This window comes from Chiloscyllium plagiosum, unplaced genomic scaffold (assembly GCF_037043375.1).
Source record: "Chiloscyllium plagiosum isolate Xiang-an unplaced genomic scaffold, Cpla_swu_hap1 HiC_scaffold_13, whole genome shotgun sequence".
NCBI classification, from domain to species: domain Eukaryota; kingdom Metazoa; phylum Chordata; class Chondrichthyes; order Orectolobiformes; family Hemiscylliidae; genus Chiloscyllium; species Chiloscyllium plagiosum.
The window spans coordinates 26,685,143-26,945,067 of NW_028270151.1; the positions used below are offsets into that span (position 1 = coordinate 26,685,143).

The following is a 259,925-nucleotide window of genomic DNA, read 5'->3' on the forward strand; positions in this document are numbered from 1 at the left end:
ACACAGCTAGCATTCAAAGTTGTTCAAAGTCTTAAAGCTAATGTTACGACATGGCAATGAGCCCTCCTGTTAATTAAACTAAACACCCTGAAAATCTCAGCTCACCTTGTAATCTGTTAAAACATGAGGGACAGAGAACTCCCAAATTCCACTATTTAAAGAAAATAATATCAGTTTATTCTCTAACTCTAAAGGTGAACATTAAACAACAACTATTCACAGCTCTAAGCCCCCCCCCCCCTTTCACTTAACTGCTTTTTACCTGCCTCCAACTTGAGAAAAATATGACATCAACTTATTAAAATGACATCAACTTATTTTCAAAACCACACAACGGCTGCCGTCTTCTTTGTCTTTCTTCTTCTGACTGAAGATCTCCCTGAGTTTTCTTCTTTCTTTTTACTGAGATTATGCTTCATATGAAAAGGTACCTTTGGTAGAGAGCGTTTCCTCATTTCTTGGATCCGTGTTGATGGCAGTTGCTCTATCCATTTTTCAAAACGCCTGCATTTTTCTATTCCCAACATTGGTTTGATGTTGGCAAAACAATACATTCAAACTTGATTAGGTTTTAGTATACTGGGACATACTTTTAACTAAGTTTGTGAAAATATTTGTAGCTCGGGTGCTCATTGTTGTGGTTCTGTTCGCCGAGCTGGGAATTTGTGTTGCAGACGTTTCATCCCCTGTCTAGGTGACATCCTCAGTGCTTGGGAGCCTTCTGTGATCTTTCCTCCGGCATTTGTAGTGGTTTGAATCTGCCGCTTCCGGTTGTCAGTTCCAGCTGTCTGTTGCAGTGGCCGGTATATTGGGTAGAAGCACATTGACCTGGACCCAATATACCGGCCACTGCAACGGACAGCTGGAACTGACAACTGGAAGCGGCAGATTCAAACCACTACAAATGCCGGAGGAAAGATCACAGAAGCGCTTCACGGGATGCTCCCAAGCACTGAGGATGTCACCTAGACAGGGGACGAAACGTCTGCAACACAAATTCCCAGCTGGGCGAACAGAACCACAATACTTTTAGCTAATTGGTTACATTCAAATTGTTGTCAAAACACCAATATCCATTTCACAGCCCAATGTTGCATATTTTAAATTTTCTGAGACAACCATCTATTCACATCACACAGGTGCTTTTAAGCTCTTAGTTCAGAACAGCTTTCACTCTCTTTCTTAAAGGTACAGTACAACTTCATAACACCAAAAATTCACATATTTGGAAAAGATTGATAGATTGCTCTCCTGCATAGAACTGAATTAGACTTAGTATGCTCAATACGAAAGATCACAATTAATTTCCTACTTCATTCATTTAACTATTTTACAACAAGCTGCAACATGTCATCATAGTAACATTACAAATTAAGTTGAATAACGAAACATAATTAACCAATGTGAGATATTTTGTCACACATTTTTCCTCAGTATGGCCAGTGGTGAAAGTCATCACAGCTCCTTCTCAAATTATTGAAGGTCATCATATTCTCTTCCAAATTCAGCATCTAATGAAGTAAATGAATCTAGAAAATGAAAATGAGCTTTTGTAATGAACTTATTATTTTCAAGTTAAGCCCTAAAATAATCAGTATATTTTTCTGACATTTTATGAATCCAGTGCAGTGCCAATTGGTTTATTATCAATTAGATTTTTTTTAGATTACTTACAATGTGGGAACAGGCCCTTTGGCCCAACAAGTCCACACCGACTCGCTGAAACGCAACCCACCTAGATCCATTCCCCTACATTTACCCCTGCCCCTTACGCTACGGGCAATTTAGCATGGTCAATTCACCTAACCTGCACATTTTTGGACTGTGGGAGGAAACCAGAGCACCCGGAGGAAACCCACGCAGACACAGGGAGAATGTGCAAACTCCACGCAGTCAGTCGCCTGAGACTGGAATTAATATTACTCCATGTATTCATTCAGTTATCACCAACTCGACAAGCTATTATAACTATTTTAAATGAGAGCCCCAGTTACTGTGTGTTGTTGATTCCTCAGAAACCTACTAAATGTTTTAGAATAAAGTGATTTATATTTAAAACTGGACATGGCTTAAAGCAAGATGTATGGCAAAAGGACTTTTCCGTTGATTTGAAAAAAATGCTTAATTTCTATTTCTGTTTGCTGAGGACATTATCAATTTGTGTCTTTTACCATTAGCAATACTTCAGACAGCTTTAATAAATGTCATGTAATGATACAGAATTTGACCATGAAGCCACTACGTTTCTTTTTTTCTCTTCTTAACACTGAACAGAAGGATACTTGGAACATTTACACTTATATTGAATCTGTGGTAATTCTATCTATTTTGTTAAATGTCCAGAAAGTATTTCTGCATTCTTTCATCCAAAAAAATGCACTTTCAACTGCATAGTCCTAAAATTACCATATCAATTATCTAAAAATGAATTTGTATGATGTCCATCACAATGCATACAAAATTTGGGGTAAAATCATTCTTATAACTGCGGAGGGCTACAATAACGAGTCACTATCTCTTGAACCATACTGGCAGTATACTCCACTTGGAAGATGCAACTTGAGTTAACATTCATATGTTACATAATATTCATAGTAACTAATGATTCCAAAGTAAGACAAAAGACTCTTGCTAATCTGGGAGTTTAACAATGAGGGGTTTATTGTATTTTATCTTACTCTCACTTGCAGATTAGTAATGGAATGGTGCAAGAGTGGGGTGAAAATTGGCCTACCTTGCATATGTATATCATCACATTCCTGTAACTCGCTTCCTGTATAATATTCCAGCTTGTCCAGTGAAATATTGGAGTGTACATCTACACATGGAAAACATTGGAAACTTAAAATTAACATTGCATTTAAAAATAAAGGTATCAAGTGTATAAATCTTAAAGATAACTACCTGGGCTTGTATCAAGGTTGTGAATGTCAATCTCTTCATAAACAGGGTCAGGAAAGCTACGAGGAGAATATTGTGTCATTTTCTTGCCTGTGGAATGAAGAACAGCAGATTATACACGGACATGTGTCGAGGGTTATATCAATTACGAAAACCTGCTTTTCAACTTCCATCTTTCTTTATCCTGCAAATTAGCAGTTATTGAATTTTTGTATGACATTTTAAATTATATTTGCTGAACACGAAAGGATGCTATGCCCTCAAGAAATCTCTGCATCTGTCCATCAATTTGTATTGTCTTGGCAATGAAGTGGAAATGTTCATGAAAGCCAAGGTCATATTGAAAACAGCAATATGGCTAAACCTTGTAAAAACCACAGCCTGCTGCAACTGCAGACCCAGGCTCCATGAGCAATGTTCTTAAAATGACAAGAGCTGAAAAATGTGTTGCTGGAAAAGGGCAGCAGGTCAGACAGCATCAAAGGAGCAGGAGAATCGACGTTTCGGGCATAAGCCCTTCTTTAACCCTCTTAAAATGACAATCCAAGGCTTTGTCCTGTGGCTATAATATTCAGTAACTTTGAATCTCTTCAATGCAAATCACTGATCAGGAACATTTCTCATGCTCTATGAGTAAAATCAGAATTTCTTTCATTGCAGAAAATCAGAGTTCAACCTAATATTGAGTCAGGAATGTGACAGAATAATCTCCACTTGCTTGAAAGGACACAATCCAACAACACTCAAGAAGAATGTTGTTGGAACTGCAGACAGGTAACAGTGTCTCAACTTCACATTGAGGACACATACCATTGCATTATCTGGCGCTACTACCATGCTAAATGGGATGAGCAACTGAAGGCAAGATATCCATGAGGCACTCCAGGCCATTAGCAACAGCAGAACTGTACTTCAATATAATCTGCAACCTCATTGCTCAGTACGTCCCTAATTCTACTAATACCATAAAGGCAATTGGTCAACTCTTGTTTAAATGAAGAATACAGGATGGCATGCCAGGAGCAACATCATGAACAGGCGACTTGCTGAAGTGACCTAACAAGCTGACTGATTTCAAAAAGCAAAGGCAGCAAATGATAAATAGGCCGAAGAAATTCCAAGCCATCAGTTCTGATCTAAACTGATCTAAGTACTGCCAAAACCAGTGGTGATTAGTGATCGATAACTGAAAAAATCACTGGAGGATAAGGCCCTACAAATATTTCCATGCTCAATAACATGGAAACAGTGCAAAAGATTACACTGAAGCATTTGCAACCAGAAGCACTGCCTAATTCATCCAAGTTGGTTTCCTACAGAGCTCCCCACAGTTACAGATGCCAGTTTTCAGCTAATCTGATTCACTTCAGGAGATATTTTAAAAGAATGGTGAAAGGCATTGCCACTTAAAAGATGAAGGACCTTGAGAAAATGCCAGCAATAGTATTGAAAATGTGTACTCCAGCACTTGCCACACCCCTAGCAAAGGTATTCTGATATAGTTAAAGCAATGGCAAGTTGAAAATTGCCCCAAAGTTGTCTTGTGTAAAAATAAAGAAAGAGGAATCCAACTTGGCCAATTACCACCTCATCAGTCTTTTCTTGATCATGAGGAAAATGATAGAAAGTGTCATCAACAGTGCTCTCAAGCTGCACTTTCTTAGCAATAATCTGCTCACTGACACAGAGTTTGTGTCCCACCAGATTTAGATCCTGACCTCGTGACAGCCTTAGTTCTCACATCAAGGTCATCTTTGACTGAATGTGGAATCATGGAGCCCTCGCAAAACAAGATTCACTGGAACTCAGGAGGAAAATTGTCCATTGGTTCGAGTCATAAAACATGGAATCATAGGAAGATAGTTGTGCTTGTTTGAGATCAGTTATCTCAGCAGGAATTCCTCAGGGTAGTATTCTTGGTCCAACCATTTTCAGCTGCTTCATTAATGAACAGCATCTCATCCAGACTCACCACCCTCACACAAACACAGTAATATCACATTTATCATGTTTAATCCACCTAGCCTCCAGATCTCTGAACATGGAGGGCAATTTAGGATGGTTAAGCCACCTAACCTGCACATCTTTGGATAGTGGGAGAAAAGCCGAGTACGCAGATGAAACCCATTCAGACGCTCATGCCACTGATATGCTCTTGGGCCTAGCAACATCACATGGATGGCAGCAATTCAAGAAAGCAGCACAACACAACCTTGTTCAGGTTTAATAAGGATTTGCAGTAAATTTTTGTCCGGGTAGTGACTCCCAGAAATAATTATGAATTTTCAAAAAGAGTATCAACATCACCCAGACCATGAAGGCTTTTTGGTTTGCATGCCACCTATCATCTTCAACATCTGCCCTACTCACCACCAAAAAAAAGAGTCTCATCAGTGTGTACTATTGACACAATGTGCTGGAGTAATTTACCAAGGCTTCTTCAAGAGCACCTTGCAAACTCTTAACCTCTATCATCTGGAAGGACAAAGACGGCAGACATTTTGGAGCACCATCACCTGCACGGTGTCCTTTAGCCAGACATCCTCCACACTCTTCTGATACCAATATTAATACTCCACTATCATCGGTTAAAACTCCCTTACCAGTAACAGTGTGGTTGCCTTGACAGCACATAAATGGCAGCATTTCAAATAAGCGGTTCACTGTCACTAACCCCTGGGCTTCCTGGGATGGACAAGAAATGATGGCTGAGCCAGTGAAATGCACAACCTATGAATGATTTTTATTTTGAAAAAGTCTAATTCACTTTTGGAAATGAGAAGTTGATTAATTTGACAGATTAACTGTTAGAGTGGATTTGTGCATGAATATTTACTCACAGTTTCATTTCTCTGGATATTCCATGATTCACAGCCCATTCAAACATATTAAACACTGATCAAAATTCATAAAATCATCCAAATCATTTCTGAAGAGCAAGAGGCTGTTTGATTAGATTAGATTAGATTACTTACAGTGTGGAAACAGGCCCTTCTGCCCAACAAGTCCACACCGCCCCGCCGAAGCGGAACCCACCCATACCCCTACATTTACCCCTTACCTAACACTACGGGCAATTTAGCATGGCCAATTCACCTGACCTGCACATCTTTGGACTGTGGGAGGAAACCGGAGCACCCGGAGGAAACCCACGCAGACATGGGGAGAAAGTGCAAACTCCACACAGTCAGTCGCCTGAGTCGGGAATTGAACCCGGGTCTCTGGCGCTGTGAGGCAGCAGTGCTAACCACTGTGCCACCGTGCCGCCCTATGTCGTCCCTATGTAGTCCTAAAAGCAGCTACACTGCTTCAGGTTATACAGTCCAGGTTAATATAGTTTACGTAAGTAGAGTCAGAGAGTCATTGAAATGTAAGCACAGAAACAGACCCTTCGGACTAACTCATCCAGACCATAGAACAATATAGCACAGAACAGGCCTTTCAGCCCTCGAGGTTGCACCAACCTGTGAACTAATCTAAGCCCATCCCCCTACACTATGCCAGCATCATTCATATGCTTACCCAAGGACTGTTTAAATGCCCTTAACCTGGCTGAGTTAACTACATTGACAGGCAGGGCACTTCACGCCCTTACCACTGAGTAAAGAACCTGCCTCTGACATCTGTCTTAAATCTATCACCCCTCACTTTGTAGCTATTCCCCATCGTACAAACTAACACCATCATCCTAGGAAAAAGACTCTTACTGTCTACCCTATCTAATCCTCTGACCATCTTGTATGTCTCTGTTAAATCCCCTCTTAGCCTTCTTCTCTCCTATGACAACAGACCCAAGTCCCTCAGCCATTCCTGATGCGACCTTCCCTCTAGACGCGGCAACATCCTAGTAAAATCTACTCTGCACCGTTTTCAGTGCTTCCAGATCCTTCCTGTAATGGGGCGACCAGAACTTTATACAATATTCCAAGTGATGCCGCACTACCGTTTTGTACAGTTGCAGCATGACATCATGGCTCCGGAACTCAATCCCTCTACCCATAAAACCTGACATACCACATGCCTTCTTAACAGCACTAACAACCTGGGTGGCAACTTTCAGGGATCTATGTACATCGACACAAAGATCCCTCTACACATCCACAGTACCAAGAATCATTCCATTGACCCAGTATTCTGCCTTCCTGTTATTCTTCCCGAAGTGAATCACCTCACATCTATCTGCACTGAACTCTATTTGTCCCCTCTCAATCCAATTCTGCAATTAATCCAAGTCCCTCTGCAACCTTCAACATTCTTCCGCACTGTCCACTACTCCATCGGCTTTAGTGTCATCTGCAAACTTATCCCATCCACCTATGCCTGTGCCTAAGTCATTTACAAAATTGACAAACAGCAATGGTCCCAAAACAGATCCTTGTGGCACACCACCAGTAAGCAAACCCCAGGCTGAATACTTTCCATCAACCACCACTCGCTGCCTTCTTCCAGAAAGCCAGCTTCTAATCCTAATTGCTAAATCACCCTCAATCCCATGCCTCCGCATTTCCTCCAACAGCCTACCACGTGGAACCTTATCAAAGGCTTTACTGAAGTCCATGTGCACCATATCAGCTGCTGTACCCTCATCCACCTGCTTGGTCACCTTCTCAAAAAACTTATGAGACACTACCTGCCCTTGATAAAACCATGTTGACTATATCCAATTAAATTGTTGCTTGCTAAATGATTATAAATCCTATCTCTTATAATCCTTTCCAAAACCTTTCCTACAACACAAGTAAGGCTCACTGGTCTATAATTACCTGGGTCATCTCTACTGCCCTTCTTGAAAAAGGGCACAATGTTTGCAATCCTCCAGTCCTTTGACACTAAACCTGTAGACAATGACAACTCAAAGAACAAGGCCAAAGGCTCCGCTATCTCCTCCCTAGCTTCCCAGAGAATCCTCAGATAAATCCCATTTGGCCCAGGGGACTTATCTCCTTTCACACCTTCTAGAATTGATAACACCTCCTCCTTACTAACCTCAACCCTTTCTAGTCTAATACTCCATATCTCAGTCTTCTCTTCTACAAGATTCTCCTTTCCATGAGTGAAAACACATCACAAATATTCATTTAGCACCTCTCCAACCTCCACACGGTCCACACAGATCTTCCCACTTCTGTCTTTGACAGGTCGAATTCCCACACTAGTCACCCTTTTATTCTTCACATACCTATACAGAGCTTTAGGGTTCTCCTTTATTCTACCTGTTAAAGTCTGCTCATGTTCCCTCTTTGATCTTCTTAACTCTCTCTTTAAATCCTTCCTAGCTAAATGTTCATCACCTCATTTGCACCATCTCATCTCAATGTCACATAAGCCTTCCTCTTCCACTTAACAAAAGATATAATTTCTTTAGTAAACCATTGTTCCCTTACCTTATCTCTTCCTCCCTGCTTAACAGGGACATACCTATCATGGACACCCAATAGCTGTTCCTTAAACCGGCTCCACATTTTCATTGTCCCCACTTTGCTACCCCATTCTATGTCTCCTACGTCTTGCCTAATTGCATTATAAATGCCCTTCCCCCAACTATAACTCTTGCCCTGTGGCATGTACCTATCCCTTTCCATCACTAAACTAAAGATCACAAAATTATGGTAACTCTCCATAGTGCTCATCTACCACTAAATCAAACACCTGGCCTGGTTCAGTACCAAGTACTAGATCCAGTTTGGCCTCCCCTCTTGTCGGCCCTTCGACATACTGTGTCAGGAAACCCATCTGCACACATTGGACAAAACCGATCGATCTGATGTATTGGAGTTATAGCACTTCCACCGCCTCATGCTTCCACAAGGAGGTTGAACAGTTCAACTTTACCAACACTTTCCACCCTGACCTCAAGTTCACCTGGACCATCTCGGCAACATCCCTCCCCTTCCTGGACCTCTCCATCACCGTCTCTGGCGACCGACCAACCACAGACTCCCACAGCTACAAGCCCACTGACTCCCACAGCTACCTAGACTACACCTACTCCCACCCTACCTCCTGTAAAAACACCATCCCCTATTCTCAATTCATCCGCCTCCATTGCATACCACCTCAGAAAGTCCTAGATGGCCTCCTTCTTCCACGATTGCAACTTCCCTTTCCACATGGTTGACGATCTCCTCCACTTCATGCACCGCCACCCTTGAATACCACCTCTCCCAAAACAAGAAGGACGGAACGCTCCTGTTTGTCACCTTCCACCCCACCAACCTCCGCATCCAATGCATTATCCTCTGCCACTTCCGCACAGATCCCACCACCAATCAGCATCACCCCTATCAGCATTCCAAAAAGACCATTCCTCTGCGACACCCTCGTCAGGTCCACCTCCCCCCCTGCCCCACCAGCCCACACCGCACTCCTGGCACCTTTCCCTGCCACCGCAGGAAATGCAAACACTGCACCCACACCACTCCCACCACCTCTGTCCAAGGCCCCAAGGGATCCTTCCACATCCATCAGAAATTCACCTGTACCTCTCCCAATGTCATCTCCTGCATCTGTTCCACCTGGTGTGGTCTCCTTTACCTCGGGGAGACAGGACACCTCTTGCAGATTGTTTCAGAGAATATCTCTGGGACAGCCGCACCCACCAACCCCACTGCCCTGTGGCTGAACACTTCAACTCCCCCTCTCACTGCATCAAGGACACGCAGATCCTGTGCCTCCTCCCCCACCAAACCATTACCACCAGACGTTTGGAGGAGGAACGCCTCATAATTCAGCCTTGGGACCCTAAAACCCCACAGGATAAAAGTGGATTTCAACAGCTTCCTCATTCCCACCCCCCCACCCCCACATTATCCGACTCCCAAGCCTCCAACTCGGCACTGCCCTCCAGGCCATCCATCACTCTCCCCTATGATCTATCACATTCTCCCCACCTTCAGCTACCTATCATTTTCCCAGCTACCCACTCCTCCAACCCCACTCCCTCCCCCACCCATTTATGTCTCAGCCTCTTTCCTGATGAAAGGCTTATGTCCGAAACATTAATTCTCCTGCTCCTTGGATGCTGCCTAACCTGCTGTGCTTTTCCAGCACTACACTCTCAACACGTGAAGCATTTCCAGTCAATGTTGGGGAAGTTAAAGTCCCCTTTAATGAGCACCTGTTTCTTTCACTCCAAACCAGAATCATTACACCAATCCTCTCCTCCATATCCTTGGAATTTTGCGGAGGCCTATAAAAGACTCCCAGCAGTGTGGATGTCACCTCTCTGCTTTCTAGCCTTAGCCCATACCACCTCAGTAGACGAGTCCTCATCAAAAGTTCTTTCAGCCACCATTATACTGTCCTTGACTAACAAAGTCACACCTCCCCCACTTTTACCACCTTCCCCGATCTTAATGAAAGATCTAAACTCTGGAACCTGCAACATCCATTCCTGACCCTGCTCTATTCATGCCTCCGAATTGATCATGACATTGAAGTCTCAGGTACCTATCCATGCTGCAAGCTCATCTATTTTATTCCGGATGCTCCTGGCGTTGAAGTAGACACACTTCAAACCAGCTTGCTGTCTGCCAGCACACTCCAGTGACTGTGAAATCCTGTCCGTGTCCTCCCTACTCTCATCCTCCTGTGCACTGGAACTACACTACAGGGTCCCATCATGCTGCTGAGCTAGTTTAAACCCACACGAATAGCACTAGCAAATTTCCCACCCAGGATATTAGTACCCCTCTGGTTCAAGTGAAGACCATCCTGTTTGTAGAGGTCCCACCTACCCCAGAATGAGCCTCAATTATCCATGTACCTGAAATCCTCCCTCTTGCACCATTCCTGCAGCCACATGTTCAGCTGATATCTCTCCCTGTTCCTCACCTTGCTATCATGTGGCACAGGTAACAAACCAGAGATAACAACTCTTTGTTCCAGTTCTCAGCTTCCACCCATTCCCTGAAATCCTGCCTTACCTCCCTATCCCTCTTTCTACCTATATCGTTGGTAAGTATGTGGACCATGACTTGGGGCTGGTCTGAGGGAAAAAAAAACTCACTTATGTAGCTGAGGAGAAAAAAAAGTCCCTCCTTTCCCTGAAAGCTGTAATCTCCAATGTCAGATGTGAAGATTTAAATAAGTGACATCTTTCCCGGCAGACCCGTGGCCCAGCACCCGCTCTTCCTGTTGCTGAAAACAGAAATGGAGGGCTCCGATGCTCGAGGTAAGGTTTTAAAGATTTAAATTGAATTATACCAACCAGGTGTCCTAAATTAATCTAATCCAATTTGCCAGCATTTCGCCAATATGCCTGTAAACACTTCCTATTCATATATCCATCCAGATGCATTTTAACTGTTGTAATTGTACCAGTCTCCATCACCCTCTGGCAGTTCATTTCATACGTGCACTACCATGTGTGTGAAAAAGTTGCCCATTAGCTCCCCTTTAAATCTTTCCCCTCTCAACTTAAACCAATGCCTTCTAGTTCTGGACTCACCCACCCCAGGGAGAAGACCTTGTCTAATTACACTATCCATGCTCCTCATTATTTTATAAACCTCTCTAAGGTTACCCCTCAGCCTTTGATGCTCCAGGAAAAATAGCCCCAGCCCATTGAGCTTCTTCCTGCAGCTCAAACCCTCCAAACCTAGCAACATCCTTGTAAATCTTTTCTGAACCTTTTGAGATTCCTCATCCACCATATCCATGCTCCTCATTGCTGAATTACATCAATTTAATCTCCCTCAAGCCTCTTCTATGAAACAAGTAATTGCTATATAATCAAACACTATCCAATCTTTGCTCACAACAAAAATTGTGTCAACTTTTCTGATAGGAAACTAGATATTAAAGCTGTTTGTCTTGCACTCATCTGAACGACAATGCAAGAAACATGACATTTGCAAAACAAAGTTGTTTTTAAGATGGCCAATGTCTGCTGTATTCTGATAGCAATGCCCTGACCAATCCTAATTTACTTGAATGGTCTGAGAACTAAAATAGACAATTAACTGTACCACTTGCCTCATCTCTGTGCCAATTATGCTCTCACCAACCAGCACTCTCTTCTCATGCTGTATAAAATGCTGTCTCTCTTTTTCAATTTGATTTCACATCAACTCATCTGATGAGTGCTAGATAAATGTCTGGTCTCCTTTTAGCAGCATTTAGCTAAAATTCTCCAATTTGTGTAACATCATTGCAGATTGTCTCTGTAACTAACATGATCACATCTTTCTTGCAAACTGTCAGAGTTGTATAATGAAAAGATTAGCAGGAATCAACCATAATATTTATGGGCAGGGCTTTTAATGTTGAATTAACCAACCTTTCTGGAAGCTTCTTTGTAATTCTGCAGCCAAAGCAATTGACACAGCAATCAAAAGAGTCACAAAAATACAAGGGATGATAAAAATCGGGGGTCTCTGCTGGTTGAAGGACTCTGTGACGTTTTGATGGCCTGAAAGCAAAAACATGTAATAATAACACAAAGTAAAATGGCCTCATGCATTTCATTTACGTACAGATACACCAACAGTGTGCAGGAGCAATGAAAACTTACAAAGGCAGTAATATGAAGGTTGAGGCATATATTGAAGGTTAACGTTGGCATGTAGAGAGTTGGCAAAGTAATGAGAAACCTGCAAATGATACATGAACTGATTGGTGGCAAATAATGCTCAGTCTAGGTATGCATTCAGTAACACTGTTTCGACTTAAGATTGGTGGATGAGAGTATATTCCAATTAAACAAATTATGGAGACAGTGAAAGGATTGTAATTGGTGATACACACAATGCAACAATTGGAGAATTCTAAGGGTTGTAGTACAATTTTAGATTACAGAGAGAGGACAAATAAGAGCATGGAGTGTTTTGAATGCAAGAATGAGTGCATTAAAATCAAGATTGAATTTAAAATGACATACCAGAACAAATCAAATTGACATCTTCTTTATGTTCACAGTCATGATTGCCCATTAGTGACAATTGGCAGTCCCACAGGAATAATTCACTCCCCTTGCATTTAATTTCATCAATCCATATTGTGCCATTTCCTCTTTCAAACAGCACCTCTTCCAGAGGTGAGACTGGATGACCACAGTTTAACTGTCTACAGACGACAGCAGCAACCTGCTTATCCCAGGAATCATCACAAACCGTTCCCCATATACCATTGAAGAATATTTCAACTCTTCCAGAACAATTATTAAATCCTGCAGCCAGCCGCAATTCTGCAGAAACAAAATGTTACGTCTGAGAATTTGAGCTGTTTTAACTTGCAATTGAATATAATTACTTTATTTTGGTTGTCTTGTTCAGAATGAAAAAAAACAGAATGACACAGTCTGTCCCATTTACAAAATGGGCTGCAGTAACTCACCAAACCTCCTTCAACAGCTTTTTCGATACACGAAACCTCCGACTCAAAGGTAAACACGGTCACTATATGCATGGGAGGACCAGCAGCTGCAATGTCACTGCAATCTAGACCTCATCTAGATTTTCACCTTTTTTCATCTTGTCTTTATTGTCGCTCAATCAAAGTCACCTACGTTCCCTACAGAGCAGAACTGTGAGTGTTCCTAGATCCCAAGGAGTGCTGTGGATCATGAAAGCAGATCATCACCCCACTCTCGTGAGGATGTAGGGACAAGCGATAAATTCAGGATTAATCAGTAACAGCCAGGTCACATAACCAATTTTTTAAAACAAAGAAAATCACACAGGTCTGGAATAATTTGCTGCAATATAAAGTATAAATTAATTAGCTAATTTTGTATAGCAGAAGTTAACTATTCGCTTTCGTTTTTACTAATGTTTAAAAAAACAGAGTTTAAAACATGGAAATGGCACCATATTCATTTACATTAAGCCTAAGTGTAACTGAAAGTGCGACATTCAGTTATGCAGAACTTTGCCAAATTCCAAAAGGTTTCAATGACTCCTAAAAGGAACAATGTGTTAATTCCAATGTGAAATATTGAGTAGATGCGGACTGACAGTTGATGTTGTGTTTGCTTGTTCAGATTCTTTTCACCAATATTTTGTCCCAGGATTAATCATTCTACCCTTTCCATTAATTTGCAATATCAAATTATCAAGTTTTTAATGGCTACTACAACCAATCCTGATGGAGTGAAACCTACTGGCATAAAGACAATCGCGCACTGGACATAACTCCGACAAGTGCACTTGTTACTGTACTTTAAATAATTGGTATTAATCATGCAAAATAATTCATATTAGTGGTGTAAAAGTTGAGGTGATGGATAGATTGTAAAGAATCTCTTTGGTATTGACTTCTGAAATTCCACAAAGAAACAAAAACAGGAATCCGACTACAGAACATTTAATCACATGCATGTTAATAATTACCAATGTTTTCTGAAACTCGTTCAGTTTTGCTTTTCTTCATATCTCCCTTATTAATCATTTCCCTTGGTCTTCGTTCTAAAAACGAAACATTCAATTACTTCAGCAACAACTTGTTTGTACAGCATATTAAGTGTCCCAAGCCACTTCACTGCATCATCTTAAAACAAAATCTAATATGGGAGAGGCGCAAAGGAGATGTTGGGTCAGAAGATAAAAGTCATGGTTAATCATGGTTAGATTTTAAGGAGGATTGTAAGTGATGTACAGCTGTCGGGAGGTGTAGTGAATGAATTATGAATCTGAGAATCTAAACAATTGAAGATAGCTCTGCGAATTGTGCAGCAACTATAATTGGAAATGCCCAAGAGACCAGGCTTAGAGGATGGCAGGTACTTTGGAGAGTTATGGGGTAGAAGGAATTCATAAAAACAAGGAGTTGTTAAGCCATGAAAGGAATTATTAATTGGGGTTAAAATTTCAAAACAAATTGGTGTTTGATCAAAAAGACATGCAGCTGTGACAGCAAAGGCTTTATCTGCACACTGACAATAAAAAATGTGCATAATCTCAAATTTATGAATGATAGAAATATTAAAACATTTGTGAAATATTTCAAGAGAAATTGGTTCCATTTGCAGTTCTCACCTGAACAGATGACTCCAACATCCTCCCCATGGTTACAGTTGTGTTCACCCCATGGTAAGGATGGACATTGCCACAGGAATGTATCCTGCAACCGACAGCTCACATCATCGAGCCAGATCTGTCCAGAACCGCTTCCAAATGTAATAGAACTTTCCACAGATTGGGCAGATCCACAGCTGAGCTGCTGACAAACAACTTCTGCTTCCTCCTTTCCAAAGGAATCAATACAAACAGTCCCCCAGGTCCCATTGTAGAAAACTTCGACTCTGCCCTGACAGGGGTTCGCTCCATCCTGCAGCCTAACAGCTCTGTGGTCTATAGAAGAAAGAGTGAATTTAAATCTGAAACAAAAGCAGATATTGCTGGTGAAACTCAGCAGGTCTGGCAGCATTTGTAGGAAGAAACCAGGGTTAGTGTTCCAAGTCCAGTGACTTGATCAGAACTGATAATATGTGTGAAAAACTGATAGTTATGCTGAAAAAGAGATTGGGAAGGGAGTAGGGGAAAGCAGAGATAATCGCCTAGATCAAGATGGAGATCAGAGAGAGAGAGAGAGGTATGAAAGGGATAATTGAACACGGGATTATGGATGGCAAGCCAGGAGCAAAGATAACCTAATCAAGGGATAATGAGGACAGCAGAGAATGGATAGGCTGTGCTAAAAGTAAACTACGCAATGTGATAATAGGCCTGTAAGTGGATGAAAATCGGTTGACTGTGCTAAAAGCAATCCCATGTCATAACAGGACTGGGTGTGGAGATGGATAAAAAAGATAGAGGGGTGGAATCAGGCTGTAAAGTTATTGACAACAAAAACAGAAATTACTGAAAAAGCTCAGCAGTTCTGGCAGCATTTGTGAAGAGAAATCAGAGTTAATATTTTGGGTATGGTGACCCTCCCTCAGAAGGGATCCAAAACCTGAAATAGACCTGAAACGTTAACTCTGATTTCTCTTCACAGATTCTACCAGACCTGCTGAGGTCTGAGCTTTTCCAGCAACTTTTGTTTCTGTTTCTGATTTACAGCGTCCACCATTCATTTGGTTTTGTGAAGTTGTTAAACTTGATATTGATTCCCAGTGATTGTAAGATCCCCAAGTGGAAAATGAGATAAAAATGTGGAGGCTTGCTGGAACAGTGCTGCTGGGCTGTGACAGAAATGTTGGTGTAGGAACATGGTGATGTGTTGAAGTGGTCGGCAACCGGAAGCTCTGGATAATTCTTATGGACAGAACGCAGGTGTTCTGTGAAGTGGTCACCCAATTTGCATTTCATCTCCACAGTATACAGGAGACCATGGTGTGAACAGTGACTGCAGAAGACTAGATTGAATGAATTACAGGTAAACCACTGCCTAATCTGCAAGGTATATCTTAGGTCCTTGGATGGTGAGGAGGGAGTAGGTAAACAGGCAGATGTTACACCATCTGTGATTGCATAGGAAGGTGACATGGGAACTTGAGGAGATGCTGAGAATTAAGGAGGCGTGGACCAGAGTGTACCAGATGGAATGGTCTCTGCAGATTGCTGACAATGAACTGAAGGGGAATATGTACCTGTTTGTGGCAAACTGTTGGAATCGATGAAAATGGCAGTTTACAATCCTTTGTAAGCAGTCCGGTGGGGTGGTACGTGAGGGCAGGGGGTACACTATCTTATTTGTGGGAGGGAAGAAAAAACATGAGGGCAGATGTTCAGGAGTGGAATGGACATAGGTAAGGACCCTGTTGGCCACAATAGCAGGGATACTTTGATGGAGGATAAAAGTGGGCATTTCCGAGACCCCTTCCGCACAAGGTGTCATCATCACAACAGATTTCTTGGAGCTGGAGAAACTGGGAGAATGGGTTGTAGTCCTAACAGGAAGAAGTGTGTGAGAACATATAGTCCAGCTAACTGTGACAACTGGTTGGTTTATAATGAATATTGGTAGCCAACCTGTCCCCAGAAATGGAAAACAGGGTTGTCAAGAAAGGGAATCAGAGGTTAACCCAGATGAAGTTGACAGCAGCGCAGAAATTTTACAACAAAATTGACAGTTTTTTTCCAGTTCAGAGTGAGAGAAGGAAGCAGCATTGATGATATCATCAATTTTTCAGAGAAAGAGTTGTGAGGGGGCCATGTAAACCTGAACAAGGAATGTTCAAAATACCTGACAAAGACGCAGGGAGAACTGGGGCCTATAATGGTACCCATGGCCACACCATTGTTCCGAATAAAGTGAGAGGAGTTAAAGAAGACATTGTACAAAGTGAGGATGAGCTTGGCAAGGTGGACAAGGGTGATGGTGGAGGCTCAACATCATGTCTAGCCCATAACTCATTGAGGTGGCGGCACAGAGAGATAAAATTAAGGCCTTTGGCAAGGACAGAATGTTTCACATTGAACTTTAAACTTCATTGGCTGTTAATTCTATTGTGCATTTGAAACATCAGGCTTTCTGTTCAAAACTAATGACTTTTTTCAATAAGATCCAAGAACCAGCCTAAAAGAACAATTATAGGGTCATAGAGTCATAGAGATGTACAGCATAGGAACAGACCCTTCGGTCCAACCCATCCATGCCGACCAGATATCCCAATCCAATCTAGTCCCACCTGCCAGCACTAAAAATATGTGATTTAGAATCTGTTCCACTGTCTCTCCTACTTTCCATTGTACACAATGTTTTTGGTGGGTAAATTCATGGCTTTTCTCATTAATGACAGCATTAGGGAAAAAAAGTGTTAAAAATCAGTTATCACCAGGACGACATATGAATGTGAACCCATGCAGAGAATTGTTAAAAGCCTTCTGTTTGACAGGACTGGAAAGAGTGAATATTTGAAAGGGCATGTTACCTGAGCAGATAACTCCAGCATCTTCTTTATGATTGCAGTCGCTTTCACTCCACCGCCCCACCAGACATTCCCACAGAACAGAATCATTCAAGCTGCAGTTCACATTGTCTAACCAAATAGGTCCCAGGCCTGGACCAAACCAACTGGAAACTGTTGCATTTAGAGCTTGTCCACACTTCAGTTGGTTGCAGACAGCTTGGGCATCTGCTAAATCCCAAGAATCATCACACACAGTCCCCCAACTTCCATTGTAGTAAAGCTCCACTCTTCCAGCACAGCGACTTCCACCATCTACCAATCTTAACTGAATATGATCTGAAAGACAAATAATAGTATCAAACATTTTCTTGTCCAGATTACAGTTCCTGTGTATACGTAACAGATTTGTTGCAAACATATATCCCATTTCTCATTTTTCGCATGCAATGATCAGTTTGTTCCATTTATGTGTTATGCTTGTTTTTCCCCAATATCAATTCAGATTTTTAATCAGTAAAGGCATCAAGGGTTATGGTTATAAGGCAGAAAAGTGTAGTTGAGGATTATCAGATCAACCATGATCACATTCAATAGTGCATTTGATGGGCTGAGTGGCATATATCTGCTCCTTTGTCCACATTCAAAATGAGAATGACCTGCCAAGAATTATCAACTACAGCCCCTCACATTACAAATAATCATGAGTATTAAAGGAAAATGTAAAATGACAAAAACTATGATTTTAATATGTAGAGCTCAACTCCATTTGAACCTTGTTGAAAAATGATGGTCTACAACGTTTAAAATCCAGTCTCTTTACGAAGGCATTACAGTTTTTTCAGCGTTTTTGTCAATCTCTAGCTGCAAGTTAATGTTGATTAGCTAGTTAGGTTGTACCAAAGATATTGTCATTAACTCAATCGGTGTTGAAATTCAAAATGGTCAGGCTATACATGTTTTAAGTACAAATTGCTTTTGATATAAGGATTGCTTGTTCCCTTGTTTCCTTTTAGTATTATTCAGGACTACAACAGAGAAAAAGGGCCTTTCAGCCCATCAAGTCTTTTGCAGTTAAGATGCATGCACCTGACTGTTCTAATCAACTTATGGCACTTGGTCCACAGCTATTTCCTGATGAAGGTCTGATGCCTGAAATGTCGATTCGCCTGCTCTTCGGATGCTGTGCTTTTCCAGCAACATATTGTCAACTCTGATCTCCAGCATCTGCAGTCCTCACTTTCCCCACAGCTATTTATGCCTTGACATCACAAATGCATCTAAATACATCTTAAATATTATGAGGGTTTATAGGCGTACCACACTGAGATAGATTCTCTACACAGTGGTTCAGTGGTTAGGTCCCAGGTTCGATTCTAGCCTCAGGCGACTGTCTGTGTGGAGTTTGCACATTCTCCCCGTGTCTGTGTGGGTTTCCCCCTGGTGCTCCGGTTTCCTCCCACAGTCCAAAGATGCGCAGGCCAGGTGAATTGGCCATGCTAAATTGCCCATAGGTTAGGTGCGTTAGTCAGAGGGAAATGGGCCTGGGTAGGTTACTCTTCGGATTACTCTTGTTGGGCTGAAGGGCCTGTTTCCACACTGTAGGGAATCTAATTTTAAAAAATTCCAGTGTGGAAGCAGGCTATTCGACCCATTCCGTCCACAACTCTAAAGAGCATCCCACCCCCGATTCTACAGTCTCGTCACTTTGGGCAATTTAGCAATCCAGGGAAGAAACCCACGCAGACACTGGGAGAATGTACAAGCAGACAATCGCCTGAGGGTGGAAACGATCCAGGATCGCTCTGCTATGAGGCAGCAGTGTTACTACTTAGCCAACTTTAGTGAGTTTCAGACTCCCACAACCCTTTGAGTGAAAAGTTTTTCCTCACATCCCCTCTCAACCTTCTGCCCCTTCCCCTTCCCTTAAACCTGTGCCCCGGGTCAATGATTCCTCTATCAAGGGCAAAATGGTTCTTTCTGTCTAATCTAGCTATGCCCTTTATAACTTTATACTGTACACCTCGAACATGTCCCTTCTCCGACTCCTCTGCTCCAAAGAACCTAATCTCAGACAATGAGGGCGGTGTGGCTCCCTGCTGATCGAAATAGACCAGAATCTTACCCGGCTGGGGAGGATGATGTGCCATTACAATTAAATATTCAACCATCATCTGCGTATCCAAGCCAGTGTCGGAAACGACTACAATCCCGTGTACACTGGAGACTCACAGTGATCTTCAATCTACCGACCTTACCGGAATAGGGAGAGAGCTCAGAAACCCTTACCAATATGAGTACAATGGAAAGGAAAATCCACGAGAAAAAGCTATTAACCTTTCTTTGCACACTTCATAACCATTGCAGGATAGTTACAGCACAGAAACAACCCATTCGAACGAACACTGCTATTCGAATTCAGGCCTCATTATCTAAACCGATCACCCTTTTTGTTTAGCTCTTCATATGCGCAACTACTTTCCCATTTCACGACACAATGGACAGACCTATCCGGTCCATGTCGCTCTAGACACCCTCTGGGAAAGGAGTTGCTCTTGAATATTACATTAGTTTTATTTTTTACTCTTTATCGCATTGCTGGCAGCAGGACATTGGTTAGATATGAGGAAATAAAGAAGGTCGTACCAGAGCACACCACTCCCACGTCATCTCCAATTGATGACTGCTCCGATTTTGTAAAACTGCAATTCCACAGGAAAGGTTCACTTCCGTTGCACCTGACATTACTGATCCAGGTCGGTCCGGTGCCTTTCCCAAACTTCAAGTGGTTGTAAATGCTTATTGCAGAGCCACATTTCAGCTGTCTGCACACCACTTCTGCTTCATTGAAATTCCACTGAGTGTCAGTCACTCTCCCCCAAACACCGTCATAATAAACCTCTACACGGCCTTCGCAAATGCTCTCTCCGTTCGCCAATCGTAACTGCCAATCTTCACCTGTAAGAATGCAAATTTATAATCAACGTTCATGCAATGTTTCAAAAAGACATCATCTGAACATAAATTATGACCATTAGTCTCATTGTGCGATTTATCTATTCCCTCAATTAATGAGCAGAGAATATAAAGCAGACAAAGAAAGTAGCCAGCATTTGAAATGTTGAGATCGTCAGGAAGATTAATGATCTCCTGTGCTCAGAAGAACAAGGCCTTTATGAGTGCACAAAATAAAAGGATGCATGCTGTCACTTGCACTATTTTATACTCTTTCAAGGGTCGCTGGAAAGGCCTGGTGACAGTTTGTGACTTCCATGAATCTCTACAATCTTATTCTGCAGGTCAAGACGTAACTCTTTCAGGGAGTGAGTTCCAGGACCTGAAGGAGTACCATAGTGCTGGAAAGTTGGTATCTTACCAAGTAAGTGTGGTGTCCCAGTTGAAAGGAAATTTGTTGGTGCAGGTGTTCCCCTGCTTCTGTTGTCTTTAATCTCACGAATGATAAACATCGTAGCCTCAGAAGTTGTTGTCATTGAGTCATACAAGCACAGAAACAGACACTTCGGTCCATCTCTTCCATGCTAATCAGATGTCCTCTCCTAATCTAGTCCCATTTGCCAGCACTTGGCCCACATCCACACATTGGGGTATGGGTGGGTTGCGCTTTGGCGGGGCGGTGTGGACTTGTTGGGCCGAAGGGCCTGTTTCCACACTGTAAGTAATCTAATCTAATCCCTCTTAACCGTTCCTGTTCATATACCCATCCAGATACCTTTTAATGCTGTAATTGTACCAACCTCCCCTGGCAGCTCATTCCAAACACAAACCACCCTCTGTGTGAAAAAGTTGCCCCTTAGGTCTCTTGTATATCTTTCCCCTCTCTGTTTAAACCTATACCCTCTAGTTCTGGACTACCCCACCCTAGGGAAAAGACCTTATCTATTTATCTTATCCCTGCCCCTCATTACTTTATAAACCTCTATAAGGTCACTCCTCAGCCTCTGACGCTCCAGGGAAAACAGCCCCACCCTATTCAGCCTCTCACGATAGCTCAAATTCTCAATCACTGTCAACATCCTTGTAAATCTTTTTGAACCCTTTCAAGTTTCACAACATCTTTCCGACAGGAAGGAGATCAGAAATGCACATAATATTCCAAAAATGGCCCCACCAATGTCCTGTACAGCCGCAACAAGTCCTCCCAACTCCTCTACTCAAAGCTCTGCCCAACAAAGGAAAGTACATCAAACACCTTCTTCACTATCCCATCTACCTGTGACGCTACTTTCAAGGAACTATGAACCTGCACTCCAAGTTCTCTTTGTTCAGCTACATTCCCCAGGAACTTACCATTAAGTGCGCATGTCCTGCTCTGATTTGCCTTTCCAAAATGTAGCACCTTGTGTTTATCTAAATTAAACTCTGTCTGCCACCTCTCAGCTCATTGCCCCAGCTGATCAAGATCGGTGGGGCTTTGATGAATTGTTACAGTGAATCTTTGATTTAACAGATATATTCTAAATATATCTGATTTAGCACATGGTTAGTTGCATATCTTGACTGAAGGCGTCCTCTCAAGATGGGGGTTCATCTCCACAAGACCATTTGATATAAAAGCAGAAATAGGCCATTTGGCCCATTGAGTGCCGTCATTGGATTGTGGCCAATATGTTTCTCAACTATGTTCTCCTGTATTCTCCACATAACCCTGTCTTAAACCAACTCAATACCTGGTCCTCCTCAGCCCACTGCAGCAATGGGTTTCACAGAGTCACCACCCTCTGGTTGAAGAAATTCCTCCTCATCTCAATTCTAAAGGGTGGTCTCTTCACTCCGAGGCAGTGCCCTCAAGTCCTCGTCTCTCCTATGGATGGAAACATCTTCTCCATGTGCTCTGCATTCAGGCTTCTCAATATTCTGTAAGTTTCAATTCGATCTCTCTTCGTCCTTATAAACTGCTTTAAGTTCGTGCCTCGAGTCCTCAATCACTTCTCATATGACAAGCCCTTCATCCTTTGATCATTCTTGTCAACATTGTCTGGATCCCCTCAAGGTCACCACATTCATCCTTAGATATCGGATCCAAAACTATTGGTAATTTTATAAATGCAGTCTGATACAGTCTCATTACATCCTCAGCTGTACATCTCCACTCTTGTATTCTAGCTCTCTTGAAATGAATGGCAACATTGCATTTACTGCTAACGGAATCTGAATGTTAACCCAAAAAGAATCCTGGACTAGGATGATCAAATCCCTTTGTGTTTCAGATTTCCAAAGTCTTTCCCTATTTAGAAAATAATCTCTGCCTTTATTCATTTCCACCAAATTTCTTAACCTCAACTTTTCAACATTATATTCCATTTACCACTTTTTTGTCCACTGTCTGAGCCTCCCCTGTTCTCTCAACATGGCCAGTCCCTCCACCTATCTTTGTGTCATCTGAAAACTGAGCAACAATGCCCTCAGTTTCTTAAGCTAGATCATTAATGTATAACATGAATAGTTGTCCCAACATGGACCACTGCAGAACTCCACTAGTCATCAGCTGCCATCCTCAGAAAAACTCCTTTATCCCAACACTCTGCCTGCTGCCAGTCAGACAATCCTCTATCCGTGCTAGTATCGTCCCCCTCACACCAGGAGCTCTTATATTATTTCACAGCTTTCTGTGCAACACCTTGCCAAAGGTGTTTTGGAAATCCACTATCGCATTCACTGGCTCTCCTTTGTCTAACTTGCTCATTACCTCCTCAAAGAATTCTAACAGATTTGCCAGGCATGACCTCTCCTTGATAAAACTGTGCTGACCCAGCCTTATTTTAATATACACTTTTAAATACATTGCAACCTCATCTTTAATAATAGACTCGAAATGTTTACCAATGACCAAGATCAGACTAACCAGACGAAAGTTTCCTTTCTTCTGCCTCCCTCCTTTCTTAAATCAGTTTTAAATTAGCCTTTTTTCCAGTCGTCAGGGACTGTCCCTGACTCCAGTGATTTCTAAACGTTCACCACCAATGCCTGAACAATGTCCTCAGCAATATCCTTGAGAACTCTGGGGTATAGTCTTTCTGGTCCAGATGATTTATCCACCTTCAGACCTTTCAGCTTCTCACCACATTCTCCTTAGTGATGGTCTCTACACTCTGCCCCCTGATTCATTTGAAGTTCTGGTATACTGCTGATGTCTTGCACTGTGATATATGATGCAGAGTACCTATTCAGATCCTCCACCATCTCTTTGTTTCATCCTCCCCTTAGCATGTTTCTTCTTTCTTGGGATGAATTTCTGCTGTGCCTCCAGAATTTCCCCCCAAAATTCCTCCCATTATTGCTCCTCTGACTTCTTCCTCATGTCTTAGTGGTTTCCTTACTCAATTGGAAAACTGATACATCTGATGCAATCCTCTCCCTCTCAAACTGTGAGGTGAATGCTGTCATATTATGTGGCAGAAAATTAATCAGGAGACAGAAACTACATTTTCAAAAGCCCACTGGGGGGCTCCTTCACCTTTAGATCCCTCATCAAGACTACCATATTACACATTACTAAATCTGGATTTGCCTGTTCCTTCGTGGGCTCAACCACAAGCTGCTCCAAAAAGCCATCTCATAGACATTCACAAATACCATTTCTTGAGATTCACTACCAATCTGATTTCCCCAGTACACCTGCATATTGAAGTCCCTCACAATTATTGTAATAATGCCTTTTTTACATGCCTTTTCTATCTCCTGATTAATTTTCTGCCCCACATCATGACAATTGTTTGGAAGCCTTGGCCCAATCCCAATCAGAGACTTTTTTTCCTCGCCTCCACACATACATACCCATTCTGAATCAATTTCATTTATTGCTGGGGCAATTTTGTTTCTGAGGAACAAGGAAACTCCACCCCCTCTGCCCACCTGCTTCTTCTTTTGATGCAATGAGTAACCTTGCATATTTAGTTCCTAGCCCAAATCTGTTTGCAGCTACATCTCTGTGATGCCCACAATATCGTACCTGCTATTTCCAATCTGCACTACATGGTCATTTCACTTGTTTCATGTACTGAGTGCATTTAAGTACAAAATACTCAGTCCTGCCACCCTTCTCATAGTTATCTCTTTATCTTGTGCTTGACGTTGGATTCTTGACCCTTTCCATTTTCTCTGTCCTAATATTTGTTCTGGAAACTTGAAGAATCTTTGATGATTCGCTATTCACCATTTTTAACTATTTCCATAATTTCCATACAACTGATTACCCTCACTACATGCATTTGGTTGAAAAACCTATCTGCAGACTTAGTTAGGCAATTGGCCAGGATGCCTGACCCATTGTGGTTCAGATGGAGACTGACTGATTATAACAGCTTCCTCCTTCCCCAGTACTGGTGCTGTTGTCCAACAAATTTAGATCTATTTCTCCAAAAAATTACAACAAAAAATATGTAGACATTGACATTTCTGTCGCATGTAAAAGTCCACATATGTCACAGGCAACAGATGAATAAATTAGTGCACTGAGGACCAATTTCAACAGGTTTATATGTTTTCAGTACTAACTAAGGTTTTTTGGAACATCTAGCCTTTATCGTAACCATTGCACTCATTCATTTCATTTTCTAAATATCCAGCAGACCAAATTGAATTGACTGATATTTGACCTCTGGGACTCTAGGAAGATGCCAAAATGGGTGATCTTCTGGGCACTCCTGGTTATACATGCTTGCACAGGTGTCAGCATTGTCCTTTACTGTGGTAAACTGAGCACATCCATTATCGTCACAGAGTCACAGAGTCAGAGATGTGCAGCACGGAAACAGATCCTTCCATCCAACTCGTCCAAGCCAACCAGATATCCCAAACCAATCTAGTCCCACATGTCAGCACCCGGTCCATATCCCTCCAAACCCTTCCTATCCAGATGCCTTTTAAATGTTGCAATTGTATGAGCCTCCACCACCTCCTCTGGCAGCTCATACACGTACCACCATCTGTGTGAAAAAGTTGCCCCTTAGGTCTCTTTTATGTCTTTCCCCTCTCACCCTGAACCTATGCCCTCTAGTTATGGACTAGCCTACCCTAGGGAAAAAGATCTTATCTACTTATCCTATTCATGCCCCTTGTTATTTTATAAACAAGGTCACCCCTCAGCCTCCGAAACTCCAGGGGAAACAGCCTGAGCCTATTCAACCTCTCCCTATAGCTCAAATCTTCCAACCCTGGCAACATTCTTGTCAATCTTTTCTGAACCCTTTCAAGTTTCACAACTTCCTTCCAATAGGAGGGAGACCAGAATTGCATGCAATATTCCAAAAGTGGACTGTCCTGTACAGCCACAACATTACCTGCCAACTCCTGTAATCAATACTCTGACCAAAAAAGGAAAGCATACAAAATGCCTTCTTCACTATCCTATCTATCTGTGACTCCACTTTCAAGGAACTATAAACCTGCTCTCCAAGGTCTCTTGGAGTGTTCAGCAACACTCCCTAGGACCTTACCATTAAGTGCATGTGTTCTGGTAAGATTTGGTTTCCCAAAATGCAGCACCTCACATTTATCTAAATTAAACTCCATCTTCCACTCCTCAACCCATTGGCTCATCTGATATAGATCCCATTGTAATCTGACATAAGCTTCTACGCTGTCCAAATCACCTCAAATTTTGATGTAATCTGCAAACTTACTAACTGTACCTCTTATGCTCGCATCCAAATCATTTATATAAATGACGAAAAGTAGTGGACCCAGCACCGATCCTTGTGGCACTCCACTGGTCACAGGCCTCCAATCTGAAAAACAACCCTCCACCACCACCCTCTGTATTCTACCTTTGAGCCAGTTCTGTATCCAAATGGCTAGTTCTCGTTCTATTCCATGTGATCTAACCTTGCGAACCAGTTTCCAATGCGGAACATTGTTGAAAACCTTACTGAAGTCCAAATAGATCACGTCTACTGCTCTGCCCTCATCAATCCTTTTTGCGACTTCTTCAAAAAACTCAATGAAATTTGTGAGACATGATTTCCCATGCACAAAGCCATGTTGACAATCCCTAATCAGTCCTTGTCTTTCCGAGTACACGTACATCCTGTCCCTCAGGATTCCCTCCAACAACTTGCCCACCACTGACATCAGGCTCACTGGTCTATAGTTCCTTGGCTTGTCCTTACCACCTTTCTTAAACTGTGGCACCATGTTTGCCAACCTGCAATCTTCTGGCACCTCACCTGTGACTATTGATGATACAAATATCTCAGCAAGGAGCCGAGCAATCAATTCCCGAGTTTCCCACAGAGGCCTAGGGTACACCTGATCAGGTCTTGGGGATTTATCTACTTTTATGCATTTCAAGACATCCAGCACTTCCTCCTCTCTAATATGGACATTTTTCCAGATGTCACCATCTATTTCCCTACATTCTATATCTTCCATGTCCATTTCCACTGTAAACACTGATGCAAAATACCCGTTTAGTATCTCCCCCATCTCCTGTGGCTCCACACAAAGGCTGCATTCCCGATCTTTGAGAGGCCCTATTCTCTCCCTAGTTACCCTTTTGATCTTAATGTATTTGTAAAAAACTTTTGGATTCTCCTTAAGACTATTTGCCAAAGTTATGTCATGTCCCTTTTTGCCCTCTAGATTTCCCTCTTAAGTATACTCCTATTTTTTTATTTTTTTTAAAATAAAAGTTAGCTTTAGAGGGATGGCAGTGAAGGCAGTGCAATGTTCCTCCTGCAAAATGTATGAGGTGAGGGATGCCATCGACATCCCTGCCGATTACACTTGCAGGAAGTGCACCCATCTCCAGCTCCTCCAAGACCGTGTTAGGGAACTGGAGCTGGAGTTGGATGAACTTCGGATTATTCGGGAGGCAGAGGGGGTCATAGATCAGAGTTATAGGGAAGTAGTAACTCCAAAGATGGCAGATAGATGGGTGACAGTGAGGGGGACTGGGAGGAAGCAGCCAGTGCAGGGACCCCCTGCGGCCGTTCCCCTCAAGAACAAGTATACCGTTTTGGATACTTGTGGGGGGGATGACTTACCAGGGGTAAGTAACGGGGCTCCGGTCTCTGGCACGGAGCCTGTCCCCGTTACTCAGAAGGGAAGGGTGAAGAAGAGCAGAGCAGTAGTAATTGGGGACTCGATAGTTCGGGGCACAGATAGGCGGTTTTGTGGGAACGAGAGAGACTCACGTTTGGTATGTTGCCTCCCAGGTGCAAGGGTACGTGATGTCTCTGATCGTGTTTTCCGGGTCCTGGAGGGGGAGGGGAGCAGCCCGAAGTCGTGGTCCATATTGGCACCAACGACATAGGTAGGAGGAGTGCCGAGGATGTTAGACAGGCTTTCAGGGAGCTAGGTTGGAAGCTCAGAGTTAGAACGAACAGAGTTGTTGTCTCTGGTTTGTTACCCGTGCCACGTGATAGAGATTCGAGGAATAGGGAAAGAGAACACTTAAATGCGTGGCTACAGGGATGGTGCAGGAGGGAGGGATTCCGGTTTTTGGATAACTGGGGTTCTTTCTGGGGACGGTGGGACCTCTATAAACAGGATGGTCTACACCTGAACCTGAGGGGCACCAGTATCCTTGGGGGGAGGTTTGCTAGTGCTCTTGGGGGGGGGTTTAAACTAACTCTGCAGGGGCATGGGAACCCAGATTGTAGCTTCAGGGTGCAGGGCCTGGAGTGTAGGGAGGTTAGGAACATGGCCTCAATTTCCAAGGAGGGTGCCTGTAAACAGGAAAGTGGCTTGAAGTGTGTATACTTCAATGCAAGAAGTATACGAAATAAGGTAGGTGAACTTGCAGCGTGGGTTGGTACCTGGGACTTCAATGTTGTGGCTATTACGGAGACATGGCTAGAACAGGGACAGGATTGGCTGTTGCAGGTTCCAGGATTTAAATGTTTTAGTAGGGTCAGAGGTGGGGGTAAAAGAGGGGGAGGTGTGGCATTGCTTGTCAAAGATAGTATTACAGTGGTGGAAAGGATGATGATGAGGACTTGCCATCTGAGGTAGTTTGGGCTGAGGTTAGGAATAGGAAAGGTGAGGTCACCCTGTTAGGAGTCTTTTACAGGCCTCCTAATAGTCCTAGAATCATTGAAGAAAGGATAGGGAAGGTGATTCAGGAGATGAGTGACAGTAATAGGGTGGTTGTTATGGGGGACTTTAACTTTCCTGATATTGATTGGGAAAGCTATAGCTCAAGTTCGTTAGATGGGTCAGTGTTTGTTCAAGGTGTGCAGGAGAGTTTCCTGACACAATATGTAGACAGGCCAACAAGAGGTGAGGCCACACTGGATTTGGTTCTGGGTAACGAACCAGGCCAGGTGTTAGAATTAGAGGTAGGTGAGCACTTTGGGGATAGTGACCATAATTCGGTGATTTTTACTCTCGTGATGGAGAGGGATAAGTGTGTACTACAGGGCAAGAGTTATAGCTGGGGTCAGGGAAATTATGATGCGGTGAGGCATGACTTAGGATGTGTGGCTTGGAAAAGTAGACTCCAAGGCAAGAGTGTAAATGATATGTGGAGCTTGTTCAAGGAGCAACTATTGAGTGTCCTTGATAATTATGTACCTGTCAGGCAGGGAGGAAAGGGTCGTGCGAGGGAGCCGTGGTTTAATAAGGAATTGGAATCCCTTGTTAAATGGAAGAGGGCGGCCTATCTCAGGATGAGACGTGAAGGTTCAATTGTGGCGATTGAGAGGTATAGGGTAGCCAGGAAGGACCTGAAGAGAGAGCTAAGAGCAGCAAGGAGGGGACATGAAAGGTCCTTAGTCGGTAGGATTAGGGAAAACCCTAAGGCTTTCTATAGGTATGTTAGGAATAAAAGAATGACTAGGGTAGGAATAGGTCCAGTCAAGGATAGTAGTGGGAAGTTGCGTGTGGAGGAGGAAGAGATTGGGGAGACACTGAATGAATACTTTTTTTCAGTATTTACTCAGGAACAGGGCATTGTCGTCGATGTGAATACTGAGTCACAAATAAGTAGAATGGATGGCTTTGAGGTATGTAGAGAAGAGGTGTTGGAAATCCTGGAAAAGGTGAAAATAGATAAGTCCCCTGGGCCTGATGGCATTTATCCTAGGATTCTCTGGGAAGCAAGGGAGGAGATTGCAGAGCCATTGGCCTTGATTTTTATGTCCTCTTTGTCTACAGGAGTAGCGCCAGAAGACTGGAGGATAGCAAATGTGGTTCCCTTGTTCAAAAAGGGGAGTAGGGATAACCCTAGTAACTATAGGCCGGTGAGTCTCACTTCTGTTGTGGGCAAAGTCTTAGAGAGAATTGTAAGGGATAGGATTTATGCACATCTGGATAGGAATAATGTGATCAAGGATAGTCAGCATGGTTTTGTGAAGGGCAGGTCGTGCCTCACAAACCTTATTGAATTCTTTGAAAAGGTGACGAAGGAGGTTGATGAGGGGAAAGCGGTAGATGTGGTATATATGGATTTTAGTAAGGCGTTTGATAAGGTTCCCCATGGTAGGCTACTGCAGAAAATACGGAGATATGGCATTGAGGGTGAGTTGGAGGTTTGGATTAGGAATTGGCTGCATGGAAGAAGACAGAGGGTAGTAGTTGATGGCAAAGTTTCTTCATGGAGTGCCGTCACTAGCGGTGTTCCGCAAGGATCTGTTTTGGGACCATTGCTGTTTGTCATTTTTATAAATGACCTGGAAGAGGGGTTAGAAGGTTGGGTGAACAAGTTTGCGGATGATACGAAAGTCGGAGGAGTTGTTGACAGTGAGGAAGGATGTGGCAGGTTACAGCAGGATATAGAGAAGCTGCAGAGCTGGACAGAAAGGTGGCAAATGGAATTCAATGTAGCTAAGTGTGAGGTGATTCACTTTGGTAAGAATAACAAAAAGATGGGGTACTGGGCTAATGGTCGGATACTTGGTAGTGTGGATGAGCAGAGGGATCTTGGTGTCCATGTACACAGATCTCTGAAAGTTGCCACCCAGGTAAATAGTGCGGTGAGGAAGGCATATGGCGTACTGGCTTTTATTGGTAGAGGAATTGAGTTCCGGAGTCCTGAGGTCATGATGCAGTTGTATAAGACTCTGGTGCGGCCGCAGCTGGAATATTGTGTGCAGTTTTGGTCGCCATACTATAGGAAGGATGTGGCGGCACTGGAACGGGTGCAGAGGAGGTTTACCAGGATGTTGCCTGGTATGGAAGGAAGATCGTATGAGGAAAGACTGAGACACTTGGGGCTGTTTTCATTAAAGAAAAGAAGGTTTAGGGGTGACTTGATTGAGGTGTACAAGATGATTAGGGGGTTAGATAGGGTTGACAGTGTGAACCTTTTCCTGCGTATGGAGTCGGGTATTACAAGGGGGCATAGCTTTAAATTAAGGGGGGGTAGATATAGGACTGAAGTTAGGGGTAGGTTCTTCACTCAGCGAGTTGTAAGTTCATGGAATGCCCTGCCAGTAGCAGTGGTGGACTCTCCCTCTTTATGGGCATTTAAGCGGGCATTGGATAGGTATATGGAGGATAGTGGGTTAGTATAGGTTAGGTGGGCTTGGATCGGCGCAACATCGAGGGCCAAAGGGCCTGTACTGCGCTGTATTGTTCTATGTTCTATGTTCTATGTACTGCCTTTATACTCTTCTAAGGGTTCGCTCGATCTCTCCTCTCTGCACCTGACATATGCTTCCTTTTTTTTCTTAACCAAACCCTCAATTTCTTCAGTCATCCAGTATTCTCTATTCCTACCAGCCTTTCCTTTCACCTTTACAGGGATGTACTGTCTCTGGATTCCGATTAACTCATTTCTGAAGACTTCCCATTTTCTAACCATCCCTTCACCTGTGAACATCTGTCCCCACTCAACTTTTGAAAGTTCTTGCCTAATACTGTCAAAGTTGGCCTTTCTCCACTTTAGAAATTCAACTCTTTGATCTGTCTATCTTTTTCCATCACTATTTTAAAACTAATAGCATTTTGGTTTCTGCAATAGGAATGTTTTTGTAATACCTTCAAATTAGTTTTCCAGAATTCCAGACAGGATATGACATTGTGACATGGGATTAATCTAATCAATTGGTTCATTTAATTTTGTGTTTATGATACTCTGCTTTAGGATGGCATATAGCCTAATGCTGAAACTTCTCAAAGTTTTATCCATCATTCAGGGATTTGCCTTTTGTTGGTCTTTTCTTCAGCATTCCTCATTGAGGGAGTGTTGGCCATCTAGCTTGAACTGAAAATGTGTTGCTGGAAAAGCAACACATAGAGACAGGCCGCCTACTTGCGGAACGTTTCAGAGAACACCTCTGGGACACCCGGACCAACCAACCCAACTACCCCGTGGCTCAACACTTCAACTCCCCCTCCCACTCTACCAAGGATATGCAGGTCCTTGGACTCCTCCATCGCCAGACCATTGCAACACGACTGTTGGAGGAAGAGCACCTCATCTTCCGCCTAGGAACCCTCCAACCACAAGGGATGAACTCAGATTTCTCCAGTTTCCTCATTTCCCCTCCCTCCACCTTGTCTCAGTCAAATCCCTCGAACTCAGCACCGCCTTCCTCACCTGCAATCTTCTTCCTGACCTCTCCGCCCCCACCCCACTCCAGCCTATCACCCTCACCTTGACCTCCTTCCACCTATCACATCTGCAACGCCCCTCCCCCAAGTCCCTCCTCACTACCTTTTACCTTAGCCTACTGGACATACTTTCCTCATTCCTGAAGAAGGGCTTATGCCTGAAACGTCGATTCTCCTGTTCCTTGGATGCTGCCCTTTTCCAGCAACACATTTTCAGCTCTGATCTCCAGCATCTGCAGTCGTCACTTTTTCCATCTAGCTTGAAGTACAGTGTGAGGAATGACGCACCAAGGCTTTACTGTTTTTTGTCAAATAAAACATTGCTGTTTATTATAACCAATAAACCTGAAGGATACCCAGACTGAGATTTTCGGTTTGCAATGGAACTATCCAATTTAGTGCTGTGTCAGTGGCAAACAATTGTCCAAGGCTTCCTCTGTACAACCATTGCATTTGACCACAATAATAAGTCCATTGTAGTTGCAGCCACCAATATTGCCATTAATGGATGCATCTGAGATGAGTAGACATGTTTAGGTAGTATTCTTCACTGCACCTGTTCCCCCATTACTTGCTGCACAGCTAGATCTTCACAACTGGCAAACACCATTAATTATGATGGTGATGACACAAAGTGGATTATAGGCATTGAAGAATTTGACACACAATGATGTTGAAGCCCTCCGATTAGTCTGGAAGCAGGCAGACTGTTGACTGACGCAAATATATGGACTGTAATAGTTCACAAGAAGGCCCACTTTCTCAGAGCAGCTATAAAGAGCAGAGTGAAGTCATATGTGCTTCCCAACTGTACATCCTATGCAGATTTATAGTTGGGTCCATCACAAGAAGTGCTCAATAGATCCATTTCAATTTCCTCTGATAATGAAGATAAATTGAAGCGAAATGAGTAACTGACATCTTGGTTACAGATACATCATAAGTTAAGAGAATATGCTATTGCACATTTCTACTCATAAATAAGTAACAACATAATTATCAGAATAATTGGTATTTGACAATGAATTAATGCCTACCTGAACAGATGACACTAGCATCATTTGTGTGTGTGCACTGATGGTCTCCGCTGGATGCAATCGGGCATTCAGTCAAACGGATTTCATTGCCAGTGCAAATGTGGATATAATTCCATATTGGCCCATTTCCCTCTCCAAAGTATGCACCTTCTGGAGTTGAGATCGCAGTCCCACAACCAAGTTGATTGCAGACCACAGCTGCATCTTGTAAATCCCAATAGGTATCACATACTGTGTTCCAGGTGTCATCAAACATTATCTCCACTCTTCCTGAGCAGGTATTATTACCACCAACTAACCGTGGTCTCCTTTTTCCTTTGTCCAAGAACAATGAACATTTTTCATTGAATTTATGTTCATCTGGCTGAATTTATTCTCATTTAAATTAAAGTATGCAAAAAATGAATCATTCAAACAAGAAAAGAAAAATCATGAAAAACTTCAGAAGGAACTAATCATGAGACCCCAAAGTATTCTCATCTATCATAGGAGTGAAATATTCCAGTGCCACAATGAAAGAATTTGAATTGCTTTGGAACACCTGTTGGAACTCCTGTTGGAGCTAATGTAGCTCGTACTGTCTGAGAAGCTCAGAATTTTCTGAGTAAAGGAACTATAAGGGCCTATCTCTTACTGCAACTATGTCCTGTCTGCATGTACCATTAAAGTGAAATTTACATTTTAAGTAAAATTGAAGTTTCTGCCAAGTTTATACAGAGATAAATCAGTTCTCCACTGGAGAGCAGTCATAATCAACTTGTTAATTAGTTAGTTTTAACTGGTTACTGTACCTCCAATAGAACTGGCTTTCTCTGCATCTGTAGTAATGTAAATACTTGGACCTAAATGCTTCCATGGAATGCCGCTGGATAATGTGTAAAGCTGAGAATTTGGTGAGTTAACAATTTTAGTGAGGGGGGGGGGTGATTTTACTTTCCATTTTTAAGGTATACCAAGGTAGTTTGGCCATATTGAATATGCATCCTGCAGTAGGTACAAGTCATGAATGCACCATGTGTCCTCAACAAGTATGTTTGCAAGAAATATCAGTTGCTGTAGAAGGTTTATTTTGGGCTTCAGAAGTAGCATCTGCAGTCATTGAGGTGCAACTGCTATGCAGAGATGGTTACGGTGCAGATTTAAGATATGCATGCAACAAATGACTGGGTTTCCTGGAGATAGTCTATGAGAACTGCAGAGGTAGTGCAGGGATATTCTACTGAACAAATGTCGCTAACGAACAATGTTGCATTTAGATACTGATGAGGATGGAATTGTTCAATACAATACAGCAAGAGTGAAGTCCCTGACAACAGAGTGACTGAGCTCCAGGTGAGGAGAAAGAAGAATAGAAAAGTCATGATGATAGTGAATTCATTAATCATGGAAAAAACAGGCATTTCTGAATCCACACTTTTGACACCAGGATGGTATATTATCTCCATGGTGTCAGCGGCAAGGGTGACACAGAGTGACTGCATGGTATTATTCCAGGTGAGGGTGAACAGACAGGGTTGTGTTCCATTTTAGTACCAACAGTATTAGGTAAATGAAGTCTGGAAAACAGATATTTGAGGAGTTAGGAGACAGAGCTTCAGCAGCTTTAATATCAAGAGTATTTTCAGTGTCTATTAAACATGCTTAGCTCAAAAAATTGATGGACAATAAAAGGCTTCAGATTTTGGTTACATTAGAACAATGTTTCTGGGACAGGGGCAACTTGCATAACATTGGTGAGTTGCATCTTATTATCAGGGCTATTATCCTGGCTGTGACATGTTTTTGCTGCTTTTGCCTTTTGGATGGAATCCTGAGAGGTCAGACAGAATGACTGGAAGAACTGGGAATTGGAAACAGAAATGTAGTCAGCAATATTATTTGAAAGATAATGTTAACGTAAGTATTTATTAGAATCAGTTTGTGGAATAATGTGAAAAAAGGTAATTAAAAGCATTCTATCTGAATACTTGATGCAGGATTCTGGGTAATCCAAGATGGAGGACAGGAAAAATTTCTGGTTGTAACGGCTGCTCCTTTTTTGAGGTATTTTAGATGCTGGAGGTAATTCCCTTGAATTCCAGGAGCAGCAATTATTGTTTTATATGCTGTTGCATTGTCTTGGAACTTTGGAAAAAACAAGTCAAAATAACAGCAGTTTTGAAAGGGACAAGAACAGACAAAGGAAGCACATGGTGAGGTCAGTGCAGGAGAGGGAGAGAGAAAGAAACTGACACCACAGTGTACCTGCACAGTACTGCCTTTGCTATTTAAATTTATGTATCACTGGAAGTCGAAGTGCATCTGGGAAAATTAACAAACAGTGAAATCCGCAACTGATCTTGGAGGAAATGTTTGCGCAAAGTTCACAGCACAGAATCAGATAAGTGTATTGTTTTAATTGTGGCCCACAGAAAGTCTGCAGTGGTGGGTAGAGTGCGTTATTTCTTGATTATATGTTTTTTTGAGATATGTCTCTTGATTAAACTTAAAATATAAACCATAACTATTAATTTAACCTGGGGCATTTTTTTTTGCAGAGGAATAAGACAGTGTTATTTTCTGGGTCTGTGCATTGTGAAGGAGCAAAAATGGCCTTTAGTACAGTGATATGTGCTTCTTGTCAGATGTGGGAGTTTAAAGAGAGTTTAAGGGGTACTGCAGATTATATCTGCAATAAATGCTGTTGCTTGCAAACCTTATCAGATCAAATGGATCTGTTGGAGAGACAGTTAGAAGCAATGAGGAATTTGCAACAGCAAAAGTATGTGATGAATGGCAGTTATAGGAAGAGGGAAAAGTCTCAGATACAGTCACATAGATGGGTTAACTCCAGGAAATGTAAGAAAGCTAGCGCAGGAGTCTTCTGTGGCTATACCCATTACAAACAAGTATGCTGTTTTGGAAAATGTAGGGGGTGATGGATTCTCAGGGGAACGTAGCACGAGCAGCCAAGTTTCTGGTATTGAGACTGGCTCTAATGCAACAAGGGGTACATCAGGTTCCAAGAAATCAACTGTGTTAGGGGATTCTCTAGTCTGAGGTACAGACAGACATTTCTGTGACTAGCACCAAAAAATCAGAATGGTGTGTTGCTTCCCTGGTGCCAGGATCAAGGATGTCTCAGAGAGGGTGCAGAATGTTCTCAAGGGGGAGATGGGGCCAGCAAGAGGTCATTGTACACATTGGGACCGATGACATAGGAAGGGAAAAGGTTGAGATTCTGAAGGGAGATTACAGAGAGTTAGACAGGAATTTAAAAAGGGGGTCCATGAGAGTAGTAATATCTGGATTACTCCCGGTGCTACAAGCTAGTGAGAGCAGGAATAGGAGGATAGAGCAGATGAATGCAAGGCTGAGGAGCTGGTGTATGGAAGAAGGATTCACATTTTTGGATCATTGGAATCTCCTTTGGGGTAGAAGTGACCTGTACAAGAGGGATGGATTGCACCTAAATTAGAAGGGGATTAATATACTGGCAGGGAGAATTGCTAGAGCTGTTCGGAAGGATTTAAACTAGTAAGGTGGGGTGGGACCCAGGGAGATAGTGAGGAAAGAGATCAACCTGAGACTGGTACAGTTGAGAACAAAACCAGTCAGGAACAAGCAGGGACAAAATAGGATTTATAAATTAAACTGCATTTATTTCAATGCAAGGGGCATAACAGGGAAGGCAGATGAACTCAGAACATGGTTAGAAACATGGGACTGGGATATCAAGGCAATTGCAGAAACATGGCTCAAGGATGGGCAGTACTGGCAGCTTAATGTTCCAGGATACAAATGCTACAGGAAGGACAGAAAGAGAAACAAGAGAGGAGGGGGAGTGGCATTTTTGATAAGGGAGTGCATTACAGCTGTGCTGAGGGAGGACATTCCTGGAAATACATCCAGGGAAGTTATTTGGGTGGAACTGAAAAATAAGAAAGGGATGGTCACCTAATTGGGATTGTATTCTAGACCCCCTAATAGTCAGAGGAAAATTGAGAAACAAACTTGTAAGGCCACCTCATCTATCTGTAAGAATAATAGGGTGGCTATGGTAGGGGATTTTAACTTTCCAAAGATAGACTGGGACTGCCATAGTGTTAAGGGTTTAGATGGAGAGAAATTTAATAAGTGTGTACAAGAAAACTTTCTGATTCAGTATATGGATGTACCCACTGGAGAAGGTGCAAAACTTGACCTACTCTTAAGAGATAAGGCAGGGCAGGTGACTGAGGTGTCAGTGGGGAAGCACTTTGGGGCCAGGAACCATAATTCTATTAGATTTAAAATATTGATGGAAAAGGATAGACCAGATCTAAAAGTTGAAGTTCTAAATTGGAGAAAGGCCAATTTTGATGGTATTAGGTAAGAACTTTCAAAAGCTGATTGAGGGCAGATGTTCGCAGGTAAAGGGATGGCTGGAAAATGGGAAGCCTTCAGAACTGAGATAACGAGAATCCCGAGAAAGTATATTCCTGTTCAGTTGTAAGGAAAGGCTGGTAGGTATAGGCAATGCTGGATGACTAAAGAAATTGGGATTTTGGTTAAGAAAAAGAAGGAAGCATACGTAAGGTATAGACAGGATAGATCGAGTGAATTCTGAGAAGAGTATTAAGGCAGTGGGAGTATACTTAAGAGGGAAATCAGGAGGGCAAAAAGGGGACATGAGACAGCTTTGGCAAATAGAATAAAGGAGAATCCAAAGGGTTTTTACAAATACATTAAGAACAAAAGGATAACTACAGAGACAATAGGGCCCCTCAAAGCTAAGCAAGGCGGTCTTTGTGTGGAGCCGCAGAAAATGGGGGAGATACTAAATGAGTATTTTGCATCAGTATTTACAGCGGAAAAGGGTATGGAAGATATAGAATATAGGAAAATAGATGGTGATATCTTGTTACAGAGGATGAAGTGCTGGATGTCTTGAAACGCATAAAGGTGGATAAATCCCCAGGACTTGATCAGATGTACCCTAGAACTCTGTGGGAAGCTAGAGAAGTGATTGCTGGGCCTCTTGCTGAGATATATGTATCATCGATAGTCACAGGTGAGTTGCCGGAAGACTGGAGGTTGACTAACGTGGTGCCACTGTTTAAGAAGGGTGGTAAGGACAAGCCAGGGAAGCATAGACCAGTGAGCCTGACATCAGTGGTGGGCAAGTTGTTGGAGGGAATCCTGAGGGACAGGATGTACATGTATCTAGAAAGGCAAGTACTTAGTAAGGATAGTCAACATGGCTTTGTGCGTGGGAAATAATGTCCAACAAACTTGGTAGAGTTTTTTGAAGAAGTAACAAAGAGGATTGATGAGGCCTGAGTGGTAGATGTGATCTATATGGACTTCAGTAAGGCATTCAACAAGGTTCCCCTTCGGAATCTGGTTAGCAAGGTTAGATCTCATGGAATACAGTGAGAACTAGCCATTTGGATACATAACTAGTTCAAAGGTAGAAGACAGAGGATGGTGGTAGAAGGTTGTTTTTCAGACTGGAGGCCTGTGAACAGTGGAGTGCCACAAGGAATAGGTGCTGGATCCTCTACTTTTTGTCATTTACATAAATGAAATGGATGCGAGCATAAGAGGTACAGTCAGTAAGTTTGCAGATGACAGCAAAATTGGAGATGTATTGGACAGCGAAGAGGGTTACCTCAGGTTACAACAGGATCTTGACCAGATGGGCCAATAGCTGAGAAGTGGCAGATGGAGTTTAATTCAGATAAATGTGAGGTGCTGCATTTTGGGAAGGCAAATCTTAGCAGACTGTTACTGAACAAAGACACCTTGGAGTGCAGGTTCATAGCTCCTTGAAAGTGGAGTCGCAGGTTGATAGGGTAGTGAACAAGGCATTTGGTATGCTTTCCTTTATTGGTCAGAGTATTGAGTACAGGAGTTGGGAAGTCATGTTGCAGCTGTACAGAACATTGTTTAGGCCACTTTTGGAATATTGCATGCCATTCTGGTCTCCTTCCTATCGGAAAGATGTTGTCAAACTTGAAAGAGTTCAGAAAAAACTAAAAGTATGTTGCCAGTGTTGGAGAATTTGAGTTATAAGGAGAGGCTGAACAGGCTGGGGCTGTTTTTCCTGGAATGACGGAGGCTGAGGGGTGACCTTATAGAGGTTTACAAAATTATGAGGGTCATGGATAGGATAAATAGGCAAAGTCTTTTCCCTCGGGTGGGGGAGTCCACAACTTGAGGGCATAGGTTTAGGGTGAGAGGGGAAAGATACAAAAGACACCTAAGGGACAACAACTTCACACAGATGGTGGTACGTGTATGGAATGAGCTGCCAGAGGAAGTGGTGGAGGCTGGTACAATTGCAACATTTAAAAGGCATTTGGACGGGTATATGAATAGGAAGGGTTTGGACGGATATGGGTCGGGTGCTGGCAGGTGGGACTAGATTGGGTTGGGATATCTGGTCAGCATGGACAGGTTGGACTGAAGGGTCTGTTTCCATGCTGTACATCTCCGTGACTCTATGACATATTGCATTCATGAGAAAGCTAATTATTTCAAGCTGTGAGTAAAGAGAACTGTGTGATTTAATTATTTATGGGTGCTGGGACCCCAGCTATTCACAATATACATTAATTATTTGGATGAGGGAACAAAATGTATCATCTCAAAGTTTGCAATATTATCAAGTTGGATGGGAGGGTGAACTGTGACAATAATGCAGAGATCCTCCAGCATGATCAGAACAGGGTGGGTGAGTGGGCAACTCAATGACAGATGCAGCATAATTTGGATAAATGTGAGGTTATTCACTTTGGAATCAAAATCAAGAAGGTAGATTACTACCTGAATGGTGTAAATTGGGAGTGGGGAGTGTACAGCGGGACCTGGGTGTCCTTGTACACCAGTTGCTGAAGGTAAGCATGTAGGTGCAGCAGTTGGTAAGGAAGGCAAAAGGTAGGTTGGCCTTCATTGTGTGAGGCTTTGTGTACTGGAGCAGGGATGTGTTATTGCAGTTATACAAGGCCTTGCTGAGGCCACACCGAGAATATTGTGTGCAGTTTTGTTCTCCTTTTCTGAGAAAGTTAAAAATCACACAACACCAGTTATTGTCCAAAAGGTTTATTTTGAATAACAAGCTTTTGGAGCACTGCCCCTTCATCAGGTAGCGAGTGAGGCAGGATCATAGGACACAGAATTTATCGTAAAAGATCAAATTGTCATACAACTGATATGATGTCTTGAACAAACCTAGATTGCTGCTGACTTTTAATCATTTAGAATGGGGTTGCAGGTTTCAGTTCATTCATATTTAAATTCTAGGACGGCTTTCAAGTCACATTTCCGAGATAACTTAAGGTTTATAAAAGTAGAGGTGACACCTCAGCTCAGACACTGCATTAAAGATGTGAGGTTAGAGACTGTCTGTCTCCTAAACTTGAGTCACACTGGCTCTATTTCTAAAAGAGAAATTTATAAAATATCACATGGATTGATTGCCTACAAATTGTGGGCTTTTTGAACAAAATAGAATGGATCTGCAAATACAAATTCACCCCATAGATTTTTTGTGCGTGTGCGTGCATCCATGTGTGCATGTGATGGAGAGAAAGAGAGAGAGAGAGAGAGAGAAAGTGTATGTTTGTGTGTATGTGAGAAAGAGAGTGTGAGCATATGTGCGCACTTGATAGAGTGTATGTGTGAGTGTGATGGAGTACATTTCTGAGAGAGAGAGAGAGAGAGTGTGTGTTTGAGAAAGAGCATGTGTATGAGAGAGGGTCTGTGTGTGTGCGATCATGTGTAACAGCATGTCTGTGTGTGTGCTTGTTTGTGAGTGTGTGTGTGAGAGTGTATAGTCTAGTAGGGTCACCTGTAGTGTGACAGGAACCTCAGATCCTGTTTGAGGCCATTCTCATGGTGACTGAACTTGGCTATCAGCCTTTGCTCGGTGACTCTGCATTGTTGCGTACCTGAAGTCCAACTTGGAGGACAGTCACCTGAAGATCTGAGGCTGAATGTCCTTGATTGCTCAACTATTCCCTGACTGAGAGGGAACATTCCTGTCTGGTGAATGTTGCATGGTGTCCATTCATCCGTCATTGTAGTGTCTGCTTGGTCTCTCCCATATTCTGGATTAATGGTGCTGGAAAAGCACAGCAGTTCAGGCAGCATCCGAGGAGCAGTAAAATCGACGTTTCGGGCAAAAGCCCTCATTCCTGATGAAGGGCTTTTGCCTGAACCGTCGATTTTACTGCTCCTCAGATACTGCCTGAACTGCTGTGCTTTTCCAGCACCACTAATCCAGAATCTGGTTTCCAGCATCTGCAGTCATTGTTTTTACCTGGTCTCTCCCATATACCATGCCTCAGGGCATCCTTGCTTACACTGTATGGGATAGACATGTTGGCTGAGTCACATTCATACCTGCCACACATGTGGTGTCCCCACATGTAATGGCAGCACTCCTGACGACACACTCTGACATGTCTTGCAGTGGTTGCAATGATAGGGTTGTACAGTGTTGTGGTCGATGTTGTCCTGAAGGCTGGGCAGTTTGCTGCGAATAATGATCAGTTTTAGCTTTGGTGGTTGTTTAAAGTGAGAAGTGTATGAGTAGGGAAGATCTTGGCAAAGTACTCATCCTCATAGATAATATTTTGCAGGCTGTGAAGAACATGATTATTTTCTCTGCTCCTGGGAAGTATTGGACAACAAAGGGTACCCTATCAGTTGCATATCATGTCTGCCTCCTGAAAAGGTCATTACGGTTTCTCACTGTGGCACGTTGGAATTGGCGATCAATGTGTTGAGCATTATATACTGTTCTTATGAGGGTGTCATTCAGCACCTTCAAATGTTTGTCACATTCCTCCTCATCTGACCAGATCCTGTGTATGCATAGGGCTTGTCCACACGTGGTGGCTGTTTTAATATTTTGGGGTGGGAGCTAGAGAAGAGCAGCATCATGAGGTTACCCATGGATTTGCAGTAGAGAGAAGTACTGAGGTGTCTGTCCTTGATGGTGATGCGTGTGTCCAAGAATGAGACTGATTCTAAAAAGTGATCCATGGTACGTCTGATGATGGGATGAAACTTGTTGATATCAATGTGTAGTTGTTTCAGTGATTCCTCAACATGGGTCCAGAGGAAGAAAATGTCATCAATATATCTGATGTAGAGTGTTGGTTGGAGGTCCTGTGCAGCAAAGAACTCTTGTTTGAACTTGTGCATGAAAATGTTGGCATAATGGGGTGCAAATTTGATGCCTACAGCTATTCTGTGTGTCTGTGCGGATGAAGAACTGGTCGTCAATGGAGAAGATGTTGTGGTCGAGGATGAAGTGGATGAGTGTCTGGAGATTGACGGTTGTTAGTATTGAATACTGAGGCTGTTGCTGTGATGCCCTCATCATGGAGAATGCTGGTGTAGTGTACCGAAACATCCATTGCTATGACGAATGTTCCTAGTTCGACTGGTCTGTGGCTGCTGAGTTTCTCTAAGAAATCTGTGGTGTTGTGATGGAAGCTGGGGGTTCACTGCACAATGTACAAACCAGAACCTCCACATAATTTCTGAGAAAGGATGTTCTAACTCTCTAGGAGTGCAGCAAACCTTTACCAGTCTGATTCTGGCGATGGCAGCAATGATGTATGAAGAGAGATTGGCTGGGTTCGGATAGCTTTCACTGGTGTTCAGACAAATGAAGGGGGAGTATCGTAGAGACTTATAAAATTCTTACAGGTAGATGCAGGGAGGATGTTCCTGATGGTAGGTGCATCCAGAACCAGGGGTCACAGTCTGAGGATTCAGTATGGACAATTTAGGATGGAAATGAGGAGACAGTTATTCACCCAAACAGTGGTGAGCCTATGGAATTCATTAACACAGGAAATAATGATGCCAAAACATTGAATGTATTCAAGAAGGGGCTAGATATAGCACTTGGGGCAAATGGGATCAAAGATTATGGGAAGAAAGCAAGGATTAGGCTATTGATTTTCTTTTCATCATTTATGTCAATGATTTAGATGTGAATATTGGAGGTATAGTTAGTAAGTTTGCAGGTAACACCAAAATTCAGGTGAGGAGGACAGCAAAGAAGGTTACCCCAGAGGACAATGTGATCTTGATCAGATGGACTAATGGGCTGAGGACTGGCAGATGGAGTTTAATTTAGTTAAATGCGAGGTGCTGCATTTTGGAAAAGCAAATCAGAGCAGGACTAATACACTTCATGGTAAGGTCCTTGGGAGTGTTGCTGAACAAAGAGACCTGAGAGTGCAGGTTCATAGTTCTTTGAAAGTTGAGTTGCAGACAGATAAGATAGTGAAGAAGGTGTTTGGTGTGCCTTCCTTTATTGGTCAGAGCATTGAGTGGAGGAGTTGGGAGATCTTATTGCAGCTGTACAGGACATTGGTAAGGCCACTTTTGGAGTATTGTGTGCAATTCTGGTCTCCTTCCTATCAGAAAGATGTTGTGAAACTTGAAAGCGTTCAGAAAAGAATACAAGGATTTTGCCAGGATTGGAGGATTTGGGCAATAGAGAGATATGAATAGGCTGGGGACAGTTTTCCCTGGAGTGTTGGAGACGGAGAGGTGACATTATAGAGGTTTATAAAATCATGAGGGGCATGAATAGGGGAAATAGACAGTCTTTTCCCTGAGGTGAGGGAGTCCAGAACTAGAGGGCATAGATGTAGGGTGAGAGGGGAAAGATATAAAATGGAACTAGGGGGCAGCTTTTTTCACACAGAGTGGTGCATGTATGGAATGAGCTGCCAGAGGAAGTGTGGAGGCTGGTACAATTGCAGAATTTAAAAGGCATTTAGATGAGTATATGAATAGGAAATGTTTAGATGGATATGGGCCAAGTGCTGGCAAATGGGACTAGATTAGGTTAGGATATCTGGTTGGCATGGATGATTTAGAACGTAGGGTCTGTTTCCATGCTGTACTTTTCTATGACTCTATGACTCTGTGTTGGATGAGCAGTCATGATCAGATGAATGGCAGTGCAGGCTCGAAGGGCAGAATGGCCTTCTCCTGCTCCTATCTTCTATGTTTCTGTGATTGCAGTGTGATTAAGACTGGGAGCTGAATACTCAAGGACATTCATCATTTAGAAAGAATAGACAAAAAAAAGAAAAGAAGTGAAGTATTACTTTTGATTAATACTAATTTCTTCAACTTTCCATTTTCAAAGTCCCCTACCACTTCTGAGAAATATTTCTGCATCATTCTCCTGAAGACAGGCACAAAGAAATTGTTTTTCAAATACACCAATTTCCTATTCTCTGTTCTTCTGTCTAGACCAGTAAAGGATGAGTTATTTGATAAGAAAGACAGAAAACAATGGTGTGATATTGTGCAGTTGATAGCTAAGAGATCCTTGTTCAGAAGTCACAAAAAAGACAGCATTATATTCAGAAGGCAAATTGTATTTTGGCCTTCATTGCAAGGGACATTGAGTACAGGAGAAAAAATATTTTGCTGCATATGTATAGACACCTATATTTATGGTATTGTGTTCAGTTTTGGTCTGCTTACCAAAGAAGGGATACACACTCCCTTGAGGTAGCACAAAAGGGTAGAACAGACAAATTATAAAGTCAAAGAGTCATAGAGTTATACAGCACAGAAACAGAAACTTCACTCCAATTTGTCTGCACCAACCAGATCTCCTAAAATTATTTTGTCCTGTTTGCCAGCTTTGGCCCACATCACTTTGAACCTTTCCTATTCATGTACTTATCCAGCCTTTCAAATGTTGTAATTGTACCTACTTGCACTATCTTCTCTGGTAGTGCATTTGATACACATAACACCCTCGTCATGAAAAGTTGCCTCTCAGGTCCCTTGTAAATCTTTCCTCTCATACTTTAAACCTCTGCCCACTTCTTTTGAACTCCCCTATCCTGGGAAAAAGACCTTGGCTATTCAACCCAGCAATGTTCCTCCTGATTTTATAAGGTGATCTATAAGATCACCTCTCATTCACTGACACTCCAGGAAAAATATCCCAGTCTATTCAGCTTCACCCTATTGCCCAAACCTCCAATTCCAGCACCATACTTGTAGATATTTTCTGAACCCTTCCAAGTTCAATAACATTATTCCTATGGCAGGGAGACCAGAATTGAATGTAGGATTGTCATTTCAGGCAAACTTTGGGAAACTATCCCTGCATTCTTGAGACTTTCAAAGAATGAAAGGTGATTTATGTTACTTTGAAAACTGTGACGGCACAATACACGGTCAAAGTAGATACGATGTTTCCCTGCCTGGTAAGTATAGAACAAGGCAACCACTCAAAAGATCATGAATCATTGGAATTTTCTGACAGCATGCTGTTCAAACTCCATAAATGAAGAAAGGAATGTACTACTATATATCCAGTCACCAATGTTGAAAAGGCAACTACAGTCTGAATCTCACATAAAGCATGAACTATGTTTCCCATATTGATGATTAAGATGGAGAAAAATAATGCTGCAAATCCATGGCTAAAAATGATCAGATTTTAAACTATCTTCCACTTGAAAGCAGGTATAAGAAAGTATGAAAGACTTACCAGAACAAATAATGCTGACATCATTTCTGTGCGTGCAATTCTTTCGATTTGTTTGTGTCGTGGGGCAGTACCAGAGAATGGTCTCATTTCCTTGGCATTCATAGACATCCTGCCATATGGGACCACTGCCTTCTCCAAAGTGAGCTCTTCTGAGCACCGATATTACGTCTCCACATTTCAGTGATGCACACACAACACGGGCATCCAGTAAATCCCAGTGTGAATCGCATACAGACCCCCAAGTCTCTCCTTTCTGAATCTCTAATCTTCCAGAGCATCTATCTGCTCCACCAACAAGTCTGGATTGTTTGTGATCTGTTGTTTAAAACAATAAAAACCTTTCATTATACAGGGTAAGTCAAACTCTCCATCGCTAATTATCTTGTGCTGAAAATTGTAACAAAAATGTTATTTTATATATAACAGTTTCACTGTGAAACTATCATAACCCTTTACTCATTAGATTATCTAACTGGTAATCTGCATTTTGGCATTAATATTTATGCATTACAGAACAAAATTGCTGTTGAGGAAGATTATTGTTTTTCCATGTCCATTAGAATCCTTAATTGTTGCATTTGACTGACTTCCAAATACAACACCACATTTTCAGTAAATTCTCTATTCAACTGCATTACAGCAAGTTGCTAGAACCATATAGTTTTCTTTCGAAAGAAAACTGGAAAATTGAACTTCTGGACATTACTTGGGGAATGGTTTATTTACTGTGGACTTTTGGAATTTGAAGGTTAAAAGACAAATTGTGTTGTAATTTAGTTGTTGATTACAAAGATCACGGGGCTTTAAGAAAAACCTAACTGCTGAGAGAGAAGTAAAATAGACCTTGATAGACAAACCAGTGGAAGGGGCCTTGCTTGGTAGGTTGCCTCCCAACAGATGTTTGGACAATTAGTTTCTGTTTTACTGCAAATTGGGGAGTAATGTGGTTAATACAAGACCTCAGTGACACCAACAGTAAAGTTCTGTCTCTCCCTCCCTGAGAAAAGAATAAAATGCTTGTAGTTGTGGAAAGGTTTGTTCGGAAACATTGATCTCACTCTCTCTCCCTGTGAATGTCAACACTCAAAGACTCTGAGAAAAGAAACCTACAAAATCAATAAGAGATCTGACTGGTCACTACTGATCAGAACTGAAGATCTACTATTATCCTGTGGCCTACAGCAAAATGAAAAATTAATTGAAAAAAGAAACAACTGTCAGAAAGTCCCAATATTCCACCCATGAAGTTTTGACATTTGATGCATAATTTTTCTTTATTGCTTTTTTCTCATTTCAATAAAAAAATTTACAGGACAATATGTCTCTTCTTGTTCTAAGAATGTATATGCATATGGATTTAAAGGCAATATGATTTAAATTTTCATAGCAGTATGCAGTAATCCATATGACAGTTGTGAAAGATTGTGTGCTTGCATTTTAATGCTTATTGATGAATTCTCCTCTTTGTCCTAGATAAAAATAATAGTCAAGTAATTTAACAGTTTTGGGGAATCAATTGGACATTTAAACTTTTGAGATGACTTGCGGAGTTGTGTGGCTGAATCAGCAGTGCACTTCAGTGTCATAACAGAAGTGAGAATGTGCGTGGAGTAATAATAATTTGGCAAAGGATAAAAGGGATTAAATATGATGTTTTTCATACTATTAACTTACCTGGAACTGAAAATGGCTAAAACAATCCAACAAATGAAGGAATTAACTCTGATTGGTTTGCACGATTTATCTAAGTCTGAAGTAATATAATTGGTATGGGAATTAAATGTGGACTTTCTTTGTAGAGGCTAAAAATGCAGAAATAAGTAACATACTGGAAGATGAAAAAGGGCTGTTAGGGCTGGCCCATGACTGAGCAACACAAAATGGCTGCCCATGGCTAATGTAGCAGAACATCACTGACAGTAGGTGGAGACTGTGGGGCAATTTTTTACTTCATTTTGTCTTCACAAGTAGAACAAGATACACTCTGTAGACTCAAGGTTACTGGACTGGGATAAAAGGTGCAGCTGTAGTTGCTTGCACATTAGATATAGATAAGCACATTTCACGCTAATTAGATGTTTCTCTTGAATTATTTAATCAATCTGTTATAATATTAAGAGGATTTTTTAGTTAAGACCTTCAAATAATTATAGATATAGACTCTGAAGTAGTTATTGCTCCACCTATATACAAAATATTACTAAAAACACTAGAGGAAAAGATTCAAATCAGCTTCAGATGGTAAATTAGCAGTTATTGCATTGTAGTTTGCATGAGCACATTTAAGCCACAACTTGATGGCTAAAGAATTCTAACACTAGATGGAACCACACAACATTATTTGGAACTCATCAAAAGTCAATATTGTTTTGTATTTCCTGTAATGAGAAATTTAAAGGTGCTGAAGAGAGAGGCAAGTATTCAATTAATTGGCAGTTAATATGGTACAGCTGGCAAATGTTACTTGAGTACAGTATCCATTGAAGAAAGACGATAAGAAAGTTTGGGAAACATCAGAAAGAACTGAGGTGGATCTCAAGCCTGTCTATCTATTTGTCATTCAGTGATATGATTAGCTTAGTTGGAATTACATGGAAATTGCTGATGCAAGCTTGAAATGTATAAAACGCTGTACCAGACAGCCAATTACAAAGGGAAAACTTGGCACCACTGACCCTCGGTAATCAAGGCTGTGTGTGCGTGCATGTGTGTGTATATCATGTAATGGGGTCACCTGTAGCGTGACATGAACCCAAGAACCTCAACTGGGACCTTTTGGTTCATGTCACACTACGGGTGACCCCACTGCACTATACACACACACACAGACAAACGGACTCACACAGACACTCCTACACACACACACACACACACACACTCCTACACACACACACACACACACACACACACACACACACACACACAAACAAAAACACAAACAAAAACACTCCTACACACATTTTCCGATTGACACTCATGCAGACCCTCTCCCATACGCTCACACTTACGCTCCCACACACCCTCTCACGTACTTATGTCCCTTTACACACTCCCACACACGCTCTCTCACAGACACTCATAACCCAACCACTCCCCCCATTCCCTCCACACACACACACACACCCTCATGCACACATACACATATACATATACATTTTGGGGGGAATTTGTACTTGCAGAATTATGTTTTCCTTTGCTCAAAAACTGCATAAATCCATGTAAGATTCTGTAAATCCATTTTAAAGGTTAGAATCGGTCTGACCATTGTGGCACAGACAGGGAAGCTCACACTTTCAACACATTATCTGGGCCAACATGACACCAACTGTTAAAGTTCACTCGAGAATGTAACTTTTTAAAAAAGTTTTGCGATTTGCATATGAACGAACTGAAACCAACACGGTCATTCTAAAAGATGGGAGACTTTACAAATAATCCAGGTCTTTTTCAATATATAATTTCAGTTACATCACACTGTAAACTTTTGCTATAAATTCTGTGTCTTACAACTTTATTCTCCACAACCACCTGATGAAGGAGCGAATGCTCCGAAAGCTAATGCTTCCAAATACAGATAAGCCTGTTGGATTTTAACCTAGTGTGTGATTTTTAACACAATAATTGTTACTTGACACCACCCCGCTCAGACTCAGACTCTTATTGGAATTTATGAGCTCTAATGGGGAAAGGACAGTACTGGATTCTGGATTCTTACAGGTATGTATTTAAAAATAGAACAGGTGAACATGTAATAATATGATTGGATAATATAATCATATGTGCTAGTTTGAGTGAGATTGGAAAATATAGTCCTGAGTAATAAACTGGAATGTAGACTATGTGGATGCTGGTGGACAGAGATAGGGATAAGTAAACGTGTAGCGCTTTGAATGGAAGCTTAGAATCGCTAAAATAGTATAAAACCATGGCTTTAGCAGTAAAGATTTTACTTGCATGCAACTTTGATGAGTAGACCTCCATTCCATGCAGGAATAAATGTTTAAACAAAGAAAGCTGAGTCTCATTATGTCTAAAGGGGGAATAAAGTATAAAAATCATCCTCTCAGTGAAAATGCAAAAGAGCAACCAGGTTCTCCAAACAATGAGTCGTCAGAGGTAGCTCTAATTGAGTTAAGTTAAAATAGATTGAGGGAGAAAAAGAAATGAGGTAGCTTGAGGTAATGAATGAAGGAAGATTGGAACTGAAAATAATGGAAAATGGGATGAAAAGACTTGATCTTCAGGGAATAAAAAGAGAAACAGGATTTCAGAAACTGGAATAGCGATCAGGAAAGAACAAAAGATTAAGGCTAGAGAACTGAAAAAAGAAAACTAGCTGAAAAAGCTACACTTCAAAATGAGGCTACGAATGCAGTGAAAGGTTCTGTTAAGTGTTTGCCTGAATTACAACAGTTGATATGCAGGTCCAGCAAGTAATTAGGAAAACAATTATATTATTTTTTTAATGCCAGGGCAATCTGTAGGGAAAAATTGTAAAGGTTATGTTTCAGTTATATTGTGCATGTTTGACACACATATTTAAGGATGTAAGTGCTTCAAAAGCAGTTAAGAGAAAGTTCACTGGTCAATTACCAGAAATAGATGGGTTATGTTTTACATTGCTAGACTTGGATTCAAGGGTTAGAGGCAATTGATTGAACCTACAAGATCACAAATGTCTTCAGATGGTGGATTTGGAAATGATATTTCCCGTTTGCAATGTTGAACAATGACTCTTTATTTCAAATTGGGCTGTGGACCATTTATGACAAAGACTTGTGCTGTCCCAAAGAACTGTGAGTCCTTGGAAATAAAGTGTAGAAGCACAGCCCTTGAATATTTCAAATCAGAGCTGAATTGTGTAATGATGCTGTGGTTTTAAGAGGTTGATTTTCATAGTTTCTTTTAAGAGAGGTTTTAAGGCAGAAGTGGCTAGTGAAGGCCCATGAAGTAAACAACTTGAGAGGCCTCGGATTTTTTTAAAATTTGGAACAAGAGAAGCAGCATGTATGGCTGTCGCTAGCTCTCAGAGACCAAGGTTTCTCATCTTTAGATTTTTTGTTTTGAGATTTAGCATCAGTTGCTGTTGGAGTCTCATCAGGTTTGGAAGCTGCAGTAAATACCTCCTGGCTATTACTCTCCTGAGTTTTTACTTGATATTTTCCTCTGTCCCTGCTGCTGGATTGCAAGTGAAGCAATCTGTTCCTGACTGCTTTTTGTCAAGTGGTGTTCTTATGAAACGTTACTATATTGGAACAGTTAATTAGTAATAGTTACTGTATTTATTGTTCTGTAAAAATTTACAATAATGTTAGTTATTCAAAGTTCTTCTCTTTTTTGTTGTATTTTAACTACAGTGTTTGAATAAATTGTGTTTTGCTTAACCCCAAATAGTTTGACCAGCCAAATTCTATCTGGAACACAGCAATTTACAGTTGCCTCTAAAATAAAAAGCTAAAATTAAGTTTGGATCTAGGCTATCCTTCTGAAAATATTCTGAAGGGGTCTGGTCTGGTCCATAACAATGGACACTTAATAAGCAGGCACTTGAAAAAATAACAGGGTTGGTGGAAATGTGAAATAACCAGGTCAACCGTGGTCTTATTGAATGGAGGAGCAGGTTTGAGGAACAAAGTGACCGTCTCCTACTCCAGGTTTGTATAATCATATACTTGTATGTATTTAGATAGGAAATCATAACTACAACAGCATTTTTCCATAATCCACACTGAGAAAAACATCTTGGCCTCTGCAAATGTGAGGACACGATATATAATTTTCCAAACACTCATCTGCATACAATGACAACAGGGGTAAGACATAGATTGCCTCAGTTGGTTTCAAAGCTAGCATACCATTTAGTATAAGACCAACACTATGAATTGATTTATGTCTCTCAGAATGTAAAGCAATACCAAACCACCAACAACAAAATAAAACTTCCAAGAATCTGGTGATGAATGCAGATTCAGTATTGCATGAGCAATGGATTTGCCTTGGACGAGAGCATGTGTGCCATAATTTGAATGTCACTAAATCATGAATTTGTTGGAGATAATTGTGCTAGGCAATGGTTAATCGTGCCTGGGTACTGTGCAACTGTAAATACTTGGGATGGACTTCACATGCATAATTTCTAGTTACTCTCCTATACATACTATTATTTGATAGAAGAATCATTGTTCACTTTCCACATGTTTCTGCATAAGTATTCTAACTGCAATGTCTTGTGGCTTTTAAGTGTTTTCAAGCTATTTATTATGCTGGCTTTTGCTGCCAAGTTTGTGGTAGTATCCAATCCCTTTTAGTTTTAATTAATAAAAGGCTGTCTCTCTTATTCATGTTCCTATTGAAGGACATTAGCTTCAAATTACATGTGAAAGGTAACATGCATAATGTCTGCATCTGTAAAATGTTAAGAATAGTTATATTTCATTTCCAAATCTGGACCCTCCAATCTGACTTAGATGACTTTTGTTATTTTATAATGTTGCATTTTCATGTAAACTGTGTGCAATCTCAAAAAGTGGTACCACATGGTTTTCACTGTTTCAGACAGGAGAGTTACCTGAACAAATGACACCAGCTCCTTCCACTTCACCGGAACAGTTATTGTGAGCCAACTGCTTCAATTCACACTTCCAGGGGTCTTCCTCACTGCCATTGCAGCCAATTTCAAAGTTCAGCACAGGCCAATTGCCAGCTCCAAACTGAGAATTCCCAGATGCTGATACTGCTTCACCACATCCGAGGTATTTGCACAATACACGAGCATCATTCATATCCCAATTTCGACCACAGATGATACCCCATGTATCAAAGTTGCTAGCTTGAACTCTCCCAGCACAAGGGCTATCTCCATCCTCAAGAATCACATTTTGTTTCACTGTCAGAGGAGAAAATGCAGTTTCAGTTTAATCATGTTAACTCTGATGTGCCAAAATTGGACATGTTGGCAAGAAAAAAAATGAGCCCTAATGTTTTTTTTCTGGGATGTATTCAATCATTTAAAGTTTGACTGAAGCAACATTAAATGCTCACCAATAATTTATTGTTGAAAAGTGTGGCACTGGAAATACATAGTAAGTCAGGCAGCATCTGAGGAGCAGGACAACCATTGTTTCAGGCGTAAGCACCAATTTATTTTTCCAATTTATCGATACTGGTCTGCTCTTATTATCCCATGTGCAATTTTTTTTATTCTAGACTATCCCTTGTGTTTTTCAAAAATTAACTTAAATGTTAAGATAGAAAAAAATCATTGAACCCTGTATATCCCAGGGCTTCATTATATTATTGACACATCACAATTCAAGATCTAAGTCCAGGAATGCCTCCCTTCTACTTGAACTGGAAACATTATGCTGTGGAAAATTCTACTGAACATACTCCATGACCTCTTTTAACTTCTTTGGGGCCTTCAGACTATGACTATCACAGTTAATTGGTTAACCAAAGTCTTCCATCCCATTTTACTGCCTAAATTCTTGCCCTTTCCAGTAATTTCTATGTCAATTGTTCTCTTCACATGTTTGCAAGCTAGTGATCTGGAGACTGCAGCAAACATTTTTTGCTTAGCTCTAGAAAATGTAACCCAGCTCTTGACTCTGGTACTACCACCACACCTGCATCTTCTGACCAACGCCAGCAATATCATCTTTCTTCCAGTATTGCAATGTCCCCATGATCATTACTGCCAGCTTTGCTATTTTCCCAGCTACTTTGTTTCCAGGAAACTGAGATGAATGTAAAGGCTATCTTGTTGTGTATATTTGTTGTCTCAATGGGAAAAGGAAGTTTTAACAAGCAAGGATTGTGAAATGAGTTTCTGAACCTTTTAAAAAAAGCAAGTTACTGAAGCTGATTGTGTAGTAATTACACTGCTCTTTGTTCAGGAGCATGCAAGGCTATTTGGAGAAGGACTAACACCAGAGGTTCTGTTAAAATCTTTTATTCATATTCTTCTATCACTGAGCACAGAAAAAAAAGATGGAACTAGTCATATTGGTGTTTCTTCAGGTTGAACCATACTAGCCAAGAACAATTCCAGCTCCCTGAGGCATCATAATGTCTGAAGATGGGACTCCAGCTCATCAAATGAAATTAAGATATATTCAATCAGACGGATTGTTTGCATGAGATCGTAAGAAATCTTGTGGCACTAATTTTGATGTGTGGATCCAGTTTGTGGCAGATGACCTGCAGGAGTTAAAGTCAAATGTCACACCACCCAGGTTAGAGTGCAGCAGTTTTTTTTTAAATCACAAGCTTTTGGAGCACTGCCCCTTCATCAGGTGACATTCAGAAAGCCTGTGATTTCAAATAAATCTGTTGAACTATAACCTGGTGTCATGTGACTTTTGACCTTGTCCACCCAATCCAACACCAGCACTTCCACATCACACTTAAAGTAGGCTGTTTATTGATATCCACCCCACCATTTATTGCCCATCTCTAATTGCCCTAATGTTGTTCTTGGGATATCATCTCTCCTTCTGAACCAGACAATCTGGGTTCGAACAGAATTCCAGATCTTATTATTCTCCATTCATGCTATGCCAACATCATTGGCTAGGCCAGCTTTTATTGCCCATTCCAGTTGACCATGAGAATTTGCTGTTGACTAATGTTAGAGGGATAGTCACAGTCTATCAAGTCTGTGCCAGTTGAAAGTGAATGCACCGAACTATTCTAATCCCATTTTCCAGCACTTAAATGCCACAAGTGCACTCTAAATATTTCCCCAATGTTGTGAGAGTTTCTGTCTCTGCCACTCATACAAGCAGTGAGTTTCAAATTTCCACATGCTCTGAATATAAAACAGGTTTTCCTTATATCCCTTCCTGCCCTTTACCTAAAACCTATGCTCCCTCATGACTGAGTCCTTTTCCAAGGGGAAATGTTCCTTCCTGTCGACCCCAACCATGCCCCTCATCATTTGATACATCTCAATCATGTCCCCCATGAAAGTTTTAAATTGTTTGTGATGATTGAGAATTTCCATGTGGTGATTATGTCAATTAGCAACACATTTTCCCCTTCGTTGGTTCTTTCACCACTTGCCTTGGCTTCAGAACAGCAGTTATTGTATGTGAAGGACGTGTAAGGTATGTTTGTAACAGCCAAACTGGGATAGTATCCACCTGCAAATCTTTCCATTGTATGCTAATGTCAGGCAGTGAAAGAGTTGCAGAGGTTCATGTTTGGCTGTCGAGTGGAAAGAAATCAGAACCTCTACTATCATTGTCCCTCACTCCAGGTTACAATTATGTCTGTAAAAGTGAACTCCACCTCCTTGGAAGATTGGTTGGTTCGGATGGCTGGATTGCTGCTCTGAATCAGATCTGTGAGAATGCCACAGGGGTCAATTGGTTGTGGTAAATCAGGACCTGTCTTTTGCCCTTGTGGAAATTGTAAAGCTCTGCATCAGACCTGCGGCTGATCACAGAACTGAAAAAGATAAGGAAACTTTGCCGTTATCAATGACTTTCAAACAACGAAAATGAAATTTTAAAAATCCTCATTGGATACCTCGCCCTGCTTGCGCAATGACCAGTTCTTGGTGATGTGGAATCCATCATCTTTACCCCAACGACCCAGCGTCCCGGAAGAACATATAACCTGTTCACTTCTATTTCGAATCTCTGTTGAGCAGTTTTCATTGGCGTTGAGTTTGCCATCACTTAACAGTGAGCATTGTTCTTCCTTGCCACTTCCCTTTAAGAGGGACAGCCAGATTTTGTGAACCGTTGAACCACGTAGTTTCCTTGCTGAATGTAGAGGTGGGCTGACAGATTTGAGAAACAAAAGGCAGGAACCTGTGGTCCGCTTTCCTGACGCTAAACCCGCCAACTTTTCGTGCAGCGCAGGTGGATAGGGCAAGCATCGGCAACGTTTGATTCGTGACACTATAAGCAGCAAACATGGGACAGAAATTTAAGCCTCCTGAAACGGATCTTTTTTCAGACTTTATGGGATATAATTTGCAACATCCTCTATATATATGTGTGTGTGTTGCATAGTCAGTTATTCAGTTAGTGTATCGCTATTTGCTTTTACAATTTAAAAGGGAAGTAATGAAATGTAGAAGCAAACAGACACATCTCTCACTATTGGTATCAACCCAACATCCTGACACCAAAGCGGCATTCCTGGCAGTGCTACCTTCAAGAGTTTAGAAAGAGTTGGATGATTAGAAGACAATTAAAGTTTGATGTAGGATCAGAACATTGAACATTGGAAGGCTAACCCTAACCCTATCGCTGGATACCACCGACCACCCCATGGCACAACCATCTCTTCCTGAACTACTACTACATAGATGAAGGGCCACAGATACATGGCAGCATCACCAATGACATGTTCGCCTCCCATGAACATGCAATCGTGACCTCGAACTATGTCGCACTATCTTCACTGTGGTGGTTAAAATTCTGAAACTTACTTCTTTACATCTTGTACATCCCCACCCCATGCACAGGAGCTGTTCAAAAATGAAACTCACCATCACTCACTCAACAGCAGCTGGGGATGGGGAGTAAGTGGACGAACTTTTAGAGAAGACTCGTAAATTGCCGGTGACTTCCTGCAAACGCTGTCTGTCGTTCTTCCGCCTTGACTGAACGAGGGAGCGCTGATCTCTCCGTTCGCCAGTTGGCTGCTGAGATACCAGGCGCCTCGACAAGATTCCACTCAAAGTTAAAGATTGCCACCCACCTTCCTGACTAATTCCCATGTCAGCTAATAAAGTATGCGGACAAAAATAGTCAACATTAATGAGCAATTCATTAATACCTTTGCAGAAAATGAGTACACTCGTCCCAGTTTCGCACTTCTGCTGGCCGGAAGAATTGAGTGCACACTCCGACAATGAAGATTCTGTTCCTTTGCACTGAATCTTATCCAGTAACATAGGTCCTGTTTCTTGTGTAATGGGATTTGTAGACGTTGTGTGATAAGAACCGCAGCCAATTTGCTTGCAGACAATCTTTCCATCAGCCGAATCCCACAGACTACTACAAACGGAGTTCCACTGACCTCGGTAATAAACCACCAAATTTCCAACACATGGTGCATATGGCCCCACCAACATGGGACTTATGAACTCTGTTAAAATCCAAAGGGAAGAAACATTAATTTTGCAAAACGCTTCCCAAATGAACTGAACTAAGTGTCCTGGGATAATTATAAACCATGTTATAATTTAGCACAATAACAGCACTGATTCATCGGAGTTTGTTAGCTCAGTTGGTTGGACCCCTGGTTTGCGATGCAGGGTGATGGTGCGGTTTGATTCCTGCATTGGCTCAGGTTAATATGAACGGTTCTCATTCTCAAACTCACGCCTCATCGGAGACGTGTGACCCTCAGGTTAAACCGCTACCAGCCGTCGGTCTCCATTGAGAGAGCAGTTGTAGGATCCATAGCGACTTGACCTTTATACTGATTCACAGATTTATAAAAGCATTATCGTCATATATTTCAAAGTGCTGCTGTGCACACATATTTTGGTTTGACCACTCTCGCTCGATCTCTAATAAATCCCACTGCGTGTTTGTGTTATAGCAGAATTACTGAGACAACTTTTTTTTCACCAAATGAAATGACAACATACAAGAATACGGATCAAGTGATTAAAAATTGAATTAGAATCAATGGATCTTTGGCAACAGGTACACGATGGGCCGAAAGGCCTAATTTGCTATTGTGAAATATCACACAGATTGGACACTAAGGGCATAAAGTGCTCCAGCTCGATCACAGTCACATTGAAAGGCAGGAGAAGAAATTGTGAACAGTTTGGAAAACATTTATAGTCATTTCTTTAATTGCTGAAGGACTGTGAACAATTATTGACATGATACTTCGTATAATTGGCGCTATTTCATGATGATTACAAATCCAGGATGTTTCCAGAGCTGGAATGATTTAGCTTTGAAAAGAGGCTGGTTAGGCCAGAGTTATTTTCTTTACAGCTGTTAAGGAGGGGTGGTCATCCCAATGATACCTGCAAAGTTACACATGGCACCGCAGGGCAGATGGGAATAATTTTACCCCTTATTCCAGATGTAACATGGATAAGGTGGATTTATGGAAAATATTTTTCACCCAGAGGGTGGTGGGCATCCAGAATTCACTGTCGAGAGTGTGGTGCTAGAAAAGCACAGCAGATCAAGTAGCATCCGAGGAGCAGGAAAATCGACTTCCTGATGAAGGGCTTTTGCCCAAAATGTTAATTTTCCTGCTCCTCCGATGCTGCCTGACTGGCTGTGCTTTATCAGCACAAAATTCTGGACTCCAGCATCTGCAGTCCTCACTTTCACCTATCGAGAATTCACTGTTGAAAAGGATGTTGGACAGGGGAATCATTATGTTATTTGAAATATATCTTCATGAACACTTGAAATGCCATACAATGTGCACAAGTCGTCAGGCCAAGTGCTGGGAAAAGGAATAGAGTAGATTGGTGCTTGATGGCCAAATAGCCACAGTGGGCTAAAGGGCCTCTTTCTGCACTGTAGTACTATAAGGCACCAAAACTCTGTTACATTGCTTTGAAATCAATGCTGTGACAAAAAAAAGTTGAACGTTTTGAGGCCACTCTTAATTATTACAATGCAGATAAAAGTTCATGCTGGCTTACTATCAGGATGCCTGAGAGTTCGTGAATGCATTCAGCACACATTTTCCTTCATGGTTGTGAATGATTTTTTTTGAGCCTGTTATAAGATGTCATACTGTTAGAGTGAGAGATATCTTTGCAGCATCCTTGAACATGGGTGAGGTCCTGGTGGACTCGAGAATTGTTAATGTTGCCCCCTTGTTTAAGAAGGGTAGCAGGGATAATCCAGGTAACTATAGACTGGTGAGCCTGATGTTAGTGGTAGGGAAGCTGCTGGAGAAGATACTGAGGGATGCGATCTATTCCCATTTGGAAGAAAATGGGCTTACCAGTGATAGGCAACATGGCTTTGTGCAGGGAAAGTAATGTTGTACCCACTTAATAGAATTCTTTGAGGAAGTAACAAAGTTGATTGATGAGGGAAGGGCTGTCGGTGTCATATACATGGACTTCAATAAGGCACTTGATAAGGTTCTCCATGGTAGGCTGATGGAGAAGGTGAAGTCACATGGGACTCAGGGTGTAGCAGCTAGATGGAGAGAGAACTGGCTGGCAACAGGAGACAGAGAGTAATAGCGGAAGGAGCTTCTCAAAATAGAGATGTGTGACCAGTGGTTTAGCACAGACATCTGTGCCGGGACCACTGTTGTTTGTGATATGCACAAATGATTTGGAGGAAGGTGTAGGTGGTCTGATTAGCAGGTTTTCAGATGACACGAAGATTGATGGAGTAGCATATAGTGAAGGGGACTGTCAAAGAATGCAGCAGAATATAAATAGATTGGAGAGTTGGGCCGAGAAATGGCAGATGGAGTACTATTCTGGCAAATGCGAGATAATACATTTTGGAAGATAAAATTCAAGAGCAAACTATACCGTAAATCGAAACGTTCTGAGGAAAATTGGTGTACAGACAGATCCAGGTGTTCAGGTCCATTGTTCCCTGAAGGTGGCAATGCAGGACAATAGAACGATCAAGGAGGTATATGGCATGAGTACAAGAGTTGGCAGGTCATGTTACAGTTGTATACTACTTTGGTTCCGCCACATTTGGAATACTGCATACAATTCTGGTTGGCATGTTACCAAATGGATGTGGATGTTTTGGAGAGGGTGCAGTGGAGGTTCACCAGGATGTTACCTGGTATGAAGGGCACTAGCTATGATGAGAGGGTCAGTAGATAAGGATTATTTTCACTAGAAAGACAGAGGGTAGGGGTGGGGAGGGGGGACCTTATTGAGGGCTATAACATCATGAGAGGTATAGACAGGGTGAATAGCAAGAAACTTTTTCCCCAGAGTGGGGGATTCAATTACTAGGAGTCATGAGTTCAAAGTGAGAGGGGAAAAGTTAGGGGAGATATGCATGGATACTTCCTTTTGCAGAGGGTGTGGGTGTCTGAAATGTGTTGCTAGAAGAGGCAGTAGAGGTGGGCACGATAGCACCATTTAAGATGCAGCTAGACAAATACATGAATGGGCAAGGAGCAGAGGGATATAAACCATTAGAAAATAGGCAGCAAATTTAGATTGAGGATGTCAATTGGTGTAAACTTGGATGACCGACGGCCCTGTCACTGTGTTGCTATTTTCTTTGTTCTTCATTCTTTGTCATTACACCATACTTTCTTTGTCTATTAGTAAAGTGCTTAGGAAAGTTAAAAAATACTTCAAATTGTTTTAGAACTCAGAGTCACAGCAATTAGTTCTATTGATATCTATCCTGTGTGTTTAAATGCCCAAGGCATTCCAGCTGTTCGTTACATTGGACTTCATAAACCAAACAAAATATGACCCAGCTTCATAAAATTTTAAAGTGTATATCCTACCACTATGCAGTTTATGTGTGACTACTTGCATCCAGCTTAAAAAGTAGTTGTTGTTTTTTGAGGCTGTAATGCATTTTGTTTCTTTAAGCTTCCACCCCACCATTTTCATGTTCAAGAGGCCAAAGACTCTCTCAGCAATAAATTATGTCCGACATTATATTATTTCTTGACATTTCAGTAATGTGATCATACCAAATCTGGACTTTGTTATGAAGGCCAGATCTTAATCATGGCCCATATTTGGTGAAAATATATGTATCCCATCTACTCCTTGGTAATGGACAGTGCTATAAAGTAATGTTGTATGTTGTAAAGTATCCAGGATCATAGTGAACATTAGTTGCAATCTAAAAGCTTCTTCAACGAGATGACCTACAGAACTGTTCATCCCGAGTGTGTGTATCAGGAGGCACAACATTCATGGGAGGATATATTTCAGAAAACAGAGGAATCACTCTGTTCTATTATTTGATGAGTAATTTCCATTTATTTTAAATGTTTATAAAAGCATATGAGAGCATTTATGAATGGTCAGAGTGGATGGTGTGCATTTGTTTGGAGAATGGGATGGGTGACTATAATCTTACAAATCCTACTTGTTATTTTGATGCAAAAGATTCGTTTTTATCCCCATTCAATGTAATACTTTTGAATTTAGCTCTGAATGCAGAAAATGTTTACCTTTTGTATTCACAATTTCAACTGATGTGGTTGCACTAGAAGGTTGAACTGTTGAGGCTGAAATGCAAAAGGGGAAAAGATTGTTAGTATCTGCAATGCATGTTTCGTTGCATGACATGTTTAAACATGAACACTTGAAAATCAAAGAAATGCTCCTAAAGTTAATAAAATTATAGAATGTTGCAACACAAGAGAATATTCGTTACTGGAAGATCTTTCAAAGAGCAATTCAGGTAATCCTTTCCAAATTAGTCCAAAGGTCTGAAATTGTTCTCATAATCTCCCATCATAATATATGTGGAACCAAAGAGTGAAGGTTAAACTGACTGAAAATATATTTTTAACATTCTTTGGGATCTCGTTAATTAACTGAATTGCATCCAGAGGACGGTGAGAGGTGGAAAGTTTAAGGGGGATACACGCGGCAAGTGCTTCACACAGAGGGTGGTGAGTGTCTGGAATGCGTTGCCAGCAGAGGCTGTAGAGGCAGGCACGGTAGATTCAGTTAAGATGTGTCTGGACAGATGCATGAATAGGTGGGGAGCAGAGGGATACAGATGCTTAGGAATTGACCGACATGTTTAGACAGTAAATTTGGATCAGCTCAGGCTTGGAGGACTGAAGAGCCTGTTCCTGGGCTATAAATTTTCTTTGTTCTTTGTTCTTTGGGTAACACTAAAATTTCGAGTGCTTAGTAAATGAAGACAAATCTAACATATTCTTTATGAAACATTACTTACCACATTGGACCAGATAGCAAAGTAGCCACATATTTACTTTCAATAACTGTATCTAGCATTTCATTCTAGAGTTATAGAGTCATGGCGATGCACAGCATGGAAACAACCCCTTCAGTCTGACTCATCCATGCCAACCAGATGCCCTAACGCAACCTCGTCCCATCTGCCAGCCCATATCCCTCCAAACGCTTCCTATTCATACATCCATCTCGTTGACTTTTAAAAGTTCCAATTGTACCAGCCTCCACTACTTCCCCAGGCAGCTCATTCCATGCATGTACCACCCTCTGAGTGAAAACGTTGCCCCTTAGTTTTCTTTTATATCTTTCCCCTCTCACCCTAAATCTATGCCCTCCAGTTCTGGACTCCCCCACCCCAGGGAAAAGGTTTTTTCTATTTATCCTATCCATGCCTCTCATGATTTTTTAAAACCTCTATAAGGTCACCCCTCAATCTTCGATGCTCCAGGGAAAACAGCCCCAGCATATTCAAACTCTCCCTATATCTCAAATCCTCCAACCCTGGCAACATCCTTGTAAGTCTTTTCTCAACCCATTCAAATTTCACAACATCCTTTGGATAGCAAGGAGACTAGAATTGCATACAATATTTCAAAAGTGGCCTAACCAATGTCCTGTACAGCTGCAACATGACCTCCCAATTCCTGTAACTCAATACTCTGATCAATAAAGGAAAACATACCAAACACCTTCTTCACTATCCTATCTACCTATGGCTCTACTTTCAAGAAGCTATGAACCTGCATTCCAAGGTCTCTTTATTCAGCAACACTCCATAGGACCTTAGCATTAAGTGCATAAGTCCTGCTAACATGTGCTTTCCCAAAAACGCAGCACCTCGCATTTATCTAAATTAAACTCCATCTGCCACCCCACAGCCCATTGGCCCATCTGATCAAGATCCCATTGTAATCTGATGTAACCTTCTTCGCTGTCCATTACACCTCCAATTTTGATGTTACCTACAAACTCACTCACCATACCTCTTATGCTCACATCCAAATCATTTATATAAATGTCAAAAAGTGGTGGACCCAGTTCCGATCCTTGTGGCACTCCACTGGTCACAGGCTTCCAGTCTGAAAAACAAACCTCCACCAACACACTCTGTCTTCTACCTTTGAGCCAGTTCTGTATCCAATTGGCTAGTTCTCTGTATTCCATGAGATCTAACCATTGGGAACCTTGTCAAAAGCCTAACTGAAGTCCATATAGATCATGTCTATCACTCTGCCCTTATCAATCCTCTTTGTTACTCCTTCAAAAAACTTAAACATGTTTGTGAGACATGATTTCCTGCACACAAAGCCATGTTGACTATTCCTAATTAGTTAGTGCCTTTCTAAATACTGTACATGTACATCCTGTCCCTCAGGGTTCCCTCCAAAACCTTGTCCATCACTGAAGTTGGGCTCTCTGGTCTATCGCTCCCTGGCTTGTCCTTCCCACCTTTCTTAATCAGTGGCACCACGTTTGCCAACCTACAGTCTTCTGGCACCTCACCTGTGACTTTCGATGATACAAATATCTCAGCAAGATGCCCAGCAATTACTTCCCTAGCTTCTCACAGAGATCCAGGGTACACCTGATCAGTTATTGGGGATGTATCCTCTTTTGTGCATTTCAAGACATCCAGCACTTCGTCCTCTGTAATATGGACATTTTTCAAGATGTCACCATCTATTTCCCTACATTCTATATCTTCCATGTCCCTTTCCACAGTAAATACTGTTTGACTTTTAATTTTAACAAAGTTACACCTTATGCCCAAATCGCCATGATAACTCGCCACCAGTCACTGCATTTTATTGACACTGATAAAACAAATAAAACTTCTAAGTCCTCGGGCCGTTTGGAAAGTGCAGGAGCTGCTTTAAAAAGAAAAAAGGAAAGCAAAGAGGACTGGCAGAAAACACAAAATCAAACCAAGGATTAAGATAGACCTTTCTCATCGACAGGGTTCTGGGCGTCAGGAACTCACTACCTGAAGGGATCGCAGAAACAGGAACCATCACAGCATGTAACAACTCTTTGGATGAACACTTGAATGTCATAGCTGACAAGGCTAGGGGTCAAGTGCTGGAAAAATAGGAGTAGAATAGATAAGTGCTTGATAACCGACGCTCCTAAAAGCCTCTTTCCGTGCAGTAAAATGTTATGACTATGTCTTAAAAATACTGACAACTTTTCCAAAAATGATGTGGTAGGATTGTGACGTTATATCTACCCTGAACTTTGTGGGTATGTAGCGAGCTGGCTGCCCATTTTACAATCTCTCAATTTTATTGTACATAGACATCAAAATTATAAGTATTATTATTCCATTTAATTTGCAATATATTCTTGATCGCGAGCTTTTGCTGTCCATTCTGGACCCAGGAAAAGGACAGTCGCTGCTCCCTGCAATAGCATCGCTATTCTCCGATTAAATATATCCCGAAGGTAAAAACAATGACTGCAGATGCTGGAAACCAGATTTTGGATCAATGGTGCTGGAAGAGCACAGCAATTCAGGCAGCATCGAGCTGTTTCAGCAAAATCGACGTTTCGGGCAAAAGCCCTTCATCAGGAATATATCCCGAGCCGAACATTGTGAGAATTACGCCTTTTCGGATTTGCTGTGCAATGCTCAAACACCGCCATAGACTTTCTGGTGCAGCGGAGGGAAAGTCAATTTTTGTGTTGGGCGGGGGGAGGGGAGGCGGGAACGCGTGACCATGAAGCGTGAGCGGCTTTTAAAGCTTTATCCTTCACCCACACAAATGAACGGGACGGAAAATCAAGGGGAGATCTTGACTGACGAGTTCCAATCACTCCGATTGCGCGCAGCGACAAATTTCAAAGCGACCCTAATTCTGATTCACTCGTCCACTGTGCATTTTAACATTTCGGTAACAAACATAGTGTATGTTGTTTTTTTTTCAATTAACCTGTTCAAATATGTTATTATTCATCTCTGCAGTTCTGCGGCAACTACCCGTATCTCGTGGCCCGGAGAGATGGTAATTACCACGCGCCAAACGAGCCAAAATTCTATATTTAAGTCTCTCATCCGCACTGAGAAAAGCAGATACATCAACTCCTCATTCTCTCTTTGTCCACAAATTATTTGCAGCTTCATAACTGATTGTTTCACAGCTGCTTGCCTCTGTGTTAAGTCTTTCATTCCCGCACCCAGTGTTTGGATATTATTCCCGGAGTGTGATCGCATTGGTCAAAAGACTGGGCCATGAGCTTATCAAGTTTGTAAGAATCTGATCAGTGGGTATTTTCTTCACTGACGGCAATTGTGATTATTAGTGTTCAGTTGAAATACGGCTGATTGTTGAAATCTCCAATAAGAACTGACATTTACCGTTAGCTTTGGACACTGAACTCTCACAAGATTTTTTTGTTGAACACTTCCTTCAATTGCTACGATTTGGGAATGAATTTCTATCATTTCATTACCTCATAATGCTGTCTCCCAATAACACACAGTCGTACAGGGCTCCCTCTCTCTTTATTGGAGGAATTTCAGATGTAGTATTTGAGGTTCTAGTATAAATTCCAAATATCCTTTCAAGTTGAAGCGCAAGAAAAAGCCATTGGTACGTTCAACCTGCAGCGGTTCATCCCAATCTTTGTCCATTTCACACATCTCACTGTTTTCTCCCTCAATCTCATCTAACACTACCATTCAGCCTGTATTTGTCACGCTATCAAGCCGCGCCTACAAATTCCCAATGGAAACAGATTTGGGAAGAAGATCTAAAGTTTCCATTTCCTGCCGCGAGAATCAATCGGAAATTCCTCTTCTCAGAGTTTCAAGTTGCAAATTAATTTATGTTCAATTAGAAACTTGAATAATTTGCGACGATTAATTTTCAGCGTGCCTTGCAATTGCAACTTTTCAAAATATCACAATAATTTACATTCAATGACACTGTTTAAAATATGTTTCAGGAAACTTATGCCATTGAAATGGTGTCGGACGCAGCGCGAACTCCGGGAAATGGTGTTTTTAGGTTCTGTAAGAGCATGTTAGCTGGAGACTGCGATAAACTCACCTGAAATCGAGTTATTTCTCGGTCTCTTGCGAAACAGTCTTAAACGGAGTGCATCCTTCAGTGCTCACCGTGAACAGTGACCAACAGGAGACTGAATACCGAATAAAAACCGAAAGAACTGCAGATGCTGTCAATCAGGAACAAAAACCGAAGTTGCGAGAAAAGCTCAGCGGGTCTGGTAGCATCTGTCCAGAAAAATCAGAGATAACGTTTCGGTTCTGGTGACATTCCGCAGAACGGTTCTCAGGAAGGGTCACCGAACCCGAAACGTTATCTCTGATTTTCCTTCACAGATGCTGCCCGACCGCGGAGTTTTTCCAACAACGTTTGTTTTAGTCGTTATTACCTGTTCAGAGGTAGCCTTTAATCAACATGCGACAGAGCCTGAAGTTTCGTTCAAGGGGTGATTTATGTTAAAATCGGTTTTCCAATGAACACATCAGTAAACTCTGACAATTTTACCAGGCCTCAGTTGAACCTGGTATCGATGATCCCGCTGAGCTCCCTGTGGAGCTGCCTCAGTGAGATCCCAATGAACAGGCTGCTGTCACACTGAAGGAAAAGTAATTTTTCACAAGATGAATGGCCAGATACGGGATTGCGGGATTGCTGTTTTCTCCAATTCGGTCAGCCACAGCGATGCTAATATGGAGATTCTACTTTCCAGCAATAAGAACACTGGTGATGTGATTCTTGTCAGTTTGGGTCATGAAAACTGATTTTCTGGAACTGAGAATTTCGGACAGCAAGAACTTCACTATTCCGAAAGGTGCTTCACTCCAGAAGAGCATGCGAGAATAAATTATAGGAGCAGATATTCGGTCCATCATGTCTGACATATTTCTCAACTCAATTCCTCTGCCTTCCGCGGTTAGTTTTGATCCCCTTACTAATCAAGAACCAACTCTGTCTTAAATACATACAATGACTTGGCCTCCACAACTCTCTGGTGCAATGAGTTCCACAGATTTACCACTTTCTGCCTGAAGACATCCCTCCTCATCTCTATTCGAAAGGGTTGTCCCTTCACTCTGAGGCTGTATCCTTGGATCTGAGGCTCCCCTCAGTATACAGTTAATGTTCAAGATTCTTAACAGCATTGATGTACAGAAGGAGCTCTCTGCAAGCGACCACACAAGTAGATAGGATGGTAAAACAGATGTATGGCATGCTTGCCTGTCTTGGTCTGAGAACTGCTTACCAGTCATGTTGAGCTTGATCGACTTTGGTTAGGAACACTTAGAGCATTGCGTTCAACTCGAGTCGCCACATTACCGGAAGGATGTGGAGGCTTTGGAGAGGTTGCAGAAGAACTTTACCAGGATGCTGCCTGGTTTAGAGGGTATGAGCTCTCGGGAGAGGCTGGAAAAACTCCTGTTGTTACGTCTGGATCGTCGGAGGCTGAGGAGAGACCTGACAGAAATCTATAAAATTATGAGATGCATATCGACGGTTCGAATCTTTTTCCCAGAAATGAAACGTCTAATAGTGGGCACATGCATTTCAGGTTAGAGGAGGAACGGTGACACAGTGGTTAGCACTTCTGCTCACAGCGCCAGAGACCCAGGTTCAATTCCCGCCTCAGGCGACTGACTGTGTGGAGTTTGCACATTCTCCCCGTGTCTGCGTGGGTTTCCTCCGAGTGCTCCGGTTTAGCGTTGGCCACGCTAAATTGCCCGTAGTGTTAGATGCAGCGGTAAATGTAGGGGAATGGATATGGGTGGGTGCGCTTCGGCGGGTCTGTGTGGACTTGTTGGGCCAGAGGGCCTATTTCCACACTGTAAGTAATCTAAAAAAAAACTTCAAGGAGACATGAGGGTCGAGTTTTATACACAGTGTGTAGTAGGAGTCTGGAATGCACTGCCAGGGATGGTGGAAGAGGCAGATAGAATAAAAGCATTTAAGAGACTTTTAGATAAGCGCACGAATATGGAAGGAGTGAAGTGTTATGGACAAAGAGCAGGCAGAAGGGATTACTTTCATTTGGCGTCATGTTCTACGCAACATAGTCGGCCGAAGGGCCCGTTGCTGTGCTGCACAGTTCTTTGTTCTGCGTTCCTTTGGATCTTCTCCACATCCATTCTATCCTAGAATCGCAGTATTCTGTTAGTTATAATCAGACTTTCCCCCTCGTCCTTCGAAACTCCACAAAGTACAGACCGAGAGACCTCAGCTGCTTCTCATTTGACAAGCCCTTCACCCGTGGGGGCATCCTCTGGACCGCGTCCAATGCCAGTACATCCTTCCTTCGATATAGACCCAAGAATGCTCACAATATCCTGAATGCAGTCTGACCAGAGTCTTATACATCCTCAGGGGTACATCCCCGCTCTTGTATTCCAGACCTCTCGAAATGAATGGTAACATTGCAATTGCCTTCCTAACTACCAACTTGAATACTAACCGTGACAGAATACTGAACCAGGAATTTCAAAACCCTTTTATGCTTCAGGTTTCCAAAGCTTTTCCCTGTTTAGAAAATAGACTACACTCTCCTCCCAGCCTAAGCCTCCCGCTTCTTCCACCCAGCTTGTCCCTCCACCTATAGTCCAGATCGCTCGTGAAATATCAATAGCGCGGTCCCAAACACTGACACCTGCTGAATTCCACTCGTCACTCGCTGCCATCTGAAAATAAGACCCCTTCATCCTTACTCTCTGCCACCTGCCAGTCAGCTAAACCTCTGTCCACGCCAGTACCTTGCCCCTAACACCGACCAAAATTCAGTTTAATTGGATTATCCTCCTCCGCTGCAATCATTGTATCAGGTCACTTTAAAAAGGTAGACTGCTGAAACCGAGAAAGAGTAAAATTATTCTTCATTCATGCACCCAGTGTGAAATATTGAATTTGCCGCTCAGGTTGCATTCTGTCCAATATTCCTTTGATGTAAGATGGGTCACAGTCTGAGATCATTGATATTCCGCTAATTCAATGGTTGGAAACAGTTCCACTTTCCTCCCTTGCTGGAAAACTGGCATCTGTGGGATCCTGTCCCCTCCCTCACTTCTCCGCCCGATCTCAAAAACCACCTCGATATGTTTTAATAACATTTCCATAAATTTCAGTAACGCTTGGACAAATGGAATACGGTGGGCCGGGGTGGGGGGGGGGGGAGGGGGGTGGTAGTGTTACTACTGGAAATAATGTAATGTAATGTTCTGCGATTTTGTTCTACAGAAAATAACTGACCACAAAGTTACTGACCATCACTAACCCCCGATCAATCGGACGATTGGAAGGTTTGACCGTTTAACCAGATCGGTTTATGGCGGGTGAAGGCACTCTCGCGCTCATCCAAGAAGACAGACGAAAGATAAGCACAATTGGATAATGCAAATCTGGAGAAAACTGAGAGATGATACTATGGATGTCATGGTATAATCATGTGTGAAGTTAGATTTTGGATGTTACAGCACCTTGTTCTAAAACATCACAAAGCATTACTGATATTATGCTTGTGAGAACGGTCGCAAATCTCGGGAAATATTACTGACAAGGGGTCACACTTTTCAGATATATCACGCACGTTGTTGAAACGATACATAATGACAACTTAGCAGCTGTCGATGGCAGTGGGTCGAAAGGTGAACTTTGTTCACTGGCCCGGAGTGGTAAAGGACGGTGAGAAACACCTGACAGAAACTCACAGAAGACAATACTAAAACATACATTCCCAACAGAAACTGACAAAGCATTGATTCAGTTTTCTCGACTTTATCGTTCTGTTCAAAGCCTCATTTTCTGGAAGAAACCTGAAAGGAAAAAAAGTTAACGCTTCGCTGAATGTAACATCCGACTGAGTTCGAGTTTATCTGATTGTAAAATGTCTTGTCTGTTGTTGGCAAAACAATTAAATGATATTTGGGATTTCGTTAAAAACACAAGTTTGAAACTATTCTACCATCTTTCCAAACAAACAATTTCACTCATGTTTATCGCTAACTTGTAAAGACAATTGAAAGACCCAAAACGATATCATGAATCCACAGGCGCAAAAGCAGGAAAGAACAATATTTTAGAGTGCGGCTTTGAATGTAGTTCATCTTGTTCATTAATAAGTAACCACTGAAATGAACAGCTACGTTGTTTTAATTACGTTGTTTTAAGCCACAGGATGGTATCTCAACTTACAATGAATGAATAATATTTACGGGTACCGCTCAGGTGGCAGAATTCTGCTCTGCAGAAATTTGTGTTTGATTAAGACAATGGTGCAGTCCATTTAGAACAGACATCTGCTTAATTCCGTATTAGCTGAAAAGTTTATCGAATCCTTCTGCACGATCAGTACACAGAACATGAGAGCGCCAAAGCCTCTTTCTGTGCAAAAAATATAACTTTTAGGCGAGAATTGACATCTTCAAGAATGACCCATTGAAGTGATCCCTACAAACAGCCCAAGATATGAAAAAAAGGTGAAGTTTTTTGAAATAGAATGAGCATCATTTGAATAAATGACGATGAATTGGAACGTAACAAAAACCACAATTTCCAGCGTTCGGGTAAGTATTGTTGTGATCTACTTACCCAATGAAACGTGCAGAATCAGAACAAATATCCCCAGGCAATACATTTCACGGCGACTCTGTTCAAGTGATACGATGGAGAACCTGATCTACGACGCAAGTGTACATCAAAAATTCGAGTGGTTCCAGTTATTCAGTGGAAATTGACTGTGAAATCCGGATTTGTCAAAAACGTCGTTTTTTTTCTTATCAGAATTAGAATTGATGGACCAATAAGCGATGTGATTGCCAATTTAGGTAAAACCGTGGTGATGTCGTTTATGGGGGAGGGAGTTCTGTGACCTCGAAACAGTCCATCAGCTTTTTGATTAGAATTCAAAATATTTGAGGGTTGTATTTAATTATATTCAAATTCATTCACAAATGAATTTTCAAATTTCTTGAGTTATTAGTGAGTTTTCAATGTTATGGAGTATAGTTATACACTGGACAGAAACACCCAGCTGCTCCATAATATGATGAAAGATAACCAGCGAGACGTAGAACAACGTACTGATTATGTATAATGCACTCCAAGACACTGTACTATTAAGTGCAAATTGAAATGGCATTATAGACAGATAGATAGACAGATACAGAGGGAAATTGTGCCATCAGTTTTTAAAATTCTTTTATTCATCTGTGGGACGTGGACGTGACCAGCTGATCAGTATTGATTGCTTGTCCTTACTTGCAATTGACAAATAGCGGTGAGCTACATTCTTCAGCCGTTGCAATCCATGTGCTGTAGGTTAGCCACAATGCCGTTCGTGAGCAAATTCCAGGATTTTGAACCAATGACATTGAAGAAACTCCAGTATATTTCCAAATCAGGATGGCGAGTGGCTTGGAGAGGATCTTAGAGGTAGTGGTGTTCCCATGTTTCTGCTGCCATTTTCCTTCTAAACAGAAGTGGCCATGTGTTTGGTGAATTTCTGCAGTGCAACTTTTAGGTTGTACACAGTGCTCCTACTGAATGTGGATGGTGCAGTGAACGAATGCTTGGGAATGCAGCGTCAATCTAGACTGCTGCTTTGTACCGAAAGATGTCAAGTTTCTTCACTGTTGTTGGAACTGGCCCCATTCAGACACATGGGGCATATCCCATCACACTCCTGACACTCCCTTGCAGATGATGGGCAGGTTTTGGCGAGTCAGGAGGTGAGTTACTTGCCATAGCAATCCTGGTCTCTGGCCTGTTTTTATAGCCATTGTGATTATATGATAAGTCCAGATGAGTTTCCAGTCAAATAGTAACCCGAAGTATGTTGATAGTGGTGTAGTAATGTGATGATAACAACATTGAATGTCAAGAGGTGTTAGCTAGAACGTCTTTTATTGGAAATGCTCATTGCCTCACATTTGTGTGATATGAATATTACTTGCCACTTGCTAGCCCAAGCCTAGATGTTGCTTTTGAAAATGGACTGCTTAAGTGTCTGTGGAATCACAAGTGGTGCTCAACTTTGTGCAATCATCAGAGAACATCTGATCTTATGATGCAGAGAAGGTCATTGATGAAGCAGCCGAAGATAATTGTGCCTGTGGCACTACCCTGAGGAATGCATGCTTAGATATCCTGGACCTGAAATTAATTATGTCTAACAACCATAACCATCTTCCTTTTTGCCAGATATAACTTCAACTTTTGTGTCAGGTATAACTACAACTTTTGCTTTCCTGTCCAGGGGCAGCAGGAAACAGAGCGGAGGTGACGTTGGAGCCAAGGAGGTTGCCAGGAAAGTAAGAGAACAGTATAAATTCTTACCTTCAAAGCCTGTGGCCTTTTTCCTGTCTGGGAGCTGTGGGAGACAGAGGTGAGGTGACATTAGAGACATATGGAGGTTGCCAGGAAGGTAAGGACTTAGTATAAATTTGGGCAGCAGCTAAACCTGAAATACTACATGTGTAGTATCTCCCTTCCACCCATCCTCCTCTAACCAGAAGAAAATGGATTCTGTCAGGTAAGTTTTCTTTTTCTTTCTTTTCTTTCATATATTTAAGTGCATTGTTTGGTTTTAGTTAGTTGATATAAAGCTAAGGCTTATAATGACAGGAAACCTCAGACCCATGGCATGTACCTCTTGCCTGATGTGGGAGCTCAGGGAAGTGGCTGACGTCCCTCTTACCTTTGTAAGAAGTGTGTCCAGCTGCAGCTCTTGTTTGACAACATGGCAGCTCTGGAGCTGTGGATGGACTCACTGTGGAGCATCTACGATGTTGAGGAGGTCATGGATGGCACGTTTAGTGAATTGGTCACACCGCAGGTTAGAATTGCTGAGGGAATACAGTGAATGGGTGACCAAAAAAGTGGGAAGGCATTGCAAGCGTCCTCTGCGGTCATCTCCCTCCAAAACAGGTATATTGTTTTGGATACTGTTGGGGAAGATGGCTCACCAGGGGAGGGCAGCAGTTGCCAGGATCATGGCACTGTGATGGGCACTGCTGTTCAGAAGGGCAGAAAAAAGACTTGTAGGGCCACAGTCATAGGGGATTCTATTGTAAGGGGAGTAGATAGGTGGTTCTGTGGCCAAAAACGACACTCCCGGATGGTATGTTGCCTCCCAAGTGTTTGGGTCAATTGGCTGCAGAGCATTCTGAAAGGGGAGGGTGAAGAGTCAGTTATCATGGTGCATATAGGCATCACTGATATAAGTAAAAAATAAGATGAGCCCTGAAAACAGAATTCAGGGAGTTTGGAGAGAAGTTAAAGATGAGGTAATCAAAGGTAGTAATCTCGAGTTTGCTTCCAATGCCACTTGCTAGCCAGTGTAGAAATGAAAGAATCGACAGGATGATGAGGTGGCTTGATGGGATGGTGTAGGAGGGAGGGGTTCAGATTTGTGGGACATTGGTACCGGTTCTGGGGAAGGTGGGACTATTATAAATTGGATGGTCTACACCTGAATCAGACTGGAACTAATGTATTTGCACGAGTTTTTGCTACTGCTGTTAGGGAGGTTTTAAACTAATGTGGCAGGGGGCTGGGAACCAGAAGAGAAGATCACTAGACAGTGAGGTGGAAACTGGATACTGTAAGGATCACAAAGTTAGCATTACCAAGGGGAAGAGCAGGCAGAGAGCAGATGAGCGCAAATGAACTGGCGGCCTGATGTGCATATACTTTAATGCAAGGAGTATAGTGGGTAAGGTCGATGAACATTGGGCTTGGATTGGTGCCTGGGAGTATGACATTATTGCTGTCACAGAGACTTGAGTGAAGGAAGGGCATGATTGGCAACTAAATGTTCCAGGATATAGATGCTTCAGACAGGATAGGGCAGGAAGTAAAAGGTGGAGAGGAGTTGCACCGCTGGTCAGGGATTATATCACGGCTGCGCTAAAGGACGACACTATGGAGACCTTGAGCAGTGAGGTGTTATGGATGGAGCTGAGAAATAAGAAGGATGCAGTTACATTGTTGGGGTTATATTACAGGCCTCCCAATAGTGAGTGTGAGGTAGAAGAACAAATAGGAAAACAGATTATGGGAAGGTGTAGAGGCAACAGGGTAGTGGTGATGGGAGATTTTAATTTTCCCAACATTGACTGGGATACACTTAGTGTCAGAGGTCTGGATGGGGCAGAATTTGTAAGGAACGTTCAGGAAAGCTTTCCCCTCCAGGGAAGGGGCCATATTGGACCTGGTGTTGGGGAATGAGCCATGCCAGGTGGTATTCTTGATGGTAGTGGGGGATTTTTTTGGTAACAGTGACCACAATTCTGTAAGTTTTAGAATATGCATAAGCAAAGATGAGAGTGGTCCTAAGGCATGAGTACTAAACTGGGCCAAGGCCAGTTGTATCAAAATTAGGCAGGAACTGGGAAATGTGGATTGGACATGGCTATTTGAAGGAAAGTCCACATTTGATATATGGGAGGCTTTCAAACATAGGTTGAAGATAGTGCAGGATAGGCACGTCTCTTTGAAAATAAGGCATAGGAAAGGCAAGATTCATGAACCGTGGATGACAGGAGAAATTGTATGATGTGCCAAGAGGAAAAGGGAAGCGTACATAAGATCCAGGCAGCTAAGAACAGAACGGCCTTGGAGGAATATCGGGAGATTGGACCAATCTTAAACAAGGAATCTAGCGGGCTAAAACGGGTTATGAAATAATTTTAGCGAGCAGAATTAACGAGAATCCCAAGGCCTTTTATTCTTATGCAATAATCAAGAGGGTAACTAGAGAAAAGGTTCGTCCAGTAAACGATAAGGAAGGAAGGTTGTGTGTTGAACCTGAGAGAATGGTTGAGATTTTCAATGATTACTTTGCATCAGTGTTCACTGAGGAATGGGAGGTGATGAATGCTGAGATTAGAGATACAAGTTTGTTTACTCTGGATCATGTTGATATAAGGAGGGAAGATTTGTTAGATGAACAAATCCCCAGGACCAGATGGGATCTATCCCAGGTTGCCTAGGAAATAGCTGAGGTCCTGACAGATATCTTTGTAGCATCGTTAAACACAGGTGAGGTGCCGGAGGAATGTAGGGTTGCTCATGCTGTCCTCCTTTACAAGAAGGGTAGTAGGGATATTCCAGGTAATTATAGACCAGTGAGCTTGATGTCAGTGGTGAGAAAGTTGCTGGAGAAGGTACTGAGGGATAAAATCTATTTTTATTTGGAAATAAATGGGCTTATTAGTGATAGGCAACATGATTTTTTTGTGGGGTACATCGTGCCTTACCAACTTAATAGAGTTCTTTGAGGAAGTGATCAAGTTGCTAGATGAAGGAAGGGCTGAAAATGTCATATACATGGACTTTAGTAAGGCATTTGATAAGGTTCCCCATGGTAAACTAATGGAGAAAGTGAAGTCATATGGCATGCAGTGTGTTCAAGCTAGGTGGATAAAGAACTGGTTGAGCAACAGGAGACAGAGTTGTAGTTGAAGGGAGTTTCTCGAAATAGAGAAAGGTGACCAGTGGTGTTCCATAGAGATCTGTGCTGGGGCCATTGTTGTTTGTAATATACATAAAGTATCTAGAAGAGGGCATTGTTGGTCTGATCGGTTTGCAGATGGCATGAAGATTGGTGGAGTAGCAGAAAGCATAGGAGATGCCAAAGAATACAGGAGAATATAGATAGACTGGAGAGTTGGGCAGAGATGTGGCAGATGGAGTTCAATCCAGGCAAAAGTGAGGTCTTGTAGTTTGGGAAGTCTAATTCTAGCGCGAACTATACTATAAACAGAATAGCCTTGGGAAAAGTTGATGAGCAGAGAGATCTGGGAGTTCAGGTCCATTGTACCCTGAAGGTTGTTGCACAGGTGGATAGGGTGGTCAAGGAGGCATATGGTATGCTTGCCCTCATCAAATGGGGTACTGAGTGTAAGAGCTGGCAGGTCATGTTAAAATTGTACAAGACTTTGGTTCGGCCGCATTTAGAATACTGTGTACAGTTCTGGTCACCACATATCAAAAGATGTGGACACTTTGGAGAGGGTGCAGAGAAGATTTACAAGGATGTTGACTGGTGGGGAAGGTGCTAGGTATGAAGACAGATTGAGTAGGTTAGGATTGTTTTTATTGGAAAAAAAGGAGATTGAGGGGGGACCTGATTAAGGTCTACAAAATCATGAAGGGTATAGACAGGGTAGATAGAGATAAGCTTTTTCCCAGTGTGAGGGATTCAATGATGAGAGGTCATGTGTTCAAGGTGAGGGGTGAAAAGTTTAAGGGGGATATACACAGAGGGGGTAGGTGCCTGGAATGTGTTACCAGCAGAGGTAGTAGATTCAATTAAAATGTGTATGGATAGATGCATGAGTAGGTGGGGAGCAGAGGGATTGAGATGCTTAGGAATTCAGCAACAGGTTTAGAGAATGGATTTGGATCGGCTCAGGCTTGGAGGGACGAAGGAACTGTTCCTGGGCTGGAAATTTTCTTTGTTGTTTGTTGTTAACCAATGCAGTGTATTCCCCTGATATTCATGGACTCCAGTTTTTCTACAGTTCCTTGATGTCACACTTGGTCAAATGCAGCATGGAGGTCAAGGGCTATGACTCTCACTTCACATCTGGAATTCAGCTTTTTTTGTCAATGATTGAAGGAATGCTGTAACAAGGTCAGGAGCTGAGTTGTCCTGTTGGGACACAAACTAGGCTTCACTGAGCAGGTTACTTCTGAGCAAGTGTTGCTTAATAGCATTATTGGTGACACCTTCCATCACTTTACTGATGATTTACAGTTGACTAATAAGGCAGTGATTGGCTGGGTTGAATTAGTCCTGCCTTTTGTATAGACAACATACCTGAGGAATTTTCCAAATTGTTGAGTAGATACCAGTGTTATAGTTGTACTTGGTTAGGGGAGTGGCAAGTTATGGAGCAAAAGTCTTCAATATTATTGTTTGGAATGTTGTGACGATCTATAGCATTTGCAGCATCCAGTGCCTCCAATCGGGAGGGATTCTGGGTAATCCAAGATGGAGGACAGGAAAAATTTCTGGCTGTAACACTGCTCCTTTTTTTTGAGGTATTTAGGTGCTGGAGGTGATTTCCTCGAATTCCAGGAGCAGCATTTACTGTTTCATATGCTGTTGCATTGTTTTGGAACTTTGGGGGAAAAAAAAGTCAAAACAACAGCAGTTTTAAAAGGGAGAACAACAGACAAAGGAAGCACATGGTTAGGACAGTGCAGGAGAGTGAGTGAGTGAGAGAAAGAGAGAACCTGCACAGTTACTGCCTTTGCTATTTTGAATTCAATGTCACTGGACATTGGAGTGCATCTGGGAAAATTAACAAACAGTGAAATTCACAACTAATCTTGGAGGAACCTATTTGGGCAAAGTTCACAGCGCATAATCAGATAAGTTCATCGTTATTTTAAGTGTGTCCCACAGAAAGGCTGCAGTAGTGAGTAGAGTGGGTTCTTTCTTGATTGTATGTTTTTGGAGATATGTCTCTTGATTAAACTTAAAATATAAGCCATAACTATTAATTTAACCTGGGGCAGTGTTTCGTAGAGGAATAAGACAGTGTTATTTTCTGGGTCTGTAGATTGTGAAGGAGCAAAAATGGTCTTCACTACAGTGATATGTACTTCTTGTCAGATGTGGGAGCTTAAAGAGTTTAAGGGTTACTGCAGATTATATCTGCCATAAATGCTATTAGATGCAAATCTTATCAGATCGAATGGATCAGTTGGAGAGACAGTTAGAAGCAATGAGAAATTTGCAACATCAACAGTATGTGATGGATGGCAATTATAGAAGGGGGGAAAAAGTCTCAGATACAGTCACATAGATAGGTTAACTCCAGAAAAAGTAAGAGATGTAGGCACCCAGTGCAGGAGTCTTTTGTGGATATACCCATTTCAAACAGGTATGCTGTTTTGGAAATTGTAGGGGTGTGATGGATTCTCAGGGGAACGAAGCATGAACAGCCAAGTTTCTAGTATTGAGACTGGCTCTAATGCAACGAGGGGTATGTCTGCTTCCAAGTGTGGTGTAAAATTCCAAGCAGTGGAATGTGGTGAAACGGTTAAAAATTATGTCCCAATACATGTGTGAATCTAACCGGAATGGAGGTGTTGCTTAGTCCCGTGTGAATCTTCTTATCTGTATGTAACCAGAATGGAATGTGTTTTTTAGCCTTGCTCTGCTGTTCACATGAATGTTTATATCTGGAAGGGAGTATATCAGCTGGAAAAGTCTCCAGTTCGGTGAGTCTGCTCCGGGGTTACGTTTAACCGCCGAGCGTGGGTTGTTGGCAACCGCTCTACGAGAACTGACGGCTCCCAGTTTTTGTAACATGTAGAGTGAGTATAAGCCAGACCCGTTGTGCGACACTGCGGGGAATAAAATGCCCATATTCGAGCAGTCTCGCCTCTTGGTCGTTTGTTCTGTGTCAGACTACTCTCCTACGAACCTGACCTTGAGAATTTTTTAAAACACCAAGAGATCAATTGTATGAGGGAATTCTGTAGTCCGAGGTACAGACCAACATTTCAGTAGCCAGCAGCTTCCCTGGTGACAGGATCAAGGATGTCTCAGAGGGTGCAGAGTGTTCTCAAAGGGGAGAGGAGCCAGCAAGAGGTCATTGTCCACATTGGAACCAATGACATAGGAAGGGAAAAGGTTGAGATTCTGAAGGGAGATTACAGAGAGGCAGAAATTTAAAAAGGAGGTCCTCGAGTAGTAATATCTGGATTACTCCCAGTGCTACGAACTAGTGAGGGCAGGAATAGGAGGATAGAGTGGATGAATGCATGGCTGAGGAGCTGGTGTATGGGAGAAGGATTCTCGTTTTTGGATCATTGGAATCTCTTTTGGGGTAGAGGTGACCTGTACAAAAAGGACAGATTGCACATAAATTGGAAGGGGACTAATATACTGACAGGGAAATTTGCTAGAGCTGCTCGGGAGGTTTTAAACTAGTAAGGTGAGGTGGGGGTGGTGGAAGGACCCAGGGAGATAGTGAGGCAAGAGATCAATCTGAGACTGGTACAGTTGAGAACAGAAGCGAGTCAAACAGTCAGGCAGGCAGGGACACGATAGGACTCATAAATTAAAGTGCATTTATTTCGATGCAAGGGGCCTAACAGAGAAGGCAGATGAACTCAGGGCATGGTTAGGAACATGGGACTGGGATATCATAGCAATTGCAGAAACATGGCTCAGGGATGGACAGGACTGGCAGCTTATTGTTCCAGGATACAAATGCTACAGGAAGGATAGAAAGAGAGGCAAGAGAGGAGGGGGAGTGACTTTTTGATAAGGGATAGCATTTCAGCTGAGCTGAGGGAGGATATTCCTAGAAGTTATTTGGGTGGAACTGAGAAATAAGAAAGGGTGATCACCTTTTTGGGATTGTAGTCTAGACCCCCTAACAGTCAGAGGGAAATTGAGAAACAAACTTGTAAGGAGATCTCAGCTATCTGTAAGAATAATAGAGAGGTTATGGTCGGGGATTTTAACTTTCCAAACATAGACTGGGACAGCCATAGTGTTAAAGGTTTAGATGGAGAGGAATTTCTTAAGTGCGTACAAGACAATTTTCTGATTCAGTATGTGGATGTACCAACTAGAGAAGGTGCAAAACTTGACCTGCTCTTGGGAAATAAGGCAGGGCAGGTGACTGAGGTGTCAGTGGAGGAGCACTTTGGGGCCAGCGACCATAATTCTATTAGATTTAAAATATTGATTGAAAAGGATAGACCAGATCTAACAGTTGAAGTTCTAAATTGGAGAAACGCCAATTTTGATGGTATTAGGCAAGACATTTTGAACGCTGATTGGGGACAGATGTTCGCAGGTAAAGGGACGGCTGGAAAATGGGAAGCCTTCAGAAATGAGATAACGCGAATCCAGAGAAAGTATATTCCTGTTAGGGTGAAAGGAAAGGTTGGTAGGTATAGGGAATGCTGGATGACTGAAGCAATTGAGTGTTTGGTTAAGAAAAAGAAGGAACCATATGTAAGGTATAGACCAGATAGATCAAGTGAATCCTTAGAGTATAAAGGAAGTAGGAGTGTATACTTAAGAGGGAAATCAGGAGGGCAAAAAGGGGAAAAAGGGGACATCAGATAGCTTTGGCAATTAGAATTAAGGAGAATCCAAAGTGTTTTTTACAAATACATTAAAGACAAAAGGATAACTAGGGAGAGAATAGGGCCCCTCAAAGATCAGTAAGGTGGACTTTGTATGGAGCCGCAGAAAATGGGGGAGATATTAAATGAGTATTTTGCATCATTGTGGAAAAGGATATGGAAGACATAGACTGTAGGGAAATAGGTGGTGACATCTTGCAAAATGTCCAGATTACAGAGGAGGAAGTGCTGGATGTCTTGAAACGGGTAAAGGTGGATAAATCCCCAGGACCTGATCAGGTGTACCCGAGAACTCTGTGGGAAGCTAGGGAAGTGATTGCTGGGCCTCTTGCTGAGATATGTATCATCGATAGTCACAGGTGAGGTGCTGGAAGACTGGAGGTTGGCAAACGTGGTGCCACTGTTTAAGAAGGGTGGTAAAGATAAGCCAAGGAACTATAGACCAGTGAACCTGACATTGGAGGGAATCCTGAGGGACAGGATGTACATGTATTTGGAAAGGCAAGGATTGATTAGGGATAGTCAACATGGCTCTGTGCGTGGCAAATCATGTTTCACAAACGTGATTTGAGTTTTTTGAAGTAGTAACAAAGAGGATTAATGAGGACAGAGTGGTAGATGTGCTCTATATGGACTTCAGTAAGGCATTCAACAAGGTTCCCCATGGGAGACTGATTAGCAAGGTTAGATCTCATGGAATACAAGGAGAACTAGCCATTTGGATACAGAACTGGCTCAAAGGTAGAAGACAGAGGGTGGTGGTGGAGGGTTGTTTTTCAGACTGGAGGCCTGTGATCAGTGGAGTGCCACAAGGATCGGTGCTGGGTCCTCTATTTTTTGTCATTTACATAAATAATTTGGATGTGAGCATAAGGGGTACAGTTAGTAAGTTTGCAGATGACACCAAAATTGGAGGTGTAATTGACAACTAAGAAGTTTACATCAGATTACAACAGGACCTGACCAGTTGGGTCAATGGGCTGAGAAGTGGAGATGGAGTTTAATTCGGATAAATGCGAGCTTCTGCATTTTGGGAAAGCAAATCTTAGCAGGACTTATACACTTGATGGTAAGGTCCTAGGGAGTGTTGCTGAACAAAGAGACCTTGGAGTGCAGGTTCATAGTTCCTTGAAGGTGGAGTCCCAGGTAGAGAGGATAGTGAAGAAGGCGTTTGGTATGCTTTCCTTTATTGGTCAGAGTATTGAGGACAGGAGTTGTACAGGACATTGGATAAGCCACTGTTGGAATATTGCAATTCTGGTCTCCTTCCTATCGGAAATATGTTGAGAAACTTGAAAGGGTTCAGAAAAGATTTACAAGGATGTTGTCAGGGTTGGAGGATTTGAGCTATAGGGAAAGGCTGAACAGGCTGGGGCTGTTTTCCCTGGAGCGTCGGAGGCTGAGAGGTGACCTTATAGAGGTTTACAAAATTGAGGGGCATGGAGAGGATAAATAGGCAAAGTCTTTTCCCTGGGGTCAGGGAGTCTAGAACTGGAGGGCATAGGTTTAGGGTGAAAGGGGAAAGATATAAAAGAGACCTAAGGAGTAACTTTTTCACACAGAGGGTGGTACATGTCTGGAATGAGCTGCCAGAGGAAGTGGTAGAGGCTGGTTTGCAACATTTAAGAGGCATTTGGATGGGTATATGAATAGAAAGGGTTTGGAGGGATACGGACCAGGTGCTGGCAGGTGGGACTACATTGTGTTGGGATGTCTGGTCAGCGTGGACAGGTTGGACCGAAGGATCTGTTGCCATGCTGTACATTTCTATGACTCTGACTCTATTTCTTGATATCACTTGGAGTGAATAGAATTGGCTAAAGGCTGGGGATCACTGGAGGAGGCAGAGATGGATCGTCCACTCAATATTTCTGGCTGACAATTGCTGGAAATGCTTCAGCCTTGTCTTTTGCACAGATATGTTGGACTCTTCCATCATTAAGAATATGGATATGCATGGAATTTCCTCCTCCAGTGAGTTGCTTAATTGTCCACCACCATTCACAACTGACTGTTCATTTTCGACATCAAAAGGACAAGAGTGTGGCAAGAGTGGACATTGAAAAACTGGAAAATGAAACTGCAGAAGTAGTAATGGTGAATAATGAAATGGCAAACAACTGATACATGTTGTTTGTATCAGTTTTCACAGTGGAAGACTTTAGTAGTATTCCAGTTCTTCCATTGAATTGGGGTAGAGATAAGCATAATGGTCATCATGAAGGTGAATGTGTTGAGGAAGTTGAAGGGTTTGAAGAACTTTATATCTCCAGATCAGATGCATGACAATCCAGAGTTCTAAAGGACAGAGCTGAGGAGAAGGTAGATCTTTCACGAATCACCAGGGTCAGGAAGGATCACTGTCGACTAGAAAATGCTTTATTTAATACACCAGCTTAAGAAGGGAGGGATCCAGAAGACAGAAAACTGTCGGCCAATTAGCTTTATTCATTGAGTATCTCTGCCATTGCCAAAAATAATTCTAATGAAGGATTCCAGGACTGCTAGATTCCCAACCATCTGAAGAAACACTCAAAGGTCCTCTCTGGAAGTGCCCCTCCAGAATCTCTAAATTTCATTAGTAACCTAACAGAGTCAGTATTGTCCCTCAAACTCAAAAATAACTGAGCTGTTATTTGAGGAAGTAAAGATATTTTCGCACTTTCTTTTTAAGCCACTGGAATGTTCTAGAGTTTCTGCAGCATGTAGGACTTAAAGACAAGGATCTTAGCTGACAATTTTATTAAAATTATCTCCAGCAGTGATTGGTTACTTAAATTGCTTAAATATTAAAATATTTGTTGTTGACTCTCTTGGTTCATCTTCATAGCTATGCTTTGAAACCCAGCTGGTAGCACAGAAAATCCCATTTTTTTTGAGTTGTGTTAACAGTATTTACCTAATGATCTGAACTGCCGGTGACAACAGCTTTGCAAGCTCATGAGGTTGTTGCCATCAGCAATTGCTTATCTGAGCATCTATGGTTGCCACCTGGTACACAATCAAAACCTAAGATCTTTCTGCAGTGAGGCTTGCAGCAACAGGACAAGCTTCAGTGAGCAGGCTGCAGAACATGGGGTTGACATACAGTACAAAGTGTGATTTCATTTTTACCCAGACTTTCAATAACAGTACAACGTAAACAAATAGAAAATCTGCTTGGCAAACCATAAAGTATCTTGTTTTTTTGATGAAGAACGGATTGAAAACCATAATCATGATTTAATTCCAGTTCCTACCTGTATCGAATGTGAGTTCTTTTGATTAAAAACACCTTCCATTTAAGTCATGTCTTTAACATACTGAAGTCTTCTAAGGTTTTTCAGACCGCATTGGTAAAACTATATCAACCACTGAAAGGAGACTATTTTCATTGAATAATGATTGGTGGGTTAGTTGAGCAATTTATGTTCAGAGATTCAATATTGCACTTTTACAAATGTAGATACTATTTACAATGGACAGATTTGTAGATTTTTTTCTTACTAACCTCTCAATGCAAACAATTTTAAGTAATATGGCTATAACTTAAATTTGATAGACTTTGTAAATCAATAATTTTGGATTGCTTGCAATCCTTTATTTAGTATATAATCTTTAGTTTATTTGTGAGATGGAATTACAGTTCCATTACTTTTCTTTGATTATAAGTTTGTCGTTCATTCTGTGTCATTTTGTAAGAATCATTGCAATGCACCTTCATTAACTGCAATTGAAAATGTTGATGCACAGACTGATGTTTTCCCTACTAAAAGCTGTGTTGCCCAAATACATTGTAAATTAAATGAAACTTTTGGGTACATTAGAAACATACTCCTTTGAGGAATTACTTATTGATAAGAATCTCTCCTGTAATAGTTTGATTTCAAATTTGTGAACATTTTTGAGAAAACAACAATTCACGCGTCTACGTATTTGTAAGATGAAAAATCTAGTCTGCAGTGTCAAATTGAATTCGATTTTGTCACTCAGGTGAGAGGATAACACTTCATTCACTGTTTCATTCGTTAAACAACTTCACACCAAAGTTCAATTCTCATCACAATAACATGATATATTTAGTAATTCACATTACACAATATGATAGAATAAGGTGCTCGTAACTAAAGTTTTCCCAAAGTAAATTATCAAGGAAAATTGTAACATATAAAATTTGTACTCCAATTCAGTCAAATCATGTTAAATCTTGCTTGGATTTTTATTTAGTTCTAAATCTAACTGTTCTGATTTACCATTCTCCACATTTAATTTGTAGATTTTTCATAATCTTCCATGGAGTCTTTCCAACTGTAATGATTGCTAAATTGGTTGGATGGGACTTGTTATTTTTAACATCAAAATTTGTGCCAAACCATTACCAATAAATAAATGACAAATGTAAGATTATTTTTCATTAACCTTTTCCTCAATTCCACTCTTGTTCAGGTGATAGTCCTCACAACTCCATCTCAAATTATTGAATTTCATCAGATTCTGTTTCAAATTCAGCATCAAATGGAGGGAACAAATCTTAAAAAAATGGAAAACAGGTTGACATAATAAATTTACTACTCTTAACTTATGTCCAAACATTACAAGTGCAGTTTTCAAATAGCCCAGTCTAATCAATCACATAACAAATTAATAGTAAAGCAATTAATACTATAATTCTACATATCTATTTACCCAATACTCACTCAACAAAGAATTATAACTGCTTTAATTGATACATTTAATGACTGTGTATTCTTGATCCCAATGAAAAGACCGGTAAACTATCGATGGTCAGAAAGGAGGAATCACATTGGAATGCAAAACATCTGCAGTGTATTTTGGAAAATGTGGAAGCAGCATGGGAATTCAGTGCAGCAGGGGAAGAGGTGTGTTTACTTCCAAATAAATCTGTTGGACACTAACTTGGTGCTGTGATTTTCTTAACTTTGTCCAAGCAAGTCCAACTCCAGCACCTCCACATTTTGATTTTATTAGTTCATGTTTGCAGGTTACAAATTAAAAGGCCAATAAGAAGTTTTTAATTTTTGTTTATAAAAACAAAGTGAACAAAACAGAGATGCAGGGCCAGGAGATGCATTATACCGCCATGATGTGGGAGCTGGTTGACCCCATTTTGATTTGTGGTGAACACATCTGTAACAAGTGTTGATTACTTCAGGAAATGCAGCTCAGAGTTAATTAGCTGGAATCTGAGCTTTGACCACTACTACTTGTCAGGGATGGAGAGACTTCACCTATATGCAGTGTTTCAGGAGGCAGTCACATGCTTATAATTTGGCGAAGAGGGTATAACTATAAGTGAGGCTCTGAAAGATATTCTAAAAGATAGTGCTGAAGGAGCCTCAGCCTTTGAGCTTATCCAACAGGCTTGAGATTCTTACTTTCTGTATGGATGAGAGCAGAGTCTGTAGGAAGTATGAGCAAATTGATGATGATACAGAGAATCATTCAAGAGGAGATGAAAAGACAAATGTTGTTCTAATCAGGGCTAGTATAGTCAGAGAAATGGTTACTGTTCTCGGTGGCCAGGATTAAGAGTCCCAAAGGTTGTGCTGCTTGCCTGATGCGTGGGTTCAGCATATCTCATTTGGGCTGCAGAGGAACTTGGCTTGGGACGGGAAAGATCCAGTTCTAAGTAACAATATTGATAGAAAGATTTGCTGAGAGAATATGACCTGGTGGGGGTAAATTAAAAAGCAGAACCAAATAGATAATCATCTCATGATTGTTAATTAGCCACAGCTAACTGGCATAGGCACATCTAGGTTCGAGATGTAAACATGTGGCTCCAAGATTGGTGTGGGAGAAATGGATATGAATTCATTGGTCATTGGCACAGTACTGGGGAAGGAGGGAACTGTTCTATTGGGATGAGTTCCACAATTATGCTGGGACCAGATCAATTGCATAACAAATGCTGTCGATAGAATGTTAGACTAAATAGTGAGGAGAGGAGTGGGGATTTGAGGAAATGCTTAAAGTATGGGGAGGCTCAGCAGAGATCATTAAAGTTTTCAAAAGTGTGCGAGCACAGGCGTGTGGAAAAGCTCAGGAATCTAGTTTCAGGCACAAGAGATAAAGGGACAGCTATGAGGACGGGTAGTCAACACAGGAGTCATTCTTAATTACACAGTCTATGAAACAAGGTAAATGAGTTTGTAGCACAGATTGACATTGGCTGGAAGGAAGCTGTGTGTATCATAGATGTAAGGCTGCAAAGATCTGGGCTGGAACTAAATATCCAATGATACGAGTCCGATTGAAGGGGCAGACAGATGAGGAGACGGGATGTAGCTGTCTTGTCAGTAAGAAATAAAATTAAATCAATAGCAGGAAGTGATATAAAGTTGGAAAGCATAGAATTTGTATCTGAGGAACTACAATGGGACAAAAAGGCCCTGATGGGAGTGATACGCTGTCTCCATTGCAGTACTCAGGATTTTTGCAGAAAATAAATCAGGAGATAAATTGGTACTATTACAATAATCATGTGGAATATTCAACATGCTGGCAGCTTGGGAAAAGCAGTTTTGGAAGACATCTAAGGAAAAAGAATTCTTGAAATGTGTATAAGATTTCTTTTGGAGCAGTACGTGGAAAACCACATGAGGAAAACGGCAACTCTAGATTTGATGATGTGTTATGAGGCAGACTTGATTGAGGAGCTTCAGGTGAAGGAACCCCGAGTGGGAGCAGTAACCATGAAATGATAGAATTCACCATGCAGTTTGAGAGGCAGAAGCTGCAATCAGATGTAATGATATTCAAATCAGAGTGGTAGTAGCTGCAAAGACATGAGGAAAGAACTGCCCAGAATTGTTTGGAAGGGGATCCTAGTAGGGAAGATGGTGCAGTAGCAATGGCAGGAATTTCTCTTGGTAACTTAGGAGGCACTGCAGAAATTCATCCCAAGGAAGAAGAAAGATACCAAAGGGGGGAACGATGCAAATTCAGCTGACATTGGAAGACAGGGATAGTATAAAAGAAAAAGAAAAACATATAATGTGGTGAAGATGAGAAAGCCTTGAAAAACTTGTTCAAGTGTCAGTTGCACTGATGATGTAGAAATATTTCAGTTGTGGGAAGATAATAGGCTGTCCCATGAATAATATTACTATTTAATGTTAATGGTATGAGGGAGCAGACATACATTCAAGTATAATAGTGGTGTCAAGATAGTTGGCAAATTAAATATTGTAGAAATTAGAGAAACCTGCTCGTGGACATTGGCAGAGTAACTGAATTAGCAAAATGGTGGCAAGTCGAGTTCAGAGTGGAATTGTTTGAGGTGCAGGAGTAGGAAATAGAACACATGCAGAAATGTCTCTCCCACTATCCCCACTCCAGAGTCTAGGAATTCTGCAGCTAGTAACTCACCCCCCGACTTCCCAATCCCTGACCACCATCTAGAAGGGGCAAGTGAAGACTGTAATGAAATACTTCCCGTGTGCCTGGATGACTGCAACTCTGAAACATTCAGAAATCTAGACCATGTACCAGAAAAAATAGCCCACTTTATGGGCAACTGATACATCACCATCAACATTCATCCTCTTCACCAGTATGCGCTGGTAGCAGTGTTTACTATCTACAGGACACGTATGTACCGTTCCAGCTAATATAGGCTCCTTTGACCAAAAACTTCAAACTTGTGGCCCCTACCACTTAGGAGAACAAGGACAGCAGATCTAGGGGAAAATCACCAGATGGAATTCCCTCTTCATCACACATCACACCATCATGATGTTAAATTATATCACCATTCCTTCTGTCACTGGGTCAAAATCCTGTAATTCCTTCCTTGTAGCATTGCAGATGTACAATTCCCTGTATACTTCAAAGGTTCACAAAGACAGCTAATCACCGCCATGTTCACGTCACTTATGGGAAAGCAGCAAATATTGGCCTTACCACACGTACATTCCACGTGATTACATAGGGTTTGGAGTCATGCATATGCGTGCATTTGAATTAGCACATGTTCATACTTGTGGGGCTTAGGAAGCACTTTTGGTTATGTTTGCTGACACTAGCGTATGATCTTTATATCCTGCTTTACATTATGCAAGCGCTTTAAATGGTTCTAGCGAATGCAAATTGGAAGGGGAATTGAGATTGGAATACAGGAGAGGGGAATCAGGATCTGGGGTTTTGTAATGTGGAGGGTGGTGGGGATGTCAGCATCAAATCTCTCCCCCTCCACCAATTCTCCCCTAACCCCATTTGTCCCTACTCCCTCACTCTGTCCTCCCATCACTCCCATTTCTGCCACTGAAATTTGTTTCAAAGATGAATGCACTTACTGCGCATCTTCAGTGCAATATTTGCAAATGATGCCACCCATACTTTCTAAATGATGACGTCATGTCTGGAATAATATGCAGACACATTTCTAGATGAACACACATGTTGCCCACAGTTGGGTATCAAAAAAAACACTGCCTTAATCAATTCCTGATTCATTTCAATAATGAAACTATATGTGAAATTGTGAATTGCAGCCTCCTCCAATGCAAATATTACTGCACTGCAAATAATAATATGGTAGAAAATAAACATGCAAAACTAATGACCAAACCTAAATTCAGAGCTGAATTCATCTCAACCTTCTTCAATAGAAGTCTGCAGATTTCAATCTCTAGTCTGAGCACATAGGAAAATTGGCAATTCCTGTCCCTCCCTTGCCATTTTTCTCAAGGTACTGGCTTGATTGACCTGATAAGTGTCTTTTGTTGTAATCTAAATCAACTAGGTTATTGACCAAAGGACATATGAAGAAAGTGAGGACTTAAGATGCTGGAGATCAGAGTCGAGAGTGTGCTGCTGGAAAAGCACGGCCGGTCAGGCAGCATCCGAGGAGCAGGAGAATCGACACTTCAGGCAGAAGCCCTTCATTGGGAATGTGTTTTGTGGGCCAAGGAAGCTGAGAGATAATTTGGAGAGGCATGGGACTGAAGCAAAGGAAGTTGAGAGTGCAATAGGTAGATGCAGATTGCAGTGAAGGTGATAGATCAGAGAAGATGGTGGGGAGATAGGTGGAAAGGAAGATGGACAGGTAGGACAGGTCAAGAGGACGGTGGAAGTTGCAATGTTGGATTGGGGATAAGATGTGGAAAGGGGAAATAAGGAAACCACATTGATCCCTGACACATGATTGATTCCGTGGACCTGACAAGAGAGTCATGGAGGGAATGGTCTTTATGGAATGCAGATCGGGTGGGGAGGGAAATATTTTACTGACGGCGGGGTCTGTTTTTAGATGGCAGAAATGGTGGAAGATGATGCAATGCATCCGGAGGTTGGTGGGGTGGAATGTGATGACCAGGGTGGGGGAGTCTGTCCTTGTTGTCTTTGGAGGGGTGGGGTTTGTGGGTGGAGGTGCGGGAAGTGGATGAGATGTGCTAAAGGGCATCATGAAAAATGTGGGAGGGGAAATTGCGGTGTTTGAAGAAGGAGGCCATCTGCTTTGTTCTGTGGTGGAATTAATCATCCTGGGAGCAGATCCGGTGGACACAGAGGATTTGGCAATAAGGGAGAGTGTTTTTACACAAGGAAGGCTGGGAGGAGGTAGCTGTGGGAGTCAGTGGGTTTGCAGAAGATGCCAGTGTTAAATTGGTCACCGTTGATGGAGATGGAGAAGTCCAGGAAGGGCAAGGGGGTGTCCGAGATAGTCCAGGTGAACTTAAAGTGTTAGTGAAGTTGATGAACTGTTCAACCTCCTCATGTCATCAATGTAGCAGAGGAAAAAGTAGGGAATGGTGCCGGTGCACTTACGGAAGATGGTCTGTTTGACATATCCAAAGAAGAGACAAGCATAGCTAGGGCTCATGCGAATATCCATGGCTACCCCTTTGGTCTGGAGAAAGTGGGAGCATTCAAAGGAGAAATTATTGAGAGTGAGGACCAGTTCAACTAAAAAAAAGTCAGTGGAAGGGTACTGATGGGGCCAACGGGAGAGGAAGAAACAGAGGGCTTGGAGGCCTTCGTCATGGCGGATAGATGTGTATAGGGACTGGAGAACTTAAAGAGTGACAACTAATCTTATTGAAATATTTTGGATTCTAAGTGGTGTGACAAAGTTGATTTCAAATGGATTATTCATCTCGGGGTAATCGTTTTTCGAGGATGCATATAATGAGGTCACCTATTTTTCTCTCAATCATCTCTTTTTCAAAGCATTAAAACGTAACACATTACTAAGCGACAACACAATTCCAAAGCCATATAGAAGTACAAACCACATGTTTCATAATATTTTATTAAACAAATTACAAAACAGTTTACAAAAAACAGTTAACATTTACAGCTGTATACAACAGCAATTTTACAAGGGAGAGGAGCAGCAAAGCGAGGCCCCAAACCCTACCGTTCAACCATTTTACAGGGAGATGAGGACAAACCTCAAATCCCAGTTCCACATATAAAAGACAGCGACAATGACATTGTACATGAGACAATATTGTTACATACAAAAGTGCAGACAATACAGACCCAGCAAGCCCCCGTTCCTCCCACCTTCCGACCACACTAAGGCAGCCCGCCCCTACACACCTTCCGGCTCTTGCTCCACCCCATGCCTCTTCCAGTTCTCGGTCTGCCCTGACACACCTTTCGACCACCTCTAGGATCACATGTTTTATATTGCTGCTATTTCTTCAAGCTCCCTTAGTTAAGATTTAAGCCAATTAAAATACAAAATTATATGGCTTCAAACAAAACTTCTATTTTAAAGTATCTTCATATTTGATTGACTGTCAATCAAGCAATATCAAGGCTTTCTTCCAAAATGAATTTATGGTAACCTGGGATCATAGGAGACATCTTACCTCAGAACATACATCTGCAGAAAAAGTCAAGATATGACACCAGTCTCCTGAATTAACCACACCAAAACAAAATATGTTATTAATACTTAACTCACCTGATCTTGACACACAACTGAACTGCAACTAATTGTTGTAACCTGAACTCAGTTCTCTCCTTAAATTCATTACTTATCAATGGATGATGCACCCTTTTAAAAGAGTTGTTATGTCTAACTAGAAACAATCTTTGCTGAGAGTTAAATTTCTACCAAGGTCATCCATTCACTTTAGCTAGCTCTATTATATTAAACAATGAAATAATTTAAAAGGCTGCAAGTTCTCCGTGACTACATTCTCAATCCACTTCCTTGCCTCATTCATAGTCACACCCTCCAGTCTTTGACCAAGGACCAAATTAGATGATACTCTCCTAAGAGATGTGACTGCCTCTCAAAGCAAAGTGTCCAAGTAACTTTCCCCCTCACTGATGTGTGTCACAGTTTCTGCAGCTCAACCTTCAGTTGAAATGCACTAAGCCAAAGTTCCGTCAGCTACAAATGTTTCATAGAAACTTGCATCCCTCGGATTACATTGGTGTGCCCAGTATCCACATACTGCACCGTCACATTTCACCTGTTCTGCCATTTTAATAGCAGTTACTTAATTAATCTTACTGATGAATTTTTAAGTGGTGTCACTAATCCTACCAGTTCTTTTATCCTTAATTGAATCAATACTCCACCCTCTTTATTTTTTGAAATTCCTGGTCAAAATAAAGAGAGAATATTCAAGTGTCAATCAAATAAAATTAACTATCTTTTGTATAACTCATTACTAGTGAAAAAAATCTTGCAATTACCCAACTAATTTGAATTCTGAAAAATAAATAAGAAATGTTTCCCTCACGAATTAATGACAGTTTATCTGAGACCTCACACTTGAATTGCTTGGTCCCCTCTGAAGTCATGGAGAGCAGCAGCTCTTTTATGACAACTCCTTAATTATAGCTGTCACACTCTTTCATGAGGTTTCTGTGAAATGCAGTTACTTGTTTGCATATTTACTTGGTCATTCTCTTACTCATCAAACTCCCATAGTGACACTCAGTCTCGAGCTGAAATCATGACAAAACTGGCAGATATCATCATTGTATGGTCATTACCAAGGCTTAGATATGCAATAAGAAAGAAGTAAATCTAGGCCAGAATAAATTAAAAGTCAACAATATTTCATAGCAACCAAATTTTTTTTTTCATCTTTTCACTGGATTTGGAACTCTGGTAAGGCCAGTCGCTGTTCTCCATTCCAAAATTGCTTGAATTGATTGCCCATTGAGTTATGAGGACTTATATGATTAGGAGTAGGAAGACCTCCTTCACTTGGCAGATATATCAATAACTAGTGTGATGAAATATTTCTAATATATATCATACAAAATTAATCTTTGATCTTGGATTTTGAGCAAATAGAACATTTGTTTTGGTCTGTGTGTATGGGGTGGGTTTAATTATTAATTGTCAGTTTTTCTGGAGCTACAATTGTTTCAAAACAGCATATGATAATGGGAATTTGTCTGCATTATGAGAGATGTATGACAGGACATGCTGAAGCTTGACCATTGATTTGGCCAGGATGTATCCATCTCTGAGCTCAATGTCAAGATGATTATCTGTGATTTGATGTCAGAGCAATAGTGATACCAATTAAGGTGCTCTTTACTGATTGGAAAGTGTTTGGGAGAAACCTGCAGTCATGAAGTCTCTATAAGGATGTAACTTTATTTTCTTGTTGAAGCATTAATTGAAACAATTGGACAGTGTGGGTAAAGCAAAACATCTATCAGATCCTTTCTGATGAATTTCACCCCAGTGATTCTTCAGTTATCAATTGTATTTCTTCACAGTTTTGCTTTTTCATGTCTCAAAGAAATTACATTTAATGTTTCTGGGTTAACAGCAATATTATGAGTATATCAAAGTCACAAGTCACACAACCCGCTTATAGTCCAACAGTTTATTTGAAATCACAAGCTTTTGAAGCACTGCTCCTTCGTCAAGTGAAGGCACTTCACCTGATGAAGGAGCAGCACTCTGAAAACTTGTGATTCTAAATACACCCGTTGGACTTCAACCTGGGGTCGTTTGACTTCTGACTTTGTCCACCTCAGTCTCACACCAGCATCTTTACATTATCAGTATATCAGAGAATTATATTATGTTGCACAGTGGAATGTTTGTGATGAGCTGTTGTTCAAATTAAAATAGAATTCATTGAATTTTTTTTTCAAAGCCCTGTATCAAGATAAAGCTGAATGGAATAATACAAGTTTTCTTCTTTTGCTGTGCTGGAGATTCTTCTACATAAATCTCACATTAGTTTTGGGAATGTTCAACCTCAGGCAGTTGTGGTTCTCAATTACGGCCAATTATTGAACAACGTTTAGTTATAATTTGCTTACAAATCTACCTCTGAGCCAGAAGGCCCAGATTCAAGTCCCACCTGATTATCACACATCCAAAAAGGCAGATTTAAAAAATGGACAAATCAATATGGATTGCAAATTTTGATCAAATATCATTTATTTCGTTTGTATGCAATACATGTTGAAATATTGAAATATAAATCTAAATAAAGAACTGAATTAATATTGCTGCATTGGTCAAGCAATTGAAACATATTTTTATTTTCCTATCTTGGACCTTTATGAATGTAAATGCAAACCACAAAAGGCTGATTTGTATCTCTCTCACACCACCACCTCTCCCCCTGCAAACAGTTTTCATTGATCCAACTGCAACAATGATAAAATGCAACTTCATGCCAAGTAATTTTCTTGTTTTTTTTAAGTCAGTAACCATGATTCGTTAACTGAACAAACTCTGTTTGCTGCAAAAGTAAGTTATTATCTTACATTTGTTTGATGGAAATGCAGTTCTACAACTACTGTTTGTCATTCATTCAGCGTCACTCCATAAGAATCATGATGCTAGTTCTTCATGATCTGCAACTGTAAGTGTTGATGTTGAGGCTGATATTTTCCTTCCCAAATATTGTTTTGCCAGTCAATTTTGGAAAGTGAGTAAAGTTCTCAGATGTTTTAGATACTACTTATTCATTTCTGAGAGAAATATGTAAGCATCAGTCCTTAAAACAGATAGAATTCAAGGTTGTGAACAATTTAAAAGCAAACAATTCAAATAGATCAATAGACTACTCTACAGCATAGAACTGAATTACACTTAATATACTCAGTATGAAAGATCATTTTTCATTTACTATTTCATTCATTTAGCTAGTTTGCAACTGCTGCACATTGTCATTGCAGTAACATTACATATTTCATTCAATAATGAAACATAATTAACCAATGTGGGTTTTTTTAAAAATCAGTAATGCAATGATGAAAGTCAACCCAGCTCCTTCTCAAATTATTGAATGTCATCATATTCTCTTCCAAATTCAGTACTAAATGAAGCAAATGAATCTAAAAGAAAAGAAAAATAGGCTGGTGTTATGAACTTTATACACTTAAGTCCCAAATTAACCAGTTTTGTTTCCTGACATTTTCGGAATCCAGTGCATTGCCAATTGGTTCATTATCAATTAAAACTGCTCTATGTATTCATTCAGCCATCACTGACTCAACAAAAATATATAACTATTTTAACTGAGAAACTTAATTACCAAGTGTTGTGGACTCTTTAGAAACCTACTTAAGACTTCTAAATAAAAGATTTTGTGTGTAAAAATGGGAATAGCTTAAAGGAAAATGCATGGCCTGAGGACCTTTCTGTTGATTTGAAAAAAAATTAATGTTTATTTCTAATTGCTGAGGACATGTTCACAATTTGTGTATTTTCCATTACCAACATTTCAAACAGCCTTAACATATCATCGAGTCATAGTTGTACTGCACGGAAACAGGCTCTTCAGTCCAACTCGTCTCTGCTGACCAGATATCTTAAATTAACCCAGCCACATTTACCAGCACTTGGCCCATACCCCTCCAGACCCTTCCTATTCACATACCCAGCCAGCTGTCTTTTAAATGTTGTAACTGTATCAGCGTCCACCACTTCCACTGGCAGCTCATTCCATAAAAGTGTGAAAAAGTTGCCCCTGAAGTCCCTTCTAAATCTTTCCCCTCTTACCCTCAACTTTTGCCCTCTCATTCTAGACTCCCCCAACACTGGAAAACAGCTTGTCTATTTACCCTATCTATGCCCCTCATGATTTTATAAACTTCTATAAGATCAACCCTCAGCCCCCGACGCTCCAGGGAAAACAGCCCCAGCCTATTCAGGCTCTCCCTACAAGTGTCATTTATAGGTGCAGAATTTGTTCATGGAGCTACTCTCTATATTTTTTTTGTTTCTTCGGAACACTGAACAGAAGAACACATGGAACATTTATACTTATATGGACACAGTGGTCGATCTTTGAATTTTGTTAAATGTCCAGAAGGTGTTTCTGCATTCTTTTTTCATGAAAAATGCAGTTTCAACTATTAGTTTCAACAGTCCAAAAACTACCAAATGAATTGTCTAACAGTGAATTTGTCTGATGCTCATCACAATGCATATTGATATGTGAATAAAATCATCCTTCTATCTACTGAGGGTGACAAATAATGATGCAATGTCTCTTGAACAACACTGCCAGTGTGCTTCAGTTGAAAGATATACAATTTCAGTTAACACTCAGACGTTATATTGGATTTAAGTTCATGAGTGACTTCAAGCTAAAAAAAAAACTCGATTACTAATATAGTAGCTTAACTATGACGGGATTATTTTGTTTTGTCTTGCTCTCCACTGGGAATTTGTGATGGAATGGTGTGAGAGAGGGTGCACACTGGCCTACCTTGCAAACATATATCGTCACCCTCATGTAGCTCACTTCCTGTATAATATTCCAGTTTGTTCAGTGAACTGTTAGATTGGGTGTCTATAAATGGAAAACATTGGAAAATTAAAATTAACATTCCATTTAAATATAATGTGTCATGTGCATAAATCTCAAAGATAATTACCTGGTCCTGTTCTAAGGTTGTGAATCTCAATCTCTTCATAAGCAGGCTCAGGAAAGCTACTAGCAGGATATTGTGTCTTTCCGTAGCCTGTGAAACCAAGAATGCCAGGTTATACATGATATGTGTCAAAAGTTATATCAACCTCTAATACCTGCTTTCCGACCTCCATTTTTCTTTATCGTTTCCTGGAAACCTCTCACATAATCTTTGACATTACATTCACTGAACCCTGAAGGATGCTATGCCCTCAAGAAATTTCTGCACCCGTAGGTCAATATGTATTTGGCTTGGCAATCAAGTGTAATCATTCATAAAATCCATTGTCATTTTGAAGACAGCAATGTGATTAAACCTTCCTAAAACCATAACCTGCTGACTCCAAACTTTCTCAATACAATTATTGAACAGAAACATTTCTCACGCTCTATGCATAAAAATATTATTCATTTCAGACTGCAGAGGATTAAGGTTCAGCCTAATATTGAGTCAGGACTGTGACAGAGTAATCTTCACTTGCTTGAAAGGATACAGACCCAACAACACTCAAGCAGAATGTTATTGGAGCTGTAGCCAGGAAACAGTGTCTCAACCTCACTTTGAGGACACACGCCATTGCATTATCTGGCACTGGGTCTGCGGCAGGTGGTGAAGGAACCAACAAGAGGAAAAAGCATACTTGACCTCATTCTTACTAATCTGCTGGCTGCAGAAGCATCTGTCCATGACAGTGTAAGTAAAAGTGACCACAGCACTGTCCTTGTGGAGATGAAGTCCGCCTTCACATTGAGAATAATCTCTATTGTGTTGTGTGGCACTATTACTGTGCTAAATGGGGCAGACTTTGAATTGATCTAGCAGCTCAAGGCTGGGCATCCATGAAGCGCTGCGGGCTATCAACAGCAGCAGAACTGTACTCCAGCACAATCTACAACCTCACGGTCTATCATATCCCCCACTCAACTATTACATCAAGTCAGTGGATCAACCCTGGTTCAATGGAGAGTGCAAGATGGCATGCCAGGAGCAGCATCAGGCATACCTAGAAATGAGGTGTCAAAAAATGAAGCTACCAAACAGGACAACTTGCATGCCAAATGACATAAACAGCAAGTGATTGACAAAGCTAAATGATCCCACAATCAATGGATCAGATTTAAGCTCTGCAGTCTTTCCACATCCAGTCATAAATAGTCATGGACAATTAAACAACTCACTGGAGGAGGTGGCTCCACAAATATCCCCATCCTCAACGATGGAGGTGTCCAGCACATTAGTGCAAACGATAAGGCTGACGCATTCGCAACAATCTTCAGTCAGAAGTAACGAGCAGATGATCTGTCTCAGGCTGCTCCAGTGCTCTCCAGTATCACAGGTACCAGTCACAAGCCAATTGATTCACTCCAAATGATATCAAGAAACAGCTGGAGGCACTGAGAACATTCTGGCAATAGCACTGAAGATGTGTGCTCCAGAACTTGCAGCTATCCTAGCCAAGGTCCTCCAGTACAGTTACAACACTGGCATCTACCCGACTCTGTGGAAAATTGCCCTGATAGTCCAGTACACAAAAAGCAGGACAAATCCAACCAGGCCAATTACTGTCCAATCAGTCTACTTTCCATCATCAGTAAAGTAATGGAAGGGGTCATCAACAGTGCTATTAAGCAACACCTGCTCAGCAACAACCTGCTCAGTGACGGCTACTTTGGGTTTCGCTCGGGTCACTCAGCTCCTAATCTCATTACAGCCTTGATCAAAAATGGACAAAAGAGCTGAATTCCAGAGATGAGGTAAGAGTGATAACCCTCAACATCAAGGCTACAATTGACAGAGTATGGCATCAAGGAGCCCTGGCAAAACTGTAATCAATAGGTAATCAATAGGTATCGGGGGCAAACACTCTGCTGCTTAGAGTCATACCTGGCACATTGGAAGATAGATGTGGTTGTGGAGGGTCAGTCATCTCAGCTTCAGGACATCTCTGCAGGAGTCCCTCAGGGTAGTGTCCTAGAGGCCCAACAATCTTCAGCTGCTTTGTCAATGACCTTCCATCTGTCATAAGGTCAGACATTGGGATGTTCGCCGATGATTGCAGTATTCAGCATCATTCACGACTCCTCAGATACTGAAACAGTCCATGCTCAAATGCAACAATATTTGGACAATATCCAGGCTTGGGCCGACAAGTGGCAAATAACCTTCGTGCCCCACAAATGCCAGACAATGATCATCACCAATAAGAGACACTCTACATTGCCATTTGACATTCAACGGTGTTACCATCACTGAATGCCCCACTGTCATCATCCTTGGGGTTACCACTGACCAGAAACTCAACTGAACTCAACACGTAAACACAGTGGCTACAAGAGCAGGTCAGAGACCTGGAATATTGCGGCGAGTAACTCATCTCCTGACACCCCAAAGTCTTTCCACCATCAACAAGGCACAAGTCAGGAGTGCTTTGCCTTGATGGGTGCAGCTCCAACAACACTCAGAAAGCTTGACACCATCCAGGACAAAGCACCTCACTTGATTGACACCACATCAACAAACATTCAATCCCTCCTCCACCGGCACTCAGTAGCAGCAGTGTGGACTATCTACAAGACGCACTGCAGAAATTTATCAAAGATCCTTAGACAGCACCTTCCAAACCCAGAACTACTGCCACCTAGACGGACAAGGGCTACAGGTACTTGGGAACACCACCTGCAAATTCCTCTCCAAGCCACCCACCATCCGGATATGGAAATATACTGTTGTTCCTTCACAGAATCCTGGAATTCCCTCCCAAATGGCATTGTGGGTCAGCCCACAGAAAGTTGACCGCAGCAAATCAAGCAAGCAGCTCATCACCACTTTCTCAAGATCAAACAGGGACGGGCTATCAATACTGGCCAGCCAGCAATGCCCAAGTCCCTCAAACGAATTTAAAAACTACTACTTTGGTAAATGGGACTTGGAACTGAAAACAAAACATGAGGTACTCCAGGTCATTAGCAACTACAGAATTACACTTCAATATAATCTGCAACCTTATTGCCCAATATATCCTAATTCTACCTCACTGGAAAGGCAAGTGATCAACCCTGGTTTAATGAATAATACGGGATGGCAACACTATGAATTGCCAACTTGTTGAAGTCAGAATAAAACATGACATGTTGTCTGACACCAAAACTGCAAGTGATAGACAAGCCTAAGCAATTCCAAACCGTCAGCTCTGATCTAAGCTGATCTTAGTACTGCCACATCTATTTAATAAAATTTTAAAAACTCACTGGAGGATAAGGCTCCACAAATATTCCCACAGAGTCTTCGAGTCATACAGTATGGAAGCAGACCTGACTGTCCAACCAATCCATGTTGAACATAATCCCAAACTAATCCAGTCCTACCTGTCTGCTCATGGCTCATATCTCTGCAAAATCTTCTCATTCATGCGCTGATCTCAGTGTCCCTTAAACGTTATAACTGTACCCTCATGCACAACTTCCACTGGAAGTTCATTCCACATGCAAACCACCCGCTGTGTAGAAATGCTCAACAATGGGAGAATCCAGTACATCAGTGCGAAAGAAAATGCTGAAGCATTTGCAACAATTTAAAGTACTGAGCAAATGATCCAGTTTGGTTTCCTGCAGAGCACCTTGCAATTATACACAGCATTCTTCAGCCAATTTGATTTATAATACTAAACGATATTTAAAAAATGGCGAGAAGTATTGGACACAGGAAAGGCTAAGGGTTATGAGAAAATTCCCGCAACAGTCGTGCAGACACACACTCCGGAATTTGCCCCACTTGTGTGATATTCCAGTATAATTACAACACTGGCAAATGCAAAATTGTCAGGGGTTGTCTTATGCAAAACAAAACAAGACCAATTCAACTCAGCGAATTACCACCACATCTTGATCATCAGGAAAATGATGGAAGGTGTGATCAACAGTGCTATCAAGCAGCATTTTCTGAGCAATAGCCTGCTCACTGAAACCAATTTTGGGTCCAACCAGATTTAGATCCTAACCTCATTCCAACCTTGGTTCAAACACTAAAGTCATATTTGACTGAATATGGTATCAAGGAGCCCTCACAAAACAAATTCAATGCAAATTAAGAGGAAAATTGTCCATTGGTTAAAGTCATATCTTGTAGAGTCATAGGAAGATAGTTGTGGTTGTTTGAGGTCAGTTATCTCAGCAGGAACTCCATCAGTGCAGTGTCACAGTGCCATAGAGTCGCGGAGATGCACAGCACAGAAAAAGACTTTTGGTCCAACTCATCCATATTGATCAGATGTTCTAAATTAATCTAGTTCCATTTGCCAGCATTTGAGCCACATCCCTCTAAACTCTTCCTATTCATATAGGTAAAAACAATGACTGCACATGCTGGAAACCAGATTCTGGATTAGTGGTGCTGGAAAAGCACAGCAGTTCAGGCAGCATCCGAGGTGCAGTAAAATCGACGTTTCGGGCAAAAGCCCTTCACCAGGATCCTGATGAAGGGCTTTTGCCCGAAACGTTGATTTTACTGCTCCTCGGATGCTGCCTGAACTGCTGTGCTTTTCCAGCACCACTAATCCACAATCTTCCTATTCATATACCTATTCAGATGCCTTTGAAATATTGTAATTTTACCAGCCTCCATAACTTCCTTTCACAGCTCATTCCATTCATGTACCACCCTCTGTCTGAAAAGGTTGTCCCTGGGGTCTCTTTACAATCTTTCTCCTTTCACCGTAAACATATACACTCCCGTTTGAGACTCCCCTACTCTGGGGCAAAGACCTTAAATATTCAGGAGAAAATGAGGATTGCAAATGCCGGAGAATCAGAGTTGAAAAAGGAGGTACTGGAAAAGCACAATAGGTCAGGCAGCATTCGAAGAGCAGGAAAGTCGATGTTTTGGGCATCATGGATAGGGTAAATAGACAATGTCTTTTCCCCAGGATAGGGAGTCCAAAGTAGAAGACATAGGTTTAAGGTGGGAGTGGAATTATTTAAAAGGGACGTAAAGGGCAACTATTTCAGGAAGAGGGTGGTATGTGCCTGGAATGAATTGCCAGGGGAAGTGGTGGAAGCTGGTACAATTATAACATTTAAAAGACATCTGGAACGGTGTATGAATTGAAAGGGTTTGAGGTATATGGGCCAAATAGGAAATAGACAATAGGTGCAGGAGTAGGCCATTCGGCCCTTCGAGTCAGCACCACCTTTCATTATGATCATGGCTGATCATTCATAATCTGTAGCCTGTTCCTGCCTTATCCCCATAATCATTGATTCCACAATCTCTAAAAGCTCTATTCATGTCTTTCTTGAAGGTATCCAGAGACTTGGCCTCCACTGCCTTCTGGGGCAGAGCATTCCATATATCCACTACCTTCTGGGTGAAGAAGTTTCTCCTCAACTCTGTTCTAAATGACCTACCCCTTATTTTTCAACTGTGCCCATGGTTCTGGAGAATGGAACTGGATTAATGTGGGATATCTGACCAGCATGGCAAAAGAGTCTGTTTCCATGCTATACATCTCCACAACGCTATGTGTATATCCACTTATTTTTTTCCCACGTTTATACTCTTCATGGATGGCCAGATCATATTTTCAAACCTCGATGAATCACCAAATGAAAACAATTCTCATAAAATTGCTGCAAAACCTTGTACCAATTATTTCAGTTCTGCGGCCTCGAGCAACTGAATTCTCAACTGAGTGAGGTTAATTTCCCCATCCACTCTACCCATGCCCCTCACTGCCGTATTTAAATAAAGTTAATCTCTCTTACGCCTCCCATGTTGAAAGAAATAACTTCCTGCATAACCAAACATTCGCCAATCTTCCCTCATTACAAAAATCCTTGATAGTACAGAATTTAAAGATTTCTAATAGGAAACTAGAAATTGAAGCTATTTGTCTCGTGATGATACTATGGCTTTCAGAAATGCATTTTGCCCTGTTCTTTGTTTGAAGAGAGGTTTGAGAGAGAGGTCGAAGCTGTCTATTTGAATCCAATAAACCACATGTGAGGTCCTTGGGTATTGTTTTTCAAGTGAGAAGAATAGAAGGAACCTGAATGTATGTGATCAAACTCCTCTAAGAGCCAGGATTTTAGTTTATCAGTTGCAGTTACTGGGATCTTGAAGCTCAGCGATTTCTCTTAACATTTTGAAAAATTGCATGTAAGACAATCTATTTTACTGAATTTCATTTTCCCAGGGTGGGTTTATAGAATGTTACTGCATTGAAATATTTACTCTTTAGAAGTTAAATAATCTATTTTTCTATTAAGTATTCCAACAGAGTAAATTATTTCAATTTCTCCTTTCTTTTGTTGTATTTTAATTATCGTGTGTTTGCTTTCATACTTCAAGGTAGTTAGACATATCAAATTGCATCTGGAACATAATGCCTGGCATTTGCCTTTAAAATAAGAAAATGTTAGGGTCTAGGCTATCTTCTTTATATATTTTGAAGGGATTTGATCTGGTTCATAACAAAGTGGGACTTATCAGGATCAAAATCTCGAATTCTAGTTTGGGTTTAGTATTATTGAACTCACTTGCAGTGTGCGAAAAGTGTTGATGTTTTTCATTTTGGGTGTTGCATTCGATTGCTTTAAACAGGGTGTGCCTTGAGTAATAATGGCTCTCCCAGTCATGGAGAGGTTCCTAGGGATGGAAGAAGTCACTTCAGGAGTTGTACACAAAGAGAGTAAGGGAAAGCTTTTGGAATCGGCGGACAAGCTGGAGTTGGGGTTGTCCGTGTTTGTGAGGAAAGAGGACTTAATGAATGCAACTTAAAATGGCCATGAATGTCATTGGAAACTTCAGAAATGGCTACAATTCAACTGAAAATGAAGCATCTTGAACATGAAAAGGAAATGAAACAGTTTTACTTTTGATTGAAAGCAGAAGAAAGAGAGAAATGGGGGAAGTTGAACTTCAAAAGTGGAAACTGAAAACTCAAAATTGACTTAAAATGTTGGAGGTAGAGGTCAAAAGTAGGAGTAGTGATGAGGATGGTCATGGAGCACATTCACATAGTAACCAAAGGCCTGATGGGTATCTTTTTAAATATTTCCACGTACTAAGTCCGACAAGAAGGATATAGAAGCCTTTTTCATTTCATTTGAGAAAGGTGCTAAACAAATGAAATGGCCGGTGACCATATAGGTATTGTTAATCTAAACAAAGTTGATTGGTAGAGCTAATGATGTATCTGCATCATGATCAGCGGAGATATCTGGGGAGTAAGATGAGGTGATCTAAAGTGCTTATAAGTTAGTAGCAGAAGCATACTATGATTGAGGAATCTAAGGAGGGGATCTGGTCAAATGATATTAAATTTCAATGGCTCAAACAAAGTAATTTTGATAGATGGATAAGGACATTGAAAATTGATCAAGTATATGATGCACTTAGGGAGAGAATTATTTTGGAAGAGCTCAAAAACTCTCTTCTTGTATTACTGATAATTCTCTGCTCTTTCATATGAGTTAATATTCACAGCAGAAATGGCAAATGATTATAAGGTGACTAAAACTGCAGTTTGCCTTCCAACAATCTATTAGGCATATAAATTGGGAAAAAGAAAAATCTTCAGATGGAAGGGAAAAAATTTCATTGAAGAAAGTAAAGATAGTTTAACACAGGATTAAAAAAGAAACCCATTAGTGGGAAAAAGAAGGGAAAAAGCTCAGGCGCTTTCATTTCAAGAAGGTTCCATGAAGTCACAGTGTTGGTGGTTTACAAAAAAGCACTGCAAAGACAGGTGAAGGAAAACAAGATAAGCCAGTGAGCTTTGTTGAAGTAATAAAGTAACACTCAGTGAAAGCTAAAAATCTGCAGAAGGTGCAATATGATCAGTGGTTGATTGAGAAAAATTGCCACATCTCTTTAAACAAGTTACTTGCAGAGGTAAGATTTACTCATGTGTACCAGGAGGAGTTGGTAAAGAAATTAAGATTTTAAGAGATACAGGAGAGCAAGAAAATCTTTGATGGTGAGAGAGGGGAGATATGCAATTCAAAAGGAGAATTGCCAGAAAATGTGGAAATATGTGGAATTCATTGTGAGAAGAACAGTGTTCCATTATATAAAGTGAGATTGGAGAGTCCAGTGAAAAGTGGTGAAGAATTGGAGGTGTATTGGACAGCGAAGAAGGTTACCTCAGATTACAACAGGATCTTGATCAGATGGGCCAATGGGCTGAGAAGTGGCAGATGGGGTTTAATTTAAATAAATGCGAGGTGCTGCATTTTGGGAAAGCAAATCTTAGCAGGACTTATACACTTAATGGTAAGGTCCTAGGGAGTGTTGCTGAACAAGGAGACCTTGGAGTGCAGATTCATAGCTCCTTGAAAGTAGAGTTGCAGGTAGATAGGATAGTGAAGAAGGTGTTTGGTATGCTTTCCTTTATTGGTCAGAGTATTGAGTACAGGTGTTGTGAGGTCATGTTGCAGCTGTACAAGACATTAATTAGGCCTCTTTTTGAATATTGCATGCATTTCTGGTTTCCTTCCTATTGGAAAGATGTTGTGAAACTTAAAAGCGTTCAGAAAAGATTTACAAGGATGTTGCCAGGGTTGGAGGATTTGAGCTAGAGGGAGAGGTTGAATAGGCCGGGGCTGTTTTCCCTGGAGTTGTCAGAGGCTGATGGGTGACCTTATAGAGGTGCATAAAATCATGAGGGGCATGGATAGGATAAATAGACAAAGTCTTTCCCCTGGGGCGGGGGAGTCCAGAACTAGAGGGCACAGGTTTAGGTTGAGATGGGAATGATATAAAAGACACCTAAGGGGCAACGTTTTCACGTAGGGGGTAGTATGTGTATGGAATGAGTTGCCAGAGGAAGTGGTGGAGGCTAGTACAACTGCAACTGCAACATTTAAAAGGCTTCTGGATGGGTGTATGAATAGTAAGGGTCTGGAGGGATATGGGCCAGGTGGCAGATGTGACTAGATTGGGTTGGGATATCTGGTCGGCAGGGACAAGTTGGACTGAAGGATGTGTTTCCGTGCTGTACATCTCTATGATTCTCTGACTCTATGGTTATGGGTGTAATAGAGAAATTCTCAGTTCCAGAAATACAGCTTATCTTGGGTAACAATACAGTTTGATCACAGATGGAATTGATGCCCACTGTGGTTGGGGAAGCCAGTGGAAAATCAGGTAACTGAGGTGATACAGGAAGTATAGCCTGGGATTTTTCCTGACTGTGTGGTAACAAGGTCAGAAAGCCATAGGAAGAAACAGGAGGAAAAATCAAAGATTAAAATAAGGAATTTGAAGTTCAACTATCAGAGACAATGTTTGACCAAGTTGTATTACCGGTGGGCTATAGAAAGGAGGTATTGAGGGAGGCAAATAAATTAAGAATACGTGGTTGTTTGGGAGTTAAAAAAAACTCAACCCACATTACCAAGATATTTTTACAGGCCTGGATTGCATGAGGATGTGTTTGAATTTTGTCAGGCATTTCATGCCTGTCAGGTATTTGGAAAACCTCAGGCAGAGATAAAAATCAACATTCTTAATACACATTCCAACATTTGAGGAACCTTTTACCAGAGTTTTAATTGATTGCGTAGGACCCCTACCAAAAACAAAAAGTGTGAATCAGTATTTGTGACCAGAACAGTTGTGTCTACTAGATCTCCAGAGACTAGTCTCTGATGTAGGAGCATGGCTAAAAGGATTGTCAAAGAGTTACTCTTTTTGTAAAAATAACGAGACCAGCCACAGAGATACAATTGGATCAAGGATCAAATTTTACATCAAAGTTATTCAAGTTATGTATTGTTTCGGAATAAAGCAATTCAAATCCACTGCATCCCAGCCAAAATTGTAAGGAGCACGTGAACGATGGCATCAAACTATAAAGTCCATTTTGAGGGCTTATATTCAAGACAATCCAGAGAATTGGGAGAAATGAATTCAACTTCTACTTTTTGCAATTATGAAAGTACCTAATAAATCAGTTAAATTTAGTCCTTTTGAATTAGTTTTTAGGCATGAGGTGAGACGACCACTGAAATTAAATAAGGAAAAATTGTTGAGTCAGAGTTCAGAAACCACACATTTGGACTGTGTGTCATTTTTTAGGGAAAGATGGAATAGGGTGGGTGAGTTAGTTGGACAGCAATTGAAAGTAGCATAGCATGTGATAAAATGGGAATCAGACATCAGAAATTCACAATTTCGTAAGTGGAGGTAAAGTGTTAATGTTACTTCTTGTAGTTGAAAATCTTTAAAGGCAAGTTTTAGTGGATATTATCAAATCAAAAAGGAAATTGAGGGTGAAGTGAATTATTTGAAAAATCTCACAGCATGTGTCATGTGGATGTGTTCAAAAGGTATTTTGAAAGGGAAGGAAACCAAAAGGAGAATGTGGTACTGGTTACAATACAGAGTGAAGAACGAAGTTCAGATGACTATGAACTGGACATTCCTCAAATTAAATTGGACAATAAAGAAAGTTCTCAAAAACTGGGAGAAGTGATGGAGTTATTTTCCAGAGGAAATTGAAATAACCTGAAAGAATTAATAATCTCAGTCATGTGAGGAGATATATGGGAATAATCTGAAAAATACTGATCTGATTATGCATAATGTAGATATAGAAAATGGTGTTCCAATTAAGCAACATCATTATCGATAGAACTCTCTAAAGTTGGCTCTGGATTAGTGGTGCTGGAAGAGCACAGCAGTTCAGGCAACATCCGAGGAGCAGTAAAATCGACGTTTTGAGCAAAAGCCCTTAATCAGGAATAAAGGCAGAGGGCCTGAAAGGTGGAGAGATAAGCTACAGGAGGGTGGGGATGGGGAGAAAGTAGCATAGAGTACAATAGGTGAGTGGGGGAGGGGATGAAGGTGATGGGTCAGGGAGGAGGATGGAGTGGATAGGTGGAAAAGAAGATAGGCAGGTAGGACAATTCATGGGGACAGTGCTGAGCTGGAAGTTTGGAACTAGGGTGAGGTGGGGGGAAGGGGAAATGAGGAAACTATTGAAGGCCACATTGATGCCCTGGGGTTGAAGTGTTCCAAGACGGAGGATGAGGCGGTCCTCCTCCAGGCGTCTGGTGGTGAGGGTGCGGCGGTGAAGGAGGCCCAGGACCTCCATGTCCTCAGCAGAGTGGGAGGGGAAATTGAAATGTTGGGCCACAGGGCGGTGTGATTGATTGGTGCGGGTGTCCCGGAGATGTTCCCTAAAGCGCTCTGCTAGGAGGCGTCCACTCTTCCCCAATGTAGAGGAGACCACATCGGGAGCAACGGATACAATAAATGATATTGGTGGATGTGCAGGTAAAACTTTCATGGATGTGGAAGGCTCCTTTAGGGCCTTGGATGGAGGTGAGGGAGGAGGTGTGGGCACAGGTTTTGCAATTCCTGCAGTGGCAGGGGAAGGTGCCAGGATGGGAGGGTGGGTTGTAGGGGGGCGTGGACCTGACCAGGTAGTCACAGAGGGAACGGTCTTTGCGGAAGGCGGAAAGGGGTGGGGAGGGAAATATATCCCTGGTGGTGGGGTCTTTTTGGAGGTTGTGGAAATGTCGGCAGATGATTTGGTTTATGCGAAGGTTGGTAGGGTGGAAGGTGAGCACCAGGGGCGTTCTGTCCTTGTTACGGTTGGAGGGATGGGGTCTGAGGGCGGAGGTGCAGGATGTGGACGAGATGCGTTGGAGGGCATCTTTAACCACGTGGGAAGGGAAATTGCGGTCTCTAAAGAAGGAGGACATCTGATGTGTTCTGTGGTGGAACTGGTCCTCCTGGGAGCAGATACGGCGGAGGCAGAGGAATTGGGAATACGGGATGGCATTTTTGCAAGAGGTAGGGTGGGAAGAGGTGTAATCCAGGTAGCTGTGGGAGTCAGTGGGATTGTAAAAAGGAGCCTTCCACATCCACCAAAGTTTTACCTGCACATCCACCAATATCATTTATTGTATCCGTTGCTCCCGATCCGGTCTCCTCGACATTGGGGAGGTTGGAGGCCTCCTAGCAGAGCACTTTAGGAAACATCTCCGGCACACCCGCACCAATCAACCACACCGCCCTGTGGCCCAACATTTCAACTCCCCCTCCCACTCTGCCGAGGACATGGAGGTCCTGGGCCTCCTTCACCGCTGCTCCCTCACCACCAGACGCCTGGAGGAAGAACGCCTCATCTTCCACCATGGAACACTTCAACCCCAGGGTATCAATGTGGCCTTCAACAGTTTCCTGATTTCCCCTTCCCCCACCTCACCCTAGTTCCAAACTTCCAGATCAGCACTGTCCCCATGACTTGTCCTACCTGCCTATCTTCTTTTCCATCTATCCACTCCACCCTCCTCCCTGACCCATCATCTTCCTCCCCTTCCCCACTCACCTATTGTACTCTATGCTACTTTCTCCCCACCCCCAACCTCCTCTAGCATATCTCTCCACCCTTCAGGCTCTCTGCCTTTATTCCTGATGAAGGGCTTTTGCCCGAAACGTCGATTTTACTGCTCCTCGGATTCTGCCTGAACTGCTGTGCTCTTGCAGCACCACTAATACAGAATCTGGTTTCCAGCATCTGCAGTCATTATTTTTACCTCTCTAAAGTTGGAGTCAGTTCAAAAAGTGATTGAACTCTTGCTCAAAGACAATATAATCAAAGTGAGTTGCAGTGTATGGAGTTCACACATAGTAACAGTATCAAAACCAGATGGTACCTAATGATTATGTGTGAACTATCAGAAAGTCAATATATTTACAAAATCTGAATCAAATCCTATTCCTCATTTGGAAGACTGTATTAAGATGGAGAAGCAAATTACATTTCTAGGTTGGGCTTACTGAGATGATATTGGCAGGTACCTTTATTCAAAAGAGTGAAGGAAATTTTGGCTGTTTTGACACCAAATGGACTGTAATGGTTTAAAGTCATTTACATTCCGTATCAAAAATATGTCACACATTTAACCTATTAATTATTTTTTGGGGTGGCACGGCGGCTCAGTGGTTAGCACTACTGCCTCACAGTACCAGGGACCCAGGTTTGACTCCAGCCTCGGATGACTGTCTGTGTGGAGTTTGCACATTCTCCCTGTGTCTGCGTAGGTTTCCTCCAACAGTCCAAAGATGTGCAGGTCAGGTGAATTGGCCATGCTAAATTGCCCACAGTGTTAGGTGCATTAGTCAGAGGGAAATGGGTCTGGGTGGGTTACACTTTGGAGGGTCGGTGTCGACTTGTTAGGCCAAAGGGCCTGTTTCCACGTGATAGGGAATCTAATCTTAAAAATAAAACTTTAAAACATTTCAAAGACAAAACAATAAAGTCATTTTAGGATTACCCAATTTTGGGGAGTGCATTGATGATCTGGTGATTTCTAGTCATCCAAGGAAGGAACATTTGCAACATCTATCAAAATTGTGAGATCGACTTCGGTAGGCGGGCTTGGTGATAAACCTGGCTAAGGATGAGTTCACAAAAACTCAAGTTGTGTTCATGGGCTATATAATTGAACATGGAAAGATGGCCCCAACTGATGTGAAAACAATGGTGATGGAGCAGTTTCCCAAACCATCAACAAAGAGGGAAGTACTACAATCCTTGGGTCTGAGTGTTTTTGTTGGAAGATTGTATCAAATTTTAGCATTGTAATTGCACCACTGACTGACTTGTGCAGAAACTTTCAGTGGATGCAGAAATGTCAGAATTCAGTTGACAGCATGAACGCTGTGTTAACCACTGTCCTCGTGTTAGTCACACCTAATTAAGCAAAGCCATTCAAGTTGACTATCGATGGAGTGATGCGGCTGTCAGTGCTAAACTCTTGCAAACTGAGAAGATAGACAAACCTATTAAGTATTTTTCCAGAAAACTGAATAACCATCAACAGAAATATTCCATAATTGAGAAGGAGATATTGTGCTTACTGTAGGCATTGAACATTTCTACTTTCATATTGCCACTAATGTGTCTGAGACAATTGTATACACAGATCTTAACCCCTTAAAATATGTGGAAAACTTAAGGATAAAAATTCCAGACTGTTGATTTGGAGCTCAATATTTCAGCCATTCAATTTGAAAATTGTACACATGGAAGGACAAGAGAACACAATTGTCAATGGATTATCACAACTTTGATTTAGGAAGTCAGTTGGTGGTGGGAAAAACAATTTGAACTGGATGTTTGCAGTGAACATTTGCATGCTTTGAGTGAAAGTAATGTACTGTATTGCAATCTACGAATAGTGGAAGATTAAATATTTTTTAAAATGAAGCTTTCTTTCTGGTTCATTATTTGAAGGGGGAAGGTGTGATGATATTATGGTTTTAGGAGCATATTTTGATGTTTTATTTTTAGTTTTAGTTTCTCAGTAGCCGTTTTTGGGGTCTTGAAATTGGGTTTTGGAGCTGCAATACATCTCTCCCTGCTACTCTCTTTCTCTCCGAGAAAATTCTCTTGATGATTTTCCTGCTGGACTAGAGAACTGCATGTGAGACAATCTATTTTACTGAATTTGCCTTTTTAAATGTGTATTTATGTGACGTTACTATATTGAAACAGTTACTGTTTAGTAGTTAAATAATTATATTATTCTGTTAAGGTTTCCAACAGAGTTATGTAATTCCAATTTCTTTCTTTCTTTTGATGCATTTGAACTGTTGTATATGAAGAAGGTGTGTTTTGCTTCAAGATTGGTAGTTTGATCAATCAAATTTCATCTGGAAGACAAAGCCTGGCACTTGGCTTTAAAATAAGGTAGAAAAATAGCCTAAACCCTATCTTCTTAATATATTTAGAGAGGGGTTTGTCTGGTTTATAGCAGTCTTGCACTCAGCTGAACTAGGATGTAAGAAACGCGATACTTTCAAAACAAAAAGTGTCATAGAGATAGCCAATATCTGCTGTATCCTGATAGCAATGCCCTGACCAATGGCTTTGTGCGTGGGAAATCATGTCTCACAAACTAGATTGAGTTTTTTGAAGAAGGAACAAAGAGTATTGAAGAGGGCAGAGTGGTAGACGTGATTTCTATGGACTTCAGTAAGGCGTTGGACAAAGTTCTCCATGGGAGACTGATGAGCATGGTTAGATCTCATTAAATACAGGGAGAACTAGCCATTTGGATACAGAACTAGCTCAAAGGTAGAAGACAGAGGGTGGTGGTGGAGGGTTGTTTTTCGGACATGGAGGCCTGTGACCAGTGGAGTGCCACAAGGATTGGCATTTTGTCATTTATATAAATGATTTGGATGCAAGCATAAGAGGTACAGTTAGTAAGTTTGCAGATGACACCAAAATTGGAGGTGTTGTGGACAGCGAAGAGGGTTACCTCACATTACAACAGGATCTTCACCAGATTGGCCAATGGGCTGAGAAGTGGAGATGGAGTTTAATTCAAATAAATACAAGGTGCTGCATTTTGGGAAAGCAAATCTTAGCAGGATTTATACACTTAATGGTAAGGTCCCATGGAGTGTTGCTGAACAAAGAGACCTTGGAATGCAGGTTCATAGCTCCTTGAAAGTGGAGTCACAGGTAGATAGGATAGTGAAGAAGTGCTTCCTTTTATTGGTCAGAGTATTGAATACAGGAGTTGGAAGGTCATTTTGCGGCTGTAAAGGACATTAGTTAGGCCACTGTTGGAATATTGCATGCAATTCTGGTCTCCTTCCTATCGGAAAGATGTTGTGAAACTTGAAAGGGTTCTGAAAAGATCTACAAGGATGTTGCCAGGGTTGGAGGATTTGAGCTATAGAGAAAGGCTGAATAGGCTAGGGCTGCTTTCCCTGGAGCGTCGATGGCTGAGTGGTGAGCTTATAGAGGTTTGCAAAATTATGAGAGGCATGGATAGGGTAAATAGGCAAAGTCTTTTTCCTGGGGTTGTTGAGTCCAGAACTCGAGGGCATAGGTTTAGGGTAAGAGGGGAAAGAGAGAAAAGAAACCGAAGGGGCAACTTTTTCACACATACGGTGGTGCACGTATGGCATGAGCTGCCAGGGGAAGTGGTGGAGGCTGTTACAATTGCAACATTTAAGAGGCATTTCGATGGGTATATGAATAGGAAAGGCTTGCAGGGATATGGGCCAGCTGCAGGCAGATGGGACTCGATTGGGTTGGGATATTTGGTCAGCATGGATGGGTTGAACTGAAGAGTCTGTTTCCATGCTGTACAAGTCTATGACTCTAATTTCTCTGACAGGTCTGAGAATGAAGATGGCCTGTTAACTATCCCACTTGCCTCATCTTTGTGCCAATCATGCTCCAACGAATCAGTACCCACTTCTCATGCAAACTCTTCAAGTCTGTTTCTTGTGCCCTCGTCTAATGAATGCAAGGTAAAAAGTTTCAAATGCTGGTCTCCTTTCAACAATGTTTAAAGAAAATTCTCTAATTGTCTAATGTCCTTGCATATTGTGTCTAACTAACATGTGACCACATCCTTCCTGCAAACTGTAAGAATTGTAGATTAGCAAGATTAGCAGGAATCAACCATAATACTTCTGGAGCAGAGCTTTTAAGATTAAATTAACCAACCTTTCTGAAAGCCTCCCTGTAATTCTGCAGCCAAAGCAATTGACACAGCAATCAAAAGAATAACAAAAACACAAGGGATGATGAAGAGAGGAATTCTTTGCTGGTTGAAAGGCACTGTGAATTCTTGATGGCCTGTAATTAAAAACAATTACTTGTCAGTGAAACTGGACAAGAAGCACGTAATCTGGCAGGAACTCTGTTATTGCATTCGTTGTTACAGTTACTTAGATGTATTAGTTCAATCCTGATTCAATAGGGTACTCAATCTGAATTTTGCACTTTCCATTTTTTGAACAACATTTGATTGTAACCTGGTGTTAGGCACCAATTGCACTAAGTAGAAATATTGGGAAATACAGCAGGTTGTAGCATGGATGGGGAAATAATGTAAAAATATAACTTCAGTGTGAGGAAAGAGATATATATTAAAGATTAAAGCTGACTTCTAGAGAACTGACAAAGTAAATGGGGCGGCACAGTGGCTCAGTGAGATTAGACTAGATTAGATTCCCTACAGTATGGAAACAGGCCCTTCAGGCCCACAAGTCCATATTGAACACTCCGAAGAGTAACCCACCCACACCCATTCCCCTACCCTGTGTTTCTCCCTGACTAATGCACCTAACGCTATGTGCAATTTAGCATGGCCAATTCACCTGACCTGCACATCTTTGGACTGTGGGAGGAAACTGGAGCACCCGGAGGAAACCCACACAGACACGGGGAGAATGTGCAAACTCCACACAGTTACCTGAGGCAGGAATTGAACTCAGGTCCCTGGCACTGTGAGGCAGCAGTTAGCGTTGCTACCTCACAGTGACAGGGACCCATGTTTGATTCCAGCCTTGGGCGACTATCTGTGAGAAGTTTGCACTTTCTCACAGTGTCTGTGTAGGTTTCCTCCAGGAGCTCCGTTTTCTCCCACAGTCCAAAGATGTGCGGGTCAGGTGAATTGGCCATGCTAAATTGCCCATAGCATTAAGTGCATTAATCAGAGAGAAATAAGTCCGGGTAGATTACTCTTCAGAAGGTCGGTGTGGACTTGTTGTGCCAAAGGGCCTGTTTCCACACTGTAGGGAATCTAATCTAAATGTTGCAGAAAACAGAGAAACCTCCAAATGGTAGATGAATTGAATTGTGGCAAATAGAACTCTTATGGGTCTGGATTCAGTCATACACTTTGGACATTTGATTTGTAGATTTGATTTATAGATTAGAGTATCTTCTAAATGAAGGAATTATGATGAAATGATTACTATTGGTAATACACAAAATCTAAGAACTGGAGAATTCTAGAAGTTGTAATATAAGTTTAGGACACAGATAGAACAAATGAGAGCATAGAGTGTATTGAATATAAAGATCAGTGCAGTAAAATCAAGATTCAATTTAAAATGGCATACCAGAGCATATCAAATTGACATCTTCTTTATGTTCACAGTCATGATTGGCCATTACTGACAATTGGCAGTCCCACAGGAATAATTCACTCCCCTTGCATTTAATTTCATCAATCCATATTGTGCCATTTCTTCTTTCAAACAGCACCTCTTCCAGAGGTGAGATTGGAATACCACAGTTTAAATGCCGACAGATCACAGCAGCATCCTGCTTATCCCAGGAATCATCACAAACTGTTCCCCATGTACCATTGATGAATATTTCAACTCTTCCAGAACAATTATTAAATCCTGCAGCCAGCTGCAATTCTGCAGAAACAAAAGTTGTGTGTGAGAATTTGAAGTGTTTTAACTTGCAATTGAATATAATTGCTTTGTTTGCCTTGTTCCAGGATTAAGAAAAAAAAATGACACAGGGTGTACCATCTACAAAGTACATTGCAATAACTTATCAAAACTCCTTCAACAGCACTTTCAAAACACATGACCTCTGACACATATGTAGACAAGGTCACAAGGTCATATGTATAGTGTACCAGCAGCTAAAATGCCACTCCAAGCTACATACCATCTTCAAATTCATCTGCTATCATCTTTCCTTTTTGGTCGCTCAGTCAAAATCTTCTACCTCCCCTAGATAGCAACACTATGTTCCTGCATCCCAAGGACTGTTGTCGTTCATGAAGACAGATCATTACCCCACTCTCTTCAAGAAATAGGACAAACAAGAAATGCTGGATGAGCCAGTGACAGCCTGGTCACGTGATGTGAATTTTTAAAAATTCACAGCTCTGGGATAATTTGCTGCAATCCAAAAAATAAATAAGTTGACCAATTTGTACAGCAGAAGATAACTGTTTCCTCATGTTTAAAGAGAGATCATTTAAAACATGGAAATGGAGCCTGCTGAGTGTAATTGAAAACTTGACAGTTATGTTGAACTTTGCCAGATTTCAACAGTCCTGAACAGAGGCAATATGTTCATTCCAGTGTGAAATACTAAATAAATGCAGTCTGACAGCTGATGCTGTGTTGTTTTGTTCAGACTATTTTTCCCAATATTTTGTCCCCGGATTAATCTTTCAACCATTTCCATTAATGAGTGATACCAAATTATCAAGCGTTTGATGCTATGTTCCTGTTACTACCACTAGTATAACCAATCCTGATGGGTGTGATACCAGCTGGCAATTGAAGACAATTGTGCACTATACTTAACTCAGGCATTTGCACTCGCTGCTCTACATTAAATAATTGGTCGGAAAAAGTGAGGATTGGAGATCAGAATCAAAAAGTGTGGGACTGGATAGAACAGCAGGACAGGCAGCATCCGAGGAGCAGGAGTTCAACATTTTGGGTACAAGCCCTTCATAACATTCCTGATGAAGGTCTTATGCACGAAACATCAACTCTCCTGCTCCTCGGATGCTGCCTGACCTACTGTGCTTTTCCAGTGCAACACTTTTTGACATGAAATAATTGGTATTAATGATGCAAAATAATTGTAAAAGTTGAAATGATGGACAGATTGTAAAGAACCACTTTAGTATTGATATCAGAAATTTCACAAAGAAACAAAAAAGGAATCCTACTGCATGACACTTGTTCATATCCATATCAACAATTACCAAACTTTTCTGAAGCTGGTTGCGTTTTACTGTTCTTCATGTCTCCCACATTGCGTATTTTCCTTGGAATTAGTTCTAAAAAAGAAACATTTAGTTACTACAGCAACAAGTTGTGTTCATACAGCACACTAGATGTCCCAAGCCACTTCATGGGACCACAATACATAAAACAAAATATAACACGGAGGCAAAGAGTAGATATTGGATCAGAAGATAAAAGTCATGGTCAATTGGGGTCAGATTTTAAGAGGTATTGTAAGGGAGAAAAGAGATGGATAGAAACAGGGTGGTGAAGTGAAAGAATTATGAAGCTGAGGACCTAAGCAATTGAAGACATCTCTATGCAGCAATTGTAATTGGACATGCCCAAGAGACCAGGCTTACTGGATGGCAGATATGTAGGAGAATTATAGGGCTGCAGCAGTTTAAAGTAATAGGGAGTTGTCAAGTAGTGGAAGCAATTATGAACTGGGATGAAAATTTCAAAACAAAATGTTGCTTGACCAGGAGACCATAGAGGTGAGGGAACAAAGATATTATCTGGACACTGACAATGAAAGCGTGAATAACAAATTTGAGAATGACAGAAATATTAAAACATTGGTGAAATATTTCACGACAAAACTTTTCCAATTGCACTTCTTACCTGAACAGATAACTCCAACATCTTCCTGGTGGTCACAATTATGTTCACCCCATGGTGAAGATGGACATTGCCACAAGAACATATCATGCAAGCGACAGTTCACATCATCGAGCCAGATCGGTCCAGAACCGCTTCCAAATGTAACATCAACATCCACAGATTGGGCAGATCCACAGCTGAGCTGTTTACAAACAACTTCCGCATCCTCCATATCAAAAGAATCAGCACAAACAGTCCCCCAGGTCCCATTGTAGAAAACTTCGACTCTGCCCTGACATGGGTTTGCTCCATCCTGCAGCCTAACAGCTCTGTGGTCTGTAGAACAAACAGTGAATTTTAACCTGAAACAAAGTCAGATATTGCTGGAAAAACTCAGCAGGTCTGGCAGCATTTGCTGAAAGGAACCAGAGTTTCTGTTTCAAGTCCGATGACTTTATCAGAACTGATCGCAGCTTGGAAAAACTGAATTTTTACGATGAAGAACAGATTGGGGATGGGAGAAGGGAGAGATGAGTGAATAGATGGAGATGGAGATGGAGCCCAGAGAGAGAGGTGTGAAAGAGTTTGGTCAACATGGAGATTATTGACAGGCCAGGAGAGAAGATAAACTGAACAATTGACCTTGAGAGCCAAAGAATGGAAAGTCTGTGCTGAAAGCAAAACCTTGCAGTGTGATAATAGGCGCAAGAGTGGGTGAAAATGGGTTGGCTGTGTTAAAAGCAATCCATGTTATGACACGACTGATTATGGGGATGGGGAAGAAATATCAAACAATGAAATCAGGCTGTAAAGTTATTGAATTTGATACCGAGTGCCAGAGACTACAGGATCTCAAAGTGGAACATGAGATGTTTACTCTGAGGCTCACTGGAACACTGCTGCAGGTCTGTATCAGAAATGGGACCATGTGGTGATGTGCTGAAATGGCATGCAGTTGGACGCTCTGAGTCATTTAAATGAACAGAATGTTGGTGTTCTATGAAGTGGTCACCCAATTTGCATTTCATGTTGCCAATGTAGAGGAGACCACACAGTGGCTGAAGTTGATTAGATTGAATAAAGTAAAAAAAAATTGCTGCTTAACCTGGAAGGGATGTCCTATGGTCTTGGATGAGGAGGAAGGAGGAGGTAAGCAGGTGTTACACCATCTGCGATTGCACAGGAAGGTAACATGGGAATGTAAGGACATGTTGGGAATGAAGGAGGAGTGGACCAGAGTGTCCCAGAGGCAAAGGTAGTTTTGGAAAGCTGAGATAGAAGAGGAGGTGAAAGTATGACTTTTTGTGGCATCCTGTTGGAGGTGTTGGAAATGACAGCTTACAATCCTTTGGAAGTGGAGGATGGTGGGATGGTAAGTGAGGACTGGGGAACCTGTCATATTTGTGGGAGGGAGGAGAATGGGTGAGGGCAGAAGTGCTGGAGATGGACCGGGCATCTCTGAGGCTACAGTTGCAGAGAATCCTTGATTGAGGAAAAAGTGGGCATTTTTGAGGCCCCCAAGTGGAAGGTGACATCATCACAACAGATTCAACATAGATAGAGAAAATGGGAGAATAAGATGGCATCCTTACAGAAAGTAGGATGTGAGAACATTTATTCCAACCAACCGTTGGAGCTGGTTAGTTTGTAATGAATATTAGTAGCACCTCCCCCCACCCCAAAATGGAAAGGGAGTGGTCAAGGAAGCAAAGGGAAGTTTTGGAGCAGAACCAGATGAAGGGAACAGCATAGTGGAAATTGGAAGCGAAATTGATATTTTTTCCCAGTTCAGAATGAGAGAGGGAAGCAGCACAATGATGTCATCAATTTTTCAAAAAAAAAGAGTTGTGAAAGGTTTCAGTAATATTTGAACAGAGATGTTCCATATGTCCCACCAAGAGCCAAGTCTAACTGGGACCTGTGCTGGTAATCATAGCCACATCATTGTTCTGAAGAAAGTGAGAGGACTTCGAGGAGAAGTTGTTCAAAGTGAGGATGAGCTTGTCAAAGCAGATGAGGGTGGTGATTGGGCCGCAACATCATGTCTAGCCCACAATTCATTGAGGTGGAGTGCACATTGACTAAACTAAGACTTTTGCTGAGGACAGAATGTTCAGTATCAAACTTTAACCTTCTGTTCAGTTGACTGAATTGTTCAAATCAATTGTGCAATCTAAACATCTGTTCAAAAACAATGACTACTTTTAAAATGAATTCAAAGATAGCAGTTTCCTCCACCCCAGGACAATTAGCTTAAAAATATAAAAAACTTAGAAGATGTTCCACTGTCTGAAATTTCCCATATGTTATCTTTATGTGAGGTCCACTACTTTTCATTTTTATAAATGATCTGGATATGAGAATAAGAGGTATAGTTGGTAAGTTTGCAGATGACACCAAAGTTGGAATGTAATTGAGAGTGAAGAAGGTCACCTCAGATTACAACAGGACCTTGATCAGATGGGCCAATGGGCTAAGAGGTCCAAGATGGGGTTTAAATTTGATAAATGTAAGATGCTGCATTTTGGGAAAGCAAACCTTAGCATGACTTATACACTTATGGTAAGGACCTCAGGAATGTTGCTGAACAAAGAGACCTTGGAGTGCAGGTTCACAGCTCCTTGAAAGTGGAGTTGCAGGTAAATAGGATAGTGAAGAAGGCGTTTGGTATGCTTTCCTTTATTGGTCAGAGTATTGAGTACAAGAGTTGGGAGGTCATGTTGCGGCTGTACAGGTCATTGGTTAGGCCACTGTTGGAATATTGTGTGCAATTCTGGTCTCCTTCCCATTGGAAAGATGTTGCGAAACTTGAAAGAGTTCAGAAAAAAATTACAAAGATGTTGCCAGGTTTGGAGGATTTCAGCTATAGGGACAGGTTGAATAGGCTAGGGCTGTTTTCCCTGGAGTGTCGGAGGCTGAGGGGTGACCTTATGGAGGTGTATAAAATCATGAAAGGCATGGATAGGATAAATAGACAAAGTCTTTTCCCTGGGGTGGGGGGAGGAGAGTCCAGAACTAGAAGGCATAGGTTGAGAGGGGAAAGCTATAAAAGAGACCTAAGGGACAACCTTTTCATGGAAAGGGTCGTATGTGTATGGAATGAGCTGCCAGAAGAAGTGGTGGAGGCTAATACAATTGCAACATTTAAAAGGCATCTGGATGGGTATATGAATGGGAAGGGTTTGGAGGGATATGGGCCAGGTACTGGCAGGTGGGAGTAGATTGGGTTGGTATATCTGGTCTGCATGGGCAAGTTGGGCTAAAGGGTATGTTTCCATACTGTACATCTCCATGACTCTACAAGTGAACCAATGGCCTTTTCCTTAATTAATGCATTAGGCCACACATTGAATTATTCATTGATTACCAGGAATAAATGTGAATATCAATCCGTGCCCAGTTTTTTTGAAGAGTTCCATTTGACAGGACTGGAAATGGTAAATATTTTAAAGGACATATTACCTGAGCAGATAACACCAGCATCTTCTTTATGATTGCAGTCACTGTCACTCCATGACTCCATCAGACATTCCATAGAACAGAATCATTCACTCCACAGTCTAACCAAATAGGCCCCACTCCTGGACCAAACCAACTGGAAACTGTTGCAGTTAGAGCTTGTCCACATTTCAGTTGGTTACAAACAACCTGGGCTTCTGCTAAATCCCAGGAATCATCGCATGCAGCTCCCCAGCTTCCATTGTAGTAAAGTTCCACCCTTCCAGCACAGTCACTTCCACCATCCACCAGTCTTATCTGAATTTGATCTGAATGACAGGAATGAAAAAGAATTGATGAGAATTATCAACTGCAACTCCTCACAACATATGCTACAATGCTACAAATAATCATGGGTATGAAAAAGAAAAGTAAAATGACTAATTTTATTATTTTAATTTACAGAGCTCAGCTCCATCTGAACCTGCTTGAGAAATTAAGCCTGAGTTTAAAATCCAGTTTCTTTACATAGGCGTCATATTTCAGGTCAGCATTTTTTTTATCTGTCTCAAAGATAAAGGTCTTGTTGATTAGCTGGGTGAAATATTCGGGCGCACTTATCGCCAAAATGAGACTAATGGAAAGTAAACATCCATGCAGAAAAGCTGTCAATCTTTCTTTGCACACTTCATAACTATCTAAGGATAGTTACGGCTCAGAAAGAAAAGATTCGAACTAATAGTGCTATGGTATTCAGGATTCATCATCGATACCAATCACACTATTTTCTTCTAGCTCCTTCTATCTCATATGCACACCTACTTTCCCATTTCACCAAACAGTGGACAGACCTACCCGTTCCACGTGTTTGTAGACACCCTGTTAGAACATAAGATTCTCCTGAATATTGCATTAATGTTATTATCGACTCTGCGGGCAGCAGGACATTGGTTAGATATGAGGAAATAAAGAAGGTCATACCAGAGCACACCACTCCCACGTCATCTCCAATTGATGACTGCTCCGATTTTGTAAAAGTGCAATTCCAAAGGAAGGGTTCACTCCCGTTGCACCTGACATTACTGAGCCAGGTCGGTCCGGTGCCTTTCCCAAACTTCAAGTGGTTGTAAATGCTTATTGCAGAACCACATTTCAGCTGTCTGCACACCACTTCTGCTTCATTGAAATTCCACTGAGTGTCAGTCACTCTCCCCCAGACACCGTCATAATAAACCTCTACACGGCCTTCGCACATGCTCTCTCCGTTCGCCAATCGTAACTGCCAATCTTCACCTGTAAGAATGCAATTTTATAATCAACGTTCATGCAATGTTTCAAAATAGACAGCAACTGAACATAAGCTATGACCATTAATCTTATTGCACAATTTATCTATTCCCCCAGTTAATGAATAGAGAATAGAAAGCGGGAATAGAAAGGAGGCAATAATTGAAATGTAGAGATCGTCAGGAAGATTAATGTTTCAAAAGACTTGGTCAGAGCTGCTGTGCTCAGATGGACAGGGTCTTTCCGAGCGGGGAAGATGTTGTCAATTTATTACTTTTATTATTATTTTCAGGGATGTAGCTACCACTGGAGAGGCCTGGTGACGGTTTGTGACTTCCATTAATCTTGCAATCCTATTCTGCAGGTAAAGACATATTTTACCAAGTAAGTGTGGTGTGCGAGTTGAAAGGCAATTTGCTGGTGCTGGTGTTTTCCTGCGGCTGTTGCCTTTAATTCCATAAATGATGGATGTCTCGGACTTGGAAGTTGCCGATGGAGCTTTGATGAATTGTTGCAGTGAATCTTTGGAATAACAGATCTGTTCCATATCGATCTGATATAGCGTATTATTAGTTGCATATCATGACTGAGGATGTCCAATAAGAGAGGGGTTCGTCTCGTATGACCATGTCGTATATGAGAAGGAATAGGCCGTTTGGCTCATTGAGTCTGAGCTGTCATGGGATCACGGCTGGTCTGTTTCTCAATCAGGCTCTCCTGCCTTCTCCAGGTAACTCTTGATTCACTTACTAATCGAGAACCTATCTATTCCTTTCTTAAATGCACTCAAGGACTTCACTTCCACAGCCCTCTGCAGCAATGAGTTTTACAGAGTCGCCACCAAAGTGGCCAAAATGGGTGATCTACAGGGCACTTCTGGTGTTATGTGTCAGCCTTTTCCTTTATAGTTGAGCATATCAATCATTGCCAATTGGAATGTTTTTGTAATATCTTCAAATAGCTTTTTGGTTAATTTTCCAGAATTCCTGACAGGAATTGACAAGGCTACAGGGGTTAATCTGATCAATTGTTTAACTTCACTTTGTGCTTTTGATTCTGTGGTTTAGTATGGCACGTAGCCTTATGCTGAAGCTTCTCAAGGTTGCACCCTCATCCTTAGGTGTATCATTTATTGTTTATTCTTCTGCAGTCCTCATTAAGAGGGTGGCGGTCATCTGCCTTGAAGGTAATGGTACAACGAAAGGTATGGCATACCAGACGTTTACTGTTTGTGGTGAAATGAAATATTGCTGCTTATTATGGATGTCCAGCCAAAGAGTGTGGTGCTGGAAAGCACAGCCAGTCAGGCTGAGAGATAAATGGCCCATTTATCTCTCAGCCCCCTTGGCCCACAAGCCTCATTCCTGATGAAGGGTTTATGCCCGGAACATCAATTCTCCTGCTTCTCGGATGCTGCCTGACCGACTGTGCTTTTCCAATACCACACTCTTCCACTCTGATCTCCACCATCTGCAGTCTTCACTTTCTCCTTATGGATATCCAGTTTTGGGCTATTTGATTTGCCCTGGAACAAACCAATTGAGTGCTGTATTAGTGACAAACTATTGTTGAGGGCACCCTCTCTGCAAAGATGGCATTTTCCACAATAAGAAGTCCATTGTAGTTACAGGGACCAATATTGCCATTGATCGGTGCATCTGAGTTGAGTAGATATGTTTAGGTAATGTGCTTCTCTTGTATTTGTTCCCTTATTACCTGCTGCATGGCTAGGTCTTCACAACTGGCCAAGCATCCTCTCTCATGATGGCAGTGACAGAAAGTTCACTACACACATTGAAGAAATCAACACAGAGTGCTTTTAATACTCTCCTATCGGACTGAAATTTGGTAGACTGTTAACTGAGTCAATAACAATAATTCACTAGAAGAATAATTTTCTCAGAACATTTGTGGAAAGTAAAGTCGTCATGTGTACTTTCCATACCATATTAAAAGGGTCCTGTTTTAATAAGGTGTTGACCGATTAAACAAACAAATTTAAGTAAGCACAAGTACCTAAAAAGTGTTGCATTCATTCTCTAAATAACTTTCTATCATTTAATTATTCATGGTTGCTTTGTGTTTGACTTAAAACTATAAGTCTTGTTTCCATGTACCCTCTTATCCCTGGATAGCCAATAATGGTTGGCCTCACACATAAAATTATTATGTTAGCTGGCATCCATTACTACTTTGATCATGGACAGAAGAGAGGGGAACATCCAAACTCCTTCAATACCATAAAGAAAATAATTCTTACATTTTATCATGAATGGCCTGGCAGTGAAATTAATTTAATACCCCTTTTTCCTTGATTCTGGCACCAGTATCTAAATAAAAACTTTCTCAATGTTATCAGTTCCTTTCACAATATCAAAATTCACATAAAATCATTATTTAATTGCAAGGAAAGAAAAATAATTTATTACTGCATGGTCTCTTCCTAATTTAATACTTGGATGCACCAACCATATGCTGTCAACAAGTGATACTCAAATGGTATTCCATTTTCCAGGTGTGCTGGCAGTCTAAACTCTGAAGATTCAATTCAGAATGACAAATAAAAAAAATACTTGGGCTCACGATATGTGTGTTAGTATGGGCTACGAGTCATACACACCCACTTGTGACACCTGCTTCATGGTGGCGAGCTCACATCAACCTAGCATATGGCATATTGCTTTGAAAATTAATTGATCTCTAGTCAGTGTTATATCCAGTGTACCCAGCTGACATAGATTCACAGTTGGGCCCCTCACATCAAATACTCAACAGATTCATTTCAATTTCCTCTGATAACAAAGATAAATTGAAGAAAAATTAGTTACTCTGACACCTTGGTCACCGATATATCACAGGTTAAGCAGAATATGCTATTGCACATTTCCACTCACAAATAAGTAACAATATAATTATCAGAGTAATTGGTATTTCACATTGAGCTCATGCCTACCTGAACAGATGACACTAACATCATTTCTGTGTGTGCAGTCATGGTGGCCCCTGGATGCAATTGGGCAGTCAGTCAAACGGATTTCATTGCCAGTGCAAACGTGGATATAATTCCATATTGGCCCATTTCCCTCTCCAAAGTATGCACCTCTTGGAGTTGAGATTGCAGCCCCACAACTGAGTTGATTGCAGACCACAGCTGCATCTTGTAAATCCCAATGGGTATCACATACTGTGTTCCAGGTGTCATCAAACATTATTTCCACTCTTCCTGAGCAAGTATCATTACCACCAATTAACCGTGGTCTCCTTTTTCCTTTGTCCAAGAACAGTGATCATTTTTCAGTGGATTTATATTCATTTAGTAGACTTCACATTCAATTTCAAAATGTGCACAAAAGCAATCATTCAAATAAGAAAAGAAAAAAAACCTGAGAAACATTAGAAGAAACATACCATGGTGATCCAACATATTCATATCTATCATACCAATGAAACACAGCAGTGCCACAGTGAAAGAATGGGAGTTGCTTTGGAAAAACTGTTGGAACTCCTGTTGGAGAAAGTGTAGCTTATTCTATGTGAGAAGCTCAGAATCTGCTGAGGGAAGAAATTATGTGGCTCTTTCTCTTGTTGCAAATCTAGTCCTGTCTGCATATACCATTGAAGTGAAATTTACTATTAAAGTAAAATTGAAGTTTGTGCCAAATTTATAGACAGATATTAACTTCACTGGAGAGCAGTCATAATAAATTCATTAATTAGCTGGTTTTAGTTGGTTGCTGTAACTCTAGTAGAGTTGGCTTTCTCTTTATATGTTGTAATCTCAATACATGGGTCTCAATGCAACTTCCATGCAATATCACTAGGATAATGAGTGAAGCTGGAAGGAGGCAGCTTGACTGAGCTTGGGAAAAATACACAGACACAGAGATGGCTGCCTGGAGCCATTGCATCACCCGGAATTCCGATTTACACCTCTATTCCAAGAGAACAATCAACCAAACCTTACACTCCAGACTGAAACTAACTTTCGCACCTGAGTATGCAGCTCATAGACAGTATGCAGCCTAGACATTTAGCAGACATTCAACTTCAACAAAATACATTCAAATACATTCTTAACTATTTGCAGCCCACCTGACTTTAAAGAAAGAACCAGTAACACAATGGCAAGCACAGATTTAGCATGAAGATAAGAGGCCCGCATTAGTATAATTGCAGGCCCTGAACTCATCTGAAGGAGATATCCCCACAGCTATCTCCAGACGAGGGATCCCAAGAGCTACTCCCCAACATGTAATTCCAATGGCTATTTCCAAGAACAATCCCTGGAAGGTGATCTTTGAAACCTACTGACACAGACCTGTTCTGAGTCAGGGAAACCAATGGCAACTGACCATGACCAGAAGACCTAAGAACTGACAACCTCCATGTCGTCATTGGAATCAGATTGACCTTGTTAGGTGCATGCTCCCCACTCTCTACACCCGACCCCTTCCCCTTCCACCGCATAAAGTGCAAAATTTGCACAAACACCTCCCCCCTCACTTCCTTCCAAGGCCCTAAAGGATCATATCAACTCTGGCGGAGATTTTCGTGCACATCCACCCACTTCATTTACTGCAGCACTTGCTCTCAATGTGGTTTTGTCTACATCGGGGAGACTGAGTGCCAATTTGCAGAATGTTTCAGAGAATAACTCTGGCCACATGCACCAAACATCCCCATGACCCTATAACCAACCACTTGAACTCCCCCTCACATTCCCCCAAGGATATGCAAATCCTGGCCCTCCTTCATCACCAAATCAAAGCCACCCACCAACTGGAGGAAGAACACCTCAAATACCACCTGTGGACCCTACAACCACATTGCATCAACATTGACTTCACCAGTTTCCATATCTCCCCAGACCCCAACCTATCATAACCGACCTACCTACCGACCTACCTTCCCCCAGCCCCAGCCTCAACCACATTTATCTCTCTGCCCCCTTTCCCATCCACATTCCTGATGAAGGGCTTATACACGAAACGTCAACTCTCTTGCTCCTTGGTTTCTGCCTGTCCTGCTTTACTTTTTGCAGCACCACACTTTGCAAGTCTGTTTCTCCAGCATCTACAGTCACTTTCTCATTGTTAATTATGAAGTTCTTGTTTGGGGTTGTGAACCTGGGTCCATCAGAAAAGCCTTGGCTGATCAATATATCCATTAGATTAGAATCTCCTCGGTTGAAAATTGACTCCAAGCTAACCACAGCCAGTGGTACTGTGCACTAGTGAATAGAGTGACGGGACTCGGCCTCTGTAAAACGGTTTCACTCTAGAAACCATTGACCTGACAAAAACCACAAGGCCTTAGACAAGTCCTGAGGTGAAAGCCAGGCCTACAAAACCACCAAAAGTAAGGAAAACCTTGCACTCACCCAATAAATCCAATACTCGTACCATCACATCAGTGGACTTAACCCAGACTGAAGGCCTGCACAGACCAAAGTCTTTATTGAAGCACTGGGTACGGCAAATGGGAACAACCATCTGTACTCCAAAATTGCACTTTTCCCCAGTGGTGAGCTTAAACTGCTGAGACACCAAAATTTCTAACCTAGCTAGCAGGCAGGTAGTGACACTGCAGGGACCCCAAGGTTCGGAAGCCTGATTAAAGTTTCTGTGATTAAAACTGCTGTTTAAGTTTTAAAACTGTTTAATCTGTGTTTTACTTAATTGTGTTTTTCATTACTGTCCTCTGTATAATTGTTTAGAATTTTAACTTGTATTTACTTGTACTTACTTTTTTTGTATTTAAATACACACCAAGATTCTTTTGCCTAAAATACCTGTCCACTACCTTCTTTATTTCACATTCCCTGAATAAGTCCAGTGTCAGAACCAGGGATCTGGGGGTGATTTGAACCACCTAAAAATCAGCAAATTATTGATTGCAAATCAAAACCTTGCATAATGCAGGGCTATTCGACTGATCAAGCATTACTTACTAACAGTTTTGCGTTTGGATACTGATGAGGATGATAATTAGTCAGTAGAATATAAAATACAGAAAGTGCCAAATCCCTGTCATCATGCTAGGATGCTATGTTCTCTCAAGGTGTCAGGAGCAAGGATGGCACAGAGTGACTTCAGGGTATTATTCTCATGGAGGGTAAATGAACAGGTTATGTTCCATTTTGGTTCCAACATTATTAGATGGGAAGATGAAGTCTGTAACACAGATTGTTAGGGAGCTAGGAAAGAGATTTAAAGAGCGGACTTTGAAAGCAGTCATCTCAGCTACATTCGGTATCACATGCTATTAAAAGTGTTTGGCTAGAGAATTGATGGACAATTAAATGCATCCAAATTTTGAGGCAGATATAACTTGTACAACATTGGTAGGTTGCATCGTATCATAATCAAGGCTATGATCCTGGCTGCAACATTTTTTGCTGCTGCTGACCAGTATTAAAATTAACTTGCTTTTGGATGGAACCCTGAGAGATAGATCAAAATGAAGGGAAGAAAATCTGATTTTTGGAAAAAAAATAGTCAGCAATTTATTTGAAAGACCATGTTAAAGAAGATTTTTCTTCCAATCAGATTGTGAAAAAAAATGTGAAAAAAGCAATTAAACATATTCTATCCATATACACACAGCATTCATGACCAGGTTAATGATTTGAAGCTGTGAATATAGAGATCTGTATGATGTAATGATTCAAGATTCCAGGGTGCCTAAAACTGACGACTAAATGCACATGGGTGTTCATCATTTAGGAAAGATTGGCAACAAAATATTGAAGTAGTTCTTCTGTTTTCATTCTAATTTCTTTAACATTCCATTTTCAAAGTACACTACCATTTCTGAGAAATCTTTCAGTATCATTCTACATGAAGGAAATGTTTTTAATTTGCACCAGTTTCCTATTCTCTGATCTTCTGTCTACACCAGTAAAAGATGTCTTTTTTGACAAGAAAAACAGAAAACAATGGACTTCTTGAACTCTGGATATTGTGAAGTTTTTGATAGCTAAATGGTCTTTGTTCATAAGTGACAAAAAGCCAAAAAATCAGAAGGAAAATGCAATATTGACTCACACCGCAAGGGAACTTAAGTAGAGTTAAGGAGAATCCAAAGGGATTTTACAAATACATTAAGGACAAATCAATGTATCGCAAACAGATAAATCGGGCTCAAATCTTACTGTTAACTAATTGAAAGGTTATTCTCTATTCTCTACACATGATTCTGTCTATCCCATACAGATGGGAAGGCTGTGGTTCAATAGTAATACAAAGTCCCTTGAATAAAAGCAAGACACTGTGGATGCAGGAAATCTGAAAGAAACAAAGAGAATGCTGGAAAAACTCAGCAGCTCTGTGGAGACAGAAACAGAGTTAGCATTTCGAGTCTGGTATGTCTCTTCTTCAGAACTCATTTGGAATGGTACAGCATGGTGGCTCATTGGTTTGCACTGTTGCCTCACAGCGCCAGTGACCCCGGTTTGATTCCAGCTCGGGCAAATATCTGTGTGGAGTTTGCATATTCTCCCTGTGTCTGCATGGGTTTCCTCCGGGCGCTCCAATCTTTTCCCACAATCCAAAGATGTACAGACTGGGTGAATTAGCCATGCTAAATTGCTGATAGTGTTCAGGGATATGTAGGTGCATTAGTCAGGCGTAAATGTAGGGCAATAGGGAAGGGGAATGGGTCTGGGTAGGTTACACTTTGGAGGGTTGGTGTGGACTTGTCATGCCGAATGGCTTGTTTCCATACTGTAAGGATTCTGTGATGATATAAACCTTCTCTTGTCTGAACAACAGGGTAACTAGGGAGAGAATAGGGTCCCTTAAAGATCAGCAAGGCGGCTTTTGTGTGGAACTGCAGGAGATGGGGGAGATACTAAATGAGTATTTTGCATCAGCATTTACTGTGGAAAAGGACATGAAAGAGAGAGAATGTAGAGAAATAGATGGTGATGTCTTGAAGAATGTCCATATTACAGAGGAGGAAGTGCTGGATGTCTTGAAATGGTTAAAAGTGGATAAATCCCCAGGACATCATCAGGTGTACCCGAGAACTCTGTGGGAAGCTAGGAAAGTGATTGCTGGGCCTCTTGCTGAGATATTTGTATCATCGATAGTCACAGGTGAGGTGCCGGAAGACTGGAGGTTGGCTAACGAGGTGCCACTGTTTAAGAAAGGTGGTAAGGAAAAGCCAGGGAACTATAGACCAGTGAGCCTGACATCGGTGGCGGGCAAGTTGTTAGAGGGAATCCTGAGGGACAGGATGTACATGTATTTAGAAAGGCAAGGACTGATTAGGAATAGTCAACAAGGCTTTATGCATGGGAAATCATGTCTCAAAAACTTGATTGAGTTTTTTGAAGAAGCAACAAAGAGGATTGATGAGGGCAGAGCAGTAGACATGATCTATATGGACTTCAGAAAGGTGTTCGACAAGGTTCCCCATGGGAAACTGATTAGCAAGGTTAGATCTCATGGAATACAGGGAGAACTAGCCATTTGGATATAGAACTGGCTCAAAGTTTGAAGACAAAGGGTGGTGGTAGAGAGTCGTTTTTCAGACTGGTGGCCTGTGACCAGTGGAGTGCCACAAGGATCAGTGCTGGGTCCTCTACCTTTTGTCATTTACATATATAATTTGGATGCAAGCATAAGAGGTACAGTTAGTAACTTTGAAGATGATACCAAAATTGGAGGTGTAGTAGACAGCGAAGAAGATTACCTCAGATTACAAGAGGATCTTGATCAGATGGGCTAATGGGCTGAGAAGTGGCAGACGGAGTTTAATTCAGATAAATTGTGAGGTGCTGCACTTTGGGAAAGCAAATCTTAGCAGGACTTATACATTTAATGGTAAGGTCCGAGGGAGTGTTGCTGAACAAAGAGACCTTGGAGTGCAGGTTCATAGCTGCTTGAAAGTGGAGCAACAGGTAGATAGGATAGTGAAGAAGGTGTTTGGTATTCTTTCCTTTATTGGTCAGTGTATTGAGTACAGGAGTTGGGAGGTCATGTTGCAGCTGTACAGGACATTGGTTAGGCCACTGTTGGAATATTGTGTGCAATTCTGGTCTCCTTCCTATCAGAAAGATGCTGTAAAACCTGAATAGGTTCAGAAAACATTTACAAGGATGTTGCCAGGATTAGAGGATTTGAGCTATAGGGAGAGGTTGAATAGGCTGGATCTGTTTTCCCTTGAGCGTTGGAGGCTGATGGGTGACCTTATAGAGCTTTATAAAATCATGAGGGGCATGGATAGGATAAATAGACAAAGTCTCTTCCCTGGGGTGTGGGGAGTCCAGAACTAGAGGGCAAAAGTTTAGGGTGAGAGGGGAAAGCTATAAAAGAGATCTAAGGGGCAACATTTTCACGCAGAGGGCACTATGTGTATGGAATGAGCTGCCAGAGGAAGTGGTGGAGGCTTAAACACTTGCAACATTTAAAAGGCATTTGGATGGGTATATGAATAGGAAGGGTTTGGAGGGATATGTGCTGGGTGCTGGCAAGTAGGACAAATTGGGTTGGGATATCTGGCCAACATGGATGGGTTGGACCGAAGGGTCTGTTTCCATGCTGTAGATATCTATGACTCTGTGACTCTCCAGAAGCAAAAACCATTTGGCTGCTACTGTATAGACACCTATACTTACAATACAATCTTCAGTTTTAGTCTGTTTACTAATGGAACAACCCACATGTTATAGAGGTAATGTAATAGGGTACAATTGACTAATTCTTCCATGGTAGTACTGTTTTATAAGGCAGATTTTGGGATTCTGTCCTTAAATTCTTCAGGCTTTCAAAGAAGGAGAGCTCATCTCTAATACTTTGGCCCTGTATTGTGCTGTCACTGTTTTCAATGTCGAGAAGATGTTGCCCTGGCTGGTGAGTATCAAACCAGGTGAAATTGTCTCATTAGAAGGATAGAGAATTTTTAATTGAGATGAGGAGTAAGTTCTTCATTCAGAAGACCATGCATCTTTGGAATTTTTAAACTCTGAAAGCTCTTCCAATAAATGCGGAGTGAAATATGATACCACAATATCATATACAGTCACCAATATTGAAATGGCAATTGCAATCTGAATCTGACTCTCAGCATCAACTATGTTTCGCATGTAATTGATTAAGATGTAGAAAAATAATGCAGTAAATCTATAATTACAAATGGTCAGATTTTAAGCTATCTTCCACTTGAAAGCAGGTGGAGGAAAGGATAAAACACTTACCAGAACAAATAATACTGACATCATGTCTGTGCGTGCAATTCTTTTGATTGATTTGTGTCGTAGGGCAAGACCAGAGAATGGTCTCAGTTCCCTGGCATTCATAGACATCTTGCCATATGGGATCACTGCCCTCTCCAAACTGAGCTCCTTTCAGTACTGATACAACTTCTCCACATTCGAGTGATGCGCACACAACATTGGCATCCAGTGAATCCCAGTGTGAATCACACACAGTCCCCCAGGTCATTCCTTTCTGGATCTCCAACCTTCCAGAGCATCTATCTGCTCCACCAACAAGTCTTGGCTGCTTATGACCTGTTATTTTAAAACAATAAGGATCTTTCACTCTACAAGGTAAATGAAGATCTCTATCGCTAGTTATGTTGTGCTGAAAATTAAAACAGCATTGTTATTTTTACATCGGAGCAGTCTTACTTTGAAGTTACTGCAACCTCTGTTCATCAGATTATAAACCTGGTAATCTGCATCTTGGCATTAATAGTTATGAAGTACATAACAAAATTGTTACTATGAGTGAGCTTAGTTTGTTTCCAAGTCGGTTAGAATCCTTAATTACAGCATTAGACTGACTTTCAAGTCAAACATCACATTTTCTGCAAATTCTTTCTGAAACTGCACCACAGTAACTCACTCGAACCATTTTTTTTAAGAACGAAAAATGGAAAATTGAACCTTTGGACATTGGGGAATATGGAAAATGACCATTGCAAGGCAGGTTGTCTTGCAACAGATTTTAGACTATTAGTTTCTATTTTGCTGCAAAATGGGGAGTAACAAAATTAAAATTGAATTCAAGAAGCCAACAATAAAGATCTGTTTGTCTGTTTCTCTTATATAAAAGAATAAAATGTTAAGAGTTGTGGAGAGGCTTGTAAGAAAGCAACAATCACTCTCTCTGTCTGGAAACACACAATCAAACATTTTGAATTCTGAGCTACAAGCTGAATATAAGATCTCGCTCCTACTGACTGGCTATTTCTGAAAAGATCTGAGATTTTCCTTCATCCTGTGAGTGACAGCAACACAACCTCATTAATAGAAAATGAATAGAACGGTGAAAACATCCTCTAATTCCACCTGTGAGGTTTTGATTCAGGATACATAATAACTCCTTTTCAGACATCTGATAGCATTGTAGAGCTATATCCCTTCTCTTTTTCTGTCTACGAATGTATGTGCATGTAGATTTAAACGAGATCTGATGTAAATTTTCATAGCAGGTGGTCATAACCCATCTTGACACTTGGTTTGCTAATAATAAACACATTTCTCTGCTTCTTGATGGAACCTTTGTAGAGTTCTCCTCTTTGCCCTAGAAAACAATAACATTAAAGCAATTTAACCATTTTGGTGAATCAATCAATTATACTCACAGAGTTGTGAGGCTCAATCACCATTGCACTTCAGTGTCTCAACAAAGCCTGGTGGATTACTGCAGGATTCTTGAATATGGACAATATTTGGGTGGAGTATTAATAATTTTGTAAAGGATGAAAAGGATTAAAAATTAGGTTTATCACATTAACATGGCATTGGGAATGGCTAAAATCAGCCTGTAAATGAAGGAATTATCTCTGATGTGTTTGCAAGATTTGTCTAAGGCTGAGCTAATATAACTGGCAAAGGAATTTAGTGGAGACATTTTTTACAAAACAAAATGTAGCAATAAGTAACATGTTGGCACAGCCTTTAGTACTGGTGAATGAAATTATGTGTACTCGTTTGAATGTGATTGGAAAATATTGTCTTGTGCATTAACTTGGAATGTAGACTATGTCAACACTGCTTGTTAGAGATTGGGGTGAGTAAATGTGTAACAGTTTGATCAGAAGCTTGTTATCTCTTAAATAGTATAATCCATTGCTTTTGTTACGAAGATTTGAGTAGTGCATAACAGTTGATGGGTAGATGTATGCATGAAAATGATGCATAAACGAAGAAAACTGAGTCTCGTCTGGTCTAAAGGCAAAATAAAATGTAAAAATTATCCTTTCACGGAAAATCAAGGGAACCAGGTACTTCAAGCAGTGAGTCATCCGAATTACAATTAAAGCAGCTTGAGTATGATAGCTTGAGACAAAGAGGGAAGGAAGATTGGAACAGAAAATAATGGAAATTTGGATGAAAGGACATGATCTTGAGGAAGAACAGACAGATGGATAGGATAAATAGACAAAGTCTTTTCCCTGGAGTCGGGGAGTCCAGAACTAAAGGGCGTAGGTTTAGGATGAGAGGGGAAAGATATAAAAGAGACCTCGGGGCAACTTTTTCACGCAGAGGGTGGTACGTGTATGGAATGAGCTGCCAGAGGATGTGATGGAGGCTGGTACAATTGCAACATTTAAGTAAGGCTGCTCCAATGTAAAAATAACAATGCTGTTTCAATTTTCAGCACAACATAACTAGCTATAGAGATCTTGATTTACCTTGTAGAGTGAAAGACCCTTATTACTTTAAAATAACAGGTCACAAGCAGCCAAGACTTGTTGGTGGAGCAGATAGATGCTTTGGAAGATTGGAGATCCAGAAAGGAATGACCTGGGGGACTGTGTGTGATTCAGTGTCTGTCTGTTCAGCGGCATGATGGCACAATGGTTAGCACTGCTGCCTCACAGCGCCAGAGACCCAGGTTCAATTCCCACCTTAGGCAACTGTCTGTGTGGAGTTTGTACATTCTCCCCGTGTCTGCGTGGGTTTCCTCCCACAGTCCAAAGATGCGCAGGTTAGGTGAATTGGCCGTGCTAAATTGCCCATGAGGTAACTGTAGGGGAATTGGTCTGGGTGAGTTGCTCTTCGGAGGGTCGGTGTGGACTTGTTGGGCCGAAGGGCCTGTTTTCACACTGTAAGTAATCTAATCTAATCTAATTTAAAAAAGAAACAGGATTTAAAAATAGAAAGACATTCGGGAAAGAGCAAAAGACGAAGGGCAGAGAATTAAAATCAGGCAACCAGCTGCATTTCAAAATTTGCCAAAGCAGTGGAAATTTCTGAAATGGGTTTGCGTAAATTACAACAGTTAGTATACAGTGCAGCAAGTAATTCAGAAAACAATTAACTTGATACTGTTTAAAGGAGGGGCAATTGCAGACAAAAAATAAGGAAAGTTATGCTTCAGTGATATTGTCAGAAGTCACACTTACACAGGTTATAGTCCAGAAGATTTATTTGATATCACAAGTGTTTGGAGCACTGCTCCTTCATCAGGTGGCGAGATGCACACAGGCAGAGATATATTTTGTGTCATCTGATTTGGCATCTCCACAATAGCTCTATTGTGCACATATGAAAGACTTTTCTATTAATCTAATGATTGTTTTGAAAGCAATTGAGAAAGTTTACGAGTGTAATACATGAAACAGATAGAGTCATAGCGATGTATAGCATGGAAACAGACCCTTCGGTCCAACCCCTCCATGCCGACTAGATATCCCAACCCAATCTAGTCCCACCTGCTAGCACCCGGCCCATATCCCTCCAAACCCTTCCTATTCATATACCCATCCAAATGCCTCTTAAATGTTCCAATTGTACCAGACTCCACTACATCCTCTGGCAGCTCATTCCATACACGTACCACCCTCTGCGTGAAAAAGTTGCCCCTGAGGTCTCTTTTATATCTTTCCCCTCTCACCCTAAACCTATGCCTTCCAGTTCTGGACTCAACAACCCCAGGGAAAAGACTTTGTCTATTTATCCTATCCATGCCCCTCATAATTTTGTAAACCTCTATAAGGTCACCCCTCAGCCTCCAATGCTCCAGGGAAAACAGCCCCAATCTGTTCAGCATCTCCATATAGCTCAGATCCTCCAACCATGGCAATATCCTTGTAAATCTTTTCTGAACCCTTTCAAGTTTCACAACATCTTTCCGATAGGAAGGAGACCAGAATTGCATGCAATATTCCAACAGTGGCCTAACCAATGTCCTGTACAGCCACAACATGACCTCCCAACTCCTGTACTCATTACTCTGACCAATAAAGGAAAGAATACCAAATGCCTTCTTCACTATCCTATCTACCGGCAACTCCACTTTCAAGCAGCTATGAACCTGCACTCTAAGGTCTCTTTGTTCAGCAACACTGCCTATGACCTTACCATTAAATGTATAAGTCCTGCTAAGATTGGCTTTCCCAAAATGCAGCACCTCGCATTTATCTGAATTAAACTCCATCTGCCACTTCTCAGTCCATTGGCCCATCTGGTCCAGATCCTGTTGTAATCTGAGGTAAACCTCTTCACTGTCCACTACACCTCCAATTTTGGTGTCATCTGCAAAGTTACTAACTGTACCTCTTATGCTCGCATCCAAATCATTTATGTAAATGACAAAAAGTAGAGGGCCCAGCACCGATCCTTGTGGCACTCCACTGGTCACATGCCTCCAGTCTGAAAAACAACCCTCCACCACCACCCTCTGTCTTCTACCTTTGAGCCAGTTCTGTATCCAAATGGCTAGTTCTCCCTTTATTCCATGAGATCTAACCTTGCTAATCACTCTCCCTCGGGGAACCTTGTCGAATGCCTTACTGAAGTCCATATAGATCACATCTACTGCTCTGCACTCAATCTTCTTTGTTACTTCTTCAAAAAACTCAATCAAGTTTGTGAGACATGATTTCCCATGCACAAAGCCATGTTGACTATCCCAAATCAGTCCTTGCCTTTACAAATACATGTACATCCTGTCCCTCAGGATTCCCTCCAACAACTTGCCCAGCACTGAGGTCAGGCTCACCAGTCTATAGTTCCCTGGCTTGCCTTTACTGCCCTTCTTAAATAGTGGCACCATGTTTGCCAACCTCCAGTCTTCCGGCACCTCACCTGTGACTATCAATGATACAAATATCTCAGCAAGAGACCAAGCAATCACTTCTCCAGCTTCCCACAGAGTTCTCGGGTACACCTGATGATGTCCTGGGGATTTTCCACCTTTAACCATTTCAAGACATCCAGCACTTCCTCCTCTGTAATCTGGACATTTTGCAAGATGTCAGCATCTATTTCCCTGCAGTCTATATCTTCCGTATCCTTTTCCACAGTAAATACTGATACAAAATATTCATTTAGTATCTCCCCCATTTTCTGAGGCTCCACACAAAGGCCACCTTGCTGATCTTTGAGGGGCCCTATTCTCTCCCTAGTTACCATTTTGTCCTTAATATATTTGTAAAAACACTTTGGATTCTCCTTAATTCTATTTGCCAAAACTATCTCACGTCCCCATTTTGCCCTCCTGATTTCCCTATTAAGTTTACTCCTACTCCCTTTACACTCTTCTAAGGATTCACTCGATCTCTCCTATCTATACCTGACATATGCTTCCTTCTTTTTCTTAACCAAACCCTCAATTCCTTTAGTCATCCAGCATTCCCTATACCTACCAGCCTTCCCTTTCACCCTGACAGGAATATACTTTCTCTGGATTCTTGTTACCTCATTTCTGAAGGCTTCCCATTTTCCAGCCGTCCATTTACCTGCGAACATCTGCCTCCAATCAGCTTTCGAAAGTTCTTGCCGAATACAATCAAAATTGGCCTTTCTCCAATTTAGAATTTCAACTTTTAGATCTGGTTTATCCTTTTCCATCACTATTTTATAACGAATAGAATTATGGTCGCTGGCCCCAAAGTGCTCCCCCACTGACACCTCGGTCACCTGCTCTGCCTTATTTCCCAAGAGTAGTTCAAATTTTGCACCTTCTCTAGTAGGTACATTCACTGGGTTTTATTTTGAGAAAATTTGAGCATGTCTGACTTGTGTTCACTGGAGTTCAGAAGATTTAGAAGAAATTCATTGAACCTTTAAGATTTTGGACGGTTTCAGATGGTGGATTTGGAGAGGACATTTTCTCTTCACAATGTTGAAATATAGCTCATGCTTTTAAAATAAGCAGTGATCCTTTACTGACAACGACAAGGGAAACTTAGTTCTCAAGATAATTGTGAGACCTTGGAATGAAAGTGCTTGAAGCAGAGCCGTTGAATATTGCAAATCAGAAGCAGAAAGATGCTTGATAAGCAGGGTTTAAAGAATAACAGGTTAGAGAGAAATGTGAAATAATCTGGTCAATCATGACCATACTGAATGGAGGAGCAGATTTAAGAAACACAGTGGCCTTCTCCTACTCCAAGTGTCCATTTTCATACACTTGTATGTATAGGTATCGAAGATCATAAATATATTGGCATTTTTCTATAATCACAGTTAAAAAAAATCACACCATCTACAAATGTTAGAGTAGGCTTTTTCTTAGAATTAGTAGTGCAATTTTTTTTTGCCAAATGTATGGCTGCACACAATGACTGTAGGGAAAAGGAAAGGTAGCATTAACTGGCTTCAAAACTGAGATGTCATTTTAGTATAAAATCTGAAAGAACTGTAAACCAGAATCAAAAGCAGAAATTGCTAAAAATCTCAGCAGGTCTGCCAGCATCTGTTGAGAAGGTCTAGTGACATTTCCTTAGAACTGTTCTGAGGAAGAGTCAGTGGAACAAAAATGTTAACTCTGATTTCTCTCCACAGATGCTGCCGGACCAGCTGAGATTTTCCAGCAATTTCTGTTTTTGTTGTTGTTGTTGGTGATGCCAACACCATCAATTGTGTTCTTGTTCAGATGCATAGGCTTTCAAACTATCTCCTGCCTCTCAGAAAGTAAGACAATCAGAAACCACCAATGACAAAATGAAACTTACATGAATTTGGCGATGAATGTACAATTAGCAGCTCAGGAGCAAAGGACAAGAGCACAAGTGACATAATTTGAATGTCACTATATCATTGGCAAGTTGGAGATAATTATGTCAGGCAGTGGTTGATCATGCCTGGGCATTGTGCAAGTGAAAATATTTGCAATGGACTTTATATGCATAATTTCTAGTTACTGTCCTGTACTTACTACTATTTCATAGACAAATAATATGCTCTGCTTATTCACTTTCCACACATTACTACAGAAATATTCTGACTGCAGTCCACTCTGGCTTGTAAGCAATTGAAAACTATTCATTCTGTTGATTTTGCTGGCAAGGCAGTTGCAATATCCACTCCCTTTTAGTTCTATTTAGTGAAACATTGACCTGCCTATTCATGTGCCTGTTGAAGGACAACAGACTCAAATTCTATGTGAAAGGTAACGTGCATAATAGTGCATCTGTAAAATGTTAAGAATAGTTATATTTCATTTCCAAACCTGCACCCTTCAATCTGACTTAAAAAACATTTATTATTTTACAATGTGATACTGCATGTAAGTTGTCTGCTGTGTCAAGAAGTGATATCATTGTTTTAAATGTTTCAGACAGGAGAATTACCTGAACATATGACACCAGCTGGTTCCACTTCTCTCGAACAGGTTCTGTAAATATCAGTAATAATTTCACAATCCCAGGGCATCTTCTCACTGCCTTTGCAGCCAATTTCAACATTTAGCACAGGCAAATTGGGACCTCCAAACTGAGATGCTGATGCTGATACAGCTTCGCCACATCCGAGGTATTTACAGAAAACATGAGCGTCATTCATGTCCCACGTTTGACCACAAATATGTTGCCATGAGCCAAGGAGGTAAACTTGAAGTCTTCCGCACATGGGCTATCTCCATCTCCAAAAATCAGGTTTTGATTCACTGCCCCTGGAGAAATGCATTTACAGTTTCATCATAATAATTCTGATGTGCTAAAATTAAACAGAAAGATAAAAACAAGCCCTGTCATTACTTTTTATTAGGATCTAGTCAATCATTTGAAGTCTGACTGAAGCAAAATTAATTGCTCACCAACATTGTATTCTAATTCATCTGTACTAGGTTTACACTTATTATCCCATCAGGGATCTTTTCTTATTCTGTTTTTGAACAGTACAATGGACAATCACAAAAAATAAGGTCGAAAAATCACTGAACTCTAAATATCCCTGTGCTTTAATATTTTGGCATATCCCATCTTCATGATCCAAGTCCATGAATGCCTCACTCTACTTGAACTGGAAGCATTATACTGTGGAAAATTCAACAGAACACACACTGTGAACTCTTTCACTTCTTTGGCCTTGACACTACAACAATGACTGATAATTGTCCTAGGGTGGATGTGTTTTCCCACTCGAAGTGGTGTCTTTCCTTACCTGTATGTAAGGATACTAGTGAGAGAGGGTCATGTCTTTTTGTGGCTAGTTGATTTTCATGTATCCTGGTGGCTAGTTTTCTGCCTGTTTGTCCAATGTAGTGTTTGTTACAGGTTTTGCACGGTATTTTGTAAATGACATTAGTTTTGCTTGTTGTCTGTATGGGGTCAACACATCCATCCTAGGACAAGCTAAACAGAGACATGCATGAGAATTCCTAGAAGTATGGCATTCCAACCAGAACTCTATCAACAAACACATTGAGTTGGACCCCGTTTCCCATACCCTTGAGAAAAAGAACAGGAAATGACATCACCACAGGAATTGACATCACTAACTCAAAGAAACCCAAACATATAAATAGAAAGCAGGAATCATCAGCAGTGCTTTGTCCGGAGGCTCACTGAAGATATTACCTAGTATGGTGATGAAACGTCTGAAAATGAACCTTCCAGCTTAGCAAGCATCCACAATTGTTTTAAATTGTCAACTTTCTGCTGTAATTCAGTTTACTTTATCTCGTCTGAAGATATCTGCTTTGTCATCTATTTGCTCCTGTTTTATCTCAACTATTTGAACAAATAGGGTCTCTGCTAATTCTACTTTAACTTTCTTATCTATATTCTTCAATCTCTCCCGTTTCTACTGGTGACTTTGCAACCTCATTACCACACAGTCAGGAAGAAAAATATCCAAGGATATGTATCTTGCAATAGTTCAGTTGCCTGACATCGCACTGGTTTTTGGTGCATGTCTGATTGCAAAAGTATAAATGGAATTCCCTTATGCCAATCATCTGGATAATCTTGACGACAAGCCCTCAGCATGGTCTTTAATGTTTGATGCCACTTTTCTAGCACTGCCTGCAATTCTGGATAGTACACAGTAGATTTGAATTGTTTTATTCCTCAGCTGCCCATACCTTCCTTGAAAAATTTTGATGTGAAGTCTGACTCTTCATCTGATTGTAACTCTGTGAGTAGTATATGTCTAGTGAAGTTTTTGAAGAACAATAAAAAAAAAATCACAGTATGATTGAAATTTGGATACCAATAGAGTCATAGAGATGTACAGCATAGAAACAGACCCTTCGGTCCAACCCATCCATGACGACCCGATATCCCAACCCAATCGAGTCCTACCTGCCAGCACCCGGCCCATATCCCTCCAAACCCTTCCTATTCATATACCCATCCAAATACCTCTTAAATGTTGCAATTGTACCAGCCCCCACCACTTCCTCTGGCAGCTCATTCCATACATGTACCACCCTCTGCGTGAAAACGTTGCCCCTTAGGTCTCTTTTATATCTTTCCACTCTCACCCTGAACCTATGCCCTCTAGTTCTGGACTCCCCGACCTCAAGGAAAAAACTTTGGCTATTTATCCTATCCATGCCCCTCATAATTTTGTAAACCTCTATAAGGTCACCCCTCAGCCTCCGACACTCCAGGGAAAACAGCCCCAGCGTGTTCAGCCTCTCCCTATAGCTCAAATCCTCCAACCCTGGCAACATCCTTGTAAATCTTTTCTGAACCCTTTCAAGTTTCACAACATCTTTCTGATAGGAAGGAGATCAGAATTGCACGCAATATTCCAACAGTGGCCTAACCAATGTCCTGTACAGCCGCAACTTGACCTCCCAACTCCTGTACTCAATACTCTGACCAATAAAGGAAAACATACCAAACGCCACCTCCACTATCCTTTCCACCTGCGACTCCAATTTCAAGCAGCTATGAACCTGCACTCCAAGGTCTCTTTGTTCAGCAACATTCCCTGGGACCTTACCATTAAGTGCCTAAGTCCTGCTAAGATGTGCTTTCCCAAAATGCAGCACCTCGCACTTATCTGAATTAAACTCCATCTGCCACTTCTCAGCCCATTGGCCCATCTGGTCCAGATCCTGTTGTAATCTGAGGTAACCCTCTTCGCTGTCCACTACAACTCCAATTTTGGTGTCATCTGCAAAGTTACTAACTGCACCTCTTCTGCTCACATCCAAATAATTTATGTAAATGACAAAAGGTAGAGCACCCCGTACCGATCTTTGTGGCACTCCACTGGTCACAGGCCTCCGGTCTGAAAAACAACCCTCCACCACCACCCTCTGTCTTCTACCTTTGAGCCAGTTCTGTATCCAAATGGCTAGTTCTCCCTTTATTCCATGAGATCTAGCCTTGCTAATTAGTCTCCCATGGGGAACCTTGTTGAACGCCTTAATGAAGTCCATATAGATCACATCTACTGCTCTCCCCTCATCAATCTTTTTTATTACTTCTTCAAAAAACTGAATCAAGTTTGTGAGACATGATTTCCCATGCGCAAAGCAATGTTGACTTTCGTGAATCAGTCCTTGCCTTTACAAATACATGTACATCCTGTCCCTCAAGATTCCCTCCAACAACTTGCCCACCACTGAGGTCAGGCTCAATGGTCTGTAGTTCCCTGGCTTGTCTTTACTGCCCCTCTTAAACAGTGGCACCACATTTGCCAACCTCCAGTCTTCCGGCACCTCACCTGTGACTATCGATGATACAAATATCTCAGCAAGAGGCCCAGCAATCACTTCTGTAGCTTCCCACAGAATTCTCGGGTACACCTGATCAGGCCCTGGGGATTTATCCACCTTTAACCATTTCAAGACATCCAGCACTTCCTCCTCTGTAACCTGGACATTTTGCAAGATGTCACCATCTATTTCCCTACAGTCTATATCTTCCGTATCCTTTTCCACAGTAAATATTGATGCAAAATATTCATTTAGTATCTCCCCCATTTTCTTTGAGGGGCCCTATTCTCTCCCTCGTTACCATTTTGTCCTTTATATATTTGTAAAAACCTTTTGGATTCTCCTTAATTCTATTTGCCAAAGCTATCTCATGTCCCCGTTTTGCCCTCCTGATTTCCCTATTCAGTATATTCCTACCTCCTTTATACTCTTCTAAGGATTCAGTCGATCTATCCTACCTATACCTGACATATACTTCCTTCTTTTTCTTAACCAAACCCTCAATTTCTTTAGTCATCCAGCATTCCCTACACCTACCAGCCTTCTCTTTCACCCTGACAGAAATATACTTTCTCTGGATTCTTGTTATCTCATTTCTGAAGGCTTCCCATTTTCCAGCCGTCCCTTTACCTGCGAACATCTGCCTCCAATCAGCTTTTGAAAGTTCTTGCCTAATACCATCAAAATTGGCCTTTCTCCAATTTAGAACTTCAACTTTTATATCTGGTCTATCCTTTTTCATCACTATTTTAAAACGAATCGAATTATGGTCACTGGCCCCAAAGTGCTCCCCCACTGACATCTCAGTCACCTGCCCTGACTTATTTCCCAAGAGTAGGTCAAGTTTTGCACCTTCTCTAGTCGGTACATTGTCTTGTACACACTTAAGAAATTCCTCTCCATCTAAACCTTTAACATTATGGCAGTCGCAGTTGATGTTTGGAAAGTTAAAATGCCCTACCATAACTACCCTATTATTCTTACAGATAGCTGAGATCTCCTTACAAGTTTGTTTCTCAATTTCCCTCTGACTATTGAGGGGTCTACAATACAATTCCAATAAGGTGATCATCCCTTTCTTATTTCTCAGTTCCACCCAAATAACTTCCCTGGATGTATTTCCGGGAATATCCTCTCTCTGCACAGCTGTAATGCTATCCCTTATCAAAAATGCCACTCCCCCTCCTCTCTTGCCTCCCTTTCTATCCTTCCTGTAGCATTAAGCTGCCAGTCCTGCACATCCCTGAGCCATGTTTCTGTAATTCCTATGATATCCCAGTCCCATGTTCCTAACCATGCCCTGAGTTCATCTGCCTTCTCTGTTAGACCCCTTGCATTGAAATAAATGCAGTTAAATTTATTAGTCCTACTTTGTCCCTGCCTGCCCTAACTGTTTGACACACTTCTGTTCTCAGCTGTACCCATCTCAGATCGATCACTTTCCTCACTACCTCCCTGGGTCCGCCCCCGCCCCCCCCCCCACCTTACTAGTTTAAATTGTCCCAAGCAGTTCTAGCAAATTTCACTGCCAGTATATTAGTCCCCTTCCAATTTAGGTGCAATCCGTTCTTCTTGTACAGGTCACTTTGACCCCAAAAGAGATTCCAATGATCCAAAAATGTGAATCCCTCTCCCATACACCAGCTCCTCAGCCATGCATTCATCTGCTACATCCTCCCATTCCTGCCCTCAGTAGCTCGTAGCACTGGGAGTAATCCAGATATTACTACCCTTGAGGACATCCTTTTAAAATTTCTGCCTAACTCTCTGTAATCTCCCTTCAGAGTCTCAACCTTTCCCCTTCCAATGTCGTTGGTTCCAATGTGGACAATGACCTCCTGCTGGCTCCTCTTCCCAATGAGAATATTCTACATCCTCTCCGAGACATCCTTGATCCTGGCACCAGGGAAACAACACACCATTCTGCTTTTTCTCTGCTGGCCACAGAAACTTCTGTCTGTACCTCGGACTACAGAATCCCCAATCTCCTCTTGGAATGCAATCTCCTCATTGCATTAGATCCAGTCACAATACCAGAAACTTGGCTGTTCGCGCTACATTCCCCTGAGAATCCATCACCCCCTACATTTTCCAAAACAGCATACCTGTTTGGAATGGGTATATCCACAAAAGACTCCTGCACTAGCTGCCTACCTCTCTTACTCTTCCTGGAGTTAATCCATCTATGTGACTATATCTGAGACTTTCCCCCTTTCTATAACTGCCATCCATCACATACTGTTGTTGTTGAAAATTCCTCATCGCTTCTATCTGTCTCTCCAACCGATTCACTCGATCTGATAAGATTTGCATCCAACAGCAATTATGGCAGATATAATCCGCAGTAACCCTTAAACTCTCTTTAAACTCCCACTTCTGACAAGAAGTATATAGCACTGCAAAGGCCATTTTTGCTCCTTCACAATCTACAGACCCAGAAAATAACACCATCTTATTCCTCTACAAACACTGCCCCAGGTTAAATTGATAGCTATGGCTTATATTTTAAGTTTAATCAAAAGACTTATCTCCAAAAACATATAATCAAGAAAGAACCCACTGTACTCACTAATACAGCCTTTCTCTTGGACAGATTTAAAACAACAATTAACTTATCTGATTCTGTGCTGTGAACTTCGCCCAACAGTTCCTCCAAAACTGGTTGTGAATTTCACTGTTTGTTACTTTTCCCAGATGCACTCCGATGTCCAGTGATACATGAATTCAAATAGCAAAGGCGGTAATTGTGCAGATTCTCTCTCTCTCTCTCTCTCTCTCTCTCTCCTGCACTGTCCTCACCATGAGCTGTAGTATCGTCTAAAACCAGGGTGTTATGCTTAAACAAGAGAGACTATAATGTGATGAGGAAGGAGTTAGGTCAATTAGACTGGCAGCACAAGTTATATGGTGGTACATTTTGAGGAATAGTAGAGGACTATCAAAGAGATTTCTCACAGTGCTCAAGGAAGGACAGCAAGGGTAGGAAGAACAAGCCTTGGATAACCAAGGAAATAAAGGAACACATCCAGTTAAAAGCTCAGGCTTAAAAAGTAGCCAAGAGTAGTGAGAAACAGGAAGATTGGGAAAACTTTAAAAAGCAACATAGAACCATGAAGCAAGCAACAAAGAAAGGAAAGATAGGTTATGAAAGCAAATTATCACAGAATCTAAAACAAGCACGGTGGATGGAGGGAAATATGTAGATGTTGTATACTTGGATTTCCAGAAGGTGTTAAATAAGGTGCCTCATAAAAGACTCATCCATAAGATAAGAATGCATGGAGTTTCAGGGCATGTATTAGCATGGATAGAGGACTTGTTAACCAATAGAAAGCAGAGAGTTTTGATAAATGGGTGTTTCTCCCAGTGGAAGAGGAGCTTGAGTGCAACACATCCAAGTTTGTTGATGACACTAAATTGAGTGGAAAGGCAAACTGTATAGATTATGTGGAGGATCTGCAGAGAGACTTATGTAAGTTAAGTGAGTGGGCAAGGGTCTGGCAAATCGAATGCAATATTGGTAAATGTGAGGTTATCCATTTTGGAAGTAAAAATAGTAGGTCAGACTAATATTTAAATGGTGAAAGATTTCAGCATGTTATTGTGCAGAGGGACTTAGGAGTGCTCATACATGGATCGTTAAAAGTTGATTTGCAGGTGCAACAGTTAATTAGGAAGGCAAATGAAATTTTGGCTTTCATTGCTCGAGAGATTGAATTTAAGAGCAGGGAAGTACGTATCTCCTCATCTTTCAAATCAAAGATTGAGAGGATACTGGGACCTCTTAATCTGAGCTTCAAACTCTGCAGCACATCTGGGAGGGGACAGTTACCTGGACACTTTGTTTCAGGATGCAGTCACACTCGGTAGATTAAATAATTCAAATTCAGTAAGTGTTCACAGACAATAGGGTGTGACTGTAAGTGAGGCAGGTGGGGGGATTCCAAGTTCAGGACTGCAGGAGCTCAGCCCTTGACCTTGTCCAACAGGTATGAGATTCTTGCTCCCTGTACGGATGAGGGAAAGGGCAGTGGACAGGATAAGCCAGCTGACCATGGCACTGTGGTGCAGAAGGCCATTCAAGAGGGGGCAGCAAAGGACAGTCATTGTTATAGGGGATTCTAAAGTATTGGGAGTCCCGCATGTTGTGTTGCCTGCTTGGTGCCAGAGTGCAGGACATTTCTGACCAGCTTGAAAGGATATTAGAGCACGAGAGGGAGGATGCAGTTGTTGTGGTCCACGTTGGAACTAACAACATAGGTAAAGCTAGGGTGGAGGACCTGTTTGGGGATTATCAAGCACTTGGAAGGAAATTAAAGTACAGGTCCTCAAGGGTCACAATCTCCAGATTACTGCCTGAGCCACATACTAATTGGCATAAGGATAAGTAAGTTAGGGAAGTAAACATGCGGTTAAGGGATTGGTTTGGGAAAGAGTGATTCCATTTCATGGGGCAATCGCATCAGTTTTGGAACCGGGGGGATCTGTGCTGTTGGGGTGGTCTCCACCTGAACTGATCTGGAACCAGTGTTAGAGCAAAAAGGATAAATAAGGTGGTCAGTAAGCCTTTAAACTTCTGCTTCTTGGGGAACGGAAAGGAAAAGTGACAGGGATTATGGAGTTAAATGGAAAGATAAGCAGTAGGATAGGATGCGAGCAGGTGGGTTTAGTTGAGGCAAACTAGGAATGCAGCAAGAAGGAAGGATAACTTAGGACATCTTATGATTTCCAATATGTCTAATAACGATAAGAGAGCAAGCATTATGGAACTTTACCTGAATGCTCGTAGTATTCACAACAAAATATGAGTTAACCGTACAAATCATCGTGAATGATTATGATGTGACAGGCATCACAGAGATGTGGTTTCAGGGGGTTCAGGATTGGCAGTTAAACATCTAAGGATTTACAATTTATCGAAAAGACAGGGAGGTTGGCAGGGGGTGGGGTTGCCTTGTTGGTTAAGAATATATTTAAATCTATGGCACTGAATGACATAGGGTCAGATGATGTGGAGTTTGTATGGGTGGAGTTGAGGAACCACAAAGGCAAAAACAAACATAATGGGAGTTATGTACAGACCTCCTAACAGTAGTCAGGATCAGGAGCGCAAGATGTAGCGGGAAATCGATAGGGGATGTCAGAAAGGCAAGGTGACGGTGATCATGGGGGACTTCAATATGCAGGTGGACTGGGTGAATAACGTTGCTGGTGGATCCAAAGAAAGGGAATTCATGGAATGCATACAGGATGGCTTTTTGGAACAGCTTGTGATGGAGCCCACAAGGGAACAGGCTCTTCTGACTTGATGCTATGTAACGAGCCAGAACTTATAAAAGATCTTAAAGTAAGGAACACTTAGGAGGCAGAGATCTTAATATGGTAGAGTTCCGTCTGCAGTTTGAAAGATAGAAGGCAAAATTGGATGTAATGGTGGTACAATTAAATAAAGGTATTACAGGGGCATGAGAGAGGAACTGATGAAAATCAACTGGAAGTAAAGCCTCGCAGGAAGACAGTAGAGTAACAATGGCAGGAGTTTCTGGGTGTAATTAAGGACACAGTGCAAAGAAAAGAAAGATTATCTGGGGGGAGGGGGGAGGAATTAGATGGCCATAGCTGACAAAGGAAGTCAGGAAGTGTATCAAAGAAAGAAAGAACCTATAAAGTGGCCAAGAGCACTGGGAAATCTGAAGATTGGGAAGGCTACAAAAACAAACAGAGGATAACAAAGAGAGAAATAATGAGAGGATAAAATATGAAGGTAGACTAGCCAGTAATATTAGAAATGACAGTAAACGTTTATTCCAATACATAGAGTCATAGAATCATAGAGATGTACAGCATGGAAACAGACTCTTCGGTCCAACCCGTCCATGCCGACCAGATATCCCAACCCAATCTAGTCCCAGCTACCAGCACCCAGCCCATATCCCTCCAAACCCTTCCTATTCATAAACCCATCCAAATACCTCATAAATGTTGCAATTGTACCAGCCTCCACTACATCCTCTGGCAGCTCATTCCATACACGTACCACCCTCTGCATAAAAAAGTTGCCCCTTAGGTTTCTTTTATATCTTTCCACTCTCACCCTAAACCTATGCCCTCTAGGTCTGGACTCCCCAACCCCAGGGAAAAGACTTTGTCTATTTATCCTATCTATGCCCCTCATAATTTTGTAAACCTCTATAAGGTCACCCTTCAGCCTCCGACACTCCATGGAAAACAGCCCCAGCCTGTTCAGCCTCTCCCTGTAGCTCAGATCCTCCAACCCTGGCAATATCCTTGTAAATCTTTTCTGAACCCTTTCAAGTTTCACAACATCTTTCCGATAGGAAGGAGACCAGAATTGCATGCAATATTCCAACAGTGGACTAACCAATGTCCTGTACAGCTGCAACATGACCTCCCAACTCCTATACTCAACAAAGTCTGACCAATAAAGGAAAGCATACCAAATGCCTTCTTCACTATCTTATCTACCTGCAACTCCACTTTCAAGAAACTATGAACCTGCACTCCAAGGTCTCTTTGTTCAGCAACACTCCCTAGGACCTTACCATTAAATGTATAAGTCCTGCTAAGATTTGCTTTCCCAAAATGCAGCACCTCGCATTTATCTGAATTAAACTCCATCTACCACTTGTCAGCCCATTGACCCATCTGGTCCAGATCTTGTTGTCATCTGAGGTAACCCTCTTCGCTGTCCACTACACCTCCAATTTTGGGGTCATCTGCAAACTTACTAACTGTATCTCTTATGCTCACATCCAAATCATTTATGTAAATGACAAAAAGTAGGCGATTGAATGGTATTCTCCTGCTTTGTCACAGCGTGAAACAAATGAGACACAAAATTAGACATTGGGCCATTCCAAACTGATGCTGGAAGGCGAGTGATGGGAGATAAAGAAATAGCTGAAGAACTCAAGTTCTAGATGTATGTTTGCTCACTGAGCTGGAAGGTTCATTTTCAGATGATTCGTCACCGTACCAGGTAACATCAGTGAGCCTTCAGATGAAGGACTGGTGGCATGGCCCGCTTTCTATTTGTGTGTTTAGGTTTTCTTGGGTTGGTGATGTCATTTCCTGTAGTGATGCCACTTCCTGTTCTTTTTCTCAGGGAGTAGTAAATGGAATCAAAGTCAATGTGTTTGTTGATAGATGTCCGGTTGGAATGCCATGCTTCTAGGAATTCTTGTGCATGTCTCTGTTTGGCTTGCCCTGGGATGGATGTGTTGTCCCAGTTGAAGTGATGTCCTTCCTCATCTGTATTTAAGGATACTAGTGAGGGTGGGTCATGTCTTTTTGTGGCTAGTTGATTTTCATGTCTCATGGTGGCTAGATTTTTGCCTGTTTGTCCAATGTAGTGTTTTTACAGTTCTTGCAAGGTATTTTGTAAATGACATTAGTTTTGCTTGCTATCTTTCAATTTCGTTGGCTGTTGTTTTAGTGTGTTGGTGGGTTTGTAGGCTACCATGATGCCAAGATGTCTAGGTAGTCTGACAGTCATTGCCTTTAATATAGGGGAGAGTGGCTAAGGTTTCTGGACAACAAACTGCCATTCCTAGATGAAACAGTAGAGCGAACAGCCAATGGGGAACTTCAAACTAGAGTCTACAGGAAAACAATACATCTTGACTAAATACTGAACTATAGAAGCAATCACCCCAACACCCACAAATGAGGCTGGATTAGAACATTATTTCAACAAGCCACCACACAGTGCAGCACAGAGGAACTATCCTGTCATGTCTGATAAACCTGTTAGAATTCTTTGAAGAAGTAACAAGTAGGTTAGACCAGGGAAACCCAGTGGATGTTACCTATCTAGACTTTGAAAAGGCCTTTAATAAGGTGCCTCACGGGAGGCTGCTGAGTAAGGTGAGGGCCCATAGTGTTTGAGGTAAGCTACTGGCATGGATTGAGGATTGGCTGCCTGACAGAAGGCAGAGAGTTGGGATAAAAGATTCTTTTGTGGAATGGCAGCTGGTGACAAGTGGTGTCCCGCAGGGTTCAGTGTTAGGGCTGCAGCTGTTCACTTTATGTATTAATGATCTGAATGAAAAGAACTTGGGGCATTCTGGTAAAGTTTGCCGATGATACGACATTAGGGGACAAACAGATAGTAGTGAGGAGGTGAGGAAACTGTAGAAAGATTTAGACAGTTCAGGAGAGTGCTCCAGGAAATAGCTGATGAAATTAAACATGAGCAAATGCAAGGTATTGCACTTTGGAAAAAAGAATACAGGCATGGATTATTTTTTAAATGGTGAGAAAATTCATAAAGCCACAGTACAGAGGGATCTGGGAGTGCTCATTCAGGATTCTCTAAAGGTTAACTTGCAGGTTGAGTTCTTGATTAAGAAAACAAATGTAATTTCATTTATCTCAAGAAGGTTGGAATATAAAAGCAGCGGTGTGGTTCTGAGACTTTATAAAGCTCTAGTTAGGCCCCATTTGGAATGCTGTGTCCAATATTGGGCCCCATGCCTCAAGAAGGACATACTGGCATGAGAGAGATTCACATGGATGATCCCTGGAATGGTAAGCCTAACATATGATGAACAGTTGAGGATCCTGGGGTTGTATTCATTAGAATTAAGAAGGTTGAGGGGAAATCTAATAGAAACTTGCAAGATGATGCATGGCTTAAGAAGGGTGGATGCTGGGAAGTTGTTGCCGTTAGGTGGGGAGACTAGAACCTGTGGGCACAGACTTAGAATTAGAGGGGGTCAATTTAGGATGGAAATGAGGAGACATTTCTCTAGCCAGAAAGTGGTGCACCTGTGGAATTCATTGCCATGGATTGCAGGTGGGGCTGGGACATTAAATATCTTCAAGGCAGAGATTGGTAAATTCTTGATCTTGCAGGGACTTAAGGGCTACAGGGCAATTGCAGGTAAGTGCAGTTGAAATGCATGATTAATTGGCGGAGTGGACTCGATGGGCCAAAGGGTCTTATGGTCTTAATATTGTAACATCTTTACCTGCTGCTCCTGGCCTATGAGAGTAGATTTAACCTTCACAAATATATGTTTTAAGAAGATTTGGCACTTGCTCCTTAACCACCCTCCGACCAGCTTGTACATTCTGGTGCAGCTTTCTAACCTCCACTGTGCTTTCCGTTACCACTCCAACAAAATTCGCTGGCTTATTGTGTTTTCCTACACTGGCTTCTCAGTGCTTTACTGAACCGACCAACACTGTGATTTCATGTGGCTTACTTTATTGCAGTGAAAACATCGGAGAATTTTTTAACTTCTCTTTTCCCTTCAAGAGTTTCCTTTCTACCCTGTTGTAAGTTATTCTTATAACCTTCACCGAGATCTACCTTTCCCTTTCCATGTGAGGATTTTTCTTTTCCCCAATTTCTATCCCTCACGGATTGAAATTGATTTGGAAGCCAACATATAATCATCAGCCATTTCAGCAGCTAATCTTGCCATTTTAACCCTGTGCTCCTCCTCACTAAGCTAATATTGAGCCTTCATTTCTGACCTTTTAAGCTAGCTTTCCAGTCTAAGTGCCAATTTTCTAAGTTCAAACTCCCTCTCTTTCTCCTTTTCTTTACTCTCCTTTTCTCTCTCTTCTCTCTCTCTTCCTTTCTCTCTCTTTGCTCTCTGTTTCTTTTTTGTTCTGATAAAGTGATTTGTTCTTTTTCACTTTGCTCTGCTTTTAATCATAATTCAAACAATTTCATTTCTTTTGCTGTTTCCTTGTCTTTTGCCTCTAACTCAATCTGCTCCACTTTCATTTGAATTTTAGCCATCTCAAAAGACTCTGATGGCATTTCCAGCAAATTTAAATGCTGAGCTATTGCTGTAATGATCTCTCCTTTCCTCAAGGAACAAGGCAGTTCCAACTTCAGGTTGTCTGCTAATTCCAATTGGTTGGCCATATTCGCCTTTCCTAAGGCCTGCAAAGTCACTTCTTCCACCTCCAGAAAACTCTTGGTGACAAGAATAGCCATTGCTACCCCAGGCACTGTTGAAACCAACCAAAATCAGCCCCCAGAATAAAAGACACTAACACCTGCCACTTGCTTTGAGTCCAGCAACCCTAACCCAAAATGGAATTATAGAACAAATGCCAGACAAACAACCAATCTGTTATGGACCACCCCAAACCGTCTTAAAACATTTCAAGAAGGGAGCTCAGACCCTAACTTTTCTAGTTGTTTTGGGGAGATGTAAAATGGATATTTCAGGAGTGATGCAGCTGGCCAAAATGCCTCGGTTTTAAACAAAACAGAATTTATTTACAGAATATCGAATAAAACACAAACTAAAGAGAACAGAATACAAAATAACTTAACCTATCTGAAAACCCAACAGGGTATCACAGCTTAATGATGCTGTTCCAAATTCCTGCAACAATCCCCACAAACACCCCTTGACAAAAAAGATAAAATCAAACACAGGCTCTTACAGGAGGGAGATGTCAGAGAGATTCAGTAGGAAAACCTTTTTCCATGTAGCTGTTTCTTGGACCAGCAGCGTCAAAAAACTGCCTGCTTGCTCTGAACAACCAGACTCCCAAAAACCAAAACCAAAACCAAACCAAACCAGAGAAAAGCTCAATTGGCAGAACCACTCTCACCCTTTTCATTGTGCAATTGTTTGTTTAAAAACTTAAAAGCTTCTTCAAGTAGATAAATGCATACAAAATGGAGGCTCTGCCTTTACAACCCCTCTGGAAAAAAAACCCAAGGACAAACTAACCTTGTTAAAGGAGTAGCATCATCACACCTGCATTGATCAGGGGTTGTGTTCAAATCTTCTGTTCATAATCTTCTGTCCCTGACCATGGAAAATTATGAGCTAACTAGTCGAATGGGTGTGCCTTAGCCTGAATCATACTTTTCAAGTACAATTGCAGCACCTTGATGGTACTCCAGCTTAACAGCTGAAGTTAAGATAAATTGAATGAGATTGACTGTCTGCATGTGGTCATTAGAAATCTTGTAGCACTAATTTCAGATGCTTGAAACCAGTTTCTGGCAGATAGCCTGATTTAAAATTGAGCATGATTCCTTATTACCACTTCCCTTTAAAAGGACAACCATATTTTGTGCAATCACATCAGTTCCTTGCTAAATGCAGCGGTCGCTGACAGTTTTAAGAAAAAGAACTTGGGACCCGCTTTGGGATGCGGCAAACACACCAACATTTCATGTCACACAGGTCGGTTTAGCAGGCATCAGCAAATTTTGGTTTACAACACTACAAGCAGTAAACATTGTACACAAATTCAAGCCTCTTGAAGTGTTTTTTTTTCCAGAATTTATGGGATATAATTTCTCAACATGCTCTTCAGCATCCTTGATATTTTTGTGTCATGTTGTCAGCGGTATCGTCGCTATTTGTCAGAAAATATAAAAAGGGAAAGAATGTAATGTTGATCTTTTGTCTTTTTTGTTTATCTTACTAATTGATACTATGATGACTGCCATATAGTTATCTAGCTTTTCTCTTTATTTCTCTTTTTTTTGGCTCCTAATTTATTTATTACTTAAGAAGGATCGGTGCTGGGCCCTCTACTTTTTGTCATTTACATAAATGATTTGGATGCGAGCATAAGAGGTACAGTTTGCAGATGACACCAAAATTGGAGGTGTAGTGGACAGCGAAGAGGGTTACCTCAGATTACAATAGGATCTGGACCAGGTGGGCCAATGGGCTGAGAAGTGGCAGATGGAGTTTAATTCAGATAAATGCGAGGTGCTGCATTTTGGGAAAGCAAATCTTAGCAGGACTTATACACTTAATGGTAATGTCCCAGGGAGTGTTGCTGAACAAAGAGACCTTGACGTGCAGGTTCATAGCTCCTTGAAAGTGGAGTTGCAGGTAGATAAGATAGTGAAGAAGGCGTTTGGTATGCTTTCCTTTATTGGTCAGAGTATTGAGTACAGGCGTTGGGAGGTCATATTGCAGCTGTACAGGACATTAGTTTGGCCACTGTTGGAATATTACATGCAATTCTGGTCTCCTTCCTATCAGAAAGATGTTGTGAAACTTGAAAGGGTTCAGAAAAGATTTACAAGGATGCTGCCAGGGTTGGAGGATCTGAGCTACAGGGAGAAGCTGAAAAGGCTGGGGCTGTTTTCCCTGGAGTGTCGGAGACTGAAGGGTGACCTTGTAGAGGTTTACAAAATTATGAGGGGGATGGATAGGATAAATAGACAAAGTCTTTTCCCTGGGGTCGGGGAGTCCAGAACTAGAGGGCGTAGGTTTAAGGTGAGAGGGGAAAGATATAAAAGAGATCTAAGGGGCAACCTTTTCATGCAGAGGGTGGTATGTGTATGGAATGAGCTGTCAGAGGATGTAGATTAGATTAGATTAGATTACTTACAGTGTGGAAACAGGCCCTTTGGCCCAACAAGTCCACACCGCCCTGCCGAAGCGCAACCCACCCATACATCTACCCCTTACCTAACACTACGGGCAATTTAGCATGGCCAATTCACCTGACCTGCACATCTTTTAACTGTGGGAGGAAACCGGAGCACCCGGAGGAAACCCACGCAGACACGGGGAGAATGTGCAAACTCCACACAGTCAGTTGCCTGAGGCGGAAATTGAACCCGGGTCTCTGGCGCTGTGAGGCAGTGCTAACCACTGTGCCACCGTGCCGCCCAGGCTGGTACAATTGCAACATTTAAGAGGTATTTGGATGGGTATATGAATAGGAAGGGTTTGGAGGGATATGGGCCGGGTGCTGGCAGGTGGGACTAGATTGGGTTGGGATATCTGGTCGGCATGGACGGGTTGGACTGAAGGATCTGTTTCCATGCTGTACATCTCTATGACTCTATCTGGACCTAGTTAATTTGTACATGAAATGGCACTCTGTTTGATAACATTATAAACTTTCCACTGTACTCCTGTACTTTGTACTTTCGGTCGGCACCGAGTAGTTTGGCGAAAGGGCCTTTCTCCGTGCTGTAGGACTCGTATTCTGAGCGAGATGTATCAGCAAGGAGACACTTGCCAGCAGTGGTATCAATCCAACATCCTGTTCCCAAAGTAGCATTTTTGGTAGCGCGACCTTCGAGGATTTCCCCTCATCTTCCGGGCTAATTCCCATATAAGCTAATAAAGTATGCACACAGACATAATCAACATTAATGAGCAATTCATAAATACCGCTGCAGATGACGAATACGCCCGTCTTAGTCTTGCACTTCTGCTGGCCGGAAGGACTGAGTGCACACTCCGACAATGAAGATTCTGTTCCTTCGCACTGAATCTTATCCAGGAAGGCAGGTCCATGTGGAATGGACTGTATCTGTACTGTGACATAAAACTCGCAGCCAATTTGCTTGCAGACAACCTCTCCAGCAGCTGAATCCCACGAATTACTACAAACGAACTTCCACTGACCTCGGTCATAAACCTTCAATATCCCACCACATGGCGCGTGCGGCCCCAACAACGTGGGGTTCCTGAGCTCTGTTAAAAGTCAAAAGGAAGAAAGTTTTTTTTTGCAAAACGTTCCCAAAAGGAACTGAAGTAAGCGTTTTGGAATTTTTATAATTTGATGCAATAATTGCACAGATTCATAGGAGTCGATTAGCTCAGTTGGTTGGACGGCGTCTAGGTTGACGACACGCAGAGGGATGGTGCTGTTTGATTCCTGCACTGGTGAAGGTTACCATGAGGGATTCTCCTTCTCAACTTCACCCCTCGACTGAGACGTGGTGACAGGTTAAGCCGCTACCAGCTGTCTCTGTCCACTGAGAGAGCAGTTCAATGGTCCGGTAGGACTATGACGACTGGAACTTTAGTTACACAGATTCACCAGATTATTACAATTTTCATTGTACGAATGCAATTTGTTTCAAAGTGCTGCTGTGTTCACAGATTTTGACTGAACCACTCTCACTCACTGATGTGTGGTTTTTAACTTTGTACACCTCAGTCCAACACCAGCATCTCCAAATCACTAACATAAAGCCTGAGAGATCATAAATACATTCACAGTACATATTGTTCCCAATTTGCATGGAAGTTTGCAGCTGTTCTCATAAACTCCCACCATAATTTAATGGAACCAATGAGTAAATGTATAAATTACTGAAAATGTACTTTTGGATTGTTTGGGACATTACCTATTTACTGAATTGCATCCAGAGGACTAGAAACTGCAAAATTTCAACGAGTTAGGTTTGTCTTCATTTACTAACACATTCCTTGTGAAACTTTACTACCGCATTGGACCAGGTCAATAAAATAGCCCCATATTCACTTTCAACAGCTTAACTGGTAATTTATTCGAGTAACTAAATTAATTATGTCTTTTAATTTGAGCAAATTTACACCTTATGCCCAAACACCGTAAGTTGCCAACAGTCATTGCATTGTATAAACTCTAATAAAATAAAAACTTCTAAGTCCTGGAGCCATACAGAAAGTGAAGGAGCTGCTTAAAAATTAAAATAGTAATGTGGGAGGGGGGTGCTGAAGGCAAAAGAAAACATAAAAACTGCTTGAGAAGCTCATTATTTGGGAAGAGAGAAACAGAATTAACATTCCAAGTTCAACATGACTTGTTCAGAACTCAAATCTTCTCTTCACATGCTCCAGACCTATTGAATATTTTCAGCACTTTCAATGCTTGTTCCAAATTTTCTTAATGTTTTGCTTTTCATTGGTAACAAAGTGATGGCAAATAAAATATGGGATAATCCAAGGCATATTTTAATGATCTTAGGGGCTAAAAGGAATCAAAGTGGCTAACTGTGTGCGGAATCAGAAGGCATAGGTAAGGTTTTAAATGAAAACTTTGCATCTGTATTTGCAAAAGTGGGGAATAATGTGCATATTAAAATCAAGGAGGAGTACGATGATAAGATTGAACAAATGACCCTTGAAAGGTAGTGTGAGAAACTTTAGCAGACTCAAAACTGGATAGTCATGATTTGGAGATGCCGGTGTTGGACTGGGGTGTACAAAGTTAAAAATCACATAACACCAGGTTATAGTCCAAAAGATTTATTTGGAAGTACTAGCTTTCAGAGCACTGCTCCTTCATCAGCATCACCTAATGAAAGAGCAGCACTCCGAAAGCTAGTGCTTCCAAATAAACTTGTTGGACTATAACCTGGTTTTGTGTGATTTTCAAAACTGGATACATTGCCAGACTTCATTATTCCAGGCTTCTGTGGGAGACAAGAAATGAGTTTGCAGGGACCCCGATATTAACTTTCAAATCTTCTCTGGCCACAGCAGGGGAGTCTGTAAGTTGGACAAGTGCCAATTTGGTAACCAAAATTCAAGAAGGGCAGTAGAAAAATATGAACCAAAGATTTAGAGGTCAATGAGTCTAACATTAGTGGCAGGTAAGCATTTGGAAAATAAAATCTGAGGGACAGAATTGTTCTTCACTTCGTTGGTAAGGAGTACACAGGAATAATCATCATGGCTTTATTTGGGGGTGATCACGTCTGACAGTTTTGATTGAGGAGGTGATGAGTGTGCAGTTGAGTGCAGTACAGTTGAAGTAGTCTACGTGCACTTCAGTAAAGATATTGACAAAGTGTCATTTGGAAGAATGTAATAGCCATTAAGGCAATTTGTATCAAAAATGGCTCAGGGGCAGAAGGCAGAGAGTGATAGTCAGAGGTGGTTTTTGTGAATAAAAGCTTATGTCTACCAGTAAACTGTAGGATTTGATGTTGGATCCATTGTTATTTGTAGCATACATTTCTGATATGGACATGACTATAGGTGATTGGATTAATAAATTTACCGATGATATAAAATTAGTGGTATGGTAAATAGCAAGAAGGAAAAGTGAAGACTAAAACATTATGCAAACAGGCTGGTCAGGTGTTTATGGACAAGTTCCAAATGAAATTTGTTCCGGAAAAGCATGCAGTGATGCATTCTTACTCAACTAACAAGACAAGTTTGGAAATGATAATGGCTGAGCCTGAGGAAATATGCAGATTCCACTGTGCAAGTCCAGTGGATAAAGTGGTTAAGAGGGCATATGTGTCACCATATTAAATATAAGAGCAGGTTGATTATGATCGAATCACATAAGATGTTGTTCAAGTCACAACTGGAGTATTCTGTAGAGATAAATATAGTAATAATGTGGTTGCTCTAGAGAGTTTGCAGAGGAAGTTCCCCCAGGATAGTGCCTGGGCTGGAGTGATTCAGCTGTGAAGAGAGACTACATCGGCTTAGATTGATTCCTGCCGGCAGGGAAGACTTTGTGGGAAAGGAGGGATAGGGGCTTTACTGTTAACTATTCTTTATTTGTCTACATATTCTATGAAGTAATGCTTAAATTTTAACTCTCTTAAACTTTGGGCCTTGGTACCTAAGATGGCATCTCTGTGGGCACATGGTCCACTTTTCACTATATTCCCGTACTTCTGTACTCGAGTACAAGTGACAATAAAATCTAAACCTAATGTCTAAATCATTACCATTGCGCCACAAGAGACCTAAATTCTAAGTTTTAAATCTCTCAACCGCACTTAGAAGAGCAGATGCATCACTTCCTCATTCTCTCATTCTCCACAGAATATTTTCCACTGCATAACTGGTTGATTCAGTTGCTCCAATTCGGAATGAATTTTCAACATTTCTTTAACTCATAATCCTGACTCCCAATAGCAGGCAGACGTCCAGGGCTCCCTCTCTCTTTATTGGAGATATTTGAGACGTAGTATTTTAGGTTCATGCACAGATTCCAGAAATCTTTAATACTAAAGCGCAGGAGAAAGCCATTCGATGCGTTAAATCTGCAGCGGCTCCTTTGAAGAGCATTCAGTTCATCCCCGTCTGTCTTCGTTCGCCATATCTCACTAATTTCTCTCTCAAGTACTCACCTTAACCTCCTTTAAAAGTGCCATTCAGCTTGCATTTGTCACGTTAACGGTCAGTGCTTTCAAAATCACAATGGAAACAGAATTGGAAAGATGATCTAAAATGTCCATTTCCTCGTGCGAGAATCACTCGGGAACTCTTCATCTAAGATTTATGTTCAATTCGAAACTTGAATAATTTCTGACAGATAAATATTCAGCGCACTTTACAACTGCAACTCTTTTAAAAAAAACACTATTAAATTATATCAATTACATTTCAAAATATATTTGAGGAAACCAATGCCATTTGAATGATGTAGGAGCCAACGCGAACTCTCAAATCGTGTTTTAGGGTCTGTGAGAGCATGTCAGCTGGAGACTGTTACCAACCCGCCTTAAATCAAGTTATTTCTCCGTCTCTTGCGAAACAGCCAACTGAGTGTTTCCTTCAGTGCTCACTGTGGAAAGTGAGCAACAAGACTCGTTATCTGTTCAGAAGTAGCCTTGAACGAACTTGCGATAAAGCCTGAGATGTCATTTAAGGGGTGATTTGTGTGAAAATCGGTTGCGCAATGAACATACGAGTGAACTATCCCAATTTTACCAGCCCTCAGTTGAACCGGGAATCGATCATCTCGCTGAGCTGCTTGAGTGGTAGAGCTGCCTCAGTGAGATCCGAGCGAAGAGGCTGCTGTCACACTGAAGGAAGCGTCAATTTTAACAAGAAGACGAATGGCCAGAGGCCGGATTGAGGGATCACTGTCTCCTGGTTTTCGGCAAGCCATTGTTGTACTAATGTAGAAATTCTACTTTCCATCAAAGAGAATACTGGTGGTGTCATTCTTGTCAGTTTAGGTAATTAAAACTGATTTCCCGGAGCTGAGAATCCCTGGAGAGCAACTGCTTTATTATCTTGGCGGTTTGAAATGTCGAAAGGTGCTTCACTCCATAAAACCAAAAGACGGTAAGATATGGTACAGAATTAGGCCATGAGGCCCATCGAGTCTGCTGCGCCATTAGATCATGACTGATATGTTTCTCAATCCCATTCTCCTGTCTTCTTCTAACTCTTGATCCCCTCACTAATTCAGACTGTACCCATCCCCCAAAGACACTTGCGGATCTCTACAGCAATCCCGTTCCACAGATTCATCACTCGAATGGCTGAAGAAATTTCTCCTAATCTCTATTCCAATGGGTTGACTCTTCACTCTGACGGCTGTGCCGTGGGTCTGAGTCTCTCCTGCTGTCGAAACATCTTCTCCACATCCACCCTCTCCAGGCCGCTCGTTATTCTGTAAGTTATAATCAGATTCCTCTTCATCTTTCTAAACTCCACGAAAAGACGAAGCGTCCTCAATCGCTTCTCACATGACAACCAATGGAAGCATCCTCCTCTGAACACTCTCCAATGCCAGTATATCCTTCCTTAAATAAAGGCCCAAAAATGTTCACAATATTCCAAATGCATCCTGACCAGAGCATTATACAGCCTCAGCGGTACATCCCTGCTCTTGCATTCTAGCCCTCTCAAAATGAATGGTAACATCGTCTTTGCCTTTCTGACTGACAACTGAACCATAACAGAATGCTGAACTGGGGCATCCAAGTCCCTTTGTGCTTCAGATTTCCAAAGCTCTTCCCTTTCCACAAAACAGTCTATGCCTCTTCTTCCGACCAAAGTGCATGACCTCACAAACTTCCTACTTGCTACTGCTTTGCCCACTCTCCTACCCCATCCAAGCCTCCCCCTTCCTGAACCCAACCAGTCCATCCAGCTTTTTGCATCATCTGCAAATTAAGCAACAACGCCCTGGGTTCCTTTGTCCAAATCCTTAATGTACAGCGTTAATAGTGTGGAACCAACACGGACCCCTGCTGAAGGCCGTTGGTCACCAGGCGCCATCTGGCGTAATGACTCCGGCGTGGTCTGGTGTTATTCTGGTATTTCATTTCACAGAAAATACCTGACTACAAAGTCACCATACCTAACCCCAGATCCACTGAACGTTTTGACTGTTCAACCAGAATCGGTTTAAGGCGGGTGAAGGCACAACGTCGCTAATTCAAGAAAACAGAGGAATGATAAGCACAAATGGTTAATGCAAATCTGCAGCAATCTGAGAGAGAAGATCCTGCAGATGTCATGGTCTAATTATTGTGTGAAATTAGATTTTGGATGTTACTCCGCCTTCTTCCAAAATATTGTAAAGCATTGCTGATATACTTATGAAATAGTTGTAAATTTCGGGAAATTTTACTGTCATGTGGTCACACTTGTCAGGTATGTTATGGGTATTGTTGAAACGGTAGATAATGACAATTTAGCTGCTGTCGATGTCAGCAGGTCTCAAAGTGACATAGCACAATAATCCGGGAATAGTAAAGGGCAGTGAGAAACATCTGACGGAAACTCGCAGGAGACAATAATAAAACAAAAATTCCCAACGGAAACTGCCAAAGTATTGATTCAAATTTCTGAACTTTATCGTTCTATTTAAAGTCTCATTTTCTGGAGGAAACCTAAAAGGAGAGAAAATTAACGCTTCGCTGAATCTAACATCTCATTGAATTCTAATTTATCTGATTGGAAAGTGTCTTGTTTGTTGTTGGCAAAACAGACTGACAATTAAATAATTTTCCAAATTGGGATTTCGTTACAAACACAAGTTTGAACCTTTTCGACCATCTTCTCAAATAAATAATTCCATTCATATTTGTTAGTTATCCTCGCTAAAATGTAATAATAACTGAAAGATCCAAAACGAATCCTTAAAACTACAGCCACAATAACAGGAAAGTGCAATATTTAAAATTGTTCTTTTGAAATTAGTTTATTAATGAATAACCACTGAACCCAATACCTACAATATTAGATTGATTTAAGTCACTAGACTTAAATCTTTCCGCAGAGATTTGTGAGAGCATGGAATGCGTTGCCAGCAGCAGTTGTGGAAGCGAGGTCATTGGGGATATTTAAGAGACTGCTGGACATGCATACGGTTACAGAACTTTGAGCGTTCGTACAATAGGTTTACCGTACATGAGGATCAATGGTCGGCAGAACATCGTGGGCCGAAGGGCCTGTTCTGTGCTGTACTGCTCAATGTTCTAGATGGTATCTCAACTTATAATGAATTATTAATAATTAGGGTTAGTTAACTGACCATTCGCTCAGGTGGAAACATTCTGTTCTGCAGGAATTTGTCTTTCTTTAAGACAATGGCTGCAGTCCATCTAGGACAGATACCTGCTTAATTCCTTATCAGCTGGAGAGTTTCTGGAGTCGTTTCGCACGATCAGCACAGAACATGAGAGCGCCAAAGCCTCTTATGAGGAAAGATATAGTTTTCATTTACGTGAGAATTGACATCTCTCTGCTCCATCTTCCTCTCTTGAAAACGATCACAATTAATACTCCAACATTTCACCAAAACAATAAAAATTTTGAAAGAAAATGAGCGTTAATTGAATAAATGGTGATGGATTGGAACGAAGCAAAAACCATAATTTCCAGCGTTTGAATAAATTGTTGTAATCTACTTACCCATTGAAACGTGCAGAATCAGAACAAACACCGCCAAGCGATGCATTTCACGGCGACTGTGTTCAAGTGATATGAAGGAAAACCTGATCAAAGATGTGCGAGTGGTTCTTGTTATTTACAGGATATTGTCAGTGAATTCCAAATCTGCCAATGATATCGCGTCTTCTCTTTTCAGCTGTATAGATTTGCAATAACCGATGTAATTGCCTATTTAGGTAAAACTGTAGTAATGTCGTTGGGGGAGGAGGTTCTGTGACCTCAAAGTAGTCCATCAGCTTTTGATTCGAGTTCAAATTCAGAAAAAAATTCTGAAGATTGGATTTAATTATGTTGCAATTCATTCACACCTTCTACAATTTTCTTGGGTCTGTAGATAGTTCTAAGTATTGCATGCAGTATACAGTTATATACCGAAAAGATACACCCAGCTGCTCCTCAATATTACGTAGGAAACCCACCGAGAGGCATAATAATGTACTGATGATGTAAATGTTCCAGTCCACTGTTCTACAAAGTGTAAATTATTATGACATTATAGAAATAACGAACGAACGAATGAATAGGGAGAAATTGTCCTGTCAGTTTTAATTTTATTTATTTATGTAACCTGGCCAGTATGTTTAACCAGTCCCTACTGGCACTTGACAAATGGCGGAAAGCTGCAGACTGAAACCATTGCTATCCATGCGCACTAGGTTGACCCACAATGCCTTTGGGGACAGAATTCCAGGACTTTGAACCAACGACACTCAAGCAACAGCAATATATTTCCAAATCAGAATTGTGAGTGGCTTAGAGGGGAACTTGCATGGACTGGTGCTGTTTTGTAACTGTTGCACTTGTCCTTCCAGACGGAAGCGATTGTGGGTTTGGTAGATCTTCTGAGGACAGTCGGCGAATTTCTGCAGTGCATCTTGTAGATCTGTTGCTGGCTGAGACTAGATGGTTCAGTGAGTGGATGCTTGTGAATGTGGTGGCAATCAGGTGCACTGATTTGTACTGAATGATGCCAAACTTCTTGAATGTTATTGGAGATGCCCTCATTTCAGGCAGGTGGGAAGTATTCCATTACACTCCTGACCTCTATCTTGCAGATGATGGACAGTCTTTGGGGAGTCAGGAGGTGATTTACTTGCTGCAGTATTCCTAGCCTGTGACGTTATTTTGTAGCCATTGCATTTATGTGGCATGTCCAGCTGAATTTCTGGTTATTAATCACCCCATGTACATTAACGGTGGGGTATTCATGTGATGATACCACTATTGAATGTCAAGGGATCGTGGTTATAATGACTATTATTGGAAGATGGTCATTGACTCACATTTGTGTGGTGCAAATGTTACTTCCCTCTTGGCAGCCCAAGCCTTGATGTTATTGAGATCTTGCTGCAATTGAACATGGATTGCTTCAGTATCTGATGAGTCACAAATGGTGCTTGACTTTGTGCAATCATCAGTTAACAACTGACCTTCATTGATGAAGTAGCTGAAGGTGGTTGTGCCAAGGATACTGAGGTACTGCTGCTTAGATATTCTGAAGTGAGATGAATCACCTCCAACAATTTCAACCATCTTCCAATGTGCCAGGTACAACTCCAACCAGTGGAGAATGTGTCCCTTGATGTTCATTGATTCCAATTTTTCTTGGCCTTTTTGACACTACAGTTGGTCAAAGGCAGTCTTGATGTCATGAGCTGTGACCCACACTTCATACCTGGGATTTGGCTTTTTGTCCATGTTTGAATGGCAGCTATAATGAGGTCAGGAGCTGAGTACCTCAGGCAGAACCCAAATTAGGCATCACTGAGCAGGTGATGTGTGATAGCACTGTTGATGACAGGTTCCATCACTTTATTGATGTCTGAGAGTAGACTGATGGGGCAGTAATGGGCCAAGTTGGATTCATTCTGCTTTTTGTGTACAGGTCATATCTGGTCAAGTTTCCACATTATCAGATAGATGTCAGTGCTGTAGCTGTACTGGAAGAGCTTGGCGAGGGGAGCAGCAAATTCTGGAGTAAAAGTCTTCAGTACCATTATTGGAATGTTGTTAGGGCCATAGCTTTTGCAGCAACCAGTGCCTTCAGCCATTTCTTGATATCACTTGGAGTAAAAAGAATTGGCTAAAGACTAGGGAACATTGGAGGAGCCTGAGATGGATCATCTACTCAACACTTCTGACTGAAGATTGCTGCAAATGCTTTGGCTTTATCCTTTGCAATGATGTATTGACCTCTTCCATCATTGAGGATATGGATATTTGCGTAGCTTCCTGCTGCATTGAGTTGTTTAGTTGTCCACCACCATTCACAATTGAATGTAGTAGGACTGCAGAGCTTAAATCGGATCCATTGGTTGTGGGATCCTTTATCTGTCTATCACTTGCTACTTATGCTGTTTGGCATGGAAGTAGTCCTTTTTTAGGAATGCATGGTGCTGCTCCTGGCAATTCCTCCTGAACACTCCATTAAAGTAGGGTTGTTCCTCTGACTTGATGGTAAGGGTAGAATGGGCAGAGCATTCAGAACAAAATTAGTAAGTTAACTGTGCAAAATGAGACATGATTACCCAGAGAACATGACTGGGAGTTGAATAACCAAGGGTACTCATTGCATCTGAAGAAAAGACAGAAAGAAAAAGGAGTAGTGTAGCTTTGTTAGTAAAGGAATAGATCAGTGCTGCAGGTGAGAAATGGTACTGACTTTGGAGATCAAGTCATAGAACAAGTATGAGGAAATATAGAAATGACAAGGGAAAGTATAGTGACTGATACCAAAAATGGCACCTCCATACCATAAACAATTGCTGGAGAGTGGATAAGTATGTGAGAACAGGACCTTTTTCAAGAAGTTGGCCCATTTGTGAGAATAAGCTGTTTTGCAGTTATACCATGACTTGCTTTTGACCAAGCACAGAGGAATGATTAGGAAAAGTATGCAGAAGGGGCGATTCAGCGTGTAACATCAAACCAACATGCTGTTAATATTGGGGACTATTCACAGTTCATTGGACTTCACCATCAGTTTGGTTTTGCCTCCAGTGCTGTGGAAATTTAGATTGTGCTCCAAATGCAAGCCTTTGTTTTGGGGTCCCCAGCAGGTGAAAGGATGTGAGAAGCAGATGTTTGAATATATCCAAATAGTTTAAGCTAATAATTACTTCCAATATATTGACGTATTAACAGGTAATAATTCATTCCAATCTAAATGTATTAAGTAATTTAAACTAATAAACTTGCATTACATTGGAGCACACATTCATTTTGATCAGGTCTGAAAGAACCAGTTCAGGCATTTCAGCTGAACATTACTGAAAGAAATCCCTTCTGTGAGTAATCTACAGATTATCTAAACTTGCCTTTAACAGTAGGGCACAGTATAAAGCAAGAAATACTAGGGGCTTGGAGTGAAGGAAGACAAAAATAATTTTAATGTGTATATCATTTGGATTAATCAAACTGCCAAGGACAACCTTGAGGGAGAATTCAATAATTGTATTCACTTGATGTAGTTGAATTATATAGGATTCTTAATGAACTTAATGTTGAAAATGCTGAGAGGATGTTTCTCCCATGGGGGAATCTATGGCGAGATGGCATAAGGAGTGGCACTTTGAGACTGATATGAGGAGGAATTTCACCTCTCAGAGGATTGTGAGTCTTTGGAATTCTTTGACATAGAGATCTGTGGAGGCAGAGTCATTGTCCATATTTATCACTGAGATCAATCGATTCTTGATCAGTAAGGGAATCAAGGTTTATAGAGAAAGGGTAGGCAAGTGGTACATGAGGAGTGTTGGATCAGCCACGATCCTCTTGAATGGTACAGTAAGCTCGAGGTGCAGAACAGCCTATTCTTGTTCCTATTTCTTATGGTCTTATTTGAGATTATTTCTTGGAGCAATATGTTGTTGAACCAACCAGGAGCAGAGTATTTCTGATTTAGTGTTATGTATGAGGTGGTATTAATTAATAATCTCATTGTAAATGATCCTCTTGGGATCACAGCATGGCGGAGTTTCAGATTCAGTTTGAGTCCCACATATGCAATCTGATGTCAAACAAACTTGATTAAATAAGAATGAGGACAGACCTTGCACAATTGGCTGAAGAGAAAAACTAAAAGTTAGGGCCATTGATGAACAGTTGCAAACATTTCAGGAGATATTCAATTCCTCCTAACTGAAATGTATTCCTGAACGGAGCAAAGATGGTAAGGGTAGAAAACAAAACATGCATTACTTAACAAGAAATTAAAACATAATATCAGTGAAAACAATTTAAGTTGTAAAATATTGCACCAGTCAGTGACAGGCTAGATGATTGGGAAACATTTAAAGGCCAACAAAGTGTTCCTAAAAAAAGTAACAAAAAGAGAGTTTATCATGAATTAAGACAAGTGTAAAATATAATGATGCATAGCAAAAGCTTTCATAAGTATGTTAAAAAGGCAGACTGTATCTAAAGTGAATGTTAGTCCCTGAGAGAACGAAATGGGGGAGTTTATAGGAGGAAACACAGAGTAACAGAGATGTCAAAACAATGCTTTGCCACACTTTTCATGGTGGAAATCAATGAACCCATTCACTTAGTAACAGGAAATGCATAAATTGTGGAAAACCAGCAACTTATCACCATCACTGGGGAAAAACATATTGGGAAACTATTTGAATTGAAGGCAGCCAGGTGCCCAGGGCCTGATGACTTACATTCTAGGATCTTAAAGGAACTGAAGCAAAGTTAGAGGATGCATTGATTATGATATTCAAAAATGCACTGAAGTCTGAAAAGGTTCCAGTGGAGCTGGTAGGTAGCACAGACCATAATATAATTGCTTTCACCCTGCAGTTTGATAGCGAGAGGTTGGAATTGGATGTAACAGTATCTCAACTGAGTAAAATTAACTTCAAAGACATGAAGAAGGAGCTGACCAGAGCTGATTGGAAGGGACGCCTAGCAGAGAGGACAGTGAAACAAAAATGGCAAACATTTCTGGGGGTAACTTGGAAGACATACTAGAAATTCATCCCAAGGAAGAAGAAACATGCTGAGAGGAGAATGTGGCAACCATGGCTGACAAGGGAACTCAGGACAGCATAAAAGCAAAAGAAAACACATGTAATGGGTGAAGAATAGGGGGAAACCAGAGGATTGGGAGTCTTTAAAAACAACAGAGGTTAGATTCCCTACAGTATCGAAACAGACCATTTGGCCCATCAAGACCACACTGACCCTCCAAAGAGTAATCCACCCAGACATAGTTCCCTCCCCTATATTGATCTCTGACTAATGCACCTAACACTGTGGGCAATTTAGCATGGCCAACTCACCTGACCTGCACATCTTTGAACTGTGGGAGGAAACCGGAGCACCTGGAGGAAACCCATGTAGACACGGAGAGAATGTGCAAACTCCACACAAACAAGACAGGAATTTAACCCGGGGTCCCTGCCGCTGTGAAGTAGTGGTGCTAACAGAGTATAACTAAAAAAAGTAACAAGGAAGGCGATGATGAAATATGATGGTAAGCTAGTTAGCAATATAAAAATATTGCAAGAGTTTATTTTAAATATCAAAAAGATAAGAAAGAGGAAAGAGTGAACATTGAATCACTGGAAAATGAAACTGGAGAAGTAGTAACTGGGAACAATGAAATACCAGAGGAACAGTATAAGTCCTTTGCATGAGTTTTAACAGTGGAAGACACAGTAGCATTAGAATCAGAGGCAGAAGTGAGTGCAGTGGCCATTGATAAGGAGAAGATGCTGGGGAAGTTGAAGGGTCTGAAGGTGAATAAAATACCTGATCAGATGGACCATGGTCCAGAGTTCTGAAGGAGATAGCTGAGGAGAATATAAAGACATTGGTGGTGATCTTCCATGAGTCATTGGTGTCAGGAAGGGTCTCAGATGACTTGAAAATTGCTAATTTAATATGCCTGCTTAAGAAAAGAGGGAGATATTTAACATGCCTGTTTAAGAAGGAAGAGAGTTAGAAGACAGGAAACTATATGCCTGCTAGTCTTGGTCATTGGTAAGATTTTAAATAGTTTATTACGGATCCAATTGCAGCGCTCTTGGAATTGCGTGGTAAATAGGGTTGAGTCAGCACGGCTTCATCAAACAGAAGTCATGCCGCCGAGGAGGCTGCTAAACAAGCTCAGAACTCATTGTATTAGAGGCAAGCAGTTGGGAAGGGTAGAGGATTGGCTGACTGATAGAAGATAGAGAGCAGGGACAAATGTGTATTTTTCAGGTTGGCAGAAAGTAACTTGTGGTGTTCTGCAGGAGTCCAAGTTGGACTCACAACTATTCATATTATATATTAATGATCTGGACAAACTGTCTGAGTGCATTGTTGCCAAGTTTACAGGTGACACAAAGATAGCTGGCGGGATAGGTGGATTTGAGGAAGTGGCAAGGCTGCAGACGGACTTGGATGTTGTAGAAGAGTGGAAAAAGATGTGTCAAATGGAATTCGCTGAGAGAAAAAGTGAGTTATACTCTTTGATAGGAAGAATAGAGGCAATAGCTATTTTCTAAACAGGGAAAGGTTTTGGAAATCTGAAGCACAAAGACACATGGGTGTCAGAACTTAGGATTCTATTCAAGTTAACATGCAGGTTCAATTGGCAGTTAGGAAGGCAAATGCAAAGATTGAATTCTTTCAAGAGGACTAGAATACAAGAGCAGAAATATATTACTGAAGCCATATAAGGCTCTGGTCAGACTGCATTGTAGTATCGTGAGCTGGTTTGAGCCCCATATCTAAGGAAGGATATGCTAACAGTGGAGGCGGTCCAGACAAGGGTTAAAAAAGTGCTTCCATGAAGGGCTTTTCATATGAGAAGCAGCTGAGGTATCTGTATCAGCACTTCATGGACTTTAGAAGGATGAGAGGTGATCTGATTGAAACTTATACAATAGTGATAGGCCTGGATACAGTGGACGTGGAGATGAAGTTTCTACTAGTAAGAGAGACTGGAACATAAGGGCATAGCCTCAGTCTGAAGGGGCAATACCTTAGAACAGAGATGACAAAGAATTTCTTCAGCCAGAGGGTAGTGAAGCTGTCGAACTTACTGCTGCAGAAGGCTGTGGAATCCAAGTCATTAAATGTATTTAAGACAAAAATAAATAGGTTATTCATTAATAAGGGGATCAAGAATTATGGGGAGAAGGCAGGGGAACGGGATTGAGAAACATGTCTGCCATAATATTGCAGCAATCCGGATGGGCCAAATGGCCTAATTCTGCACTTATATCTTATGGCCTTACGATCTCATGAGCACAGTTCATGTTGCACATTACTAATTCTCCCATTTCTGATTTCCATAGACCAGGACAGGATTCCTTTCCAACTCCAATAGTTAATTATTATTCTTCTTGATTTATAAATCATCATTTTTCATAACCATATAACTCTGATTATCGTATTCATTGTTACCTTAACCATACTTATCACTGTCCTTGAAACTCCCATAATGGAAAATGACACTTCCAAATACAGCTTATCAAGATCCCTTAGAATTTTGTCTGCTTCAATCAGGTCAATATTCATTCCAATAACTTCCAGTGAGTACAGGGCCATCCTGCTCAATATCTCCTCAAAAGGCAAACCCTCCACAACTGATATTTAAATAGCGAAACGTCTCTCAACTGCCTGCAATGTCCGTACATTGTTCTCTACTGTTCATAGCATTACAGCCATGGTCTGACAAGTGCCTTACATGTTTTGAGCAAAACCTCCTGAAACAAAGGCCAAAAATCCATTTTCCCTTCCTATAACGAGCTGAACATGGATATAGACTCCCAAATCCCACTGTTGAGGAACTTTCTATGGTCTTTCAGTAATATTCAAATTCTCTATTCTTGCCTTCAATGTGCATAAATTCACATTTTCCAACATTATATTTCATTTGCTCAGTTTTTAACCCATTCATTTACCCACCTATGTCCCTCTGCAGACTCTTTGCGTCATCCTCCCCACTTACTTTTCCACTATTTTTGTGTCATCTGCAAACGTGGTTGCACTACATTCAATTTCCTCATCCAACACATGAATATATATCAAAATAATTGTGGTCTCAACACTGAAATTCATGGCATTCCATTAGGCACAGGTTGCCATTCTGAAAATGGCCTTCTAATCCCTATCTTATATTCATTAGCCAATCTTCTGTCACTACCAATATTCTGCCCTGGGTGACCAGTGGTGTGCCGGGGATTGTATAAGAGTATTAAAGGATTGGACACTCTGGAGGCAGGAAGCATGTTTCCGCTGATGGGTGAGTCCCGAACCAGAGGACACAGTTTAAAAATAAGGGGTAGGCCACTTAGAACAGAGTTGAGCAGAAACTACTTCACCCAGAGAGTGGTGGGTGTATGGAATGCCCTGCCCCAGAAGGCTGTGGAGACCAAGTCTCTGGATACTTTCAAGAAAGAGTTGGATAGAGCTCTTAAGGATAGTGAAATCAAGGGTTATGGAGATAAGGCAGGAACAGGATACTGATTGAGGATGATCAGCCATGATCATAATGAATGGTGGTGCTGGATTGAAGGGTGGAATGACCTACTCCTGCACCTATTTTCTATTACCTTTTGAAGTAGATTAACGTGTGATAATTTATCAAACACCTTCATCTCCTCCTTTTCCCTTCATTTAGTATTTTTGCAACACTATTTGTGAATTTCATAGATTCTTGATTCAGTATTCCTTTTATACCTTATCAGGAAGAAAACACCCCAAACAATAAATGTCTCTCGTGTACATTACAGTAATTTCACTGTTCAATGTTCTTTAAACTGTTCAATGTTCCAGTTTGAATTAGGATAGTCCCATTGTCATTATGTTCCAGATAACGAGAACTTAGAGAAAGTATATTCCTGTTAGGGTGAAAGGAAAGGCTGTTAGGTATAAGGAATGCTGGATGATTAAAGAAATTGAGGGTTTGGTTAAGAAAAAGAAGGAAGCATATGAAAGGTATAGACAGGATAGATCGAGTGAATCCTTAGAAGAGTATAAAGGAAGTAGGAGTATACTTAAGAGGGAAATCAGGAGGGCAAAAAGGGGACATGAGATTGTTTTGGCAAATAGAATGGTGGAGAATCCAAAGAGATTTTACAAATACTTTAAGGACAAAAGGGTAATGAAGGAGAGAATAGGGCCTCTTAAAGATCAGCAAGGTGGCCTTTGTGTGGTGCCATAGAAAATGGGGGAGATACTAAATGAGTATTTTTGCACCAGTATTTACCGTGGAAAAAGATATGGAAGATATAGACTGTAGGGAAATAGATGGTGATATCTTGCAAAATGTCCTTTTTACAAAGGAGGAAGTGGTGGTTGTTTTGAAACGCATACAATTGGACCTGATCAGGTGTACCCAAGAACTCTGTGGGAAGCTAGTGAAGTGATTGCTGGGCCTCTTGCTGAGATATTTGTGTCATCGATAGTCACAGGTGAGGTGCAGGAAGACTGGAGGTTGGCTATCGTTGTGTCACTGTTTAAGAAGGACAGTAAGGACAAGCCAGGGAACTATAGACCAATGAGCCTGATGTCGGTGGTGGGCAAGTTGTTGGAGAAAATCCTGAGGGACAGGATGTACATGTATTTGGAAAGGCAAAGACTGATTATGGATAGTCAACATGGCTTTGTGCGTGGGAAATCATGTCTCACAAACTTGATTGAGTTTTTTGAAGAAGTAACAAAGAGGATTGATGAGGACAGAGCAGTAGATGTGATCTATATGGACTTCAGTAAGGCATTCAACAAGGTTCCCCATAGGAGACTGATTAGCAAGGTTAGATCTCACGGAATACAGGGAGAACTAGCCATTTTGATACAGAACTGGCTCAAAGGTAGAAGCCAAAGAGTGGTGGTGGAAGATTGTTTTTCAGACTGGAGGCCTGTGACCAGTGGAGTGCCACAAGGATCGGTGCTGGGTCCTCTACTTTTTGTAATTTGTATAAATGATTTGAATGCGAGCATAAGAGGTACTGTTAGTAAGTTTGCAGATGACACCAAAATTGGAGGTATTGTGGACAGCGAAAAGGGCTATCTCAGATTACAACAGGATCTTGACCAGATGGGCCAATGGGCTGAGAAGTGGCAGATGGAGTTTAATTCAGATAAATGCGAGGTGCTGCATCTTGGGAAAGCAAATCTTAGCAGGACTTATACACTTAATGGTAATGTCATAGGGAGTGTTGCTGAACAAAGAGACCTTGGAGTGCAGATTCATAGCTCCTTGAAAGTGGAGTCGCAGGTAGATAGGATAGTGAAGATGGCGTTTGTTATGCTTTCCTTTATTGGTCAGAGTATTGAGTACAGGTGTTGAGAGGTCATGTTGTGGCTGTACAGGACATTGGTTAGGCCACTGTTGGAATATTGCGTGTAATTCTGGTCTCTTTCCTATCGGAAAGATGTTGTAAAACGTGAAAAGGTTCAGAAAACATTTATATGGATGTTGCCAGGGTTGGAGGATTTGAGCTATAGGGAGAGGCTGGACAGGCTGGGGCTGTTTTCCCTGGAGCGTCGGAGGTTGAAGGTTGACCTTATAGAGGTTTACAAAATTATGAGGGGCATAGATAGGATAAATAGGCAAAGTCTTTTCCCTGGGGTCAGGGAATCCAGAACTGGAGGGCATAGGTTTAAGGTTAGAGGGGAAAGATATAAAAGAGACCTACCGTGCAGCTTTTTTCATGCAGAGGGTGGTACGTGTCTGGAATGAGCTGCCAGAGGAAGTGGTGGAGGCTGGTACAATTGCAACATTTAAGAGGTATTTGGATGGGTATATGAATAGGAAGGGTTTGGAGGGATATGGGCCGGGTGCTGGCAGGTGGGATTAGGTTGGGTTGGGATATCTGATTGACATGGACGAGTTGGACCGAAGGGTCTGTTTCCACACTGTACATTTCTATGACTTTATTTATTTTAATTAACAGAAAAGGTGTTCCTCAATCTCTCTCACAATGTTTATTGGTCTGTGTGGTTTATCCTATGTGTATAATTATCTCTATTATTACTTAATTCAATACCATTGGACTCTATCTTTGGATGCTCTGCTAAATCTTCTATGTCATGTCTAACATTAATATATTTACTCAACTTTGACAATCTGACAAATGTTTTCTTCCTTGTTTTCCAAACAAAATGTTCCAGGCAGGAAAATTAAGTTTCACACCTTACAGCCTGGGAACAGGCCACTGCCATAGCCTCTGCATGGTCAAAATCTATGTTCAAGGTTACCCACCTTATCGATTATGTTCTCTGAATGAATTTATATTCAATGCAACTTGCCCTAGATCATGTCGAACCGCATGTTCGAATGTTCAACATGCTCTTGAATTCCTCCTACGTCTGGCTGATTCTGCAGTAGTTCCATTTGCCTTTCTAAATCCACTGTGTACTGCCTTCTACCTTTCTAATATTTCAAAAAAATTGTGATGGCAATAGTCTGAGCTCTGTTGATGCCCACATCAAATATTCCATTCCTGTTAACAGAAATGGATCTAGTCATTGGGGCAACCCTCACCATGTGTGTAGGTGGATGTAAGCATATTGCTCCTCTTCATTCAGATGCTTCTTGGTGCCTGAAACTGAATCACCTGAAGACTGTTTTATTCAATCTTTGATGCTTTGATTTCTGCCTTCGGTTCTGAAGCTTAAGTTGTCAAGATTTCATATCTTTCCCCTTCCTCTGTTCATTTGTCTGTTGATGATTAGAGAAATTGTCACACTCCAGAGCCCTCTCAGAAATGTTCCCTTCTGCTGCCATTCACGAGAAAGGCACCAGGCAGCACTCAAGTTGTCACTTGTGGAAACCCCAGCCTCTTCCCTGTGGATTAGATTCCAAGGATCTTAGTTTAATTTCCGTACTTCACACCAATATGCAGTCATTCACTCAACTGTACCATCCCTCAATTTCATTGTTGAACTATAGCAGGCAGCATTGACCAACAAACTCAAAACTATCTGAGGCCTTTAATTTGAGGAAATAGATATACTTTCTGCACTTTCTTTTCTTGGCCACCAGGAAGTCCTTAAGTTTATGCATCGTACAGGAATTACAGACAAGAATCTCAGTTGACTAACTATTTTGACAGAATTACCTTCAGGTCTACAAATAACTTGGATTGTTTATATATAAAAATATCCGTAATAGTCTCTCTTGGTTCTTCTTCATAACCATCATCCGAAACCCAGCTGGACATTAGAAAATCTAATTTGTTTTTGAGTTGTGTTAACAATATTTATCCAATGATCTGAGCTGCTGGTGGCAACAGCCTCACGAGCTTGCAAAGTTGTTACTAGCAATTGCTTATCTGAGCATCTTTGGTTGCCACCTGGTGCACAATCAAAACCTGAGATCTTTCTGCAGTGAGGCTTGCAGCAGTAGCACAAGGTTCAGTGAGCAGGAGCAGGCTGCAAAACATGGGGTTGATGTACAGTGCAAATTGTTATCTCATTTTTGCCTAGACATTTGATAACAGTACAACATAAACAAATAAGTGCTGAAAATCTCCTCAACAAACCACCAAGTGTCTTGTTTTTCCAAGAATAAGGGATTGAAAAGCATAATCATGATTTAATTCCAGTTTCTATCTATTTTGAATGTTAATTCTGTTGATTTATTTAATGTCTTCTATTTATATAATGTCTTTAAAATAGTGAAACATTCCAAGGTGTTTCAGACCATGTTCCAAAAAAAGATATTAACCACTGAAAGGAGGCTATTTGTACTGGGAGAAGAACATGGTGCAACCAGGAGCTATCAGATACTTAAAAGAATAAAAACAAAGTAAGGATGATGGCAATATGAAATCAAAAATCTGAAAATATTGACCAGTTTCTCATTGTTTATACTATCCAGATTACTCTGCTCAAAGCTGATTTTCAATATCTCTCTTAAATTTCCTCTCAATGTTCTCTTCTCCAAGGAAAGCAGCTCCTGTTCCTGTACTAATTCTCCTGAAACTTTTCTTCATTCTCTCCAATGCCTTTCACATTTTTCTAATATGTGGTTCCTAATTGGACGAAATGTTTTATGTGAGACCAAACCAATTTTCTATACAAAGTTAATATAGCTACTATGCATTTGTTGTTGAAACCATTATTAATTAAGTCCAATTTGTTCTATGCTTTAGTGACCATGCTTTCAACCTGTTATGAGAAAGTGAGGACTGCAGATCCTGGAGGTCAGAGTTGAGAGTGTGGCGCTGGAAAAGCACAGCGGGTCAGGCAGCATCTGAGGGCAGGAGAATCGATGTTTCAGGCATAAGCCCTTCATTAGGAATGAGACTTGTGGGCTGGGGGGCTCATAGAAAAATGGAAGGAAGGTGGGGTTGGGGGGAAGGTATCTGAGAATGTGACAGGTAGGTGAAGGTGGGGGAGAAGGTGATAGATCGGAGAGGAGGATGGAGCAGACAGATGGAAAATGTCAAAAGGGCGGTGCTGAATTGGAGGCTTGGGACTGGGATAACGTGGCGGGAGGGAAAATGAGGAAAGTCAATGATCCCGTGTGGTTGCAGGATCCCAAGGCGGAATATGAGGCGGTTCTTCCTCAAGGCATTGGGTGGTTAGGGTTTGGCGATAGAGGAGGCCCAGGACCTGCATGTCCATAAGTGGAGTGGGAGAGGGAGTTGAAGTGTTCAGCTACTGGGCGGTGGAATTGGTTGGTGCGGGTGTTCCAGAGATGTTCTCTGAAACGATCTGCAAGTTGGCGTCCTGTCTATGCTGTCTTCTATGACATAGATATCATATACCCAGCTCTCCCCTTCCCTCATACCTTTTAGAATTGTACCGTATATTTGTATCAGCACTGTTTTTATCTCCTAACACACTAAATCATCAATTAATTGAACAACATTACTTTATAGGTCCTTACTGATGCTCACATATTAATCAACTAAGATTAGCTGCTATTAGTAAACCTCATAAATAGAGCCAACATTTTGAAATTCCTAAAATAAATAACATTTAAACATAAATGTGAAAAATATTCACTATCCATCTATTACCTGCTTTCTTGTCACTTCACCCTTGCACTGCTCAGAACCAGGCTTGTCCCCACTGGAACCAGGTCTGGCACTAAGTCTTTTATATGCCTCCTTTACTTGTCACTCTCACATTCTTTCATTACAGCACTGTACAATTAAATAAATTAGATACATATTTTCCCCTTCATTAGCTCAATTCCCCTCATTCACCAAATACCCAGGCTCGCACTTTGTGTCTGGTTGAAAAAAAGGCATGGCAGGCATCATTCTTGTTTTGAGTTACAGTTGCTAATGTTTGTAATATTTAAGGTTTGGAAATTGAGTAAAAGAAAATATAATTTTTATGACTCAAGAAAATCTGTGACAGACTAAATAATAAGTCATTATTTTTGTTTGCTATTCATTCAGCCAATGTGAGTGCCTGTGGCATGGCCAATATTTCTTGCCCATCCCTATTTGGCTTCACAGAGTTCCTTTGTCCAGCTATTTCAAAGGACAGTTAAAAGTCAACCACACAACAATGGAGCTGGAGTCCTATGAAGTCCAGACCATGCAAGTATGGCAGACTTAATTGACTAAATAACTTTTCTAACCAGATGGGATTTATGCTAAGAGTGAAAGTGCATGTCCACCATCACTGATTAATTGCATTTAAATTTCACCAGTTTCTGCAGTACATTTTGAACCTATGCCTATCGATTATTCATCCAATAACACTGTAATACATCACCACCTTCTGCTACCTGAGAACATGCTAATATCACAAAGTTTCAAACTGAATTATATCTGGCAAGGCATGATATAATGCACTTGTAGAGGACGAACAAAGCAAAAAAAATTAACGACAAATGATTGTGGTTATTGAGACATGTTGGCAAATGGAGTGAATTTGGACAGCATGTTCACAAATCCCTGAAGGATGCAAAAAAGGTTTTCAGAATAGTAAGCTGACAAATGGGATACTCTAACTTTTGATACATTGAGCATTAGTGCAAAGAGCTTGTCCCAGATCTATTTAAAAAGTCATCATACTTCCACTCTGTCATTAGAGAGAGATGACTGGTGATGCTTTAACCTGAGGGTCACCACTCCTCAGGCAAGAGCCAAGGTTGAGAATGTGAGACCTGCATGGTAACCTCAGCTGGAGAACATATTGTTGTTGGTAATTGTACATCATAAACCAGCTGCCCAGGGCTTATACACCCAACTGTATAAGGTATTTGATAAATAAATGCAACAGTGTTGTGCACAAGTCTGGCCACCATACTAAAGGAAGCTGTGATCGCAATCCTCCTGGAGCTGAGAATTTTAACTATGAGGGAAGATTCAAGAGTGCAGAGACTAAGAGAAGAGTTAATTCATGTGTGTGAAACTGAAGTGACAGATCATTGTTGGTAGATATGATCTATTTCTGCTAGTAAATGTGTCAATAGCTAGGGAGCATGGGTATGAAGTTATTGGCAGAAGAATTATACTCTCAGATTGAAAACTTTTTCTTTCTAGAAGCAGTTGGCCTGAAACTGATTACCTGAAAGAATGGAGAGAGTGAAATCCTTATTGCATTTCAGAAGTATTTGGTTCTGTTAAATGTCAAGACAAGAATGGTCTGGAGAAGCAAGATAGCCTGGATAGCTATTTAAGAGGCAGGGCAACGGGGTAGACTTTCAAAATTTAATTTGAATGATTTTAATCATAGTACTGGGGTTTATCATGTGCAGATTAATATTTTTATTTTCATTTGCATAAACAAGATTGCAGTTAATTGCCAAGGCACATGCCAAATGATCTTATAAAAAGGCATGTTCCCTTTCTAGCTGAGTTAAATAAAGGTGCGCAATTTTTTTTTCGTCAACCTATCAAGTGGAAATTCAGATAAGCCTACAGACTATTAATCAGAACTTTACAGTGTGTTACTGAACAACATGGGAAACTGATTATGTAGGAATTAAAAGAATGTTTAACAAACCTATTGTACAATATTCAAATATTAGAATCCATTGCATAATATCACTTTTGAGCTCAATATGCTATCTCTGCCTCAATCAGGGAGTTAAATCATATAATCCATAAAGTCCGTACAGTGTGGAAACAGGCCATTTGGCTCAATGAGCCCAAACTGACCCTCAAAAGAGCATACCACCCAGATTCATCCCTCTATCCTATCCCTGTAACCGTGCATTTCCCATGGCGAATGCATCTAACATCCCTGGTGCTGTGAGACAGCGGTGCTAACCCCTGAGCCACTGTGCTATCCAAATTTCAGTTCACAGTGGCTCAGTGGTCAGCACTGCTGCCTCACAGCACCAGGAATCCAAGTTCAATTCCAGTCTTGGGTGACAGTGTGGAGTTTGCACGTTCTCCTTGTCTGCATGGGTTTCTGTCAGGTGCTCTGGTTTCCTCTCACTGTGCAAAGATGTGCAAATTAGGTGAATTTGTGGTATTGTTGGGAACATTTAACATTGCAAGATGGGAAAAAATGACGAATTCTCAAATTATAGATCAGCAAGTTAAACAGGACTGTGGCAAAAGGTCAGAAACAGCTTTCAAGACCAGGCTGAATGTAAATTAATTCTACAAGCTTGATAAAACTTCAGTAATCTTCTTAATAGCTCCTTGTATGTTTTGAACTGCAGATTTTAGCCGAAACAAAATGTCCATACAACAGAATTAGAGTTATGGAATGACGCTAAGGATTAATGTTTTGAAAAACCAATAAGACATAGGTTCAGTGTTACAGATGTCGTACATTTCACAATAAGCTGTAATTTCTCAACATATTCTAAAGTATATATAGTTACTGTTTTATTTGTAAAGTCACAAAAAACTTGGAGTGTGCTGTGATCCTTTGGTTTCTCCCTCCCTTATGATTTTTAGCCAAAAAAGCTGCATGTGGTGTTTATTTTAATCAACACTGAACATTTTTCAGTTCAAGGTTAGTTTTGAACCTTTGTCTTCTGTTTTGAGTTTGCTCTCACAGATCTCTGCTAATTAAAATCCGATTCAACATTTGGTGCAGCGAGCGAAAACCAAATAACCTGGGTTGAATTCTATCAGGGACTGAAGAAGCAATCCAGCCGCAGCCCAAGGATTAGGGGCAGATAGGCTTGCCAGGTAAGCATTGAAACCTTGGTCTAACAGGCTGACCGCTGTGACCCCTCATTCCTTGCAGAGGACACTAGCAGGTGATGGTTTCCAAATCTAAATTCTAAATGTTTTCAGTTGTTGTTTGACCGGGAAGTCTGCACTGGGATTTCTTTTGTTAAATATTTTGGGAAATTTCTTTGTTCACATTTTTTGACTTTTTATATCCAGAAATCAGAAAGACTTTTACTTTTCAGACTGGGCCCGTATCTCTGATTATTTTTAGTACCAGGAATATCAAAGCGCTGTGTGCTGTAGTGTGAGGCAGGCCTTAGAACATAACGTGCGTCATGTGTCGACAGCATTGCAACATAAATTGAGTAAAGACATTTGGCCACTAGGGAGCACCTGGGATCGAGAAAATTACAAATATTCTGGAAAGGCCACTTAGCTGATAAGAACATTCAAAATGAAAAATTTTTTTTTACACCGGATGCAGGAATCCATTAGGCGCCAATGAGAACTCACGATTGGTGAGCTGGAGGGATAATGCTCATAAACAGGATATTGACGAGTACTCAAATGACAAATTGAAAGACTGGGAGACTTAAATTTGAGTGTGCACTTTGGGATTTGAAAAATCAGACCTTAGACAAGGCAGCTGTGAAACAAACAGTTAAACGTAAACAGCAGGAAGGGCGGGATAATAAGGACACATGAAAGGGGGCGCCCCAAGTTTATCTGGCAGGCCAAATATTCCTGATTCAAGTGATACAGTTGATGAGGAAGCTTTAACAGTCATCCCCACCCCCTCCTGTGCTGACCTGCTCTTGGTGGATCTTTATGCTGGCTTCTTTTTTTTTATTTCAAAAATATACTTTATTCATAAAATAATTTGATGGTCTGTACAGTTGGTCATGCCATACATATGTAAACATTTACATACAGAGATCAGAATTTATCATTTTTATACAGGTCTGTACATTTTTCAATCATATGCCCATATGATTAGCTGAGGTGTCAGCAGAGCCCAAATGACTGCATGGGCCCCCTGTTCTTCTTAGGCAGGCAGACTTTACACAGTGGTCTTTCCCCACCGCGCCTTGGCGGCAGCTGCCCCAAGCTTCAGCGCGTCCCTCAACACGTAGTCCTGGACCATGGAATGTGCCAGTCTGCAACACTCAGTCGGGGTCAACTCCTTCAGCTGGAAGATCAGCAGGTTTCGGACCACCCAGAGAGCGTCCTTCACTGAGTTGATGATCCTCCAGGCACAGTTGATGTTCGTCTCGGTGTGCGTCCCGGGGAACAGATCGTAGAGCACGAGTCCCGCGTCACTGCGCTGCTCGGGACGAACCTCGACAAACACCACTACATTCCTCTCCAGACTTCTTCTGCATAGGCACATTCCAGAAGGAGGTGTGTGACAGTCTCGTCCCCCCCCCCCTCCCCACCGCCGCTTCGAGGGCAGCGTGCGGTGCGGCTGAGAGTCCGGGCGTGCATAAAGGATCTCACAGGCAGAGCCCATCTCACCACCAGCCAAGCCATGTCTTGGTGCTTGTTGGAAAGTTCTGGCGATGAGGCATTCTACCAAATGGCTTTGACAGTCTGCTCAGGGAACCGCTCGATAGGATCCGCCCTCTCCTTTTCCCGAAGGGTCTCAAGGACACTACGTGCTGACCACTTACTGATGGACTTGTGGTCAAAGGTGTTTTTCTTCATAAATTTCTCCACGAAGAACAGGTGATACGGAACGATCCAACTACTCGGAGCGTTCCGCGGCAGCGAGGCCAGGCCCATCCTTCGCAACACCGGGGACAGGTAGAACCTCAGTACGTAGTGACACTTGGTGTTTGCATACCGGGGATCCACGCACAGCTTGATGCAGCCACACACAAAGGTGGCCAACAGGGTGAGGGTGGCATTGGGTGTATTTTTTCCCCCGTTGCCCAGATCTTTATACAGTGAGTCCCTTCGGACCCGGTCCATCTTTGACCTCCATATAAACTGGAAGATGGCCCGGGTGACTGCAGCGGCACAGGTTCTGGGAATAGGCCAGACCTGTGCCACGTATAATAGCAATGACAGTGCCTCACACCTGATGACCAGGTTTTTTCCCGCGATGGAGAGCGACCGTAGCTTCCATCTGCTCAGTTTCTGCCTCACTTTGCTGATACGCTCCTCCCAAGACTTGGCGCACACCCCAGCTCCTCCGAACCAAATACCCAGCACCTTCAGGTGGTCGGTCCTGACGGTGAAGAGGATCAAGGATTGGTCGGCCCAGTTCCCGAAGAGCATGGCCTCATTCTTGCCTTGGTTTACCTTGGTTCCCGAGGCCCGTTCGAACTGGTCACAAATGCACATGAGTCTGCTCACGGACAGCGGATCCGAGCAGAAAACGGTGATGTCATCCATGTACAGGGAGGCTTTAACCTGCAGGCCCCCACTGCCAGGAATATTCACCCCTCTCCGGCTCGCATCCTTCCTGATGGACTCGGCAAATGGCTCTATGCAGCACACAAACAAGGCAGGAGAGAGGGGGCAGCCCTGCCTGACTCCAGATCTGACTGGGAAGCTATCTGATTCCCACCCGTTGATTGAGACTGCACTGGCTTCGGCCTAACGCCAATTCAGGTACCAGCCGACTTCAGAGCTATGGCCTCAGCAGCCGCTTGCAGCCCTGGCCAGGGCATTCGCAACACAGTCAGGGTGACTGTGAAGAAGGTGGAGGAGCACACACCGGTCGATGGGACAGTGTTTGCGAAGAAGGTTTTGCTGGAGTGCTGCGGGTTTGAAGCAGCGAACGTGTACAGCCTGCAGGATTTCCCTGCGGCAGGCTATTTCGATGTGACCTTCAGGAGCGTGTAGAATTACGAGCAGCTCCTGAAGGTCTTCAAGGAGAAGGAAGGGGAACCTCTGTTCTCCATCTTGTCAGCGGTCCCATTGTGTGTGCTTCCTGCGCAAAGGAGTCAGGTTGTAACAATCCACATGTACAACCCTCACATTCCAGCAACAGATATCCTGACCTTCTTGAGAAGATACGTCTAGGTCGAGGGAGAGAGTACCGATATGGTCGATCCTTTCGGGATCTGGACCAGCAAACGACAGGTCAGGGTAACCCTGAGGGTCGATGCCAGTGGGAACATCCTCCACCCACCCTCCAGCTTTGCCATTGGAGGAAGCAGAGGTTACCTGACATACGCAGGGCAGCCAAAAGTGTGCCGAACCTGCGGGAGGTCAGGCCACATGGCGGCAGATTGTAAGATGACCGTCTGCCGAAACTGCAAGCAGGAAGGCCACCCGACCAAGGAATGTAAAGAGGCCAAGAACTGTAATCTGTGCGGAGAGGCGGGCCACATGTACAAGGCCTGCCCAAGACGAGGGGCCACCACCTATGCACAGATGGCCGGAGGTGGCAACACGAGCCGTGGACCGCCTAAGTCCACAAAACAGCACGGGAACGGAGTCGGAAGGCACCCAGAAGGGAGGGCAGGCTATAGTGGAGCAGATGGCAGACAGCGGGGAGATGCAGCAGCTGATCCAAGTTCCTTCAAGACAGATCGAGGAAATGGAAGAGGAGGGATCAAAGGAGGCAGAGGATTGGATTACTGTCAAAAACAGGAAGAGGAAACCTCCCAAAGCCACCCAGCGAGGGGGGAAGCGAAACCTAGACGACGAGGATACAGGCAGCTCTTCCGACGGTGAGGACGGGCGCAAGGAGGGTCGTCACCAGAGGAAGAGACAGAGCGCCACGGGGAAAAAGGATGGCAGCATCGCCCAAGCAGGGAAAGACGATCCTCCTGAGGGGACGGGTAAAGGCCTCCCCCCCACCCAGTGAGAACCAAGAGGTACCCACCGGCCCACAGCTCCAGGTAACTGGGAGCAGCGGTCCTGTGACAGCCCCGCTGTCAGATGGAAAACTGGACTATGCGGACCCTGGGCCCGACCCGAAGACACCAGAGCGGGGAAATGGCTTCAGCTTGGAGCCGGACAGCTACCTCAGCCCTGGGAGGGTCCAGCAATTTGCCGTCACCACGGGGATGTACACAGCTACCCCAGAGGGGCAAGATCAGCAACAAATGGACAGTGTCAACCTTGTAAACTGTTAAAATGGAGTTAAAAATTGCCAGCATCAATGTGCGTAGCATCAAATCGGCTACGCGATGTGTTTCTACGATGGCCTTCCTGGCCAACGTTAAAGCCGACGTCCTGTTTCTGCAGGAGTGTGGGATACCGCACCTCAGCAGCTACAGGAGATGGTCGAGCTTGTGGGCCCATGGGCCGTCAGTTTGGTCAGGGGGCAACGATAGCCGCGCCTCCGGCCTGGGTAGCCTGTTGCGAGGAGGCAACTTCACCATCTCCGAGGTTAAGGAGATGGTGGGCGGGCGCCTCCTCGTTGCCGACATCATGTACAGGAATGCTCCCCTGAAACTGATTAATGTGTACGCCCCAGTGGGTAAGAGTGAACGGTTGGCTGTCCTGCAGCAGCTTCCACTGTTGCTGGCTACGGCCAGGCCGGTCATTCTGGCCGGAGACTTCAACTGTATCATTGATGCAGGTGGACGATCCGGTGGGGGGGACAGTAAGCTAGATGCCATGTCCAGAGCCCTGATGGACACGGTAAAACATGCCAAGCTGCACAACGTCTTCAGCACCCCTGCAGACGGAGCGCAGCGTAGATATACCTGGTCACGGGCAGATGAGTCTATCCGCTCAAGGATAGATTACCTGTTTGTGTCCCGAACGCTCTCGGTCAGATCCACCGACGTCAAACCGGTGTTCTTCTCTGACCACTGCCTCCTGCTGGCCGACTGTCACCTACAGGACAAGCAGCGGGCTGGTAAGGGAACGTGGAAGCTGAACACAATGCTGTTGACCCCGGGAAACATTGAGGAGCTCAAGAGGGACTACGCAGGTTGGAGAACCGTGAAGCCCCTCTTTGAGACCCCAGCGGACTGGTGGGAAACAGTAAAAGGGAACATCAAGAGGTTCTTCATCCTCAAAGGTGTTCAGGAGGCGAGAGAGAGGCTGGGAAAACTGTCCCAGCTCCAGGAAAGTATGCAGAACCTGCTCCTGCTGCAGACGATGGGGGTGGATGTCACGGAGGACTCAAGGAGGTGAAGGGCCAGCAAGCCTCGCTCTTTGCTTCGGAGGCCTCCAAGATAATCTTCCGGTCCAGGGTCCGCTCAGTGCTCACGTTTCTTCTTCCAGAAGGTGCACAAAGAGAGCTCCGTGCTCAGCAGCCTGAAGGAAGAAGATGCCTTGATAACGTCATCTCAGGCTGACGTCATGAGGATCAGTAAATCCTTCTATGCCAGTCTGTATGGTGCGAAGCCGACCAACAGCAAGGCCTCCCGGTCGTTCCTGTCCTCTATCACGGAGGTCTTAGACGACAGAACACGGGAGAGGCTGGACCAGCCGCTATCTCTGGACGAGCTGACCAAGGCCCTCGAGTCCTTCGAAAAGAATAAAACTCCTGGAAGCGACAGCTTACCGGTCGAGCTCTATTCTGCTCTGTGGGACTAGATTGGCCAGGACCTGCTGGAGGTGTATGTCAGTATGCTTCGGGCAGGTACCATGAGTGAATCCATGAGGAAAGGCATCATCACCCTCATCTACAAGCGGAAGGGGGAGAGGGAGGAACTCAAAAATTGGAGACCAACCTCACTGTTGAATGCGGATTACAAAATTCTGTCAAAGGTAATCGTCAACTGGGTCAGGTCTGCTCTGGGGTCGGTGATTCACCTTGACCAAACCTGTGCCGTGCTGGGCAGGAAGATCGCTGAGAGTCTCGCACTCCTCAGGGATACGATCGCCTACATGCAGGACAGAGGGTTGGACACCTGCCTGATCAGCCTGGACCAGGAGAAAGCCTTTGACAGGATATCACACAGGTATATGACAGATGTTCTCTCCAAAATGGGTTTTGGGGAGGGAATCTGCAATTGGATCAGACTGCTCTACACCAACATTGTCAGTGCAGTCTCAATCAATAGGTGGGAATCAGATAGCTTCCCAGTCAGATCTGGAGTCAGGCAGGGCTGCCCTCTCTCTCTCCTGCCTTGTTTCTGTGCTGCATAGAACCATTTGCCGAGTCCATCAGGAAGGATGCGAGCCTGAGGGGGTGACTATTCCTGGCAGTGGGGGCCTGCAGGTTAAGGCCTCCCTGTACATGGATGACGTCGCCATTTTCTGCTCGGATCCGCTGTCCGTGCGCAGACTCATGCGCATATGTGACCAGTTCGAACGGGCCTTAGGGGCCACGGTAAACCGAGGCAAGAGCGAGGCCGTGCTCTTCGGGAACTGGGCCGACCAATCCTCGATCCGCTTCACCATCAGGACCGACCACCTGAAGGTGCTGGGTATTTGGTTCGGAGGGGCTGGGGCATGCGCCAAGTCTTGGGAGGAGCATATCAGCAAAGTGAGGCAGAAACTGGGCAGATGGGAGCTACGGTCACTCTCCATCGCGGGAAAAAACCTGGTCATCAGGTGTGAGGCACTGTCATAGCTATTATACGTGGCACAGGTCTGGCCTATTCCCAGAACCTGTGCCGCTGCAGTCACCCGGGCCATCTTCCAGTTTATATGGAGGTCAAAGATGGATCGGGTCCGAAGGGACTCGCTGTACAAAGATCTGGGCAATGGGGGAAAAAATACACCCAATGCCACCCTCACCCTGATGGCCACCTTTGTATGTGGCTGCATCAAGCTGTGCGTGGATCCCCGGTATGCAAACACCAAGTGTCACTACGTACTGAGGTTCTACCTGTCCCCGGTGTTGCGAAGGATGGGCCTGGCCTCACTGCCGCGGAACGCTCCGAGTAGTTGGACCGTTCCGTATCACCTGTCCTTCGTGGAGAAGTTTATAAAGAAAAACACCTTTGACCACAAGTCCATCAGTAAGTGGTCAGCACGTAGTGTCCTTGAGACCCTTCAGGAAAAGGGTCCTATTGAGGGTGGATCCTATTGAGCGGTTCCCTGAGCAGACTGTCAAAGCCATTTGGCAGAATGCCTCATCGCCAGAACTTTCCAACAAGCACCAAGACATGGCTTGGCTGGTGGTGAGAAAGGCTCTGCATGTGAGACCCTTTATGCATGCCCGGACTCTCAGCCGCACCGCACGCTGCCCTCGAAGCGGCTGCGGGGGGGGACGAGACTGTCACACACCTCCTTCTGGAATGTGCCTACGCAGAAGAAGTCTGGAGAGGAATGCAGTGGTGTTTGTCGAAGTTCGTCCCGAGCAGTGCTGTGACGCGGGACTCCGTGCTCTACGGCCTGTTCCCCGGGACGCACACCGAGACGAACATCAACTGTGCCTGGAGGATCATCAACTCGGTGAAGGACGCTCTCTGGGCGGTCGGAAACCTGTTGATCCTCCAGCTGAAGGAGTTGACCCCGACCGAGTGTTGCAGACTGGCACATTCCAAGGTCCAGGACTACGTGTTGAGTGACGCGCTGAAGCTTGGGGCAGCTGCCACCAAGACGCGGTGGGGAAAGACCACCGTGTAACATCTGCCTGCCTAAAGAAGAACAGGGGGCCCGCGCAGTCATTTGGGCTCTGCTGACACCTCAGCTAAAAATGTAATTGTACAGACCTGTAAATAGGAATGATTACTCTGTTTTCGGTATGCAAACAAATGGAATGTTTACATATGTATGTCATGCCAGTTGTACAGATCATCAAAGCATTTTATGAATAAAGTATATTTTTGAAATTTAAAAAAATACCCTCCCCGGCACTCTCCCTGCCTTCAACTTCAGCTACCACACAACACACTGGATCTCGTATTGATCCATCATCGGAACAACAGCCCTACACCCTCCTAAATAACTCAATTCGTAATATTTATCTTCAGCCCCTGGATGAACTGCCCCTCCCCCCGCCACCACCCCATGCCAGTTATCCACTCAGTTCTGTTATCAATCCCTGACCTGCTGCTAATAACCAAACAGACTGGGTCATTCAGGTCTGGCAGGACTTTAAATCCCAGGAACTAGGTTTAATCATGGCTCATGCTCAGTCCTGTGAAGTACAAATAATTTCCTGCTGACTCCTTGCACTTCACCATCGAGATCCATTTCTCGTAACGCTTGTTTTAACCATGGGAAGGTGGGCCACTATGCCAGGGCTTGTCCATTGCCCTGCTAACAGGGCCAGGATTCTCACCGTAAACATATATGCTTCACTACCTATAACCCATTTCTGCCTCCTCCAAACAGACCCCACCACCAGGGATATATTTCCCTCCCCACCCCTCTCCGCCTTCCGCAAAGACCGTTCCCTCCGTGACTACCTGGTCAGGTCCACGCCCCCCTACAACCCACCCTCCCATCCTGGCACTTTCCCCTGCCACCGCAGGAACTGTAAAACCTGTGCCCACACCTCCTCCCTCACCTCCATCCAAGGCCCTAAAGAAGCCTTCCACACCCATCAAAGTTTTACCTGCACATCCACTAATATCATTTATTGTATCCGTTGCTCCAGATGCGGTCTCCTCTACATTGGGGAGACTGGGCGCCTCATAGCAGAGCGCTTTAGGGAACATCTCCGAGACACCCGCACCAATCAACCAAACCGCCCCGTGGCTCAACATTTCAACTCCCCCTCCCACTCTGCCGAGGATATGGAGGTGCTGGGCATCCTCCACCGCCGCTCCCTCACCACCAGACGCATGGAAGAAGAACGCCTCATCTTCTGCCTCGGAACACTTCAACCCCAGGGCATCAATGTGGATTTCAACAGCTTCCTCATTTCCCCTTTCCCCACCTCATCCTAGTTTCTCACCTCCAGCAAAACTGTCCCCTTGACTTGTCCGGACTTGTCTGACCTGCCCAGCTCCTTTTCCACCTATCCACTCCACCCTCTCCTCCCTGACCTATCACCTTCATCTCCTCCCCCACTGACCTATTGTACTCTATGCTACTCTATCCCCACCCCCACCCTCCTCTGGCTTATCTCTCCACGCTTCAGGCTCTCTGCCTTTATTCCTGATGAAGGGCTTTTGCCCGAAACGTCGATTTTGCCTGTCCTCGGATGCTGCCTGAATTGCTGTGCTCTTCCAGCACCACTGATCCAGAATCTGGTTTCCAGCATCTGCAGTCATTGTTTTTACCTTGCTGCCTGAATTGCTGTGCTCTTCCAGCACCACTGATCCAGAACCGCACTAACTACCCAGCCCCCTCACGTGCAATGAGTTTTTGTAAGATTGCTATAGAATGCTGCGGGGTGACATTGGCGATCCTGTATTGCTCCCGTAGTAAACAGAGAGCAGGCTCAGTGAATTCTCATTCCGTAATATTGATATCGCCGGTGGAAATTTGTTTATGACAGAGCAAGGAGTCATGAAATACAATGGGATAATCTCTCCATGTAGTTAGGAAGGTGGAACTCAGAGAAAAAAAAACCTGATCAGGAAAATGTTTCTAGGGTTACTGGCCTCTCTGAGAAATTGAGTATTTTGTTAAGTTCTTTGTGTAAATTGGGCAACTTGGTAAATTGTTATTTATGAATAAAAGGATGTCCAGTTTGAAGTTTTGAACTATTGTGATGGTCTGTGTGTTTAGTGTAAACTTTCCATAGAATTGGTTCCAAAACTGTGACTTTATCAGCAAATGGACGATATGAACACAGGGAACTGACCAGCTAATTTCACCTGATAGCACTTTTAATTGCAATTCCATTGAACAATTGACAGAAATTGAAACAACTTCGAATAGAAAGAAAGAACTGAGAGAGACAAAGAGGGCAACAGGCTGCTAGTTTTTGCACTCACTGGATTGTATCTTAACTGTTCCGTGATGAAAGTACCTTTGTTCATTGGTGGTTACATGTGGTCTTATGTAATCTTTGTTTTCTTATCCCCTAGAACTCGAGATCGGGAATGTTTTGATTTGGGTCTGCATTTTGTAAATCCATGGTGATGTAAAACTGTTGTTTGTGCCTTTCATTAGTTTAAATTCCGCATGGTTAATGTTAGTTCACTTTCAGGGACTTTGGGTACTAATTTAAGTCTATACTTGACAGGAGAGGTTCATTGAAAAAATTGGGTTTTAAAGATTGGTAATTTTTTTTCTTGGGATTTGAATTTATCACGTTTGGAGTCTCATTTTCTGGCCAGAGTGAATTTCCAAATACAGTTTTAACATTTAAGATAATCTTTAATTCCAGATGATACGATCATCTCATTTGCATGTAGCTTGTGAAGTTTAGAATTTGGGAATGCAGTTCAGAAATGTGAGAACACTGATGAAGGTGTGGGGGTGACATTGCACAGTATTCGGTTGTTGAAGGACATACAGGACACTTGCCCTTGTGAATGCTATTGTAAGCAGGTTGCAACCTTATATGGAATAACTGTTCTGTACCCTCTGTCCAGGCAAGGAAGCTATGATGCAGCCATTTGTGAACAGACAGTGAGCCTAATTTAAGAGAGAAATTATAGGAAAAAGTGGAAATTATTAATTAAAGAATGGCAAGAAAAAACAGATAGTGAATAGAGAGATGCCTTACTGGCCAGGTGGAGGAATAAGGGATAGAGTTATGTACAGCAGATGGGACTCTCAGGAATTGGGAGAGGTTAAAGGCTGAGTGCAGATGGGCAGAGAAAAGGTGAATAAGGAATCAGGGGAAACTGTGTAAAGATGCTATGGCTGACAAAGACACTCCTTGCTAGACCTGATTTGGTTAATAACCAGCAGAACACTGTTTACCCCCTCACAAGTTTCCATTCATGTGATCCTACCCACTAAGGTTCATAAAGGTCAATCACGAGTTAAATTTTTGGGTGCATTAGTGAGTCCTATTGACCATTCCTTTACTCAGGAATGGATTACCTCCATTTTGCAAATCCCACCCCGTACCTCACCCAAATGGATGAGAGCCTTTTTGGGATTGGTCAATTTTTGCAGGCAGTAGTTTCCAAAATGTGACAACTTGCACTAAAGACCTTACTCCTTATTCATCTCTGAATGCTCCCGTTAAATTTCAGTTGCCTGACTTAGCCATGCAGTCATTTCATGCCCTCAAAGACAACTTGGCTGCAGTCCCAATGCTAGGCTGCCCACTGTATGACAGACCCTTTCAGTTGATTGTTAGTGTAATAGATAAATGTGCCACTGGTGTCCTAACTCAGCAGCATGGTGACTGTCGTCACCCGGTGGCCTATTATTCCACTAAATTGGATCCTGCTGCCTGGGGCCTCCCTCCATGCATTCAAATCCTAACTGCTGTCCACCTGAACAGGCAGCTTCTAATGTGACTCTTCACCAGCCCGTACAGGTGTACACATCGCACTCTATTGTCGCCCTCCTCACATCTCAACTGGCTCAACACTTCACTCAAGCTTGTCTGAGCCATTATAAGATCTCAGTTTTGGAGAACCCTGACCTCTCATTTTGATACTGCTTCACTTTGAATCCTACTATGTTCCTTGAGCAACCCGCTGATGATCTTCCTGTTCCCCCGCATGACTGTTTGCTTCAGAATCATTTCCTTACTGCACCACACCTGGAATCGGCTGACCTCACATTTGAAAATACTGACCTCATATTTTATGTTGATGGTTCTTTCTCTGTTTCCCCAGATGGTGTCCAGCAGTCAGGCTATGCTATTGCAATAGACACTGCTGTTCAGGAGTCTGCTGCTTTTCAGACCCCTGTCTCCACACAGAAAGCTGAGCTTTTTGCCCTCACCAGAGTTTGTATTCTAGCCACTGATAAAATTGACAATGTTTACACCGATTCGAGATACACATTTGGTGTTGCCCGTGACTTTGGTCCGCTCTGGCAGCAACAAGGCTTCCTTACTTCTATGGGGACTCTCATTCAAAATGCTCTTTGGGTTAAAAATCTCCTCGATGCTATTCTACTTCTTTGTCAATTGGTTGTATTAAATGTATGTGTACAGAAGAGGGGAGCACTCCGGTACAATTAGGCAATATTTGTGCTAGCTCGTCGGCACAGGAGGTAGCTCAGGAGGTAACCAAAGGGAATCAGGCTCCAAATCAAGTAGCTACTTCGGGGACAAAGGCATGCCAGATCTAACTGCAATTCAAACTTTACAGAGCACACCTCTGAAACTGAGCATGCATTTTGGAAATCAATGGGTTGTTTGCACACCTCAACATGAGACCGCTGGTAAACACCAGTCGGTCAAGGTTCTATTCCTGATTCTTTGTTACCAGTGCTTATTGATTACTTGCATTCTTGTATTCATCTTGGCAAGGAAGGAATGGTACAGCTACTTTTAAAAAACCTGGTGGCACCCGGATTTGAATACAGCAGCCCAAATGCGGCTAGATCGATGCCTTATTTGCATGAAAAATAACAAGGCTAAATGTATTAAGTGCCCTTCTGGGACTACCCCACTGCCAGATGGGCCTTTGCTTGTGTACAGCTTGATTTTATTGAATTACCTCAGATAAAATGTTATAAATACTGTTTAGTGATGACTGATGTATTTAGCAAAAGGATTAAAGTCTTCCCTACCACTAATTATATGGCACAAACAGTGGTGAAAATATTGCTGACTGAAGTGAAGTTATGTGAGGAATAAGAGAATGGTCAAAGAAAGAGTATGGTTAAAGCCATAGCCACAGGGACGAGCCAGCAAAAATGGTCAAAGATCAGGGATAGTATAGGGAATTTGTGTGTGGAGTCTGAGGAGGTAGGGGAAGCCCTAAATGAGTTTTTTGCTTCTGTCTTTACAAAAGAAACAAACTTTGTAGTGAATGAAACCTCTGAAGAGCAAGTGTGCATGCTGGAATGGATAGAGATAGAGGAAGCTGATGTGCTGAAAATTTTGTCAAACATTAAGATTGATAAGTCGCCAGGCCCAGACCAGATTTGTCCTTGGCCACTTTGGGAAACGAGAAATGCAATTGCTTCACCACTTACAAAGATCTTTGCATCCTCGCTCTCCACTGGAATCGTACCTGAGGACTGGAGAGAGGCAAATGTAATTCCTCTCTTCAAGAAAGGAAATAGGGAAATCCCCAGCAATTACAGACCAGTAAGTCTCACGTCTGTCATCTGCAAGGTGTTAGAAAGGATTCTGAGGGATAGGATTTATGACCATCTGGAAGAGCATGGCTTGATTAAATGCAGTCAACACGGCGTTGTGAGGGGCAGGTCATGCCTCACAAACCTTATCGAGTTCTTTGAGGATGTGACTAGAAAAGTTGATGAGGGTCGAGCTGTGGATGTGTTGTATATGGACTTCAGCAAGGCATTTCAATAAGGTTGCCCATGGGAGGCTCATTCAGAAGGTCAGGAGGAATGGGATACAGGGGAACTTAGCTGTCTGGATACAGAATTGGCTGGCCAACAGAAGACAGCGAGTGCTGGTAGAAGGAAAATATTCTGCCTGGAAGTCTGTGGTGAGTGGTGTTCCACAGGGCTCTGTCCTTGGGCCTCTACTGTTTGTAATTTTTATTAATGACTTGGATGAGGGGATTGAAGGATGGGTCAGCAAGTTTGCAGATGACACAAAGGTTGGAGGTGTCGTTGACAGTATAGAGGGCTGTTGTAGACTGCAGCGGGACATTGACAGGATGCAGAGATGGGCTGAGAGGTGGCAAATCGAGTTCAACCTGGATAAATCGAGGTGATGCATTTTGGAACGTTGAATTTGAAAGCTGAGTACAGGATTAAAGATACAATTCTTGGCAGTGTGGAGGAACAGAGGGATCTTGGTGTGCAGGTACATAGATCTCTTAAAATGGCCACCCAAGTGGACAGGGTTGTTAAGAAAGCATATGGTGTTTTGGCTTTCATTAACAGGGGGATTGAGTTTTAGAGTCATGAGATCTTGTTGCAACTCTATAAAACTTTGGTTAGACCGCACTTGGAGTACTGCATCCAGTTCTGGTCGTCCTATTATAGGAAAGATGTGGATGCTTTGGAGAGGGTTCAGAGGAGGTTTACCAGGATGCTGCCTGGATTGGAGGGCTTATCTTATGAAGAGAGGTTGACTGAGCTCGGACTTTTCTCATTGGAGAAAAGGAGGAGGAGAGGGGACCTAATTGAGGTATACAGGATAATGAGAAGCATAGATAGAATCAATAGCCAGAGACTATTTCCCAGGGCAGAAATGACTAACATGAGGGGTCATAGTTTTAAGCTGGTTGGAGGAAAGTATAGAGGGGATGTCAGAGGCGGGTTCTTTACACAGAGAGTTGTGAGAGCATGGAATGTGTTGCCAGCAGCAGTTGTGGAAGCAAAGTCATTGGGGACATTTAAGAGACTACTGGACATGCATATGGTCACAGAAATTTGAGGGTGCATACATGAGGATCAGTGGTCGGCACAACATCGTGGGCTGAAGGGCCTGTTCTGTGCTGTACTGTTCTATGTTCTAAGTGACTCCCCACTTTGGGTTACCTAAAACAATAAGTTCAGACAATGAAAATGAACCTTGCAGCTCAGCAAGCAAACCTACATCCAGAATGCACCACGTTTCATGGCTCGTATCAATACTGAATTATGTGAATCACTTTTAATTAAACAGCAATTGCCCTACGTGTATCGCCCACAGGCAGCAGGGGTTATGGAATGGGCCAATGGCACCTTAAATGAAAAATGATCTAAATTAGTCGAAGAAACAAGGTTACATTGACTCACAGTTTTGCCCTTACCACTTTTTCACATGCAAGTGAGTCCACATTCACGGACTCGACAATCAGCTGCAGAGACAGTTTATGGTTGGCCAGTGAAGACTCCGTTGGATGTTCATATTGAACCCCTAAAGGGCATAGATCTCCATGTGATGGGACAGCAAATGCAGAATTACCTAAAACAGATAACTCTCTCTCTGAAGTTTCTTCATTCGCAGGTCAGACAATCGCATTGCCCAGCTAAGGAAAATACGATTGCCTCCCTATATCCATGAGTAAACCCAGGTTATTACATGATAGTCAAGAATTGGGAAAGAAACAAATTAGGACACTGCTGGAGTGGGCCCTTTCAAGTCCTACTGACAACAGCAACCTCAGTCAAAATTAAAGGACATTTTAACTGGGTTCATCTATCTGATTGGAAGAAGATTACTCCTCAACCGGTCGGTAACACAGCATGAATATCGTTTTGACCATAAGACCATAAGACATTGGAGTGGAAGTAAGGCCATTCGGCCCATCGAGTCCACTCTGCCATTCAATCATGGCTGATACGCATTTCAGCTCCACTTACCAGCGTTCTCCCCGTTTGGTACTCTTTGGACTTTTTGAATTCTTTGATGAAAGTGAACATTTGACATTAACACACTGGCCTACTTGGGAACTGCATGTAAACACCTATTTACATTTGTCATATATGTATACCAAAAAATTGATCATTAGTAAGTGTTGGGTTTGTACCCATATCCCCACCTATTCAAGGGAAAGTATACCTCTCAGCCCCTCCCTTTCTGTATCTCAGAAACAGTTGAGTAGGTGTTACAATGGAATCACACAGGGCTTAATGGAGAAGTGAGAATATGGAATTCGGCAGGTTAAGAAATTACTACATTTTCTTCATGGTATCAGCCTGCATATCATCACAACTCAGTTGCTTCTTCCCTTACAGTCCATTCGAATAACACTACAGAATCCCTATGCTTTAGAAACCTAGGACAAGTTAATCTCACATTTGACTGGCCAGGCCTATTAATCAATATTGAGAAATAGGATGTTTAACTGTGATTGGTCCAGGATATGGAGTATTACATCTGATAGTCCATGGGCCTATTCCACCATGCAGTACTGGATGACATTGGCTGATGATTTTACGGCTTATAATGGCACATACTTTATATATGGCACCAAAGTGTACCCATGGCTTCCTACCAATTGGACAGGATCCTGCTATCTGGGTTATGTTGTATCCTACATGCATCACCTGATTGCGAGAGCCATTACTGAGCTAGACCAGTTCCTCATGTTGTCCCTTCCATTGTACAGTATAGTGCGAGTATCCAGCAAATTGTTATGCATGGCCTCAGCACTGGAACACCTGGCCAATGAGACAGCTTAGAAGCCAAGGCAACTGGACAAGCACTGACTGAGGTTTCAGCTGGGTTACTGGCTATCCGGACCGTGGCATTGCAGAATTGACTGGCTTTGCATTATCTGCTGGCCTTGTAAGGGGGAACATGTGCTGTTGTGGGTCAGGTGTGCTGTACTTACATTCCACATACCTCTGAAAATATTACCAACCTTGTTGAACATATTAAGCAACATGCTGACCACATACAAGACATTGGCAAAGAACTCCACGATTACAATCCACCGAATTGTTTGGGTCATGGAATGTTTGATTGGATCTTTAAAGCTAGTAAGAATAGGATTACTTGTTTGTTTGTGCCAATGCATTTTAAATTGGATTTTCAATCTGCCTAAATAATTTATTGTCATATCACGACAAAAGGAGAAAACGTGGTATTGTGGGGAACATTTAAAATTGCATGATGGGAAAAAATGGCCAACTCTCGAATTATAGATCAGCAAGTTAAACGGGACTGTGGCAAAAGGTCAGAAACAGCTTTCAGGACTAGGCTGAATGTAAAAAACTTGGACAAGCTTGACAAAACTTCAGTAATCTTCTGAATTGCTCCTTGCATATTTTGGACTGCAGATTTTAGCCTAAACAAAATGTCCATGCAACAGAAATAGAGTTATGGAATGATGCAAATAATTAATGTTTTGAAAAACTAATAAGGCATAGGTTCAGTGCTACAGATGATGTACATTTCATGATAATCTGTAACTTCTCAGCATGTTTTAAAGTATGTAATGTTACTCTTTTCTTTGTAAAGGCACAAAAAACTTGGAGAGTGCTGGGATCCTTTGGTTTCTCCCTCTCATTTTTTTTAGCCAAAAAACTGCATGTTTCTTTTAATAAAAGCTGAACATTTTTCAGTTCAGGATTGTTTTTGAATCCTTGTCTAAAGTTTTGAGTTTGCTCTTAAAGTTCCCTGCTAATTAACATCCAATTCAACAGATTAGTCATGCTACATTACTCATTGTGTTCAGGGATTTGTAAATTAAGTGCATTAACCATGGGATATGCAGGGTTACAGGAGTAGAGTAGGGGGATGGGGATGGGTCCGTGTGGGATGCTCTTTGGAGTGTTGGTGTGGACTTGTTGGGGCAAATGGCCTGTTTCCATAATGTAGTAATTCTACTCTATTCAATTTCATACCACTTTATTCTTGTCAACTTCAGTGTCTCAAAGGGAGACAGTTTATAGAGTCACAGAATCAGACAGCTGTACAGCATAGAAACCTTCAGTCCAACTCGGCTATGCCAACCAGAAATTCTAAACCAATCTTGTGCCATTTTCCAGCATGTGGCCAATATTCCTCTAAACCCTTTCTATTGATATACCCACGCAGATTCCTTTTAAAAATTGTTATTATACCAGCCGCCACCACTTCGTCTGGCAGCTCATTCCATGCATGCACCACCCTCTGTGTGACAAAGTTGCCCCTTAAGTTCCTTTTAAATTCTTCCCTTCTCACCTAAATCTATGTCTTCTAGTTCTCGACTCCGCCACCCCAGGGAAAATACCTTAACTATTTACCCTATCCATGCACTGCATGTACATATCTTATTGCTGCTCATATAGCTGTATTACTGATTATAATTCGGAGATGCCGGTGTTGGACTGGGGTGTACAATGTTAAAAATCACACAACACCAGGTTATAGTCCAACAGGTTTAATTGGAAGCACACTAGCTTTCAGAGCGACGCTCCTTCATCAGGTGATTGTGGAGGGCTCAATCGTAACACAGAATTTATAGCAAAAATTTGCAGTGTGATGTAACTGAAATTATACATTGAATAATTGATTGTCTGTTAAGCCTTTCATCGGTTAGAATACAGTGATAGTTTCACTTCTTTCATGTGTAAATCACAAAACCCTTTCTTTTAAAGTTGCATTCTCGGGTTAGCTGTTAACAATGGCTATCACCATTGCTGTATTTCTTGATAATTTGATGTGACTCAATAATGATCTCAAATTTATTTTGCATACACTTGACAACATTAAAACCAAGTTAAATGCAATGCGTTTATTTGCATTGGATGACAAGTGCTGAATTGGTTGAATGATTGAAACATATTACAGGTTCTGAGATTCTATATTGGTCTTTTACAAAGACCAGATTTGTCAATTTCTCTTATCACTTAGAATTGTTTGCATTGCTAAGGTTGCAGATATTATTGATAAAATCTTATTTCAAGGAAATGATTTTTACAGGCATTTTTAATAATAATGTTGGCTTGTTTGCTTCCCTTTATTTGGTATATCATTGATAGTTTGTTCACGTTGAATGGAATTGTAGTTCCATGACTTTTCATTTTTTATATGTTTGTTGTTCATTCAATGTCAATCTGTAAGAATTGTTGCAATGCACCTTCATTAGCTGCAACTGAAAATGTTGATGTACAGATTGATGTTTTCCCCTACTAAAAGCTATTTTCCCCAGATATGTTGTAAATTAAATGAAACATTTGGGTGTATGATAAACAGTCTCCTTTCAGGAATTAATTATCAATAAAAATCTCTCCCTTAACAGTTCAATTTCAGATTTGTTCAGTTTTGAGAAAACATCAATTTATGTGTCAACATATTGCAAGATGAAAAGTTTGCAATGCACAACTGAATTAGATTTTGTATGCTCAGGAGGATAATACTTCTTCATTCACTGTTTCACTAAACTATTTTAGAACAGTTTTCAATTATCATTACAATATCATAACATATTTAGTAATTCACACATGCACAATAAGATAGAAGAAGGTGTTCATGACTAAACTTTTCCAAATCAAATTATCAAGGCATAAAAATACTAGAATTTGTACTACAATAAAGTCAAATCCATATTAAACCTAGAATGATTTTTTATTTAGTTCTGAATATAAAGATTGTCCTGGTTTACCATTCTCCACATGGTAAACTAATTACTAGGAATTTCACTAAACTTCCGTGGAGCTTTTCCATCTATAATAACTGTTGAATTAGTTGGATCAACTTGTGAATTTCAACATCAACATCAAAATTTGTTGCCAAGTCATTGTCGAAAAATGGGTAAAACTGTAAGATACTTTGTTGTAAATGTTGTCCTCAATTACACTTTTGCTCAGATGAAAGTCCTCACAACTCCATCTCAAATTATTGAATTTCATCATATTCCCTTTCAAGTTCAGCATCAGATGGAGGAAACAAATCTAATAAAAAAGGAAAACAGACTGACATAATAAAACTTATTACACTCAACTTAAGCCCAAATGTTTTCAAACAGCCAGTCCAATCATGTAACAAATTTTTTTACGATTAATTATTACTATAATTCTACATATCTATTCAGACACTACTCACTCCAAAAAGTGTTATAAGTGCTTTAATTGATAGACCTACTTACTATGTATTCTTGATCCCATTGAAAAGTCCAGCAAGTTGTGCAGAGTCAGGAGAGAGAGCTCACATCAGGGCTTGAAATATCCAGAGTGAATATATCCTTTTGGGAGTTTGGAGGCAGCAAAGGAATTTGGTGTAGAGGGGGAAGAGATGTTGATTGCTTGCTTTTTTTTCATAGTTTGTAAGGTCTTTTTACATACTTTGTAAGGTCTTTTTACAGGAGAAAGTGAGGACTGCAGATGCTGGAGATCAGAGCTGAAAATGTGTTGCTGGAAAAGTGCAGCAGGTCAGGCAGCATTCCTGAAAAAGGGCTCATGCCCCAAACGTCGATTCTCCTGCTCCTTGGATGCTGCCTGACCTGCTGCGCTTTTCCAGCAACACATTTTTAAGCTGCTGCATTATCTGAACAGACATGAATTGTGTAATAGTTATTGAACATCTCCACTTCTAACCCAATGATGGAGAAGAAATCATTGATGAAGCATATAAGTTAGTTGGGCCCAGGCCGTAGCCTGAGGAACTCCTGTAGAAATTTCTTGGAGCTGAGATGATTAGCACTCCAATAACTACAAATATCTTCTTGTGGTGTGACTCCAACCAGCAGAGTCTTCTCCCATTCCCATTATTGCTAGGGCTCCTTGATGCTGCACTGAGCTTAATGCGGCCTTGATTTCAAGGGCTGTCACTGTCACCCCACCTCTGGAATTCAGCTCTTTTGTCCATGTATAAACTAAGACGATGATGAGGTCAGGAGTGGAGTAGCCATTACAAGAACCATAGTGGGTATCTTTGAGCAGGTGTTAGCACTATTGAAGATACTTTCATCACTTTACTAATGTTTCCTTTTCACCCATACTCGCACCACATTTTCAGAACCAGATTACTCTCTGAATGAAAGCAGTTCTCAAGTTCCCTCAACTCTTCTGCAAATGATTTAAAGCCTATGCCTCCTGGCTATTGAATTTTCATCCGAATGAGATAGGTTCCCCATCCATTCTATTCCAGACCTCATTATCATTTAAGTATTAACTGGATTTCCTTTAGGCCTCATCCATTAAAAAAAAGTCTTTACCCAAACATGTCATAATCTTTCCTCAAGGATTAAAAATTGTCAATCACAGCAAGTTCATGGTATATCACCTCTGTAATTTCTCAGGTGCAATCACATTGTAAACTTTAAGAATTGCAGAACAATAAATGAACAAGAATCAGATTCTCCACTTATGGGACAAGATTATTAATGGGAAATTAATCAACCTTTCTGGAAGCTTCTCTGTAATTCTGCAGCCAAAGCAAGTGACACAGCAATCAAAAGAATAACAAGAATGGAAGGGATGATTAAAGTAGGGGGTCTTGTCTGGTTGAAAGTCGCTGTGAGTTTCTGCTGGCCTGTAAGAAAGTGAGAATAATAATTATTAAAGAAATAATGATAAAGACACAGGGAAAATCTGCCTCAGACATTTCCTTGTGATACAACCAACTGATTGAATAGAAATATTTGTTGATTTAATCTAGCATTATCTGACCAGAGCTATGTTATTCTCTTTCCCGTTACAATTACCTTAAAATAACAATTTAGTTATGATTCAGCAAGGATACATAATCTCAACCTTTCACTTTCTAACCTTTGTACAGCTGTCAATCTCACCCTGGTGTTCAGCATCAATTGTACTGACTATATAAAAATGTTTCAGTTGTGGTAAGATAATGGGCTATAGCATGAATAATGTAAACATATAATGTCAATGTATGACAGAGTAGACATATATTCAAGTTTAATAATGGTTTCAAGATATTTAGCAAAGTAAATATTGCAGAAAGGAAAGTAACCTGCAAGTGGACATTGGTAGAGTTACTGATTTAGTAGAATGGTGGTAAGTAGAGCTCAGATTGGGATTGTTTGAGGTGATACACTTTGAACTGAAGTTTGAGGGAACAGAATACTTTCCAAATGAAGAGATGCTGTCAACGGTGGAAGAATTATATTCAGTCATGAACAAAAGACCAAAGTTTAGAGTGCAGAGATAGGGTGAGTGAAATCATGAAGAGTTTTAAATGGAAGAATGTGAATGGTAAATAGTTCACTTTCAAAAACACTTACCAGAACATATCACATTGACATCCTCTTTATGATCACAGTCGTGATCGCCCATAGCAGACAATTGGCAGTCCCACAGGAATAATTCAGTTCCTTTGCATTTAACCTCATCCATCCAAATTGTGCCATTACCTTGGTCGAATATCATTCCTCCCACAGTCCAAATTGGGCCACCACAATTTAATTGCTGACAGACGACAGCAGCATCCTGCTTATCCCAGGAATCATCACAAACTGTTCCCCATGAACCTTTGAAGAATATTTCAACTCTTCCAGAAGAATTATCAAATCCTGCAGTTAGCCGTAACTCTACAAAAACAAAATATGAATAAGAACTTGGGATATCAACATGCAAATTGATAAAATTATTTTATTTGCCCTGTTCCAAATTCCAACCCACATGCTACTGTTTGATGCCATTTAGGTTAAAGTTTCTGGAAATAGAAACTGAATTTGAATAACCAAATAAATATTGTGGTGACAAAAGAAGTCAAGAGAATGACATTCTGTGGCAAAATAACTCACCTTCAGTTTCCTCATCACTTGACCACCACTTACAAGGCACAAATCAGAAGTGTGGTAAATTACTCTCCATTTGCCTGGATGACTACAGTTCTACTTGCACACAAGAAGCATGACAGTAATAATAAATAAATGTCAGTCTAACCAGTGACTTCCACTCAACATGAACAAAAATACAAAAAACTTGATACAGGCAGTGGTATGTATCACCAAAAGATTCAGTAACACTCTGAGGCTCATTCAGCAGCAAATTCCAAATTCACATCCTCTCTCACCTCAGCAGAGAAGGATACCAGGTGCAGGCTAACACCATAACTTGCAAGTTACTAACCTGTCTTGGACCTCTTTCAGTTTTGCTCAATAAACATCACATAATTCCCCCGAAATGTCGATTTTCCTGCTCCTTGGATGCTGCCTGTGCTTTTCCAGCAACACGCTAAACTAAACTCTGGTTTCCAGCATCTGCAGTCCTCACTTTTGCCTATCACATAATTCCCTCTATGCCAGCACCATGGGGTCCCATATTCCACAGGATAGCGTGATTCAAGAAAGCAGATCACAGCAACCATCTCAAGTACAATTAAGGATCAATAATAAATGCTGCAATTAATAGCAACACCCACATTTCGTAGATGATTAAAACAAACTCTCAGATCTGGGTTAATTCACTGCAATTAATAAAACTAAATTGTTTTTCCAATGTATATCATGGAAGATAATTGTTCACTGTTAAAAATTATTAATTAGAGAGTTTAAAATATAGAAGTGGTAGCAAATTAATTTTAATTAGGCCCACTGACTGCAATTAAAAGCCTGACATAAAGCTATGTGCAGTTGTTATGCTGAATGTCTGCCAGAATGCACAATGTTGAATAGTTCCTAAAAAGGGAGCAATATGTTGAATTATAATTTGAAATTCTGTGTGGCTACAGTCTGACAGGTAATGCTGCGCTGCCTGGATCAGACTCATGAAGCTCTTTTGTCCCCACTCCCCCCAATATTTAGTCTATGGATAATTCCTTCAAGGCTTTCCATTGATTAGCAAAACTGAATTACCAAGTGTGCCTTGATATATTGCTATTGCTACACTCAATGTAATCAGTCCTGGCAAAGATAACATAAGCTGGAACTAAGTTAATCGTGCACTGCACTTAACCCGAATCAAGACCACTCATGACTGTATGTAAAATAATTGGGTACTTAACCCTATCAATAGCACTCTATGCTGTATGCAAAACAATATATTTCATAGCACAAAAGTCAAGATGATGGACACACTTTCAAGAACCAATTCACAGTTTTTCCTTTGTTAATTTCTTTAAAAGTCAATACCTATCATACAGCATTTATTAATATCCATACTAATAATTACCAAAATGTTCTGGAAGAGGTCGCATTTCACTTTTCTTTGAAACCCTCTGATTGTGTATTTTCCTTGGACTAAAATAAAATTACATCGATTACTTCAACAAAAACTTATACAGCAATGCCCCAATGTACTTCTTGAGGGCCATCATAAAATTAAATTTATCACAGAGGCACACAGAGTGATATTGGGTCAGATAATAAAAAGTTGATCAAACATTAATGATAATGTTAAAGAAAACAATGTAAACAATGAGGCATGTTAGGGCGAGGGTTATGATTTGCGATCATGTCTACTGAAATGAACCCCAAAATTGTGGATCATTTATAACTGGAAATGCAGAAGAAACAAGAATCAGTGGAAATCAGATATACTATAGAATTGTGGGATTTGATACACAACAAAAGCAAAGAGAAGTAATACTATGTAGAGACTTACAAATGAGGATGAGAATTTAAAAATCAATTTGCTGCTGAACCAGGTGTCCATGTAGGTCAGAGAGCAAAAGGATGATGCGAACATGACAACAGAAATTTGAATGAACTTAAATTTACAAATGATAAAAACATCTGAATTTTCACAAAGTATTCCAATAGAAATAGGGTCCATTTGCCTTTCTTGCCTGAACAGATGACTCCAACATCCTCCTGGAGATTACAATTATATTTGCCCGATGGTGAAGATGGACATTGCCACAGGAGTGTATCATGCGAATGACAATTCACATCATCGAGCCAGATCTGTCCAGAACCACTTCCAAATGTAACAGGAGGCTCCACAGATTGGTCAGAGCCACAGCTGAGCTGTTTACAAACAACTTCCGCTTCCTCCATTCTGAAGGAATCTGCACAAACAGTCCCCCAGGTTCCATTATAGAAAACTTCTAATCTACCCTGACAGAGAGTTGGACCATCCTGCAGTCTAACAGCCCTGTGCTCTGTGGAACAAAAATAAGAACTTTAATCTTCTGTTCCATTTAAATCCCACTGCTCAAATATACAAAGGAAAGGTCAACTTTTTTGATGTGGACCGAAATTAATATAAGAAGACAGTTTATCAAAGACCTTCCTAGAAGGCTGAAGAGTCAAATAAAGTAAAATAAAAGACAAGAACAGCCTTGTATTATGAGGGATATCAACAATGTAAGGGCTTAAAGTACAAAAAGTAGAAAAACTCACAGGGTGAAAAGTGACTGAGATCCCTGAATACTAACTTGCCGGAGAAGGAAATGGAAGATGCAAAAAAAACCTCCCTCAACATGCGGCCTCCCCCCCGACCCCTCACCTTAAGAAACTACAGAGGCCTTTCCATACCTGAAAAATTAGTTCATTGGTAAACAAGGTAGGAGACCAAGTCTGTGATGCTGCACTAAGGGAAGTCAGGAAATAAGAGGCATATTGAACTCTGACAGATAATGCAGAGCCTGCACATATTCTAACTTGAAAACCAATTGCTTGATATGACTCTTAGGATGAATTACTGAAGTCAGGGTCAGGGCTTGCACCTCTTAACCAACCAGGATATTATATGCCATTCAGTCAGGACAGATTAGAAAGTTAGGCACTTCGGCGACAATGGAAGACTGTTAAGAAAATTATGTAATTGGCTTCAGAAAATATTTATTCAGCTTTAAAAACTTTATCTTGCTTAACTGTAGTAAAACTGTACTTTGTTTAAGGCTTTTCAGACATGATTAGATTAGATTACTTACAGTGCGGAAACAGGCCCTTCGGCCCAACAAGTCCTCACTGACCCGCCGAAGCGCAACCCACCCATTCCCCTACATTTATCCCTTTTACCTAACACTACAGGCAATTTAGCATGGCCAATTCACCTGACCTGCACATCTTTGGATTGTGAGAGGAAACCGGAGCACCCGGAGGAAACCCACGCAGACACGGGGAGAATGTGCAAACTCCACACAGTCAGTCGCCTGAGTCGGGAATTGAACCTGGGTCTCTGACGCTGTGAGGCAGCAGTGCTAACCACCGTGCCGCCCACATGTAAGAACCTTAATTAAACATCTATTTAGGAGTTAGAAAATGGGATGTGCACTAAGGTTAGCAATAGATAGGTTATTGGCCGGAATGGAGTGTGTAACTGTATTTTATGTATAAAATTCATTACTATTTGCAACTTGGTGCAGAGCCTTTGAGCAGCTCCCCTCATACATATGAATAAACCATTTACATCTTTGACTGGGGCTGTTAAGTGTCAACTCTGTTATTTAAGGTTGTTCACGTGGCCATTTAAAATAAGATCTATGTCAAAACATTTAATTTAGAAGATAGCTGAAAATGTGTTGCTGGAAAAGCGCAGCAGGTCAGGCAGCATCCAAGGAGCAGGAGAATCGACATTTCGGGCATGAACCCTTCTTCAGCTCTGATCTCCAGCATCTGCAGTCCTCACTTTCTCCGCAATAATTTAGAAGATACCCAATTGTCTGTTGTGTTCTCACTATACATTGGGTTTTGATGTGAGCAAACCAGGGCCATTCCTACATTACTGATAGCACTGAACAAAAAAAATGTACAATTTGATTACAATGACTCATGTTTGTTAGATTCCTGTATTATTGCTGTGCAAATACAGTATTTGAAAGTACATCTCACCAAAGCAGATAACTCCAGCATCTTCTTTATGATTGCAGTTGCTCTCACTCGATGGCCCAGCCAGGCATTCCCATAAAACAGAATCATTCATGCTGCAGTTCACATTATCTAACCAAATAGGCCCCACTCCTGGACCAAACCAACTGGAAATTGTTGCATTTATAGCCTGTCCGCACTTCAGCTGGTTACAGGCAACTTGGGCATCTGCTAAATCCCAGGAGTCATCACACACAGTTCCCCAGGTTCCACTGGAATAAAGCTCCACCCTTCCAGCACAGCGACTTCCACCATCCACCAATCTTATCCGAATATGATCTGTAGAACAGGAATAATTAGGCAGTTTGTGGTGGAGAAAACAATTCCTGCTTTCCTTATAGTGGATTTATTTGAAAATGATGGTCTGTTTCACATTAATTTCCTTGCAACAACCAGTTAGTTATATTTAGTTATATAGTTATATATAACTATATATAATATCGTTTTATATATATATAGTTATGTATATAAAAATATATATATTTATATATAACAACCGTTATATAATTTGGAGTCAAGATTAGAGTGGTGCAGGAAAGACACAGCAGGTCAGACAGCATCAGAGAAGGAAAATGGCCCTTCATCCTGATGAAGGACTGTTGCCTGAAGTGTTAATTTTCCTGCTCCTCGGATGCTGCCTGACCTGCTGTGTTTTTCCAACACCACTCTAATCTTGACTCCATCTGAACCTGCCTGCTTAAAAGGATATTTGTAAGTTTTAAAATCCAGTCTCCTCACATGGATATCATTGTACAAATGGCATTTCTTGTCCTTCTCAGCCATGTTTCTAAAGGTTGCATGACAACTTACTGGCTGGCCAGGTTGTGCTGAAGACAGTTGACGGATGTACTGGTCAGGCTGGACAGCACTTAATTTTCCTCCCTAAATTACATTTGTGAAATAGTTGAACACACCTATAGTAAAAATATTACTTTCACTGAGCACTTACAAAACATAAACTTGTCAAGTTTTAAATACAGACTGCTACCAATGTTTCAGTTGGGTGTTTTGTTTCCTTCCACTGTTCAACTGCACAACACAGAAACATCTGTAGCCCAATCAATTGGAATTCTTTGCTATGTACTTTCATAGGGATTTACATGGAGTTGGATCAGTCATAGAGTCACAGAGTCATACAGCTTGAAAACAGGTCCATTTGTCCAATTCTTCCATGCCAACCAAATTTCCCAAACTAAAAGAATCCCATTTGCCAGCATTTGGCACAGATCATTCTAAATCTTTCCTATTCATGTACTGTCCAAATCTCTTTTAAATGTTGCAAATGTACCTGCATCTATCACTTCCTCTGGTAGTTCATTCCACACACAAACCACTAACTTGTGTGAAAAAAATTGCCCCTCGAGTCCCGTTTCAATCTTTTTCTCTCACATTCAATCTGTCCCTTTAGATCAAACCCTCCAACCCTGACAACATCCTTGTAAATCTTTTCTGAACCTATTCAAGTTTCACAACATCCTTCTATTAGGAGGGAGACCAGAATTACACACAATATTCCAAATGTGGGCGAACCAATGCCCTGTACAACCACAACATGACCTCCCAACTCCTATTCTTAGTGCTCTGACCAATAAAGGAAAGCATATCAAATGCCTTCTTCACTATCCTACCTACCTGTGACTCCGCTTTCAAGGAACTATGAACCTGCACTCCAAGGTTTCTTTGTTCAGCAACACTCCCCAGGACCTTACCATTAAGTGTGTAAGTCCTGACCTGATTTGCCTTTCCAAAATACAGCACCTTACATCTATCTAAATTAAACTCCATCTTCAACTCCTTGGCCCATTGGCCCATGTGATCAAGATCCCATTGTACACGGAGGTAACCTTCTTCGCTGTCCATTAAACCACCAATTTTGGAGGCATCTGCAAACTTGCCAACTACACCTCCTGTGTTCACATCCACATAATTTATATAAAGGCAAAAAGCAGTGTACCCAGCACCAATCCTTCGGCACAGCACTGTTCACAGGCCTCCAGTCTAAAAAACAATCCTCCACATGACCTTATGTCTTCTACCTTTGAGCTAATTCTATTTCTAAATGGCTAGTTCTCCCTGTATTCCATGTGATCTAACCTTTCTAAACAGTCTACCATGAGGAACCTTGTCAAATGCCTTACTGAAGTATATTTGGAGCATGTACACCACTCTGCCCTCATCAATCCTTTTTGTTACTTCTTCAAAAAACTCCTTACACCTATTTGCCAAAATCCCAATCAACTTGCCCATTACTGATGCAGGATGATGAGTCTATAGTTCCCTGACTTCACCTACCACCTTTTGTAACACCACAGTAACCAACTTGCAGTCCTCCAACAGCTCACCTGTGACTAGAAAATGATACAAAAATATCAACAAGGGGCTCAGAAATCACTTCCCTATCTTCAAATGGAGTTCTAAAATACACCTAATCAGGACCTGGGGATTTATCCATCTTTATGTGTTTTAATACACCCAGCACCTCTTCCTCTGTAATATGGACATTTTTCAAGATGTCACCATCTATTTCACCTCTTTCGATATCTTCCATGTCCTTCTCCATGGTAAACTGATGCAAAATGCTTGTTTAATATCTCCCCGATCTCCTGCATTCCCGATGTAGGCTGCTGATCTTTGAGCGGCCTTGTTCTCGCCGTAGTTACCCTTTTGTCCTTCATGTATTTATAAGATCCCTTTGGATTTTCCTTTAGTCTATTTGACAAATCTATCTCATGTCCCCTTTTTGTCACCTGGTTTCCCTTTTAAGTATACTCCTACTGCATTTATATTCTTCTCAGGATTCATTGGAGCTCTGCTATCTGTACCTTACATGTGCTTCCTTCATTTTCTTGACCAAAACCTCAATTTCTCTCATCATTCAGCATTCCCTGCACCTACCAGCCTTGCCTTTCACCCTAACAGGAGCATACTGTCTCTGGACTCTCATTATCTCAGTTTTGAAGGCATTCCATTTTCTAGCCGTCCCCCACAAATAACTTTTGAAAGTTCTTGCCTAACACCGTCAAAGTTGGCCTTCCTCCAATTTAGAACTTTAATCTTTTGATCTGTTCTATCCGTTTCCATCAGTATTTTAAATACAATAGAATTATTGCACAGGCCCCAAACTGCTTCCCCACTGACACCTCAATCACTTGTGCTGCCTTATTTCCCAAAAGGAGGTTAAGTTTTGCGCCTTCTCTGGCAGGTACATCCACATCATGAATCAAAAAATTTTCTTGTACACACTTCAAAAATTCTAAACCCTTAACACTATGGTAGTCCCAATGTATGTTTGAAAAGTTAAAATCCTCGACCATAACCTCTTTATTCTTCTTACAGATAACTGAGATATCCCATCCCATCATTTCTTTGCACGCTTCATAATCATTGCAAAGTGTTTACAGGATAGATACGGCCTGTTCAGGCTAACAATTCTATACTTCTCATCTCTTCTCAGCCATCTTCATCAAAGACAATCACCCTATTCTCGTAATCATATCTCACTCTTCATCCAGCAGGCGTCCCTTGCATGAATCAGTGCTTTTATTTCAACAGATCACGACTTCAAAGTTGGAGACACAGACTGAAACCATACATTTCTCCTGAATACGTTATCGACTCTGGGGGACTTTATCCCATAGCTGGCAGCAGGACAAAGGTTACATGTGAGGAAATAAAGAAGGTCGTACCAGAGTACACCACTCCCACGTCATCTCCAATTGATAACTGCTCCGATTTTGTAAAACTGCAATTCCAAAGGAAGGGTTCACTTCCGTTGCACCTGACATTACTGATCCAGGTCGGTCCGGTGCCTTTCCCAAACTTCAATTGGTTGTAAATGCTTATTGCAGAGCCACATTTCAGCTGTCTGCACACCACTTCTGCTTCATTGAAATCCCACTGAGTGTCTATCACTCTCCCCCAGACACCGTCATAATAAACCTCCACACGGCCTTCGCAAATGCTCGCTCCGTTCGCCAATCGTAACTGCCAATCTTCACCTGTAAGAACGCAATTTTATAATCAACGTTCATGCAATGTTTCAAAAAGACATCAACTGAACAATAGTTATGACCATTAATTATTGCACAATTTATCTATTCCCCAGTTAATGAATAGAAAGCAGGAATAGAAAGTAGCCGGTAATTGAAATGTAGAAATCGTCAGGAAGATTAATGTTTCAAAAGACGCGGTCAGAGCTGCTGTGCTCAGATGGACAATGCTCTCTCCATTTGCCAGTCGTAACTGCCAATCTTCACATGTCAGACTGCAATTTTATAACCGTTCATGCAATGTTTAACCGACATCATCTGAACATAAAATATGACCATTAATCTTATTGTGCGATTTATCTACTCCCGAGTTAATAAACAGAGAATAGAAAACAAATAGAGAATGTAGCCCCTGTCTGCAAGGTAAAGATATTCTGAAAGATTAATGTTTCAAAAGATTCACTCTGAGCTGCTGTGCTCAGAAGGACAATGTCTTTACAGGCAAGCAAATTGAAATCAGGGAGATATATTGTCAGTTGAACTTTCAGACGGCAATTCATGTGACTACTTTCCATTTTTTTTTATCTTTCATGGGATGTGCGCATTTAAAGTTGCCATGATAGCTGGAATCCATTGTACTATCTTAGTTTGGGGTTGAAGGAGATTCACGCTTCCACGTGTTGATAAATTAATGCTTCTTCGCTTATTCCTCCCTGAATGGCTGTATTAATAATTTAATGTTTCTTTGTCTTAGATTCTTTCGCGAGCTGAAAAATAATATTTACTTATACCATCTGTTGCTTTCAGAATATTAAAAGTCACAATCAAACCACTCTTTCACTACAAGAGCATAAAAGTATTGTTAATGAATACCTTCTTCACAATTTAGCCCTGTGAACACTGCTTGTATTCAATTAACCTACAGCAGACATATTGTCATTATGTGATATCCCATATGCTATATATTGTTCCCAGAATGCGTTGAAACTGAGTTTCATCCACCTAATCTGGACTGGGTCATAGTTCATTGAATCATACAGCACAGAAACAGACCCTCAGGTCGTAATTGGCCTCGCAGACCAGCTATATGAAACGTATCCAGTCCTATTTGCCAGCATTTGGCCCATATCAGACTAAACACTTTCTATTCATGTACCCTTGCAGATGCCTTACAAACATTGTAATTGAACCTGCCTCCACCAGCTCCTCTGGCAGCTCATTACATACATGCACCACCCTCTGCATGAAGATGTTGCCCTTCAGGTCCCAATTAAATCGTTCCCCTCTCACAGTAAATGTATGTCCTCTAGGTTTGAACTTCCCTATTCTGAGAAAGCAACCTTTCTAAATTGGTGGAAAATATCCCCAGCCTATTCAACCTCTCTTTATAGCTCAAACCCTCCACTCCCAGCAGCATCCTTGTAAATCTTTTCTGAACCCTTTCAAGTTTCACCAGATTGTTCCTTCAGCAGGGAGACCAGAATTGAATGCAGTATTCTAAAAGTGACCTCACCAATTCATGTATAGATGCAACATGGCATCTAACTCCTACACTCAAATGCACAGACCTGTGAATATAAGCGTGCCAAATTTGTTCTTCACCATCTTGTCTACCCACAACTTCACTTTCAAAAATCTATGTACCTGCACCCCTCCGGTCTCTGTTCAGCAACACTCCCCAGGGCTCTACCATAAACTGTCTAAATCCTGCCCTGGTTTGCCAGACCAAAATGCTCAAAATCACAACCTGGTGTTGTGTGATTTTTAACTTTGTCCACCCCAGTCCAACACTGGCACATCCACAGCACAGTTACCAAAATGCAACATCTAAATTAAAATCCATGTGCCATTCCTCGGCCCATTAACCCATCTGTTCAAGATCCATTGTACTCTGAGATAACCTTCATCACTGTCCACCACACAGCCTATTTTATTCACTTCACACCTATATATGGTCACATGGGCAGGAGGTGTGCTCATCAATTTGTAACTTTCAGGAGCAGACACTTCACTCCAATGTGCTCACATCTAGCTGAGATTAAGCACATTGTATTGAAAATTAGTAGTGAAGTTCTTTTGTGCAGTAGTAATGCCCTCACCTCTGAGCCAGGAGAGTCTCTTTGGGAGAAGACATCTCAAAATTTGAGGGGTTGTTGTGGAGCAGTGGGAATGTTCTCACCTCTGAGCTGGGAGACCCAAGTTCAAGTCTCACTTGCTGAAGAGGTGTGCAGCAATATCTCTAAACAGGTTGGTTGCAAAATACATGAAAATTAGTTACATCACATATCTGGAACTCAGATTTCAACAAAATTCAGGGTGTGAACTCATCAATATCATATCAGGTGCGCACAAGACTGTGCAGATTTATAGCTGTTTCACTATACCTTCTGCAACACCCCTCAGCGGAAGTGTTCAATAGTTTCATGTTACTTTCTTGTGAAAATGAACAAAAATTGAAGAAAGATATATTGGTCACAGGAAGCTGCTTACTCTGTGCTCCAGATCATGCCCATATTTAACTTAAACAGGACAACCAATTGCACATGTCAATGGTCCCACAGCCAAGCTGATTGCAGACAACATTTGCGTTCTGTAAATCCCAGTCGGTGTCGCAAACTGTGCCCCAGGTATCACCCATCAGTATTTCCACTCTTCCTGAACAGGTATTATCACCACCAACTAACCGTGGTCCCTTTTGACCTTTTTCCAAAAACAATAATTATTTTTCAAGCTGATTAATATTCACTTAGAAAATATTCACCACAATTAATTATCAAAGTGTGCACAAAAGTAATAATTCTAATGAGGAAAATGAAGAATTGAGACAGAAACTTTGAAATGATCACAGAAGCAGGTTCTCATCCATTAGATCGCTGGATCGCTGAAGCACCACAGTGGAAGAATCAGAGTGGAAAAATCTCAAGAACACTTGGGAAAAAAAAGTATAGTTTGTATTTTGAAAGGAGCTGAGAATGTGCTGAGTGAAGTTTTATCTCTTTCTGAAAATCTAATGCTGTCTGCATTGATCATTTAACTGAAGTTTAATTTAAGTTTCTGTAAGCAGCCCTCCAGTACAGAGCTGCTGTGATCAGTTGATTAGTTTTCTAGTTTAATCTAGTTTCTGTATCTGTAGAGGAACTGATTGTGTTTTTTTTATCTAGGCTCATGAAAATATAAGGGTTTAAGTGTTTAGAGCGCAGTTAAAATTACATGAGAATCTGTGAATTTAGTGAGTGTGAAAATTTCATGGAGGGCGAGGAATGCTTTCTCTTCCTTACCTTTCTCACTCTTCAGGATTTAGTTCATATTAAGGTAAAGTGTGAGATGCTGATTGGTGAGTGGCTAGTACCTTAATCTTCTTATCAGTCACTTGTAAAGGTATGGTAAATGCAAGGCGGAGCTACTTGGTTCAGTGGAATCCACCTACTATACCATATGGGAAGTAAAGGAAATATCACATGTCTTAGACAAGCACAACTGTCCCTATCTACTTGAGCACTACTATTAACTCAAGCAGCAGTTGTAGTACTGGAGTGAAAATACAGAACAGAGAATGGCATGAATACCATGTTCAAGGAGGTAGTAACACCCAGGAGTGAATGGGTAACCACTCGGAGCTCCAGGAGAATCAAGGAAGCAATGCAAGAGAATCACTCTGAGACAATATCATTTGCAAATAGTTTGCCATAAGATCATAAGATACAGGATCAGAATTAGACAATTGGGCCTATTGAGTCTGATCTGCTATTCAATCATAGCTAGCACCTTTCTCAACCCCTGCCTTCCCCCACAACCCTTGATCCCTTAACACCTTAAAGCCACATAATGACTTGGTATCAATATCCTTCTGCAGCAAAAAGTCCCACAGATTCACCACCCTCATATTGGGTAACTGGAAGTAAAACAAGTAGTAAGCAAGATTAGAAGACAAAATGAAAGCAAGCACCAAACAGGATCAGAAAGTGAAGTTACAAACATGGTAATGACACACTTAAAAATAATTCGATAAGTCAGTAGAGTCAAGATTGACTTATGGACGGGAAATCATGTTTGAAAAACCTGGGGGAGTTATTGGAAGAAGTTATTTGTCACATCTTTCAGATAATAACCACTCAACAAATGTTATGGATCTAAAAACAAGGTGAACTGCTGGATATGGTATATTTGAACTTCCAACAGTTTTTTTTTCAACTAGATCCCAGACAGGAGATTAAGACATAAAATTAGGACACCGCAGATTGGGTGTAATGTATTTCTTTGGATTGAAAATTGATTATAAAACTAACAACAGGGATAAGGAAAGACAGATAATTGACTGGATGGCAGTATGTTACTGATAGAAAATCATGAAAATAAATTTTGGGGTCACAGTTATTTACAATCCATGCAAATTTCTTGGTTCCAAGTTAAATATTCTGAACTTGTAAGAAGATTGAAAAAGAATCATATGGTCTAAACGGTGAGAGATTGCAGTGCGCTGAGCTGCAGCGGGATGTTGGTATACTTGTGCATGAGTTGTAAACTGTTGGTGCGGAGTTGCACCAAATACTTAGGAACAAATATGATCACTTATTGGAAAGCAAATTGAATACAAATATAAGAAGGTCATGCTTAAGTAATGCGCCCTTGAGACTCCAAGTGCACTTACATGCACAGTATTGGTTAGCTTATTTACGGAAGGATGTAAATGTGTTCGAGGTAATATATAGATGGTTTACTGGATTAATGTTTAGAATGGGGTGTTATCAGGAAAAGTTGGACAGTTTCGGCTTGTACTTCCTGGAGATGAGAAGAGTAAGAGGCTATTTGATTGAAACATATAAGATATTGAGGGTCTTGTCGGGTGAGATATGGAGACGATGTTCCCTCTTATGAGAAAATCTGTCCATTTAAGGCAGAGATGTGTTGACTATTTTTTCCTGTCTCAACTGTGAGTTGAAAAATGAGTCTTTGACTACTTTTAAAGCAGAAGTGGATAGGTTGTTGTCAATCAAGAGGGTGAAGAGATATCAGCAGTAAGCAGAGATAGTTTTACAGTTATAATCAGATCAGCCATGGAATGGCAGATTAGGTTTGTGGGGCTCAATGACTTACTTTGGAACCTACTTTTGATTTTATGTTCATATGTTTCTCATATATAATGTGAGAGGTGAAGAGAAAAGGTGAATTGAGTCTACTAGATTAAGTGGACAGTTTTAAACTCATTGTCATTGTTATGAATGAAGGAATGAAACACTTACCAGAACAAATTATACTGACATCGTGGCTACGTGTGCATTTCTTTTGATTGCTTGATGTAATGGGGCAGTCCCAGATAACTGTCTCATTACCCTGACATTCATAGACATCCTGCCATAAAGGAACACTGCCCTCTCCAAATTTAGCCCCGCTGAGTACTGATATCACTTCCCCACATTTCAATGATGTGCAAACCACACGGGCATCCAGCGAATCCCAATGTGAGTCACACACAGTCCCCCATGTCATTCCTTTCTGTATCTCCAACCTTCCAGAACATTCATCCACTCCACCAACCAATCTTGGCTGCTTGTGACCTGTTGTTTTAAAAAGATGAAATAATGTTTTTATCAGGTAATTTCCTTCAACCTACAGCACATATTGAGACAGTTTTAACGAGACTTATTTTGGTATTTGTTGTTCATTGTACAAAATGAAGATCAACTTCATGTCATTATTGTTGATACTTTAGAGTTTTGATACCAGCAAGATTATTTTGTTTCCAAACCTATTGGATTCCAACTTTGATTACAGCATTGGCCAGCATTCTCATATCTGACAACACTTTATTTTGTTTATTATCTATAACCTCCACCTCAGCAACTGAAATTTGATTTAACATGAAAGGCATCATATCACTTTTAAATCTACCCTTTCCAAGTAACCTAAGGCTGGACTCACCATGTCTGTGCTGACCAAGTGCCAATCTAAACTAATCCCATCTGCCTGCATATGGTTCATGTCCCTCTATTCCCTGCCTGTTCATTTACCTGTCCAAATGCCTCTTAAATGTTGCCATTGTATCTGCTTCTACCATTTCCCCTCACAGCTTGTTCCAGGCACAAACCACCCTCTGCATAATTAGCTTGTCTTGCACATCTTCTTTAAATTGTATCCCTCTCATTTTAAATCTATGTCCCCTAGTATTTGACATTCTCACCTTGAGAAAAAGATTCCAACTATCCATGCTTCAAATAATTTTATAAATGTCTATCAGGTCATCCCTCAACCCTGGGTACTTTAGCACAAACAATCTAAGTTTATCTAACCTCTCCTCAAGCTAAACACTTCAATCCAGGCAATATTCCAGTAAACCTCATTGCCACTATCTCCAAATCCTCCATGTCTTTCCCATAGACTGGTGACCAGAACTGCACACAATACTCCAGCTAATTTCTAGATGTGATTTCTAGATGGAGAAAAAAATTACTTTTGCTGCACAACTATCACCTGCTCTTGGCATGTTGCTGGAGAAAAGTTCCTGCTGGAACCTAAGCACTCCTTTGTGGCTTATGAACTAAGTAAGCCATTAGTCCATCTATATTGCCTTTCGTGGCACTGGCAATGTCCAACCTGTTTAATTTTTTTATCAGTGAAAGGCCATCCCTCTTATTTATGCTTCTGATGAAAGGAAACAAGTTAAATTTCCACACAAAGGTGAAACGTATAGCTTTAAAGTCTATAAAATGGTCGAGAGAATTTTATTTAATTTTAGAATCTAAAACCTTCAAACTCAGTATAATATTTTTCAGTATTATTAAAAAGCACATTATCAAAAGAATTGTGTGATTTGATGAAATAACAAGAAATAAATCACCATGTCCCATGTTTTCAAATATTTCAGGAAGGAGAGTTACCTGAACACACCACACCAGCTGCTTCCACTTCTCTGGAACAGTTATTATGAGCCAGCTGCTTCAATTCACACTTCCAGGGGTCTTCCTCGCTGCCTTTGCAGCCAATTTCAAAGTTCAGCATAGGCCAATTGCCAACTGCAAACTGAGAATTCCCTAATGCAGATAGAGCATCACCACATCCCAGGTATTTACATAAAACATGAGCATCATTCAAATCCCACATGCGACCGCAGATAATATTCCAACCACTGAAGCTACGGGCCTGAACTGTCCCAGCACATGGGCTACCTCCACCCTGGAGAATTGCACTTTGCTGCACTGTTATGGAAGAAGACAGTTTCAGAATAAGTATGATCACTATGGCATCTGAATTAAATTGAATTGAATTTATTGTCACATGTACTGAGGCACAGTGAAAAGCTTTGTCTTGCGAGCAATACAGGCAGATCACAGAATTAATAGCATAGATAAGTAAATAATAGGTAAACAGCAGCAAAAACAAAAACACAGGTATAGGCAAATGTATTTGGCATCTGTGTTTGGTTACCTAAAGCTCTCCATGACAAAATTCATGCTTTGTTTCTGCTTTCACAAAGATGGAAGCAGATAATTTCCCAGAAATGTTCAAGGATAGAGTATTTAATGAGAGAGAGAACTGAAGCAAATCTGTATTAGTAGAGTAATGGTGTAGGAGAAACTGATGTATTGAAGGTTGATAAATCCAGAGGTTCTGAGCATTTACATGTCAAAGCACTTATGGAAGTGTCCCGAGAAATAATGGATGCTTTGGTGGTCATCTTCCAAGATTCTTTTTTTTTCTCTTTTTTTTCTTTTTTATTTTTTTATTTTTTTTTATTTTTTAAATTTAACCCCGACACTACCACCTAAGTGCGGTAGTGCTTATTTTATCCCCAGCACCCATGGTGTGTGTGCGCAGGTGTGAGACACAGTGAAAGACACAAAGTGCACGAATCTTTATTCAATTTCCACCACCAGGAAGATAGGAAAACACTCGGGTGGCCAGTGACAAACACTGCCCTTCACATCAAAGGGCAGTGCTGTGTGAACAAAACAGTGAAGGGGAGGGTAGGGACTAAATCAAAATAGAATTGGAGGGAGAAATGATGCACTCCACTCCCTGCGGCGCCCACCTCTCCCTGAACAACTCCAGGGTGTTGGTCGACACCGCGTGCTCCTTCTCCAAGAACACCCGGGCTCTAACGTAACCGCGGAAGAGGGGCAGGCAGTCGGCCCTAATGACCCCCTCCACGGCCCGCTGCCTCGACCTGTTGATGGCCAGTTTGGCCAGGCCCAGGAGCAGACCCACGAGGAGGTCTTCAGACCTGCCCTCCTTCCTCCGTACCTCCAAGATTCTTTAGACTCTGAAACAGTTCTTACTGATTGGAGGGTTGCTAATTCAAAAGGCGGGGCAGAGAGAAAACAGGGAATTACAGACCAGTGAGTCTAAGATTCATAATGGGGAAGATGCTAGTGTCCATTCTCAGGGATATTATAGCAGAGCACTTAGAAATCAGCACTTAGAAATTACAAAAGGGAAAACATTCTTAGCAAATCTACTGGAATTCCTTGAGGTTGTAACTAATAGCATTGATCAGAGAAAGCTAATTGATGTGGTATTTTCAGACTTTGATAAAGTTCCACATAAGAGATTAATGTGTAAAATTAAAACACATGGGATTGGGGATAGTGTAGGAACGGGGATAGAAAATTGGTTAGCAGACACAAAACAAGGAGTCGGAACAAATTGGTCTTTTTATGAATGGCAGGCAGTGACTAGTGAGAGAAGGAAATGTTCAACAAGACCCAACTGTCTTTCGGCACCAGTTGCTGAAAATAAAAACATGGGTGCAGCAGACAGTAAAGAAGGCAAACAGTATGTTGGCCTTCATAGCAAGAGGATTGGAGTGCAGGAGCAAGGATGTTTTGCTGCAATTCTACATTGCATTAAAAAGGATGCACCTGGAATATTGTGTGCAGCTTTGGTCACCTTAACTAAGGAAAGATGTTTTGGCTTTCGTGGGAGTGTAGCAAAGTTTTACCAAGTTGATTCCTGGAATGGCAGGACTGACATATGAGGAGAGTTTGAGTGAGTTAGGATAGTATTCACTAGAGTTTAGAAGAATGAGAGGGAATCTCATAGAAACTGTAAAATTCTAACAGGACTAGATACTTTAGATGCAGGAAGAATGTTTCCAATTATGAGGAGTCCAGAACCAGGGGTCATTGTTTAGGGATAAGGGGTAAACGTTTTAAGATTAAGATTAAGAGAAACTCAAAGAGTGGTAACTTACGGAATTCACTACCACAGAAACTTTGAAATTCGAATGGCAGATTTTAAACTCAAATGGCAGTTATGAAGTTTGAAATGGCAGATCACCTATGTATTAGGAAAACAAAAGCTAAAATATTAAAACACATATATTGATGAGGACTACAGCAAGATAAGTCAAATTTGCCAGACATGCCATGTATGATTCTGATTTCTAACATCTAAAGTTCGTTGGAGTTGTTTTGTTCCAAGTGTGTTCAAGTACTTCTGAAAGCCTGACCCTCAATTAAGAATTTCACTTTCAATTCCGATACCAGCATTTGAAGAGCTGTTTACCGAAGTCTTAAACAATTAAAACATACAAAGACCAGCAAAGTCCACAAAGCAGCTTATAAAAGCAACCAAAATGGATAATGAAATAAACAGAAGAACATAAGAGCTAGGAGCAGGAATAGGCTGTCTGACCCTTCGAGCCTGCTCCGCCACTCAATAAGGTCATGGCTAATCTTATCGTGGATTCAGCTCCACTTACCTGTGTTTTCACCATATCCCTTATTTCCTTTATTTTTCAAAATTACTGAATTACGAATTACAAATTGCGAATCAAGATTACTAAAGTACTTCCCTGGGCAAGGAATCCCATAGATTAACAACCCTCTGTGTGGAGAAGTTTCTTCTCAGTTCAGTTCTCAACCTACTTCCTCTAATCTTGAGGTCATGCCCTCTTGTCCTCGTCTCACCACCAGTGGAAACTTCCTATCTATTTCTATTTTATCTATTCCCTTCATAATTTTATGTGTTTCTATAAGATCCCCTCTAATTCTTCTTAATTCCAATGAATATACTCCCAATCTACTTAGTCTCCCCTCATACGCCAACCCCTCAACTCCGGAATCAACCTAGTAAATCTCCCCTGCACCCCCTCCAATTCCCAGTACATCTCTTCTTAAGTAAGGAGAGCAAATCTGCATGCAGTACTCCAGGCGTAGCCTCACCAGCTCCTTGTACAACTGTAACATTACCTCTCTGCTTTTAAATTCAACCCCTTTTGCAATGAATGACAAAATTCCATTTGCCTTCCTAATTGCTTGTTGTACTTGCAGACCAACCTTCTGTGATTCATGCACAAGGACACCCAAATCCTTCTGCAAATCAGCATGCTCCAACTTTTTTCTCATTCAAATAATAATCTATTTTGCTGTTCCTCCTCCAAAAATGTATAACTTCACATTTAATAACATTGTATTCCATCTGCCAGACCTTTGTCCACTCGCACAATGTATCTATGTTCCTCTGCAAAGTTTCACAATCCTCTACATACTTTGCTCTGCCACTCATCTTCGTGTCATCGGAAAATTTGACACTGTGCGCATGGTCCCCAACTCCAAATCATCTATATAAATTGTAAATGTTTGTTGTCCCCAACATCGATCCCTGAGGCACACCACTAGTCACTGATTGCCAGCCATGATAGCACTCATTTATCCCCACTCTTTGCTTCCTGTCAGTCAACCAATCCTCTATCCACGCTAATACTCCACCCCTAACACCATGCATCCTTATATTATGCAGCAGCCTCATGTGCGGCACCTTGTCAAAGGCCTTTTGGAAATCTCGGTACACCACACCCACTGCGTCCCCATTGTCCACCTTGCTTGAAATGTCTTCATAGAATTCCAAAAGATTTGTGAAGCAGGATCTGCCCTCCATGAACCCATGCTGCATTTGTCCAATGGGAAAATTTCTTTTGAGGTGCCCTGCTATTTCTTCCTTGATAATAGACTCAAGTATCTTCCCTACTACAGAGGTTAATCTACTGAGGTCTTTAATTCCCCATTTTTTGTCAACTTCCCTTTTTAAACAGTGGCATCATTTTTGCTATTTGCCAATCTGCTGGGACTGCCCCAGGGTCCAGCGAAGTTTGGAAAATTACTGCCAGTCCATCTGCTATTTCTCCCACCGTCTCTTTTATTACCCTGGGATGCATTCCATCATGGCCAGGAGACTTACCTATCTTTAGCTCCATTAGCTTAATAACAATTCTTTCCATATTCTCTCCTACATTTGTCTCTTCATCACTTACAGGCACGTTATTAGTCTCCTCCACTGTGAAGACCGATGCAAAGTATCTATTCAATGCCTCAGTCATTTCATTATATCCATAACTAACTGCCCTTTCTCATCCTCTAAAGGGCCAACATTTATATTCTGTGCTAGTTTTTTGCTCACGCTCTGTCTTACCTTTCTTTATAGATTTTTTGTGGCGTACTATTGACCTCTAAGGTTTTCCCAATCTTCTAGATTTCTGCTGCTTTTAGCCACTTTGTATGCCTTCTCTTTCACTTTGATAGTCTGCCTTATTTCCTCAGACACTCATGGCAGATTATCCCTCCTCTAACAGTCCTTCCTTCTCACCAGAATATATTTTTGCTGAGCATTTCAAAAAAATTTCTTTGAAGGTCCTCCACTGTGACAAAGTTGACTTGCTAAAATGAAATTGGGAATTTTGTTGTCTGACAGAGCCAAAGAAATGTCAGCTTTTCGAATGCCAAATGAATTGCCTTATCAATGCAAAGTTATACTGTTTGTACCCAAATCTGCAGTATTATATGCTTTCATTTTAGTGACAACCCACCTTTATTAAAACCAAAAAGTTATTGAATTCAATATTAAGACCTCCAGGCTGTAAAGTGGGACTTTTTTTATTAGTACATGTGCTGTGGGTGTCACTGTTATTGTCACATTCATTATCAATCCCTATTTACCTTGGAGAATGTGGTGGGTGAGTTGGCCTTCTGAAATGCTTCTGTTCTTGGGGTGTGGGCATACCTACACAAGGGGAAAAGGTATTCCAAGATTTTGGTGCAACATCAACAAAGGAACTGTGATTTGGTTCCAATTCAGGATAGTGTGTGGCTAGGCAGGGAACTTTAGGGTCATGATATTTCAATGCATCTCTTGCCCTTCTGTCCATTGGACAGTGCATATCTACTGTGCACCAACACACTGTTATCATCTAACCTCCAATGCACAACTCTGATTGCAGCCATTGCCAGATGAAGGACAAGGATGACAGATGTATAGGAACACTGTCACTTCTCAAGTGCAATTAATAATGTGGAAATTATAATGGCCGAGCCAGCAACACACATAGCCATGGCTGAATTAATAAAAAGAAAATGCAACAGCTTCTCTGTGATGTTTTGCAAAAGATGTTGGTCACTAATTAGCTGTTAGCTCTTACTGGATGCAACATCCTTCACTCAGACTTTGATTCCAGCGGAAGGCCTGTGACCTTGACACCTTCAGATAGGTGTAAGATGTGCTAGGCATTGTCTGCAACAGACAATGCTGGCTGCCAAAAAAAATCTGGTGCCTCAACAAGATTTTGCCCAAAGTTAGTGAATTCTTCTCTTCGTCCTGTAAGATTCCTTGTGAGCTAGTAAAATATATGAACAAAAATATTTAACATGAATTAACAATTATTAAATACCTTTACAGAAGATGACTGCACTTGTCCCAATTTCGCAAGTCTGCTGGCTGGATGTTGTGAATGAACAATCCCACAATGAAGATTCTGTTCCATTGCACTGAATTCTATCCAGTAAAACAGGATCTGTTTCTTGTGAGTTGGGACTAGTTGATAATGCATGAAATGAACTGCAGAAAATCTGTTTGCAGATGACTTTCCCAGCAGCTGAATCCAACATACTACTACAAACCGAATTCCACTGACCTCGGTCATAAATTTCCAATTTTCCAATGCATGGTGCATATTGCCCCACCAACCTCAGGTCTCTGAGATCTGTTAAGCATTTAAAGTGAGAAAAAAAATTCTATAAACATTAAAACATGATCAGAAATAATCATTTCAAAATCAATTTTAAAAATTAAACTTGACATTACTGTTGCATTTATTAAAATCAGAATATTAACATTCCTTTATATATTAATGTGATTTGTTTCAATGTGCAGAGTGGGACAAGTGTGCAGGAAGTCAGCATCACTGTGAAGCAGACTGTGAAGAGTGTGCAACAAGGCAATATTAATGTGAAACAGACTGAAAGAAGTGTGCAGTAAGATAGTGTCACAGTGAAGCAGAATGGGAGACACAGACTGAGAACATAAATAAGGATACGGACTCATGGAGAATTAAGTCAGTGTGGCAACAGAGTGAACCTGATGATGAACGGCGGCAGCATATTTTCCTGATAAATGCCTGAAGGTGGAGGCTCAGACCAAGCACGGTTGGACTAACAGTTATATCCCAACTAGAATCCTGCCAGAATTCAATAAAACTGACAAAAGTGTTATCAGTGCAAAACAGTGAACTGATTGCTAGCAGTGGATACTTTGCTTATGTCGACTTTCAAGCTGCATGTAAGAAAGTTGAAGTTCTTGCTTCTTCTGTTTAATTCAAAACTGAATTAGCCTTCTTCTTGGCTTAAATTAAAGGTTAGATTATTTTTATATAAAGGTATAGTAGGGAGCTCAGTCCTTTCCACAAGGCTGATAATATAAAGTCCTTTATTTACATGTTGTCCCTGCAATGTGAAGTCCAATGGAAAGAAATGGGCGAAGTCTTAGATACATTGTTAGCACTTAAATTTGACACAACAACAGAACTGGAGAAGATGCATCCATGACATTTGAAGAAAGTGAGGGTTAGAATTTGCAGAGGCAGTGGCCTTAATATTTCAGTCTTCCCTGGAATGGGGGATGTTCCAAAAGGCTGAAGACCATTACAGTCTTGTTCTACATAGGTTGTAACAATAGTCACATCAATTACAGACCTCTTAGACTAATTTTGGTGGTGGGCAAAATTCCAGAAACAATTATTCAGGATAGAATTACTAATTACTTGGAAAACGCTGGGTTGATTAAGAAATAACAGCATAGAATTCTAAAGGTGAAATTATGTTTAACGAACTTATTGGACGTATTTGAAGAGATAACAGAACAAGTTGATGAAGATAACACGATTGATGTGGTATATATGGATTTCTAGAGGCATTTGATACAATGTCATACACCAGACTTGTGAAGACATTTATGGATAATGGCATAAAGGGGGCAGTGGCAACATGAATTAAGAATGGATGAGTGATAGGAAACACAAGGTAACAGTCAATTAATATTTACTGAGCTAGAGGAACATTTGTGCTGGAGTTCCAAAGCAGTCAATATCATGATCTTTAATTTTCAGGATATATGTCATTGATCTGGATGTTAGTGTGCAACATACAACTTCAAATTGGCATATGTCACTATTTTTAGAAGAATTGTAAATAGTGAACATTTGTAAACAATTGTTTGGAGCTCCAAATGAGCATTGACAAGTTGGTGGAGTGGGCAGCTTTTCTTTTTTATCTATTCACATCACTGGCTAGGCCACCATTCATTTCCCATCCTAATTTTGCAGAGTGAAGTTAAGAATCAACCATATTGATGTGGGTCTAGAGCCACATGTCGGCCAGATGGTTTTACCTTAGCAATAGATAGTAATTTCATGACAATCAACAGTTTCTTATTCCAGATTTATTGTTATTGACTTCAAATTCCACCATCTGCCTTGGCAGGCTTAGAATTCAGGTCCCCAGAATATTAGCCTGGTCTTTGGTTTAATAATCTAGTGATAATACCACTTGATCTTTTCCTAGGTCACTTATAATGAGTTATTATTTTAATATGTCTTCACAAAGAACCTTAGATATTGAAGAATGCACAGGAATGGATAAAGAGAAAATGGAATCTTACACCAGCTGTTGAGAGCCCAGAACATCAGAAAACCTCAACATAGATAGAAAACAGAAAGGCAGTGTGACGAAGCTGCTGCTTTAACAAGGTTATATTGTCCTTGGCTCTTTTCAGAGAGGTCATAAATGACATAAACTTTGGAAGGTCTGGGGCTGAAGGGTTTTTGGGCCAATTTGATGATAGCTAACAGATACTGCCTCAGGCAGACAGCTTTCACATTAAAGAAAAGCACTTGTACAATGAAAGGGGAGTGGCCAGTTCACCCAGCACAACTGTTCTCTGGTTTCTTTTGGTTTTTGGCAGTAGTGTGAAAAAAGCTGCTGGACCCAATGAAGCAGGTCCAGGCTGATACTCTCTCTCTGACTTCTATACTGTAAGAACAATCTATTCTCTGTTTGATTTTATCTTTTGTGCCAAAGTGTGTTTATGGGGTTTGTTGAAAGTATTTGGAACAGTATCATTAAGTTGGGATAATCTATTGGGTTTTCAGATAGGTTAAGTTGTTCAGTATTCTGTTTGCTTTTGTTTGTATTTCATTTGGTAATCTTGTAAATAAATTCTGTTTTACTGAAAACTAAGTGGGTTGACCAGTGGCATCACTCCTGGAATATCCATGTTACGCCTGCTTAAAACAACTATCCAATTTTGGGTCTGGGCTACTTCCTTGAAATGCATTGAGAGTGTCAGGCCTGATTCATAACAGTAAAATAAAAATGAAATTAAGAAAGTGAAGAGGTGACATAACCAACTAGAGTACGACAAACCTGAAGCAAATTTAATGGCACAGAACCAAGCTAAATGAGAATGAAGCAGTTAGATGAGATTTGCTTTTCCATTTATGAATGTGGTAAGAAATTTGATGTGAAGGAGTACTCAAAAACTCGAGAGCTGGTCCTGCCAATGATTATTAGTTCCCCTCTATTTGAATACACAGAATAACACAAGTGTTGTGGCGTAGAAGGAGCCCATTCATCCTGTTGCCTCTTCATAAGATCTCCAAGTGAACGTCATATCTGAGTGGAATTCTGTTGCCTGTTTCACATAACTTTGTACATTATTTCCATTTAAATAATCATCAATAGTTCGTTTGAATTCATCAATTGAACATGTGTCCATTGCATTTCCAGATCCAAAGTACGCATGTGAAAAAGATTTTTCTCTCATCACACTTGCTTTATTCTTGATTAGAACATTCTTGATCCTTTTATGTTGGGGAAGTGTTTTTTGTTATCTAACCTGTCTCATGATTCTGAAACATTTTTCAAATCTCCTGTGAGTCTTTCACACCCCCAACACAAGTACAAATATCTCCAATCTCTCATCACCATGGATGTTTCGGATTCCTGGAACCATTGTTGTGAATTGTTTCTGCACTCGCTCCAATACGTTTATATCCTTTCTGTAGTTTGGCACCCAGAACTAGATACAAAATCCAATTGAGGTAACCAAGTGTCTTATATATGTTCAGAATCACCTCTTTGTTCTTGTACTCTGTGCCTAGGATACTGTTTGTTTCATAAACAGCTCTATCTACCTATAAAGCCCCTTTGAACGATCTGTGCACATACACATTAAGGTTCCTCTGGTATTTCACTCCCTTTAGAATTCTATCACATTGTTTCTAACATCTGTCCATATTCTTCCAACCAAAATACATCATCTGCCATTACTTTGCACTGAATTTCATTGACCACTATTCATTCGCCACAAAGTATGCCTGAATGTTTGAAGTTCTATGTTGTTCTCTGCACAGGTTAGAAAACTTTTGTGTCATCTGCAAACTTTGAAATTGTCTTCTACACAGTAATATCAAGATTATTAATCGATATAATTAAAAAACCAAGAGTTCCAATAACAATTTCTGGGAAACTCTGCTACAAATGGGCTTCCAGACAAAAACAAAATTGACCATGATCTCTATTTCCTATCATTTGTTTTGTTGCTGTCTCTTTTATTCCAAGAGTTCTTATTTTTGTCACATATCTGGTGTGCAGAATTTATAGATTGGCTTCTGGAAATGTGTTTTGAGAAGATTTGTAGCTCAGATTGAGGTTCTGGATGTAGGTTTGCTCGCAGAGCTGGAGGGTTCATTTCCAGATGTTTTGTCACCCTACTAGGTAACATCTTCAGTGGGACTCTGGGCAAAGTACTATTGATAATTTCTGCTTTCTATTTATATGTTTGGGTTTCTTTGGGTTGGTGAGATCATTTCCTGTGGTTACATCATTTCCTGTGGTGACATCATATCATGTGGTGATGTCATTTCCTGTTCTTTTTCTAAGGGCGTGGTAAATGGGATCCAAGTCAATGTGTTTGTGAATAGAGATCCAGTTGGAATGCCATGCTTCTAGGAATTGTCATGCGTGTCTCTTTTGGCTTGTCCGAGGATGGATGTGTTGTCCCAATCGCAGTGGTGCCCTTCCTCATCTCTATGTAAGGGTACGAGTGAGAGATGGTCATGTCGGTTTGTGACTAGTTGATGTTCATGTATCCTGGTGGCTAGTTATCTACCTGTTTGTCCAATGTAGTGTTTGTTACAGTCCTTGCATGATATTTTGTAAATAACATTAGTGCAAAACTAATGTTATTTACAAAATACTGTGCAAGGACAGTAACAAACAAATGGTTTGTGAATGGTTCATAAAATGTTACATTCTAACACTAGTCACATTCTAACCTTTCCCTCACTGCTTCAAGAACAAGGAATTGATTCTGTAGCACTGCACTGAAATGATATGAAATGATTTACTCATTAGGAGCTAACCACGGTGGCACAGGTTAGCACTGCTGCCTCACAGCGCCAGTGACCCGGGTTCAATTCCCGCCTCAGGCGACTGACTGTGTGGAGTTTGCACGCTCTCCCCGTGTCTGCATGGGTTTCCTCCGGGTGCTCCGGTTTCCTCCCACAGTCCAAAGATGTGCAGGTCAGGTGAATTGGCCATGCTCAGTTGCCCGTAGTGTTAGGTAAGAGGTAAATGTAGGGGAATGGGTGGGTTGCGCTTCGGCGGGGCGGTGTGGACTTATTGGGCCGAAGGGCCTGTTTCCACACTGTATGTAATCTAATCTAGTACTCTTCTCTATTATTCTTTCTTGACATCAGCCATCATTCCAAGTTATTTTGAGACCCTGCCAAAAGCATTACCAAACCATTCTCCAAGGAACTCGACCTAGCAATAGATGGGTGCAATGTTTCTGGTTTCTACAGATGACACCTTCCGCAGAGTCAGTCACAGTTCTGTCAGAAACGGTAACGCCCCCCTCCTGCATCCTCCCTTCTCCATCTTTCAAGTCATGCATTGATATGCCTTATCACCCTTTTTTCTACTCTCATTTGAATGTGACACGGAATAAGTCAGACATTACTAAATTTGAAGTCCTGCTTGCAAATTTTCTAACTTCTTCCAAAGTTCTCATTAAAGGTCCACTTCCACCTTGCTGCTCATGTTTTGCGAAACACAATACCTAATATTTTCACCTTCTCCGAAAAAAAACTTTCCTGCAATCTGATCTAGGATATTGTTGACCCTGGCAGCAGGAAGACAATATATTACGGAGTCACTTCTATTGACATAGAAATGCCTGTATATTCCTCTGTCTAACCAATTCTCACTAATTACTTCCTGTTCCTCCCACCCTGTACAATGCCGTGGCTCTGACCGCACGCTATTGAGCAACTAGCGCCCTCATCAGCTTCAAAAACGAAAAGCCGATTTGTGAGCAGGGCCTCGGGAGACGCCTGATTTATATTTCTGTTTCTCTTGGACTACCTCAAAGGTCACGAAATGTATAATGCAAAGAACTGTCCACCTTGCGGGTGTGTTACCGCGACTGCAACCTCACCTTTTTGTATTTCACCGAAAATGTTATCACACATAAGCTTTTTTTCCATCACCTAATCACCTTTATTTTATTTCCATCTGTTAACCGCCACCAGTAAATTACTTATGTTTTCCAATTAACTATTTAATGTGTAAGGCCTGTTATTGGCCATCAAAGGTGAGAAAGAGAAGAGGATTGGGGGGAGGAATCAAAATGGATTTGGAAGGAGGCAATCTCAAATTTTTAAAATGTATATTTTCCCAATCGACTTGTTCGGAGACTTGTTCAAAAACGAAAAGCCGATTTGTGAGCAGGGCCTCGGGAGACGCCTGATTTATATTTCTGTTTCTCATGCCCCTGATATGTCAGAATTGGGACATAGAAACTACCACTGCATCACAAAAAGGGCCCGAGTACAGATTTTCAATGCAGGATTCAAGTTTCTGCAGATGGCAGCACTTCTTGCACTATGGTCATCTTAAAAACCAGTAGGGTCCATGACTTCGCGTTCATTTTGTTCTGGACTGAGCTGGATTACTTGGTATTAATTTTCTTTCATTTATGTTAACTTTAGTCTCGGTTACGTGTTATTACATTTGCCTTGGCTTTTCCTTATTCATAGAATTCCTCATCTTGAACCCCTTTCAAAGGGCGGCGCAGTGGTTCGCACTGCTGCCTCACGGCGCCAGGAACCTGCGTTGAAGTGCAGCGAGTTCACCCCGCTCTGCAAACATCACCCACTCGCTCAAAGACCCCTGTATCACAACTTTGTATTCTCAGTGCTAAAATCGGTCATTGATGTGCAAATATGTGAAAAAAGATGGCTCTACCGTGATCGCATTTCATTTCATTTTCCTCCTCTCAGCTCAAATGCAGAATACATTCATAAAATGTGGACACTGGTTGCAGCAAATGCACCATCTCGCTCACGGTCTCTTTGAAACGCAAAATACGAAATTCTGGAATTCCTTTCTAGGGTTCATAGTGAACACATTAAATATTGAAGGAGCGTGAGCACTTTCTGGTATTATTGTATTGTTTTGACATCAGTGTATTGATTAGAAAAACAAATTGCAGATTTGAGACTGCTCTTTAGATTCCAATGTAAATAGCATATTAGCAAGAAGATGAAAGAAATTCATCCAGGCTTCCTATGAGGGTACACCAGACAGATCACAAATACGCAGGACATGTTGTCATTGAGAATTAGGAAAGGGTTATTTAAGCGAACTGTGACAGGCTTTTGGACCACACCGAAGGACAGACACACGGGTGCGGTGTCACCAGCATCCCAACTGTTCACATAAAAAAACCCTCATTCATAATATTCGTAGAAGAGACAGAGATTACACCAAATTCTCACGGAATGTAAAGAACCACAGCAAAGGTTCTTTGGGCTTCTAATCGGTAGAGTTCCAAAACTCGATGAATGGTACATGTCAGTCACATTGCCTTTTATAAACCAGAAAATAATCTCTCTTTGCAAAATAACGTCAGGTATATTTTCTATCATTGTGAAGTTTATGTGTGGCAATCTGCATATATCTGAGCATCATACGGGAAACTTCAAAGCTGCATACACGATGTAATTAACTATTTTAGTTTTCCAACCGAATAGTTTGAATCTTAATGGATAAGGGCTGGCTCTAATAATAAATGTTGTTTGACACTGCATTTTATTATGATACTTCTGCAATGTGATCACACAGAAACTGGAGTCTGTCATGCGTCTCTGATAATCGTCAGCGTTTACAATTATAAACATGTTGATTTATCGTCCTAAATCTTGGTTAAATCTAACACGGTGTGTAAAGGTATGGTTAGGTAAAGATAAGGGTTAAAGGTGTAGGCCATCTCAGTTGGATGAACGACAGGTATCATTATGTGGGTCCTGCGTTCTCAACGTCGCCCCTTGCCTGAGGCGTGGTGACCCTCAGGTTAGACTCTGAATACGTGCGTCAGGAGCTCACTATGATTTAATGAGAGGATATGTTTCAGGAGGCCGAAGAAGAAGCACTAAGAATAAAATTATTGCTTGATGGCTAATGTATATCGAAACAACAAATTCAATTTAAGATTAAGCCGTCCGCATACCTGAATATCGAGTGCTTGCTTAAGGAATGAGTTGGGTGATGTATGTCTTGTCAGCAGTAATTGTAAAATCAGTATAAACGATCCGTTCTTTTTCCAGTACGTGGTACTTTTGCACTTAGCTCTAAACATTGGAAAAGTTTACCTTTTGCATTCGGTGTATCAACTGTAGCATTTTGACTGGAAGGTTGTACCGTGGATCGAAATGTCGAGGCTGAAATGTAAGATATAGATAGTGAAAATGCACTTTGTTAAATAGCTAATAGTTTCCCAAGTCCTAAAAATGATTAAATGTTCTGTATACGCAATAAAATTGTAGAATGTTAGAATGTGGGAGAGTATTCTGTTGATTGAGTCTGCGTTCGAACTTTATGAGTTACTCAGTTAGTACTACTCTATCGCATTTTTGCATCTAGATCGAAATCTGAAGTAGATATCATAACCTCCCGCCATAATGTCAGCGAGGCCCGTGCTAAACTGTAAATAATTACTTAAACTGGAGTGTCCTTTGCGGCCTCGCTAGTCAGTTATAGACAGAGGGCTGTGAGTCCGCAGGAATTCTAGGACTGCGCAAATAAAGGCGATCCGAACACATTCCTTCCAAAACACAACTTATCACATCGAACCAAGTCAGGAAGTTAAATATACATTTATTTTCAAAATCGTAACTGGTAATTTTTTCTGCTGTCCAGAATAAGTCTTGTCATTTTAACAATATGACACCTTATGGTTACAACACCACGGTAATTTGTAAGCAATCCCTATTTTTTTTCAATGCCAATAAACAAATAGAAATACTGTCAAGTTTTCAATAGATGGCGTGGTAGGATTCTCGGGCTATATGTATTCTCAATTTAGTGTGGCACGTAGGAAATTAACTGTTTGCTTCAGAATCAATCAACTTGAATATCTTTCAAGTCCAAAACCAACCTCATAAATATTTTGTTTTGATTGTCCTCCCTGAACCTATTTAAAGGTCCATAATCTGCTCTCCACAATGATATCAGGAAAGTTGCGTCTCAGATTGGATTTATCTCGAACCGAAAGTTGTGAGAATAAACCTGTTTGGATTTGATATCTATGGTGTGATGCTCAAGTACAGCCACACAATATCTAGCGCCGAACAAAAAATAAAACCGAGAGAACTGCGGATGCTGGAAACCTGAAGAAGATTCTGAAGAAGGGTCTCTGGACCGAAACATTAATTCTGATTTCTCTCCACAGATGCTGCCAGAGCTGATAAGTTTTTCCAGCAATTTATGTTTTGGTTTCCAATATCTAGCGCCGTCGGGCGAAGTGTTAGCTTTTATAGCCCAGTAGAAAAAACGGTCGAGAGGATTTTAATCCTTTTAGGTTTTCCTTATCTATCTAAACTAACGGTAAAGAAAACAGCAGGGATCCAGTTGGATTGTTGCCAAACGCACTGATTGTCTGCAGCAACAGATTTCCCTAATACAATTTCACTAAACCTCTACTTACTGTGCAGGCTACAGAGTTGTTTTTTTTTTAATTATATTTTATACGTTATCTCTCTCGCCCGCACATATTACACCAGGTGTACCTGTTCTCCGTTGTATCTGTAACTGTTTCACTTACTTTCCCTCAAGTTATTTGCCTCCACTTCTGGTTAGTTTCCACTCTCTCTGTTTAAAGCAAATTCTTTTATGGCTACTCACAGTGTGGCTTTATTTTTTCCAGCAGGGCATTTTTTTTATAGAATCTGTTCGGATTTGGGGATGAATTTTAAACATTTCATGGCTTCTAATAATCACGGTGGCTCTGTGTTTAGCACTGCTGCCTAACAGCGCCATCGACCTAGGTTCGCTTCCAGCCTTAGGCGACTCCCTGTGTGGAGCTTTACACATTCTCTCTGTGTCTGCATGGGTTCCTCCCACAATCCAACGATGCGCAGGTTAGGTGAATTGGTCGTGCTAAATTGCCCATAGTGTTCAGGGATGTGTAGCCTAGCTGCATTATTCAGGGGTAATTGTAGAATAATGGAGTAGGGAATTGGTCTGGGCGGGTTACTCTTCAGAGGGTTGGTGTGGACTTGTTGAGCCAAAGATCCTGTTTCCACACTGTAGGGATTCTATGGGCGGCACGGTGACTCAGTGGTTAGCACTGCTGCCTCACAGCACCAGGGTCCCAGATTCGATTCCAACCTTCACACTGTGTGGAGTTTGCACATACTCCCTGAGTCTGCGTGGGTTTCCTCCGGATACTCCGGTTTCTTCCCACAGTCATAAAGATGTGCAGGTCAGTTGAATTGGCCATGCTAAATTGCCTAGGTAAAAACAATGGTGCTCCGGTTTCTTCCCACAATCCAAATATGTGCAGGTTAGGTGAATGGGCCTGAGTGGGTTGCTCTTCGACGGGTCGGTGTGGACTTGTTGGGCCGAAGGGCCTGTTTCCACACTGTTAGTAATGTAATCTAATACCACACAGATATACAAAGTTCCCTCGCTCTGTGTTAGAGGAGTTTCTGATTTCATGGATTCCCTGCAGTACAGAAAGAGGCTATTCTGCCCAATCAATTCTCCGACCCCCGAGCATCCCACCCAGTTCTCTTCAGTTCGCATTAATCATGGTCGATCTATCGAACCTGCACATTGTTGGACTGTGGGAGGAAACCGGAGCACCCAGCAAAAACCCATGTAGACATGGTTGAACATATGAACTGGACATTGGTGCTGAACCTGGGTCCCTGGGAGGCTGCAGTGCTGACCATTGTGCCAACGTGCCCCCTAGATTTCTTGGACAGATTCCTTTAATATAAAGCTATTCGATGCATTAAATCTGCTTTGAAGAGCATTCAGTTGGTCCCAGTCTGACACTGACACCCTTTCCCACATCTCACAGTTTTCTCTTTCAAGCACTCACCTCACACTCTTCGTAAATTGCTATTCAGCGTGTCTTTGTGCTTCGCTCGATCATGATTCCAGTTAAAGATTAGATTCCCTGCAGTGTGGAAAAAGGCCCTTCGGCCCAACAAGTCCACACCGACCCTCCGAAGAGGAACCCACCCAGGCCAATTCACCTAATCTGCACTGAGGGAGGAAACCCACGCAGACACGGGGAGAATGTGCAAACTCCATACAAACAGTTGCCCGAGTCGGGATTTGAACCTCGGTCTCTGGCGCTGTGAGGCAGCAGTGGGAACCACTCTGCCACTGTGCCGCCCTCAAACGCGTGCTCAAAGATTTAAAAAAGCATCTCGAAGTAGGAAAAGGGGCAAAGGCCCCGTCAAGTCTCAAATTCACTCCAAATGTCATCGTAATTACCGTGATCGCGTGCTGAATGCCCCTTTCGACTTCGCTTTTTTTGTGTCCTTTCAAGTGACCGAAAACAGACAGTTGGCTCCGAGACTGAATGGAATAAGTATTGAGTTACGAAGCAATTTGAAACTATGAAATTTGCAGGCGAAGTTACATCGTACGGGATATTGTGTTCCTTTGGAAATGATGGTATGTGACGGTCCACCTATCTGATGTCCTCTGGTACTCTACTTTAAAGATCGAAAATACACCGCCAGTCTATTTTCCTGGAACATTGTAGTCTGTGGAACACGGTCCCTTCCATGCGTCCTACGCCCTTATCTGAACCCGCACGCCCCATGAATGCTCTTGCTTTTCAATTCCATAATGGTCATTGCTCTTTGCACAAATTGAAGATCAAAACAAAATTGGTAAAAGTTGACAAACTGCAACAGCTTAGAAGGTCATGAGAGATAATAGGAGAAATATTCGACCCAGTGACTTTGCTCCGTAACAAGAGTATGGCTGAACAAATAATCCTCAATTTCACTTTCCTGACATTTTCTATGTCATAATTACAGAGACGTACAGCAGGGGAACAGACCCTTGTGTCCAACTCGTCCATTCCGACCATGTATTTTAAATTAATCTAATTCCATTTGCCAGCAATTCGCCCATATCCTTCTAAACCCTTCCTATTCATGTGCCCATCCAGATGCCTTTTAAACGTTGTCATTGTACCAGCCTCCACCAGTTCCTCTGACAGCTCATTTCAAACACGCACCAACCTCTGCGTGAAAAAGTTGTCCCTTAGGTCCCTTTTATATCTTTCCCCTCTCAGCCTAAACCTATGCCCTCTAATTCTGGACTCCCCTCCCTTTGTCTATTTATCCTATCCATGCCCCTTTATAAGGTCACCGCTCAGCTTCCGACGCTCCAGAGAAAACAGCCCTAGCCTATTCAGCCTCTCTCGAAAGCTTAATTACTCCAATCCTGGCAACATTCTTGTACATGTTTTCTGAACCTTTTCATGTTTACCAACAGCCCTCCGACAGAAGGGAGACCAGAATTGCATACATTGTTCCAAAAGTGGTGTAACTAATGTCCTGTACAGCCGCATCTGCAAAGTTAGCGATAGTACATTAACTCCAGCATCCACGTCTTTGTTAATTGTCCCTCCTGCACTATCTCTGTGCCACTACACTTGGTCCTGAAAATACCTGCCTTTGTCCAGGCCTTCTGTTTTTTGTTAGTTTTTTTTTTCTTTTTATTCTGATATATTACCCCCAAACCATGGGTCTTATCCTATTAGGATGTGTGATCCCTTGTTGAACATCTCTTGGAAAGCCAAATATATTTTGTTTGCTGGTTCCCCGTCATCTATCCTGCTTTTTATCTCCTCAGCGAATTATGGTAAATTTGTCCGACATTATTTCTACTTCACGAAACCATTTGAATCTGTTTGATTCGGTTATGTATTTATACACACATTACCTGTTTCTGTAATAGCCTGGAATGTTATCCCAATGACAGATGTTAAGCTATCTGGCCTAGAATTCCCAGTTCTGGTTTCCCTTTTTGAATGAGGGTGTTGCAGAAATAAATTTCCAATCATTTTAGGACTTTTTTCAGATTCCAGGCAGTATTGGAATATTACTACCAGTGCATTCATAGTCTTGGTCGGTACTTAATTTAATGTCTAGCCTGCAATCTATCAAGTCCAGGGATCTATCCACCTTCACACTCATTCGTGTCGCTCGTACTTTTTCTCGAGTGATAGCTGTTGTGTTTATTTCCTCCCGCAATCTTTTGCCCCTTGATTATTTCATACTTTTGGAAAGTCTACTAATATCCTCAATAGTGAAGGCTGACTCAAAAAAAAAGTTTAGTCCCTCTGCCATGTCCTGCTTCCCCGTGAAAGGGATTTATGTTCACCTTGGCGTTTTTTAAAAAAATATGCATACAGAAAAAGTTCTTACTACACTTTTTAAAATAACTTGGCTGCTGTCAAATTCCCGCGGATCCATAAACCAACGTGACGCTCTCGTCCCAGACATTAAAAGGCAATGAGAAACATCTGACAGAAACTCGCGGCAGACAAAACTATAAAATATTCCCAGCGGAATCGTCGCAATATTCGATTCATCCAAATTATTGAACGTATTGTGCTGCTTAAAGTCTCATTATCGAAGGAAAACTGAACGGAGCGAATATTAATTACTTCATGAGTTAAATATATCACTGTGTTTTAACTTTAACAAGTTTCTTGTTTGTTGCCGTCAATACAGATTAATAAAATGTAATAATATTTACAAGTGGAGGTTTCTTTCAAACCCATGAGACTAAAACGAGAAATCTTGTCATCTTTCAAATCGGTTTTTACCGATATCTATTTCTCGTATACTCTGTGGCTTGCATTAATAAATTAAAAACCAAATTGACGTCATAAAACTGCAGTCACAATAGCATGGAAAAACGTTATTTTTTGCTGTTCATTTATTCTCTGTATCAGTGAAGAATCACTAAATGAGAGTCCCCTAACGTTTAATTGATTTAATCACCTGGCTGGAATCTCAATTTACAATATAATTATAAATATGGTTAGTAAACTCTCAGCACGTTCAGCCAGCAGAGCGGAATTGCGGTTTGATTAAGACATTGATTGAAGTGTCTTAATCCTATCTCAGATGAAGAGTTTCTGGAAGCTTTTCGCGCGATCAGTGCAGGAAATTCGCAACCATCAAAACCCCTTATTGCGGAAATATATAATGTTAAACTTGGATGGCATCTCTCTGTCCGTCTCTGTCTTGGGAATTTTGGGAATTTTCAAATATCCACCGTTAAATTGAACCATATTTTAACAAATGAGGACGGGTTGTATGCGAATGATTGGAATGCATGAAGGGCTTATTGGATGAAGGGCTTTTTGCCCGAAACGTCGATTTTCTTCTCCTGGGATGCTGCCTGACTTGCTGTGCTTTTCCAGCACCACTCTCATCCAGACTCTGGTTTCCAGCATCTGCAATCCTTGTTTTTAACCTATGCATCAAACCACGCCGAGATAAAGCACCATTTCCAGATTTCGGGACAGTGTTATTGTGATCTACTTACCCAAAGAAACGTGTAGAATCAGCACGAATATCCCCAGGTGCTGCATTTCACGGCAAGAGTACTCCAGAGACACGAAGAAACATCTGATCAAAGAACAGCAAACAGCTGCAGCTCAACTCGGTGAGACGTTCGTGTGGCTCTCGCCTGGCAGCCGTTCTACTTATCCAGAGGAAATTGGTTATTCATTCCACTTCCTCAGTTTCTGTTTCAGCGAGGGTACTGGAATTGATGCACGAATTGACTATGTCTTTAACCAAATTAGGCAAAACGATAGCAATGGGCGTGGATTGGGGATGGGGGTGGGGAGGAGAGGAGGTGTATAGGTGAGCTCGAAATAATCCGACAGTTTTCGGACCACGATTCAAATTTGAAAACCATCGGAGGATTAGATATAATTATGTTCATTAACGGTCTCTTCAATGTTCTAGGATTCATACAAAGTTACGTAGAACATGGCGAAGAATTAAATCAATCACCTCCATTCTATGAAGGACGTTTGCGCCTAGCCAGAGAAAGAGAAGGTCATGCTGAGATGCATATTATGTTCCATCCCATGGTCCTGTCAGGTACAATCATTTATGAGAAAGAAAGAAAGAAAAGATGTACAGTTTACTATTTGTGAAAAGTACAAAAAAAGAGGTAATTTCTCAAAGGGGAATGACTGGTGGGGTCCAGAAAGCTGTCGTTTAATATGCGTATTGATACAACTAAGTCTGTCTTGTTTAATTTACATTTTAAGATCTGCTCAGAAATTGCGGCCTCAGCAAGTTCTTTGGAATCCGATTATCCGCTGGTACAACTGTTTCGATAAAACCAACTAGACAGATTTAAACAATGTGGCAAAGCAGGAATCAACCAGGTGTTAACCATGTTATTTCCAAATCCGAATAATTCAGCCGTCAGGCGCACGAGTTTCAGTCTCACCTGTCTCGAAAGCATGTCCTAAGATGTTATGATCGGCGCATAAGGGATATATGTTTAAGGATCCGCCAGATTTCAGTTTGACTGAATTTCCGTAATGGAATTTGAGGCATAACATCGAACATTGCAAGAACTCACTGCAAAAATATATGTTTTGCATTTGCATCGGATTCTTTGCCACCTTTTTCAAGTGTTAGCGCTGCCGAATATGCCTTGAAGAGGTGAGGGCAGTGTACCTTGGTGGATGGAACACACATCCGTAACTGTGTATCAGTGATCCACGGCAGATAATGGCAGATAAAGGTAATGGTGGATTGTCAATCAAAAAAAGTTAATTTAAATTTGTTGTTTTGGAACTCTAGACTGTGGACGCAAGAGGAGGATATTCCGTGATTACTTCACATTCTTTAGCGACAGCGAACAGGCTTTGAGGACAATTACTTGCTCCTTGTTTTGCAGTCTCTAACTTGTTCCAACAGTGTCAGTAGAGTTAAGTTTCTTAATGGTAACATGCTGTTTGTTCATCGTGAAAAATTCAGCGATAGTTTTCATCGTGAAAAATTCAGCGATAGTTATGTCCTTGAATATCAAAGAGGGATAGTATAATTTTTCGACAAATTCGTTGCTGTGCGAGATGATTCTTGTCAGGTATTTGTGCAGCTGAAAGGTTGAGTGTTGCTCAAAGTTTCCTGCTTACAAAATATATTGAACTGTTTGAGCAGTATGATGTGAATTTAACACGATTAAATCAGTGAACGCGCACCACAGTCTGATGTAGAGAAGATCATTTTTGTCGCAGCTGAAGAATGTATAGCCTGATACACCGGAAGGAACTCTTGCAGCGATATTGAAACAACGATCGTTAGCCTTCAATTATACCAGCCGCCTTAATTTGGCTCGGTGTGGCTTCAAATTGCACAGAGCTTTTCTGCAATTCCAACAAACTTCAATTCTATTAGGATTCATTGATGGAGGCAGATTTGGATATGGCCCTGATGTCACGGCTAGTCTCATTTATTCTACCATGTTTACACATATTGTTACAGTTCTGGTCTCCCTGCTATATGAATGATATTATTAAATAGGAGAGGGTTCAGAAAAGTTTTATAATGATGTTGCCTGAGCTGGAGGGTTTGAGTTGTAAGGAGACGCTGAATAGGATGGGCCTTCTTACACTTACGAAGTATAAGGGGTGACTTTAAAGAAGTTTATAAAATCATGAGGGCATACATAAAGTGAATAGCAAAGTTTTTTGCCTAAGGTGGAGGAATTGAAAATTAGAGGGCATATTTTTTAAAGTTAGAGGAGAAAGATTTAAAAGGGACCCGGGGGCAACATCTTCACACAGAGAGCGGTTGGTATGTGGAATGAACTACCAGACGAAGTGTTAGATGCAGGGCCACTTAGAGCATTCAAAAGACATTTGGACCGGTACATGAATAGGAAAAGTTTAGAGGGCAATGGCAAACGCAGGCAAGTGGGACTAGTTTAGTTTGGGAAACTTGGTTGGCATGGACGACTTGAACCGAAGGATTGGGGGTTTCATGCTGTATGACTTGATGACTCTAAGTGTGAAGCCCAAACGTTTACCAGATCCCAGGTGGCGCATTGGTGACTCGTTTATTGATTTATTCATAAATCAAGGTAGATTGATCGGAAGAGAATTGATCAAATGGAATTATTCTTCCTCTTTGTGCATGAGTGTGGCAGGACATACCTCGGCAGGTGATGCTGGTGCAAATATCCTCAACAGAACATCGGGGGCTTATTAACCTCTCTGTCTGAGACAGAAATATATTTCCACTTTCTCTCTTGGACATTAGTATTGTCGTTTTAGGTGTCAGTAGTCCTTCATGTATTCAACACAGTCTTCTGCTGTATTATGATATTAAGATTACTGTAGCTCTTTTGTCTGACCTTTAATACGAAATTTTCAGGCCAGAAGGCTCGAACTGTCGATGTTTTTTTTTCAGTTTCTGGGGAATCTGCATAATCCGCACTGTTGCCCTTCCCTTTTCTTTCACGTGGACCTTGTCATTTTGGTTTATTTCCAAATTACAGACTTTAGTACCTTCATACTTGAATGAAGCCGTGGTATTTCCTTCACTGTATACTTCTAATTGTGTTAATTATGATCAACAAGATTTTTCCCAGTAAACATGCTTCACAGATGAAATCGATCCACAGGTTATTGATCTAATTTTCTTCTTTCTTCAGTGGGAAACAACACACCAAGCAAGAAATGCCTCTCATAAACATCGCAGAATATAACTTCTTTCGCATCTCAATATTCCAGTCTGATATATAGATCCACTATAGTCATCTATTGCCACTCCTATCTGGTTCTTGATGTTTAGTCATGGTTGCATAAACCTCGCTCCTCCATCACCTTCGTCTCATTTGGTGATCTGTATAGGTTATCATAGTAGCTAAGTAATCCCACTTTTATTCTTTAATTCCAGTTAGTTGGACTATATTTTTGGTCTCTCAGCTAAATGTTCCCTCTCCTGTCATATAGTGGCTTGTTTCACAACTATTTTCAGTGTAACAAAATTTCCACTTCCACATTTGAACTGAGAGCGTTGCAGGATGGAAAATTAATGTCCACACTTTACCTGTTTGAAACCTCTGCTACAGAAACTAGTTAATAGTCTGAAACATTCTCATATATTTACCGGACACTCACCTATTGGCCAAACTCAACGAAGGAAATTACATTCGCCCCAATCATCGTCCATCAGTCATTTCCTACACGATGCGTTTTGAAACCCTCCTTCTATTGGCGCATTATACTGTATTTCCTCTTCCAGTCCACCCTGCGACTCCCTTCCCCTTAACTAACATCTCATGCCAGTGCCCACATGTCTGATAAATTATGTTATAGTCCTCCCATTCAGTAAGGACATTAAAGTCAACATAGTTATAGTGTGGCACGTGCACATTAAAAGTCCCTCCAAGTTCCAAAATTGATCTTGTGAGTTAGGGCCGCCCTCCGCTTTTTGTGCAGCCAGGTGTTAAACTATTATAACACATCATTCTTATGCACCCCTGTGCCTATAATTGGACTATCCAGGGACTTTAGCCTTCAAAGTTCTTGCTTTTGATTTTCCCTCCTCGTTTCTGAATCATTAGTTGTAAGATTTCAATCGTTACCTTTTCTCTCCAATTGGGCCTTCGATAATCCACATGCAGAACTCCCTCAGAGACATATTTTAACCCGGTTCTTAGTGAGACATTGCATGACGAAGGGTTGATGACTACTGCAACGCTGCAGCAGTCCAAGATTCGTCAACCTAATTTGTCTTCCATGTCTGACATAGGTTTGGAAAGTTCAAGCGCTGACTGTCCCCTATCCTCCTAAACTAACGAGCTACAGTGTGACCATCGCCTGGGATGTAGTGTCTCCGAATTCACATGAAGCCCTCAGAGTATCAATGACTTGAGATACTGCTCAAATTAAAATAAAATGCTTTCGGAACTGTAGTTCGAGGGAGCGTAGACAATTTTGGAATTACTTTGTTCAGATCACCAGCGTATCCTAGAGTTTTAGCATCATACAAGAATTGCCGACATAGAACCTGGCTGTATAATGACTTTTAAAAACAAATCTTTAGTTCGAACTTGTTGCACTGGTTGCTCTTATATTTAGAGTTTGTGGTTTAGTGTTTTGGTTTTTCAGCACATGTGTGGTTCTAAAACGACTGTGAGTTGGGAAATTGCCATTGGTTTATGCTATCGAGCTTTCCCCAAATGATCTGAACTGCTTGAATAGCTGTTGCCACTAGCAATTGCTTATCTACCTTTGCACAATCAAGCGCTAAAATCTTTCTGAAGTGATGTTTGCAGCAGCAATACTAGGTCGGATGAAGCAGCCTGCAGAACATTGGATTAACTTAATGTACAAAGTGCAAACTTATTCTTTTCCCCTTGGTTTTCAATAGCCTGTGGGTGCGGTGGCACACTGGTTAGCGCTGCTGCCTCACGGTACCAGGGACACGGCTTCGATTCCCACCTTGGTCGACTATCTGTGCGGCGTTTGCACATTCTCCCTTTGTGTGCGTCAATTTCCTCCGGTTTTCTCCCACAATCCAAAGACCTGCAGGTCAGATGAATTGGCCATGCTAAGTTGCCCACAGTGTTTGCTGCATTAGTCAGGGGTTGGAATGGGTCTGGGTGGGTTACACTTCGGAGGGTCGCTGTGGGCTTGTTGGGCCGAAGGGCCTGTTTCCATATTGTAGGGAATCTAATCTCCTCCGATAAACAAGAAAGACTTTAAATCTCCCCAACAAAACCATGAAGAATCTCACTTTACAGGAATAAGGGACTGAAAATAAAATCACGAAATAGGTATGATTCAGATTTATGTCAGATTATAATCCTGTTCACACAAAAAGTTTCCAGTTATGCATCACCTTTAATGTCGTGGAAAGTTGCAAGGTGCTTCATAGCAAGTTCAAAAAAGATTGGCAGCCCCATAGGTAACCTTGATAGAGATATTTGTATTGAATTCAGAACACTGTGCATCCAGCAGCTATTCAAGAACAAATTCTGCTCTTTCTTCTCAGCTCAATAGATTATCCACATTCCAAATCTAGCAAATTGTTGTGGAATGATATGTTCATAAAGCAAAGAGGCTGTTACTCGTGCCTGTGCCAATTCGATGACAGCTACTGGTTAGGCGTACGGGCCTAGTCGTTCCCCATAGAACGGCTTTTTTTTTTAGTTAAGTCATTGTTCTCTTTTAATGTTACCAATGAAGTTGGTTTTGGCGCTGTCCTGGGCGAAGCGTTTGAATTCATAACAATTGATTCGGTCCATAGCATTTCTATGCTTCAACCACAGGCTCTTTGAGCCCGGATTTTTTCAGTCTACTGAACAATTCTCTTGGGAGTGGAAACAATCTAATAAACAATCGTTTAAGAAGTTTCATAATTTCAAACAATGCCAAGAACGTTTGCAATGAATTACTCTGCACAAAATCCATCGAATCCCTGCAGTGCGGAAACAGCCCTTCGACCCAGCAAGTCCACACTGACCCACCGAAGAGCGTCCCATCCAGACACATTCCCCTATTGCTCTACATGTACATCTGAATAATGCGTGTAACCTACACGTCCCTGAACACTGTAGGGAATTTAGCATGGCCAATTCACCTTACCTGCACATGTTTAGATTGTCGGAGGAAACCGCAGCACCCGGAGGAAACCTACGCAGACACGGGGAGAATGTGCAAACTCCACACCCGAACCGGGTCCCTGGCACTGTGAAGCGGCATAAAGTTTCTCGAGCCTTTACTCATGCATGAAAAGAAGTCCAACTTGATATCATTTGGGTGAATTTAGTTTCCAAGTTTTTCTAGGTGTAACAATCTTCCTAAAGTTGAAAATCACACAATGCTAGGTTATAGTCCAACAAGTTTATTTTGAAGTACAATCTTTCGGAGCGCTGCTCCTTCATCCGGAAGCGGATGGAGCAGGATCATATGATACAGAATTTATAGTAAAAGATCAAAGTATGCGATGTATTGAACAAACTTTGATTACTGTTAAGTCTTAATCACTTCGAATGGGTTGCTGGTTTGGATTTATTAATATGCAAATCCCAGAACTTTTTTCAAATCACATTCCCGAAATAACTTCAAGCTTTTTAAAAAAAAAGTGGCATCTCAGTTCAGACAATGCATTAAAGGTGTGAGATTAGAATCTGTCTGTTCCACACACATACACAGACATACGCGCACACTTTCTCACAGACATATACTCCCTCACACTCGCGCACGCACTCTATCAAGCACGCACACATACACGTACACACACACTATGGGGTGAATTTGCATTTACAGATTTATATTTGCAGATATATTCTATTTTGATCAAAACGCACAGAATCTGTAGGCAGTCAGTCCATGTGACAGTTTATAAATTCATACTTTGGAAACAGAACCAGTCTGAGTCAAGATTGGAATACAGACCGAGTCTAACCTCACACCTTCAAGGCATCGTCTAAGCTGAGATGTCACTTTTTGTATAAAGCCTGAAATTATCTCGGGAATGTGATGTGGAAGAAGTTCCAGGATTTATATACTAATAAATCGAAACCTGCAACCCATTCTAAGTGATTAAGCCTCAACATCAGTTTAGGTTTGGTCAATACAGCACATGCTTTCATGTTTTGCTATAAATGCTGTGTCCTATGATCCTGCCCCAATAGTTCCCTGACGAAGGAGCAGCGCACCGAAGGATTGTACTTCCAAATAGAACATTGAACATAGAACATTACAGCGCGGTTAACATTCAACGGGCCATTGATTGCGAAGTTATTAAGAGTTATTTCTTTCACACATATGGTGTATGTGCGTGCGTGAGCGGGAAAGAGAAAGCGAGAGCGCGATCTCACTTGCAAGTAGATTCGAATGTCTGAATTTGAACTGTTTAGTCTCTTCACTCTTCTGTGTGAAGCTGCTACTTTAAAACAACGTAAACTCTATAGTTGAGCAGTTACATTTTTTCCGCAAAAATACCTCAAGCTAGTGTGCATCAAAGCATCAAATTCTAGTTCTATAAAAGAACACGGTCAGTTCAACTTTTCCTTCGTGTTGGAGAAACACCCGATAATAAAAACTTCAATGTTCCAGTATCTAATACAAATAAAATGCGTGTAATCCCTACTGAATAATCTTGTAGAGTCTGTTACACTTTGCGTTAATCTTTCTTATGTATTATAGTTAAACAATAAAGCAACTGAATACAACTAATTAAAGTGTCAGTACTGGTTAGATGTAGTCAAACATTGCCACAACTTAAATGTTAACTAAACTAAGGCCGAATAACAGTAAAATATTGTAGCCATAGTGAACTGAATTTGCCTAGTGTGTGCAAGCTCAAATTAAAGAGATGGTAAGCTGAAGAGCAAAGAAAATTTCTAGTCTTTCAAAGGTACAATTTGGCCTTTTTTTCACTCCACCACCAAATGTCCCACATTAATCATTTTGTTTGGTTTGAATATTATCTTTCAATGTCAGGTCAAATATTCTACTTAATTTGGATCGCTACTGATATAGAACTTGATTCATAACTAATAAATATCCCTTAACTTGTTCCTGGGTAAAAGGCGGGAAAGGGAAAGCCCATGTTCAGTCAAACGCCATTTTGAAGCTCACACTTGAGGTGGAATCCCTTCTCCAGTTAAATCTTCTACTGAAGGAATAACGAGACACTTAGTTTAGTGCTCGATTTGAACTGAATCACTTTGAATAATTTTAGTCATTATATACACGCGAACATCATTGACTTCGCTTCTGTAAACAAGCTGGGAGTTAAAATGCTTGAATAGAATTTGGTAACCGGAGTTGATCACACTATGACCAAATGACATGGTGGAGGCGAAATAAATAATCGTTTTTTCGTTGCTGAGGTGCAGAAGTGTCTTTAGAATTAAAGGAGCACTGTCATAAGCATACATTATATCTGCACAAAGGATGTAATCATAGTCTGAAGAAAACAGCATATGGTCGTATCCCCAGGTGAGAGCACGGACTTTGATACGAGATTGGCAGGAAGAAGGTATATTAACCAAAACGTTCCATTCCATTTGTTTCAGAAGCTCTGGTTTGTCTGTAATAGTGGCATCTCCACCTAAAAAAAATGAAAAACAATATTTTTCAGTTACTTTAAGAAGTAAACGTGTCATCCTTCCCTACTTAGACTTTAATTCCACAGTCATGTGAATGATTTCCAATACGTGAATGACTTTCATTTGCTCTATGAGATCACCTCGAAAACTATTAAGTTATATTAAGAGCAAAGAACAAAGTGAAGTATAACACAGGAACAGCCCCTTCGGTACTCCAAGTTTGAGCCATCATCATGTCCTAACTAAGCTAAAAAACATACCTTCAAGCCTGGGAAAAAGCCACTGACTGTTCACCATAACTGTGCCTCTCATAATTTTGTAGACTTCTATAAGGTCTCCTCTCAGCCATCCTCTTTCCATTGAAAACAATCCTGGGCTGCTTTACTTTTCCTAATAGCTAATACACTTCAGACTAGGCAACGTCCTGGTGAACCTTCTCTGCACTCCCACCAAAGCTTCCATGTCCTTCTGGTAGTGCGGTGACCAAAATTGCACGCAATATTCCAAACGTGGCCTAATAAAGATTTTATACAGCTGCAACATGGTTTGCAAACGCTGGTACTCCATGGCCCAGCCAATGAAGACAAGCATGCCGTTTGTTTTCTTAATCAACTTGCCACATTTAGGGAACTGTAGTTCTGCACATCCAGACCTGTCTGTGTGCTAATGTTCTTAAAGGTTCTGCCATTTGCAGTGTAGCTTACACCTAAATTTGATCCACCAAAATGCATCACCTCGTATTTGAATGGATTAAACATCATCTTCCATTTCTGTGCCCAAGTCACCAATCTGTTTCCTGTTGTTCCTTTCACACTCATCAGCAACGCCACCCATTCTAATTTCATCTGCAAACTTACTAATCAGATCACCATGTTTCCTCCAGATCATTTATATATACTGCAAGCAACAGTGTATCTAAGACTGATCACTATAGAACACCGCTGTTTACCAGTCTCCATTCTGAAAAACACCTTTCTACCACTACCCTCTGTCTTCTATGACCAAACCAGTTTTGTATCCATTGGGCTACCTTATCCTGAATCCTGTGTGCTTTTAGTTTTTGTACCAATCTGCTGCAAGAACTTTATCAAATATCTTACTAAAGTCCAGATAAATTGCATCCACAGCCTTACCCTTATCAATAATCCTCATCATCTCTTCAAAGAAATTCAATCTGGTTGGAGAGACATGACCTTCCCCATACAAAACCATGCTGCCTGTCACTAACTGTTCCATTTTCTTCCAAATGTGCATATATCTCATCCCTCAGTATCTTCTCCAATATCAAACCACTTTGAAATAAATGCTAAAGAACAACAGTGGATTTTGTGACTGTTCCCTCAGGGACACCTTGGTCTACCCTTCCTTCACTCCCAACATGCCCCTTCCCACTCCCCACAGCCTCATGACACCTTCCCCTGCAACCGCAGAAAGTGCAATTCCTCTCCATTTACGTCTTCCCTCCTCAGGATCCATGGGCCCAAACACACCCACCAGGTGGGAGCAGTTCACCTGCAGTTCACACAATCTAGTGTGCAACATTCACAGCTCTCTATGTAATCTCCTCTACACTGGGGAAACAAAGTGTTGGTTGTGTGACCAATTCGCAGAACATCTATTTTAAAAAGTGCAAAAAAAGACCCTGAGTTTTCCAGTTGCTTGCCACTATAAAAAAAAAACCCTGTTCCCTGACCAACATCTCTGTCTCAGGTTTGAGGGATCCTGTATAAAAAACAGAGGAAAGCAGGGTCTTGAAGGCCTGAGGTCCTCCAAATCACCTACATGGATCGGAGTGTTTTGTTTTTTGATAATGTTTCCCAAGCTGGCCTGAATATTTATCTGTTTTCCACTCCCCATCCCCCCCCCCCCCCCCCATCCCCCCCAAGCCAATATATTATGTTATTTATGTTGGGGTATTGTGATAGTGTGGGACAGGGTGGAAACACTCTCTTGTGAATATCATGCCAGCATTAAGAACACATAGTTAAGTAGGACACTATTTGTATGTTGCCATTTATACTTCCTGCACACATCTCCCACTATATTATCTAAACATTACAAACTCCTCTTGCCTTGTGCAATCATCTTTTGATATTCATGCAATCATTCTTTTCTCCATTTAGTTTTGTTCACTTTTGCCTCGCCTCCATGATGTGTTACTAACTGCCTTTTTACGGATGCTGAATTTGCTGAAATCATGCTGAATATCTAATGCCCTCCAGTTCTAACAGTTCATCAGTCTAAAACATTAGTTCTGTTCATCCAAATAATGCATCTGAGCTTCTGCCATTTTTCCTTATTTTCCTATTTTATGTGATGCTTCACTGCATATTTATGTGCCGAAAATCCACATTACTCACCCAGAAGAACAGTCACAATGCCCAAAATTCCAGTGCCTGAACCCAGTTCAATCACTTTCTTGTTTGCAAAACTCATCTTTTGTTCCTCAAAGAACTGAAGTAAAACAAGAGCCTATAAAAGCAAAAATGAACAAGTGTGGCTGGTGAGCTATAGATGTTCACCTGACTATTGAATAAAAGGCAATAACACCAGGCGACACCACTGAGAACTGATAAGACACAGAACCGATAAACACCTTTCTACAGACAGAAAAGGATTTAAGTGCAGGCCAGTTTTCTTGTGGAAAAGTGCATATTTCCCAGCTTTCACACATTTAAGATTAACATCAGTTTTAGCCTGAAATAGGTAAAAATAATGACTGCAGATGCTGGAAATCAAAGTCTAGATTAGAGTGGTGCTGGAAAAGCACAGCAGTTCAGGCAGCATCTGAGGAGCAGTAAAATCGATGTTTCGGGCAAAAGCCCTTCATCAGGAATACAGGCAGAGAGCCTGAAGGGTGGAGATGTAAGTGGGAGGAGGGTGGAGATGGGGAGAAAGTAGCATAGAGTACAATAGGTAAGTGGGGGAGGAGATGAAGGTGATAGGTTAGGGGGAGGGTAAAGTGTATAGGTGGAAAAGAAGATAGGAAGGTAGGACAAGTCATGGGGACAGTGCTGAGCTGGAAGTTTGGAACTGGGGTGAGGTGTGGGAAGGAGAAATGGTGAAACTGTTGAAGTTCACATTGATACCCTGGGGTTGAAGTGTTCCGAGGCAGAAGATGAGGCATTCTTCCTCCAGGTGTCTGGTGGTGAGGGAGCGGTGGTAAGGGAGGCCCAGGACCTCCAAGTCCTCGGCAGAGTGGGAGGGGGAGTTGAAATGTTGGGCCGCAGAGGGGTGTGGTTGATTGGTGCAGGTGTCCCAGAAATGTCCCCTAAAGCACTCTGCTAGGAGGCGTCCAATCTCCCCAATGTAGAGGAGACCGTATCGGGAGCAACGGATACAATAAATGATATTGGTGGATGTGCAGGTAAAACTTTGATGGATGTGGAAGGCTCCTTTAGGGAATTGGATGGAGGTGAGGGAGGAGGTGTGGGCGCAGGTTTTGCAATTCCTGCGGTGGCAGGGGAAGGTGCCAGGATGGGAGGGTGAGTTGTAGGGGGGCGTGGACCTGACCAGGTAGTCACAGAGGGAACGGTCTTTGCGGAAGGTGGAAAGGGGTGGGGAAGGAAATATATCCCTGGTGGTGGGATCCGTTTGGAGGTGGCAGAAATGTCAGTGGATGATTTGGTTTATGCGAAGGTTGGTAGGATGGAAGGTGAGCACCAGGGCCGTTCTGTCCTTGTTACGGTTGGAGGGGTGGGGTCTGAGGGCAGAGGTGCAGGATGTGGATGAGACGTGTTGGAGGGCATCTTTAACCACGTGGAAAGGGAAATTGCGGTCTCTAAAGAAGGAGGCCATCTGGTGTGTTCTGTGGTGGAACTGGTCCTCCTGGGAGCAGATACGGCAGAGGCGGTGGAATTGGGAATATGGGATGGCATTTTTGCAGGAGGTAGGGTGGGAAGAGGTGTAATCCAGGTAGCTGTGGGAGTTGGTGGATTTGTAAAAAATGTCGGTGTCAAGTCAGTCATCATTAACGGAGATGGAGAGGTTCAGGAAGGGGAGGGAGGTGTCAGAGATGGTCCAGGTAAATTTAAGGTCAGGGTGGAATGTGTTGTTGAAGTTTATGAATTGCTCAACCTCCTCGTGGGAGCATGAGGTGGCGCCAATGCAGTCATCAATGTAATGGAGGAAAAGGTGGGGAGTGGTGCCGGTGTAATTACGGAAGATGGACTGTTCTACGTAGCCAACAAAGAGACGGGCATAGCTGGGGCCCATACAGTTCCCATGCCTACACCTTTGGTCTGGAGGAAGTGGAAAGGATTCGAAGGAGAAATTGTTAAGGGTGAGGACCAGTTTGGCCAGATGAATGAGAGTGTCGGTGGAAGGGTACTGTTGGAGATGTCAAGAGAGGAAGAAACGGAGGGCTTGGAGGACCTGGTCATGGCGGATGGAGGTGTAGAGGGATTGGATATCCATGGTGAAGATGAGGCGTTGGGGGCCGGGGAAACGGAAGTCTTGGAGGCGATGGATGGCGTGGGTGGTGTCTTGAATGTATGTGGGGAGTTCCTGGACTAGGGGGGGTAGGACAGTATTGAGATAGATAGAACTGAGTTCAGTGGGGCAGGAGCATGCTGAAACAATGGGTCGGCCAGGGCGGTCAGGCTTGCGGATCTTGGGAAGGAGGTAGAATTGGGCAGTGCGGGATTCCCGGACTATGACTATTACTGCCTGTGTGGAGTTTGCACGTTCTCCCCGTGTCTGCGTGGGTTTCTCCGGGTGCTCCGGTTTCCTCCCACAGTCCAAAGATGTGCAGGTCAGGTGAATTGAACATGGTAAATTGCCCATCGTGTTAGGTAAGGGGCAAATGTAGGGGTATGGGTGGGTTGCGCTTTGGCGGGTCGGTGTGGACTTGTTGGGGCGAAGGGCCTGTTTCCACACTGCAATGTAATCTAGTAATCTAGGAAGCTGTGGGTGGGAGATCTCCTGAGATGATGAGGTTCTGCATGGTCTGGGAGATGATGGTTTGATGATGGGGGGTGGGGTCATGGTTGAGGGGTGGTAGGAAGAGGTGTTCTCAAATTGGTGTTTGGCTTCAGCGGTCTAGAAATCAGTGCGCCAGACTACCACTGCTCCCCCTTTATCTGCTGGCTTGATGGTGAGGTCAGGATTGGAGCAGAAGGATTGGAGGGCTGCACGTTGTGAGGGTGAGAGGTTGGAGTGGGGGAGGGGGGTAGACAGGTTGAGGCGGCTAATGTCCCGGTGGCAGTTGGAAGTGAAGAGGTCGAGGGTGGGTAATAGGCCAGCACAAGGTGTCCAGGTGAATGCAGTGTGTTGGGCGAAGGGGTCCTTGGAAGGTGGGCGGGAGTCCTGATTGTAAAAGTAAGCTCGGAGGCGGAGGTGGCGGAAGAAGTGTTCGATGTCACGGCATGTATTAAATTCATTGATGCATGGGCGTAGGGGGATGAAGGTGAGTCCTTTGCTGAGGACTGATCGTTCATCCTCAGTGAGGGGATGGTAAGGGGGAATGGTGCAAACTTGGCAGGGCTGGGAGCTGGGATCCAGTGTGGGTGTAGAGCTGGGAGTGGGGGCGGAGCCAGTAACTGGAGTGGGTGTGGTGGTGAGGGGAATGGGGGTGGAGTCATGAGCAGGAGTGGTGTTCCCCTCAGGGTTCTGGGGGGGCGGGGATGGTGACAGTGGGATCTGTGGGGGGGCATGTCAGCAGATTGCAGGTGAGTGGCATTGGTGGGGGCAGAAGTGGTGGCAAACATGGCAGTAGAGGAGTGCAGAAGTCACTGAGTGTGTGACATCAGCGATGATGTGAGGGGTGGAAGTGATGTCACGTGTGGTGCATGAGGAATTATGAGGGGTGGAAGTGGCTGTGGAAGTGACCATAATGGGGGCAGAAGTGACATAATCAATCAGCGAGGCAATGGTGACTGCACGATCCACATGGCTAATGGCGTCCGAGCAGTTCCAGAGGCCAGGGGAATCTACTGGAATGTTTGAGGAGTGCTGGTTATGGAGGTGGGTAGATAAAAGTTTGTTGTACTTACAGTTTTTGATGTTTGAGTTGGAGTTGAAATACTGTTTGTTGAGAGTATGAATTCTCCTGAGGATGTAGTACAGAGTGGGACCTTTGCAATTCTGAGAGAGTGTGGCCCTCAGCTGAGGCAGGGCTGACGGTAGAGAGGTTAGGTGCCGGCGCATTGCTGCGGGCATGGAGCAGAGGATCTTGAAGGAGAACTCAGGCCCATATGTGAGCAAAAACATGCAAGTTAGATTAAACAGAAAAATGTGACTTCTATAATAATATTGTTGATTCTGCTAATTGTCAGTTCTGGTGCCATCTGTCAGGTGACAACATTGACTGTCTGGGGGCAAACAATCCTGAATAGAATAAGAAGAATAAGTGTTCAAAATTCTACAAAGCAGAATAGGATTATTAAGGAAATTGACTTTTCATAATCAATTAAGTTTGGCCCTTATGACACAATCAAGGGATATTGATTCTGACAGCTAAGCATATATTATTCTATATCACTAGAATCAATGTACATTTTAGTACTTTAATATTATATAACCCTTCTCAGTTTGACTTAGTCATAGAGTCCCTACAGCATAGAAGCAGACCCTTTGGCCCAAATTGATGCATGTCGATCAAAATGTCCATGCTAACCCTATTTCCCTGCATTTGGCCCATATCCTTCTAAACCTTTCCTATCCATGTAATTTTCCAAATGCCTTTTGAATGGTGTTAACCTACTCGCCTCAACCACTTCCATTGGCAGCTCATTCCACATGCATACCATCCTCTGTGTAGAAATGTTATCCCTCATGTTCCCTTTTATTCTTTCCCCCTACCCTTAAACTTGTGCCCTCCAGTTCCCCAACCTTTGGAAAAAGGGTGAGTGCATTCACTGTATCCATGCCTCTCATGATCTTATACTCTTCTATATGAACCCTTCCTCATCCTCCTATGCTCTAAACAAAAAAGTCCTTGCTTGTCCAATCTCGTCCTATATATCAGATCTTTGAGTCATGACAACATACTTGTAAATTTCTTCTGCTCCCTTTCAAGTTTAATAACATAATCCCTATAGCAAGTTGACTAAACCTGAACACAATATTCCAAGTGCAAACTCACCAAAGTCCTGTACAACTGCAACCTAACTTTGCAACTCCTATCATGCATTGACTGATAAAGGCCAGTGTGTCAAAAGCCTTCTTCACTGCCCTGTCTATCTGTGACTCCACTTCCAGAGATCCATGCACCTGAACTCCAAGGTTCCTCTGATCCATTACACTCTTTCAGGTCTTACCGTTCACCATGAAACTCCTACCTTGATTTGATTTTCCAAAATCAATCTATATTAATCTCCATTTGCCAGTTCTCAGCCCACTTGTCCAACTGATCAAGGTCCTGCTGCAATATCTGATAACCTTCCTCACTGTTCATGATACTGCCTATTTTAGTTCCAAAGAATTTCATCATGACTTAAAAACAGAATGAAGGTAACAGACCAGTGTTTCAAAATTACAGGCCAAATGCTCGAGGCCTATATTAAACTAATTTCCTTTTCAGAGAGCCAGATCGTAAAAATGTGCATACTTCAAGGTCGAATAACTCCCTGCTGTATTAACAACTGTTTATCAAGAGAGAGTAAGACAAGGACAAACTTGATTAGCAAGAAAATCATAATCAAACTTTTACACTCACTTCGTTTTAATTTTTAGAATTCTAAAGAGATGTGTTCAAACTTAGCTTAGCTTCATCAATGTATCAGAGTTGGCTTTGTGGCAATGCATTGAAGATTATAATAAAATCATCTTTTGAATGCTTTTATCCAGAACCGAATATTGGCTGAATTTATAGGGATATATTACTACATCTCCCTTCATAAACACTCAGTATAATAATTTGTTTATGTTATGTGATTAAATTGTGGTCCTCTGTATAAGTTTCACAGGTGGCCAAGTGTCTGATCTACAAAGAACTTGCATCAATCGTTAAACGGCCTGTAAGAAAGAAATAAAAATATTCATTGATAATTTTTGGGTTTAATGAGAGACTCATACCAATTAAGTGGCAGTAGTGAAAATAAAATCATTGTCAATCTTGGGACACAACAACAGCATACATCTCCTTTACAAAACAAATGCGCAAGGAAAAGTTCAACTTATTTAAGCAAGATATCACAAAAGTATGATTAACAGATTACAATGAACAAAATGGGCCATGGATAAATGATAGTTGAAGGAATCAGTCCAGAGGTTTACTAAGGTGTGACATCAGTCAATGTCTATCACTCTTAAGAAACATTTAGAGATTAAATATTCACACTTTAAGCCGATTACTATTGAGCCTTGTCTTGCCATAGGCCAATCAAAATGAAATTATACAATTGATCATGCTTGGAGAAATGTAATTAACAGTAGCATTAGTGACCAATGTGTGCACCAAATTGGAATCCAAATTTGGTCATGCCTGCTTTTCAATCTGGAATGTAAAGTGTGTGAGATATCTTTATTTTAATATTTGGCACTTTTGAGTTTGGATCTGATGTAATAGTACATGGGTTTTAGTCCACGTATTTGAATGTTGAATTGTTTAATGATTAAATTGCAACTAAGTTTAAAGCCATAGTGATTTGTTTTAAACAAACAATATGAGAGAGAAGGTTCTGGAGGCTAATGGAAATTTGCTTTCATTGTGAGAGTTTTACCAGCTTAAAAAGCAATGTTGGTGATTCCAACGGTCATTCTAAATTGTCAAAGACTAATTTATTTCTTTTGATTGGAGGAAAAATTTACAACTTAGAAATAGCCATTAGATTTTATTTTTCAGAAATTCTTCAGAAGTCTTGACTAAAGCTGCATGTCTAAAATTCCAACGTTGTTGTTGCTAAAATTGTTCCAAAAGAATGGCAATAGTACTATTAATAAATCTATTCGCTCAGCATTCGATCATTATGTTTAAATTTCCATACTTGAAGTGCCTGATTGAAAAAGCGAGAGGGGAAAATTGAAATTGAGTTTTATGAAGGCTCAAGAAAGGTGATCAGATTCTCTAAATCAGGAATTTAGTCACAGTTAAGTAAAATGGTATGTACAATTCAGAAATGAATACATCTATCGGAGTGGGGATGAAGAGGTTACATTTTAGTGTGAAATTCAATCTTTAATTGCATTGTTATATGTAACGAGTTCTGTTTATTCTATTTTGTCATAGAGTCATACTCATAGAGATGTACAGCATGGAAATAAACCCTTCAGTCCAACCCATCCATGCCGACCAGATATCCCAACCCAATCTAGTCCCAACTGCCAGCACCCAGCCCATATCCCTCCAAACCCTTCCTACTCATATACCCATCCAAATGCCTCTGAAGTATTGCAATTGTACCAGCCTCCACTACTTTCTCTGGCAGCTCATTCCATACACGTACCACCCTCTGTGTGAAAACGTTACCCCGTAGGTGTCTTTTATATCTTTCCCCTCTCAACCTAAACCCATGCCCTCTAGTTCTGGACGCCCTAACCCCAGGGAAAAGACTTTGTCTATTTGCCCTATCCTCATTTACCCTCATAATTTTGTAAACCTTTATAAGGTCACCCCTCAGCCTCCAATGCTCCAGGGAAAACAACCCCAGCCTGTTCAGCTTTTCCCTGTAGCAACACCCTTATAAATCTTTTCTGAACCCTTTCAAGTTTCACAACATCTTTCCGATCGGAAGGAGACCAGAATTGCATGCAATATTCCAACAGTAGCCTAACCAATGTCCTGTACAGCTGCAACATGATCTCTCAACTCCTGTACTCAATGCTCTGACCATAAAGGAAAGCATACCAAACGCCTTCTTCACTATCCTATCTATCTGCAACTCCACTTTCAAGCAGCTATGAACTTGCACTCCAAGGTCTCTTTGTTCAGCAACACTTCATAGGACCTTACCATTAAGTGTATAAATCCTGCTAAGATTTGCTTTCCCAAAATGCAGCACCTCACATTTATCTGAATTAAACTCCATCTGCCACTTCTCAGCCCATTGTCCCATCTGGTCAAGATCCTGTTGTAATCTGAGGTAACCCTCTTCACTGTCCACTACACCTCCAATTTTGGGGTCATCTGCAAACTTACTAACTGTACCTCTTATGTTTGCATCCAAATCATTTATGTAAATGTCAATAAGTAGAGGACCCAGCACCGATCTTTGTGGCACTCCACTGGTGACAGGTCTCCGGGCTGAAAAACAACCCTCCACCACCACCCTCTGTCTTCTACCTTTGAGCCAGTTCTGTATCCAAATGGTTAGTTCTCCCTGTATTCTGTGAGATCTAACCTTGCTAATCTGTCTCCCATAGGGAACCTTATCGAACACCTTACTGAAGTTCATATAGATTACATCTGCCGCTCCACCCTCATCAATCTTCTTTGTTACTTCCTCAAAAAAGTTCAATCAAGTTTTTGAGACATGACTTCCCACGCGCAGACATGTTGACACTCCCTAATCAGTCCTTGCCTTCCCAAATACATGTACATCCTCACGATTCCCTCTAATAACCTGCCCACCACCGACATCAGGCGCACTGGTCTATAGTTCCCTGGCTTGTCCTTACCACCCTTCTTAAACAGTGGCACCACATTTGCCAACCTCCAGTCTTCCGGCACCTCACTTGTGACTATCGATGATACAAATATCTCAGCAAGAGGCCCAGCAATCACTTCTCAAGCTTCCCACAGAGTTCTAGGGTACACCTGATAACGTCCTGGGGATTTATCCACCTTTACCCGTTTCAAGACATCCAGCACTTCCTCCTCTGTAATACGGATATTTTGCAAGATGTCACCATCTATTCCCGACAGTCTATATCTTCCATATCCTATCCAACAATTGCTTTGCGGGTATGAGAAACAAAATAATACCACTTCGTGCACCAACTCCGCATGTGTTAGTCCCCATATATAGCAAGAGATGTGCTTACTGCATCCCAGACGCTGGAACCAAAGCCCAACTTATTAAAGGAAAACATGCCGATATTTAAAACGAAACCGCACGCGTTGTAGGGATGCTGACAAATAAAATCCTCATCTTCAAGAATAACGTGAGTTCTATTGTTTTGCAGTTGGGTTGTCATCTTCGTCTCCGTCATGCAGTTGAATTGTTTTGATTTCGGGTAGAATTTGGCAGCCTGCAGTAGATCACTGACACAGCTGCTTTGGTATTCACGAGAAAACTGCAAAACCAAAACCATTCTTGTGAGACAAAGGTCGTTCTACGATAACGCGAGTTTCATTAATGTGAATTCGCTATAACACGATCGACGAATTGAGACAGTTTCTATAGTGCGACATTTTAACAGGTGTGTTGTTTATAATGCGATTCCGCCACCAGTTGGTGTTGCTATTGTGCGATTCTCTTTAAAAAAAGATTACACCACAACTGAACTACGAAGTTATAGCGGATCCAACTGTATCCGTGATCTGCAGTAACGGAAAACATCGCAAAAAACTCACAATAATAGTCAGCGGCTAACCTCAATGTGCAAGTACTCTATTAAGAGTTACAGGAGTGTACAGTGTAGATAGATTGAGCTGCCAGAGGAAGTGGTGGAGGCTGGTACAATTGCAACATTTGGATGGGTATATGAATAGGAAGGGTTTGGAGGGATATGGGCCGGGTGATGGCAGATGGGACTAGATTGAGTTGGGATATCTGATCGGCATGGACGGGTTGGACCGAAGGGTTTGTTTCCATGCTTACATATCTATGACTCTATGGCTCTCTGACCGAATATGTTTATTTCAGTGTTCATCATCCTCAACAACTTCCTCCAATCTCAACTCATATCTGTTGGCACACTCTCCATTCCTCATTTGTGTATTTATTTAGTTTGTGCTGAATTTTCAATTTGGCTGTTTAAACACGAACTGATATGGAATTGACGTGAAAAAATACTATGGCATTCAGAATTATGCGCAGTACTTTGTAACCAGTAACACTTCCTTTTTGACTCGAGCAGAAGGCTTTGCTTTTCGTTTTCTTTCAAAAAAAAATAGATGCAGTTACCTAATGACCAATAAACAAAGGAAACTAAATTCATCAAAATGCAAAATTTCAGGTGGGCAATATCCTTGCCTATTACAGGGAGAGATGGAATTTGCTGGTTGGGCGAGACCCAACTGCAAACCCAGAAGAAATTCAATATGGCCAATTGGTCAACAGGGAATAACTGTTGGAATAATATGCCGTGACAGGGAAAAATAAATAAAAATGTACAAGAACAGATAAAACTAGTGAAGAGAAAGGAAAATATCCAGGGAGACGATGAGCTGAGGACACGGAATCAAGATTTCTCTACTTCCATAAAGACTCATTTTCATGCCCTCACAGAGGGCAAAACTGACATGCCGTCAAAAGTGTTCAACCATCGATGTACTGTAAAATAAATGAAATTAATCACACTTTTTTTTCTCATTGCATCTAAATTCATCTTAGCCTGTTAGACGAGAGTTTAATGTAGTATCTGTCTCACTCACACACTAATAACGTGCCACATTATGAAGAGAGTGAATGGACACATAATCGAACAGCGATAATGAAATATTCTAATCATGATCTGGAGATGCCGTGTTGGACTGGGCAAAAATCACACAACACCAGGTTATAGTCCAACAGGTTTAATTGAAAGCACTCGCTTTCGAAGCGCTGCTCCTTCATCAGGTGACAACCACAACTTGGAAGCTCGTGCTTCCAATTAAACCCATTGGACTATAACCTGGCGTTGTGTGATTTTTAACTTTATTCAAATCATGAGGTACATTATGTTGCACTTGGAACTGAGTATTTTTTTAATGTCATGATCTGTCTGATATTGGGTAAAACATACTAGCCACGTTTTTATTATGCATGTTAGTCGAAAGCGGCACATGGAAAATTAGGTAGAAGGGCTAATAAATTGAATTATATTGCAATGAAAATAAAATAGAAACAACCAGAGAATATGAAAGGCTCATCAGGGTGAGAAGAGGCATTAGCAGAGATATGCTAATCGGAGCCAGGATATAGTGACAGCAGCGTGACAGAGTCTGTCACATGTATTAAAATGTCTTCATCTTGAAAGGAATGTTACTATTCTCTCAAAATTCACACTCGCTGTGGATTCGCACAGAGAAAGACTGAGCACAAGAGGAACATAATAGTAAAGAGACAGATGAGAAGAAACAGAATCATAAAACGATTTTAATAAAAAAATGCAAAGTGGGAGGAAATAGATATGTGAAATTTGGATTTCTGCTAATGTTATTTCGCTATTAGGCATATATAAGACCCATCGTTGAGAGAAACGGGCCGTCATAAACAAACGAATCTCCCACCTTACATTTAAGTAGTAACCCCGAATATAGTTAAATAACGTAATTGTATCAATTAAGTGTGATAGGGTGGCAAACACATTTACCTGTCGATGTGTGAGATACCAGAATGACAAGTACGAAATACCTCCCAGAGCCAGTCTCCTTCAATACTTAATTACAACTGCCTTAATATATAACTGAGCATTGGATATGTTTCAATTGCTGCTTGTTGCCCATCTCTAAATGCTAGTATTGAATGTATTACGTAATAATTTACAAAGTATTTTCAGTTATCACGCAATGGGACTTGAATGAGCTTCCTCATTGTGTTATTCAGCCTTGAAATCGAAACAAATCGTACATTTCTTTACAAACACGCAGCCTGCTTAGCAAGAACGAAAACATGATATGCCTTAAGTATTACAATGTTGCAAGTAAGTCTGTCGATTGACTAAATCCGAACTGAAGCGAGGCGTCAGCAGTAAACATATTAAGAGGGCACAAAACGAACTGCGCTGCCGTGTGACCAATGATCAATGAACCAACACCTCGTTAGACATTAGCACCATCAGCATCTATTAAAAACGCAGGAGTGACTGTATCTCAGGTGACTAGCTTAGTGGTAAGTATGACATTGCACGAGCCCCAGCCATGGGCGATTTGCTGAATTCATCTTAATGTCAACTCATCATTAATACCGACAAAACAAATCTGCCCGTTAACCTCAAAAAGGGACAATGTTTGGGATTCTGGATGAACCTGGAGCGCGAGGACTGACTTTATACGTTTCCATTCCTAGTCAGGGTCAAACAGTTGTTGACAGTTAAAGTGAAAGACCATTTCTTGTGCAGCAGACTCCGTGTCCGCAATGTCTGTTGAAGCGAAACGAGGGTTCGGGGAGGGTGGTCGCACTAAAAACTTAAATGTTTCCGACAAATTGTATCGTTTTAAGAAACTAGATGGCAATTACCGTAAATATTTTAAGTTTTATGTATTTTTTCGAATTACTTCTGTATCATTTACACCCAGTCTCTATGTCTCTTAGAACTGCCGCCTTCTGCTGAGCTGAAAAGTGTTTTCCGCCTCGCGTCACAAGGAATATCTTGCAAGAAAGTTGCCGCCTGGATAATAATTATCTGAATATTTCAGTGAGGAATTAGCTACTGGACCTCAACTTCTGCCTCACTGTTCACTGGATCATCATGGCATCTCACTTGGACAAACATGATGGAGACACCGATTTTCAAGACAATGCGAAGAAGTCAGAAAGGCTCTCAACGGTTAAAGTGCAAACTTCAAGGCAAGGTGAACCAGAAAAGGCGATTGACACAACGATTAATCAACAGAAGATGGGGACATCACCATCTTCTACCAAGGATTCAAGCACTCACATCTCAGTAATGATATCTTCCGCAGAATATCACAGTTGTATGAAGGCAGCGGAGACATCTTTCAGACAAATGCTTCAGAGGATGGATGAATGGGAGAAGAGGATTACTTGTATTTCTTGTAAATTGGAAGAAATTAGCTGCGAACTGCAAGACAGCACGGAAACTGTGACCCACCAGAAATACATAGCCCATCAAGAGCTCAGGAGTGGCATCGAAAGACGTTAATAACTTTCAGATGGCCGGGTTGTCATTGATGTTTTTTTAAATATTTTCACAGACCTTCAAGGAGCTGGTTGCGGTCCATTCGGCTCGTGTACCTCGCACGTCCTTAAACAAATTTGTAGAGATAATGTAAAGGAGGTACACAAAATGTTTTTAAAAACTGTTTAGTAGCGTAAAAATAGCCTAATATTCAAAAATAACCTAATTCAAGGTGTTGGGGGAAGGATGAGGGATGGGGAGGTGAATAGCGTAACCTTACATCTGGGTAATTCACGATGAAAACTTGGAAAATTTTCTTCTTCAAAATGATTGAAAATTTCACGAATCAGATTGGTAGATTTCTTTTCGGTCAAAATATCAGAGGATAACAGTAAAGACGAGGAAACCATGTTGTCGTGTTAATGAATCATGTTATAATGAATGCCAAGCATGTTGAAAGCTATTCAAGTTT

General features: G+C 41.5%; 2 protein-coding genes and 1 pseudogene across 2 annotated transcripts; all 3 read right to left on the minus strand.

Annotated features, from left to right (window-relative positions):
• Positions 1-12,024: 12,024 nt before the first annotated feature.
• On the minus strand, positions 12,025-163,298 carry LOC122556107 (scavenger receptor cysteine-rich type 1 protein M130-like; annotated as a pseudogene).
• A 35,202-nt stretch (positions 163,299-198,500) lies between these two features.
• LOC122555633 (scavenger receptor cysteine-rich type 1 protein M130-like) lies at positions 198,501-241,753 on the minus strand. Its single transcript, XM_087993950.1, has 11 exons — positions 241,687-241,753; positions 221,476-221,787; positions 215,693-216,010; positions 214,058-214,372; positions 211,377-211,517; positions 208,515-208,826; positions 204,793-205,107; positions 202,803-203,117; positions 202,217-202,261; positions 200,296-200,601; positions 198,501-199,583 (listed from the first exon to the last, which is right to left on the minus strand). Exons 1-11 carry the CDS (start codon positions 241,751-241,753, stop codon positions 199,447-199,449), a joined length of 2,583 nt encoding a protein of 860 aa, XP_087850076.1. The 3' UTR covers positions 198,501-199,446.
• A 2,403-nt stretch (positions 241,754-244,156) lies between these two features.
• LOC122555632 (EEF1A lysine methyltransferase 3-like) lies at positions 244,157-255,760 on the minus strand. The gene is made up of 3 exons (XM_043701630.2): positions 255,491-255,760; positions 246,928-247,039; positions 244,157-244,569 (listed from the first exon to the last, which is right to left on the minus strand). Exons 1-3 carry the CDS (start codon positions 255,758-255,760, stop codon positions 244,157-244,159), a joined length of 795 nt encoding a protein of 264 aa, XP_043557565.2.
• Between the last annotated feature and the right edge of the window lie 4,165 nt (positions 255,761-259,925).

What these genes read in the sequence shown, in the direction of transcription:
- LOC122555633 (XM_087993950.1), bottom strand. Translation starts at nt 241,753, where the DNA reads ATGGACCGAATCAATTGTTATGAATTCAAACGCTTCGCCCAGGACAGC. An exon ending in TGTCTGCAATCAGCTTGGCT is followed by an intron (nt 208,827 to 211,376) that starts GTGGGACCATTG and finishes GCGTTCTTACAG; the next exon opens with GTGAAGATTGGCAGTTACGA. An exon ending in TGCTGGAGTTATCTGCTTTG is followed by an intron (nt 203,118 to 204,792) that starts GTGAGATGTACT and finishes TTTGTTCCACAG; the next exon opens with AGCACAGGGCTGTTAGACTG.
- LOC122555632 (XM_043701630.2), bottom strand. Translation starts at nt 255,760, where the DNA reads ATGGTTTTGGTTTTGCAGTTTTCTCGTGAATACCAAAGCAGCTGTGTC. An exon ending in GTTCCAGCGTCTGGGATGCA is followed by an intron (nt 247,040 to 255,490) that starts GTAAGCACATCT and finishes TTGCTTTTATAG; the next exon opens with GCTCTTGTTTTACTTCAGTT. An exon ending in CATTGTGACTGTTCTTCTGG is followed by an intron (nt 244,570 to 246,927) that starts GTGAGTAATGTG and finishes CATTTTTTTTAG; the next exon opens with GTGGAGATGCCACTATTACA.